This window comes from Larimichthys crocea, chromosome XXII (genome assembly GCF_000972845.2).
Source record: "Larimichthys crocea isolate SSNF chromosome XXII, L_crocea_2.0, whole genome shotgun sequence".
NCBI lineage: Eukaryota > Metazoa > Chordata > Actinopteri > Sciaenidae > Larimichthys > Larimichthys crocea.
The window spans coordinates 19823258-20048388 of NC_040032.1; the positions used below are offsets into that span (position 1 = coordinate 19823258).

General features: G+C 39.5%; 15 protein-coding genes across 26 annotated transcripts; 9 read left to right on the plus strand and 6 right to left on the minus strand.

Annotated features, from left to right (window-relative positions):
• Window positions 1-8167: 8167 nt before the first annotated feature.
• psmg1 (proteasome (prosome, macropain) assembly chaperone 1) lies at window positions 8168-16231 on the plus strand. Its single transcript, XM_010730857.3, has 7 exons — window positions 8168-8386; window positions 10627-10730; window positions 11958-12097; window positions 12954-13016; window positions 13394-13592; window positions 15328-15458; window positions 16058-16231. The coding sequence occupies exons 1-7, from the start codon at window positions 8265-8267 to the stop codon at window positions 16133-16135; spliced, it is 837 nt and encodes a 278-aa protein (XP_010729159.2). The 5' UTR covers window positions 8168-8264; the 3' UTR covers window positions 16136-16231.
• Window positions 16232-17902: 1671 nt separating this feature from the next.
• ccdc15 (coiled-coil domain containing 15) lies at window positions 17903-26393 on the plus strand. 3 transcript variants are annotated; one of them, XM_027273966.1, is made up of 10 exons: window positions 17903-18367; window positions 20925-21062; window positions 21224-21352; window positions 22808-22924; window positions 23040-23204; window positions 24353-24472; window positions 24564-24667; window positions 24961-25155; window positions 25574-25722; window positions 25838-26393. In XM_027273966.1, exons 1-10 carry the CDS (start codon window positions 18161-18163, stop codon window positions 25885-25887), a joined length of 1374 nt encoding a protein of 457 aa, XP_027129767.1. In that variant the 5' UTR covers window positions 17903-18160; the 3' UTR covers window positions 25888-26393. The 3 variants fall into 3 exon arrangements, with proteins under 3 accessions (XP_027129767.1, XP_027129768.1, XP_019121314.2); XM_027273967.1 differs by having other exon boundaries at window positions 23043-23204; XM_019265769.2 differs by having other exon boundaries at window positions 17903-18334.
• Window positions 26394-28656: 2263 nt separating this feature from the next.
• On the plus strand, window positions 28657-42016 carry slc37a2 (solute carrier family 37 member 2). The gene is made up of 18 exons (XM_010730856.3): window positions 28657-29259; window positions 31161-31242; window positions 31907-31997; window positions 32179-32257; window positions 32351-32486; window positions 34799-34875; window positions 35884-36050; window positions 36665-36702; window positions 36796-36951; window positions 38103-38193; window positions 38313-38375; window positions 38761-38846; window positions 39635-39683; window positions 40052-40125; window positions 40215-40293; window positions 41094-41191; window positions 41354-41418; window positions 41715-42016. Exons 1-18 carry the CDS (start codon window positions 29201-29203, stop codon window positions 41728-41730), a joined length of 1506 nt encoding a protein of 501 aa, XP_010729158.1. The 5' UTR covers window positions 28657-29200; the 3' UTR covers window positions 41731-42016.
• A 149-nt stretch (window positions 42017-42165) lies between these two features.
• On the minus strand, window positions 42166-60132 carry pou2f3 (POU class 2 homeobox 3). Of its 3 annotated transcripts, XR_003461483.1 has the most exons (14): window positions 59994-60132; window positions 59611-59667; window positions 55036-55064; window positions 53145-53300; window positions 51497-51602; window positions 50857-50945; window positions 50309-50485; window positions 49880-50021; window positions 48770-48903; window positions 47465-47629; window positions 46640-46682; window positions 46319-46433; window positions 43141-46077; window positions 42166-43076 (listed from the first exon to the last, which is right to left on the minus strand). XR_003461483.1 is itself a non-coding variant. In XM_019265783.2 (13 exons), exons 2-13 carry the CDS (start codon window positions 59657-59659, stop codon window positions 46038-46040), a joined length of 1191 nt encoding a protein of 396 aa, XP_019121328.1. In that variant the 5' UTR covers window positions 59660-59667; window positions 59994-60132; the 3' UTR covers window positions 42166-46037. The 3 variants fall into 3 exon arrangements, 2 of the variants coding, with proteins under 2 accessions (XP_019121328.1, XP_027129608.1); XM_019265783.2 differs by having other exon boundaries at window positions 42166-46077; window positions 53199-53300; XM_027273807.1 differs by having other exon boundaries at window positions 42166-46077.
• Window positions 60133-63907: 3775 nt separating this feature from the next.
• trim37 (tripartite motif containing 37) lies at window positions 63908-84545 on the plus strand. The gene is made up of 25 exons (XM_019265780.2): window positions 63908-64141; window positions 64555-64635; window positions 65554-65655; window positions 66351-66391; window positions 66513-66629; window positions 67439-67526; window positions 67704-67826; window positions 68871-68994; window positions 70331-70398; window positions 71167-71291; window positions 71664-71714; window positions 72103-72184; window positions 72756-72832; window positions 73206-73385; window positions 73497-73611; window positions 73749-73943; window positions 74324-74457; window positions 74589-74671; window positions 76703-76948; window positions 77293-77601; window positions 77975-78124; window positions 79121-79319; window positions 79431-79522; window positions 80250-80360; window positions 81816-84545. The coding sequence occupies exons 2-25, from the start codon at window positions 64615-64617 to the stop codon at window positions 81860-81862; spliced, it is 2880 nt and encodes a 959-aa protein (XP_019121325.1). The 5' UTR covers window positions 63908-64141; window positions 64555-64614; the 3' UTR covers window positions 81863-84545.
• Window positions 84546-87174: 2629 nt separating this feature from the next.
• Window positions 87175-126828, minus strand: ppm1e (protein phosphatase, Mg2+/Mn2+ dependent, 1E). Its single transcript, XM_010730853.3, has 8 exons — window positions 126465-126828; window positions 126164-126357; window positions 98881-99002; window positions 96391-96590; window positions 95905-96093; window positions 95646-95789; window positions 94836-94929; window positions 87175-94703 (listed from the first exon to the last, which is right to left on the minus strand). The coding sequence occupies exons 2-8, from the start codon at window positions 126346-126348 to the stop codon at window positions 93769-93771; spliced, it is 1869 nt and encodes a 622-aa protein (XP_010729155.3). The 5' UTR covers window positions 126349-126357; window positions 126465-126828; the 3' UTR covers window positions 87175-93768.
• A 2241-nt stretch (window positions 126829-129069) lies between these two features.
• Window positions 129070-134920, plus strand: smg8 (SMG8 nonsense mediated mRNA decay factor). Its single transcript, XM_010730852.3, has 5 exons — window positions 129070-129917; window positions 130822-131722; window positions 131961-132106; window positions 132523-133407; window positions 134206-134920. The coding sequence occupies exons 1-5, from the start codon at window positions 129297-129299 to the stop codon at window positions 134416-134418; spliced, it is 2766 nt and encodes a 921-aa protein (XP_010729154.1). The 5' UTR covers window positions 129070-129296; the 3' UTR covers window positions 134419-134920.
• Window positions 134921-136945: 2025 nt separating this feature from the next.
• Window positions 136946-140740, plus strand: kcnj15 (potassium inwardly rectifying channel subfamily J member 15). The gene is made up of 2 exons (XM_010730851.3): window positions 136946-137696; window positions 138878-140740. Exon 2 carries the CDS (start codon window positions 138946-138948, stop codon window positions 139960-139962), a length of 1017 nt encoding a protein of 338 aa, XP_010729153.1. The 5' UTR covers window positions 136946-137696; window positions 138878-138945; the 3' UTR covers window positions 139963-140740.
• An 879-nt stretch (window positions 140741-141619) lies between these two features.
• Window positions 141620-146040, plus strand: vps26c (VPS26 endosomal protein sorting factor C). The gene is made up of 8 exons (XM_010730850.3): window positions 141620-141839; window positions 143211-143354; window positions 143774-143923; window positions 144140-144220; window positions 144655-144729; window positions 144816-144966; window positions 145037-145189; window positions 145729-146040. Exons 1-8 carry the CDS (start codon window positions 141783-141785, stop codon window positions 145809-145811), a joined length of 894 nt encoding a protein of 297 aa, XP_010729152.1. The 5' UTR covers window positions 141620-141782; the 3' UTR covers window positions 145812-146040.
• A 405-nt stretch (window positions 146041-146445) lies between these two features.
• On the minus strand, window positions 146446-167209 carry ttc3 (tetratricopeptide repeat domain 3). The gene is made up of 46 exons (XM_010730870.3): window positions 167051-167209; window positions 164857-164936; window positions 164718-164769; window positions 163518-163674; window positions 163352-163427; window positions 162807-162860; window positions 161961-162093; window positions 161675-161760; window positions 160531-160625; window positions 160320-160382; window positions 159805-159859; window positions 159038-159221; window positions 158849-158879; window positions 158659-158746; window positions 157708-157738; window positions 156709-156781; window positions 156422-156521; window positions 156055-156195; window positions 155767-155847; window positions 155285-155394; window positions 155080-155206; window positions 154646-154768; window positions 154433-154534; window positions 154244-154336; window positions 154096-154160; window positions 153846-153982; window positions 152917-153237; window positions 152546-152821; window positions 152402-152445; window positions 151907-151957; window positions 151742-151821; window positions 151503-151658; window positions 150750-151407; window positions 150560-150628; window positions 149922-150071; window positions 149690-149829; window positions 149514-149582; window positions 149334-149430; window positions 149112-149215; window positions 148947-149031; window positions 148615-148713; window positions 147930-148135; window positions 147715-147829; window positions 147413-147541; window positions 147103-147195; window positions 146446-146729 (listed from the first exon to the last, which is right to left on the minus strand). Exons 2-46 carry the CDS (start codon window positions 164923-164925, stop codon window positions 146619-146621), a joined length of 5379 nt encoding a protein of 1792 aa, XP_010729172.3. The 5' UTR covers window positions 164926-164936; window positions 167051-167209; the 3' UTR covers window positions 146446-146618.
• Window positions 167210-168551: 1342 nt separating this feature from the next.
• LOC104918974 (hypothetical protein) lies at window positions 168552-177497 on the minus strand. 3 transcript variants are annotated; one of them, XM_027273566.1, is made up of 4 exons: window positions 177058-177497; window positions 173366-173640; window positions 172387-172689; window positions 168552-171784 (listed from the first exon to the last, which is right to left on the minus strand). In XM_027273566.1, exons 2-4 carry the CDS (start codon window positions 173579-173581, stop codon window positions 171128-171130), a joined length of 1176 nt encoding a protein of 391 aa, XP_027129367.1. In that variant the 5' UTR covers window positions 173582-173640; window positions 177058-177497; the 3' UTR covers window positions 168552-171127. The 3 variants fall into 3 exon arrangements, with proteins under 3 accessions (XP_027129367.1, XP_027129366.1, XP_010729171.3); XM_027273565.1 differs by having other exon boundaries at window positions 176945-177497; XM_010730869.3 differs by lacking the exon at window positions 177058-177497 and having other exon boundaries at window positions 173366-175329.
• rabgef1 (RAB guanine nucleotide exchange factor (GEF) 1) lies at window positions 175559-184994 on the plus strand. Of its 3 annotated transcripts, none has more exons than XM_010730848.3 (9): window positions 175559-175961; window positions 177539-177730; window positions 177932-178143; window positions 178451-178617; window positions 178706-178787; window positions 179690-179822; window positions 180261-180352; window positions 181407-181663; window positions 182447-182866. In XM_010730848.3, the coding sequence occupies exons 2-9, from the start codon at window positions 177552-177554 to the stop codon at window positions 182864-182866; spliced, it is 1542 nt and encodes a 513-aa protein (XP_010729150.1). In that variant the 5' UTR covers window positions 175559-175961; window positions 177539-177551. The 3 variants fall into 3 exon arrangements, with proteins under 3 accessions (XP_010729150.1, XP_010729151.1, XP_027129365.1); XM_010730849.3 differs by having other exon boundaries at window positions 175562-175925; XM_027273564.1 differs by lacking the exon at window positions 175559-175961 and having other exon boundaries at window positions 177552-177730; window positions 182447-184994.
• Window positions 184995-186752: 1758 nt separating this feature from the next.
• Window positions 186753-196507, minus strand: LOC104918955 (potassium inwardly rectifying channel subfamily J member 6). 2 transcript variants are annotated; one of them, XM_019265765.2, is made up of 3 exons: window positions 196232-196507; window positions 189363-190283; window positions 186753-187686 (listed from the first exon to the last, which is right to left on the minus strand). In XM_019265765.2, the coding sequence occupies exons 2-3, from the start codon at window positions 190258-190260 to the stop codon at window positions 187334-187336; spliced, it is 1251 nt and encodes a 416-aa protein (XP_019121310.1). In that variant the 5' UTR covers window positions 190261-190283; window positions 196232-196507; the 3' UTR covers window positions 186753-187333. The 2 variants fall into 2 exon arrangements, with proteins under 2 accessions (XP_019121310.1, XP_010729148.1); XM_010730846.3 differs by having other exon boundaries at window positions 189363-190286; window positions 196232-196503.
• Window positions 196508-198904: 2397 nt separating this feature from the next.
• Window positions 198905-210813, minus strand: kctd7 (potassium channel tetramerization domain containing 7). 3 transcript variants are annotated; one of them, XM_027273875.1, is made up of 6 exons: window positions 210765-210813; window positions 210347-210456; window positions 206939-207075; window positions 204991-205160; window positions 202665-202843; window positions 198905-201826 (listed from the first exon to the last, which is right to left on the minus strand). In XM_027273875.1, the coding sequence occupies exons 3-6, from the start codon at window positions 207047-207049 to the stop codon at window positions 201450-201452; spliced, it is 837 nt and encodes a 278-aa protein (XP_027129676.1). In that variant the 5' UTR covers window positions 207050-207075; window positions 210347-210456; window positions 210765-210813; the 3' UTR covers window positions 198905-201449. The 3 variants fall into 3 exon arrangements, with proteins under 3 accessions (XP_027129676.1, XP_027129675.1, XP_010729147.2); XM_027273874.1 differs by lacking the exons at window positions 210347-210456; window positions 210765-210813 and adding an exon at window positions 207146-207558; XM_010730845.3 differs by lacking the exons at window positions 210347-210456; window positions 210765-210813 and having other exon boundaries at window positions 206939-207558.
• A 3021-nt stretch (window positions 210814-213834) lies between these two features.
• On the plus strand, window positions 213835-219244 carry LOC104918953 (myosin regulatory light chain 2B, cardiac muscle isoform). The gene is made up of 7 exons (XM_027273288.1): window positions 213835-213936; window positions 215064-215153; window positions 215581-215656; window positions 216272-216376; window positions 216685-216763; window positions 217275-217323; window positions 219030-219244. The coding sequence occupies exons 1-7, from the start codon at window positions 213850-213852 to the stop codon at window positions 219132-219134; spliced, it is 591 nt and encodes a 196-aa protein (XP_027129089.1). The 5' UTR covers window positions 213835-213849; the 3' UTR covers window positions 219135-219244.
• Window positions 219245-225131: the final 5887 nt, after the last annotated feature.

Here is a 225131-nt window from a genome sequence, read left to right on the forward strand (position 1 = left end):
CTCCTGATTATCTCCAGGGCTGCAGACCAAATTAGGAGCTTAAACAGCAGCATGGGACACACCTGGGCCCAATGTGCTCCACACATAAAACAGCAGCTGACACTGACAATGTTGAACATTTCTAATATTTAATATTTAAACTCATTTGAATCATCATGTCTCAAGTCAAATCAAATCACAAGTCTAACTTCCAAGTCGAGTCTCGAGTCATTTTCTGTTAAGTCAAGTTGTAGTCAAGGCCTTGTGTCCCGAAGATACCTTCTGTTATGGCTTATTGTTATATAAATAAATTAGAATGAAAATTAACTGAGGAGTTTAATTAGCCATTATTTGATATTAGTCAGTGTATTACCAATAGGTGATGATTGTCAGCGTGCCCCCAGTTTGGAAAAGCAGCAGAAAACAGGTATCCCCCAGATTAGGGTGACAGTTAGATTAGCAATCTTCATCTGGGGACAAAACAACACTTTTTGCAATCCCGAAATGTAAAAGATTTTGCAGCATAGTGAATTATAATGCAGAGTGGTGTGTACATCATACTAGATTTATTAATTTATGGCAGTATGTAGTAATAAAAACAAAGCGGAAAATGTAATCAGATAAAGGCCTCTGTGCTTTTTGGTATTTGAACCAAAAAGATTCTCACAGTAATTTCCCAGTCCTACTTGTGGACATGCTCCATCACCAGCGGAGCTCCATGAAAAATGAATGGCCTTGGAGGGAGAGCGGGTCCCTGGATGATGAACTGGCTGTAGATGAGTGCATACTGAAAGATTTATACAACTATTCATGCACAGTTTAAAGCATGGCATATGTTTGAGGGATGTTAAATGGAGAGTGATTATAGCACTTATTTTAATATTCATACTGACCCACATTAGATCGACCAGACTCCATAGAGGAGCCACTGAGGCCCTGGAGGTTGATATAAACTCAAAAAGTTATTTAAGAAACAGGCTACAGAAAACAAGCAGCTGCAGTTTGCATTGCAGCTGCGCCAGAGAACCGTGGAGTAGATGTGTAGAAATAACCTGTCTCACAAACTGTCGTCCTCCCACGTCTGATGGCATAAGCACACCTGCTCATTTGGAGGTGGGACAATAAACTTGCCTCCCCGATCTTTCCCCCAGCAATTGAGTATCTTGTGTGTATCATTGCAGTCTCAATGTGATGAATCATACAAATGGAAATAGCAGTGCACACACTCAGACAGTCTCTCCTTGAAAGGCTTTCATGGTGATTAGTTCTGTGAAGAATGAAAAAAAAATGTTGAAGGAGAGAAGTTTAAGCCTGGTCCAATTTCACCCCTCTGCACACTGTATGCTACCTGCCCAGCACTAAACAGCAGCTGGTTTATCAGTGCCTTTACTGCCTGCTGAGGCTGAAAACAGGGTTGATGTGAACAAAACTATGAGCTGAAAGATCCTGAAATACTCTGTTGAGCTCAGTGGAGCTGCAGAATCTAAAGTGAAATCTTCTGAATTTATCACTGTGAGCAACATTTCACATAGCCATCCGATCGATCAATAGTCTGTACATGCATATTATGTTATGATATTATAATTAATGACGCAGTCTTGTGTAAATAGCTTTAATGTTGTAGCTGGTAAAGGTGGGGGTAATTTTAATTACATTATGTACTGCTGTGTAGCTTCTGTATTTCCTCCCAGGGATACATCAAGTCATAGCTTACATTACCCTATAATAATACATCATACTTTATTTGTTGATTATATTTTGTCTTATTAATCTAATTCTGCAGTTATTAAATAAATGCAGTGGAGTAAAAACTCAAATATTTGTCTCTGAATTAGAGTAGAATTTCTCAAAATTGTACTTAAATACAGTACTTGAGTAAATATTTTCAGTCCACAGTCAGTTTCATTATAAACCATGACTACATTATCCGTCTCAAAGACTGTACACTATGTATCTGTCTGTTATTGAGCCACACTATTCTTCTCCAGTGTCAGGATGCCCTGACTGGATTATTAGCTGTAATGAGAAAGATTTATAAGCCTGAATGCTAACGCTGTACACACTGTTGTCCACTCAGTGTGTGTGTGTGTGTGTGTGTGTGTGTGTGTGTGTGTGTGTGCGCGATATTATGCTTCTTCATATGAAGGGGCTGATATTTTTAAAGCTGCAGGCCATCTCCAGGCTGGAGAAATCCTCTTGATATTCCCTCCACGCACACACCACTGCTTTCACTGCAAGTCTCTGTCAGCAGAATTTCTAATGAATTGCACAAAAGCTGGTTTACCATGCATGCACTCATGCACACACACACACACATACACACACGCACACACACACACACATACAGATAGACACAGACAGAACTTTCCTTTTGTACACAGCAGAAATGGCATTAGGGCGGAAAAAAAATGAATGAGGCTCTTGTGGACACAGAGAGGAAATGTCTTCCACAAATTGATTTTTCTTCTCTCGTAATGATGACCTTGTCACCAAGCTCTAGTGTGTGTGACAAAGTGTGTGCATTTATTATATGAGATATTTTGCATTTTTGCATTCTAAATGAAAACATACAACCTACTTGGGTTGTTTCTCTTGTAAATGTCTGTACTGAATAGTGACAGTAGAGGCATGGGAAACATGGGTTATGACGTGCAAGAAAGGTCCACAGCTTGAACTGAACCATGGATGTTGCATTTGTCACTAGGAAGCCTGCCTATGGAGATTGGATATATACATATTTTAGGTGTACTGGAAACATGCTTAGCTAAGAAAAGCTACAATTCCCCCATCACTTACAGTGGAGTCACTCTAAGATGGTATCTCCATCGAGAAATGATTATAGCCACTTATAATGCTTTCAACATACATATGGGAATCTGAGAAGGGCTGTAAATTAGACTTGGAAAAATGTGAAATCCCATAGATCCATACATATATACATATAGACATTTGGAAGGCTACAAGTATATGTATATGACGTGCATCCTTACATTCAAATGTGCCATATAGAGCCAAAGGAAGGAAGGAAGAAAGGCTTTCATGTGTGCTTTTTTGATTTTTTGATGCTGCTTTCCAAAAGTATGTGGGTTCAGCCGATGTCTGTGAAGTTTATCTTACAGGAATGATTGTGCTTCAGTAAGCTATTAAATATGTTTAGAAATGATGTAATGTAATGCAATACCAAAGAAATGTATACATATACTCTATATATATGCATATAGGAGCTAAAAACCTATGCAGCTATAGAAACACAGTAGATATACAACAGTGTTCTTCAGCCCTGTCTTCTGCATTCTGCCACAAGTTCTTGTCTATATCACCTGCTCAGTCCTCCTTTGCAAAACACCATCCCCGACAATCCTCTGCAGAGGCATCTAGCAATCCGTGACAAATCTGGTACTTGTTTTGAGGATGCAGAAGAAGCAAGATGCAGCAACAGGGCAGGTAAGTTGAGGCTTTTCCTAGAACAAAGAGAACTTTAGCGACAAGTCACCAAAGGCGAACAAATCCAAAAATGAAGCAGGACGAGCAAAACGCATTTCTTAAGCTGCTTTGTTCAGTGTTGTCAAATTTTTACCACCCATAAACAACTATGGAACTTTATTTTTTTATGTCTTTGTTCCTTTGGGTCCTAAAAACAAACAAAAATATTTGTGTTTGGCGATCTCTTTTTTGAATATAATCTGAAGTACAGTCTTTGTGAAACTAGGTCAGACTTGCTTATCTGTGTGGTACACCACCAGAACAACAGTTACTGTGTTTTAATTCAATGAAAATAAGCCCAAAAAGTTGAAGTTTAGTATAGTTTTTACATATTCCTTTTATCCTTAATTTATCCTTAATTAACTTTCTGGGTATTCATTGACACCATTCTGTTCAGTAAAAAAAACAAAAAACAAAAAAGGAGTAATAAATGATATAATTAGCAGTGAAAACATGCCCAGACTGATTTACTGATCTACCTGCTAACTTTCTGGAAGGAAGCCACCTGAATATATTTGATTCTCAAAACCAAAGTGCACCCTGGGAATCTTTTTTGGCCTAACATACATCAACAGCATGCTGGAGATGGCTCAATCAGATTGAGCTAATTAAAACTAATTTTATAAGACACCTCTAAATGTCCAAGTTCTTCTTATATATATTTGACAAAACCTCACATTTCTATAAACATCTTCTTCTTCACAGTTTGCTCACTGACGTCGCCGTATCGATCTTTTCTTCATCTGGTGGATGGTCCGTCATCAGCGCTTCACCTTTCCCACCCACCTCCAGGCACAATGACTATTATCAGAACCCTGCTAGCATTTACACACAAGTTCACATGATTAATCCCACACCATGCTCAGAAGTGATCGCACCCCCAGTTGATGAACAATTCTGTTCCTAAGCAACTGATCCTCTCAGTTCTCTGTGTGGGGTTTGCATGTTCTCTGTGTGTCTGCGTGGGATTCCTTCAGGCGCTTCACTTTCCTCCCACAAACCACAGACATGCGGCTCAGATGGAGTGAACATTTAAAATTACCCCTACGAGTGCGAGTAGGTGGTCTGATGGAATGGGTGCATTAGTATGGGTGTGTATGTGAGATGCTCAATCCCTCTGTGGCTGCTGTAAATATGGAAATAAAGGGTGGATGTACACTCAAAGGTCTCCTGTCGCATTTTATAATTACCTCTCCAGTTTTCATGCATCTGTTTATCAGAGGGAAAGAGTTTTTCCAACTCTCCAAAAAAAGGAGGCTGTAGTAGTTCATTACAATTCACAAAAAACACCTTCCTATGCAAATACAAGGTTTTCCTCTGTATAGCACAACAGAACTGGCTCAAAATTTAAATGATTAATCCCTTAGGGAGCAGGCCTTTGCTCAGTAAATTCCATCATAATCTGACAGTTATATATTGATATTTCTTTGGTTGATATTTGAGCAAATGGTAGCACTGGTAGAAAGGTCAGGGTCACCAGTATAATTAGGAATCATCCTCTCGGGAACATTTCAGGGACGTGCTGCTTTGTACTCTTTGGCTGAAGACCCCCATCATTATGTCACTGGTATTATTGCAGTTGATCTTCTGCTTCTTTTGTCTTGTCTCAGACTTGTCCGTGCAAATCTTCACTGGATCATGAGGAGTGATGTTTGTTTCTCCCAATAACTCAGTCGAGGAGAGTTTTTTCCTCTAAACCTTCAGCAGTTTGTGTGCTTGCCTGAAACTAAGCTTATATGCTGTTTGTGTTCAGTTATGAAGTCAGTGTGCTGTAACCTCTTAGCCTTAATCCCTTGTAATGTAAATTATTACTGCTGTCATTCCTGATTCTGTAATTCAAGTTTTCATTTTCAGTCCACAGTGCTGTACCGTACAAACTAATTTTGCTTCATGGTAAGACCAAGGGTACAAAAGAATCCTAGTTAGCAATGCACAAGTGAGGAATCAGGGACTACTACTACTACTGATAAATTTATATAGTAGCTGATAACTCTAATAAGTCACTGAAAACAGATATTTTACTGCCACTGAGCGGCACAATTCTTTTTTTATTAATTCACTTTTTCAAATGGTAAATGAACTGCATTTATATAGCACTTTAATACTTTATTGGACAAAGAGCTTTACAAGTTTGCTTTCATTCATCCATTCACACACCAACGGTGGCAGCGCTGCCATGCAAGGCGCTGGCACTGCTCATCAGAAGCAACTTATGCCATGACTTGCTCAATATCCTAGATCTACATCTAAGAACAACACTGAAAGCCTCATTTCATTCCTGGATGACTTCTATAAGACTTGTGCCAAGTGAGGAAATACATAGGACATAAGGAACTGGCAGCTAAATGTAGAAGACAGAGTTAACTGCTATTGTATTTATATATTATGTAGCTACATTTATTACAGTACTTGAGTAATATACAAGTTTATTGAAGCATGATATTATAGTATTTCTGATTCATTTCTGTAACATATTGTGTACTGTGGTGTAGAACAATCAATTCAGTAATGAGGTGTCATTTATTTTATTGTAATTGGATCTTGGTTTATGATCCATAATATAATACATTATAATACATATTCAGGAAATACTCAGCAGTTAATCAGTTATCTGATTGTTTCCGACTTGCTCTGTAACTACTGGGATTTTATGTACCTCTTTGTTCTGTTTCCGATTTCATTACATTACAAAAGGCGTGTGAAGGTTAAAGACACAAATTATAAACAATAAAAATGTTTTCTGTATTCTGCACTGTGTCAGTATGTGTCGATACATCAAAGACAAATCTATTTATTTATTTGCCCTGCAGAGAATGGCGGGTGTCATAGAGAAGAAACAAATTTGTGCTCACGGATGAATTATTCATGCTCTCATTTTTGTAATTGAACCACTGCCTATTAAAATGTCTGGGCATGTGCCTGCCAACCAGCATGACAGTCTGGCCAATAGGAGGAATCTGGTGCTTTTGACCCAAGTGTAGGACAGACAGACTGACAGATGGAGGGAGCTGCTCTTGGGAGAAGGTTAAAGCCAGAACGGCTCATTCTGGATGTCCGCTGACTATCCCCTCTTGTTCCCTCTTTTAATGGTCAGTGACGAGATGACATTCCCTGTTTCTCCTGTTGTTGACATTCCTTCCTTGTTGTCTCAAAGCCTGGAGGCTTTAGTGTTTGTTAAGCTGCAGAGCATCCCTTCCTCTTTCCCTCTCTCCACTATCAATTATATTAACAGCAGCCTGAAGCGTCCTCCTAGCATGTTGCTCCATTTTGTGACAGGAAACCTTTCTGCTGTTACTTTATGGCCTCCTAGTACATTATTGCACTGCACTGGTAATAGAGCTTACTCTCTATTCTACTCCAGGCTTTGCCCTGCTATCCAATTTGTCTTTCCAACACTAGACATTTTCTAGTGACAATGAAGTATTTTTATGGCCGTGCTGATGTCATCACATTTCTGTTTGTCCCTCATCTCCTGGGGCACAGCTTACAGGAAAATGAATTATACAACACAATGGACAGGATGGATTTTCTGCAGGCAACTTGAGGCCAATTTGCCCCGACATGACTTGGCCGATGTTTCTTGCTAGCTATACAACTGGAGATGACTTGCCAGTATCCTTTAACAATTGTGTTTTCCTGCTTTCTTCCACTCATGTTAATTATGTATTACCACTAAGAAGCTGCTGGAGTCATGTGGTATGTCAAGTATACCCTTGATTGGCACAAGGGCCAAAAATAGCACATCAAGCAATCCTACGCTAATTGTTTGTCATATTCAAGGACCCATGCATTGTTTAACCACACAATCCACTGGAGAGTCTTAAATCATTCATTGATTTAAGTGAGCAGCAGCTCAGGCAGAAGTACATTGGACAGGCAGTACTCATGCATTCAGCCCGGAGCTTTGAGCTTCCCACAGGGATTGTGGAGGGCGACTGGTGTTGCACTTCTCTGTGTGTTTCAACTGAAGGTGTTTCTGTGCATTTCAAATATGTAGTCAGATCTTGTTTGTTGACATTTTTAGCTGAGGGAAAGTGATGCTTACTGGATATGTTCACATTTTACAAAGATTTCTTCTGCTCGTGCTGAACTTGGAAAGAGGGCGTTTAGATATTGCACTCTCAGGCTGAAATGTTTTAAAATCAAATATATGATTTATTTGAATGCTTTTGAATCTGAAGACTGAATCACTGGGGTGTCGTCGTTAATGTTGTTGAATTCATGGATTGTAATGTACTTAATATTGTCTGTGTGTCTGTTTTAATTTCCTGCCTTTCTTGTTTTTAATCTCAGTGGGACTCTTCCTGGTTGGGTCCGCCGATTTTTGTCATAATAACTGACAATTTTTGGTGAGAATTAAAAAAATATAACAAAAATGATATTGAGTAAACTGCAAGCATTAATATGCAACAATAAGCTACTTTTACAAAAACTACTACTATTTATATATTATTTATAAATTATTCCATTATGCATTAACTTTGTATCAATAATAAACACATATAGGCTTATAACCCAGTATATAAATAGGTTAATAATGTCAAATAAAAGGTCAATAAAGTAAATTGTTAAGTTAATATAGGCCAGGCCATAGATAGATAGATAGATAGATAGATAGATAGATAGATAGATAGATAGATAGATAGATAGATAGATAGATAGATTGATTCAGGATTCAGGTTTTGGGCGCTTTTATTTTGAAAACGTGTGTCTGCCGGAAGTGACGGGGGGCGTGTGTCATGGTCGCCGGTTGCTGAATCTCTATAGCTGAACTTTCGTTTTATTCTTCAAACCTCGTGCTCATGGCGACGTTTTTCGGTGAGGTTTTGTCCGTGTGTTCTCGGGCCGTGGAGGAAGACGACGAGGACCTGCTGGAAGAAAACGAAGAAGACGAACAAATCCGAAGAGAGCTGGAGGAAAAGAGGTGAATGACGTTAGCCGGCTAGCACAGAGACAGGAAGTGGTAGCAGAAAGCATGGGCACGTTAGATTAAGTTAATCAGTTAATTACATCCAGTGATGTGAACTGGTCAAAATTAAGATTTTAGACCTAAAATAGTGCGTGGTCCTCCGGTTTGTTTGCATTTTGCACCGCATGCTACAACGTGACATCTGCTCTAGGCCAGCTAACATGACACATGAAATCTCGGTAACACCCTCTGTCCTCAGCACTTATAATCACCATGGTAACATGTAATGACACATTATAACAACACTGTGTTTCACTAGTTTGTGTAGCACTTCATAATGTAGTTGTAAGTAACTAATGTAAATGATTTTCTGAACTCTTAAAGGTCCAGCGTGTTCAACTTGGCTGCATCAAGTGGTCGCTGCGTTGCAGCCTCCTCACATCACTCTCACCTTCCTCGTGTAAAGGAGAAACTTTATGACTTTATTCATCCTTGAAGGGAAACTAGGTCGTCATAGCAGTCCGGTTAATTTAAAATAATAAAATACAATGGAATAAAAATACTGAGGTAGAAGAAATAAAAATAAAAACACAGAATGGGACAAGGACACTTAAAAAACACAAGACAAATAGTCAGTGTTTAGTTTAGTGTCCAAACTTGTTTCAAAGGGGCCCGGGGGCCAATACTAACATTTTAAAAATGAAAAAATTACCAATAAAAGTTACATACAAATGCACTTAAATGACAATGTAACCAAATCTAAGCCAATCAGCAAGAACAAATCTAAAAACCAGTTCTTCCCTTTCTTTCATGTCTGAAGAATAAATTGTACTGAACACGTTAAACTTACGTGAAGTTGATACAAATCTGAACCTTATGTTCATTTTAAACATGACTTAATATGAGTAATGCAAAGTCTGTTAACATCTAAGTTTAAAACGTGTCACTCTTGCTCTTGTCTTTAACAAGATCATTGAGAACGTAATATTCTGTCTCACATCTACAGTTGTGTCCTTAGAAATTAACATTTAGCACATCAAATGCTTTATGTCAACCAAAAAAAGCCAAATCTTCCAGGCATACAGTATCTGACGATCCTAGCAGGCCATAAATAATACATTGACATGATTGGCTCCTGGGCCGTACTTTGGACATGCCTGACTTAGACAGACTTTATTGTCATTCAGCTGTACATTCACATAAAACAGACGACAAGGTAAATAACAGTATAAATATAAAGTATATAAAATATAAAATAGAATAAATTACAGAGAGAAAAAGAGAAACAGGATTAATTGCGACTTTTTACAGAAGTGTAGCAGCATGGATGTACTGTACGATGAAACAGACAAATATAAATAGAGTTTCCAGTATTAGTGCAACGTGGCTAGTGTCGTGTGTGTGTGAAGAGGACCTGTTCCCACTTTACATGTAAAAGGGAAATTTTTAAGTAACAAATACAAAAATATTCTTCATTTTCGGGGATTATACATGCATGAAACACAGTTATGAATATTATATTTTATGTCTGCATCTACCGCATATCTGTCAACTTTTACAATGTCTGCTATAAAGATCTAAAAATGAATACATTATAGTACAATTAATGATATTAAAACTGTTTCCCAGAGGTGCTGATTCAGTTGTATGATCAGTCTGGAGTCTGCTGTTGACTGACAGGTCTTTCTTTTATTCTGTCCACTTTTATTAATAAGGGTAGGCTAAATAAGAAAAAACACCTAATGCAGCACAGTGCAACAGCAACACAAGTTTCAGTTTCACCTTGAGATCACCATCATCGGTGGTGGATATTTCCAAACCGTGTTACAAATGAGTTAACACATCTGAGAGATTAGGAGAGTACCTGGACGCATGGCACCTCCAGCTTTGACTTCAGCTGTCAGTAATATATAGTATAGTGTAAAAAGTATATTTCCATCTGAATATAGTGGAATAGAAGTACAAAGCAGCATGAAACGAAGAGAGTCAACTAAAAATGTTCCTAAGTACTTCAGCAAATGTACTCCACTTGTTGATGACAGGGGAGAGTCGTCTGGTTAATTTGGCCATATGGACTGGAGATGATTAAAACTTGTGTTAATAATAGAGTGAAATAAAGTAAGCGAGGACATCTTGAAAAATAAGCTCACAAGCTTTCCTGTCCTTCCTGTTGGCACGTATATACCAGATGGCATTTAATAAAAAGCTTCAAATGTTTAGCGCCTTCTCCTTCTCTAACCATCACTCTTCATCAGGGAGGTTCATCTGCACTGGAGTCCTGAAGTCTCCGACTCGCTGAAGTCCGGAAGCAAGTTGCAGTGTTCAGACTTCATCCTCGCTGTGGGACACAACGCTGCCAGTAAGTAGCTGCCAGCAGCTTCCTCTCCCGTGTGCTAAAACCTTTGATAAGTCCTACTTACAGCTTACCCAATGTTATGACAGACCAAATGAGACTTAAATGATCCCTGTGAGGAAATTTGAAGACAAAGTAGTCCATGAACATTTGCTCTTTATTAACTCAGCTTTTAAAGAACTACAACTTTTTTTTTCATTGAAGAGGAAAATGTAAAATAATCTCTAGATTGATGAGAGCCACATATCTTACACTACATTACTGTTTCTCTCTTCTCTCTTGTCCACCAATGTTCTCTTCTTATGTCATCTTTCTGTTTTTTTAGCTGTAATATTTGCTGTGAAAAGCAGCTAACCCCTCATCGTGTTGGGCTTGTGGGAAATGAAGGCTTCTAAAACAGAAATGTTGAATAAACAACAGTAGTCACTTTTAATTTTAATTTACCATTCTTGTCTACACAAATGGAGCAAACCACACAACATACTGTTATGTAGTATGAGTGTGTATGTATGTATTTTTGTTCACAAATGTCAGTATGATTTGTATGTCTGCCTCACAGTTTAACTCATATTCGTATATGAGTATATACATTACATCATATACATTAGTATAACTCAGTCCCGCTAGCTGTTTTCCCCTGCTTACGCTCTTTATGCTAAGCTAGGCTAACCATGGCTTCATACACCTTGACATAAGACTCACTGATATTTGCCAAAATGTTGGATTACACCTAAAAGCTGTTAAACTATTACCTGTGTATTAATTTGTCTTGTGTGAAACAGTTCATTATGAATGCACTGTTGGTGTTTGTGTTCAGGTTTGTTGATGTACAGTAATTACAGACCTTTCTCACAGTAGTGATTATTAATACTGAGGATGGCTCCACTCCATGCACTTTGTCAATAAACCAGCATCATGTGCAGCTGCAACACCTACACTAAATGTATTGCAGCCAGTTAATGGCAGCAGGGAGACAACTGCTGATTATTTTCATTTGAGCTTATTGTGCTGAATATTTTCCAAATGAATCAACTAACAGTCTAAAATCTAAACATGGTCAGTTTGCCGATCAGAAAAGCCGATCTAGTATTCATTAGTTCTTTCAGCTCTAAATGATCGTAGTTACACCTGTCCCAATGTCCACTATACTTATATACACCTAATAATGCCACAATAAACAACTGCTGTCACATGTGAGGTGTTGTTGAATGCTGAGTGCGTCTGTCTCCACAGGGTTTCTGTCGGTGCACGTTCTCACCTCTGCAAACTGGGACGCAGTGGGACATGCATCAGTGTGGAACGAGAGGAGCCGGGCTGCAACCGGGCAAACCAGTGAGGAGTGTGTTTTCTACAGACAGAAGGACAACCCATCTGTGAGTGACAGCCTGAGCAAAATAACGTGTGTGCGTGCGCTATTTGATTAATGCCACAGGAAGCACTTGAGTGTCGTAAGTTCAATAAACATTCAGTTTAATGTGTGTATATTAACAGCAGATTATAATGGTTGGTTCATTGTCAACCTGCAGCTGAAAAGAATTTAAGGAAAAACTCGGATAAATTAGAGAAATATAAGGAAGGCAGATGCTTTCAGTGACAATAGGAATTAATCAGGGAAGCAATAATAGCTTGTTGAAGTCACTTATAAGGCTGCATCAGTTCTTCTGTATCTCACGTAGTAAATGCTCACATCATATAATTAAGTAATTGATCTAAAACAGCAGCGTTTGTACCATAATGCATTTCAAAAACAAAACATGAAACCCCGCCGCAGCTATAAAACTTCAAACTTTATAAAGCCAAGTCGGCCATGACACACAGGATTAAAGAGCCCTGGTAATCCGCCGTCTCTTGTATAAACTGTCAGAACAGAGTAATAACGGAGCAGTCTGATTTGTGTAGAGGTGCAAGTGGTTATTTTCTGTCAGCCTGGTGTCGTTTACATGTGATTTAATCAAGATAAACATAGTGAATGGCTGAAGTTTCAGATTTATCACCCATTTCTGTCCTGCTGCTTTCAAGCTGCAGGGATTTAATGAACTGAAGGAGGACGTTTTCATATATTGTAAAGCAGCTGTGGACGACACCATATCACCCGTTAATTTATACGTTACTGATCTACTGAATCAACTGATTCCTATCACAGCTTTAAGTTTTATTGCTGATTTAAATGCATTTATAGGATGGAGAGCACGTTTTTCTAAGTATCTTTCTGGCATTTCTCCCCTGAAGGTCTTGATATGCCAAGTGACTTGCTACGTTGCAGAAGACCAGCTTTTTCAGTGGACAGAAAAGGTATGTTTATACTACAAAATCAGCCGAATGACACTGTGATTAAATGATGCTGTTATGCAGAGCAATTTACAGCAGCTTTACGACCGTCTTCAGCCTGCAAACAGATCGTAGATTTACGACCATGCACAAGTTTATTTTTTCATGAAGCACAACAGTGTAGCACCAGGAGGTTTATTGAAATATCTAAGCTAAAACTCAAAGCAGGAACATTCGATTGGAACACGTAGCATTATTGTCTTCTACATAGTTGTTAGTGTCCACAACCTCATTCTTTGTCATTATATTTACAGTAGTTATTTGTCTACTGGCCCACTCCAAGCATTATTCATCACATTGTTGTGTCTGGGCTTGACTGTGTGTTCCTCTGTCTCTTGTAGGTTTTCGACTGTCTGCAGCACAGAGAGCTGAATGTGACCGTGCTGTCAGATAGCACTGTGGCAGAGTACAAGACGGCAGACTATGTGAGCTGCAGCTCCGCCCCCTTCCTGCGCTCTCTTCACAGCGGTGCTTTCACTGGTCAGCCCGTCTGCCAGTCACTGGAGCAACCCAACATAGTCACAGGACTTTCAGCTGCAGGTACTGCTATCGCATACTTACGAGTTTCTCTAACTCAGGTGTCAAAAATGCACTTTATAATCGGTCAGGTTTTTCTTTTGTCCGCTTTGGAATTTGCAAACACACAAGACTCGCTTAACATCACCTCTCACTTGTCTGTGAGGCTGCTCTGCATGTTGTGATGTAGTAATGCCTCTTGAGATGTGGAGAAGGGCAACCTTCATTTTGAAGATGAGACGGGAAGCATTCACATTTAGCCCATCAGAAAGAAAACTATCAATTGTCCACCTCTCTTGAAAACTCTCTGTGCTCCAGGTCGAGTTCATAAAGGGAAAAGTCGACTTCTGAGTCAACATATCAACAACGTAGCTCACATTTAACTAGATGTTACATTATTGCCTACATCATTTCTAAATGATGTTAAAACTGAGTCAGTGACACACATCTGGTAAGTCATCTCTGACAGTGTTTGATATCGGACTGACAGCTCTGCCCTGTGGCTAGCCTCACACAGATGGGAGCACTTCACAGCTCTGAGGCCTGGATGTCACAATTCAGAGCCTTTTAAGATCAGCGTAATATGATATTATGATGCACCAAAATAATTCTGTGTGTCATCATCACATTTCTCAGCCTTTTTTACCAGCAAAAGTGCCAGTTACCACGTGGGGGTGACCTGATGGTTGTAGTGACAATAGTTGAAGGAAGGCTCAGTAGTCTACAAACGTCCAGCACATCTAACAGAGACATTACACTGCAGATCTTCTCAGATCTTCAGACTGATCATTCCTGTATGAATTAATGAACCACAATATTACAGATGTGGGGCAAAAACAGCACAGCCAAATACTGTTACATGGGTGTAAATGAAAGAGCGTACACACTAAAGCATGATTCAGTGTTGTTATGGAATTTACAAGGTCACGTGTGGGTCTTGAGGTCCTCAGCAGTATTAGTTGTTTGGCTTTGATTGGGAACAGTAGGTGCCAGTCTGTCTCAACACTGTGGTGGCCAGGGTTGAAGAGACCTATTGCTGCCTTCCTAGACATAATAGATAGCTCGCTGTTGACGTTCTAGTGTCTCCAGAACAGAATATGATGACAATAACACCTCCATGGGTAAAAACATTCTCTTTGGCTGATTCTGGGCGTATAGTGTTTGTGGTGTTATCTTGGGGTTAAAAGTCTATCCACCAGGATGAGTTGGGCAGAATGTGAGACCGACTCAGGCACTTCTGATGAACTTTGAGAGTATCTCTAATTCTCCTTGACCAAGCGTCAATAAATAATACAGCATAAGACATCAGAGGCTCCTGAACACTTTCTTCCCTCCTGACCTCACCATTGACCTTTTGGCTTCAGCAGTTTCTCCACAACAAGTGTGATCTTGCCGACTATAAATCCAATTTCAGCTTCACTTTGATTCTCCACGTTTCCTGTTTTGTCCTTGAGCGGGACACTGAGCCACAAATTGTTCTTGTTCTTGTGTATGTGAGGAAAAACTCTAAGTCTCTTTGTACAAGTGCGTCTGCCAACTAAATGAAATGTAGTGCCATTAGGCTCCTCTCCATTCACTGAGCACACACAGTCTTGCATTCTGATTTGGTCGTTTTGGTGCCAGTGCACTTAAAGACACTGAAAGTCCAAACAAACAAACAATAAAGAAGTTTAGCCTGTAACACTTACACGTCAAAATGTCTCCATCTGATTGATTCATTGTGTGACCTACCATACTGATGTTTTTACTGTTCCAACAGTGCTGAACCACTGCGAGGTCCACCGCATCGCCGCTGTTGTTTACCAGTGTTACAGTGACGTCATTGGTCTTGATTCTGTCACCATGGAGACCTACAAACCTGCACTAACCAAGCTTGGCAAGTCCATACAGGTGAGTTGCTTTTCTTTAGTTGCACCCCATTCGATGATGTAACAGCAGGCTCTTGTCAGCTGAAGGTTACGGAGTTGCAAAGCTGGACAAGTGTTTTTCCCCCTGCTCTCTTCTCCGGTTTCAGGATAATGTGAAGATCATGTAGGTTCAAGATATGACTGGTTTTAATTATCGAAATTTTGTTTTTGAGCCTTAGCCACCATTGCAGTGGAGAAGAGACTATTTGGAGGCACCTCTACAATTGATTATGTAGCAGCATCCAAAAATCTTACAGGGTGATGAATTGTGAAACAGCCTTTCTCCCTGATGATTCCTGATCATTCCAATGATCTTTAATATGGTCAAAATAAATTTCTATTGCACTTTTCTGAACAAGGTTCAAAGCACAAAAACTCTATGTAAAATAAAGAATTGGTAGTTAGCCACACAGCATATGCTGGGTCTCAACATCCGCTTAAGTTTTCAGAGGATTTGAATGTCAGTCAGCACTGAGGCAGGGAATTAAACGAAGGCTTGTTAAACCTCTGCTAAAATGTTTCCCTGTTCTCCTCTTTTTTTTTTAACACTTTATTCGTCTGTCTTTCTCTCCCTCTCTTTAGCTGGACCCATCTCCGAGCACAGATGTCCTCCGCAAGTTTGTCAGAAACACCAACATTCAGAGTAATCTTTATATCTAAAAATAGCCATGTTGCACACTAAGCAGTGCAAATTTAATTATATTTTCCTGTCATTAAAAAACAGTCATTTTTTAATAAAACAATTATGAAAATAAAGCGTTTGTTTTGATGTATGTCATTTAATGATTCACTTACATATTATGTTGCCATCAATAGACCCCCATTGGTTTTCAGAGAGAGGGGAATGATAATGCACATGTAGCATGATACCACTGTAAATCTCTTTTCCCAGTAAAATCACAGCTTAGCACGTTTTTGTTCGAGTTAATAAACAAGGATATGGAGATTTTAAAAGGATTCAAGAAGACACAAAAATAAAGCTACAGATTTTGACTTGCATATTGCATCATGTTTTTATATTCTTTTTCATGTCGCACAAACAGCAAGACAATTTTTTAAAACTCTGTTTTGTGACCAAATACCAACAAAACGAGTGACATTCCCAGGCTCTTAGTCTCTTGTCACATTAAGCCTTTTAGAGTGACCCACATTCAGAAAATCCTGCCTCTGGGCAGCATAAAAATAGAAAGCATTTTATCGGTACACAAACTTTATGTTTTATATTTTCATGTTCCTGCTCCCACAGTGCATGCAGTGGTGGTATTGTGGTGACAATGAATCCAGAGTAGGACAGTAAAGCTGAAACAATGCAATGTGACTTTGAAGAGTCTGCAGAAACGGGTCAGAGCCTGAGAGAATAAAACAATTTGTCTTACCCTGTTCAGCTGACTCTGGGGGGTTTATTCATCTTTTCAGTCTTCGCTAGTAGTTATTGAAGATTTGCATTTGCTAAAGTTGACCCAACAACTCAGACTCACAAGAAGATAGTGTGAAGGTCAATGAATTGTTCTTTTATCCTCCACTGGGTATCCCCAGGGGTGTGTCCTCTCTCCACTTTTATTTGTTTTATACGCCAGTGTTACACGCTGATGTGTGCCAAAGTCGGCATGTAACTGCTGTGATGATTAATGAATCAGGCTGTTAAGTTTGTGCAGCAGTACAAATATGTCGCCAGTGTAATTGATGACAAGCTGACCTTTGAGCTTCAACGATGATGCTGTGCACAGCAGCTCATTAGCGCATGTATGTTTATGGAAAGTTTGGAAGTTTTAATGTTTGTAATACCTCCATGAAAATCTTTTATTCCAGTCCTCACGTTCTGTTTGTTATCTGGTGCAGGTTACTCACAAGAACAGGAACAGATTATAGGGTATCATTAAAAATGTGCTGCAAAATTGCAGGCACAGCCTTAAATGACCTTCCACACTTCTAAAAAGTCTTTGGACAAAGGCTGATCCCAGCCACCTCCTGCTGAAGTTTTTTTTCTGTCAGGCTGCAGATATATAACGCCAAGATGCTTGACCAATCGACAAAAAAAACACATGTTCCTGCTGCCACTGACTTTGTAAATAACCTAATGCTTTTTCAAGCTGTATTTATTGTTTACTGTTTGTTCATTGCTTTATGATGGCTGTGCGGTTGTGTAACTACTGCTGGCTGTACAACAAATTCCCTTTGGGGGAGGTAATAAAGAAATCCTTGATCATTCAGAAGTGTTCACCTGTCAAAAGTCCAGTGCGAACAAACTCAAACCTAATAAAAATTAAAAAAAAAAACAGGAAGATACAGTGTGCCTGCTTTTTTTATGAGAGGAGCTGGTGTGTGTCTGGGATCATTGAACTGTTTGTGAGCAATATTTAATTATCATAAATAGGATTTTATTTGGATAAAATGAGTGCGCACGGTGTCTCCTCCTGTCCAGTTGGGTGCAGTAATGCGCCTCTCAGCTGTTTGATAAACAGCAGGAAACTTAAAGAAGACGAAGTGAGCGAAACTCAAACAGACCTGTTGGTGTTTACTGCTCGTTACCGAGACTTCTTTGACTTTCATTTGGTTTTATTTAGAAAAAACATATCGTGTTTCAGTGCACAAGCCCGCCATAATGTGCATCACTGCATAACCTCGCCAACCGGACACCGAGCAGACATCCTATAATCCGTGAGTTAGCTGGTGCTAATATTCCCAATGAGTGCTAACCGGCTTATAACTTCGAGACACAGCCGGTGTAAAGCTTCAGTCAGCAGGAACCAGGAGCAGCCGGCACCCAGAGCCAGCAAGGTGCTGGCCGAGAGGAACCAGGCGGTCGTGGCGGTGGGAGCCTGGGTGGAGAGCGGACAAGACTGCCCGGAGCACCCGTCTGTGAGTGGACGAGCAAGGCTGGCTTTGTCTGATGTCAGTGGTTTATACAGACCCTTTGCAAAAAATTAGAATATCATAGAAAAGTTTACTTATTTCCATAATTCCATTAAATAGGTTAAACTTTCATAGATTATAGATTCAGGGCCCACAATTTTGTTGTTTTGTTTATTTTTACATATTTTGGGCTTCCAGCTCAAAAAAAAACACATGAAAACATTCAATTTAAAAACATAGAATACTGTGAAGAAATCACCATTTACTTCTCAGTTTTTTGCAGAAAAAAAAGAAATTAGGATCACAACAAATCAATCAAAATATGGTACTTTCTAATTAATATGTCAATGTTCCATGCTTGGTACTTGGGAATCCCTTTGCCTTAATCACTGCCTCGATGCACTGTGGCATTAAGGTGTTACGTCCACTAGGACTAACCTAGTCAGACAATAACACGACAATCATAACAATCAAAGTCTCGGTGGTAGTGAGGGAAAAAAAAGGTTTATTTTTAAACAAACAAAAGATACTCAGGTGGGGTAGGATGGGACAAAGTGATTGTGCCAAAAAAAGTGAAATGAATATAACAAAAGTTGGACTGTCTTCTCTGGAGCTACAGAAAAGAAACAAACAAAATGCCTAACTGACTGACTAACTAACAAAAGACTTCTCAGAACAGTACAAAAGGTGGCACAACCAATAATCCTAGTGAGTTAACAAAGACAATGCATACGTGTGTGGGAATGTACAGGTTACCCCAACTTACCTAGTCCCAAGCAAAACCAACCCCCCACCACCTCTAACAACTCTATAAAGTTAACAAGATTAAACAAGATCAGCACAAGTGGAAAAAAGGAGCAAAGAGGGAGAAGGCTGGCGACATCCTCCATTTTAAGAAGCCGCCTCCTTCACCATAGGCCAGCTGGAAATGTGGGGAGCCAATAATCAACAGTGGCAGCCTGCCTTCACAGGTGAGAAGTGTTTCTGCTGCAATCATCTAGTAAAAACTCTTCTTTCTTCATTTTCCTCTTGATAATACCCCATAGATTCTCAATGGGGTTTAGGTCTGGCGAGTTGGCTGGCCAGTCAAGCACTGTGATGGCATAGGCATTAAACCATGTTTTGGTGCTTCTGGCGGTATGGACAGGGGCCAAGTCCTACGCTTCCTATGTTAGCTCAGAAGTGGCTTGACCCGAGGAACCCAACAGTTGTAGCCCATCTCCCGGATGCGTCTGAATGTGGTGTTTTTTGAAGCTGTGACTCCCGCCTCATTCCACTCTTTCTGGATCTCTGCCAGATTCTTGAATCTTCTGTTTGATAATCCGCTGAGATCTCTTATGCTGGTGTATCTTTTCCTGCCACATTTTGCCCTTCCTATGCAGGGTATCAATGGTGGTCTTCTGGCCAGTTGTGAAGTCTGTTAGGTGCTTTGAATTTAGTAGATGATTAGTGTGTGACACTCAGTTAAAAACATTCATGCCCTGCAAAATTTGGGCTGATTTCTTCACAGTATTCTAATTTTTTGAATTCCTGTTTTCGTGGGTTTTATGAGCTGGAAGCCCAAATTTAGTAAAAATAAACAAATAAATACTTGAAATTGTTCGAATTGTGGGCCCTGAATCTATAATCTATGAAAGTTTAACTGTTTTAATGAAATTATGGAAATAAGTAAACTTTTCTATGATATTCAAATTTTTTGGAAAGGGTCTGTACACACCCCACTGCTGTGTGTGCAAAGACAACAATGTTTTTCGTCTCTAAGTACATCATTTGTATTAAAACCAAATATAGTATTAAAGTTGTAACCCTTATCTTGGTGATAAACAGTGGTAAAGCTAATAAAGCTTACTCTAAATAAGGAAATGTTGATGTTGTCTGGGTTGATTGAACAAATATATATTCCTGTTTTTGCCCCAAAAGTCATTTACAGGTAAAGAAATTCTATAAATCTGATAATAATATATTGTCTGGTGTTTTTACACATAATAAAAAATAACCAGAATATTTAATAGTTGATGTTCTTTTTAAAAGAAATACACATTAAGGGAAGTGTTTTGTAGCGTAAGAGTAAAATGAAGTCAGTGCTGGTGGACAGATCACATAATGGTGACACTTTCTAAATGCACAGTAAATTTCTGACACACGCAGTCCAACATGTACACCGACCAGCCGCTTCATTAGTTACACCTGTACAATCCTAAACTCTGCCATAAATTCACTCAATTCGTACTTTTACAAAGATACATATGAGTTTTCAGTTTTTGTTGACACTGTGGAGTGAGGTATTAATTTAAAGTTTATGTTACTAGACTGCATAATACTGAGAGGTGTTTCTAACATTTACATACATGAGAGGGCCATTATATTAGAAACAACTCAATATTATGCAGTTTAACACTACTGCAAACTACAACCACAATAGTAAACATAATAGTTTGATTAATACTTAATGAAGTGGCCGGTTAGTGTATGTGCAATATAAAGGTAACTGTGAAAGAATACAGAGTTATACTGCAAAGTTACATAAATTTAAAGTCTTGATTTTTTTTTTTCTTCCCTAAAGTAGTCTAAACAATCTTCCCTCGTCTTTGTTTAGGCTCTGGCTTTGCTAACTGAGGAGATCCAGGCAGAAAAGAGGAGGGAGAACGAAGAGAGCCTTCGACGATTTCAAGATGAAGTACGCCATCGTGTGGCACAGCAAGCTCAAGCCAGCAGGAGGAGAGATCAGCCAATGGTAAGGATGACGTTACTTTGACAGCGACGTATTTGTGAGAGAGGGCTGACTTGGGACAGCTGTTCAGATGTCTTTAAATAAAGACATTCAATTTAAATCACCAAATTCACTAAATTATTGTGGATTATTTATTGTGGATAAACTCTATGCTTTATTTTCAGGTGAACCCTGACAGGAGGACCCCACACCAGCAGTATCAGGTCTGGACGCAGCATGTGTCTGCTGGTGAGAAGCTGAGATCTGCAGGAGGTGCTGCACAACAAAGGTTGATAGAGAGGAGCCCTCAGGAGGTGAGAGGGGAATATCTCGTGAAATTAAAATATTCAACATTTTTTCAGATTAATCTTATGTGGTTGTTTTTTTTTTTAACTTGTTTGATGTGTTCAAATTTCAGAAAACTGTACTCAACAGATTCTTGGTTTTATCAGGTTGATACTTTTCTTTCTTTTTCTCATTGTAATTGTAAGTAGTTGGTGTTCCCTGCATTTTCACGTTGTTAAGTAAAAGTATGTGAACACTTACCTTTGTGAACTTTTGGTCTGTGACATATTTTTATGCATTCAGCAAAACAATCTTTTTGGTTCCAAAGAAATGTTTTACCTTTCATAGCAACCATTTGGGAACAGTCCTTTCGTTTTTTAAACTTTTTTAAATACTACTGTGTGCAAAGCCGGGTCCATAAAGTAATAGTTTTCCCATTGTGGTGTGAATGTGAAAAATCCTGACTGCAGCTCCCATCCAGTAGAGGTGTCGTGATTTCAATTCTTGAATTGAAAATTGATCACACAGGTTTCAAATGCCAGAGTTGGAAATGCATCCAGTTCTTTGATTGACCCTTGCTGCCCACCGCCACCAACAGTTTTCTAGCAGCTTCAGTGTTTCTGCTTGTAACATTTATGCTAAGAGTATTACACACAACTCTGCTTCCAGCAGTCTGTGAGTTAGTAACGTTGCATGAACAGGAACAGAGAACACAACACAACATTACTCTTATCCAGCCATGTTATGGCTGACTAAACTTAACTACATCCTTCCACCACTAGTAGCAATGTGCTGCTGCTCACTTCCCACAACCACTTCATTACATGCTTGAATTCAGGTTAAACACAAAGCCGCCTTCCTCGACATGGACTGAAAAATAGCAAAACAATGGAAACAGCAGAAGCTTGTTAAGCATTAGATATTTTTCTTTAACGTCTTTGATGCATGCAAGACATTGAATCGTGACACCTTTACCATCAAACACCTTTGGCATGACTGTGAATCAGGCCCTCATCAGGCAACATCACTCTTTGGCCTCATTGTTGTTCGTGTATCTGAATGGGAGGTTGAAATATATTGTGAAAAGACCAAAACCAGAAGATAGCAGCACATTACTGCCTGCGCTAAGCCATGATTTTTGGCTGAATGTTTGGCCAATAAACAATGAGAAAAGTCTAACATATCTGTCAATGTCTCCAGTATTTTGTGTGGACATGTTAAAATGGATAACGGTGGATTCAATATTGAAGGTATCGATATTAGTATTGATATTTAAAGTATTGGTATTTTCCAAAGTCTGCCTAGGGACACAGACAGTCACTTGTCTCCTCTCATTCCTTTGTGATGTACAGTTGTTCGCCCTTTGTGTTCCTATTTTCTTCACTGTGTAGTCTGCGGTGCATCTGCATTGTTTCCTTGTGTGAGTGATAAAATTATGTGGCAGTGATTAATCTGGAGAATTATTTATTTCCATTGTTTTCCAGTCTAGTGAAGGCATGCGGCAGGTCAGACTCAGACTGGCTGCCTGTCGGATGATCCCGCATGGGGAAATGATGTCAGATCTTCCTGGAGGTGTATGGAACGTTTCTCCAACCAGACATGTGAGTGCTCCGTGTCTCACACTTGTTCCTCTTTTATAAATTAATAGTTCCTATAATATTCTGTGTTCTTGCACCTCCAGGGTGTATTAAAAAACAAATTTTCCTCTGCATCCAGCAGAAAGCTGGATCTCATGTGCTGCGAGCAGAACAGGAAGTGGAGGAGGAGGATGTTGAAGGAGAGGAAGAGGAAGAAGAGGAGGATGTTGAGGAAGAGGGAGACATCGGAGACAGAGGTCATCTCTTCACCAGTCAGCATGCATGTCCCCTGGTTCAGCATAAGGTTAATGAATACCCATGATGCAGCTTTTTTACGGTCAACAATTATTTCAGCGCCAGCTCAGCCAAGTCCAGTTAGTTTTCATATACATTTCATTGCAGTTGCTCTGTCTGTTAAGCGGAGATGTTATAAATAACAAATTATTTTGTAACAAACAGAAAATATGGTCTGAACAGATGCAAGCGACATTCACATTGTTCAGTAATTTGCATTTTCTGTCTGAGCTGCCACCCGACACAATTATCTTCAAACCCACACTACTACTTCTTCTCATAATTCATTTGAATTGGAACATTCAGACAGCAGCACAGACAAAATACTCATTCTAACTTCAAATCAGATCCAGACTTTCTCGTGACTGATGTTTTAATTTGATTTTAATTCATGAGTTGTTCCTTTTTAAATATCTTTTGCAGCGTGATGGCAGATGGGAAATGTGACAGGCTAAGAGTTGGGGAACATCTATAAAGCTAAAACCTCTATGATGGTGATGCTGTGTTTCTAGTTGTTGGGTCCTTGTTTACACCAAACAAAGTATTGATTATGGCCACATCAGACTATAATAGCCCAGATACACCAGATGTCATGTGACTTATTAAGAGTAATTGTATCACAGTTCAGGGGCAGAATCTTCCAAAAGATCAGAAAGCCTAAATGTGTCCTGAAGGTGACTCTTGTTGACTCATGAACTGAACTTTGTTACTATGATGTTCCCTTAATCAGCTGATGGAATATAATTGCATAGATAAAACTGGCTCAATTATACCAGCATTTACACTATGCGTTGTGTCTCACTTTACCACGTGTCTGATGACATCATGGAAGCTTACAAAGGTAATGATAATGCACTCATAATTTCCATTTCCCTCTAACGCTGTGTGATTCACTACATGTCCAGGCTTGTAACAACAAGAATAAGCTGCAGTTTATTTCTGGCTTCATTTATCTACACAATAACTCTGAGGCTGATTTGTGCAGTGTGCATGAAAGGGGATAAATTCATATAGAATCGATTGTTTTATGTCAATTTTGACCAGTTAGCAGCTGCTGCAGCTCCACCAGCTATTGATTCTGCCTATTTTGTAAGGATTAAACCCCAGTCATGGCCATAATCCAACTCTGACTCTGCACTGATTGTATATATGTTTCAGCTAAGTGGACCTGTATTGGAGAATTCTGATGAATCAGAGCCTGATCCTGGTTTCCAGTCCAACCTAGCAGCCGCACGAGTCCTGTGGCCCCCGACTGACCCAGAAGAAGTTAAACGACAGGTAGAGATCAGACATGTGCACAAACCTTTGACTTCACTTGTTCAAAACCTGTCAGACCAGATGTTACAGATTAACACGTGTCTCTCTGCAGCGTCAGTCTCAGTTCCTGATGCAGCGCCGTCTGTACATGAGCATTGAGAGAGAGCAAGTGAAGGAGAACAAACAGCACAGGAAACATCTGAAGAGGACAGCAAGGTGGCCACAATATTTTCTCTGGCATCACTTCCTCTTATTTGTGTATGACTTTAGAGTATGAAACCTCTGTAGCTTTCAAAGATGGGTGTCTAAAGTTAAGTCATTTAGAATGTTTATTCACAGCAGAAAGAATATTAAAACATCAATAGATTCCATTATTATTATTAAAATGTGTCTCAGTACTTCTCTAGTTTACAGATTAACTGAAATACTGGCATATAAATATAAAAAATACAAGTGCTGCTTTGGTCTCGGTGAAAACCTCCTCTTAAACGTCCCTGTCTTCCCTGAAGAATCAAAGCAGAGAAAGAACAGATCCGTCTAGAGGAAGAGAGAAGGTTGGAGAGAGCTCGGCAGCTCGCGGACGCCAGACAGAAGCTGGAAGAGAGAGAGCTGCTGATTCTGGGGCGACTGAAGCTTGAGGAGGAGGAGAGAGCTGCAGAGCTGCAGAGGAGGAAAAGGGATGAGAAGGAGAAGGTATCTGGAAGGTAATTAATGGAGGTTCATTTGCCAAATTTTAAAACTAAACTGCACACATATCAAAGTCTGTTCACAGGGAGTACTACTGTGTATGTAAAAAGTTGCTCCAGAGGAAGCTGGGCCAAGTGTGATAAACTGCCTCACTTGTGAATAAATGTAGCTTGTAACAACACTAGAGGTGCCAATATAAAGCCCTTTACAGCATTTAATGCTTTCACACTGAACTTGTTTGGTTTGGTTTGTTTGAGCTGGCATGAAAGCAAAACATATACTACTGAACTGTGTGATAACACGTGCGATGTTAGCATTAATTCAAAAGCTAAACTACCAGAGCCATCTGTATAAGCAATGTATAACATTTATTTATGACAAATTATGTTTGGTGCTGAAGCTGCCGTGATAAACGGGCCGATTCTAACTCGACAGGTTCATCGACGCTCTGAGAGCTCAGATGAAGGAGCGGCTGTCTCAGGAGAAGCTGGATCTCCCTCCTCTCTGTTGCTGTGCTTCATCTTTCTGGGACTCCCACCCGGACACCTGCGCTAACAACTGTGTCTTCCACAACAATCCCAAAGGTACTCCCTGCACACACTGCCACCTGCCTCACTAACTACACTCCACACTCCACAACTGAGCTAAAGTGGGACAAAACATTAAAACCACTGACAGTAGTATTTGTCTCTTCCACAGCGTATGCCAAGGCGTTGCATTCAACAATGTTGAGTCTGGATTTACAGTAAAGGAAGCTGATGAACTGCAGTGAAACAGCCTGTTTGAAGGACCAGACCAACATTTTGAGAAACGCAGTGCAAGTCCGACGAGAAGCTTGATATCATTTTTCTTTCCGGTCCAGTAGGTCATGTTTGCCTTCAGACTGAAATATGTCAACAAATATTAGATGGATTGCTGTGACATTTTGTACAGACGTTCATATTTTCCACAAGATGAATTCAAATGACTTTCGTGACTTTTCCTATAGTGCTACTGGCAGAAGTTTTCACTTATGCTGTGAAATATCCAGGGATACATAATAAATAGCAGGGTTGATAAATTAGCATTGAGCAATGGGAAATTCATATTGTTATGTATTAATCTGATAAGGAAATGCTAATAATAATTTATTTGGAAATTTGTATGTAAAACATTTTATAGGCTTTATATTTTATGAAAGCCAAAGTATGTTTTTGAATTGTTTTTAATATACTAATGATTACATATGAAAAAATAAACGAAAATTTGAAGAGTCTGAACTTTATTGTTTGTTTTTCTTCTTCTTTCTTTGTGTTAACAACAGAGATGTCAGTTAGTTTTGGTTAGATCAGATCTATGAAATATTAAGTAATCCATCTATACTTCTATACATCTTAGCCTTTCTAAAAATGTCAAATTATTGGTACCAGCCATGAGAAGCAGGTAATTATTGGTTGAATATCGTGCATCCCTAGAAATATTTCAACAACTGCGTGTTGGATTGGTGCAACATTTTATACAGATGTTGATGGTTTGTAAATGAATGTATCCTAATGACCACATAAATGATAAAAAGATGGCTCGGTGAAGCAGTTTATGAATGCATTAATCCAGTGCCATTTCAGTCATAATTCTTTTTTTTCTGTATTTTATGTTGTAAATAGTTACATCAAGCCTTAAAATTTGATACAGCTGCGTTTGCTTCCTAATGCATTCCAAGAATGAAACATGAAAGCGCTGATTAGGAAAGAACACTGTGATGCACAGGATTTATGAACTCTGGTAATCTGATATCTCCCGCATAAACAGCAGAATGCTGAGTCATGGCCAATCTATCCGATTTCCGATGTTGTTTGCATGTGATTTAATGAAAGGCGGCTGTGCATAATGGCACTGCTCTCTGGTGTGCCGCTGCAGATTTATCAACGTGTCTGTCCTGCTCCCTTCAGCTGCGAGGATTTAATGGACTGAAGGAGAAGGTTTTCATGAGGTGTAAATCAACAGTCACTTTAAGAATCATTCATTAATTTATAGATAAATGCAGACAGGCGTTCCTGCTTTCACCACATTAAACAGTAGTTTTGATGCCAATTTGAGAGCATCTATTGGCTGGAGAGTATTTAATTAAAATTTTTTTTAATTAACTGTTTTATTCCTTTATAGGAAAAAGTATAGGATCCTATTAACACCTGCTGGAATCCAAATGTTTCATTATCGTGAACTGTTTGTCTTATAATGATATGTTCCTGCTCACTACTACTCACTGTAGAGATATGTACATTTTCAAAATTATTGGAGACTTTTAAATTTGTCTTATTTAAATGCTCTCTCCCGTGACATACGATACATAGTGATTACATAGTCGTGTAGTGATTTTTGTAGACGCCAACATGTAGATCAAATCTAATTTTTCTTTGAAGTCAAACGTTGCTCTTTTTACAGGTTCAAAGTTTAAAAAAAGCCAATTTCATTTACTCTGTAGTAGTAGTGTAGTAATGTAATTTACATTCCGTACCATGCAATAAATATTTATCACAAAAATTTGGAACATAAAAACATCACAAAATCAAAAACACATTGTAGGGTGGAGGCTTTTGGAGTATTGTAAAGTGGACCCAGGCCATGTCTACTTGCAACTCACAAGTTGCTTAGGTCTGTAAGTTGTGAGCAGCTTCAGCAGAGCTTCTCTGACATCTGTTGTGGAAATTTCTCTGCTGCCGGTGAAGAATGAAATAGAGACTTCTGCCGGCCGACAAGGTTGGCCCCTCCAGGAAGTGTTTTCACACTTTTTGTCTGTTGCAGGTATTGGCACCGAACCCCTGTTGGTGTGTTTTACACGTGAAGTATCCTGCAGGACCTTGTATTTAAGTGCAAAGATGAGTCTAGGCATCACAATTTACAAAGACAAAAGGGCCTGGTATCTTGTGTTAAGAAGGGGGGAGGTTGTCATATGAATAAACTGATCTCTATGCTGGGGACTGCTCTGGAGCCCGTGTAGCAGTTTGTTGAATAAAGGATGCTCCACAAACTGCTCGACATTATGGACAATGACTCACATCCACTTCATGACCTCCTGGTCAGAAAACAGAGCAGATTCAGTCAGAAAAAAATCATACTTAATCCTGAAGAATTTCATGAATTTTCCTTCAGGGATCAATAAAGTAATCTATCTATCTATATGGAAGTTCACCCTCAGTACAAATGTCATGTACGGGGAAATTAGCTATAAAGACCACAGCCCAGGCTGTAAACATGTTTATTTTTGCTGTGAAGTTGGGGAATTTTAACATGGGGCAGGGAGCCGTTCACAGAGATTGACTCATTTTTGTAGCTATATACTGATAACACATAGTACTTGTGCACAAAAAGTGGTAAAGACTAGAGATAAGCAGAAGTTGTGTTTTTTCTTTATTTCACATGAGGTTAAATCACACAGGTTAAGTTTGAGGGGGTCCCGACCCTCATTTTGGGAACCACTTTTTTTTTTTGTTTTTTTTGTTTGGGATCAGCTGTTCCTGAACCTCGGCTCTTTCCTGTGCGCCGTGACGTCACACGGGGGACGGCCACGTGACCTCCCGGGGGCTCCGGTCTGGAAAATCTTGTGGAATAACACATTGAAGCTATTAATAATATACGTGTTTGAATCCATAAAGAAGGGTTGTTGTTTTTGTTTTTTTTATATTTTTTTCGCACGGAGGTAGGCTGGCTCTCCTGGGGTCGGTCCATATAAACAGAGCCGCACATTATGGAGAAGTGTCGGGTGTTTACGGACTGTATCTCCCACCAGGAGGCTGCATGGACGCTACTGTACTCTTTTAGCAGCTAGCCTCCACTTTTAAACTGTGTTTTATTTATATATAAAGGTCTTATTTTATTAGCTACTACGGAGCAAGTAAGTTTTAGTCTCAGGTTACGATACAACTCGTTAATAATAATAATAATAATAGTAATAACAAACCGGTTAGTTGTTACTCAACGACAAGCAGCCCTGCAGCACATTATCTCTTTGATACTACAAGGACATGTCTGGGACCAAGCTCTGAGTGTTTCTGTGTTGAAGTCTTTACAACATTTTCATCGAAAATGAAGTCGCCCCTGGCTCCCGGCATACGACTTATCACGTCCTTTTCTCGAGATAGTTGGTAAGTTTCCATTATCGTCCACTCCTATTGTTCTCCACACTCCCAAACAGCCTCATTACAGCCAGCTGAGAGCAGCTGCTCTAAATGTGTGTTCACTTATCAGCCTGCGGTCAATCATTGACTGTACCACGTCGATTAACACGTATTCTTTGAAATAATGTATTAGGGGGTCTTGTAAATACAGAGGCTTCAGTATATATTAAACTACTACTTCATGTCACAGTCTGGTTATTACTGCTTGTTTTGGTTTGGATATCTGCGGTAACTATCAAGAGCCACGCCACAGAAGCCGACACATCACAGCTTCCTGTCTTATCGACACAGTTTTTTTTTACCTTTATCGAGTCAGGCTACTAGTATTTAAGGAATTTGCCAAGACAAGGGGCACTTCATTTTAATAATATGTCACTTACTAATATCAACACTCTCTGCAAGCCAGCTGTTGGTCCAGCTGTTTGGTGGGAAAGTCCATCCCCACCAGAGAGAAATAAAAAATAATAATAATGATTATTTATAAAAATCTAAATATTATTATTGTATTATTATATGTAATATTATTGTAGTCTTAGTAACTTCAGTGGTATGACTCCTTAAATCTGAATAATAAGACAGAATCATAACTTAAGATTTAATCTGAGTTTTGCTGCGACAAATTGTTGTTTTTATTTCCAAGTGATGAGTTTTGCTGCGACAAATTGTTGTTTTTATTTCCAAGTGATCTGCTGTCACTTCCTCAATTTAATGATGAATCAGTTTTTTTTTCAGAATATCAGAAAACACAGTGACAGCATAACTGCTGCTGCAGCACATCTATCTATCTATCTATCTATCTATCTATCTATCTATCTATCTATCCCTGAAGCCTTCAAGTAGATTTTAATTTACTATAATGTAAGACAAGAGCTGAGAAAGCATCAAATGTGAAACTGAGAACATTAATCAATAATCACACTCGTTGTAGAAAAATCATGTTCTCTTGTTGCTCTAATCTATTGATTATCATAGTTAACGCGAGTAATTTAATGTCAAAGTATTTTGTTTTTCCTGCTTTGTTATAAACACCCCGTTGAAATGTATCATGCTCACACACATTCAGCGGTTTCCAGTGATCCGTCTGTTACAACATACTTAAAGAGTAATGCATGGTTGGTGTTAATTGAAAAGCCCTCCTCACAGTGCCGTGCAATGTTTGTAGTCTATGTGATACAAAAACATAATGAAGAGCTAATGAATGCTGACACTGCAGAGTCACTACACTTAAGATAAGCCATGAAAACCGATATACCCAGCTGTACAATCTCATGCAAATGACAACCCTGCAAAAAGCCTCCTCTCTCTCAACAACGTAAAAAGACCAGTGACTTTAAGTACACATGAGACTTAAAGTCACTGGTCTTTGGAAAATAGTTCCTGTGGCTAATAAATTATGAGATATGACATTATTAACATAACCTAAAGGTGGGGCGCCTTACAAAGGGTCACAAGATAAATGTGAGGGGTCATGAGATGATGAATGGGGTAGGAAAGAGGAAGAAACAGATCAATGCACCACAAATCTGTAATCTATATTTATTATTTATTATTATCTGTATTTGCTTTTCTCTAATATTTTCTCTTTTTTGGAGAAATATTGGATTTTTTTTATTATGTCCCTTTGAGTATGAATAAAAGAAGGAAGTATTTATTGAAAATGTCTACATGTTTCTCATATTTTATTAAAGCTTATTAGCATAACAAAGATATTAAACTTGTGCCATGTCATGCTGCAGATCACAGGTGTATGATTAAATTAAAATTAACAAGTTAGAAGAACAAGTAAAATTGATCTCCATGATTGTCCTTGATGATGTGGTTTTCTTCTTCTCTTTGACACCACGTCTTTATTTTGATCTCTTTTGCAGGTATCGCAGTTTCATTCTTTTTCTCACCTTCCTCTTTTACACGGCCTACCATCTGTCACGGAAACCTATCAGCATTGTTAAGGTGACTGAGACGATGCATTTCCATTTCATCTACAGCATTCACAGGATTTTGTTCACTTGCCAACTGTGGGTCTGGGGTCAAAGGTTGCCTGTAAAATGCTGTCTGGAGCTCCTTCATAGTAGAAATGATGAAAAAGACAAAACTCTATTTTGAATTCATGTTGCTCTTCTTTTGTTTCAGCCAAGTACAGCTAAGGCACATATAGATATAACAAGCAGGAGAGTTACTAACTAGGATAAAGGATTTTAAAAAATCCAAGCCTCAGAGTTGCATTTAGCTTTAATAGACCCGAGCTTATGCAGTTTTATCCCCCTGACCTTAATAAAGAACTCAAAAGGATCAGGAAACCTCTCTATACATGTCTCCCCTTGTCCATCAAACTGCTCTTCATCCACAGCCACAGCTGCTTTAGATGCTGAAGAGTCATCACGGTCCTTTAAAGCTACAGTTTGTTGACAGCAAAGGCAGATTATTTGCACTAATATCATATAAGACTGAAGATTCCTGCAACCCCTGTATAATAACACCCACATTTATAGCCTTATTGACCGATAACTTTATGAAAACTGAATTTAGCACTAACTAGAACTGTATTCTGTTGTATCTGAGAGTTTAAACTGTGCCATCTCGTCACATCTTCTGTGTTTTTCTCTCTGATACTCAGAGTCAGCTGCACAGGAACTGTTCCACAGTCATTCGTCCAACAGACCTCAACATAACCAACAATGCTACTTGGTGTGACTGGGTGCCTTTTGGTAAGTATGATTCCCAGGCTCAGCTGTCAAACACAACTGGCCATGTGTTGGATAGGAAACCACTGAGGGCTCTCGTCTTCGATGCTGCACAACTCTGACTAGTCGTTAAGCAGAAAAACATCCAGAAATATAAGTAATGATGTGGAGAAATCTAATAGTTTCATCTCTGTCATCTCTTTAGACCAGGACAACTATCAGACACTGTTCGGGGTCTTGGATAACTCCTTCCTGGTTGCCTATGCCATCGGCATGTTTATCAGGTTTGTATGTGCTGTTGCTGGAAGACCTTGTTATTTTTTTTATCTGAGTGTGTTTGTGCTGTAATGAGTCACAATCATGTGCTGTGTCCTCAGTGGGATATTTGGAGAGCGCCTGCCTCTGAGGTACTACCTGAGTGTTGGGATGCTGTCGAGTGGATTGTTCACATGTCTGTTTGGCCTTGGCTTCTACTGGAACATCCACTCATTAGGGTACTACGCCGTCATCCAGGTAAAGACACAGCACCATGATGTGATGCACTTGCTTTTGTTCCTAGACTGGTTGTAAACACAGGAGGCAACTTGTTGATGGGTTGTCCCGATGAGTCACATTGCCATGAAAATTGCCAAACATATTCAAGCTGCCCTTTTAATTTTGGTGACTCAGTGATCCTTCCACTTTGTACTACTTGTAGGGACTTGTCACTACGTTAAATAATGTGTTGGGTGTAATAAATGATGTAACAGCTATTTGGGCTGCACCCTTTATCTTGTTGAATAGACAAATCATTTAGAGACCTTAGTAGAATTAGAGCTGATTCATATTTATTATTGTATAGTGCACATGTTTCTCTGCAGATCTGGCTTACAGACATTGCTGGTTTAAGCAATATTAAGTATCAGAAAACACTAAATGAAGTGCATTTATTTTCAGAAATACACTAAGTTGTTTTCTTTTCACACCATCAACAACAACAACAACACTTTGTTTCTTGACAAACAACAGCTGTGCACAGTGACAGAGTATTTATTCCTGGTTGCCAGTCTTGGTGCTATCATGCCTCTTACCAACAGATGTGCTCACAGACTTATCTGGCAAGCCACACTGTAGCCAGAGACACTGCACAGAAGTGCTGTGTGGATCGATAAGCTGCAAAACAGTTACTCACCTTAAAAATATTTTTTAAATGTTTGCACATTTGTGCACATCTCGCTCTCTGAAAGAAAGCAAATATTAAAATAGAACATTAAACAGTTCCTTTAACTATGTAAACAGCAATTGTTGTGTCCTGTTCCCTTTTTTTGTAATTGTGTGTACAATTGGAAGTGACAAAAGATTTACATCCTGTATTTTGACTTTCTGTCGTACAACCCGCTTGTTTACACTTCAGAGTGTTTTGCACCTGTAAATCTTTTTCAAGAAGCTCTCGTCCATTTTGGCACAGAACTACTGCATACAACAACATCACACTGAAAGAGGGAAGCACAACGATTAGATGAGCTGTTTAACGCTGACTCACCAAGCAAACATGCACTAGCCAGTTTTCCTTGGTCGCACGACTCGAAAGTAAATGAATGTTCCTCTCAGTGAGGATGCACGTTCAGTACGTCAGTGCAAATTAAGGAATTGTCAGAGTCAAGAGTTTTGTTTCACTTCAGTTTTTCTTTAAAAGTCCATTTGAATCAGTAATATAACCACAACAAAAACCAGATTTTTTGAACACATGCTAGATTCCTTTCCCCCAATTAATTTTCTATCTGTCAACTTATTAGTTATTCATCTTTACTTTTACTATTTTACACGCAGTGCTCACCTTCTCATCTATATAGTGTACAGGAGATTTATATATATATTTATTTAGCAAAACTTCTATACAAAATTCTATACAAAACTTATCTCTATCACTTATCACTTATTCTCATTTTTATATGATTCAGTTTTTATTTAACTTTATTTCTTTTCGTATTTTATTTTTCTATGCCTACTGCTGAGCTGACCAGTTTTTCTCTGTGCTGAATCTGATCTGATAAAACTGAAAATGAAATGAAACCTAACTGAAATAAAATGTTTGAGGACCGCAGTGTTTATGTTTAATCATCTGGCTGTGAGTGCTTTCGCTTTTTTTTCTTTTTCTATTTTTCCCTTTCTTAAATTTTAAGTGAAGTCTGCTCTAAGTGTGGGTTGGATAGATTGTTGGAAAAAATGCAGTTTGCACATGAAGGCGATGTTCTTTTGTAGCTCTGAAGTGTCAGATGAGCTACACCCCATCACATGATCCTCCCTGTAGTCAAATTCACAACCTCAAAGAAACTATTATTAGAAATATTACTCATGTTATACTTAATAATGAGTCAAACTCACTAAATCTAAAATCTAAAGTGACAAAATGTAATATCTGAAGCCTGAAAAAGAGTATTTAAAGACTGAAGCACCGACATGTTACAGTAGCTATCAAGAAATCACTGATTTATGGTATTAATTAACAACCCTGTTACCCCGTGTTACAGGTGTGTGATCGCAGTGAGCTCTACGGGTCAGTTTGTGCCTTATTTATCATCTCATCCATTCAAAAATGTAGAGATCTCATGGTGGCTTAGTCAGGCTTTACTCACACGCCTCACATGACTCACAGCTGCATCATATGACTGCAGGAGTGTGTCTGGGCTTATAGAGGTTTGGTGTGGGAATGTTAAGAATCACTGCTCACTGGTCTCCTCTCAGTCTCCTTTTATAGGCAGATGTTTGTAGGGCTGTACCAGCATTAAGAGGCTTTGGTGTAGTAAATTAACACAGTTTCTCCCTCTGTTTGCCTCATCCTGCAGGTCATGAACGGGCTGATGCAGACCACCGGCTGGCCAGCAGTAGTGGCTTGTGTCGGCAACTGGTTTGGGAAGGGGAAGTGAGTACTGCACGGTGTGCACCGTGGTCCTGCTGACTGTGCAGTTCCTCTCTTTCACTTCACATTTGTCATGTTTTAACAGCACAGTGAAAAAAGGCTTTGATTAATCTCAGACTACCAGCATCAAGTCTGCATAATAAATCTAAGCTGCTTCATAAATATGCGGGAAGCGTGAAAAGTACAGTACAAAACTACAAGCACATCATTCAGACAAACATCATATTGAGTTAGGGCTTGATTTCTACAAAATAGTCACACACCCTTCTGAATTGGTTTGATCACTGCCTACACTGGAAAGGATGATAACAGCTATGGATGTTTACGTGTACAAATGAAACTGGGTTATAAAATAGTCATATTTATAGGAACTGTAATAACCTGATTACTTTATTGGTCAGTTAGTCAATTTAAAGGTACAAATTCTGTGTACTGAGGTTCATTGGAAAGTCATTTGTTTTCATTCATATTTTTAAGCTTTAAGTATATCTATTTCAATCTCATGTCTACCAACCATCTACCAACACCACTAAAGCTTTATATGTGTTTGTTATATGTGTTTGTTGTTATGTTCTGGAACTATTTGTTAATGATTAACAGCCAGTCGGGCAGTGCCCATGTGCAGCAACACAACATCTTATATTCACAGTGAGGTAGCAGGGTTTGGTACCACTGTACCTGTATGGAGATATATACTAAAACATGTTTTCAACAACTGTATCTGACAACCCGCACTATAGCTGGAAGTGCTGCACAGAAATACTGGACTCACACACACAATGCACCTTCCCCAACTTAAAGTTATTTTGTTGTAGTTTTAACAGTTCAGTGTGTGTACAAATTAAACAAAAGAGGTGCATCGTGTTCATGAATGAGCTTTGGTGTTGAACTTTGGACAGAGCCAGCTGTTTCTCTGAACTCTAGTGTAACACATTGACAAAAGATTGATTTCACTATTTCCCAAAATGCTGAACTACTACATTAACTTGTCTCTTGTGTTTTGATCATCAGGCGTGGGTTCATCATGGGTGTGTGGAACTCCCACACCTCAGTCGGAAACATCTTGGGCTCCCTCATTGCAGGAGCCTTCGTCTCCACCGCGTGGGGAATGTCCTTCATCGTCCCTGGACTCATCATCGCATGCACTGGAGTCCTGTGCTTCTTCTTCCTAGTTGAAAGTCAGTTTCTGCTTATTAGAGAAAACATTATTGCCATTATTGACAGTTCAATCTTGGACAGGTTTTGGATTACATCATTTAGACAGAGCATAACATAGCTGAAATTTGTCACATCGCGTGCAACTCACAGACACAACCTAGCAACCTGAGTTAACACCACTGCTGAGTTGTGAAGTTGTGCAGTGACGTCTGCCTCTGTTCATTTTAATTGAGATGCTAAATCTAAATCTAAATGTGGTAGAGCAGACAGTGCATGATACCACTCAAAACAAACACACTTGTTCTGTTAACTTCGTGATACAACACATCTAAGCAGCTGCTCTCTGCCTACTCACTCTGACTTCATGGTCTCCAGGTATCTCATATTTTATTGTTGATTATTTAGCCTGAAATATTGAATTTACAATTATAAAAAAACAGGGAACAGTTAGCAAATCTTCACATAGGAGAAACTAGAAACAAAAGACTGAGTCTCAGAAATGTTCTGTCTTACCCAGACTCAGATAAAAACATGGATTTCATCTCTCAGTCAGGGCTGGGTGCGAGATATGTTTACTTTAAGTGTTGCTTTAAAGTTCTCAGAATGTTACTCAAGTCCCATCTGTCCTTTTCAGAACCTGAAGATGTAAACTGCACTCCTCCTCAGCACCATGTGAGTTCAAACAGAAACAGTCATTGTCCCGATTTATCCATAATACGATTACTTGAAGATCGATACATACATGTCTGTCTGTTTGTCTCGTAGGGTGATCAGGAGAGCACTGAGACGGAGCCTCTCTTGCAGAACTCATCCCATGCTGACAGAAATGTGAACGGTGCTGCCATAACCACTGTGGAGTCTGTGGAAGCTATTGAGGAGCACACCGAGGCCATCAGCTTCTGTGGAGCTCTCAGTATACCCGTGAGTTTGATTTGGTTTAAATGTGCTTGGTTTGAAACTGGCCATTCAAAATTATTGGTGCAGTATTTAATATTTTAAACTTGTGGTATAAATTATAAATTGAATACATTTGTTTGAAAGATAAAAAGCCACACAGTGTAGAATTTGAAAATACCCTTTGGCACCCTCTGGTGGTGTTACCAGGAATAACATTTGGATATGAACAGAACATTACGCATGAAAACGATCTGAAACATAAAAATACACACATAGTAACTAGTAAAAAAAAAGATTTACCAAATCCAAGTTCTTTAAATTGAAATGCTGAGACTTAAAAGACCAAAATCAACTCTGACCCTGATATAGCAAAAAAGTAAATAAAAAAAATTGAAGGATCCATATCACCATTTTCCAGTTGGTATTTATTGCAGAAAAGAAAAATACGTCCATGTTATTCATTTATACAGCTCTGATACACAGCTAGACATAGATTTCACCTAACGTGCACAGTTTTGAAATTAAAGTTAAATCATCTTCCTAGTCAGCAGCTGGATTGCTGCACATGTTGTAACACTCCTCCCCGGGGCTGGGTTTCTGAGTTCAATATTTGAAAACTGATGGCTGGCATTAAATGCTTCTCAGAGTCTTAACCTTATGCACTTGTTCCTAGGTTAGATATTTCCTGATTTAAATGATGATTTTGATTCATGCTGTTAAAAGGATTTGTGTTCATCGCTTGTCTCATCCTTCTGAGGGAGTCTTCTACTTTAGCATGCCACATATCGGGGTTACACAGGGTTAAGCATGTCTTAGGGTCATTGTAGGGACAGTGTTAAATATTATGGCGTTAGAGCCTTCTTCTCTCCTCACAGACCAAGGTTACAAAAGATACTGTAGGTACATACATGCATAACGTAGAAGCCTCTTCAGAGTCAGACAACAACGTTGGACCACTAAAGATAAACATTTTTCCAACTAATCGGCAAATACATTATACTCGTAAGTTGTAGCATTTTCCTGTGGGCATATAGACTCAACGGACCATTGATAAATTAATTCTCCACATCAGTGTCCCTGGCTGTGTGTCAGTTAAATGTGAATTATACTTGAGACATTTTGCACTAAAGAAAGGTTCCTCCAGTTGTTTTCATGGTGTCTTGTTTCTCACACAGGGAGTGGTGGAATTCTCTCTCTGCCTGCTTTTCGCCAAACTGGTCAGCTACACCTTCCTGTACTGGCTTCCTCTCTACATCTCTAATGTTGGTCAGTATTTTCACACATTCAGAGAGAATACCATACATGTAATAAAGATGTATCTATCTACGTTACTTTCATGTAATTTTTTTCCGAAGTTAATATCTGTTCTGAATTGTCATTTGCAGCACATTTTGACGCAAAAGAGGCAGGAGACATGTCGACATTATTTGATGTAGGAGGAATCGTGGGTAAGCTGTGAGCCTTGACTGATCTGTTATATCACTTGATAAATAAATCTAACAACGAATGATTACTTAATGTTTAAATTTAAATACAACTAAAATTAAAGTGTTTATTTTACTATATTTACATTCACTACATGTATATTACTACGTTTCAGTGGAATTTAATTTTAAGTTTCAAGTCAAAAAGTCAAATAGATATTTGAAAGGTGTTGGGTTTCCAGATTCCTGATTCCATCCAGGCTTTATTGCTCATCTTTGATAACTTTTGAATTTAAGAATTTTATTAAATTACATTTTTACCAATATACTTATCCATCTGACAGTTTGAGTCATTTGAATATAGTATTTTAAATCTGACTGGATGTGTTTTGTTGTTTTGTGTCTACAGGAGGCATCATGGCCGGCCTCGTGTCTGACTACACTGGTGGGAGAGCAACAACTTGCTGCGTCATGCTGCTTGTTGCTGCCCCAATGGTGAGTGTCATCTAATAAAATGACTTAATGATAGAATAAGGTCAGCGCATTAGAAAAATTAGCAGACACAGTCTCTCTTTTAGCTCTGTTTTTGGTATTTGGCTCTTTAGCTGTGAAAAGCTTTACTATGTTCACTAGTTAGTCATTAACTTTGTTATGTGCTGGGCAGGGAGGGTACATTTTAGAGCTTTTTCACTGGGAGCAGAAAAACAACACGCTCAGAAAACTCTGTAGAGCTGAGCAGAACTACCATGTCACATAATGATTCTCTGCGGCAGTTCCTTCCACGTAAAATTTGTGATTGTTAATATAAAGTTAATGACTAGTGTAAGGTAGTGTGTGACTCATTTATGTGATTTTTAAAGTTTTTTTGAAAACAACGGACCTCTGTTGCACATAGGAATAACATACATCAGTCTTCAAATACTTGTTTGTTAAATCAATTATTTGTCTGTCATTATGTGGGATCTGGTGACAATGTAAAAAATACAGAACACAACATCATAGTGTGTAACTCCAGAGACTCTAGGAGGCCACAGTGAGATCACAGTGTGTTGTACGTGTGTATGTATTGTATTGTAAGGTATTCCTGTTACTTTGTCCACCTTTTTGTATACGTACATACACTTTTGGTTTGTTAAAAATAACCTGTAAATTAAAACTGAAACAACCATACTGTATATGGCAGTAGGATGATATAATTGTCAACATAGCATAGATTTCTCTAATTAGTTGTAGCAAGTTGAATGTGCGATGTTTGCTGATTGATTCTTTTATTTACATTCCAGCTATTCCTCTATAATTCTATTGGACAAACGAGCCTTGGTACTACGATCGGTAAGACTTCTTTAATGTTTTTCTTGTTTTTTCTTTGGCTCATTAAAGAAAAAAAGAAAATTGAAGACTTGGCTGTCCCTCTACTTAAACTTCTCATTTATTCAGCCACCACACCCCTCTGATGTAACTCCACTCCCCTCCCAGTGTGGGAACTGCTGTTTTTTCCTATCTTGTTGTGCGTATCAGCGCTTCTCCATTTGACTTGAACCCAATTAGAAGTGATTGCAGAGTGGACAAGTTTAGTCTAAACATGAGTCATTTGTCATCAGAAATTATTGTGAAAGGTAGTCTGATTATAGACGGTGTAGAAAAAACATTTATTTGTATGAAAAAGAAGTCTTAACTAGCAGTTTTTTTGCCACATGTAGGTATGCTCTTGTTGTGTGGAGGTCTAGTGAATGGACCCTACGCCCTCATCACTACTGCTGTATCTGCTGACCTGGTAAGAAGCATCATGGGAAAGCCACAGTTTTATTTCTCTGCCCTCTGTTAAACACACAGTTTTTATACATGATGTTTTTGTTGCAACAGGGAACACATGAGAGCCTGAGAGGAAACTCCAGAGCATTGTCAACAGTGACAGCAATTATTGATGGGACTGGTTCAATAGGTATGTACAGAGTGTCTGAACTGTAGAGATTCATTCTATTCATCCTGCTGTTTTATTTGACATTACTCTTTTGAAGCTCCTCCAATCATTATTTTCTTATATTAACAAGGGATCAAATTAATATTATCACCAACTTTGTAGATCCATCCAGCTCTATGTGTCTTTAAGTTCATTGTTTGTTTTAGTTCAGAAAACAATGAATGAATGCAGCTTTAGCATCAGGTGGTTTCTCCTTAATAAATGCAAAGTTATGGAATTAACTTTTACAACTATCATTTACCTTTGGACGGCGATAACATACAGCACTGCCACGAGAAATTCTGACTGCATTCAGAGCAACCAGTAATTGAGACCTGTTCAGGCCAGCGGAGGATATTTTTACCCAGAATTTAAAAATCTGAGGATGGAAAATAAACTATTATATAATAATATTAATTGAAAAAGGAAATAAGTTATGAATTGACAAATTTAAATTGTGAAATGGCAATCTGAAATTTAAACAAATACATTAACTAATAAGGGGTGTCGTTTAGCTCAGTTGGTAGAGTGGCTCTTTCCAGCATGTCATTCCCCTCCACATTCCTGTCACTCTTCAGCTATCTCTATCAAGTAAAGCTAAAAAAGGCCAAAATAAAAATCTTAAATGCAAAAAAATAATAATATTTTTTTCTCTATTTCCTCTCTCCTTTTTATATTTGGCTTTTCAGTGTTAAATGTTTTATAAGTGTCGGCACTTTATGTTGTCATAAAAGCGTTTAAAAGTCGGTTTGTGTGAACTGATGTTGGTGTCTTCTCTGTAGGAGCTGCATTAGGCCCTCTGTTAGCTGGTTTGATCTCTCCCACTGGCTGGAACAACGTCTTCTACATGCTCATCTCTGCCGACGTCTTGGCCTGCCTGGTCAGAATGACTTTATATATTCACTGACTCTCACTCTTTAATCTCTTACAGTACAACACAGCAAGGCTTTTTGTCATTACAGTTTATTTCAGTTTGAATGATTTGAATTGTCTTAACTGAAGATGATGTTCTTTGACTGACAAATTGTTTGTTTGTCTTCAGTTTTTGGCCAGACTTGTGTACAAGGAGGCTCAAGGTTGGTGTGGACGAACCCCCCGAGTCAGAGGGTGGGTATTCACCAATCATCTTTGTAGTGTGCCAAATGTATGCCTTCCGTGTTACAAAAAAACGCCTCAGTGCTTTGTGATTTCACACTCATTCATTCTATTATTTAAATGAGTGGTTCAACATTTTGGGAAATGACCTTGCCTCAGCCAGGCCATAAGAGTATTTCCTAATAATTCCTTTAAGCAAGGACCACTATAAGGATGGTAAATCTTAACATAAAGTTAACATGATTACATATGTCTAACACTTATTCTCAAACTAACTACATTTTTATTTATTCAACATTTTATTCCAGGTTTAAAGAAATCTGAATCACACAGTAACAAACTGGGAACCAAACACACAAAAGAGGGAAGAAGTTCTGAAAGTGACCTCACCGTACAGAGGACAACCACTTTACATTCAGGCCAAATGGAGACCAAGTCACGGGCGGATGATTCAAGGCACTAAACTGACGGTTGAAGCGGCCTTCTTATTGTAAAACAGAAATATGCCTTTATAGAGACAAAGCTTTTTTTATGACTAATCTACTTATTCCAAATAGTTTGTTTTAATATTCTTTTATCATTAAAGTGTATATACTGTGCCTTTTCTTAATTTTGTCTAATGTTTCCTCAGTTACTGCATCCTTCAGATCAGGGATATGTCATAAGACATTTTGGTAATACTTGTAGTCTAGTCTGCAGTTGCCAGATTTGATATATATTTTTTATGATATTTAAAGAGTGTTGATCTATGATTGTACAGTGCAACATTTTTGATCCCATTTTAAACTGTTGAGGAGACTATTCTCATGCTGGTTTAAAAGACATTAAAATATCTGAGCTCCTTTCATGGATTGAATGGATGGACGGATAAATATCCAGCAAAACGCTGTACAGAAACTGTGGCAGTTGTGGCTTGTGAGGTATAGCAGGTTGTTTACTAATCTCATGGTTGGCAGTTTGATTCCCAGCTCCACATGTTGAAGTGCCCTCGGGTAAGACACTGAACCCCAAATTTCACCTTGCATGGCGCCTCGCTTGCTGGCTCGTTACCATTGGTCTGTGAATGAGAGGCATAAAATAGGCAGCAAAAATCTCTGATGTAAAGCACTTAAACTCTTGCCCATATTTAGTATTGATATGAAGTTTATAAACTTTGGGTTTTATCACACTAAAATGTGTCATTATGTAAAGGCTGGTGTATGAACAGGTAATGTATATAGTAAAACATGGTGGCAATAATATAACATCTTAATAGGAAAAAGTAATATTAAACAAAATTCTGTATTTACAACCACATTATATTTATTCTTATTAAACAATCTATTAAATCTTAATACACTGCTCCCTTTCAAGTAGGCATTGTGCCTCTTTAGTTCAGTCCCATCATGTCTGAATAAAGTCTGAAGGAACATTTACGTGACTGAGTTACAAAACACCCCATCAACTCAACAGATAGAGTCAGCAATGTAAAGTATTCACTGTCTGAAAATAACTTTAGATTGTCTGCCAGGTTTTACATTCAAAGTTCACTGAACTTTGACCTCTGAATGCACAGATCTTTAGGAGGTTGGTGGAGGCTCTGTAGGTGCAAAAGGAACATTAATAGAGTGAACCAGTTGAATTATGTATACATTTTAAAGCAAGGAGCATCCTTTTTCTTTTCCTATTGTCTTATGTGAGACATTCATGCTGGAGGAAACTTGCCAATATGGAGCCATCAGCACTGGAATTTACTCTTTGCATCATTAAAAAGAAAGAAGGCCAAATCAATGACATACAACGTACAATAACAGTGTTTTTTTTAATGACTGTAAATAAAAGTTGATAAGAGTCCCTGGAGTTAGTGGTAAAGTGATTAAGATAAAAGATTCTCTGAGACTCAGAAATTCGCATGGCACGGTTTTCACTTCCTACTTATTTTAAAAAGTACCTACTCTAATATTATATAACATAATTGTTTCATGGATGAGTTACGTAGCTCAGAGTTTTGTACCACTGCAAAACATTTCTCTAAAATAAAATAAAACAAAATATAATAAAATATACATTAGACACTCAAAAACAGAAATTAATTTAAAAACAACAACCAAACAAACGAGTAGTCAGACCTCGACTTGAAGTCTAAAAGGTATTTTTACAGAACAAAAACCTACAGCAGGAAACCAAAGTGAACAGAGGTCAACATCTTCTCACATCTGCATTATTTATCTCATACTCCTGTGCCATAAAGCTGACATATTCTGATCCCACAGTCACATCGTTCTGCTGCTTTTAATACTCACTAGAGCACAGTGTGTGTATTAATACGCAGCTGGAAATATATCAACAACAAATTCGCCAAACTCTCTAAGTTTGCTGAAAAGTACAGCACGTGGCTGGTTTAGGACAATATTGCCAGATGGTCGCTGCAGGTAATAGTAAAGCTGACGGGAATGACTCTCTAAACTGAGATGCAGAGTCAATGAAAACACATCCCAGCAGGTCACCCAACATAAATGAACTACAACTGCCAAATAACATTTATGATACAGTTTATAACAAAGTTGAACCAGAATCTAACCAAGCCAGGAGATATTTTACAGCATTCTTTGACTAAAGGCCTCAGTATGTTTCATATGAGTCTGAAACCACTGAACAGCAGAGCTACATTTGACAGTTTTTGTAACTGTTATGGACGCTTACTGCAGTGATTGGCCAGGTGTGTGAAAGGTGTAAAAGCAGACCAGGTTTAAACTTAGCACTGTTCACACATACAGACACAAAGCAGCAGGCTTTCCTCTCTTGAGAATGAAGCTTGTGTGTGTGTCTTCCCCGTTAAAGCGCCACTATACTGGCACATGGTGAAGCATTTTATTTTATTGCATTTCATTTTTCTTTTTCAAGTCATGGTAGCTTGTCAAAGTTATATCATGACTGACTTGGGAAGCTGTTGACTGGCCTTTCCTCCCATTTGTTTTAAGTGCTTTTACATAGTTGTAATAAAAATAAAAAACAGCTTACATTTCTCGAGGTTGTCAATACAAGTTTGATTCGTTGTGTCAGCAGGAGGACTTCAAACTCAAGGCTGGAGAAGGTTTGAGGTTCAAGCTCCTGTGGTGTTTGTATGTGTGAATGGGGCATAAACCTCTCTCAGGTTTTCCATCACCGTTTTTTTGTGCATACAAATGAGTGCAGTACCTTGACCTTCTAGGAGATACTGTCCCAAAGTGTGCACCTACTGTTCAATACAGCAAAACTACAGAGTCAGACGATACAGAGTTGAAAAGCAGTGGCGTGCAGCCTTTGTGTGTGACCATTGAGAACATCTATAAACAGTTTGGACTCACGACAAATCATGCAAACTAGTTTGTTGGAAGCCCATAAACTGAGGCCGGGGTTCACTCAAAGTTTGCTGAAAGCATCTGAAAACAAGGTTTGAAACCTTGAGTAGTTCTACAAATGAATGACTAAATCAGCAACAATCAAAGTTTAAGTTCAGAAAAGAAAGACATATTCTTATTTAGTAAGAATTTAACAGTAAAAAAACAAAACAAAAGCTAATCTGCTTCATCAGGACTGCGGTTGTGATAAAATTTGAATGACAGCAAACAACCTCACAGCTGTGCTGAACTCTGATTGGTGCTCTGAAATCTGTGATGTCACCTTTTTTCCAGTTAAGCTACACCCACTTCAAACCAGGTGAGGGGGGGGGGGGACGAAATAACCAAAAACAGGTGTACTTTGTCAGAACATGGTGTGTTCCGGGCCTCTAAAGAATGTTATGATTACAGTGTATTACATATTGGGTTTTGTCTTTGTAGTTTTATCAATCATCTTTCATTTCTATCTGTGATAATAACCATGATCTAAAGTCCAACAGGTCAACAGACATGAGAGGATCAGACTGTAAACAAACTCCTTGGTCTCCACGATATTCTTCTTCTTCTCCTTGAAGGGTTACTACTTTTTTGGTTTTACCACCAAAAAAAGTGATTTTAATAATCTGAACGAGCTGTCCGATCTGAGCGTGTTACCAGATATGAACTAGTACTTTGGTGAGTACAATGTTGTCATGAATGATGGACAAAACCGCAATAATAGGACCCAAATTGTAAAACAGATCTATCATTTAAAGAACTAAAATGAACAAATCAAAGGTCTGCCTGTCTGCTCAATAATATAAGGTTCCTTTTGTTTGGATTGCATATTTAGACAGGCTAGCAGTATGCAATGTAGGATTGCATCGAATTAACAAACACAACACTAAATAAAATATGAGCATGAACAGCTTTTCTTATTAAATCCTTCAACATTCAAATAAGTTGTCTGAATCTTGACAAGCCATAAGCATTTAGGCTTGAACATCTCCACCGGTGTTTCTGATATTTATCATGAGCTTGTTTTTCGGTTATGCAGAGTAAAGAGTCACATGGACACAGATCAAACAGCTCGAGGCTGTGAGCTGGAGTGTTGACAGTATTGTGGTGTGTTGCAGTCCTCTGTTTTTGCTGCAGTTTTGTCCAAGACAGCCATCTAAGGTTTAGCCTGTAGCTGTAACCCTGTTCACCACAGGGGTCTTGTGTTACTGCGTTATCTTCAGTGTACATCTTCAATCAATCTTCAAAAACTTCATATGATACAGTTCATGTTTTTCAATGATGATATGCAGCAGGATTCCAACGGTACCAGGACCTGAAAGGCCAAAGAGAGGATAACAGGTTATTCATTTAGACACTTCATTCAGCAATTATGTTTGATGTATATTTAGTTTAAAGAAATATCCCAACATTTTGTTACACTTCCAGAAAGAACAAAGAAAATTTTTTATATGATTACTTTAATAATAAGTTGACATGTTTCAGGCTTTTCACAGCACGTTGTGGTATTTTTAAAGTGTAAACAAAAAAACAATCTGCAAGGGTACGTTTCTTACCCCGGTGTGCTATAAGAAGCTGGGTTGACCTGAGACGTTAAAGAGGCGGAGACAGCAGACAGACTGTTGGGAGAAGCTTCACGGCTTAGACTGTTTGGAGAGGAATTTGATGAAACTGGAAGGAAAAAGTCAAAACATTACTAAATATGCACACACATACATGGATCTCATCAAATTAGCTCTGGACACTTAGATAACAGCTCAAGCATAACTAATTTAGGAAAACAAGTATTTATCATTACTGTATATACATTAATCACCAGTAGCAGTCACAATACAGTGGCTCTTTATTGATAGCTGAATGTAGCAAATAGTACTTGCCTCCACCTGAAGCCAGAGGGCTGTAAGATCTGGATGCTGAGGCCTGAAACAAAAAATTGATTAGATAAAGCCATCTAAGTAGGGCCACAAAATATGCAGGTATTTGCTTTTTGACCAACAATTTATTCAACACAGCACATACTGGAACTGCAGTAGAAAGCAGCAGTAAAAGCTCTTGCACACTGAAGGACGAACAAGAGCAATATTTCATAAACCTGAGGATGACTTGAGTGTGCAAAAACCTTTCCTGAACTTTAAACACTTGCACACACAGGGACATTCAACATTTTGGAAAAATGAGCTTAGATGAGAATAAGATAAGAAAAAAATATGTTTGTGTGTTAAATATGGAGCTGGAGTTAGTGGTGCTACTTAGGTGAAAAAAAAACATTTTCTCAGTTATACATGATAGCAGGCATTTGGATATAGAAGTCATCTGGGGACTTTAGAAAAGAAGAAAAAATTAGCCTATCTTATCATAAAGGCTGGAGGCAGAGGGAAAAAAGCCTTACTGGCACTGTCAAAAGTTCGAGGATACACCTACCAACACCTCTAAAGTTCACTTATTAATATATTTTATCTCTCTTATCTAATATTTCCAGGTTTGGTATGTGCACATAACTACGTCCTGGATGGATGGGCACACAGTTTTTTTTTGTTTTAGTTTGTGTGCTAATTACAAAAACAAGATATATTGTTATTTAGTGAGATTTAGAGGTGTTGGTAGACGTGTTTTAAACTTTGGACAGAGCCCGACTAGCTTCCGGTCCTTATGCTATCTTATGTGTTTCTGAGTGAAGGGGTTCAATATTTTAGAAAGCTAACCATTCTGGAGTTGTAGCTGTGTGATTTGACCGATAAACTAGCCACCGGGCAGTAGATCCTCTTCTCCTTCTGACGCCGATTACAGAACCAGACTCGAACGACCTCTTTCTCCATGGACAGCTGCTCTGAGATCAGGGTTATCTCCTCAGAGTTGGGCTTGGGGTTCTGAAAACCAAAAAAGTTCATTGGTTCATATTTCATTCATGAATGTCTTTAAGGTTGATAACTGCCTGGTAACAACTGACGGTATCTGTAATATTCGTCTATCATCAGGGTCTCGTATTTATGACACTTTCAGTCAGCCATTGATCTGGCTATCCTGTAGCCAAAACTTTATCAAGTTAGTTTTGAATGAAACATGAAAAATCTAAACGTTTTAACAAATGAGTGAAAGTACCTGAAGGAAGTTATAATCCATTCAGAAGCCTCAGTGGCTTGAAACAAAGTTAAATACAACCCAAAGACATACCTGATGTTGTTGTGATACTAAAGGGCATTTAATACTGTATAAATCTAGAAATATATATGATGTACAGTTTTTAAGTTTTAGAGGCTAGAGGAAAAGTGAAGGGATAAACAAAGCTCTTACAATTTGCCCTAAGGAGGGCAGGGATATCTGTAAACAAGACTCATTGATTTAAATATTTTATATTTATTATAATGTTACCATGATTCTGTTTGTGTCTAGCAGGTAATGTTTACCATAGTCGTCATCTCGGCGTGCAAACATTTGCTAATTAGCACTAAACGCAAAGTACAACTGAGGTTGTGGGGAGTGTCATCAGTTTTGCAGATATTTGGTAAAAAAAACAAAAAACAAAGTACAGGATGAATAAAACTTATGATCTGCTGATGGTACTTCGAAAAGTGAAGGCAAAATGATTTCAGTTTATCCTGAAGGGGACATGGATGTAAATAAAGTTTAATGCCAATTTAGACCTGGTAATATGGGTGGGCTGAAAGTATTTACATTTCTACAAACAAAAACGTAGGAAAAATGTAATATAATACTATAATAATATATAGTACTTTAGAATTTTAAAAATGCTAAAATCACATTAAAATTCTATATATAGTGGCTTTAATTATTATTTATTTTATTCTTATTAAAATGAAATAATTTGTTTGTAATGGAGGTGTATTAACAACATTGGTTACAGACACAAGCTCCATTAAATGCTTTATTCATCATTAAGTAATTACTTTAGTATGTATTTATAGAATTATTATCACATTTACACACAGTAAATGTATATACCCTAAAAAGCAGAACAGGCTCTCTCTACATATCGTTGTTGAACTCACATCAAGGAAACGTTTCTCCAGAGTCAGCTTGATGTTCGTTTCAATGCTTGTCCTCTTTTTCCGTTTGCGTCCGTAGCCCTCAATCAGGGGTGGCAGAGAGGTAGGGTTGCTCATTGAGTCAGAAGGTGAGTTCTCTAATGTAAGAAGAAATAAAACATGGACATTCATCATCACTTATGAACGGCAATAAAATCAAGTCCCAGTTGCAAAACTAGAGCATATTTTGTACTGCAGAATTTAAAAAACATTTTGTTTTGACTCAGAAATCTATAGACCCTTTTGACAGACCCATTGTTAATCATATTAATTACACATGCTTTTTGTTAAAATACCTGCTGTGAAGAAGGTCTATTAGTGGGGGATAATATTACTGATGAAACAATGACAGAGACCATAAAAAATATTGTAATAGATTTGAATTATTTTCTAAATGACTCAGAGGATGTATGAACCTACATAATGAATTTAGATTTCCCAGACTAGTGCATCCATAAGTCTTGTTTCGTGCAATGTACCTGACTCATGATTGTGTAACCAGATTACATTACCAATTACATTTTGAGGGAATCAACATTATTATTGATCAAGTTTACAAGAGATATTAAGCTGAGTGATGACACTGATGTCAAAGCTGTTCCGTCTTGATAGTTATTAGTTGTACTATTAAACATAATCACCATAACGGTCGATCACCCTCTGTGTCACCATAAATATTTCTGTAAATATATTTATAACAAGACTCCAGGAAGTCACTGCTCCCAGCCAAGAAATAGTCCAGTACATAACTTATCATTTTTACATTTCTGTTTTGCACAGATTAAATAAACAAGATATAATTTGGTACTTAGAGCCAGGCTAGCTGTTTCTCTTGTTTCCAGTCTTTGTGCTAAGATAAGCTAGTCTCTTGCTTCTTGTTGCTTAAAATATAGCATACAGACATGAAAGTGGTATTGATCTTCTTATATGAATCTTGGCAAAAGAGTAAAGTGTCAAACTGTTGCTTTAACAAAGTGGTTTCAGCTACATCTTGACTTGACACTGGGTATAACACATTCAAAAACATTTAGAATTAATATTTGTGCAGCATAACCAATGGTACTCATGTTGTACCTGCATCACTCAGCCATTTCTCCAGCAGAGGTTTGAGCTTGCACATGTTTTTGAAGCTGAGGTTGAGAGCCTCGAAGCGAGAGATTGTAGTCTGGCTGAAATCATTCCCGTACAGTTTTCCCATCGCGAGGCCCACATCTCCCTGTGATAGAACACACACAAACACATTAACTATATCATGCTTTCATGCAGGTCAAAGTGTGAATGAAAGCCAAATTATCCCAGTTCATAAGATTACAGTTTTATGAATAATTTCCAAGTTGTAATAAAGCTAATCAGAAAATCAAGTGCGTAAATACAGATACAGAAACATGTCAAGTGAAATGAGATGCATTACTTATAGTATTACTTATAGTATGAAGCCGACTGAGGAAATAAGTTTCCAGGCCCTTGAAAGGAAACATAGAGGGGCTCATGCTCTTAAATCACCTGTGTGAAGCCCAGTTTGATGCGTCTTTGTTTGAACGCTTTGGCAAACTGCTCCAGTTCTTCCAGATCACTGGGTTCTTCTTGTGGTGGTACTGACATGTGTTTGGGCATCTGCAGGTGGGACATGTCCATGTGGTTCTCCATAGACGGTCCTGCCAGACCAGAGCGACTCATAGCCTGAATCAGAGAAAAAACCTTCAGTTTCCAGGTGTTTTCTGCTGGTTTTCAGAGTTTTTGGTCTTTACTGACAAAAGTAACAACTGAATTCACAAATACAGATGAAGTGTTTGCCTTGTAGACGTATTTGTCTTTATATTCCCTGATTTGTGTTGAGCAGGTACAGCAAAGTTGATGAATTAAAACAGAACCAAAACAATGAGTTAAAAGAGGCTATAAAGCTCCCAGGAGAACTGCAATCAGTTTAACTATTCACTGTACAAGTAGCCAGGCGATTCATTCTTCATATATATTATAGTATATTACTGATATTGATCAGGCAATGTGACATTCATGTTGTTATTATGTGTATATAGACAGGAAGTGGTTACCTGTGGAGTCAGAGCCAGTCCAGGCTGATGCTGAAGGAGACTAGCTTGACTCTGGCCAGGAAGAGACAGCAGGTTCTGCTGCAGAAGAGCTGCAGGAGAAAATGATGTTTTTTCATCAATGATCTGTTTGAGACTGCTGCTGTTATTTTTCAAAAAATACCATGCACCCTTCCCAAAAAGCAAAAACTTTGTATTTTACATTTTGGTCTATGTACGTGTTAAACAATAACGTGTCCGTTAGTGAGCTGTAGCAGGAATAAACTGTTTATTGTCAATAGATTTTGTAAGTAACTCTTCCTAAAAACCACAAATCCTTGTTTTTAACCTTCCTGTTGGTTTTAGGATTAAACGTCTCACTTTACACTTAATTTGCTCAAAGGCATAGCTGTAGCTGTTTATCCCTGCTTTCAGTCTTGATGCCTGTCAGACATGTCAGATCAGTTTCCTTCAAAGTCTTGGAAAGAAAGAAAATAACCATGCATCTTCAAGATGTTGGACTATTAACACATTTATGCCAATAAATACATTTCTGCTTTGTTACTGAGTCAAAGTCACTTCTTCCTCCCTAACTATTCAAGACATGCCTTGGACCAGGTTGTGCTGATTTAGTGCGTCAATGTAAGTGAAGTTTCTTTTAGACCTTGGTGGCTGGTCGGGCTCTGGGAGAGCAGGAAGGAGGAGGGAGATGACAGGTGAGATGGTGGCATCAGAACCAGCTGCTGCATGGGGTGGAGAGAGGTGAGCTCCTGGAGTGAAAACAAGAAGCACAACAAGAAAAATAAGTCTTGACTCCCATGTAAATAGAGACTAATGGAAACTCCAGGCTTCTGTTTGAAGTAAATGTACTGTATCTGCGCACACTGCACTCGTGGAAATTTACATAATTTGCTTAGCCCCAATTCTGAGGTACTTGTCCTTACATGAATATTTTTGTTTTGTGCTATTTCATGTTCTACTCCACCTTCAGAGGTACTTATTATTCTGTTACTTTTACAGCTATAGTTACTAGTTGTTTTTGTGAAGATTTTTCAGACAAAACATCATCATGATCAGCATATAAAATATGATTATTTGCTATAGATTAAACATCACAAAGCTATATAAAGAGTTTAGCCTTTAAAAAAAAAGGAAAAAATAGCAAATTCTCAGGTGAACAAAAAATTCACAGTGTGCGCATTTCAGTGGTGCAAAGTAACCAAGTACATGTATTCATGTAATATCCTTATTTACAGATTTGAGGTACTTATATTTAAAACATATGACCAGTTAGTATTGTCAGCAGCATATAAATGTTTTCGTTCAGTCACAACATTACAATCAGTGTAGGAGGAAGTATTGAGATGCTTTACTTAAGTGTGTAGAAACATTTAAATATGTAGGCAAAACTAATAATAAGCAAATGTTCTGAATAGTTAAAAAAAATTGCCCTAGTGACTGTTGTTTTATTGCATATTGTATTATTGGATAATTAATGTGTTAGTAGCATTTTATGGTTGTATTCGATCAAGGTGCAGCTAATTTAGATATTTTATACCGTTGGATAGTTTTAACAGGGCGTCATATTTCAGAAGCTCGTCATATGTTACGTGTGTAAAACATGTAAAGTGCTTGTAAGTAAAGTGGAACTATAATGTTGTTCAGTAACACGTATAACATTTCCCTCTGAGCTGTAGAGGAGTAGACGTATAAAGTGAGAATAAAAAAAATACTGAGCTTCTTACCACCACTGATTGCAATGTTGTTTACTCATTAATTAATCTGCAATATTATTTCAAAAATATAATATGCATGTATATGATAATACAACAATGTGAGAGGCCCCATTCTGCATGAGGAGTACTTTTTACATAAAATTTTTTTAAGGACATGCTGATAGTACATATAGTCTTTACTTTAGTTAAGTAACAATTTCAATATCACAAAATCTTACTGATGAGTTTGTAGAGAGTAGAAATGACCAACAATGTGCTGGAATATTATATTCCATTGCTGCCTTATTCTAAGCCTCCCAAAAAAAAACTCCCAAGCTGCTGGATCCTACGTTTCCCACAATGCAACTCAATAATGTATTTCATTACACCCTCACTGTCTGTTAAATGTCTTTGTCATTCAAATTCCACACCTCCAGTCTGTACACCCAGCTATCTGTCATAGTCGTAGATCTGAGTTATTTTCTCAGATCTGGTTGTTAAACATCTGTTCACCATCACTGGTGGTGAACACAGTGGAGCATGTAGTAGGAAACTGCACGTCTACATCGTCATATTTCTACTTTTATTTCAACAAACCTGAATATTTCCTCCATCACTGCCGCTCTGTGAAACCCAGTCAGAGTGCCTTACCCCAGACAGCTGACCTCCGGGCATCGGAGAGCTTTGTGTCAGGTGACATGTCTTCAGGGTGGAGCCTGAGTGAGATGAGTCGTGGAGATCCTCTGTCTTTATCTAAGGAAACACAACCAAACTGTATCAACTGAAGATAAATATTTGAAAGGATCAGTTTTATAAGGCTGACGAAACATTGTCTGTGGATAATCTCAGGGGCAAATGGGTGCATGTTTACATTTGTATCACTATGTGTGCATGTAAGGACAGTGCGCACACACACACACACACACACACACACACACACACACACACACACACATACACACACAGACTCCTGTACACTCGCTCCAGGACCAGTTTGGTCACTAAACATGATACAAAGAGTGATAGACTCTCTCCCTCCCCTTGGGCAAGCCAGTATGCAAATACCCCCCCCTCACACACACCACCCCCTAACCCCTGAAAGCCATGTCACTTCCTGAAAACACGAGCTCTAAAAGAAATATCCTCTCACTGCCAAAAAGAATGTTTGGAGAAGTATCCAAATAGCTGCAAACTATTTGAAGAGTTTCGAAATAGGCGGCAGTCTTTGTTGACATCTGTGGGGAGAGCGGATAGTTTATCCTGAGGATGTTAGCCATCCAAAAGTCAGTTGAACCTGTGTCCTGAGAAGGAAGGTTCAGTACCAGTCATGTGGCTCTAGGATATTTATATTCCAACTGAGCTTCGTTATTAAGTCTGTCAAAAGATACAGCAAGTCTTGTGATAATCTACATTTTTACAAAGACTAAAACACTGAATTAATCCTAGTTACGAGCATATGTGTGTATCTAAAGCCTGATATATCTTATTCTTCCTCACTATAGAGCTGCAGTGTTGTCCAAATCATATTAATGAGCCATACTGGTGCACTGATATATTCCTTAATTATTTTCAGTCAATTCCACACACACTGTCCTGAAACTGTGAATAAAATACGCAGCTGAAAATGCACAATTTAGTCCCGATTGAGTGCATCTGGATAGAAACTACAGTGCTCAGCTGTTTTCCCACTTCAGGTAATTGAAAGATGGTTCAAATGAATAATTCTGAGAAAGCCACATTACTCTTCGTTTGAACTGCATCTGACTGGAACAAGGGTTTGTGAGTACTGACTGATTAGAAGAGTCTCAAGCCAAAAAGGAACAAATGTGTATTAATCCGCTGCTGAAAATAGTCCTTGACAAATGCTCAATTTTCTCCTTTATAAACAGTGACCAGCTGTTTAAGTAAATAAAAACTTTTAAATATTTAGTCTTTTTTAAAATAAAATATACATGCTGCAAATTCAGTGGCTTTAATGCCACAGAGAAAAGAAAGTTTTGGTCTACAAGCTAAAACATTGTTGTTGTTTGTTGTCTTTTCGTGAGAATTGATGCCAGTAACAAAAAAAAAATACTGAAAATAATAACAAAACATTTAATATTGATTTATTCTTTAACATTCAAGAAGTGAGGCCTCTGTTGTAACAGCAGGATCCTGGTGGTTCATTGAGTTTTTTGGTTTCTCCCAGTCAACATTTACTGGCAATTAAAAGTTTTTTTTAAATAGAGCCACACACTGATCAGGAGGGATGTTGTATCAACATGGGTATAGGTTACTTGATGGTTTTGTCGATGATTAAGAGGAATTTGAATCTTGTTTCCCCTTAAATGACATTATGAAAGTGTGCACAAGTCAACAATTTCACCCACTGTGCTGTGTATACATCCAATCCAAATCCTGCTGACAGGGACCTCATTCATGAAATTCTCTTTCAGAGGAATTCAAAACACCGGAAATGGAGTACGTTATGAAAAAATCTGCTACTCACTTGTCGATTGAAGTCGATCCCGTTTTGCTCTAAATGTCAGAAGAGAGAAAGAAATTCAGATTTATTAAAAATGTTGCTTTGTGGCACCTGATGACATTCAGCTTCTGGATGTAGTGACAAATCAAATCATATAAAGACTATATTAAGCGTTTGATGCTACAAGTGAGACATGATTTCGGTGTTGCATTGTTGTGTTTATACTATTATTTCACAACTAAATATTTCTCTTTTTACTGCTACAATGACATAATTTCTGAACAAAATCCATTGATTTTGACCAGTTTGATTTTAATTTCATTTATACAACAATAAAATACAGCGTTCCAAGGAAAATAACATATTACAGCAAGAACACTTGTTTCAAGTTAAAATGTTAAAACACAGACGCAAAACATGAAACATCAGAGGGGAGAAGGTGCAAACTAAACATATACAGCCATTTATATGTGATAAAACAGATTAGTGGCACATTTCAAATGAATTACCTGTGACCTCCATAAACAATCTCTGAAAGTCCCTCTTATATTTGTCATTTTATATTATTAGAAATAAAGAAACACACAGAGATATCAATAAAAAGCTACTAATGAAACCATACCATAATATAAAAATATATATACAACAGTAGAGCATAAGAGGTATTATTGTGTATTGTCATGTATTGATATGGAAAAGTGCTTAATTCGAACTGTATAGATGAGTCTGAGAATAACTATACACTGATAGAGTATGTTTGTCCAGAGTTATGTTGTAGGTTGTAAAAAAAGAAATATAAATCTATGTGCCCATTTGTCGTATATTTACTGCAATGGCTGCTGACTGTTCACACACAACTTTTCAAGAAGAAGTTTCCCTCCTGAAGTGTACATCATTCAGTGGTGAGTGTATGCGGAGAGGACAGGGCGAGGGCTGATAGAGGAGGAGGGTTCAAAGGTGTGCTGGATAAGCTCCCATCATTTGAATGTCAAATGGGGCTTTTGGGACTGTGTGTGTGTGAGAGAGAGGCAGTGAGCTGCTGGAGACACATGATGCAAATATACCTATAAACCCCCTCCACACACACACACACACACACACACACACACACACACACACACACACACACACACACACACACACACACACACACACACACACACTCCTCAAACCCCTCCCCCCCTCTTTACCTCTCAACAACCTCACTATGTCGCTGCCCCCCAGCACAACTAGCTTCACGGCCAAACTTCCAGTATGGAAATGACCAAGACATGCAAATCAGCTCTTAGCGCAGGAAGCCAGTGTTAGAGCTCAGTATGCACTCACACACACACAAACACGCATTGGAAACGATGGTTACGTACGAAAGTCAGTCAAAAATAATTCTACACGTAGGCCATTTGTTTCACCTGTTAGTCATAAATTGTATTTTAAAAAGTGACCAAACTCAAGTCTGTTCAGTAAACAGTAAATTCTTATGAACTGCACTGAGGACAATTCATCTCATCCCTCGGGCACAATATTCTGTTTGACTGCGGTTAGTCTTCAGGGCTAATTATGATATTACTGTAGTATAAAGTAAGTTACAAAAGCTAGATCCCTACATCCTAATATGTATAGTGAGTTTTTGTAAATCCGAAAAGAGTAAACTACTGTGTGATGATTTGATACAGTATACAGTACTGTCTGTTTTGTACTAACAAGTAATGATGCAATGCATGTGTTAAGAGGCGTCATAAACTGTGATGTTGGAGTACTGGTGTTCTATATTTTCCTAGGTTGTCAACAAATCCCGTGAAAACACCAAAACCGACAAGGCATCCTTCTTTCAATGCTTTTTGACTTTCCTGTCTGTGGCTGTCCATTTCCACCGGTCCCCACTGATAAATCTTTAAAAGCATCACATAAATATACAGTTTATTTCTGAAGAAAGGTACAGTTATTTCCTAAAACAGGTATAATTCTGCTGGATGGATGTATTAATACACATTTGTGCACTGGTGAGTATTTACCACAGCAGGTGTATGTATGTTAGTTAAAAAAAAAAAATTACATTGGGCGTGTTCATTACAAGGCACAAACACCCAGTGCAACAATGTGGCTCATTGATGTGTTTTAAATCGTTTGTGGACAACAATCGACCTCTATGCCACACAGGAATAAAATACATCAGACTTTGGATGCACAGATAACACCTGTTAGTCAGACTTGTTGTTGGTTTTTACATCAGTTTTTAAAATATATATATATATAATGTCACCAGACTGTTAAATTTAAAAAACATGCAAGACTGCAAATCTTTCCTTTCTTGATCCTCGAGTTGACTCTCTCAATGAATTGTTACACATAGCATGCACAGCTCCTACATTTCCTTTGTGCGTTGCATTGTAGTTATTATACAATAACAGCAAGCTCAAAAATCTAGAAGATTGACTACTTTGACTATACATCATTTTGTCATTTTAGAGTCGGAGAGTGACTTCAGGCTCTGACTGACACTTTTTATCATTCATGCCCTGTTTTCCTATCAGTAAATTAGTTTAATCTCAAGCAAACAGAAGCTACAAAAGCAGAGCAGAAGGCTACACAACAATGTGAATATAGTGACAGGTTTTTTTTACAAAAGAATTTTAGGGATTTAAATACAACTAATCTGCAAGAGGTAAATATATTTTGAGAGAACTGTAATGTCATCTAAATCATGTTTCTTTGTTTTTATCAGCATTGTAAATATGTCTAAAACACAGATGTATCTATTAAAAAAAATGATCCCTGAAATGTTGTGTTGTGTTTGTAAGTGTGTTTCATCTACAACATTCACTCTTAGCAACTTAAAGTTAGTAAAAGTTCTGAATCATAAGTGACCTAAAGCAAGAGACAGGATGTGTTAATGTTATTAACATTTATCCATCATCTTTTCCCTTTAACCTTAACCAGACTTGTCTAATACTAACAGGGGAGTCTGGATACAATGCTGCATTTTGTATGTCAACCATCCACATGACTTATGTGTGGTACACTTAAAAAAATGTTACGGGTTCAGATCACTCTGAAGCACAGATATAATCATTTTCTCCTCTGCTAATTTCTACCTGATATCCAAACACATAAACGGTTTATATTAAGATTTTAAGAATTAGTCCACACATGTTAGAAATAAATAACTGATAATAAATAGTTCTCTGCATGCAGATAATTTTGGTTATATTTGTTTAGTTTTGTCTCTAAGATTTCTGCCTTCACACCAGTACAATGGAGGTGAATGGATTTTAATTTGTGGTGCTCAAATGACATTTAAAAAATTCAACAGCAAAATGAATTGTATGTTTTATTAGAATCAAAGTGAAGTGTAGTCTGTAGACTATCAAGAGTAACGTGGACACTTCATTGGAAAGACACATTCCTGTGCATTATTTTAATGTTATTTTCAATGTTGGGTGCACTACAGACTGTACTACATTCACCTCTGTTAAATTGGAGAGGATGCATAAATCTCAGAGGCAGATATCTCAAAATCTGGACAAATACAACCAAAACAATCTTTATGGAGCGATGATGAACACATAAGTGAGAAAATATATAACATTTTTATAGACACAGGCCTCTTGATGTGACTAATGATGCGAGCTTCTTTAAATGAAAGTTTGAAGCTGTGGCACTTGTTACATCTAATCACATACTGACAAAAAAAAAAGAGTTTTAGCACTTCTGTGAAACAAAGCCATTCACTTCTCTCACGCAGCCATTGTCTAAAGAAAAGTTCCACTTTTTCTGTTGTAGGTTCCTGATTTTGTTTTGTGAGTGGTTGGCACTCTAAGCCCCCGGGCAGTCAGCATTTCTCAGCAAACAGCCTCAGGTGCATCCTGGTATAGCAACCAACTGCCATAACACACACACACACACACACACACACACACACACACACACACACACACATGGCTACCTATGAAACACGAGTGGGCAAAATGCTGTTTAGTTTTTATTTGTGCCGCCTTTAGACACAACATGAGCCAGTATGTGGTACATTTTGTTGCCTAAAATGTTCTGAAGTTGTCTGAAGCTGCTGCTATGAAAAGTTTTATACTTAAATTACTTAAAGTAGCCAAAGTTTCTAAAAACCTGATGTAAACACCAGCGCCAAAGATCATTTAGCAGTGATAAAACCTGGCACCAAAAAGCCAGTGAATGCCAAAATTAAGATCATAAAAGGCAGGTTCTTAAGATATTGACTAACTGAACTCAAACAAATACCCTTTCAAGATAATCCAGACATTAGTATATCATAAAACAATATACCATTTTACGATAATCCAGGCAGTAGGGACTTATTTTATGAACTTTCCAGATATCTTTTTCACGTTAAAACACAAGTAAGCTTTCTATAATTCACTTAATTCAAAAAGAAGAAAAGTTCTGACTCTCTGGAATTCATTTATCAACTTTTCCACATGTAAAAACAATAAAGTCTTTCTGTGGAATTCCAGCAGTGTCAGAATAAACAGAGCGGAGTGACAACACTCTCCTGAGCCACTTTTGTTGAACCTGTCTGATGATTCAGCGGTGTTTACGTGCGCCATGAGGAAGGTGAAATATCCTTACCTGCCTGTTCAGCTTGAGCCTCCGACTGTTCCACTGTGTCTGCGCTCATCTTAATATCTGTAATGATAAATATAGCTGATTTTCCTACAGGATTGTTACTTTAACTTGCACAATGAAGCACTCAGGCCACCCAGGAAAATGATCTTGAGTTTATTCTAATGTGCCCTCCCTCCACCCCTGCATACAAACTGTACACTCTCCGGTGTGATCCCTAGTTGTAATATTCATAAGCAAGGCAAAGCAAAGCTCATTGTAGCCATTTCTCATCCCCTCTATGTGGAGTAACCACACATCATGTAAACTCTTAATAAAATTCATGTGTGTGGCATGAAATAATGCAGATATTAAACAGTCATTGATTAGCCAGTGTAAGAGTGACTCACCTCAGACAGAGAAATGGGTTGTGCTGCTCCGGCTGCCGTCTGTCTCCTTGATTATTTGAAATGCACCTCGTATTGGGATAAAAAGTTTTGGAAATCCACGGCTGCTCATCAGCATTTTCCTAAGTGGAGAAACGTTCACCTCTGCAGTATACCCTGCACTGCCTGATAGGCTGATTTGCATATGCCTCAGTGCGTCCTATCCAGCTTCAGACTGTTTGCATAAAACAACAATGGAGTTACTGCAAATTACAGAATGTGTGTGTGTGTGTGTGTGTGTGTGTGTGTGTGTGTGTGTGTGTTCATACAAAAAGGCTGAAAGGAGTCATCCTCAGAGTACTTTGGATAACAAGATAATGTATTATTCCCGTCACCTGAGATAACTCAGTGTGTGCAGGATATCTTATGTCCCGAATCTCTCTTAAAAAGTCAACATTTTGACTTTTTCTCTCAGAATTTCAACCAACTATCTAATAATTTTAACTTTATATGAGCATTTTATTTTTCAAAGTTTCATCTTTTTTTTCTTTTCCTGACATGAATGGGCTTCCATAAAGCACCTCAAAAGTCTTGTGTCCACTTGGGTTCACTTATAATACAGCTAAGAAATAAACAAGCATGTTTCTTAAATGTTGTAGTGTTCTTTTAAAAATAAAAAAAACAGTAGAGTAGAGGAATTGTACTTGTGACGCATGTCCATAAATGCTTTGAAGGTGCTGACGCAATAGTAATAATAGTCTTTACTAAAATGGTGAAAAAAAATACCTGCACATGTTTTTCTTGTTCCCAAATCTTATTTTAGACAACACAATTAAGTAAATTCACTTAAGTACTTTTCAGTTTTGAGTTACTTCACTGGCGTATTTTCATTTTATGACTCCATCTGTAGGCAGACTATTCAAATAAAGTTAAAGTTACCTAAACTGAATGTACATAAAGTATAAAAAGTACTCATTATGCAGAATGACCTTTACTAGAGGTAGGTAAGAACATCTCATTAATCAGATTTAGCAGTTGTAAATAATCCATTGAGTTGTTTTTGTCAAATGTCTTCACTGTGTTATCATAGCATGTATGGAAACGTTTATTTTCAGTCCAAAATGTAAAAAAGGTGGCTACGTTATCTCTCTTGGGTCATGACTGTCCAATAACTGTGACCTGAATAGTGATACTGGGGAGTGTTATCTAGTCTTCATTTTTATGATATTTTATATTCATTGTGTCAGTAATGCTTGTGGATAACAACAAATAAAACATTTGCAACTTGGCCTTGGTGATCTTAACTAAAGAGTTGTTGGACTAAACAAAGAATTTAAGTGACTTTGCTTCTTTGATACACAACTCCTGCATTCAAAAACTACTCAAAGTATTATCAGCTAATAAGAAATACTTCAAATGTAGAAACATGGCCCCAAACTAACTTTATGTCTTTGTTCTAGAAATGACATCTTCCACTTCTGTCCTCACCAACTAAATAAAACCTCTAGAGTCTTGATTTCCCCTTGTAGATTTTAAAGTTTCATTATCTGAAGCTTGTAACAGTTCATCAATTCCTGAAATCCTTATTATTGTCTTGTTTCTGTCTGTGAACTGTGAGTGTGTTTTTTTTAAGTTTCATGTTCTTAGGTCTAAATATTAGAGATCTAAATATTAATAGAACTATCCCTTAAGAATTAAAAATAGTACTAATAATTAGCTGTTGCATTAGTGTGAGTGTGTTTATCCTGGATCATGAGTGGCAGTTCATGGAGCAGTTGTGGACCAGGACTTTGCTGTTCCTATACAGGTCCTGTGGAGCAGTAAGGCATGGCTAATCTATCACTGAACTCCTTTGGGGCATACTGGTAACAGTAATCTGTTAGTGGATGTACCTCTTTCAAATCCTGATGGGGGTGTGTTGCTTCACAGTGCTTTGTTGGTATCTTAGGTTTTTATAAAAAAGGAAGCCACAAACATAACTAAATAGCCATAGCAACAAATGGTGTTTCAGCACTCATAGCCAGGGATCAAAGAGATGAAACAGAGAAAAGAAGCAAATCCTCACATTAAAGAGGCTGGACATAGAGATTGTTTGCTTGAAAATGATTAATTACCTGACTGTTATCTGATAAAGTAATCAGCTATTTCAGGCCTAAAGGACATTTGACATTCAACAGTACTGCCAGTACTGATAATAATCAGCTTTAAACTAACCTGGTACAGATATTAAAGGCATTAAATGATGACCGTTGATGTGTGTGTTTGTGTTAAATGTGTCAAAAAAGAAGAAGAGATGCTTTTATTAATACCTCGAGGGGAAATTCTTTTTCTTTTCACATGCATTTTAACCCCTGAAATACAACACACACACACGAAGGGCTTATAGACATGCAAATGTGGAGAGAGATGGTGGAGTGATCGGCAGCCACCCAGAGCGGTGCCCGGATAGGGGGGGTTCAATGCCTTGCTCAAGGGCACCTCAGCAGTGCCCAGGAGGTGAACTGGCACCCTTTTAGCTACCAGTCCACCTTCCATACTTTTGGTCCATACTTTGGACTCCGGTTAACCAAGCCAAGTCCCTATGAACTGAGCTACCGCCGCCCACCAGGCACAATAATCAACATTCCTCCACTGACAACATTTACTGTGATCAAATGTTTATTTAACAAGAATAGAAGTTACAGCCAAAGAACATGACTCATTTATTGCCATTAATAGAAAACAGTACAAAATTGACTGTAAAAACTAAACTGCAAAAATAATAAGGTATTAGTGTTAACCTTGCACTTCATAGGTGCAAGCAAACACATAAAAATAATAAGTAAAAACACCACACTCACCCTGGTACGATCTCCTAAGTTTATTAAAATCCTATGGAGTATATATGACGTGTACGTACACAAACACACACACACACACAAACCCAATCAGGAGAAACAAGGAGGATAGAGTCTCACAACAAGACATCAAGTAAGGGAAGAGTAAGTAAGTAAGTTCTTTCAGTGAGTCAGCTGCTGCATGCCAGTTGTTTATGGTAGCCTCATTAGCACCATTAGTTAATTAATATCATTAATTAACTATTACGGAAGCCCTAAAAGGCCATACATACATACATTTTATTCCACCAGTTTTCTCGTGATAACGAGATAATTAATTCGAGATGATTAATGATCTCGAGAAAACAAAACGATAGTCTAGTGTATTAAATCAAGTGCACCCATATTACAGAATGTATGGCAAATGCATGTAGTCCATGATACGGAGCAAGCAAACCTATTACACCACTGTAAAATCCCTTTAATCCATAATTTCTGACAAAGGTTGATACACTTGATCTCAGGACTGGAGGGAGGATTAGCCAAAGTGTATCAACCTTTGTCAGAAATTATGGATCAAAGAGATTTTACAGTAGAGTAAATATTGCACTCAAATAATGCCCTTTTCAATTCAAAATAATGAACTTTGAGGCTGAATTGCTCAAAAATAATATGCTTTATACTGAGTGAGTGAACAGTCAGGATGGTCCTAGACTCGTTTTGTTTTCTCCAGATCTCAAATTAATTATCTCGTTATCAAGGGAAAACGGGTGGAATAAAATGTATGTATGTATGTATGGCCTTTTAGGGCTTCCGTAAACTATTAATGATAGTTCTAGATAAATGACATCTAGGAACATAAGTGCCCAGTGTCTGATGGGGAGGTTTCCATCTTAAGGCTTTCAACTTCTTGGCAGCTGTCAACCCAGCCAGTACAGTGCTCTTTTTGAGTTTAGTAATATTACTTTTACTCCATTGTTATATGTCTCCATGATGACCAGCCTCACTATCTCCCCCTGTAAGTCTGCAACCAGCCCAGCAGGGGACGGTGATGACCTCTAAGCAGCGTGATGACAAACGCCAACGAATAAAACCAAGCGAAGAAGAAAAGGAGGCATCTGATTGGTTATTGCTAGGGGACAGACAGCTTCAGAGCAGCCGCGACATCATCTTCAATTTGGGGCAGAAATCTGCAGCTTTCATCGCTTTGTGCAGCTCGGGTGTAACCTCTGCAGTGACACAGCCGGACGTGTTTGAGTCTCTGACGGTAGACAAACAAACCAGCCCGTGTGCCCCGACATATGATGTAGTTTATCGCCGGTCCGGGGGTTTGTTTATCAGGTGTGACAGACGGAGGTAGGTGAGCCGCCGTGCTAATGGCAGCAGGCTAGCTGGCCTCAGTCACTCAGTGTGAAATGTTGTTTTTGTTTCCTCCCCCCCCTCGGTGAGTTTAAGTCTCAGAGATATCTGGTGTCAGGACAGGACAGGTTAGCTGTCAGTGTGTCTGCTGAGGCTGGGCCTTCACTACACTGACCACAAGCCTTTGCACACTTCCCATGAATAATTTCTACATGCAGCCAATATTAGCAATGATAACTCTGTGCAACAACATATTAAACACATAAAATGAACACATGCCCTATTTTAATGATATGATACTTGTAGGCAGTGTATTGTCCATCGTATCTCACTGTTTTTAAAGTGATAACTTCAAAGAAATGCAGCTGAATTAAAGGTTGTGAGGACGCCTGTCGCTTTTCTTTCTTTAGACCTGGCTGCCTACGACTTCTTCGATTTGTTGCTGACATAAAGGACTCAAACTGGCTGACATGGATGAACAGAGTGTTGAGGTATGTATCACGCACACAGCTCATTCGCCTCCTGAAATGTGTAGCGAAATGCTCAGCCGGCAGCTTGTCTTGTGACTGGACAGTGTGTCTGGCCAACATCCGGCTGGATGATGAAGCCTGATTCATTGTTGTGTCTGCTGTAGAGGCAGGAACAGAGAGGTCTAACGCTGTCTGTAACCAGATTGTACACTTAAGCGAGAGACCGAGAACATCAAGTAACCTCGTCTAGAGCTGCATTCACATTATCACATGCCGCTTTTGTCTGCACCTCCTACATTATATGGTAATGTGTCACAGCAGTCCCGTGCTGATCTGTGTGGTGAGCAGAGTTCAACAACCGTAACCCAATCTGCTGTGACCTTTTTGTAGCCGTAGCAAATGAGCGAAGAAAAGGGTAAAATTAGTGTTTCTGAGAAGAACTATAGAATAATCTATATAATGAATCAGCATCATATTGAGATTAAATATCACCCTTTAGATTCATCTACCAGGTTTTAGTAGAAAAGCATTTTGAGTCCTTACAGACCACAACACGAGTCTGTAAATCACTGTAAGTCTTTGCTAAGATAAATAACATCCTATTTATAAAGTGCAAAGAAGTCCTGGTCATCCCAAGTTCAATATTTAGTCATGGGGTGTGCTCATGAGTTCTGGCTTTAAGTCTGAGGAGAGATGTGAGGTTGTTTTCTTGTTGCCAGTGATGAGCAGCCCCAATTTTCATATTGCGATGAGTGTGATATTTATCTGTCACAGTAATAAACTGCAACAAGTTGTTTTAAGTTGGGATGAGACATTCTCTTTACACTCATAAACATAATCTAGCCGTAACCTTACATAATCATGTATCACTCTGTAATCAGTCTGTATTTTGTTGTGAATGATGTTGGTTCAGCTCCTCTTTCTTCTGTCCCTGTGCAGAGCATCGCCGAGGTGTTTCGCTGCTTCATTTGTATGGAGAAGCTGAGGGATGCTCGTCTCTGCCCGCACTGCTCCAAACTCTGCTGCTTTAGCTGCATACGAGTGAGTTTGTTTCTACCAGGCAGGGAGCGGAAAATATTCTCCTCACCGCACCACTCTGTATTCTGCTAAAACTGTTGAATTATACATACTTTTTTACAGCCTGCATTTTTTTTAGAATCGCTTCTGGAAGAACAGGACAGATTAATTTTGGGGGAGGGGGTTTGAGGAAAGGTGTATGTAGACTTTGAAGCCTTTGATACCTGAACCTAAAAGCGTTCACACACACAGCATAAAATTTGCACGTCTTTGATATAAAATTTCACTTCCATGAAACTGTAAAACAAGAAATGCATACTCTTTTTGTCTGCTGTGTGAGGCAAGCTCCAAACAACACTGTATCCTACTTTTCCCACAATTAAATCCCAAAAGTTACTCGAACAGGATAAGCAGAGAATTTGTTGGGGACTATTTTCAACAGCGGATTATTATTATTATTATTATTATTATTCTTCTTATATTATTATTTTATGCTCCCCGTGTGTGTTCGTGGCAGCAGGACAACATAAGTGTGATTCAGAAATAATCTACCATACCCATGTTACCCATATGCCACCCAGGTTAACTCATTGGTGTGGTTTAATAGTAATAGGAGTGTTGCCAGCTGTGTAGAGTCATGTGTATTTTGACAATGGCAGCATGTTTGCACTGCGTGTGTTTAGATGCAATTAATTGAACTGGAATCTCTTGTTTGACAGCGATGGTTGACAGAGCAGAGAGCCCAGTGTCCACACTGCCGGTAAGGCGCCTGCTAACACACATCCCCCACCCTGTCTACTGTCTCTCAGTGACACACTGCATCTGAAGTTGTGTGGCAAACAGCTATTAAAATGGGTGTGTGTATGTCCGTCAACACACAGGGCTCCACTCCAACTTAGGGAGCTGGTCAACTGTCGTTGGGCAGAGGAGGTCACCCAGCAGCTGGACACCCTGCAGCTCTGCAGCCTCACCAAGCATGAGGACAACGACAAGGACAAGTGAGTACCTCCTGCTACTCTCTGTCGTGTTCTTTATGTGTGTTCATTAGGATTGAAGGGTTTCCCATAGTTTTAAGATAATTACTTCCCAGTTCTCTAACACAGTCTTACTGAGACTTCTTGTCATAAAAGAGATCTGATTTTTAGTCATTAAAGGTTGGATATAAATCACATCTGTACTCTGAAGAAAAAATAATATAAATGACAAAAAAAACGTTCATGCTCCCACCATGCTGTATGGATTTATCCTCTGCTCAAATACAGACATAAGTCTGACCATCAGATGCCCTGTGTGCGGAGGAAGTATACATAACTTATTTAGCTTTTTATCAAGGAGAGGCTTTGTTGCTTACACTTATTTGTCATGAGATTTGTTTGTTGGCAACCCTGAAAACACACAGCTGGTCTGTAAGCTGCACACTGAATCCTGCAGCTGAAAAGATACCATAATAACCTAATTTGTCTGAATATCTATGGCAGTTACTAGGTTTGGAGAAGGTATCTTTATTTTAGTACATTAACACACATACGGAAAAAAGGTTCCTGCAGGTTATTTTCAAAAGAAAAGTTTGACAAAGATTTGCCGGAAATACCAGAATCCCAATTCCCGGTATTCTTCTTTTTGCCCTGCATCTCCTTCACCTTATTAATTACTGTCATCCTTTGTTTCCTGCGTTTATAAACTTTGTGAGTTTCCATAAACTTTGGAGAAACATTGAAGTAAAACAGGCCAACATATTTTAGTGATAACAAGTTTTTTTCTGTCTGTGTGACCTGTTTGTGTCCCGTCATTGATTATTCCTTTGCAGATGTGAGAACCACCACGAGAAGCTGAGTGTTTTTTGTTGGACCTGTAAGAAATGCATCTGTCACCAGTGTGCTCTGTGGGGAGGCATGGTAACGTTTCACATATTGTGTTTTGAGTAAAAGTAGTAAAAAAAAGCTATCATAACTTCCTAATGCTTGAGGTGATGTCTTTCCATAGTTTGCTTTGTCTTAGCAACAGTCCAAAATATGAGTTTGACAGTGACATAAAATGTGAGGAAAACGTTGATGTGTTTTTGTCGTGTCCAGCATGGTGGCCACACCTTCAAGCCTCTGGTGGAGATCTACGAGCAGCATGTGACTAAAGTGAAGGAAGAGGTTGCCAAGCTCCGCCGACGCCTCATGGAGCTCATCAGTCTGGTGCAAGAAGTGGTGAGGACAGCTTGTTGTTTTTGTACAAGAAATATGCAGCAACATATTTGTGTTTTTATCTTACAACTTTTTTTTTTTTCTGTGAAATTTGTTTGTGTGAGAGTTCCAAGTCTGATTCAGCTCCTATATCTGTACATCCTTCAGCCCACGCTCAAAACACGGGTCTCCATCATGGAGCCCAAAGGTTCACACCCGAACCCACCCACCTTTTTTTACTAATTTTAAAACAGTGCTGTATTCTGTAAGGCAGACTTAACTGGATCAGACGTGAAAGCTGAAATGAAAGCAGGCACAGTAAGACAGAGGCATCAGCAGCATTAGGTTAAATGTGGAGACATGGTACATGTGTTTCTTGTTCTGACTGTAATAAATGAAACATTTTGGAAATTTTAATCTAAAGACCTAAGATATAATAGAAAAATAAAATGAAGTTGTGTACACTATATAAATCTTTCAAGTATATGGATATGCATGTTGGATGACTTTACAGAAATGATTGTGCTGTATACACACATGGTGTGTAGCATTGTACTAAGATGCACATTTATATCTATATATAACAGGAAGTGTGAAACGATGATAGGGATTATTCTAGGATATAGCTTATTATAATTGTACAATCTGAATAAATAAATATAACAGTGAAGCAAATATAATTAACACAGGAAAAAGTAATTGCACAATGTAGTGTAATTTAAGTAAGATGTAAATAAGAGTATGTATAAAGTGAAATAATAAGGAAACCGTACTACATTATGTTGTGGTAGTACGCAGTCAATGCATGATAGTCATTATTAAGTAATCCAACCACCACTTGACTTATTTGAGCATAAATATTAATAATATAAAAATATTGTACATAAAAGTTTATAAGTTTAGACTCTTTGGTCATAGAGTATGCTGACATCCACTAGATGGCACATGTTGATTTCAGTTGAGAACTGATGTCTGTTCAAAGAAACTCGTGTGTTGACGGCCAGCTTATATGTGTGTCTGTGTGTGTGTGTTATATTGTGTGTGTACGTGTGTTATGTCCTGGGTCAGGAGAGGAACGTGGAGGCTGTCAGGGGAGCGAAGGACGAGAGGGTCAGAGAGATCCGAAACGCTGTGGAAATGATGATCGCCCGTCTGGACAATCAGCTGAAGAACAAACTCATCACCCTCATGGGTAGGACCCCTGAACACATCACATCACTGTCACAATGCAGCAGTCGGTGTTGAGTCTGGGTTCAAAGGATATTCCCAAAAAGCTGAAAAGTGCATTGCATGCACTGATGGTTTTATGTCATGTTTTTTGTCAGTTATATTTGTCAGCAGATTAAATCTTAACCTACTAATTCATTTAAATAATTCCTTTCAGACACGGAACTCATTATATAAGTGTGATGGCAATTTTACATTTTGGTCTCATGTCTGAATAAGACGTAGAAGTGACGATGGTGATCTTAGAGAGACTGCAGTACCACAGTAAACAGTGACATTATACTGTATATGTTGTTGGCGAGATGAAGGTCACTGTTTTGACACATTGCGGTATCATCTCTCATGTTCAAACAAAATCAAATTAGTATGAAGGAGCCATTTTGTTATCATGGTGTAGGGGGAAAAAGTAACCTGACAGCGCCAGGCGGTTTGTTGCACAGAAGCATCTGTGAAGTCCCGTTGGGAACAGGGCAGGCTCTTGGATGAACCATCTGTGTATCACAGACGAACCAATCAGAGCCAAAACATCATTTTCATCAAGAAAATCCTTCTATGTACGATAAGAACTGTCATGTTTCCCTCTTACATTGAGTCCGCCGTGTTTCACTGCTGTGTTTCTACAGTAGCCCAGAACAAACTAAACAAACCCACTGGCTCTAAATTGGGCCCACTATAGTTTCTCCTACATGCTTGGAAGATGAGGATGATGAAAACAGTATTCATTTAGTGCAATCTGCAGCCTCACCGTAAATCCGACAGACTCCTCCTTTTAACATCTCGTCACTCAATACCCGTGCTCTGTCGGGCATTATATTGTAGACTTCTTTACTCCATAAATAATAAAATGATCATTAATTTAGGCTTTAACTTCAAAATACACTGTAAGATTTATCACAGGTGCCAAATACTCCGTGAGCACACGCCTTTTTGTAAATGTCCTGTCATATCTGAATCAAGCCAAAAGGATCATTAACTTAAAAGCAACTGCTTTATGAAGCCAACAGTGTTCCATGTTCCTTGTCTGAAAAGGGCTCTTTCTAATGCACCTTAACTGGCACTAAAATGTGTCTAAATGTTGAGACCTTAACCTAACAGAATATGCAGACTCCCTGCTGAAATATGCACCTTTTTATAGCTATGGGTAATAAACATCTGAAATATTTATCTGGACTGAGTGGATGGATGCACTCGGCGCCCACACACACAGCCTGCACGCCAAACCACTCACTCTTGCCAGCCTCCATCAAGGCTGACATTCAGCACAAGTACACTGAAAATAGAAATGCGTTCTTCCCCACCAGGCCAGAAGACGTCCTTGACCCAGGAGACGGAGCTGCTGGAGTCTCTCCTGCAGGAAGTGGAGCATCAGGTTGGTCGTCTACAGCAGCTCAAAGCCTGCATCCATTTAGCTGCACTGCATATTGTTGATTTGTTAATGGCGTAAAACGGTAGTTTGTTGTGTTGGCAGTTTTTGATTGGAATACATTGAAAGATATGGATTACCATTTATTTCTGGTTCCTGTAAGTCCCGCGTTCATGTTTCCTGGTTGTTGCAGAGCTGGTAGTGTGCAGTTTGTTTGCAGACAGCTGCCGCCTGCTGCTTTTGCTGGAAGCCAGACTGATAAGAGCGGTGAACCATACAGTAAAGTTGCAAGCTGTGAAATCAAAACAATGAGAGAGTTGTGTTTGATGCAGAGTTCTGTGCGTGTAAGCATTTTGCATATTTGTTTTAGTGGAGCTGTATTTCTTTCATGTCATGTTACAAAATGGGTCCAGCAGACATTATGTCATGTGTTGTGACGACTAATGGAGCCAAAGTTATCTGCACGAAGATGCTACTGTTGCACATGCACATGCACATGAAATGTTTGCAGTGTTCACCTGCATATCCTAAATTAGAGATGGATTATTGACAGACACATCACACATCATCATCATCTGTGTTTCAATAACAGTCAGTGATAGTTGATTTGAATGTTTTCCTCCAGACAGCTAAAATTCTAAATAAGTAAACAGTTGCAGAAAATAGCATAGTATTGATTTAAACTAAGTTTCTTTCCTCCAGCCTCAAAAAACTTCTTTCTTCTTTGTGCTGCCACAACCTGATGTTTTGTTTTTGTTTGTGTGTGTTGAACAGCTCCACTCCTGTAGTAAGAGTGAACTGATCTCCAAGAGTCCAGAGATCTTGCTCATGTTCCAGCAGGTCCATCGGAAACCCATGCAATCTTTCGTCACTACGCCGGTCCCTCCAGACTTCACCAGGTAATCTGCTCGGCTGGAGGAAACTTAAGCGAGAAACAAGATATCAATATATAGTTATTGCTGAATTTAACAGATATTAACATTATGAGTTAATCATTTTGATTTTAATTTATTCTTTTTATGAATAATTTAGAATAAGATAACTGGAACGTAACTCCATCCAATCCTTTCATTAAGAAGTTTCACACCTACATTCCACGTTTACACAGTGGAATGTGGAAGGTTTACACATGTTTTATTTGTTTAAGATTGTATGTCTGTGGATGGCTGATGATACAGAAGAGAGCGGCCTGACTGTGTCAGTAACTACAGCTTTATTCAGTGTGTGTGTGTGTGTGTGTGTGTAATCAGTCTTCCTCTGTGTGATTTCAGTGAGCTGGTTCCTGCCTACGACTCAAGCACTTTTGTTCTGGTCAACTTCAGGTAAATCCTCCTTAGTTGAATTTAGTCAAAACTGACTGATGACAGTAACAGAAAAGATACAGACAGTTAAACAGTATTACTTAATGGTATTTGTTTGCCACACAGAGTAGCCAGAAGCAGCCGTATTTGCTGTTTTTGCAGACTTAATTCAAAGTTGTGTCATTAAGAGAGAGAAAAGTCAGTGGTGTTTGTTTTCCACTTGAAAGTCAACTTAAACCTGCAGGGCCCCAAAAGATAAAGGAGCAAAGAGCGTGAGAGAGTTTATAGGCTGTACGGAGCTGCTGCTCTCACTTTGTTTCTTCAGACAGGAATTCCCCTGCACTGCAGCCTAATGTACTACAGTCGTGTCCCCATAGTTTGACATGATTGTGTTTTTGTGTGTTTGCAGCACCCTGAGGCAGCGGGCCGACCCTGTCTACAGCCCTCCTCTACAGATATCTGGGCTCTGCTGGAGACTCAAAGTCTACCCAGTGAGTTTCCTCTCTACTGATATTTTCTATTAAAGCTTGTTTACAATGAATTATCCACATTAGGGTGCATTACTTTGATCTTTTGGTAACAATTAATTTCTGCAGTCCAGTTACAATAGTCTCAATAAGGTGAGTTTAATTTGTCAAATTAAGAAGTTACGGCAGTTCTTGAGTATGAAAACACATTTTCAGTCTCGATGTACGCCTCGAGGTTTTCTCTTTAAAATATGAGAAACTTAGAGCAACAAACTGTTGAGTAAAACATGATTGTTGTCATACTGAGTGAATTTGTGGGCAATATGTCAATAGGTGAACATGGAGGAAGTGTTGAGTTAAATGAACGACAAATGGAAAATTCAAACAGGAGCAGGAAACGACATGGAGGAAAACATTATATAACATAACAGGATATTTGAAATAAAGACCTGTCTCTATTAGAAGCCTAATACAAACAAATAAATGGCACTACTTGCTCCGTTCTTTATTTTTGTGTTCTTTGGAAACATGACTCATTCTGTGAGCTAAACGACTATCCATAATACAGTAAAGAATCTGGTTGATGTTTCCTCAGGATGGAAATGGTGTGGTCCGTGGAAACTACCTGTCTGTCTTCTTGGAACTGTCTGCTGGACTCCCTGAAACATCAAAGTAAGAATAATTAATAAACATAATATATAGTATAATAGTATTTTAATTATTGTGAACAAATTCCACAGAACGACATTTAACAAATGATAAATTGATCCTGTGTATCTGATATATTTTTCTCTGTACTTTGTACAGGCACTTGTTCCATTATTGCCATGAACACACATACTGTAGATCATGTTGACTCAGTCCCACACATACTGTCCTGCTGCAGGAAATACTCTAGAGCACTAAATGTCTATTATTCATGACTGAAATTAGTCTCCAACAAATGAGTATCATTTTATTAGAAACCACAATATTAAACTGCTATTTATATGACTGTTTACAACAGTTTGCTGTGTATTTCCTTCCCTGCCCTGGTTCTGTGTAGGTATGAGTACCGTGTGGAGATGGTCCATCAGGCCTCCAGTGACCCAACCAAGAACATCATTCGTGAGTTTGCCTCTGACTTTGAGGTTGGTGAATGCTGGGGCTACAACCGCTTCTTCAGACTGGATCTTCTGGCCAGCGAGGGCTACCTGAACATGCAGACCGACACATTGGTCCTTCGGTGGGCTCACAAACACATACAAACACACCACCACTTTGATTTTATTTATCAAGCAGCAAAGTAGTTCTAATTTCACTGAGAGTGATTGGTTTTTATGTGTTTGCTGGACAGCTACCAGGTTCGCTCGCCCACATTCTTCCAGAAGTGCAGGGATCAGTACTGGTACATCAGCCAGCTGGAGTCTGCCCAGAGTGGGTACATCCAGCAGATCAACAACCTCAAAGAGGTACTGTCTGTTTGTGTATCACCTTCAAAGTTAATGCATCTGGATTACATCTTAACCTGCTTAAATCTCACCCTCATTACAAATTTGTGTTGTGTGACCAAATATTAATGAAACATCATAATTTATGTGTGTTTTAGAGGTTGGCCATTGAGCTGTTTCGCCGTCAGACCTCACGCAGCTCCTCACCCCCTGATATGCGGCTCGCTGCAGGTACCACAGCCTCCGAAAGAGACCCTCGCTCTGTGAAGAGCGATGACGACATCCAGACCACATTGAGCAACACTAAAAAAGGCGAAGAAGAAGGAGAGAGGACCCAGCACGATGACTCCAATGTAAGGATGGAATATACTGAAACAGACTGGGGTAGCAGTGTTTTGCTTCTTAGTGTTATTTGAATGATCTGAGTTATTCCCCTGTGAAATCAAGTGGTTTCACAGAAGATATTGTTAATTTATCAAAGTTTAGTGATGTCAAATCCAATACTGCACTCTGTGCAGTATTGGATTTGTTCATTTTTGGAAGATTTAAGTTTTTTATTTCTTTTTAAAATCCATACTCGATTTTGGAAGGAGGGAGAACACAACTGCACTTGCTGCTTGTTGGCAGGAAAACCAGATTATTAGACTGGGCGAAGTTACTCCTAAAGAAATGGGGATATCTCTGTCACACAGTTGAGAGCTTTGCGTGATCGTGGTGTCACTGTGTTGTTCAGGAGCTGTCAGACGGTGACTTGGAGGTAGACTGTCTGACAGAGGAGGAGGTGAACCCGCTGGATGGCAGCAGCACCTCAGGGAGCTCCACGGCCACCAGCAACACAGAGGAGAACGACATAGATGAAGAGACCATGTGAGTAGAATTTCTCACGTTCTCCTAACTTATCATTCCAGAAACTGAAAACATTCATGCACCATAACTCTCTCAAAAATGTATTTATATCATTGATTAGAACGTCACATTGTTTGTGTATATTTACACAGGTCAGGAGAGAATGATGTAGACTTTATTGGGAACCTGGAGACAGAAGAAGGAGAGCTTCCTGATGACTTGGCTGGAGCCACAGGTATAATAATGCATACACAATATAAGGTCATTTTCATAATTCATTACAAACCTTATGTAAATCCCACAGCTGGCAAATATATCCCTGTTTAAGAGCATGTTTTGATATTTATCTGTCTTTCTGATTGTTTGGAGATTCTGAGTCATGAAAACTGAACAGAGTAAAGCCTAAATTCTACTTTCCACATCTGCATAACCTCAAGGTCCTGCGTGACATAACTTTTGAATGTCTGAACCTTTTAAAGATTTATGACGACATGTGTGCAAAGACGTTGCCTATGGAGATGCTCAGTGGAGCATAAACAGAGCTCTCACTGTTCTTGTTCGTGTCCTTGTTTTGCTCGTCCTTCAGGTGATATCCATCACTTTTTTTTGACACCAACATCTGGCCATTTATTAAAAGACCTCTACATTTTTGCTTATAAATCTCAAAATGTTACATGAAGACAAAAACAGGATGTTTTTTTTTTTAAAGGTTACATAAAATATTGGCGTTAGGAGCATATTTGATTATATATTTGTGATTTTACAGCTTTTTCTACTGATGAACGATCAATTCCCGTCATACTGCAGTCCTCGTCACTACTGCCGTTGGTCTAGGGAGGGTGTAGACAAACATATGCTACCTCCATGACACTTTTTCATCTGCCAGCGATGAGCTTCACTGGGAGGGTGTTAAATCCCCTTCATTCCACACCCTCAAACCATCCAGCATGAGTCACAGTAGTAAGGATGAGAACTCTCATGTGAATATAGCCAATGATACTTTTCTCCACACAGAAAAAGAAATGTAACGTTTAATCAACGGTTAATATTTAAAATAAAGTCTTTCCGGGTTGAAGGGATTGTCCACATGAACTACAAGAAGTGTTTTAAGTCGAGTTCTTATTAACAGTGAACAGTATAATGGTTATAATTACAGATAATGTTGGTCTTTAAAATGTCCCTAAGGCCCCCAGTCATAACATTTGTGAAGCAATAACCAAATATTTAACGTCTTTCCTTAAATAAAGTTTTCATTCTTCCTTCAGTCAAGGCAAATAAAAGCCACAGCTAATATGTGAGACGTTACAGTACCAAATGTGCTTTTGCTGTTTGACTACAGCACTTACAATACATAGTGATACAACGGTTGGCCTCCAAGCAGCTCCTTCAGTGTGTTTAACTGTGTTGGTGTTTTGAAAGGCCTGAAGAGGATGAGTCATTGTTGGTGCGCTGCGCTCCTCGCAGCGTGCTGTTATAAAAACACTTTGTGTCTGTGTGTGTGTTCACAAACAGAGTCGAGCTCAGCACATTTTTTAGGTTTGACAGGATTGTTTTTTTTTTTTTTAAGATATTTAAGTTTTGCTTTGATGCTATAGAAACGATACAGTTTAGTCTTGTAAAGCCAGACTAGTTTTTGTAAAGGTTTTGATGCATAATCTTTGATGCTAAACTTTTACTGAGAATGAAATAGTCCCAGCAGCTGGAACACAAATCAAAAAATAGTACTGAAAAAAAAATTCTGTTGAGCTTAAATATTCTCTTTAACTTCTGTAATTTAAAGGCTGAAACAACAAACAAACGAGAATTATGATCTATTTAAAGAAACAAATTACACAACAATAAAACAAATCTTAAATGATATCAGTATTATAATTCATCACTTTAAATCCCTTTAAATGTCTCACTGTTTGTCTCTGCACCATGTCTTTTCATATCATTAAAAGGCCACAGGATGTGTGCTCAAATAAGAGTGGAAGAAATGTAAACAGGACGTTATGTATTCAGCTTAAGTCACACAATTAATGTTAGGCAGGTTTGTATGCCTAACACTTCAGAGTTAGGACAGGATTTATGCAAGTCCCAATAAAAGGCTGTGGTTAAAAAATCAAATATTATTCTACAGAAATCTCAGTGACATGATAGTTAAATACCTGCACTGTGTCAGTTATCTAAAATGCAATTAGAAAAAGAAAAAGGAGAACATTAGAAAGCCTGGCTGTACGTCTGTATATGTGAGCTACATAATCTAACGCCTGAGGATTTGTAGGTGGATCCAGCTCCAGTGTGCGTTCCTTACATCGCAGCGCTGCTGCTGCTGCTGCTGCTGCTGCTGGTCGCAGTGTCAGTGGTAGCGGAGCTGCTGCTGGTGGTGCTGTTGGTCCAGGCAACAACAGCCTCCTGGAGATCGATCCGGTCATCCTGATCCAGCTGCTGGATTTAAAGGAGCGCAACAGCGTGGAGTCTCTGTGGGGTCTTCAGCCTCGGCCTCCTGTATCTCTTCTGCACAGCCAAGGTCTGTAAACACAATCAGCCCACAGACAATAAATCACTGAGAGTCAGTACTCAAACTCGCACTCAGGGGTCACTCCAGAAATAACTGCTAGAGCAGCTGTAGAAGACGGGTTTATCTTTTAAAGGGACACGTTGCTATTACTTTTATTTTACTGTATGACTTACATTCTGATAGAAAACTAATATATTTTTCATTTTATTTCTCTCCAGTGACTGGTGACCAGTGACTTGAAGTACTTTGAGCTAGATTTAACTTCATAACTGAGAAGTGAATTGAGGAGAGTCAGCAGTTTCTCAGAAGTAATTATATTTTTCAATTTCACTCCTGTTTCTCATCTCTTCCAGCTCATCCTCACTCCAGGAAAGAGCGAGAGCGGCGGCCTCAGGTGGTGCGACGCTCAGCTCCGGACTCAGGGGTCCTGATACGCCTCAAGGCTCAGATGGCTGAGGTCCGCAGCAAGATGTCAGATGTGAAGAGTCAAGTGCTGGATGCCCGGGGGGCTGGAGAGCCCAGGCCTGGCACATCGGGGGGCTTCGGTGCGGAGGAGGTACCCTCTCACCACGCTGATTCAGAGTTGTCGGCTTGTCGTAAGCCCGGTGAGCTGGACCTGCTTGGGAGAGCAGCTGCAGGTCGATCCAGGCCTTGCCGCCCTGGTAAGGACTCTACAGCTAAGTAGAAAATTGAACGAGTACTTGTTTGTTTTTTTTTTGTTTTTTTTTTAAAGCCCAGAACAAGCTCACAAAAACGATGGTGCTTCTAGTTTCACTAGAGTATGTGCTGGCTTTAGAGGCTGGTTTAGAGCACTTCATCTATTCTGTGTTTAAAATGATACAGATTTATCTCAATGAGCTTGAAATACCGAGGCAGAAGCGCCAGTGACTGAATTTAGACTGGCAGAGTCAATTTGTTTTTCTTTTTTTCTTACATCAACTGGTGTAATATGATTCTACAGTTATTGGCTCCATAGATCTGAGATAATTACATATTTGTCTTGGTGTTTCTTTTTCTTTTTTTTCTTCTTTGCAGCCAGGAAATCTCTCTCCCCGGTCCTGGACAGCGGTGGCTCTCTGGTTATGAAGAGGAGGAGTCCAGAGGAGATGGAGAAGGACCTGAGAGGAGCAGACGTGGCTAGTGAGCTCAGCCTGCACCTTAAAGAGGTGCTGGGAGGTGCAGAGGGTCAGTGGATTTTTAACCTTCATCATTCTGCGAGGATGGTAACCAGTTGTAAATACGACATAGACATAATGTCACCTTCTGAATTTATTTGGAGAGTTTTATTCGCGTTTCTCCGATAGACTCCTGAGGGGAAACATCTGGCTCTTTAGCTGCTAAAAGCTCCACTGTTCATCATAGACACTAAATGAGTTAGGTGATAATTATCTGTGAATTCATCACTACAAACAACAAATTTTAAGTAAGTAAGTAAAACATTCATTAGAACAGCTTTAACAAACGGTTAGACTGAATTTTAAAACGATTAGAGTGGTGGAGCTTGTGTAACACTGTAACAAAAATGTAATTAGAGTAACTCTGATATCTACTTGAAGTATCTCTGTGGTGGCTTTGAAAATATCTGGTTCCAAACACTCCGAGCTCTCTCTACTTTACTGCTCTTAAAATAGTTCCTGAAGCTGTTGTGACTGGTCTACGATAAACTGTAGGTTGTTTTAGCACTACATACTCCTCCTCACTAAAATTTGGGTCAATATTTCAAACACTGTTTACAACCAAGTTCAGACACTGACTGTCCCAGCGTTCAAACACCTGAATGTTGAATCTGATCCTTAAACGGCACACGAAGGCACCAATACTTTGAATATTAGATAGATATTTTTGTGGATATTCGTGGTCTTCAGATGATTTGTGTTGACCCTCTGACCTTTCTCTAGCACCACCATTTGGACAAAATGATCAGTTAAACTTGCCTGTTGAAACCTGACAGATTGCCATGACTTTAATAGACTACATTCATAATCTCCAGAGGAGTATGTTCTCTTGTCCTCAGGTTAAACTCTATAATTTCTAAAATAGTGTACTGATGAACACATTCCCTCCTCTTGACACCCCCATGAGTCTGAAAACCCTCCAGACTCATGGAGCTCCACTATTACTCCAACTGGCCTTGATGAATTATATTTCGTAGTTTCACCAGTTGCTCCTCTCTCTGCTCAGGAGTGCTGAAGACAGACGGCACCCAGGGCCCCCTTGTGTCTCTCAGCGGCTCCTCTTCAGAGCAGGCCTCCACCTCCAAGCAGCAGTACTCAATGGAGCAGCAGCTGTATGGGGCCTCAGGGTCCAGGGACGACATCTTCTCCTTGGGAGGACCTAGCTACCTGACTGCCAGCAAGAACTGTGGCAGCAGGACCCTAGGGTGCGTCTCCATCTCATCGTGTAGCCCTTCAGCTACAGCAGATAGCGGTGTGATAGCTTCGTCTTTCTGCCCTGACTCTCACAAAGACTCCTCTGTTTCTTCCTACTGTAGGGCAGCCATGTTGGACTGTGAATCTGAGAGCTCGGGAAACTCCCATCAGTCCTTGCTGGAGGGACCATCTGCACAGCCACAGTCAAATGAAGGTTAGTTAGTCTGTCATCTGTCCAATGGAAACAAATCATCGTACCAGCACCTCTGAAGCTCTATAGTTGGCATGTTTATATCTTGTTTGTTTAGTGTAAAAACGTTAATTTACTGCTTTATAGGGAGTTCAATAGTGGTTTCTTGGCAGAGAACAGTAACTTCTTGGAGTGTCCGCTGGTCTCTTGGAGCCAAGATATAGTCCAGCACATAACCATCCAACCATATGTTTGTCCCTCACGTGTTAGTAAGCTTTAGAGGTGCAGGTAGGTGGATGTCGTTTCCCTTGGACAGTGCCAGGCAGCTCTTTGTCATTGTTTTCAGTCATGCTAAGCTCAGCAAATCAGCTGATGGTCGTAATGGACAGACATTAGTGCGGTATTGATCTCCTCTAACTCAAACTGTCCTTGAAAACTACTTTGGTCTGACCGGAGCTTTCAATGACAAATGTTAATAACAGTCACTTTAAACTTCAAAATGCACTTCAGCTCAGGGCTCCCTGACCACTTGGTCTGCTCCTTCTTCTTCATTTAGATTGATTTAATCAGACAAAATATATATTTGATAGATTTTTAATGGAGTAAATTTCTAAAAGTTGAAACAGGATCATTCATTTTTTTCAAACAACACAGAACATCAACCAATTGATGACTTTATCTGTGTTATTGAGTTAATGAGTTATTTTGATTTGATTTTGTCTCATCCAGTCTTGTCTTGTCTTGTCTGTAGATAAGTCTCCATCTGTCCTGGTGGCAGCAACAAGCAGTGACAGCGACACTGAGGACGAAGCCCTGCAGAGCAACAACTCTCGCTACGACAACCAGACTCCTCCTTGTACAGGTAGCCAACACACATACAGCTGAGATCAAACCCTTTTAAAATATGTGACGGAGGACCAAATTCTTTTTGAGGTTATTTGATGTGTATAGGTGCCGGGGATATGACTAAAGCTCATTCAGGTTGATTAAATTTCTGTTTGCATCTATCTCAAGACTTGCCAAGGTCTTCTAATATGTACGACTAGACAGTCTGAACCTTCTGATGTCAAAGGCCTTTATGTCTTTTGAGCTATTCAGACAATTTTTTGCAACAGCATCTTTTTTATTTATTTATGTATTGCTACAATCTATTTCTTAGAATTCATTAGATGCATGCCGCGCAGTGTGACATGCAGGAGCCATGTTTATGTGACAAAAAGAGTATTTCAGATGGGATTGTGTCAAGTCAGGGCACTTGACGTGTTATGGTTAAATGGTGAGGGAGAACACACTGTTCGCTTACCTTTTACTGCTTTTGTCTCCAACTCTTGAGTGAAATATCTGACTCTTTAGCACCATTATGTTCACCAGCTGGACAGCGGCTTTTATTCTTTCTCTCAACTTGCTGCAGCCAAAAGTGGGAGGAATGAGCAATGAACCAAAACAGTTAACCTGCAGACTGGAATATCAAACACGTTGGTTAAATTTCTATTCAAATTTAGTGCAAGTTTTAACAGAGTTCCCAGAAAATCAGTGAAAGGAAATGCAAATGAATATGTGTGTCCACCCACTACTGTTATGCAACTATTAGAGTTGGTTCATTGAGGTAAAGTTTTCAGTCAGGTGCATTAATGAACGAGAGAGGCTCAGTCCTTGCTGTGGAAGCCCAGGGTTTGAATCCGACCTGTGGCTCTTTCCCGCATGTTATTCCCCGTCTGTCTCTCTCTCCCCACATTCCTGTCACTCTTCAGCTGTCTCTGTCGAATAAAGCTTGAAAAGGCCAAAAAAATAATCTTTAAAAAAAGAGTTCCAGTCAAAACAAAAACAATTATGTGATAAATCCTGATGGATGGATGGATTTTTTTGTCTCATAAGTGGAGCAGAAGCTTCAGTGGACGCTCTATGCTCTCTAGTCTATTTCATGATTAATTCATCAAGTCTGTTTTCATTGCAAGTTTTGCATTTTGCTTTTATTGATACACCAACTTTTCCACCTCAGGCAAGCATAAAAACATTTTTACGACAACGGAGCTGCGAGGAGCTGCAGATTGCCCCTTTCGTGCCGTTGTCATGAGATTGGAAATATTGATTGTGGCGACTTTAACTGAAAATACAGTCACATCGATCTGTTTGGCAACTAAGAATTATATTTGTGGGTTTCGTCTAGAGGTGAAATGATGATGATGAATTTTACCGACATTTGGGAGCTTGTGTGTATTTACATGCTGTTTTGCTTTTGTTTCCAGCTCAGACTCAATGTAAGTAATGAAAGGAGCGTGACTCAGATGAGTTTTTTTGTCCTCCTTCCTTCTTGCAGGAGAGCAGCTTCTGTCTGACGACATGAGCCTGCCTGCTGACAGGTGATTCCCTCTGAGCCCGTCGGACCAGGAAACCAACTGCTTTATCCTAAATGGCCACACGACGATGCAATAATGGCCGGAGACAACACACACGCTAGTTAAACAGATCTGTAGAGTAGAAACTGCTTGTTATGCATGAAGTCAAAACGACGACAGTACAACGGCTCACCTGCTTGTCCAGAATATTTTCAGAAATAATGCTAATGACAGCCAGTTATTCAGGTACTTGTGGTGGTGTTAAGGGAAATATTATTGGTTCAGATGACTGCTGAAACTGCCCCTTTTCACCTCTTTTCTAAAAAAAAATTTCTCAGTGATTCGATAGTTCAACAGTGACCTCAGCCGTCGTTTTCTACGACACTGTTTTTACCCTGTTGCATTTCTTGGTCATCGTTATATGGAGATTTACATACTTCCAGTTCTTTCATGGTCAGTTCAGTAAATACATCCAAGAAAAACATGACAGCCGTTACAGCCGTTTGTGCAATGACTGAATTTCTAAAAATCTTTAGGTCATAAAAACTATTGGTGCATCTTATTTTATTTAACAAACCTGAAATATTTCATTTTACTCGGACTGCACTGCAGGCCATTTAGCCACTTTAATTAACGTTTAGCACAAACCCGTTACCTTCTCGGTGTATAAACGCTTTTGTAAGTCTGATAAGTCTACAACATATTTGCAAGAGTCAGAGGATAAAACTGTACATAATCTGTAGCCTGTAAATAAGAGCTTAGTGTTTTATAACAGCTTGCTGTTGATGTTTAATTCAGCCCGTCTGGGCTTTAATTTCCACACTATCTCTACTGTCTTCACCCATGACCCTGCACTTACCAGCGTTGGTGCTAGAAACACTGAATTCACTCCTCAAACACTCAGTTTTAGTGACACTGCAGCTTGTTGCATAAAATGAGTTTTTCTTTTCCTGAGGTGAAGAGACACTTAATTAACTTTCCTGGAAACTTGTGTAAATGTCTTCTCTCTTTATAAGCGCAGCAGCAGCGAACGCAGTGTCGGTCTTTACTGTATATGACATTTAAAAAGGCTAAATGATCATTGAATCACATGGATTATAAAACTGCTCCTATACTGATGTTTGAGGGATGAAACTTTGTTACAGAACAGAATCTGCAGCATGTGTCAATGGTCCAAAAGTGAGTGTTTTTGCTTCAACGTCACTGACTGGAGCTTACAAGTCCATGTTCTTTCATTCCCAGAGAGCTATCTCACCACAATTTATTCACCACGCAACTAAAAATTCAGCCATTATTATTCATTTAAAAAGAGTACGGAAACAAGAGGAAGCGGCTAGCAAAGTTAATCAAACCCATTGTGATGTGATGCAGATAGAGTCTCTCATTCAGACTATAAATCAACACTGAATCAAACAGTACGGCTTTGTAAGAGTGTGACATGAGCTGCACCTCTGGCCTCTTGCTATTGATGTTTAATTCAGTCCGTCTGGGCTTTAATTTCCACATTAAATCCACTTTCCTCACCTTATGACCCTACACTTAGCAGCGTTGGTGCTAGAAACACTGAATTCACTCCTCAAACATTCAGTTTCAGATGAGATGATTGGGGGAAAAAAGTTAGTGGCATCACAGTAGCCGTCAAAAACAAAATACCTAACACATGCAGGTAATTTTTTTGCCTAGTGAATAATTGTTGCTGGTGTTAGGTGAGCTCTGACAATTTAGCAGCAAAACGTTGTTTAAGATGTCCCTGCTTACTCTACAGTAGAAAGTGTTTTCATTTAAAAACTGCTGAGTTGAGGCAGATGACATTGTCTCTCAAAATGTTTTTTTGTTGTTTTTTTATGCCGTGAGCTCCACAAATGAAATTGCATTTTGCTTTAATTGGCTTGGGAAAAGGCAGACGTTTGAGAGAATGTTTTTGCAATGTGGGTGAATGGACCAGTCGAGTAGAAACTGATTTATTAACGTTTTTTTTTTATTTTGATATAACTTGACCACAAAGGTATAGAAATTATGTAACATGTTTTGTGCTACACTGTTTGCTTGCTGCTTCACTGGATTTTCTTCATGGATATATTACTCTTCACCTCACTACTCTTACTCAACATAGCAAACTTGAAAAATGTCACACTGACATGATTTCTAAACGCTGGTGAGATTGAAAACATGTTTGGAAATTGAGCAGTTTAACAGACTTATCATTGAGCCACTCTTATTTTGAAGGCCACTTATGATTGGATTGAAGAAGCAACATTATTCCAAACCTCTGCAGTCGTTAGTTTACATTGTAAATATCTTGGTGTATATACAGTTGTGGGGCTTGCTGTACATGTGCCTGAAAGTGCATGGCTTTTATTGGCTGAAATGAAGGAGGAAGGATGTCTTGTTTGCACCAAGACCATGTCAAATTCAACTCAGTTCCTACACGAGAATGAAGATTTTTGAAATGTTAATATTTCCCCTACAATTTCAGACCACTTGATCATGTGGTTTTTGACTTTTCCTCTGTTACTGCTGCTTTACATGTTCATGGTTGAGGCGCTGGAAACAGTAGCCGGCCTCCCACCGTTTATTAACAGTTTTTCCTATTTGTGCTTGTTGTGTCAAAAGCTGCTTTTATTTTGAATGTTCCCAGAATGCACTATGAATTATTTGATGTGTACATTTCCTTAATATGGAATAAATAAAATGTTTTAAGATCCTGGAAATGAGTACAGTCTCGTGTCTTCTGCCTTCCAGTACTTTGCATTTGGGTCACAGCGAGGTTAGAACAGCCAGATTTTTATAACTGAAAATTAAACGATAATTTCATTTTGTCATATTTAGAATAACCTCTCATAATGACCTAGTTGAAGGAAACTATTTGACAACTGACAATGATCGATTTTTACAGCGACCAGTTATTAATGCATCTGTTAGCCTATGTCTCACAACCTGGAGAATTGTTTCCAACCTGCTCTTGTTTCCTGCCCCATTACATTTATTTTTAGCAATGTTGCTGAATTCCCAGATCCCAGCGAAGTGGTGAGTACAAAGTTATTCTTACAGAAAGAACTATAAAAGCAATAATAAACTGTATAAATGTGTCTTTTTTAAAATTAAGTTTAACTGTATGTTGAACTGAAACAAGTAATTATTTTAGTTAAGTATTAATCTTTGATGTTTTTCTCAATACAACTATCTAAGCAGGCAGGTGCTCTGTATGATGACTGCTGATCTTCATAATTTAGTTGGCAGTAGAGCGCACAATTCCCTAAAAAGAGCAATGTTAAAGATTTTAGATGGACTGTTTTGAAAAGATCAAAATCAAATGCAGAAAACTAGACCCATTTTCTTCTAATGTAACTCGACCACTGACTTTTCCATCTGAGAATCAGGTGTGTTATGCGAATATAATGGCTAATAGATAGATGTTATACAGGTGTTATACATGTATATACATGCATCCGTATTCTAGTGACTCGGTTTACTCTTAAAGTTGGCTGACTCAGTCTTTTTAAAGAATCTGGGATATCCTGACTTTTCGCCTATGCTTTTAGGGTACGTTCCGTTTGAAATATCAATTGGAGCACTCTCTGAAGTTTCTGAAGATTTCCAACTTCTGATTTCATCAATTGCAACCACAAAATCCAGGATGGCCACTTAACATCAACAGTATTGAAAAGTATATACTATTTATTATCACTTGTATCTTTTGTGTCGGATTAAATCGTCGTATACGCACAGTATCGTACAACTTTTACCTGCAGACATGTTGCTGCAGTGTTTGTATGTGCAAAATGTTGCATAATGCATTGTTATTATGTGGTCTGTGACTGGCCAGTTCACTGTGGCAACAGGCTTACCAAAGTAGCCCAGACGTCTCTTTCCCTAGCCTCGTCCTTCAGCTTCTCTTGAGGATAGATGGGCGGATGTTCCCTCGGATATGTAATCCCTTCGGCATGTTCTGGGTCTAACCTAGGGTCTCCTCCCAAGTTGACATACCCTGAAAAGGTGTCCCAAGGAGGTTGCTCTATGTTCCCTCCGCATGTCTGATGCTCTGTTACTTGGACTAGTTTTTGCAGTCAGGGATCAGCCTTTGGTCCTTTTGCCTTTGGTCAGAGTGGGGAAGACGCTGTGCTAATGAAGGACCAAATGCAGCCCATGACTGTCTGGAGGCTGGATGTCACCAAGCAGTCACTAGTCAGGAAGAAGCAGGTCATTAGTCAGTCTCCACTTCTCATGCATGCCCAGTGGCGTCAGCAAATCAGACTGTTAATAAATCTGATAAATTATTTGTAGAAGAGCCCTCATGTCCTTTCCTTCTGTCTGGATTTCATCAACCTTTTTTCCCTCAAAGCACCAAACTGCTGGAATGGAAAGAATAAAGCCAGATTATGAGTGGGGTGAACCGATGAGTCTTTTTATAGAAAGAATGTGGAGGACTGCTCACTTTTGTAAAGCCGTTTATGTAATAGCAGACAGCACTGTTCCACATGAAAGCCCTGTTACAGCATCACATCGCTCCTCACACTGTGCGGCTTCTGATATTTCAATCTGCTACATGAAAACCATTTGTTCAGGTTTCCTATTATTCACTACACAAAGAATTACTACCTGTTGACCCTAATAATAGTTTTTTTCATAACTCTGGAGCATTAATATGTTGTTAGTAAACTCATCTTTGATTTATATTTCATGTTTCACACAGATGGCTCTATTTTGCAAAGATGGAGCATCTCTGATGTTGTTTACAACTGTCTGAAGGGTTGCTTTGAATGTTTGCCTTTTGTGAAATATTGGAAAATTTCAAAACTTCTTTGAGCTTCCTTCTGTCTTCTTTCTTCAGCAGTTGGAACTATCCGTGACGTTTAAATAATTCATTCGGTGGAACAAGAAACAAGTCAGATGAAGCTGTGAGAAGAAGCCCCGAGTAGATGCTGCTTTTTTGTACTTATACACACCTATTATATGTTTAATCCTAAAGGTCCAGTTTGTAGGATTTTATGGCATCTAGTGGTAAAGTTTCAGATTACAACCAACTGAATAGTCCCTACCTCACCCTCCAGCTCCTTTCATTTTAGAACATTTTTAATTAAATTTAATTTAATGGGTTATTTAACAACATTTAAACTGAAGCTGGTGCATAAAAGTATCTGAGATGTATCCAGTGCCACGTTAAAATTAGTATTTCGGCCACGTTGTCCATGTGCATGTCACCAAAAGACTTACACATGCACAGAGAAAGCATCGTGGGTAATTCAATGTCGTATCATCACGAGCAGACCAAAGAAGACCAAAGAAACCAAACTGACAAAGATCAAAACTCTCCAAGAAAGAAAAGCCACCAGCCATCACCTTGGTCTAATCTTTATATACATGATAATTAGTCACCAGTTACAATACACATATTTATATACTACAGGAACACAGATAATACAGGTACTCAACATGTGTTTTACTGTTTCTTTTTTTTTTCTTTTTTTAAACCTAACCTGCATGTTGAAGAAGAGCCAATCGTGGGGTTTGTCTTCCATTATAAAGGACAAGAAGGACAGGTCTGTAGGTCGGGACCTATCACAGCCCTTGGTGATCTTAGCCCCTTGCCCCCTCTCATCCACATGAAGCCACTGGCCTACATTTGAACAGAGTGCATGGGTCCAAGAGGTCCAAACACCAGACAATCTTTTCAAATGTACACAAACTGCTGAGGAATGCCGAAACAACCCAAATGTCCTGCCTCCTTTTATCACAGCAAGAAGAAAGCTTCACATTCATTTTTCCGTGGTCGTGCAGCTCATTTAACTTTTAACATTCAAACTCGAGCTGGTCGCAAACTTCTTACAGGAGGTGTAGGGGTGTGGTAAATGAACTTTACCACTGGGCAGCAGATTATCACTCCAATCTGAATCTCTATGGGAAAAATGAATAGGAAATTAACTTCAGGAACTCAGTATTTATGCTCTGTGACCTTTCAAGTATGGCTGACAGAACTACAATTTTGTTGCATCCTTCAGCAGAAGACAAACCCTCAGAGAGCCTTTTAATGCAACGTCATTATTGCTTACAGAGAAAAAGAAAAGCTTTTTTGTGTACATAGACACACAGTGCAGATTCATGGAGGGCCCTATAGTTAGACAGTGATTATGGGAGAGCAGAGCTGAACGTCTGCTTACTTTCGTCATTAGGGGAGGGAAACATCCGACTCAGAGGAACCTTTAGTGTAAGCAGAGCATGAGGGAGGGAGGACGTGTATGTTTCTTGAGCTTAGGTAGAGGTTTTACCACAAGGAATGATGGTAAACGTTTTTATTGCTCATACAGTGACAACTTTGATATGATGATTAACACTTTATATAACTAATTCACAAGGTTTTTGGTGAAAGCGACCCATGGATCCTTGTCACTGTTGTGTTACGTCTCTCCCTCCAGAGTGCAGTGCAATGACCTGCCATGAAACTACATCAGTGATTTGAAAAAATCAACCGTGAATCACAGGGGACAGAAAACTACTGCTTCACTGCACAGCTGCTCTGAGGCGTGGCCACAAATACAACATGCTTCAGTCTGTACACACAGCAGTTTTCCATGGCAGCGCAGATCTGCTACCATTTACAAGAAACACAAAGAAAGATCTTGTTATAATGACGTAGCGTCTCATTGTAAGAAGAACCAGAGCCAGTCTGGCTCTGGGGATGGGTTAGTCCCATGATGATTGGTCCACAGTGAGATATCCTAACAACTATTGGATGGACTGCCTTGACATTTGGTACAGAAACGTTCCCCTTGGTGATGCCAAGGTTTCTACTTAGCACACACAACAGACCTTTTTCAAAGCAGCCATTTTGCGCTGACCCTATTATTTCATCTCAAAATGGTCCACTACTTGCTTTTTACCAAATCCGCAAATGTTTAAATCCGAACACGCTAAACCAAGATGGTGACCATGGAAAGCATAATGTCTGCTTAACATTCTGATCAAGCTCTTATTCTCATCAATTCGAGGATTCACCATTCTCCCTGTGTATAACTATGGCTAAAGAAATCATTGTCATTATAACAAGATCCTGAGAAAAACCCTTGATCCCTCTTCTCTACTGCCCTGTGTGATCGGTTAAAAGATCTCATCGGTGATCTAAAAGACAACACAGTGACTCTAAGTTAGGCTCAATTTTCCATTTTACCGTGTTCCTCATCTCTAATCAACACCACGCTAATCATCTAACACCTTCAGATTTGAAATGAAAACCTACGAACTACTGATATATTCTGATTGGCAAGATGTGTTTTCTTTTTTTTTTAAGGCTGGTACTGATACAACATTTTTAGTCGAATCTGCAGATTGGGGATGAGTATTTTATGTTGATAATTAACATCTTTATGGATGTTTTTACCCAGATCTGTATTCATGTCAGGGCAGGAAAGCGGGGTGAAACAGCAGCTAGGCCACGATGGGACACTACAACTCTCCAACGAAAGCCAGACCGGTTCAACACCTTTTTATGCTTTAGCAGCTCTTGAAGGCAGAGGCAGGGTTTATAGACTGATGCCTCTCAAGCGGTTCAATAACATCATTCCCACATCCACCTCAGTCTGGTGGTGGGAGATTTGTGACAGTCCAACATGTGACCCAACAGTCGGGCCTCCTGAAGCATGGATTAAAACCACTGATTTACAAGACAATTATTATATGTACACTCCTCCAGCATTTGCTCAACTCAATATTAGTACTTATAATATACATACGCATCCGTGCCTAAGTGAATATTTGAAATGACTGTGATTTCCATTGTTTTCAGATGCTTCACCCATCTTCTCTCGGCTATCAACCAACGCTTCTGGAGACTGTAGTGACACTCCCACAAAGGGATCCAGTGGCTTCAGTTTGTTGAGTGTCTCGACAGTACATTCCTGATAGATAGACGCCCCCGGAAAAGAAGAAGAAGGATCTCCCAAAGACACACCACCTCATGTCGACCCACTTTGCAGAGTCTTTGAGGATGTTCTGGGACATGAGGTACATTCTGCTCCACTGACAGTCTGATGCTCTTCACTAGTCAGTCCATGGGATGGTTACAGGAGAGTGAAATGAAACAATGGAGAGCTCAAGTAAAGGCGAGTCCCCGTCTACCAGCAAGACCAAAAGGGGAGGTGATTGCCTTCTTTGTCAAAGATGAAAAAAATAAAAGAGTACCTGTTGTCTAATGAATCACCTGTTTTCAATATCACACCCCTTGTGGGTGTTTCATAAGCCAGGAAAGTGGAGGCACAATTTACAGAACCTGGTCATTACAAAAATCCTGACATTTACTGAATTAACCAAACAATGTGGAATGAATGTTTGGGAATGTGAGGGAATTAATGTGTCCAAATGACAAATCGGTAAGCCCATTCCCCCGAAATGCAAATGTCCAATCATAGCTTAGAAACTGTAACACAGCACGGCAGGTCTGTCAAACTTTTCATTTCACTGCATGTCAAAACGGCGTACATGGGGCTATATAAAGTGTAATATGTAAAGTTAAAAATTAAAACGGTATAACATAAATCTCATAACCGGCATGCTAACTTTTTGCCTGGAATGTGCAGTATTACCCTCAGTCTTTCTGCCTTATGTCCTCTTCAGTATGCAGCCATCAAAGGCGTATTTAATACCATATTTTTTTACAGGGTTCTTGTTTCCAAATCAACCAGACACAACACTAGCTAGCTAGGATAAAATAAACGTGTCATTTCAGCCAAAATAGGAAGTTCAAATGTGGCTGCTTTTGTGTAACGTCTGTTTAAAATTGAGGACCCATTGTTTTTTGATATGTAAATGAGCCACCGTTGTCGTTTTCATATGCGTAATATGCGAGAATCAAATGTTTGACAGCCATCAGTAACTAAGACGGGCTGGGCTTAGGGAACAGTCATTTGTAAGAGGCAACCAAAGGAGTTCAAGCATGTTAAAAGGAACAGGGGTCATTTTAGTACTTTGAAAGGGCTTACGTACGATTTCATAGTTTCATAACATCTGTGTGGTACAGTTAGTTTACAGTCATCAAGTATGCTTAGATACAGTTACGTTATTGTGCGTATTCCAAAGATAGTTACACATTTAAAGCAGTGTTTCCACAGATCAGTCTCACCAAGTTAACTGGGTATTAGGTACTATAATACTTTAGCGGGAGGATTATAATTTGATGAGTACATAGTTGTTTGTTGATTATGGTTATGAATTAGCATTAAATACGAACTCTATAGAATGGACTACCTATCATATTTGGTGTTATATGAAACCAATGAATGCAGATAGAAGACTGGCTTTTATTTCTTAGCCAGGTGTTCCGAACAAGTTCAGTCTCTGAAAGAGGGCTGCAAACATTAACTTAAGTTCTGCACTGTCAGTGTTAGACAGCAGAGTGGGGGTACTCCATTGAAGAATCTAGATCAGATCGGAGAAAGATCCAATTATAAAGGCGCTCTGGGGCCTCTGCGGAGTCCGTCTCAGTGGATTACACTAGTAGCAGGAGCTATATAGCAAATGGTGATGACTGGGATGTTCGCTGTGTAGTATTGTGTTGTAGGGGTTGTTAACACCACAACTTTATTTAAAGATAGAAAACTTTTTTTTTCTATAACCTCAAGCTACTGAGGCACACAAATGTGCAGATTCTCTTTATGTTTTTGAATCTTAATGGACAGTTTGGGGAATATGCTTATTCACTTTAACTACCACTCTCATGTCTGCACGCTAAACTGCTGTACAGCCAGCAGCCTGTTAGCTTAGCATAAAACTCTCAAAATAGCTCTGTGTTGTTGATTTAATGAATACACAAACAGAGATGCAATAACCACAAATAGTTTGCTGATTTTCTTTTTGCATTTGGGCAGAGCTAAGCTAGGAGTTTTTCCCCTGCCGTAAGTCTCATTTTGAACCTTTAAAGGCTCGTAAATTTGCACCTAAATGCCGCAAACATCAAAAGACAGAGCTAAACTGTTTTAAGCTAAATAGCTTTTCCCCCTGTTCCAGCCTTTATGCTAAGCTAAGCTAAACGGCTAGTGGATGTAGCTTCATATTTAGCTCATAGAGTGGTATCAATCTTATTATCTCTTGGCGAGAAAGCAAATAAATGTACTTCCCAAAATGTCAAATTATTCTTTTAAAGTGGCACATAGTCATAATAATATGACTGAAAGCACAAGCCAGACTTGACCTTAATGATGATATCAACACATGAATAGTTAGTAGTGGATATGCGTGTAAAGGACGTAGGCTTTAGTAACACATATGGAAGGCACGTGTTCTGCAGCTTTCAACTATCCCGGCCCAACGTTAAATGGTTTGCACTTATCAAGCCTGCTGGAAAATACTTCTGTTCAGTGGGTTTTGTGTAAAATAAAGAAAATACACTTCAAATACTTGCAATAGCTATGTGGCCCAATGACAACTATAACAAAAATATATTTTTTAAATACCCCAACCCCCTCAAAAAACAAAACAAACAAACAAAAAAACCTTATTCCAGGACTATATCCCCATCTGGAATACTGGACTACATGAAGCATTTATTCAGGTAAGTGACTGCTAATCTTTTATAATCCGGTGTTAAGTGCTTTTATCTGAAGACAAATTGTGGCTGGATAATGGCTGGGTCATTGACTGTATGGGAGGGGGAAGAACAGCATGTGCTTTCAGTCCCAGAAGCCAGGAGCGACAATTGTTCCAGCCTCCTCTCCAGTATGAACTTTCTATTCATCTGCCACCAAAAGATTGCTAAGGGGGACACAGAAGAAAGCTAGGCCCATCAGAGCTTAATGTAATGCTCAGTCGTTTCAACTTTCTCAGCAGCAAGACAAAAGATATGTGTCACGTCACCCTGCGTTTGCACCTGGGCAACATTTAGGAAAGAGAAATAATGAAGCAATCACAGTCACATTGCTGGTATGTGGTATGTCTTTTCTCTTAAATGCACAAAAAAAAATATACGCGGAAGTGATGATACACAAAGTATTTTGTAGCTTTGGTCTCTTTCTCTTAATGCCACTGTACTGCAACAATGACAAGTGTCCTTTGAATTTGTGGGAACGGTTTCAGGAAGGCTTCTTCAACTAGAGCATGACCTGACCCGATCGGCATGGCCAATATTTCCAGCTAATATTAGCTTAATGAACATCTGAGTAGTGGTTTAATATCGTCCGATAAGTAACAAGAAATTACTTTATTTCCAACCTCGCTAATGCTGTTGTGGCTGGAAGGGAGCAAAACCCCTGCAGCCCATTTATACTGTCCACATAGTTTTGTCCAGGAAGTGTAATGTATTCTTTCTGCATGTACCTGAGAGCAACAAATGTGTCATAATACATAATTTCTGCTGAAAGATGCTGCTGAGAGTGTGGAGCGACCGAGCATTTAAATTAAACTTGTGTTCAGACTTAATGCAAGTGAACTTTTGGCCCCTTTGCACTGAACAGCTTTTGTAGTCCAATGCAGACTTAAGCTCTAAGCTAACAGTACACATCGAAAGTACACGAGATTGATTTTAAAATGTACCTGGAACTCCTGAAAGCCTCTCTGTTTATCCTCGTGCATGAGGCAGAGTCACACAGGCTCTCAGATTGATTTCACATTCAGTCTGAACACATCTTATTAACCTGCATTTCCAGCTCTGGCTTCATGCTGACTGATCGATGGAGAGGATATGGTTTTGAGCTTTACCTACAGCATTAAAGAGCAGGGCTTGTGTTTAGTGGGCCAGCTTTACATTGGGGAACATTTCGGCTTAGGACAGAGAGCACCACTCTTCCAACAGAGATTCAATAATCACGTAACAACTGCAGGAGCCACAACTACCTACTATCAAAGAAAGATGTGTTGTTGAAGGCAGAGGTGGGTAGGTGGGAGGATGGGCAGAGGGGCAGGGAGTGGGACTGAATAAATGAAGGAGATGGTTTGGTTTGGGTCACCTCTTCAGATGGTGTTATCATAGGGCAGATGAGGCACTGCCACTCCGGGCCTCCTGTTGGAGTAGCGCTCATTGTGCGGCAGCAACTGGCTAAATGGCAACAAGCCTAGCAGCTCCTTGGATGTGCCTGGCCACCTCCGGCCCAACCGGCGCCTACCATAAGTGAGCCTGCGGCTTCGCCTCACTGCCTGGCCTAACAGCATGGCTGTCTGGGGCCACAGTGGGTCCGTGAAGCTAGAGATGCTGGGCTCCTGAAAAGGGATACAGGACCTGCGCCTCTGTGGGCGTTCTTCTCGATAGATGGGGGAGGTCGTTAAGAGGTCGATGCTAAAGTCGGAGCAGGGCTGACTTGAGCCCTCGGTCAGAGATATGCGGCCCTCCAGCGAAGGCCCCAACAGGCTGAGGCTTGTTCTGTCCGTGAACGAGTCCGTTCGGTCTTCATAGCCGAGGTCAGCGGGGGCCGAGCACTGCTGCAGGGGCCAGCCTCCGCGACCCTTCCCCCCAATGTCTGCAGTGCTGCCACCTTCACCACCATCTCGCTCTACCCTGACTGCCTCGTCTTCCTCCTCCTCATCTTCCTGTTCCTCCTCTTCTACCTCCGTGACCTCCTCCTCCTCAACTTCTCCCTCCACCACACCTTCCTCCTCGTCCTCTGTGCTGGTGGGTGGTGGGGAGCGGGGGTCCCGCAAGAAGACCACTATGACGGTGATATTATCGCTAGAGCCCGCATCACGGGCTGAGGCCACCAGCTTGTGGGCTACCATGGTGGTGTCTCCAGTGTTCTCCTGGAGGTGGTCACTGACCACGCGCACCGCCTCATCTGGACTCACTGTGTCCCAGAAGCCATCACAGGCCAGAATCAGGTAGTCTTCTGAACCGTCCAATGGGAAGATACCATGGTCTGCATCACCACAGATGTAGGGCTTGTGCTCTGAGTCGCCTGTCGAGGTAACACAGGTTATTCTGTTAGCGCTGCTCATACCAGCAAAGTTTCCTGCAGTTTCAGCAGGGATTTCGTGTCATGTCTTTAACATATGTGGTATACTGAGTATCTGACTGAACTACTCGTTACCTATTGCTCTGGATACAGACAGACTGCCGTTAACCCTCCATGTGCCAAACCAGATCACACATCCTCCCAGAGCCTCGATCCTCTGCTTCTCATCCTGCAGACACACACATGAATTACACTTGGCTTTAGAGGTGGTCAAAACGGCGATGACACAGCAATCTCAACCTGCCATTCCTTGCAACAATTCGTTATAGACAGTATATGATGTTTCTTCTGTAGAACAGTTATGATTGATTGGTGATTGAGAGTTTCTTCTATGGACAATATCTGTACACTTTAAAGGTATAATCCAACATTTGGATGGAAAATATGCTAATTCGCTTTTTTAGACTAACAAGAGAAGATCTCTCTTCTGACACACACATGAATAGTTCAATGTAAGGCAACAGCCAACAGGTTAGCTTAGCTTCTCATAAAGACCTGGGTCTTGGGTCCAGGCTGGGTAACAGAATTTGCCTACAAGCATCTGTAAGGATCACTAATTACCAGTTATAGCAACACAAAAATGAGTACGAGTGAGACTATTTCTTGATGGCACTGGTTGCCTGCCAACTGCTCAGAGCCAAGAAATAGTCTGGCACATACAGTAACCAAACAACCAAAGATTAAGCAAGCAAAGAAAGAAAAGCAAGAAAAAAAATATCTCTATACCAGTAATGTAATATCTTTATAAATGTGGTCACCGTCTATAGAAAACATTATTTAAGTCAAGTTTACTCAAAGGTTGATTGATCTGACTGAATGTGATTCTGCTGTGGGCAAACTATAAGTTAAAGTGTGATACAAACTTTCATGCATCAGTGTGTTTACCTCTCTGTCCGGTTTATGTGGTTTCATCAGCTCCACAACCTGTCCTCTCCTGACCAGTATGACCTGGGAGTCTCCCAGCCAGGCCACGTACAACGTTCGACCCCGCAGGAAGGTCACCACGCCTGTCGTGCCGCAACGCAGGTGCTGCGAGACACAGACACGTGTTACAGTATTCAGCTTTGACATAAAAGATATTTACTTAGTATTGTCCAGTGTAAGTCATTTTTTGTGTTTCGGTTCTTTGCAGATGTGTGTTTACCTCTCGTGATGCCTTCTTCACAAAGCGTTCATCTGTGACTTTGAAGGCTCTGCAGAGGGCCTCGCTGGGGTCCTGGCTGAAGGATTCCTGGTGAACTAAGTTGACGTGGAGGTGGTTGGCAGCATAAATGGCAGCATCCACGCCGCCGTGACCGTCAAACACAGCAAAGTAAGCCTGTTCTTCCTGGTCCTGAGAGACACAGTCATCTAACATTAATACTACACATCTGCAGGTAGTAAATATGACAGTTTCCTTCCCCAAAGATTTAACTAAGATGTCCATTCCTTGTATTCAAACTAGAATAATAGTTGTTGATTGTACAACAGTGACTTTAATCCTATATATTATGAATCCAATAAAACTATGTAATAAAATAAAATATATGAAATCCAGCTACCAAATCTGGAAGACTGATTCAAAGTATCGCCTCCATGAAGTCTACGAATTATAAAAGGCATTTACACCACCTGGCCAGATTGTATCTACCTGAATATTGAAGAGTGTGTTGAAGTCAGGAATGATGACGTGCTTGTCCTCCATCTTGCGCCTCATGTTCTTGATGGCGTGGATGGATGTTTCGTAGTACGGCTGTGGGCGGCGGCGGAAGGGCAGCTCTTTCAGCCAGTGGCAGCACATCTCAAACAGTCTATTAAACACCAGCCGGGCTAGCTTCACAGACTCCATCTCTAACAAACAAACAAATAAACAAACACACACACAAACATAGTCAAGCAAAGAGTTTCAAAGGTTATTAAGTTATAGCAGTTTTTATAGCAGTTTTTATATTTAATTTAGTTTTCAAAACAAATCTTTCTTAAGAGGTCTCAGTTCTCAAGATTTGTAATAAAATACATTGTGGTGTTTATTTCTTTGGTTGTGCCACTTCCTTCTTCCCCTTTGAATATATCACAAAAATAAATTTGGCTTTTTGGGCTCTTACCTGGCCGATGGTGACGGAAAAAAGTTTCACACATCCGGAAACGGATGAATGACGTCACAGATATTTTCTGTAGTTTATCAACAGATGATTATCATTATTAATTATGTGGCACACAGAAGTCATCAAACTAAGTGACACTTTTCTCCAGAAGTCAGAAAACCTCATTCAACATCACGCTGACTTTGATATCATGCATGAGATTAAACAATATTTCCTGTTGACAAAGGTTCACTCCATATGTCTAGACAAGGATCCTTTATTTTGATATAACTACGCTATATTGAGGACACAATTAAGCATTTGTTTTATTTTTTTCATTCTAGAAATCACCAAATTATGATAAAATTGGTCATTGTGCATTCTATAATAATGGTAATATAAAAGTGATTAGAGCTGCTATGTTACCTGCTACATCAGTTATGCTCAATGTTTAGTTTCCTTGAAAAAGCTGCTACTTTAAGATGAATGTCGTATTTATAATTCAATGTATAAAGAGCACTTTCCTGCTTCATCTTTGATTGATGTTCACTCCAGCGAAACATGCTGGGAGAGCACTTTTTCAGCTTTCTGTATGGTGCCAGCAGATCTTCCTCTCAGACAAAACAACATCCACCAAGTTAAGTGATACATCTACCAGTAAGTTAAAGCAGACTGCCTGAGAGGCAAATATAGCCACTGCAACTTAGATACATGACATCATTTTCTGATCATCTCTCATCTGGATTTCAGGGTGTATATTAAGCTAAAAGTCTTCTGCTGTGTCAAAAAATTAATTTGGAGAAGTCCCCATCCCCAGAGAAAATGAGGCCCCACAGGGATCTGTTGTAATTTTTCATAAAGTTACAGACATTAGTGGAACAGAGGCTAGCCCAGAAGTGGCATCATGACTTCAGCCTTTGTGTGTGTGTGCATGGGCTCGACCTACTAATGTTAGCTGGAGGTATAGAAGTCTATCCTGTCTTTGCCATCGTCCTCTCTCTCTCTCTCTGTCTCTCTCCGTATGTCTCACTGTGCTCTCCTAAATATGTTATTGTGAGATAGACACAGAGAGTAAGAAAGAGACAGACAGGCTTACACTGTGTCCCATTTCCTCCCTTCACCCTCACCCCTCCACCTTCTCAAAGTACACGCATTGAAACACTTTGTCTGCCCACTCTTGCTCCAAATGAAGATGTTCGAGCACTCGGTCTGGCATCAAGGGTTACCCGTAACACCTTGCAAAAAAGCTGAGGAAAAAGAAGCAGTGGAGTGCAACGAAGCAACATCAAACAGGATGTGATTGGCTGTTATGCAACACAAGAAGAAAATACTTTGAGGAAGTACACGCAGTGAGGTGCAGAACAGTTTGAGCTTTATTCATCGTGTTATTTTTTTGGCTACCACCGGCCTGATTAAGGCAGGATTAAAGTACAGAAGTACAGTTGTGCAACATGATTTATTCCCTGCATTTGACCTATCTTAAAGGATAAGATAGGCAATATTATATATCTTTGTTACTGTAAACAAACCTTGTGAAAAGACAAAAATGAACAATGTGTTCAAATCAGTTCCTACTGAAGACGTTAATCTTTAAAAACAAGACATAAATACATAGTTTGATTTATTAAATAGGGACAGTACTCTCCGAAAACAGCTGGTAACTGTAGTTTTTAACAAACGTTACTCAATCAGGAGCGAATAGTGCATTTTTTGGGACTATTTGCAGCAGTGGATGAATACACATTTGCTGTTCTTGTGGGTATTTCTCAAATAAAACCTACAAATTCAACATTATCCAAGTAATTTTAATGAAAATCTTTTGGCCCATGTTGGACGTAGTATATCCTGGCTCGTAGCTGTATGTTTTGGAGCCTACTTTCTGCCCTCTAGTGGTCAAATACCACTTAATGCAGCTTTGCGGGGGAGAACTGGGACAAAGCCCTGGTGGTTACATGCCTGTGTATGTGTGTGGGATGAAGTGAGAGAGAGACCTAATTTGTCTGTGAGTATGTGTGCGAGAGAGAGAGAGCAGTCTCGTGGGCTCTCCGGGGACTCACGTGGTAATGGGTCAGCTCCATCTTCTACAGTCTTATTGAGGTGGTGGATGGAGAGGTCAGTCTGCAGGAGGCTGTCTGCTGTGGCTCTGGCCAAGGCGGCAGCCAGGGAGCACGGGCAGTTACTGTGGTGAGGAGAGACAACACAGTTATGAATGGGTCAGGGAAAGAAAATCACATCACACTAATCCTCTCTGGAGATCAACAATGGCTTCCTTCGTTTAGCCCTGTTCATTTGGATATAAAATATATGTTTAATAGCCAATATCTGTATGTGTAGATAAACAGTAAGTCACTCAACATGTTGGATGGAGCAAACTGCACACCGATGGTCTTGCTATTTAGATGCATACATATTGGTCATTCACAAACACCATTACATACATATAGTAGGTTTTATCTTCTGTTGCTCATGAATATTTGGACCAAATTTCACAGCAATCTTTCCGATTTATTTACGTCTGGACCAAAGTGGTGGCTACCGAACCACTGAACAACGACCATCCTTAAAATGAAAATCAGCAGACACATACACAAATATCTAAAGCATAAGAAAGACCTCAGGACAATAAAACCATTAGACTTTATGAAAAAATAACTGTCAGTTGAAAACGGGCATGAAAAGTTGCCATTTAAATACAAGCAGAATTCAAGATTCATAAAATAAAATATGCACCCCATTTTCACTGAATGATGGAACAATCAAAATAAGTCCTTTAATCACTGCATACCACATTTTTAATGTTTTAACTGCATTAGTTTAGGACGTCTTGAGGACACACAGATATCCTGTCAGCTGGAGCCAGCCAGTGCCAGTAATTTGTCTTGAAGAATGTTAAAATAACACAGCAGCTCTGTTTGAGTGCAGCGGTACATCACTACATCTGGCCAGAGCTGTGTGTGCTGGATCTGTGCTAGAGAAGGAGGAGGAGGAGGAGGTGTTTCCCTTCTTAAGGTTAACAAGAGTTGGGTAGGAAAAATGAGGAGCAGGTGGGGGAGTGGGAGGAAGCAGAGGGGGTCGTTTGAAGGACTGAAGGATTGCTGAACATGAGTCACCAAGATAACTGGGTCACCTCCAGATGCAGGTAACCATGGTAACCCAACTTCTTGATGCTCTTCCTCGCAAATTAAGTTTAAAATAAACCTGAGCTGATCTGATGTTCACTGATTAATTAAAAAGTGACAGTCAAAGCTGGCTCAGTCAGTGCTGTGAAAAAGTGAAATACATTTTTTATTTATCCATGTCTCTGCTGGACCCTTATGATAATCTGATTTAATAATCTGTAGCCAGTCAAACCTCAAAACTTTTATTCTTGATACACGTCTTGCCTTTGAACACATGGCTCGTTCATCAAACTTGAGTCTGACCTTTTTATACGTTATTAATTTGCAAGCTTGTCTTGATTTGTTAATTAAGGCAACGGGTGGGAGATAATGAGTGACATTAAGAAAGTACTTCCAAAAGTCACAAACTAAACAAAGTCAACACACACACAGTCATATTTGCTGGTATAATGTTTACCCTGTTCATCTTACTGTGTCAGCATGCTAACGTACAAACAGAAATTTTACAAAATTTGCCTATCCACTGACTAGATGGTAAGATAATTCACTCAAAACCACAACCTCATGGTGGCGCTAGAAGTCAGAGGATCACCTAAGTCATTGGTATTCATCTTCAGGAACATCAGTACAATATTTCATGGCAATCCATCAAACCAAAGAGGTACAATGATTTACTGATTGACGGCATTACCATCCATAAAACTATGACGCAGAACATGCAGTACATTTGAACACAACACTATCTTTTTGAACTTCTTCTACTGCTTCAAATAAATAAACATTAATTAATACTACTAAATGTAGCAGTAACTGAATGAAGCTGCACTGTGTTTCAAGTAAATTAACTGTGGTTGGCTGAGCACAACACAGGGACATATTCTTCAATTAAATACTGTAAATTAAGTTTGATCGGGCCTGTGTGGCTGTTATGAGAAATGGCATGGATTTAATCAATAAAACCCCGAGCCAACATTAAACAGCTTCAAAGTCTTTGATGAATCCAGGACAGACATGTAGGCTTTCCACAAATAAGAGACGAGATGACTTTGTACTTGTATTTTAGCAAAATGTGTTCACATCACAGCAGATCTCTGCATTGGCGTCTGGTTAATTTTAGAATTTGATGAGAAACTTTTGTGCTTTGTTCATATTATGTGCCTGTCAGACCTGTCAGACCTGTCATCCGCTCCGAGGCTTAAACATGAAAAGTTGGTGTAGTGGGTAGAGGAACAAAGCATTTATAGTCCTTCCTGCTTAAATGCTCTCTGTGTTTTTCCCAGAGAAAAGTCCAGAATAAAAAGAGGAACTAAAACAATACAGGGTTTGTGAAACAAAACCATCACTGGTCTTCTTGTTAAAATAGAAAGATCAACACGGAAACATATTTACTTCCCTTAAATTAAATTAGGAACATTTTAGAAAGCAAAATATGTTTTAATCATGAAAAACCCTTCAAAATAAAAGTGTCTGATCCACATATCCACATTTTTAAAACATTCATTTGACTGTCTTTGTTTCTCTGTAAAACACAGTGTATTTCCTTGGTAATGAAACTGACTATATAAATAGTCTTGCTTTGCATTTGCTATTATAGTTGACTTTTCATATCTGTAGTTATAATTTGCCTCTCTGCTCTCTCTACACGGTGTAGTGATGGGAAAAAGTTCAACAGAAAAGTTGAGACACAACAGGGAATATTCCTCTCTCCATGGCAACCCACAGAAACTACAAATAACCTCACTGATGATCGTGTTACAGAAATAGTTAAATGTATTAAAAAGGCAATTACTCATGTACATCCTGACGCATCCAAATATATCCAGACAATGTGTGACGTATTTTCTGTGTGAGAATTTCATGGACTGGGTGAAACTCTCGCCTCTCAGAGGGGGTTTGTATCAACACTGAACTTCAAAGTATTGACAGAAGAGCGGTCTGTGCTCACAGTTTGCAAAAGAGACTTTGATCTAAAGGATGAATGTGGGAAAATACCTTCCACTGCTGCTCCAAACCATCGGCTCATTAACTGAACTGGAACAGGTGCCAGCTTGAGTCAATAATGTTGAACTCGAGTTGTTGCTGCATACAAAGGCGATTCTGACAATGTGGTTGATCTATGATGGCATCTAGTCACAGCTGGTATTAAAGGTCCAGTGTGTAGGATTTAGTTGCATTTAGTGGTGTAATCGCTGCATTGCAATCTCCTCCCATCACCCCCACCTACCTAGTGTAAAGGGAGAAACCACACTTGAAAGGCCCTGTCCAGAGTCAGTGTTTGGTTTCTTTTCTGGGCTACTGTAGAAACATGGAGTTTCAACATTGTGGCCTCCATGGAAGAGGACCTGTTCCCACTGTAGATATAAAAATATCATCTGAATAAGAAAAAAAAATCTCTTTTTAAGTTATTCAGATGATTGTACATGCATGAAAACATGGTTACGATATCCTATTCCATGTCTGCCTGGACCTACACTGGACCTTTAAGTAGCATTCTTGTCGTCTTTATTTTGCTTATATTATGATCGGATCTCAGACATGCAAATCTGTCCATTGGACATCGAAAGTGTTAGTGACGCAGAAAAACTCCGGATGGGCCACTATGACGTGCAAGGTGATAGTCCACTGAAAGACGGACGCGGTCTTGGTTGGCAGCACCTGCGTGCCGGTTCAGTTCACAATAACTGGCATCCTGTCACAGTTGGTGCCTGTAGCATGTGTGAGCAGGAGGAGAAAGAGATGTGTGGTACTACTTAAAGCTTCAAAATCCTAGCCAAGGTGAGGTAGACATAAATCTTACTGCATGTGCAGGTGGCCTTCATCAAGTCTTATGAAAAGGAACATTCACATAGAAAGATGGTTCAGCACATACAGTACGCTTTCCTGTCTGATGTTCAGTTCTGGTTCACAGGTGGCAGAGCTGCTTATTTTGTTCTGACTCATTCTGTGCTGTGTGGTGTAGTTTGCCGCACGTCTGTTCGGTGACTTTAAACTTGAAAATCTCTAATTAGAACAAGAGGGATGGTCTAAATTGCTTGTAGCAATATAATGGGGTTATTCATGCTTGGTGTCTCCTCTTTTTTTTTTTAAAGTACACCCACTGCTGGCATTAGAAACAAGGTTATCTCAGAAATATGTGTATCCAGTCCTGTAATTCCTTTCTCCTCCCTTAGAAACTTTTTTTTTTCACCAGGTCCTTGATTTTGTTCTCAAACTGGGTCAAGGGCTAGAAACATCAGGAACAGAGTAGTTAAAGCATGACCCCATAAAGCAGTAACCATAGTAACCTCCTGGGTAAACCTCTCCTTGAAAATGTAGCAGCTGTATTGGTGAATTATGTTGTACTCCTTCTTGAAAAGGTGGATCACACAGTCGCACAACTCTGTCAGGACAAATTATGTAACACATCAGATTCCTTTACTTCAGTCTGATGCTACAAGCAGTTCAGTAAAGTCTGGGTCTGCCCAGTTTGGATTAATATAGCATGATAATGGGTTAACGTTACCCAGAAAGTGTTTAGAAAAATACTAAATATGGTATTTTCATCCATTTTAGGCGCAACAAGCTTGAGTTTGACCTTTAAAACCATCACAAATGTGGTGGTAGTTGTATGACAATACAATCAATATGAATGCAGATCACTTATAGTGGCAGTCCCATCAGTGCAAACATGTTGAGATTTCATAAGAGAAAATATGTAGATATAAGTATTATGTTGATTACATTTCTTTTGCTCAGATTTTAGTTTTTTGAGCGCCACAGGACTGATGTGAAGGAATGATGTTTGTTACATAAGACAGAGAGAAAAGAACAGGAGATGAGCGGTGGGGAGGGTCTATCTGTCAGTATTTGGGTTTGTTCATCACAAGTGTCCTCTCCTCCATGTTTCCATTCATAGAAACATTCTCCTCTCTCTCTCTCTCTCTTCACTCCTTTACCACTGGCTGCCCTGTGGGGGTGGATGCTGAGCTGAGGAGCTCCGATTGGCTGCAAGTCACACTGGAGAACACACAGCGCACCAATGACAGTTCCCTATGGCTTGTGCATCACGGTGAGGTCATGTGGAGTGGAGGTGGATTAAACGGGAGCTTAATCTCAGTTCACACCATCACACTGCAACAACACGACTGACTGGATGAAAGACCAGCACTGGTTCAACTGGTCAGCAAAATCATGAATTCATAGCAATGTGTTCCGATGCTTTTCTTCTGTCTGTCTTGTCATTTTCATCAAATAAGAGACATGTTTCAGTGTATATATTTAAAAATAACATATTCGTTGGAGACAAATGCACATCCACATACAGAGCTAAATTAATCCAATACAACAAAACCACAACAAGAGAATCAGCTCCTCTCTGTCACAACAACGCACTGGATTAGATTGGCATTCATCTCCAGGATGCTGCACATGACCTCAACACACTGTAAAGGACAAACTGGTTCATATGCTGTATTTATTTATGAAAATGAATTAAGAAGCTAAAGAAACTGTTTTAGTTTATAGCTATAGTTTATGTGTGTGTGTTCAATACTTGCAAAATGTGAAAGTTTTCTTAACTGGAGCTTTTATTTTTATTTTTATTTTTATTTTTTGCTGAGTTCACCACGCTCGGAGGGTGATCTGTCCTCCAGGTCACCTTGGAGAAGTGAACCAGTTTTCATTTGGCCAAAGCAAGAAAATAAGAAATAAAACAAGAGGCCAAATGAAATCAATATTTGAACTAGTCACTGGATTTCCTGTTCCACTGTCACTGTTTAGTTAAAATGGTAGGTACTCCCGACTAATCAAACAAAGAAACTAAATCTTAAAAACTTAATTCCCTCCATTTATTGACTACTTGTAATATTTATAACATAATCCCCACGCCGGCAGAGTTTCAAATTTTCCCTGCCTGTCTATAATATCTGCAGCTCAATATAGCGGCATGCTTGAGTCAGAGGTGATTACAGCCTCCTCTCCCATGGTCTTCACCACAGTCTGTTGTTGCTTTTGTTCTCTCGTGTGGTCTTTGCTGCGGCTGTGTTTAGCTACAATCGTGTAGGGAGCTCTGACAGGCTGCTCGCAGTGAAAATTGGAGAGCTCTGAGTGTATGTGTTAGCAGATGACTCATGCATGCAGCCATGGCTTTGTGTGTGTGTGTGTGTGTGTTTTTACCATTGCTTTCTACAAGCTCTTTCTTTTCTACAGAATTAGCCCCAGAGTGGAGCAACAAGGTTGTTTCCATAGCAACACAGAAGCGAGTGACTGACAGTCAATGGTGTCAGTCGTCCTGCTGCCAAACCTGCAGAACGAGCTCCCACTTCATTATTCTAAATATTGAACCTTTTCTACGCCAAGTGGAGGTGAGAGTGTAGATCCACTGGAACTCGCACGGCTCTATTGATGTGTTCAGCCTCGGGCAGCGGTCCCTTCTTCCAGGCAATCCTCATATTAAACCAGGAAAACAGAAGAGCCTTTTCTAGGAGCAGAGAGAAAATCCTCTGGCTATTTCCAGCCTCACATTTTTCTTTTTTATCCAATCTTCCAATATGTGGTCAAAAGAAAACATGAATTTAGCGTGTTTCTAGCAACTAGTGTTATGTGAACACAGTACTCCCAAAAGGGATAGCAGGATTACGTAACACAAAGAGCGCCAGTAACCTCTAAAATTTTACTGCCGCTTCTGCTTGAAGATGGCTTTCAAGTGACTTTGATGAATTAATTTGTCTCCTTGGTCCACACACACCATGTGGCACTTTAGTCTGTTGCTCGGCTTTCTGGCATCTAATGGTGAGTGGCAGGAAACCACTGATGCTGCATCTACACTGATGGAAATAGATATCTCAGTTATGGTAAAACCTTTTTGTTCGCTCTTTTCCATTCATGCATCCATGAAAAGTCCAAAACATCACTGTGCTAGTTCATTTCTCAATACTTTTAGTCTTTATAAATGTTAGAAATATTCAAAACATTTTGTTTTGATTCTCACGAGATGCTACATCATTTCCTGAAACAGTAAATAATGCTGCATTTGTTGGGGGACTATTTTCAGCTGTGTGTTCTAGTATGAATATTTACAGCTGCATAGCAGAGGCGGGATCTGTTTGCGATGCATACATCATTTCCCACACATATACTGCTTATTTATAAAAAAAAACTAAATGTGCTGTGAGACTGTGTGTACCTGACACATACTTCAGACAAGTATACACATGTTTTTCTAAAGCGATCTGAGGGCGATATGGGTGTGACATGATTTCTTCGAAGATAGATCAGGTTTAGGATGTGACAGCACTCAAGCTAAGTTGGGTTAGATAAGGAGACTCACCAGAGGACTGGCATGAGTCATTTTTTTATTTAAAAATTAACCTTACTGAAAATTAGTTATTAAAAAGTAAATAAAACCTGCTAGAAAAGAGAGCTACTCATATTTTATTTGCAGATGGACTCAGAATGAACCAGCACCACATATTCCATAAGACAGGTACATTAAAATCAGTTCCTGTTCCTACACAGTGGGCTGATGTTCAATACTAAAAAGGTCTAATGGAGAGTTAGACTTAGGCATTCAATACTAAAAGGCCTAATGGAGATATACAATTGAATACGGCTGAGACATACACTATATTTATATTGTGGCTGATTCATTTAATACGAGGGTTTAGTAAAGGTCACAGAGTGGTTTGGTTCGAGTTAGGGAAAATATCACGGTTTGAACTGAAATATCGACTTTGTTAGGGGATTAAGGGAGATTTGTCATCATGGTTACAAAAGTAAACATCTAAAGAATGATCGTGGTCATGGTGAAAAGATATAGTGACATCACATGACTTCCTGCTCATAATTATTCCAACCTCTAGCTGGCTTTGTCCAAGCACCAAGCGGCAATCTCCGTGGCTGTAAAGTGCTGAAAACTGCAGTTCCTCAAACGTCCACTTGAAGCTGGCTACAGAATGAGCCAGCCTCCATAAGCCCCCATGTTAAAATGTACAACATCACATGTTTACAGTCTGGTACAAACAATTATTTTGTTCTCTACAGCTAATTTCCACATTAATGACAACTGTATTAAAGGAAAACTATGGTTGGCGTCATAGAAACAATGTCCATTTTCATTTATACAGACTGTGCTATGGTATGTGTGTTGTAGAAAGAGTGGTAAAACAGACTGAGGTATTGATATGGTATGGATTAAGGGCGTGTGGCTAACTGTGGGAGTGGAAATTTCTGAAACTGACCCATGTGCATGAGCATCTTTAGACAGAGAATGTCTGTGCATATTTCTCCCATTGTGCGCTCACAGGGTTTTATTCATCCGGCAGCAGCAGGATGGTGTATGTGGGCTCGACTGAGAATAAACTCGACGTGTGTGTTCATGGTAATGAAGAAACATGTCACCCAGTGCAACATTGTGGCTCACTGATGAACAATGGAGCTCTGTGGCACAGAGGAATCAGGCTCACGGACAGAGACAGACGGTGCTTGTTAGCAACATCAGTTCATTGTTGGTTTTGTTCTTTTCATTGGACTTGTCAACGATAAAAAGAATACAAAATATCACAAGACTAACTTACCCCTTTGAACCACTTTTTTTAAAGATAAGAACCAGTATATATGAGTATTTAGTATTGTTGTTGATCAGTTCAGGTCCAAATCTTGACAAAAATGCAAAGCTACCTCCCTCTACTGGTGGGAACTTGGCTATTGTATTTGAATCTCGTTATTGGCTGATTTTGGAGGCAGGTGATGTACAGTGGCAGCTTTCATCATCAACCAAGGCCACACCCCTTACAGTGATTGTCCTATTGCAGTTTTTAAATTTGCTAGCAGAGAGGGAGCTAGTAGAATTTGGTGGTTTGGTTACACTTTAATAACAACGATGTTTTCATAAAAGATCCACCGTAGACTCGGTCGAGCTGTGGTTGTTGATGCTAGGAAAATGACTGTTTTTATATAAACACAACAACAGTGTTAACTTGAGCATGAAACAAGCCATGACTGCGTAATAAATTGGTCGTCTCACTGACCATATTGCAAGATGAGCCCATCTACAGTAAACAGTAAGATCACAGTGCACAGTGTAGTGAGGCGAAAGCTGAAGACAACAGCAGATGTCAACAAAAAGTGTGTGGTTGTTTTGCCCTCTCAGCACTTCCACCCTTATGACCTAAGTACACCTCTGGATGTTTTCGGAGCTCTGCTGATGTAATACTTCAAACGGCGTGGAAGTGATGGAGCAACTGTTACCATTGATGTCACAGAGTGCTGCTGTATGCATTTGCAATGCCATGTTCTACTTACGATGAAGTGCACAATGTTGGCTGCAGAGAGGCGTGTCTAATGTGTCATGAAATAGAAAAACATCTATTGCCACGAAACTCCTGTAACAACCTCCAGTTCATCTGGGACTGTTGTGTAGGCAGTGGCTCTACTACTTCAACAAGACATGACTGGACAAGGTGACAGAGCAAAGAAGGTGAGGCGTACAGCTTTGTATTTGAAATAGTTGTGTATCCGTGTATCTAAGTGTAGTCAGTTCCCAGATAAGCCTCCAGCCTCAGCTCAGCCTCCACAGATAGACTGAGGAACTTACATGTAATTCCCTCTGAGGTTTTTCAGCAGGCCCAGTGTTGCGCTGCACAAAGCCTTAAGGCAGTATTATGTAATCCACCAGCTGGATCATTGGTGGATTGCTGAGAGCCTATAGGGGAGCCACATCATGTCCTGACCTGAACTATCTCTGGAACCTCCTTTAAATGAGCCACGTAAACAACAGTGGTTTGACCAGTTTAAGTGTCAGCACTGATTTACTAACACTGCACTATTGACTCCCATTAAAATACTCAGATAACAGGAATGCTCACTCTAAAAAAAAAAATCAAGTTCCTTACAAACATGTTGGTGTTCGCCAAAAGCTCACAAAATACCTAGCATAGCAAGTTACTAACTTGTGTGCTGTTTGGTCCCGAGCAGGTCGTATACGATGGGTTTTTAGAAATTGGATACTTTTTGTGGCCCAGTGACTAATGGAGATATAGAACTGAATGCAGTTGAGACATTCACTATATTTACACTGTGGCTGACCATGTACCAGAGTCAAAATTGCCTCCATAAGCCCACATTACAATTGTACTATGGAGTTTAGAAATTAGATTTTTTTTTTTTGTGGCCCATTGCAGCTGAAAACTGATAAGAGCGGTGGAAGTGAACCAATCAGTTAAGTTGTAAAATCAAAACAATATTTTCATCTTAATAACATAGAAACATGGTAATAATGGTAATAATTGCATTAAAGGTTAATGTAATGGCCAACAGTTTGAATCATTTACTTCAAAATTGTGTTTTTTGTCAGTTTGACATGTTGGACGCCTCTACTGTAAGTACTACAATACCCATGAGCCTTGACTCCTGTTGCCAATCAAAGGTGCAAATAAAAAGCAAATTCAGAACATTTTGCAGGTGCTATGCAGAACACGACACCTAAAACACATGTAAAACATCTAAAACTGAGGAGATTTAAGCTGCATATTATACTTAGTTCCTACGTCCAAGAACAAAAACCATGTTCATCACAGGAAATAAGTGTTAGGAGGATGAATTCATTGCTGGTTTTGATATTTTTTTGGCATTTCGTAAGAATGCTAAAAAATAAAATATTGCCTTCTTGTCCTCTAAGACGTGTTCGTCCTGCCTTCAGTCTGTTCGTCCTCCCTGCTGCAGCCATGTTGGGAAAAACAGCCAAGACGACAACATGTTCTCTGTAATTGAGTCATTTATCATTTATCATACCTTGATGTCAATGACATCACCTAACACACACCATTTCCTTCAAAGCTGTCAAAAGGGAAATGTTTATTGCAAAAAGAAATGTCACTTCAAGCCTCAGCATGCTGACTTGATCCCATCCTCACCATCTGTTTTAAGAGCGTATTAAATTGCTTAGAGGATGAAATGCTGGCGATTGTGAACCCCGCCCTGCACACTGCCGTGACACCCATGGCTCAGAGAACAGCTGTTGTTAAACCTCTCCTAAATAGATGCAACCTCGACCCCATAATAACAAACTTGAATTAAGTTTAAAATCCTTACATTGTAATTACAATCAGAAAATAATTCAAGCAGCTCATTTCTTGTGTAATCTGTTCGGTATTTTAGAGAAGCATTGCGGACATGTCTCAGTCTGGTTTTCATGCTCCGCACAGCACTGAACCAGCTTCAGAACACAAATGGATGACAAGAAAGTGACTTTGATTAGTGTTGATTTTGATCTAGTTTTATTCTTTTAGTTATTTGATTATTGTTCGTTTTAGTAATTCTCATTGTGTTATACTTTTGTCTTCAAAGCCTTCTTTCTCTCAGTACGTCACACTCCATAAAATTAGCTGTGGATGTTCTTTGGTGTCATCTGGCCAAAAAGTAATATCAAACACGGACTACTATTGAATAAACATTAGTAATACTTTTTCATCCTTACACAAAATGATTTCTCCACATAATGTAATGTAATTTGATGATGAGCATATTCACATTACATGGGGAGCTGAAACATCGATTGACTAAAAATAAATGTAAATAAACAATTCTGATCATTTCTTAATGATTCAAGTTATTTATACTGCTATTTTCTAATAATTCCTCTTCTTTATGTGAATATTTGCATATTTGCAATATTTTTTGGACTGAGCAGTTTTGGCTCAATAAACTTTGTGAGAAGATAAATCAAAAACATTTTCAACAGACAATACCTAAAATAGTAAAGCACGTCCTATTTAATGACCCCATGGTTTTCCTCTAGGACCACACGCAGGGTAGACTTAACGAAGTTGTAGTATGTTGTCATACTTGTCAACTAAATTGCTTTTAAAGGAAAAATAAAGGGCTGATATTTGCACAATTCACCCCAGGAGATAGCAGCACATTAAACTACATAGCCATTATTTTGCTCAAATGTTCGGCCAATATGATGACTCACAGCATTTAGGTTCACCATCATTAATGTCCTCATTATGGTCCCTTATACACCTTTATATTAATATAAAATAAAGATTAAATATATTTAATTCCAGCTAGAAAATCATAATCATGATCCTACAGTTTAATTGCTCTTTTTGAACTTGGTGCATCATCCTTTTCTCCAAGTGCTCGTTAAGACTGAGATAACTTATTTATTCTCTGTATGGCTGCTTCATGGTGACACACACAGGCACACACTTGCCCCTCTCTCCCCTGTAATATAAATCAGCTTTCAAATCCATTTTTTCAAGGTCAGACAGGTAGTGTGCCATTGTGGACTATATATCGTGAGCTGAACCTGCTTTGCATTCAGTTCATCTGCCACAAACATATGACTCATCATTTAAATTATGGGCACCTTGTGTGAACAACGAAGCCTGACACTTTGGATCAGCAGTAGGCCGGAAAAAAGCTTCTGCAAAAGTGTCTATGTGTAATGCTGTAGGAGGGAAAGGAGGACACTGCACACTTTTGAAGGTCATTGCACTTCCAAAAATGGGGCCTCTCCAGAGCTGACATTAATTAAGGCGCCTGTTTTAGAGACATCAGTGTGAGCCGCTGCTGGAAAGACTGGTGATTCTTGATTCTTTACAGTCCAGTGTGACAGTTAGGCTACAAATCATGTACCAACAACGGACTGCCACGCTGTAAACTAGAGAGAAAGTAAAGTTTCACTTTTTCAGAAAGAGATGAAAGAAATGCTGAATGAGAGATTGAGTTACAGAAGCTAGCAGAACAGTGGCTACCTCAGCGCTCTCTACTCCAAAACAGAAACAAACTTTCAGCCAAATCTAAGCAAAACCTGATAACATTTATTTTCTCAGGCTTGACAAAGCTTATCCAGAGCCACAGAACACGTTATACAAATGTTTTCACAAGCAGAACGTGATGTAAAATCCATTGAAGCAGTAATATTGGTTATATAAAATGTGTGTGTGCCTTGCTGAAGCAGGATAATGGCTTGTAGCACATGACTAGAGGACTCTAGTTGTAAGTCCTGGTCCTGTCTGTGTGGAGTTTGCATGTTCTCTTCATATTTGCATGGTTTGCTTCTGGGTACTCTGCCTTCCTCCCACAGCTGTGGTGAACTATGAGACTCTAAAACCTTCATGACTGAGTATATCTCAACCCTGTGATGGACTATCCAGAGTGTTTTCTGCACTCTCTGAAGTGCATGCCCAGACAGCATTAACACTCCCGTTATAGGAGGCTGAAATGATTGAACACCTTACTGTACAGCACAACTCCATTAAATTCTTTCAAAGCTGAATGAGCAATATAACTGATGTTATCAATCTGACAGCCCAGGGAGGTTTATTATTATATTTACTATTATATTTATGTGTTAAATAATCTGATAAGAGTCTACAGCTATGCTGCCTGCTCTGTGAGGCTGTACTTAGGCACAGCAGTGCTTTTTCTAACTAACACTAAACCCAAAGTACAACTAAGTAATTGTAACTAATAGTTGGTCCTAAACAACAAAGTTATTACAATTCAAGGTCTGCACCAGAGTTCACAACAATCCATCCAGTTGTCAAGACATATCACAAAAGAAAAACCCAGCCGACCTTCATGGTGGTGCTAAATAACCAAAATCAATAGGATTCATCCTCTGGGAACATGAATGTTAGTATAAAATTCACAGAAATGCATTCAGCCTAAAGTGAAACTCATCGATTGTCATCGTCAGAGTCACGCGACTGTGGATAACCCTAACTCTGAACACATCGAGGCAGAAGTCACACATTAACAACTAGATTTGGAAGTTATCATCTCTTTTGACTATGAAAGTAGCATAATCATAATCAATACAGCAGAACCAGTTGTTGCCTTTTTTTTTTATTCTGCACATACTTATTTCTTGTCAAAAACTGGTGCCCCAATTACCCACAACTAGTCTGCCAACAGTTGAGTCAGATTTGGGTGGGTTATGCTAATAGCAGCTAATGTAGCCTGGAGCCGCTTTGCAGAGATAAGGAGTGGGCTACAGAGGTCTGGTTAGCTCACTTCTTTCTAACTCTCCACCTCCAGATTTTTATTTCCAAACTTTTAGTCTTCAAACCCAACCAACACACACTGGAGAAATGAAATCACTTGAAGGAGCAGAGGAGTATATGTTAGCTACCTTAGTAATTGATTGGTACTTTTTAGCCATGGTGAACTGATGTGAAATCTAATATTTGGCACAATTGAGATGGTTACATTCAATGTACTTCCTTATAGATAATATATATTATACTTAAGACAGTCTTCTAATATTTAGAGGAAACTAGTTTTATTCTGATGGCTTCATGGCACAAAACAAAGTTCATTGCAGTGGGCAAGGTCACATCAGTTCATACCATGATTGTTTCGTAGTTGCACAAGTTGGAGGATGGCATGTAAATCCAATACTGCAGGCACAACAATTGCCAGTGGTGGTGGAGGGGTAGTAATCCCAGCGAGACACTCTGATTAAGGGATTAATGCTGCAACTAATTTCTAAAGCTGGGATAGCCCAGACCAGAGCTCAGAGACAAAAGAGGAGAGGAAGTTGTATAGATGACTGGACTCAGAAAAAGCTGCCAAAATATGAAGGATCAGATGGATGAAGTACCAAAAACATGTTGAAGATAAGCACTGGTCAGTCTCACAGTTTCACTACCAGGCCCGTGTTTTTCTAAGACAAGATGCCTCAAAGTCACAGAAAAACCCTTTAAAGAAAAGCGAAGGCTGACACATCTTCAAACTGCTTCAATTTTCAGAGGTGCTCTAGAAAGCCATTCAGTTACTTCCCAGAAACCTCGGAGGATGTATATCTCTAGGGGGAACCAGATCTCCTGGCTTCATATTGCTCTGATTAAACAGTGTAAAGCCAGTAGACAGACAGATGGTAGCGTGAAAAACTAGGACTTTCCATGCAAACGCACTTCATGTGCTGGAGCGTGTGTCAGCTTTCATTTAAAGCATGGCCTCTGCTCACAGCAGTGCTTTTTCATAAGGAGATGTGGTTGTCACACGAGTGACGGATGTGTCTGATGTTGTTTTACATCCACCGAATGTGATCAGAGCCACATCCATTGTCTTTGAAACTAGTTCAGCTCAAAAAGGAGGTCACTTCATTCTGAGACAGTACATGTGGGACTTCAGTGGATGGTCTGATTTGTCTGCTATAAAGTGACAAAAACCGTCTAACATTTGCTCACTGCAGATAAAATCCATTTCGAGGTCTGTACTGCAGCTTTATTCAGGATCACTCCTGTGATTCATGCGCACAGCACATTCCTCCATGGCATTACAATACCTTGCCATTGAAGCATCTGCTGTGTGTAGTCTAGCCGCGACCTTTGATGTTCTAATTAAAGCAAAAAGGGGGAACTCAAGAGCCGGCTCCATTAATACAGCTTCTTTCCTTCAGGTTGAAGGCTAATGGGCTTTATTCAATAAATGAAAAGCTTAGGGCGCCCTACTATTAACCCACAATGTTGGAAACCTTTGTTACACATCATTCCCCTAATTTCCTGTCATGTTTCTACTATGGACTCTCTAGTAAAGGCACAAATGTCCCCAAAAAAATACTTTAACACCTTTAATACTTTAACTTTACACCATCCTCCTCTCAGTGCAGCCGAAAACAATGAAAACCCTGACCGCTTCCAAACTGCAAATATTGCCAATTGTTGATTTTTATTTTTTTTTTCCATTTTAACAAGAACTGTTATATAAAGCTAAACGAAATCCATCACGGCCAGCATTCACACACAATCTAATCTGTAGCACTTTTCTAACTTATTGAGGGTAATTACATCCTCAGACTCTGCCCGCAGGCCTGAAGGGAGAGTTTGAGGCGTGGGGCGACGTCAAGCCGGTAATCAGCCACGAAAAGCTACTGTCAGACTCTCTGATCCTCCACTGGACAGACAGACAGTCTGCCGGAGCTTTTCACAGAGTAACTAGAGGCACGTTTACAGCCATTTGAGAGAGTCACTGTGTACCTGTGTTGTAGCTGAGCTGGTCTCTTAACAAGAGGTTCACGAGTCGTCAGCGAGTCCACGTCATTAAGTTCATGAACAAATTAGTTTTCAGATTAGTTTCTATGACCTTACATTTGTTCTTGGTACGTTATTATTATACAGTGGCTCCTTTTTCATTGAAGGCAGATTTTTTTAGCCTTCTCCCTTTAATAGTGTTAGCTCAGGTCGACCATTTGGATCGGCGGGTCTATTCAGATCACGTCTTTTCCTCCTTAAAAATATATTAATGCACTTGGGGTTCAAGTAGGGCTTCCACAGACAAAATTAGTATTAGTGTGCCCTTGCGGCTATGCATGCAGAAAGTATCATTTGAGCTTTATTCAGGATTCTCCATTGCATTGCCATTTTCTCCTCCTTACAAAACTTTCTAAAAGTCACCCTCCTTACACCTTGAGCAGTCTTCACATTAACAACTGCTCCTGAGGGACAAGATGATTTGTGAATAACTTCACTAATTTGTTCTCCCACACAGGATCATTTGTGGCCACAACAGAAACATAAATAATGACAAAGTAGTCCACAAGTGGGGCAAGATTAATATTCCAGGAGGATGTGAGTGATTTTCCTCTGTAACTAAGGCACGTTAGCCGGCTCCAAATTACAAGAAATGCTTCATAAGAGACAACACACTCCCCGGACTGCTCCTCATAAAACCAAAAATGTAGGACTGGATGTGTTTTCTTTCATTACACGAGCTGTCAGCTATACATAACCTTAATTATAGCACAACAAAATCAACAACTACAACGAGTGTGCTAAAAAAAACAGTACAGTATTTTGGGCTGTGATTATGGGGCAGAAGGACAATGGGAGAATTAAAATCACTATAGAACACACACACAATTCAAAAAGCACCATATGTCCCACAGAGAAATAAATCACATAATTTCCATCCATTATTATGTATTTCATCATTAATCAGATTGTTTCTGTCACCAGATCTAATGCTGTCTAAGTGCTCCAAATGTATTAATCGCTCATTAACTGATTAAACTGTCTTTATTCTGTACAGATTGCTCTGTGATACTACAAATGAAACGGTCACTCAATGTGAAAATGCACCAGCTACGTGTGAATACAGCCCCTGGAGTGTAGGAGTGTGTGGGCAGGTGGACATTAACGCTGCTACACGCTCCCATATTGGCAGTATTTCCTCTCTCCTGTGCAGCATCCTACTTCTGCTGGATGACCTGAGGGAAGTCCTCATTAATAAAGCTCTTGAGGGGTTTGCTTGTTCCAAACAAAGCAGGTTTGACCTTGAATTAAAGGACAGGTGTAATACTGTTTCAGCAGTCACTGAACATTAACATGGTTGATCATCTTCGTAAAATACTGTGTGGCAAGTTGTGCGGGATATACACGGCTATACTGACTAGACTTAATGTCCGATTAAAAATCACAAAAATCAGCTCTTTTTGTGGTCGAATGCTGCTAACACCTTGACACCTGGACACCGCATGCATACAGTAACATGGTGACAGAAGAATGAGTACAGCAGCTGTTTCCAATGGTGGAAAAGATCCACATTGATCCATTAAAACGTGGGGTACAAGAACAAATCTACCTGTAAGAGGTGATTTTCTGCTGAGATGAGATTTGTCGTCATGTACATGCTGCACTCTACACGTCTACCCCAGCTCCATCAGTACAACAACATGGTCACTGATGATGTCGCAATTTCACAGCCTGTCGTTTATCCTTTAATAAATCCGTCACCAGCAGCTCCTCTCACACCACCTACTCGTCTAATTGTGTCTGTGTGAGTGTGTGTGTACATACTTGAATGTGTCATGTGTGCCGAAGGAAGCCGGATCTACCCCCTAGTTCTTTACAGCTGCGGGAGACATTTCTGTTTAATGAGGTCTAGAAAGGCTCTCCCTTCAATTACTATTTATCAGAGCTCAGTGCGTGTGTGTGTGCGTGTGTCAAGGGTCATTTAACTCCCCCTCTTAGTCTTCTTCAAGTCATCATCTATTCATCAGCAGTCAGTACAAACCGTCAGTGGTGTCAGGCTACTGTGAATTTTCTTTATTCTGGATGAACAAAATCATGCCTCAGATTTATTGTATTTGTTTTTATTTCAGCTTAATGGAATAAATAATGATGTTATCAGTCTCTTTTTTTTTGGCCTTTTCAGGCTTTATTTTGGATAGAGACAGCTGAAGAGTGACAGTAATGTGGGGAGAGGGAGAGAGAGAGATGGGGAATGACATGCAGGAAAGAGCCACAGGTCAGATTTAAACCCTGGGCTGCTGCGTCAAGGACTAAACCTTTGTACATGGGGTTGCTGCTCTACCAACTGAGCTAAACGACACCCCGACGTTATCAGTCTTTTAAGGGCTGATACTGATTACTAATGTAATGGAACATAATGGCTCACCAAAAGCCAATTGGTTTCTTGGCAATGATCCCCGGTTGGAGTCAAACCAGGCGGCTTAACGCTCTACACCACTGGGACACCTGGTGTTTAATGAACTTAAAGGAGCCCTGTGGAGTAATAAACAAACAAAAGTTATGTTTATATTCACCGTTTTCTTAAAGCATGTGTTGTTCACATACATGTTTGTTGCGAACGGTCTTCTTTTTCACTGCGTTTGTTGGCTAATTGCTACATTTGTCCAATGACAGATTGCTGCTCCAGCAGTCAAAAATCCACCTTAAGGTACCTTTAAGTCACCTGAAAACTACCTAACAGGAGGCAAGGTCACAGTTACAGCAGGCGATCTGGTCTTATAATAGTAACACAAGGGTTCTTCTGGCCTCTATTGGCTTAGCAATTACAAAAGTGTATGAAAAGCTGCACAGCTCATTGTTAGCCTAGATGCTATCACAGGGTTTGGGTTGGGTTGCAAGCCCTAAGTGCCCACTGCTGCCTGCAGACTGAATCATCCCAGGCCGCAATATCCTCTGTGAGAAATTCGGGTTTTGCATAATGTAAATGCTTTTACGCTTTTGTCACTGCATCATTATGCAGAGAACGGCACAGGAGGTGTTTTTGCCTCAAAAAACAAAATGAAGGCAAAGGACAACAGAGCAGCACGATGTGTTTCATGTACTGGACTCCATGACTGGACAGAGGGCATGGGTAATATATGTAATTGAAGGTAAGGTGTATTGTTGAAAAAACAATATGATCCATTAAAAAGTAACCAAAGTTCTTTCCTTAGTAACATCCAACAGAATCTAAACCATTGTTGTGGTAATTTTTTACTTCTAAAGACTCATGACAGGAAGAAATTCAGTCTTAAACAATAAAAACCCATAAGACTTTGCCAGCTAAAAAAGGCCAATTACTTCTAATTGTCCTCTGGGCCTTTTAGAGGTGTTAAGAAAATCTGAAATGACTTGAAAGCGAAGCTGGTTTCCAGTTCCTCTAATGGCCACTTGAGGCTGGCTACAGAACGAGCCAATCCCCTTAAGCCCTTATGTTAAAATGTCCAACTTCACAGCAGAAATAAACATATTCACAGCCTGGTACAAAAAACTGTTTTGGTCTCTATAGCTAATTTTCTTGTTCACGACAACTGTACTGAGTCTGATTTTTTCTTTTAACTCATTTAACTCATATTAGGGTTTAAAGTTACGCAATAACAGTGTAGCTGCTTTGACTGACGGGTAGGTGCCCTTACACGTGACTTGTTTGAGCACCTAGGCTTCATTTAGCCCACCTCAAGTCCACCAATGGTCCACAAACCACCACAATCTGAGCTTCAAAATGACTCTTCAGAAACCAGTGGGCGACGTCAGATACAATGTCCCTTCTTCATAGTGTCTATGGTTAAAATATAATTGTAAATTTAAGTTTTGTAGATTTTGTATAGAACATTTATTTAAATGGAATTTGACCCACTGGATTTCTTTCAAATAAGGTACCACTGCAGTAATGACGGCTTGTCTGCTCCTGCATACTTAAGATTCATCTATATGTCTATACTTGTTTTACTCGCACAGCAGAATGGTTTAAGTCATACTTAGACATAAACCCTACACACACACACACACCAAACCACAGTGTTCAGGGGGAGTAGACTGCATCCTCTTCTTTTCAGATGTGACTCCCAGCTGCCTGGAGGAAAACGGATTAAAAACCTAACTGGCGTCATTTTCACACACATACATACACACTCACACATATAAGCTCCACATCCCCAAACTCGTTCTAGCACACCAAGTGCTTCACCCACCCCCTATTAACACACACTCTCACACAGAGGGGATCTCTCTTCTTGCAGAAGTCTATTATTAGCTGTTCAACCCAGAGACAAACTAATGACACGTTGGGATGAATCACCAGAGCTGCTGCCTCCAACTATCATTACACTCAAGGCAAAGCTACAGTAGACAGCCATGTAGGATGCTGGCCACCACACAAACACACACACACACACACACACACACACACACACACACACACACACACACACACACTCTCACTCATACCTTCAGTCTGCTTCAAGAAGTGCAGCGAAAGTTCTCGTCCATGAACCTCTGAGGCCCACGTGTCTGCAGGTTTTCATTCCAACACTGATTCAACTAACACTCCTTTATCTGATGTGCAGGACCCATCGTTTTATTTATATTACCTACTACTACTAACATCACTGCCATGTTTCTTTTTTGGACTTTTTTGGAGTAGTCTTTTGGTTCCAACCTGTTTTTTTTTATTTTAACATGTAAGGTCCGCAGCTCCACTCAGCTCTATCTTTCAGCTCATTGTTTTGGTTTTACTTACTCCACTGTTTTGCGTCTGTACTCATCGTCAACATTTCCAGCAGGGATGCATCTATCCGACACTCACCTTGTTCAGTGGATCAGGTATCGGCCAAAGGACTCCATCCCATACGTAATACAGATGGTTTGTTTATGTTATTATAAAATCTGCGTTTCCGCTTTCACTTATATCCATTTCTGTCACAGCAAGCTTCTGAATCAGTTTTCACCGTTACGGTAATACCATGCCTCATGTTACCTCACGTAAAAATGATCCGGGTGAGCTTTAGGCTGTGAGGCACAAACACTTTACATTTGAGAAGAGTATTTGTATTTCATAGGTTGTCTTTGTTGCCAGATATTGATAACAAATTGGTATTTGGAGTGAAGTAGTTTCCAGCTGCAGACAGACACAACAAGTGACTAGCAACAGAACATAATGGAGCGTTTAGCAGCTAAATGCCGGAGTTGGTAGCGACCAAATCAGAGGTAAAAGGGAAGTGAATACTATACCTCATACTCTGCTGTTTATCAATATATTATTAGTGTTGTTATTGGCTTTTTCTGCTTGGTCCAAAGCAGCCAAAATATCTAATAGCATTGATTTGAGTCAAAATCTGCCCTATTTAGATGCCTTGGTGGCCTGGGGTTTACAACTTGTCATTTCCCATCATATCTCCCTAATAAAAGGCAAATATATATATATATATATTAAAAGAATGGGCATCTAACATTTCTAACATTTCTAATGATACCTAGCTACCTACTTCTTTGTTAGAACAACTTTGATTGACTGTCCTTCTCACTGATTTTCATCATTGCCCAAACTTAATAAGACAGACATTAAAGGGATAGTTACAACAATATAAACAGTTTGACAATATCTCTTTAAATCATCTCACAGTATTTATTACCATGTGTCCCAACTCTACTGAGCGGAAGTACGCAGCTAGATAACACAGAAAATCCAAAGCATCAGCTCTGGTGTTGTCTAAAGCACTGTTATCAAACTGCCAGTCTGACTGAAACATGGCTAGCCTGCTGCCTTCTGTATTCACACTGACTACAAAACACCATTATTACTCTGTGCAAGGACGCCTGGGTTGTCGTTACTATGACAACTGATGTATATGATGCAAAGAAATGTCAGAACAGACGTTGTCGCATGTTCACTCTCACTGGAGACTGTGAGGCCAAATGCACAAAGCTTTAGCTGGCAGCGGGCAATGATAATGGGAGCATAAGTGATACATTAGATCGAGTATCAGGTCTGAATGAGAGTTGATACATGATCTGTGTTCCTGTAACTCTTGTATCAGGAAAGTGAGTCTGCAGGACTCCAACCAACAAACACCGCAGCAGCTCATTTTACTAAAACACTTTGAACCAGTCAGCAATGAAATCCGTGAGATCAGATGCTAAAGTAATGGAAACAAATCCTGCAGGTTCTTCCATGTTAACTGTGAAGTCAGTGTGTTGGTCCGTTCAATATACACATCCAGAGTAAGACATCTCCACCAACTGGCCAGACTGAGATGAAATGAGCTGTGAATATTACGTCCTCCAAATTAAACGAGAAAATAACTCATTGGTCCATGCCCTTTTGAAACACAAATACATTTTTAGTTTAAATACAGTTTTTTTATCTGACGCCACTATCGACAGGATGACATGACTATTTAAAAAAATAAAATAGTTTTCTGATCTCTCTCTGGTATAGTTGGATTAGTCACAAACAAATTTACTTTAACATCATGGTTTGAGGTCAAATATCTACTTTGTTAAACCTGCAGTAATGATTATTCTATCGTAAGCAAGTTGTGAACACATTGGCGTTTGATTGCCTTTAATTTGGCATGGCAAAAAGTTGCTTATTTACAGATCCAGCAGTTTCGGTGCAACATTATCATTCACTTGGACTCTAATTTGTGTCTGTCCACCTGGTGAATCTAACGTCCCAGATTTCCTCTCTTTTGGCTCTGATCTATACCAACTCCAGAGGGAAGTATCTGGCTCTTCAGCTGCTAAATGCTCCATTATGTTCACTGGCTAGTCACTAACTGTGCCTGTCTGCTGTTTGGTGCTGAGCAGGTAGTGTGCAGTGGGTTTTTAGAGCTTTCTCCCTGAAAATAGCTGTCCGCTGTTGTTGACAATGATGCTATGAGAGCAGTGAACTAAAATAGTAAAGTTGTGGGCTGGACAGCTACACAATGAGCTGAAACTCGCTACAAAGTTCTATAAAACTGAGCGGAGCTGCAGATTAGGGTGCTAATTCCCTATTTTATACATTGTTATTTAATACATATTGATTGGAGCTGCTTTAGGGGTAATGAAACATTGTAGATTGGGTTAAATAACTACTTTGTTATGGTTTCTGGAGCTTTGTCGTCATGCTTACAATAATAACGGCTTGGTTCAGTAACAATTGCAGCCATTCTTAACAGAAACCAACGTTGATTGCTGGCTGGAGACGCTGGCTTCTGTGTTTTGACCCACCTATTCACCCTGACCTCTCCACACATCTAACCCTCTGCAGGCTCTGTAATAATGTCCTACTACTTCCTCTTTTGCTCCCAATGGACAAGAGTCATAATTAATACGACTGTGTCCTTTTTGGCCATTTGCTGAAATGACTGATGACTTTATCTGGGTTTCTGGGACAGTGTGAGATATTCATGTTCCTCAGAAGATGATTCCTTGTGATTTTGGTGAAACTCTGACCTGTCCTGTAGCATCATATTACAATTACCCGGCACAAAAACTCTATCAGCTGTGTGCAGAAAACAGCCAGAAATGAGTGCCCCTCTTGACCTTGTGAGCAGATGGAAAAGCTAGCTCCTGGTAGAGTCTCTTAAGATAAACTGCTTGATGGAAAGGGGCCGGAGAGTGATTCATAGACTCCAGCAAGCCAAATATACTGTATAAGATTCTACTTTGGCCAGAAAGCAGAAACAGAGGGATATTTTACAAAGCAAGTTAGGCGATGAGCTTAAGTTATTTTGGCTAATAACTGTTTCACAAAGCCAGATTGGATGGACTCCATTTCAAACTCCGGCTTTCAGCCAAAAACTGACATTAGGAATCACACACCGATCTAACTGTTGTTCTTTGGAGAGCGATCCACTGAAAAATTACAATGCCCAGTCATCATGTAATCACGTTTTTGCCTTCTTTCAGCTTTGTTCTACTTTAAAAGTCTTGTAGTTGTCATAGAGCCCAGAGAGTTGTTTTCAGATCCTTTAAGTAAGTGTTAAAGCCACTATCTAAGATTTACCCCATTACAAGTAAAAGTCCTGCATAGAAAGTATTTACTCTGCTAGATTTCCTTTTTCGTGTTGTTATATGATCTATATTATTATTATTATTAGTGTAGCATCATTATTGTTGATGCATTGACATGTTCACAACCTTCAATTGTAGTAGCTGGTTGAAGTGAACTCATTTTAACAGCTTTATGTACATAATCTTTAACATATTTTATAAATGGATCACTTGTTTTGCGTGTAAAATCTTCCTGATCTACATATACAGTAGCAGATATTGAAAAGTGAAAAACGGGTACCTCAAAGTTTGAGTAGTACGATGATTGAGTACTTACATTCTACTGCTGGTAATTTCGCTAAGATCATATTGTTCAGCTCTATAATTTATGTGCACAGTGCAGGGAGGCAAAATGGTTGAAATCTTTTGTCACGGTGAGTATTTTCATATCACAGCATTTAGTGAATACGGAGAAACAAGTTGTTGATGTTGATTTTTGCCGTTATTAAAATACCTGACAGACCTGTCCAATATGGTAGAAAATATCTATGTCATCTCATGGTACTATCATCATATTGTCATCATATCATATCATCATATCTCAAGTGTTCATTCTCTTTGTGTACTAATAAACAACATATAATGTCTGGTAGATGAGCCAGACTAGCGGTTTCCTGTTTTTAAGAGAAACTAACCACATCCTGGCTTCATACTCCTTACTGAACGTATAAACATTCTTCATTGATATTGATCTTCTCACCACACACTAAGTAATGTATTCATTAGGATATCCAAAATACTGAACTACTCCTTTAAGCTAAATAATACTCTTGGAAGATGGAAGAACCTCAGTGGAGCATGAAGCCAAAAAAGTTTGATTTCCAGGCTGAAAGATTTGGCATTTAAAGATATTTTTTTGGCCTTTTTGAGCTTTATTTGGCAGAGGCAGCTTGAAGAGTGATAGGAAATGTGGGGAGAGAGAGATGCAGGAAAGAGCCACAGGTTCGATTCGGCACAGCGAGAACTGAGCCTTTGTGCATGGGCGGATGCTCTACCAACTGAGCTAAACGACACTCCCTAGCTTCTGGTTTTGCTCTCCAATCATCTGAATGGGGATTCATTCTAGACTCCCCAAATGTTATTGGATCAATGGATCAAGATAGTGAAACGAGTCATTTTATGGAGGTTTTTAATGTTTAAAAAGTCCCTTCATTCACAGCGAAAGCACCTGTACATCACGTGACAAAAGCCATTAGTCTCACTGCACAGTTTGGCAGCTATGTTGTATAGTCAAAATTCAAATCCCAGTGGTCTTCCTGAGGGTTTGGTTGTACATGGCTGTATAATAAGACCTAGATATGGCATCGCCACTCACACACATCGCCAGTTTTGCCCAGTCCTCGCTTGCTATATTGCAGCAAAAAATTCCCCTTCGACCCAAAAAAAATTTTATCCACAGAGCACGATTACGAAAAACACATCTGTAAAACTGTTGACAGGACACCTCCGAGTGCAAACTATGACTTAGTCTAATATGAATTTATGGATGTTTTATATTTCTAAATCTTTCCTCGAGCTGATAAAACAAATTTAAAAACCTGTGACATCCTCACAATATAAAGTCAGCACGACTGCGCATATTCAGTGAGAAACATAGCCAGGAAGTAAATGCTGGTGCAAACTATTGGTGAGCACTGGATCTTCAGGTCTGCTGTCCTGTTCTATAATACATCCATGACACAGATAAAATGTGAGCACCTCCTCATTTAAAATGCAACAACTACAGCTCCCATGAGTCTTAGACTCAGGTGTGCTATTTGAAAGTTGTCAGGTGCTAAAAAATATATTTAAACAAAGATATAAATTTACAACAAATCAATAAATGTACCAAATCTATCCTGATTCATCCATCAACACTAAACAGACGTGCGTGCGTGCGTGCGTGCTGTCAGCATAGACTTGGAGGGGGAGGGGAGAGTAAGCTGCGCAATATGTTGAGCGTTGAATCAAGCGTGGACATTGTGACAAAGACAATATGAATGTATAAATCTTATCCAACAGGTCTGAATGTGTGTTCACTGCTCTCCAGTGAAAAAAACACCTGACAGGACTACTGGCTCCATGTGATCCATCCTGCCACCAACATATGCTCTCCATCGCTGCTGGAGTGCACCCTCACCTTCCATTTGAGATGTACATAATGTGCCTGCAGGGTCTGGCCGGTGAGAGTCATTTATTTGCGACATACATACATGCAAGCAGCAGTCCCCTTGCCACTCAGTGCCCTAGATGAGTCCTTCCAACCCTGTTCTTCCCAGCACAGTTTCTGCACCTATTTTGGATTCAAAACCAGGCCAGACCAGCAGAGCTCAGGGCAGAGCTCTCTCAGCCCATACTCATTTTTCACCATCAAGTTTGTCCAATAAAAAAATAAAATAATAATAATAAAAAAAAACACTTGATTCTTTCAGTGCCTGTCAAACTAAAAGCACGATGCATCCTCTCATCTGGACATGTTTCCGCGGGAATACCCTGAGATTAGTGAGGGGAGGGAGGGGGAAAACAGCACTTGATGCGCTTCATATCATAGCGCAGTTTGTTTCCATGAACTAGAATTTCGTATTTGCGTCAGTGTCTGAGGTTTTTTTTTTTTTAAAGTGTAACAAACCAGTCTAACGTTTGAGGCTAATAACGTAATAACCGGTGAGGCTATTTTTAGCCGGCACGAAGATGCGCTCAGCAGTGATGGCGATGGCTTCCTCCCCCTCCTACACCATGATGACGTCGTCCTGTTACGCAAATCCAGGGGTTCACCTTTTGTGGACCTCCAGCAGCACTGTCGCACACATTTCTGCCGTGAAATAAAGAAGCAAATTCGGATATATAATAAAAAAAAATATATATATATAACACGACACACACTGCCCTCCCCTCGGAGGCAGTGCCAGCTTTGAACTTCTGCTTTAGCTTCAAGTCCTCATAAGGTTTCATTAAAGACACTTGTATAAACTTGATGTTGGACACACCCAGCCTGGCATCAAGCAGGTAGCGGGCATCCTTTGAGGGATTCCGGCTTTATCTGTATGTGTGTGTGTGTGTGTGTGTGTGTGTGTGTGTGTGTGTGTGGACCCAGGTAGGGGTCGCAGCCCAGCTCACCTCCACGTTAAGCTGGAGTTCATTTCACTGAGGTTAAACACACAGAAATAAACAAGCATGCCATGACATAAAAGTGGACACTTAACTATTTGTAGAGGTGTTGGAGACACAGGTCGAGGCATTCCCCTTCCACCTCGTCCTCAGTCACCAGGTCCGACAAGGGGCGCATCGGCACCGGGTCGCTCTCCTGCAGAGGCATTCTCATCTCCCGAAGAAAGAGCTCCAGGAACCGTCGGAAGGTTTTCTCCTCTGCTGCAGAGCCGGCCATCATTTCTCATTCCTGGACAGACAGAGACAGCTCCGCCCGTCAGAAACACTAACTTGCCGGGCTAAGAAGAGAAGAGTCAGTTTTTTCTTAGTTGGACTGTCAGTGCGCTACCAGACTACCTGAATGAATGTGGAGTACCGGAGGGAGCAGAGCCGTTGACTACCGGTGTGTCTGAAAAAACAGCGGACCGGACTGGACGAGTGGGACCGTGGCCGTCTACAATTATACTACTGGACTCGCTGTCAAGAAGCTGGACTGAGCCCCCATTCAGAGCCGAGCGGGAACGCGCATCGCGTTATCGGGGATTTCGGATGATCTGAGGGCGGTGACGTCAGAGAGCACGCAACGGGTTTGCATATAGGTCGTGAGCGCGCACGCAGCGCTGACGTCTGAGGGCTTTTTTGGAGACGCGGAGAAGGTGGCCTGTTTTATGATGTGTGCGGCTCAGAATAAGAATAAGATGGTATATAAATAGTTTTTTATATCGTCTTAGTGACACGGCACATTCACAGTATTACATTTTATGACATAGAAAAACTTTATTTAAATGAAACAGTACATGCAAACAATGATGGGATGTGACTATGTACTGAACCAGAGGTACTTCACTTTAGTATTTCCGTTTTATGCAACTATGTACTTCTGGTCCACCACATCTCAGAGGCAAATATTATACTTTTTACAAAACTACATTTGTCAGTTACTAGATTACTTTTTTATATATATTCATTGTCCAGTGAAATAATTTGGTTATTTGGAATTTGTTTGAATATACTGAGGGATAAAGTGTTTCTTTCTTTATTCAAACAAACTCATTCTTTTTAATATAAATAAACAATTTAAAAACCGTCTTGGATTAGCTGTAAAATGCCTGAAAACAGGCTGTCTTTCTGAGCTCATGATAAGATGAATCATTAGAAATACACGGTCAGATCAAAATGACAAATGACAGTGATGCTACAAACATATCATAATCTTAAAGACCGTGATGTGCTGCTGTAGGTTATATAATATGTTTGAGACTGTTGGTTGTACAAATTCTAACATGATACAAAATAATCAATGCATTGATTGATAATGTAAACGATCATTAGCTGCAGCCCTGATGTGCAGAACTGAAAGGCCACTTTCAATCTGCATATTGTGAGGCAATTTTCTATCCTAGCATGCCACATGGGGGTTACACGGGGTCAAGCATATGTCCTGAGGTTACTGTAGGGACAGTGTTAAATCTAAATCAGTGTTACTATGGTAACCGAGGTCAGAGGATAGAGCTGTCTCACTCCCTCAACACAAAAGGTAGGTACATAGCGTGAAAGCCTCTACAGAGTCAGATAACACCCAGTCTGAACACGAAGGGTAAACATATTTCCTTGTTGGTAGACTATTGACCATTTAGAGACATGAGTAGTTGTGGCACTGTCCTGAGGGCATACAGACGAGACAAGAGAGGACAGCTTCTTCAGAAACGAGGCTGCATCATGTCATGACAACAGTATTAATAAATCCTTGATTCTCCTTGGCCAAGTTTTTTAAAAAACCTTTCAGTATAAGACATTTTTGACTCTTGTACATGTTTTCTCCACTGCTTGAACTGACTAGTGATGAATAAAATCCTCCACAACACATATGAACAGTATTTGTTTTCCAAATCATGATCTATTATGCAACTTCCACAAGTGTGATATGAAAATATGAAACCTGCAGTGCATAAAAGACATTCTGTGTCCAGCAGTATTCTTATATTGTTGTTTTGTTTTGTTAGGGGAAGGGTTGATGTAATTTTAAGGTTATATTTGTGTATAAAAAAAGCATATCAGACACAAATGATTAAGTATTACAATATTTATTGCAAGGAATTGTTATAAATCATAAAATATATCTAGAAGGGATCTCAGTAACGGTCTGTCCGGTGTATGCGCCCAGAACACATCCTGTTACTGTATAATGTGTGTGTACTTTCTTCAAGATGAACGTGGAACTTTTGGAGGTGACGCTGTCCTGATTACTTCAGTTGTTTTTGTTTAACCTCGTTTTTGTTTTCTGCAGGCAGAAACTAAACTCTGTAATACTTTAAGGACTGTATGTTTTATTCTTTGTATGAGGAGACTGCCAGGTATGGAGACCCAAATATAAATGTTAATATATTATATAAATTATAAATAAATCATACAAAGAAATATACAGACAACAATTGTCTTTAAAAGGACAAGTAAATGATAATAAATTTGCCTAAACATCATGTTTGCTTTAGTAATTTTAATGCTCATTGTGTGGTAATGCAGTAGATGGTCTTTAACGTATATTGTGTGTTTTTAAACTTTCATATCTATTTGTTATAATAGATTTGGGGTCATCGATGTCCCTTTGAGAGATATCTCAGTTCTTCTGGAGTGACTATCAATGACCTACATGCAACAGAAGCCTACTGGTATATCAGATATATTTTACTTGGGTATGATTTATTTGAGGAAATGTTGTCCACCACTGCTGGGATACAAACCGGCGACCTTGATGATATAATCACATTAAACATGAAACAAACACACCTTACAACAACTTAATAAAACAACAGTATAATGAATATATATTTTTTATTTTTTCACTTTGACCAAAAGTAAAAATGATATTACACATGAGTGCATCACAATAACAACAACAATCAGGATAAGAGTTAAAGAAATGATTGATGATGATTCTGTATTGAGTAGTTTTACTTATATTTTGCTACTGATCCTCAGTTTACTTCACGTTGCAATGGAGTATTTTTCAGTGTGTAATTTTTTTTACTAAAGTAAATATACTCCGGTGGATTAGATATAAAAACACGTTCAGCCATCAGAGGAACTGTAGCGCAAATGTTGTACCTACTCGGACCTTTTAGTTTCTGAACCCGGATCTGAGTGCGTTGCTGTTGTTGTTGTTGTTGTTGCTGTCGCTGCGATCTGAGCATGAAGGAAACAAACATGTGTCCTCTGGTGAGTGTCGCGGATCTGCTGCAGGCAGAGCTCCAGGAGGACGCTGCTCACCGGGACGACGGCCTGTGCGTCGTCGGTATTTTCGGTAAGAGCAACATGCAGTCCGGGCCGCCCAAAGAGTCCATCATCAACACGCTGGCGGACAAACACATCTTCACGCTGTTCGGCGAGCCGGAGGACGGCACCGCGGACAGCCACATCCAGGCTTTCTACCACCAGGAGAGCCGGGTGCTGTACCTGCTGCTCTCCTCGGTGTGCGACAGCCGGCAGCTGCTGCGGGCCTGCCAGTCTCTGAGCGCCGGTACCGGCCACTCCGACGCACACGACTTCTGGAAAGGCCTGGAGAGACAGCACTGCCTCCACCTGCTCTACATGTTCTCCGTGTGCCACGTCCTGCTGCTCGTCCACCCAAACCAGACCTTCGACGTGTCCTACGACCGGCTCTTCAGAGCCCTGGACGCGCTCCGGCAGAAGGTGCTGCCTCTGATCCGAGCTGTCATCAAAGACTGCCCCGTGTCCAAAGAGTGGAAGGTGAACTGTCGGCCCTGCCCGCCCCGGCTGCTCTTCGTCTTCCAGATGAACGGCTCTCTCAAGGTCTGTGGTCAAGCATCCAGGCAGCAGGCAGCCCCTAACCCCCTCTACATTAAACCTACTTAAAGGTCCAGTGTGAAGTTTGCAACCAAATGAAATACTCTCACCCTCTCCTTCCAAAAACTCTGGCTGCAAACTTATTTATCTAGATCAGTGTTTGGTTTGTCTTCTCAGGGCTGCTGTGGAAAAAATTACACACTTTGTGGAAGAGGACCCGCTCTTAGTGATTATACACTAATTAATAATATATCCAATTCCTGTCAATAGATACTCCCAAATCTGACACACTGGACCAAGTCAAATTATTATTATTATTACCTCATTTTAAAGCCCTGTCCTGTTTAGTTAGTGTTGTGTCAGAGTTTATATTATTTATACATGCACAGCACATTGTCTTAAATATAATTGTTCATCATGTAATCACTGAAAATGAATTGTCAATCATTTTTGTAATTGATTAATTATCTAATTTATTTTTTTCTTTACCTTCCGTGGTAGTAAACTGAAAGTCTAACAGACTATTATTTGGACAAAATAAGCTATTTAAATATGTCTCTGGAAAATTGTGTCTTTTAAAGACATTCAGCTTCCAAAAAAAAAAAAAAAAAAAAAAAAAAAAAGGTATAAAGTGAAATTTTAATGAATTAAAATCTAATAAAAGTATTTCCTCTTGCCTGTCATAGGCACTAATGGTCATAAAGTGTTTTGCATCAGATTGCAGGCTATTGGGGGACGTTGCACACAAACTCTTAACTTTAAATGAAACGCGTGATAAGGTGAAAGATCGAAGATGAGATTAATAAAGCTACAAATCAGACAGATGTGATTGTATGGGCCTGTGCAGTCACACAATAATCAAGAGTTTCATGTGATTTTTAACTGACATCTTTTGTTTCTTTTTCCAAAGGTTTCTGGAAATGGTTCCGAATCTGGAGGAAATCCCGACAAACCCAAAAAGCACTCTCCCAGAAGGCGGCTGCAACACGCCCTGGAGGACCAGATTTACCGCATCTTCCGTAAAAGCAGAGTCCTGACCAACCAAAGCAGCAACTGCTTGTTCACTGTTCCTGCCAACCAGGCGTTTGTGTACGTGATACCAACGGTAGAAGAGGACCCTGTGGGGGCCTTGCTTGGTCAGCTGCGGTCCAACTGCATCTTGAGTGAACAAGACACCACCACAACGGTGTCGGGGCCGAGACGTTACCAGCAGATGAGGCGTTCGGCTCGGCAGTCCAGCTTTGGAGACCCAGGTAGTATGTTGATGGGCGGCCAGCTGGTGGACTGCAGCTTGAAGGAATTCTTATGGCAGCACGTTGAGCTGGTGCTGACCAAGAAAGGTTTTGATGACAGCGTCGGACGCAACCCGCAGCCTTCCCACTTCGAGCTGCCGACCTACTCCAAATGGGTCCAGGTTGCCTCCAGACTCCACCAGGTCCTAATTAGCAACACAGACGAAGAAATAGCCGAATTAGTCACAAAAGTGCAAGGCCAGCTGAAGGTTTTGGAGGGTTTTCTCGACGCTGACACAAAGTTCTCAGAGAACAGGTGCCAGAAGGCTCTGCCGCTGGCTCACAGCGCATACCAGTCCAACCTTCCTCATAACTACACCACTACCGTGCACAAAAACCAGCTGGCGCAGGCTCTGCGGGTGTACAGCCAGCATGCCCGAGGCGTGGCTTTCCAGCGCTACGCTCTGCAGCTTCATGAGGACTGCTATAAGTTCTGGAGCAACGGCCACCAGCTGTGTGAGGAGCGAAGCCTGACTGACCAACACTGTGTGCACAAGTTCCATCTGCTGCCTCAGCTAGGTGAACGCTCGCTCCTATTTTCCTCTGCTGTGCTGCATCAGAGCTAATGAGGACAGAAACTTGTAGAATGTAAAGTACAGGGTGTATGATACAAGAAATGTATGTATTAACATTTACTGAGGAAAGTTGAACATCGCTTAGAAACATCAGCAGAGAGTTGTGTACATGCATGGATACATATTTAGTTCTGTTCAAAAAGAGTCTGGATAAAATCAATAAATCTGCTTCACTCCTGTAGGAGAGAAGCCAGACATGGATCGCAACCCACCCATCTTGAACCACAACAGCAGGGGGCGCTCCACCAGCTCCTGTAACTGTGGCAGGAAACAGGCTCCACGCGAGGATCCGTTTGACATCCAGGCTGCAAATTATGACTTCTACCAGGTCTGGAATCACACCCCTACACTCCTTCACGGCTCTGATAGTGCTAACCTGACACATCATACCCAGTCTGTACTCATCTCTGGTGCTGCTGCATTTCTAAGAGATCACCTGTCAATCAAAGGGCCCATAACTGTATTTGTTTTTAATGAAGGTGTTTGCGGAGGCGGCATTTCTTTTTCCATAAAGCGTCAAGGTTTATTTATTTCATACTTGATACCTCCAGAGAAATTAAAAGCCCGTCCACAACATTATAAACATAATAGAAGAATCATTTCATGGTCTCATTCGTTCATTCATTCAAACTTTAGTTCTACACTTCCAGTGATGGCAGTTCTCTCTCTTTTTCCTGACGTCGTCGTTGTGTTTTCCGCATTTTCTGTTCCGTGTGTTCTATAACGGTCCTCCTTCCTGAATAGATGCTGGAGGAGAAATGCTGCGGGAAGTTGGAGAGGATCGAGTTTCCAGTGTTCCAACCCAGCACTCCTGACCCAGCTCCAGCCTCCGACCAAGCTCAGAGACTCCCATGTGAGGTCACAGGATCTGTTGACGCAGAGAGGCTGAAAGAACCGAGCACAGCCCAGAGCCACACACCTGGAGACACCAGCCTCAGCCTGGCTCTCAGTCTAGGCCAGTCCACGGACAGCCTGGGGCCCTACGCGGATGGAGAAGGAACCGATACTCAAGTTCAGCAAAAGAGGCCAAGCCTTGTTGACCGCCAGCCCTCCACTGTGGAGTACCTCCCGGGCATGATGCACTCTGGCTGCCCCAAGGGCTTGCTGCCTAAGTTTTCCAGCTGGTCGCTGGTCAAACTGGGTCCAGCCAAATCATACAACTGTCACACTGGTCTGGAACAGCCAGGCTTCCTACCCGGCTCTTCCTTCCTCTTGCCGTGGGACTTGGTGATTCGGTCTCGGTCGGAGGAGGACGCAGGACTGACAGAGCCTTTGGATGGAGGCACCTCCTCGTGGCCAGCCCCCAACAAGACCCTCGTGGGAAAGCGAGGGAGCACCGGAGGGCTCGGCAGGAGTCGCAGGAGGGACGACATGGCTCGGGTCTTTGTGGGGTTTGAGTATGAAGACAGCAGGGGAAGACGCTTCATTAGCTGCGGGCCTGATAAAATTGTGAAGGTTCTGGGGCCAGGAGGTGCCAAAGATCCCGCCACCAGGGTGCTAAACACAGACATGCCACTTTACATCCCTTCCCCTTCGCAGGGACGTGGCCTGAAGCCTCATTTCGCCCAGCTGGCTCGCCTTTATGTTGTGGTGCCTGACGCCCCGCTGGAGGTTACCCTCAACCCACAGGTAAATCGAACGTGGCTCCACTACACTTTTCAAAGATCACTGGTTAGTCAAACAGTCATCTTTTTATAAACACTCCTCCAGCTCAGTGTCTGGGAATTTAAACACACTTGTTAGTCAGAGGCAGTGATGCTGTGGGCCAGTTCCTTTGTAACAAAGCATCACATTATCTGGAAGCTCAGTTGTTTACTGTCACCAAGTGGCACATTTGAGATCTAGGCATTAAAGCAGCGAGGTTTATCATTCATCTAACAAATTCATCTTCTGCTTTATTCTCCGTACACATGTTAACTAACCCAGGATGACACGGTGACAGCTTCACAGCAGTTAATGTGTTCATTTTGGATGCAGTTAGTGACAGTGATGTGTTTCTACGGTTATAAGACTTTTAGCTCTGTTGGTGAACTTGTCTCCTCATACAAGCTCGTGCTGCACATCATATTTATTTAAATAAGTTACAGCACAGGCTGTCCAAGAAATTACTGTTATGTAATCCTGAAGTTTGAGGTCTGCTCACAGTCAAAGACGCTCCATAGAACTCGAGAATTTTAAGTTTTCTTCAGTATTAAGGTAATCTGGTAATTGTAATGTACTCCTGAATGTACAGATAACTAACAGCAACTGCTAATAGCTAACTCAGCATGCTTTGACTGATGTCAATTTGCCAAGGTATAAACAAATATAGGCTCAACGAGTTGTCTCGATTTAGTGTCTTTCTTACTTTTAATAAAGAATTTATTTTTACTGAAAATACCATCATAATGCTTCAAATTCCGTTTTTTTTTCCTGATGTGTTTTCAGGTACAGCCTGGTCCTCCTCCCTGCCCAGTTTTCCATCCAGAGCAGACAGATTTAGTGTTGCCACCTGACAGTCTTTGGGTGCTTCGTTTCCCGTATTCCTACTCAACAGATCGCGGCCCGTGTTATCCCCCCAAAGAGAACCAACCACTCAACAACTACAAGGTGCTGCGAGGCATCTTGAAGGCCACCACTGCTAACCCTCCACCACAGTGAACAGTACAGTAAAGTATGAAGGACTTCACCTTCCCAGACCTGGTCTTATTTATTTACACCTCCTGATAAAGGTTGAGAACATTTTGATTTTTGGATTTAGAGCTTAATTCAAACAAAGTTACTGAACACTTTCATGCTCCCCAGAGGAAGAACTCATTTTGTAATGTTGCCCAAACATTGAAAATAGCCAAATCATCAGTAATACATGTTTCCTAACACTTTGTGAGGTGACATGGACAGTGGCGAGTGACGAGTAAGTGTTCGTCAGATGGTCAAACACCTTCAGAAAACCCGCTTTCTTTCCAACGTCGGATTAGGGACGAGTGCTGTGTCTGACAATTTATGTAATTTTCCCAAACCGACATTCACACCCACTTCACGCCACAATTGGCCAGCTGTGCGGAGGCGAGAAAACAAGCAGGATGCGAACTTCTCTCTTCCACTCTTGATACAACTATTTGTGCCACTTTTCATGTGAAAAAAAAATAAACACACACACACACACTACAACACTATGGACGACTTCCAGGGAGTCTGAAAATGTGTCCTGAGAATAATAATTAGACTTGAACTGATGTGTATTCAGCATCACTTAACTTTGAGCAGTATATAAATATTTGATAAATGGTCTAAAACACACTATAATGTAGCAAATAAAAGCGCCTGTTTAAGTATTAGACAACTAAGACCTTGTTCTTCCCATACTTCGAAATGCTATGTTCTCGCTAGTCCATGTTAAAAATACAATTTAAATTTGAACATGGGTAAAAGATAAAAGTGACAGACGGACGGACGGACAAATTTGACGGAGGCTTGTTTAAAAGAGTGAAAAGGGGCAACCATGGGATTTGGATGGGTCCATCTGTACATAAACAGATAATGAATGATGATATAATAAAGTATGAAGAAAACAGTTGTAATAATATAAAATATGTCTTCACAGGAGAAGTTAAAGCCAAATACTGAACATTAAAAAGCTTAAAAAAATAATCTTATTTGCTTGTACCACACTATAGTGTTAAAAAACTTTTTGTTAAATGTGTGTATGCTGCTTAAATGTTTTCTCTGTTCTGCTTCATGTGTCGTACGGTATTCCAGCCCATATATACAACTGCAACACTGGTTACTACTTACATACATACACTGGGTACTGGGGAGGAATGTGTACATGTTTTTGTGTAAATAAAAAAAAACATTCATTCTTTGTCAGGTGTTATTAGTTAAAATGTTATGAGTGATATTGATCTATGGGTGATGTAGCAGTAAGCGCTCCCAAATAGTGTTAAAATCTTTGAGGAGCATTCATTTCTCATTAAGCAAAAGAGAAAAAGCATCAGGTTGTCCTGTTTGTCCACTAGAGGGTGGTACACTCCATCTTCAGGTGGTCGATATTTCTATAGGAGTAACTACAAGATACAAAGAGGGAAAATAACAAATCCAACCTGCATTAATCAATATTTTTGATATTGTAACTCACTTTCATCTTCCAGATGAAAGCAAAAGTACTGATGCCTTCATCAATTTTAATATAGTCTGCTGTTGTCTGTGGGTATTTTGCTGTGCCTTTAAATCTTTGTAATAAAAAAAAAGAAAATAACATTTAGACCTTGAGATCTAACAAGATAAATTAATTTAAATAATTTAACTACGAATACAGTCATTTAAGAAAAAGCCATAAGATAGATAGAAGAGATCCAAAGAAGGAGTTTGCATGCCTGATTTCTCCATGTATAAGGTTAATCACACACATCTATCCACATCATCACTGATATTTGGCATACAGTAGATTTTTCAGATGGAGGATTAAAATGTTACGGTCCACTGTACCAAATGCTGAGTTGAGGTCAAAGAGAAGTAAAATGAAGTAAGGCCAGAGTTGGCTACTAGCAGCAGGACACTGGTGACCTTGATAAGAGCAGTTTCAGTGCTGTGTAGGGAGCAGAAACCAGAATGAAAATCTTCACGGTTGTCTTTGTTATTCATAAAAGAAATCAGTGTCGTCAGTGCTGGAGTGGAATCAATTATTTCTAAACTCTTGGCTAAAAAATGGCAGCTTGAAGATGGGTCTAAAATGACTTAAAACAGACGATCTAGAGAGGGCTTCTTTACCAACTGCCTAAAACCGCAGTCTGAAGCGCAGGTGTAAATGGGAAGATTTGAAAGAAGAGAAATGGAGGAAATCAATTAGCGATCTCTATCTCTCTCTCACGCACACAACCTTCAGCAATGTGAGTAATAATGTGGTTAATAACAAAGCCAAGGAGTTATTCTAGGTCATAAAATTGAACAAGCACTGGTCGAGATTTAAAGAAACATTCAACATACACTGTAAAAGTCAAAAGCTTTTTGTTTAAATTGACACTTCAGCTTCGTTCAGTGCTTGAACCTAGCACATTTTCATTTCCTTTTTATACTGAACTGCTCGTACCTTTCAGCTGGCCTTTCAAAGCACTTCCACAACACTTCAAATGACACTTTAAGTGATTTCAGAAATCACACAAAATTTGTACTCACAACTTAGCTCACAAATAGTTTTCTCTTCTGGACTTTGTGTGTGTTTTTATTTTTATTTTACATATGATGTGAAACAAAGTGATGGATTTACTTCAAGTAACACGCCTGTCTCTTTTCCTTCATTGCTTGCACTTCACCTCCTTTTAGTGTTCAACTAACTCATACTTACAGTATTTAAACTATATATCATTCAACACTTGACTTGAAAAATACTAATAAAAAGTGTCTCTACTTTTACGACCACATAATTACTTTTAGTCCTTCGCTTCAACTTCACCTTTTACTATTATTTCAACTATTTTAAGCTCTGAGTACAGTTGTATACAAGTTTTAATTTACAGTGTTGGACCAGAACTGAGTCAGACCACCTTTATTTGTACTGACACCAAGAAGTCATAATGCCCTTCAGAGAGCTATTAGCTTCTGGAAGCAGTAAATCTGGGTGTGTGTGTAAAGCAACAACAACCATAAAAGGAGCAAAACAAACTTCAAGTGTTCAGTGCTGCTATCTCCACCTGTGGACAGGTACAAGAGGCGGACGGATAAAAGCCAACCCACATGCAGATCAGCGTTTACAGCTCTGCTTTGTCTCTCATTTCTGTTCTACCCTGAATATGACTGTGCCAAAGTTCAATCCTCACAACCCGGGACAATAGGAGAAAGAAGACACTGAACTAGATGTTCTCTCCCAGCTTCATCTTACAGATTGTGTGTGACCCTGAGACAAACACCCGAGACTATTCAACAAAGCAGCGCAGCGAGAAGTGAGTATGATAGACATTGTCAGATTTATTAAGGAATTAATAATTATTTAAAGTTAGTGAGCGTTCTCTGGCTCCTGCAATGGATCACCTCAAGGTTAACTTTCAACTTTGTCACTGTTTAAACCATGAGAAGTAACTGATCTGTAATAGCAGTATGTTATGTAGACACTGTGTTTTGTAGTACATTTAATTTTTGTGAAATACTTAATTCATCAAATCTTTCATTTATTGTGTTATTCACTCTGTTGATGGCATGTTTTATCCATATAATAACATATACAGCACTGCACCTAAGTTATTATTCTTTTTTATCTGACATGACATGGTGTCCAAAAACTTTTCTCTGATTATTGATGATGTATTTTTCACATCAGTGAGTATTACAATTACAAAGCTTTTCTTAGTCTGTATAAAAGCACGAAAATCTTGCTTGTACATGTTATATGTTACAGCAATCATGGATTTGGGTACGTAAAACTTCCACAGTATAATGAGATATTTGCGTTCAACTTTAAAATACTGCTTACAGTTTAACAAACTAAATAGAACTCAGTTACACTAAAGCAAAACAAAATGTAAAACAAGACTTTGAATTGTAAATTGTGGAAATGCAGCATTTATAATTTGAGTACTGTGTCTGACAGTATTTAGTTTTTTCCCCTGTTCCACGCCTCTCATTTATAGAGGCCTGAAACTTGCTCAAGTTTGGTGATCTATTAAAGGAAACATCTTGTTGTTGTGTTTTAACATTTTGTTCCTGTTTTGCAATCTGTGTGTTTCTCTGCAACTTCCTGCCTGTGTCTTTATTTAAAGTTTTTTTTCTGTGTGTTAATGTTGCACAGATCCTTCTTAACAAATTGTGCTTACACTTCAGCTCTGCAGTGCAGAAATCTTTGTTTTTGTACCAAAACAGATGAAGTTCACTGAAGTTAAGATGATAAGTTGAATTATGCATCTCAAGCAGGTGTAGTCTTTGAAAGTTATTTTTCTTTCCAGTGAATTAAATCTAAAGTTAGCAGTAGCTGCCCAGGAAGCAGATCAAACTCAAACAAACAAACTCTGCAGAATCTTTTGGAAAATTGCTAATAATGATGAAGGAATAGTTCAGAATTTTTGTGAAATCAATATAGCTTCAGCTGAGACCATTAACCATATCTTCTTTGTTTTTGTCTTTTTGTCAGTCTTTCCATTGGCAGTGCCATACTGACACCTCAGAAGTCACCAACAGTTTTAACTGACCCAGAACAACATGGCAAATGTCCAGCGCAGGATTGTGTCCAAGGATGGCCACAACAATGTGCGGATTGACAACGTTGAGGGCATGGTCAAGCTGTACCTGCACGACATCTGGACCACTGTGGTGGACATGAAATGGCGCTACAAGCTTACACTGTTTGCTTCCACCTTTGTCATGACTTGGTTCATCTTTGGGGTCATCTTTTATTTCATTGGCATGGGCAACGGAGACTTTGAGGGTGGTTTAAGTTCAAACCACACACCTTGTGTGGTGCAGGTGAAGACCCTCACTGGAGCCTTCCTCTTCTCTCTGGAATCCCAGACCACTATTGGCTATGGTTTCCGGTATATCTCAGAGGAATGTCCTCTGGCTATCTTCACTCTGGTGGCTCAGCTTGTCATCACCGGCCTGGCTGAGATCTTTGTCACCGGTGCCTTTCTAGCCAAACTGGCTCGACCCAAGAAGCGAGCAGAGACCATCAAGTTCAGCAAGTCTGCGGTGATCTGCAGGCGCCAAGGCAAGCTGTGTCTGATGGTGAGAGTGGCTAACATGAGGAAGAGCCTTTTGATTCAGTGCCAGCTGACAGGAAAGCTCCTCCACTCCAACGTGACAGAGGAAGGTGAGAAGACACAGATTCACCAGAGCTCTGTGGATTTCTACATGGACTCCAGTAGCGAGTGCCCATTCCTTATCCTCCCTCTCACCTTCTACCATGTTCTGGACGAGCACAGCCCGCTGGCAGGGCTGACCGCAGAAAACTTACGCACTCGTGACTTTGAGCTGCTGGTCACCCTCAATGCCACCATGGAGTCGACGGCAGCCACGTGCCAGAGTCGAACCTCCTACATTCCTCAGGAGATCCTCTGGGGTTACGAGTTCAAGCCGGTGCTGTTCAGCACCACAGGTGGCCGATATGTGGCAGATTTCAACTTTTTTGACAAGGTACAAGTGAGCAGCGATGCAGCTTTCCTCAGTAACAACACAGAGAAGCTCAAACTGGAGGAGGACTATAAGAACAAAGAAGAATGAAGGAAACTGTGGTAACTGTAAGATGTTAGTGAGGTCTGGACCAGTGTGTTATTCTGACATATTGTATATTGCCAAAATGATTTGGTCCTAACAATACTAAGTCTCGAATTTGCCACCAGACTGGAAAACCTGACATCAAATGACATTTTCTCTGCACATTTTGCTTGTTTCATTTAATCATCACCATCATTTTTTTCTCTTTATTGTTTGGATCACCAGGGTTGACAACTATCTGGGTAGTGGTAAATGCTTTTTAAGGCCTTTTTGGAATAATTTATATATATATTTTTAGATCCCTCAGTTCAACAAATTGTTAGTCCAGCATTAAAAGTAGCTTTTCATTTTGGGAAATACGCTGACTTAATGTGCTTTCTTGCACTGAGGCTGGAACATGGGGGAGACTTGTCCCCCAAATATCTGTATAAGATACTGACAATCAGAACTAAATATACATTTGCAGCAGCTTCAATCCAAAAACATCTGTTTCAGCATCGTGTGCAAATGCACAGTGCTGAAAGTAGGTTGAATAATTTTGGTTACTTTAATAAGAGGATCGCTTTTTCTATGTGAATCTAGGTTAGTGTGAATTAGTACACATCTACAGGTGTTGATGCTTCTGTTACTTAGTTTTTATGGCACATGTTTTATTAAAATAAATCAGAATGTACTTACATTATTCTTGCATTGTTTGTTCTGTTTTTTAGGCAAATAGATTATGTTGGTATAATCATACACTAGGTATAGGATGATAAATGATCTATGAAGTCTAATACAATGTTTTTTTGTTTTCTAAATAAAGCCAAATTTTTTTAATTAAATGTCATGTCCCAGAGCATGTTTATACTTACACAATGAGCCTGTGTAAAGTGCTTATAGAAAATGGATGGAAAGTTGAATGAATGAAGCTGCCTGAAGGACAAAACAGGTTCATCCACCGGCTCTAGCGTCTCAGTTGTCTTTTGTTGTGGCAACACTGAAAAATAGCCAGCAGCTCGAGCTGTTGGCAACTGTATCTGGTCAAAACAATCCTTCAATCCAAAGCACAACAGGAGCTATCAAAAACTAGCCTGGTTAGAAAATACTAAAGGTTGTCCAAAGAAAGGTTATCTAATTTCTAAAGGGTGTAGTCCTGTCTGAGCATCTTATGAATAAATAGAAAATACCACCAGTGATTCATATTAGTGTTAACAGTAGTGAAACTTTAATCTCAAATTGTCACCACTGTACAGTTCATAGCTGACTTTTGTAACTCTGCAGCTTGTTACTGTGAGCATACAGCAAAGACCAGCAGGACTATTTTGACAGATTATTTTAGTAGACAAAATTTTAGGGTTGGTTTACAAACAAACAAAAACATACATTTTCATTTCACATTTTTACTTCTACCCAAATCACATTAATAAAGCTTCAATTGGAACATTTTTTTCAGTAGAAAGTAGTTAAAAATAGTTGAATATTTTACTTTTATTATTATTAATTATGTTTGTTAATTTATTTTAATGTGTTCAGTACTGGAAATAAAACTCTATCATATCAGAAATCTCAAGGACAGTGGACACACAAACCTATTAAGCCTTTTTTGTTAATTTGGGATTGTGAGTTCCGCTTTTACTTTGAAGGATTCAAACCGGAAGCACTTTTTTTCCGAGGCCGCTTTTATTCTGAAGCATTTGAACCGGAAGTCGTATTGTTGTCGCCGCTGAGCGGAACACAAACCAGGAGAGTGAATGTAGATGAAAACACTTTATATGTTTATTATTTTAACAGCAAAGAGGCTGGAAACATTTCTTTAACGTCTGTCTGATGAGTGGTGGTCAGCGATGAGCGTCACTTTGGATATAAGACTGAAAAGAGCGAACAAAGTTTACCATGAAGGGGTGAGCACGTTAACCTCAGTCAGCTGACGAGCTGCTTCTGTGGTTTGTTTACCAAACGATAACCTTTCTGCCCTGGTGTTTAACCATGGTATAACACTGTATTTTTTATTAAAACACTAGTCCAGCTAGCTACTTAGCTTGGAGGCGTTGTTCTTTCGGCACATGACCAGCAGCTGATTGACCCGGTGTTACGACAAAATCTGCTACCCTGTCAGATGATGTGCTGCCGGAAGTGTTGGCTCTACAGACAGAGCAGTTACTGCTGTCACAACTGTAGCTGTGGACATAAAAACATGAGCATTGACATGATACTCCTTCAATAACAACTACCATAGCTAATACTAATACTACTTTTAGTACTCCAGCTACTACTGCTATGTAAGAAGTATAGTAAATCTGTAACAGTTACTAAAACTGCTTCTGCTACTATTACTGTATCTGTAATACCCATTTTCACAGCAGCCATTTTGACATGAAATGGCAGGTAAACACAGGTGTTATTGATGATACTAATTAAGGCCTCGCTCCATTCAGGTCAAACAGGGTGCTGTGGTGCATGCTGGCTCACTACCATTAGAAAAAACCTGTGTTTACCTTAATATTGCTACTGTGAAAAAGGTCTGTTAAAGTTAGGGTTAGCAATAAACTGTGCAAACTATATCTTGTATCTATAACATGACCTGCTCAGTAGTATTTTAGTCACAATTTTAAAAAAAACAGTCACAGAAAACTAGTGGAGTTGTATCAATTTTGTTAGTTTATGTTAAAAGATACTTTTTGACTGGTATCTGGCTCTAAAATCTCAGTATCGGTCTACACACACACTTTTACTGGTACTGTTGCAGCTGTAACTGCTTCTACTGCAGTACTACTTCTTCTGTTACAATGGTACTGCCCTGACTACTGCTGCTACTTGTACGGATTACATCTTACCTCTCAAGTCCACAGCAAGGGCTGGCTCAATTCGTGGCAGCGGCAGCTAGTAGTGGCTCTTCCCGGTGTCTGAGGCAGCTGCTACTGACCTGCCGCGGCAGCTGCCGGTATCTGAGGCAGCTGCCACTGACCTGGCGAGGCAGCTCAGAGACCTGCAGCTGATGGTCTGCCTCAGATACTGCCAGCCGCCGCAGCAGGTCAGCAGCAGCTGCCTCAGATACTGCCAGCTGCCGCGGCAGGTCAGTGGCAGCCTGGAAATGCCACTACTAGCTGCCGCTGCCTCGAATTGAGCCAGCCCTCTCTTAAAGTCCAACCGATGTTGGATTTTTGAGAACATCAGCAATACCAATATGAAATATTGTGTGATACGCTTCGACTACAAATATTATGGTGAAGACATCAGTCAGTAATTTAACAGTGTTGTTGTTTTGTGTGCAGGAAACGGTGGCTGGTGTCATCCTGTTGGTGTGCAGGGAGGCGCTGCAGCATCACGGCATCACTCTGAGCATGGAGGGGCTGGTGAACCTGCAACTGAGCTCCAAGAGCGTTGGCGTCTTCGAGGCTTTCTACAACTCTGTCAAGGTTAACTATGAGCCACGTGGAGATGAAACATTTTAAATAATCCGAAGGTGTGCAGGCTAAACTGATGGCTTGTTGCATCATTAATGAATAAACCACTCCAGTCCCACTTGGGATGGAATACTTTGGGAGCAGTGTTGGATGCAGGAATGTGAGTCCAATTTTTTTCTGGGAATGGAAGCCACTAATTTGAATTGAGGTCATGTTCAGTGGCTGTTGACATATTTCTGGTTTTAGGGCTGGTTTTGCATGGACTGTGCACCAAATTCACTGCACAGTTTTAGCTGGTCGACAGTGAGAACATTCATCTTTTTCAGGTTAAATAGTCAAACGCTGCTCAGTCTGACAACATGATACTGATATTACACATAGTATAAGCTGTTGCTGATATTAAAATCTGACCTTCCTGCCTCATGTTGCAGCCCATCCAGCTGATCAGCAGTAACATCGAGGTGGCCAAGGCAGGAAAAGTTCCAGCAGGCAAGACTGAGATCCCCTTTGAGTTCCCTCTGAACACAAAAGGCAACAAAGTGCTGTACGAGACATACCACGGTGTCTTTGTCAACATTCAGGTGAGCGAGGGACAAAAAAATACTTTTTGTACGCGAGGTGGTCACCGTGTGGTTTCATGGCTCCCCCTGTCTCCCCTCTCGTTTTTCTTGAAAAGGATAAGTGGTTTTGGAAAATGAATGAAAAATGTGACATGAATTGAGTTTGATCAAACCGTATAACATTAATCCGTGCTGCAACATACAAAAGAATCTCCATCTTGTTTGTCTCCACCTCAGTACACCCTGCGCTGTGACATGAAGCGCTCCCTGCTGGCCAAAGACTTGAGCAGGAACTGTGAGTTCATTGTGCACTCTCAGGTGAGAGAAACGTTATATTATTTACATAAACTACTGTGACTATTCCACTGTGACCAGACTGTCACAGGGCTTTTAATGTAGCGAAGTCAAGACATTTATCATTATTGTAAGAACACCATGTGTTTGTGATAGGATAAAAAAGAATCTGTGGTGATGTCTCAGATGATTTTGTTGAATATCAAAAACATTTGATGCCGTCTTGGAATAATCTTGTAACCATAAATCTCATCTGAGATCAGTCATGTAGTTTGTGTGAACTCACGTCAACATGACGACAGTCTGGAACAAAAATGTCTGTGACTCGTAGCAAGATTTTAACACTTCTAGTCTGCACTTGGCTTTATGTCTGCACTTTCCAGAGGCGCATGATGCATAAACCGTCATCAGATGAATTTTAGAAATGTGCTGAATCTGTTGCTCTGTTTGATTTTCAGCCGCAGAAAGCTAAAGTTGTCCCCACTCCAGTCAACTTCACCATCACGCCAGACACCCTGCAGAACATCCGCGAGGTGAAAAACACTTTAGCAAATGTTATTGCTTCTTTTTGTTTTCCTTAAAGCTGTACTGACTTGAGGAAGTTGCTTTCTGTCTTCAGAGGACCGCACTGCCAAAGTTTTTAATCAGAGGCCATTTAGACGCCACAAACTGTGTCATCAGCCAGCCGCTGACTGGAGAGGTGGTGGTGGAGAACTCTGACGTTCCCATCAAGAGTATTGAACTGCAGCTTGTGCGAGTAGAGACCTGTGGTAAGTTCACGCTGTGAGATGATTGGATGAGTTCTAAGTTTCCGGTCTTCTAAATGTCCGCTGTGTTCAGGTTGTGCTGAAGGTTACGCCAGAGATGCCACAGAGATCCAGAACATCCAGATAGCTGAAGGTGATGTTTGCCACAGTCTCGCTATTCCCATCTACATGGTGTTCCCCAGGCTGTTCACCTGCCCCACACTGGAGACCACCAACTTCAAAGTCGGTCAGTAAAACCTTCCAGTCCTATCACACACATTGATTTTGGTGTATGTTGGACCTTAAATACATAACAAAGCTATGCATCATCAGACTTATCCTTTCAATAACATGATGGGTCCCACAGAAAGCACAGACAAATTTATTTTTCAACTATTTTTCAAATTCCCCCACACATTTGTCAGACTCTGTAAATTACTAAATTAAATGGATAAGTATTTATGATAAAAAAATTGAAAAAAATATGTTATTAGCATTAAAAAATCCAGTAACATCAAACTGTCAGTGTTTTATAACCATTGTTTGGTTTGATGGAAGGAAAATTAAATAATGACAACCTAACTTAAGGATAACTTCTTTAATGCTTCCAACAAGTGTATGGACTAAGTATTTTCAACATTTCGGGGAATAAATTAATCATTTAATATAAAGCTGTATGTTATGTTGTATAAAGAGTGTTTCCCAAAAATGTTTTCACTGATATTTCAGACATTCATCCCCAGTAAGTTCTCACAATGTGATGACATGTTGTTTCTGTCCTTGTAGAGTTTGAAGTCAACATTGTCATCGTGCTTCATGACGATCATCTGATCACAGAGAACTTCCCGCTGAAGCTGTGCAGAGTCTAAAGCTGGAATCACATCAGCGCTGAGATAAGTTTACTGCAGACCTGCTGGCTACAACACACAGGACCGAGCGTCAGTGTGAAGTGTTCCCATGTGGAGATCTGACTTTTGTTTTTTCATGTAACAGTTCCTGAAATGATGTTAACCTTCTGTGGCTCCAGGAAATGGATTGTTTGACTTAATATATGTTTAGATGAATGACCAAACGTGTTTCAACAGAGACCATTCCTTTGTGATTTAAAAAAAAAAAAAAAGTTTAATAAATGTCACATTTTTTTCAAAGTGAACTTTGAATTTTTTTTATTTTTACATACCATGATCAGTTATTGTTATTTAAGACATTGCACTCATTTCAAGAATTTTCAGACTAACATCTCAAACTAACATCCGATGGTACCGTCACAGCCTGTTTACTAAATAATGTTCTGGATTTGTGTAAATATGCATTATAGATTGAAGACTACAAGATTAAACAAAACAGTGCACGTGGCATCCACTTTTAACTAACAATCCTGTAACACAATGTGCTGCATTTTAATGAATGTAAAAGTCTACTACTCTACTGAGTATCTATCTATAGAAACATGTTGTGGTTTTACTGGGCGGTTTGTGACAGAAGAACATCCAGCAGAGACGCTTTCAAACACAACAGACAGTTTGTTTATTTGAAATATAAATTGTTTTCTCCATGCATGTTAGAGCATTTAAAGCATACAAAAAAGATTTGAGATTATAATAAAATAACTGGTAAAAATAAAAGATAAAATCAGATGTAATCAATGAAGTATAGAGGAGAGCATATCTAAGAAATCACAGAGCTTGGCGCCTCCTCCCGGGCAGCATGGGGAAATCTTCAGGCAGCAATGCATGATCTCTGCATGTGGGACAGGTGCTCTGCTCCTTCAGCCACGACTTTATACACTGAACACAAACAGAACAAAGGCTCAACGTTAAAAGCGGCAGCAGAAAGTAAGAATAATTGGGTTAAACAAAACCAAAAAAGGTATCACAGACACAGTGAACTTTTTAAAGCCTCTTTTAGAAGTCAAAATTCATTTTAATATCCAATACAGCCCTGATATGAACTTCCAACTAGCCTCCATTTAGGTGAGATTTTGCTTGTGTATTTATTGTTAACTTATAAAACACTTTTTAAAACAAACAACAGAATAGCACTGCGTGCAGGTAATCTTAAGGTACATGAATGTTGACTGTGCCATCTGGTTTCGGGGCATCCATGCTCTGACGCCTCTGTGTTATTCATAACAAACATGGGAACAGTATCTTCGCTCACCTCCTTGTGGAAGCTGTGTCTGCACTCCAGCACGCAGATGGTGTCTGGACTCATGTCCTCGTGACAGATGATACAAGGATCCTCGACATTCAGCTGATTGGCAAGACAGAAAACAGTTACAATCGTAATCCTAAATCCATTTTCATCCTAAAACCAGCAGCATTGTGAAACATGCAGAATCCTACATAAGAAGCTCTGATATTAAAGTGTTAATGTCTTTCTCATCTTCCATAAAATTTTTGTTTCTTCAAAATCAGACTCTTGGACTAATATGAATGCGGCCTATACTCATGGCTGTCTTTGGACTTACTGCGTTTGAGTGTGTGACTCTCTGGGGTCCAAGTGTCTGCCAGACTGGGACTGCGTATGGGGAGGTCCCATACTGAGCTGGACTCCCCCGTCCTGTGACGTTTAATTTGGCACCAGCATTAAGCTTCTCCTGACAAGAAAAAACAATGCAATGTGTCTTTTCGCGATGACAAATGACTGAACACTTAGAGCTTCACAGGAAGCAGCTCTTAGAAATGAGTTGACTTGCAATACATGATCTGGTCTGGTTGTGTTGTCGGGGGTCTATATATGTATAATACCGCTTTGAATCCAACAACCTACCTGATGGTCCAGGATCAGCTGGGTCACTCCGCCAACCATATCTTGCAACTCCATGCTGTTCAGGCTTCCACCGCTGGATGAACGCAACTCCTGAATAAACCTCATCAAGTCGGGCCTTAAACACAAGGACACACGTTACATTGCTGAATTTTGGAGGATGATAACTTAATGATAAAACGTAGACAATGTAAAATATATCAGTGGTCTGGTGTTACCTTGTATAGTCAGGGAACATGGTGGCCAGGCGCTCGATTGCTTTTTCAAACACGGTGTTGTGTGGAGGCTCCTGGGTCCTGATCGGAGGTTTGTGCTGCATCAGAGTTAGACCGGCCGGGGTGTCGGCCCCAAGCGGCTTGATGAGCGGTGGGGAGACGTTGGAGGCTGAAGGTGGCGGGACAATCTCTTTGGTTGCCACAGACAACTGAAACATTAAATGTAGAAACAGATACATATATAAACTTTCTCCTGTCCACTGTTAAACAGTCATTACTATAATTGATAAAACTTGTTTTATTGACCCTGATTCCAAAAAGTAAACTTAAATAAAAACAGGATGCGATGATTTGCCAATCCTTTGACTGACATTTAACTGACTACAGTACAAAACACACACATGTAAACATACAGCATTCTGAATTTCCTTTTAGAGATAAACATATACAAAATATTTCTGTCCCAATTTTGAGCTTTTTTCCCCCGACTGCATATGATACAAATCTAAAAATCTGGACTTTCACATTCAAGAGTCAAATCAAGTAAAAAGTTTTAAACAATAATTTAAAATATATTAAATACTTAGTTATAATGTCAAAATGATTCAGAATAGAAATCATTTATTTAACATTCATGGTAAGATTTACTAAATGTTACAGGTTTATTTGATCTGGGGAAATGTCTTACTGGTGCAGCGGAAAGTTCAAGCTCGTTCATGCTGACTGCAATCAACTCGCTGACTCTCCTGCCCTTCTTCACCTGATCTATCTGCTCCTTGTAATGTGCCTGTAGAACATAGAGAGAGATACATGCTTTAACACACACATCAAAACATCGAGGCATGTGAACATGATTTAGAATAAAATTTAACAAATCTTTCAGGACTTTGGGAGCTCTATTTGAAATTGATTAGAAGATAAATAAAAGTCAGTGTTGATATTCTTTGAAATCTGCTGTGTGGGGTGATTGATTTATGATCTTGTTGCTGCTGTCAATATTTCAGCAATGGATTCATCTACCTCCGCAGCGGAGATTTTCTTTTCGATTTCTTGGACGCTGGCTCTGCAGTTGCTTCTGGTCATTTCCAGGTCCTTGTTTGGGAATCTGGAAAAGACAAAGGACATAAATCAACTGGTCTGTCTGACAGCAGGACAGGTTAAAGCCGTTTCTTCACTCTTACTTACATGTGTACGGCTTCATCCAGTTTGTTCTGAAAAGCCTTGGTGTTGGCCAGCTCTCTGTAGAGGACGTATAAAGCCTGATCCCGACTGCTCTCCACTACTGACAACTGCAGGAGCAAAACAAGGAATGGATGTCAGTGACTATCAGTCCCACTCGTGCCTGCCTGTATTTTAATTTCAGGTGGATTATTTTGGGACCCTTGCCCCTTTAAAAAAAGGACCTACCTGAGCTGTGAGAGACCTCCTGGTAGCAAAGTTAACTGAGATCTTACAGCGCTTGATCTCATCCTCCAGACTCATCTTCTCAGCGGCTGATTGATTGCTGAAGGAACAAGAAGAAACAAGTGAACAAAACAGTCCAGAAGGATTTTTCAGTTTAAGCTTTCACTGTCGCCTGTTGCTCACCTCAGCTCCAGGAAATCACTAAACTTTGTGTCATACTTGGATTTCTTCTCTCGGATTTTTCTGGCGAGACTGTGCACGGAAAAACGACAGCACAAATACAGAAAAATAATAAGATGCTTGAATAAATAAATGCAGGACACAGATATAATATTTCAGATGATCGGGCATGGCCTCACCTCTCCTGTTCCTCCACCAACCGTTCTATCTCCACCTTGAGAGACTTCAGTACCTCCTGGTTGGCTTTCTTCTCCTTTTGATCCTTCCTCACCTCCTCCTCCAGCTTGTGCTGGAACAGTGCCAGCTCTTTATTGGTCACCTTGACAACAGAAAACAACCAATAAGTCATTAGTGATTGAAATTCAGCTCATAAGTTATAAACCACTCTATTATAACCAGTTATGGACATACTTGTACGTTGGCATTGATCTTCTGCACTTCTTCCTCGAGGGAAGCGAGCTCTTCTCTGTGCCTGAGGGAGACAGCGTCACAGCCAGTAGATATTTTCTTGATCTCCTCCGGCAACGTCTCGTTGTTCTTTTCCTTTTTGTTAAGGTCACCCTGGAAGAATATACAGGGACAAGAAGGTCAACAACAAAACTCCAAAAGACAACAACATAATTAACTTACTTAACTGAGTTTAACTGATAATTTGCTATTTTGTTCAATTACATCCTTATTCCTGTTTTTTCTTATAGTGCACTCTGATATCAATAACTATTAATAACTATTTCCTTATTTTTGTGGCTTTACTTTGGTTGCTTATGCCTAAATAACACAAATCTATGTGCCCATAAACGAAAATGTAGTAACCAAAGAGAAAACCAGTCAAAAGGGGAAATGAAAAGACTCACTAAAAAGTCTCTTTTGGTCCAGGTACAAACAGAAGAAACTTGTCACTTATACATGCAACACTAATATTTAAAATTTTACATTTCCTCCATTTCCACGACCTCTGCCTGGATCACACTCGGTCTCAAAACTCTCTCTCTCACGCTCAGTATCAGTCGGGTTCTACTTAAACAGTTAGAGATGAAGCATGAACTCACCGGGCAGCTCTCAAAAGGCTCATGAGGTTCAGTATTCACTGCTACACTCCTCATGGTCTCCTGACACGTCTAAAAAAAATTAAATAATAAAAAGACAAAACATTTCAAGCTTGCACTCAATTCAACAACATGCATTTATGCATTTACATGTTCCATCTATTTGTTTGTTTAGTGAAATGTTGGTATGAACCTGTGCTGCCGCATGTTTCTTTGAAAAGATTTCATCAGTTATCATTGAAGCGACTCCGTCTGAAGAGGGATCGGTTGGATGGTTGATTGGATCGTCCCAAACTTCACTGTCCATCTCACTGGTATAGAGATCCAGGTCCCCATAGTCATTAGGTAAATAGAAAGGCACTTGCTGTTGAGTGTCACCATTAGTCAAATGGGAAAAGGGACCATAACCTGTCAGAGGAACTCCAGTAGCTGACTGGCTGACTGGAAGATGGAGGGCTCCATATGTATAGGGATTTGGGAGGATGGGATAGACTTCAGTCTGAGCAGATGAATAACCGTCCAGGTAGCTTAAGAAAGCTGGGTCATGGCTAGCATGCAAGTCAGATGTGTCTGGATCTCCTATCTCATCTAGGTCATCCAGGTCGTCCAGGTCATCCAGGTCATCCAGGCTGGCCCCGTTCCCAGCTTGCTGCAGTGAGACGGCATGCTTAGCCAGGCCGATGGACCTCCCAATCTTGATGAAGCGAAGGGACTCCAAGAGGAAGGACTCGAAGCCGCCCGCTTCCTGGATCTTCTGCTGAGCCACAGGAGGGAAATTATCTAGTTCTCCCACTAGCAGAGGATCCTCAGCTACGAGGGGACCATGCTCCTCCAGGATTTGATCAAAGTAGCTGCAGGAGTCGAGAGACATCCAGATATACAAATCAGGAGAATATGCATAAAGAATAATATATACTGTATACACTGAACTGTAGTTTTTACTTACTCATACAAACTCTCTTTTGTCGGGTCAGGGTTGTTGTCTAAAATCTTTTTATAGTGACTTCTGTGTCTGGTGGTGTTGTACTGATCTTCAAAATCAGCCACTTGCTCCCGAAGGTGACTGGGTACACTGAACGGATCAACAGGGTGAAGGAATGATCTGTTGACACAAAAACGCAACATTATAAACAGTCTTACAGTTACAATACAACACGGTGTGATCATTTGGATGAGCCAACTTACAAAGAGTCATCTTCAAATATTTCTTGGTCCCATTCATCTCTTTGAGTTACGCTTCTCATCCCAGACAAAACAATAACACCCTGAGAGGAAGACGAGAGGAAGAACTTCAGTGATGCTACATGGACATATCTTCACAGGCAACAAAAATCAAATCGAACGTCTGACCTTTGGCTCTTTCTGTTTCTTTTTCCGGCCCCGACTCTTCATAGGAGAATTCTGAAATGAGAGCAAATTGAAGTTTAATGAGACAGATCCACAATCATTTCTAATTAAAAGTGACCTGGACCCAGAAAAATGATTGAAAAATAATGAAGTTAATTCAAGTTATTGCTAAAACTGACACTTGCCCATTATGAGACGATAAGCGTCCTAGCTACTGTGTCTTTTCAGGGAACTGAATCCAATACTTTAAGACTTTAAGATGTTTTCAGACACTCTGTGCTATTTCCGTTTGTTTCCAGCCTTTATGCTAAGCTACGCCAACTGGCAGAATCCTTTTATTTACTGTATAGACGTGACACTAGTTTCGATATTCTCATCTATCTCTCTGCACGGAAGCAAACAAACATATTCCTTTAAAATTTAGTTTATGTGGCAACCAACTTGAACTGAATAAATTATAAACCAAAGAAAACAAACCAATGTTAGGTTTCCACTTACATTTTGAGTTTCATCAGACTTTTTTAAGACTGAACAATGTCCATCTGAAAATCAAACAATTAAAAAATCAAACTGTGACGTAAAAACAACAACAACAAAAATGCATCTTTAAATCAAATGTTAGTTGAAGTTTAATATACGTACCCATCATATCAAAATATTCATCCAGTATAGTGTGGCAAGAGACATATTCATCTCTATGCTCCTCCAGAGTCCAGATAAACAGCCTCATGTCATGTGGCGGGGCCTGTTTTAAGTATTCAGTCACAGTCAAGCCAATGCTTGAAAAAAGCTCTGGCCTAGTACCGAGCTTTTCTATAACCACTTCCTGGAGGGGACCAAAGTTGAGCAAAAAAGCCAAGTCAAGCTGCTCCAAGTGTCCCGCGTTTAGGTCAATGAAGGATCTGGCAGCATCCAGGCCTAAAGAAAGCAGCAAAGGTTTGGTCAGCCTTCATAACATGATGTCGGGCCACGATTTAATAATCACTTGAACTGAGGATTAATAAAATGCTGACCTGAATTGTTGAGCTGGCATGCCCAGTTGTTGAGTTTAGGATTTATATCCAAACAGCTACTGAGCAGCTGGATAAGGACACGAGCCCAAACCCGGTTCCTCCTCTCTAGTAGCAGCTCAGTGACCTGACCTAGACTCTCCAGCTGCTCTTCCTGCCAGTTCAGTATCCTCCCAGCTATCTGGTTCCCCCTTGACAAATCCAGTTCAAGCCAGGGCTTCAGACTGCTGGTCAGGGTCGACACCTGGAGGCCCTTCTCCTCTTTCAGAAGCTCCATGTTCTGGCTGATCTGCAGAAGAACTCGATCTCTGTACAGCAGCCAGGCTGTAGGCACGGTGGAGGACGGACAAAAAGTAACTCAACACTTGTTTGGCTAAAACAAATTTAGGTCTTATAGGTTTTGATGAAGCTAGTGTTTTGGTTTGGTGAAGAAATACACAAACTAGAGGAAGTCATGATGCTGCAAAAGAACAAAAGCCAAACAAAAGACTGGCTGATCCTATTTGTTGACATCAGACAGACATTTGGTGTCAGCTGATAAGTTTGCAATACATAAATAGCAAAAGATATCTTATACATTTTATTTTTGTCGCCCTCAGTACATCACAATTCTTTAACAACATTTAAGGGATCTTATCTAAAATGGTTGTTAAATAAATATCAGATAATATAATGTATGAGAATTTTAATGTCAGTATTGGCCTTAAAAATACACTACTGGTCAGGCTCTACCCTGGACGTTAATAAAATTTCCTTTCCAATAACTTGAAGGGGGAACCTGGATAGGCGATAGTAGTAGTGATATCATAATTTATTATGAATACAAAAATGTACTATATTGAATTAACTGATAAGAAATTACAGATTAGTGTAGTTAGAAAAAAGTCAATGAGTGAAGTCAGAAATATAGCTAATGTTCTGTGAAGCGGTACCTTTCTGTTGAATCTGGGTTGTTGGGTCTTCTTTCTCCTGCAGAATCTCGTCTTTGATAACCGGCGTTTCTTGGAATGACTGCTTATGCTGCTTCCTCTTGAGTTGGCGCTCTTCCTTTGATTTTAACTTCTTCAGACTGAAACATTTTTTAAAAAGTTATTTAGAAACCAAGTACTTATCAATCAGTATGTGACCCCTTAAAGTGTGTTACATGACTGCAATGTGCGTTTTGTCAAGCCGCGGCCTCACCTTGTACATTTCTGATTGACTTTTGGCTTCTTTGGAGTCTGTGGTTTGGTGATGGTAGCTTCAAACTGAGAAGAAAAAGAGAGGGTCAGAAAAAATAATCCTGTGATTCACAAGCACAGCCCATTTCACCTGAAGAGAGCCATCATACCTTACACTTCACTAGGCCTGTTGGCCCAAAGATTTTGATACTACAGATTTTTCCGACACAGTCCGGAGTCAAACAGGAATCTTGCAGGAAATCCTGCAACACAAAAATAAAAGAACTGATTTAGACTGGAAGCAGGAGGAAACAGCCAGTCTGGCCTTCAGGAAATGCTGCTGTGAAATTTAAATGAACCTTTTCACTCTTATCAAAGGACAACGTCGACTTCAGTGTCTTCCAACACGTCATGTGGTACTCGATGATGCAGCTCTGACAGCAGCAAATTTGAATGAAGCCCTACAGGAAGAAGCATATGTGTATATCATATCATATGTGTAACTAATCAGCGCTTTTATTATTTGAATTTAAAGAAAATCAACCTGGCTGTGTTTCATAGGTGTCATTTACCTTAAAATCTGGGTCTGTGAAGTAGATTTCAGCTTTCAAATGGCCGTGACATTTCTCGTGTCGACAAATGGCATCAGGCATAGGAGGAAATCTGCACAACTCTATAGCTTCCTCCAGAATATTCTAAAAAGAGAAAATACAAGAAAGAGAAGCCCAACGTGTGATCAGAATGAGTGTAGTCTGACGCAGACTAGCTTAATCTGTGATGATTTCAGAATAATTTAACACGTTTCCTTTAAACTACTTTTATAATATTTAATTTTAAAGTATTTAATTTTATTGTTTTTACACTATTTGTTTAAATATTTTAATATCTGACAAAGCTGAACCTTGAATGTTAATGGGGGTTAATAATAACTTGCCATATCTAGCAAATTAGCTCAATCTGTCGACAAAAGATTTTAAAAAGACACTGCTAGATAATAATAACTTACCTTGAAATAGTCTGGCTGTGTTTCTTTGACAGTCTCTTTTGTTAAAGGCCAGGTGAGTTTACCTGGCGTTATTTGATTCTTGACCATCTGCAGGGAATCTGAAAACTGCTTCAGAGCCACAGCAAACCTGTCCGAAGAAGAGAGACACGTGTTGTAGAGTCTGACGCAGCAAATAGAAAACTGCTAAGACTAGAAGCTACTGTACCTGTTCTCTCTGAAATACACCCGCCCGATGGCGTAGAAAACAAGACACTGAAACGTCCTCAGCTCATATGATTTCATCTTCTCCAGAAGTCTGTGTGCTTGCCCAAGTTCCTGTGTTAAACAAAAACAACCGGACATGTAATGGAGTGCAACAGGGAATTCACTTACAATTTTCTATATTTTATATAACTTGAATGATCCTGTCCATAAAAACACACCACAGTAAATAATCAAAGCAGCATGTTGCACATCGTGATGAAAGTAAAGATAAACTGAGAAAATACTCAACATGAAATTATTCATTTGATAGTGAGTTGGACGCACATTTTATGGCATCAAGCTGAACTCAGTAAAACGTTTGTGTTAACTCAATGGACTGTGATCAGACGTCAACCAATTTCTTGGTGAAACTTGGTGAACATGTTGTCTTTGGCTTAACAACTCCTGGTGAAAGAGGGGCAAACAAGCCTATCTATGAGTTACCTCAGGCAGGCCGATATCTGTCAGGGCTGATACTCGTCCAAAATGTAGCAACAGAACATCCATTGTGGAAAGTCCAAGTTCCTGAGAAAGCAAAAGGAAATGAGTTTTCCAGTATAAAGTACTAATGTTGTCTGGGTGGTGCAGAGTGACGGGTGCGAATACAACACCACAAATCTGTAGCCAAAGGTAGATTAATGTTGCTCTTAAAGCACCACTTCGATTGTGACAGATCAATCAACCAGTTTAATAGATAAAAACTCACAAGGACTAAATGAGTCTAAGCATTACCTTGCTGTTTTCCAGAAACTCCACTGCCTGCCTGAAGGCCTGCTCTGCATTGCGGCTACGGTGGTCAGCCAGAGCGGTATAGCCATCCTGCACCATAGTTTTGAACTGTTTGCACACGCCTGGTTTACTTTCTTCCAACTTCTGGTTCCAAACAAAACAAAAACATCACAGCAGGTCAGATTTGTCATGCTAAAAAGTCACAGCGCTCTGTGAGCATGTGCAGTTTCTTTCGATAGACTTGCCACTGTACTAGGAAAACTTTACAAGTCTCCACTCGTGACTAAAGCAACATGTTAGGCCAATAACAGAAGCAGAGCTCCCACGTACGATTCAGCTGCAGTTACAAAACGCGTAAGAACATCCTTACCTCGTCTTCAAACCTTTTTCTGTTCTTTGATTTCTTCTTTGTCGTGACGCTGAACTCTTTTGTCGTTGGCACTTTCTTGTCATTCTTTAAAGGCACCTCACTGGAAAACACAGAATTTACAGTCAGGTACGCAGTCCATGATATGGCCATCATCATATTTGTTAGCACACCACAGATGTTGCTGAGATTAAATGCTCAGAGACAAATTCATCAGAGTACAAAAAGAAACTTGTGGATATGACATCATTTATTTAAGCATTGATATAAGTAGCAGTACTTCCACTCACCTTTTTAATGGTTTAGAGACTTTAGGACTGCTCTGCACTGCCAGTGTAGCCTTTTCATTTTTCACATTTTTCACTAGAGAGAGAAGAACCAACTGTGAATTTTTTTAATGGGATGTTGACGACGAACATAAGTGAGTTTGTTTGTTGTTGATTAGTGGGTCAATTGTCTGCTCTAAACAATAGAAAAAGACCAAGTGTCCACACACACAAACAAACAAAAATAATCAGAGAACAGAGAAGAGTAGAAACTTGCTTAATTGTTTAACTCTGCAATTAAATGAAAGCTGTGAAGCAGGTTTCAGCTGTCAGCTATCTAAACTGCTTCACTAATTTTCATGTAGTCCCACTTCACTTCAAGCATCCACTGTGCTGCTGTACTAGAAAAAATGAGGCTGCGATGACACAAGAAGTCCAATATTATTAGAAGTTAGCTTAAAAGTGACATTAAAATAAAATATTAATTTCAAAGATCTGTGACTCAAAGTGTAAAATCTCAGTGGCTTTTCAAAAAGTTTTATTTTAAGTGTTGTTTTATTATTAGTTTATTATTATAAAAATGCCTGATGATTAACTACAGAACAAAACTGAGCATTTATGGTGACAAACACAAGATGTCAGTTTAAAAAGTAGCACATTCCTGGTTTCACACTATTTCACTGATCTACAGGTGGCAGCAAAGCACCAACAGAAGCAAAGAGGAAAAAAAGATTTCAAACTTGAATTGGCTTTCTGTGTTTTATCAGGAAGGAAATCCATTCAACGTGTTCGTAAGAAAACTCTAAAATCAATCAGTATGTATTTCATGATATGAGCACCATACTGTGTATGCCCTAGTACACATATAATAATGACATTCATGGGGACACAGCAGCTTATGTTGAGAGTGTGTGTAAGCCTCAAAGGGAAACTTATATCACAACCAAGAGGGAGAGATACAGGACCTGAACCCAGGTGAAAGGGAAAGGTGTTAGGTGTCAGGAGGTGTTGAAAGAAACTCACCTGGCTTCTTCTCTCCTTTACCGTGTAGGACCTGTCAACACACAAGTTAATCATTAACATTAAACTTCGGGTAAGACTATATCCGCACAAACACAGTGTACAAGCAAACGTGCCAGCTGCCGTTTTCCTGTGTGGTGCATCTAAAAGCTGGCTGCTCACACTGACATAATTATGGGCACAAAACGTGATTATTTTCATTCATTGGATAATCTGCAGATAATTATCTCCCTTGATTGGATCATTTAAAAGCAATTAAAAGCAAATGGGATGAAAAATGATTCAAATTACATGGTGTTTTCTTTTTAGTACTCAGGATAATCAGCTAAATCTGGGGCCGATTCTTAGTCGTTGTCGAGAGCTTCAGAAAATGAATGAATGAATGAATGAATGAATGAATGAATGAATTATTTGGCTGCTCTATTGTTTCACTTGCTTGATGTTTGACTGTTGTCGACTCACTAGTTTTTGATCATAAGTTGTATACTAAAAAATACATGTGTATAACTCTTTATATTTAATTAAGACAGTGGTATTGCACTCTGAAACTGACGGCGCCAGATTGCAAAAACACCAATTTCTATGTCATGTTGCTTTAATAGAAAAACTTAAAAAGATAACGTCATATCTTAAGAATTCATTCTATTTTTTTTTTCCATCAAGCTTATTTTAAAAAAATAAAAAATTTAACTGTGTACAGCTTTAATTTCCTATTTTGCCTTTTATTTTTTACCTGTATATAAAATTATCTTCCATAGTTTTATCTACAAAATAGAGTGAGATCCAGGGTGGCTCAATTGATTCCTTTTTTGTTCGACCAGCCGTCCAAAACAGTTACAATCACATAGGAGAGAAAAAAGCAGCAAATCCTCAAAACTGAGTGGCTGGAACAACTTTTTACATTTTTATTTGAAATACTAAGAAATCGATATGCGTCTAATACTACTTACTAACCTTTGTCTGTGGGGGGGCGTTTTTTACTAGGCCGATCCTTAGAGACGATCCTGTATTCAAACCGGACAGATCAACTACTGTGTGAGTGCTGTCGGGTAGAAAAACACAAAATAGAATGAATCATCCATAATTCAGAAGCATTTAATAACCATGTCTGATCAAGCTATATAAAAAAGGTAACAACGTGTACCTTGTAGTGCGAATTCTGTTCGGCTCTAGAACTGAAAACAAAAACACATAAACAGTTAAAAAGCACAGCAAACTACAGTTCACCCAGTCATTAACTAGTCGTTTCTTCCTCCACGACAAGAAATAACCAGGTCTGAATTAAATATTACAAGATACACACGCGAACATGACTTGAGCACAGTGAAACTACCTGTGAGCGTTCCATCTGCTTGCTGAATGACTGCCTGTTCACCCATGAATTTCTGCAGTTGTTGTTCCAGATCTTTGACTCCTTCTCGGTCACGCTTACACAAAGTCTGAGCTAACTTGTTGGCTTCGATAGCTCTTTTGACCTCCCCCAAGGAGAACAAAGCCTCACAGTAGCGGTAGTGACCCTGCAAACAAACCAAACTTTAACTTCTAACTCTTAACATTCGTTTGTGGCAGTAACAGTTCTCATAATGTGACTTCCGAGACACTGCTAAATATGAATTAGCTACATGAAAGATACAGTTTCTGTTAGTGATGTCCAATTTATGCACTTTTATGTTGAGTATCTGCTAATGTAGAGCCTCCTCTATTTTTACAGTTACACAACAGACAAGACAATGATCTGCAGTTGACTGTATATTATCAGCGGTTAATCTCGGTCAACCTTTCAGTCAACATTTGGCAAACAACGCATCTGGAAAACCATTTACACCCCTCTGGACCTCCTCCATGGCGTATCTAATCTTCTCAGAGGGGGTTACACATCAACAACATCTATCCGGGGCCAAGTTTTCCACTAGATGTGTGGCTGACAAACTGATAAATGAGTACAAACAAACTTATACACAGGACATGAAATTTGTCAAATGAATCCTAACAATAGTGCGCTGATGCGTGCCTCAATGAAAAACAAGTTTAATAATAATAGTTGTACTATTGTATGCCCATGCATCATTACTGTGACCAAATCGTAAAAGACAAAAGTACCTTTGCCCAGAGAGGTTTTATCAAAATAGCACGTTTCCCATCACCAACCGCTTTTCTGTAAAAACAAAAAATCATGTTTGGGTTAAAATACTAAGTATTGAAACTTCGATGAGCACCAGCATTAAAATCAAGACTCACATTGTGGGATTCATTCACACCCATATTTATCAAGCATCTCAGAATATATCACACAAAACTTCTTCCCCATAGATAGAAACCAAACTCCTGACAACTCCTAATTGGTTTGGACTTTGCAGGTCTCCTGATAGTAGTGGGATAAATCTCCTGACTTAAAAGGGACAAAAACTGCATCACTGACGATGTTTGGCCAGTTAGGAATGATTTACTCTGGGACACTTAAGAATAATTGATAAATGATAGGCTCCTTTAAAAAAGGAGTTTCTGTAGTGACGCCTTTTAAAATGATCTCAGTTATTTACTACTGCCAAATTAAATCCTGATCTAATTAGATCAGATCAGTGCTTCATTTATTTACAAATAAAAGTGATACTTACAGATATTTCTGACTTCGGAGATAGGTTAGGGCTCTGTTCCCATAAATTATGTGGTTGTCAGGGCTGGATGGAGCGGAAACAAATTTGAGTTACAAAAGTACACCGATTTACCAAAATATAAACTTCATGTATTCACAAAGATAGGGATTAGTTGCAGGCCCATCATGAATGAGAAAAAGACATTTTTAGATAATATTAAATTACCACTTACTAAAATTTGATGGCTTTGGAATAAAACTTCACAGCATCTTCATACTGATTTTTAGTGAAGTTCTCATTTCCTTTCTTTTTCATTTCTTCACTTTTCTAGAGGAGAAAGTGACAAACAGAGGTTATGGCTGGCACTTTTTTTACTCGAGTTCTGACCCGCCGTGCCATGACTTGCACTTCAGCTCTAACTTGTTAAAATGCAGCATCATCCATTTACCACAGGCTCTGTTGTTGCAGAGAAAATGAAAGCTGATGAGCTGTTTTTAACCCATAATCATGACACCAAATTTTGAATTTGACACCACGGGTGAAGAATTTTAATAAAAAAGGTGCGGCTGCTTTTAGACCACACTATGAGGAGCTTCCTTTTCTGGGAACTGGGTAACCTTTGAAATGTGCCGGTATGTTTCTTGTGTCAACAATTTGTTGTTAGCATCGTCAACATCACAGTGAAATCCAATCCTGTGTATCTTTGTTAGCTGCTCAGTTCTCTCTTGATAGGGCTAAAATAACCTTTGTTTTTACTTCCCCTTACTGTAAAACGCAAAAATATTTTTCATGACTCATCCTGACCTTGTTTCAAAAACTATTTTTGTTGGCAAAGAAATGAGGTTGCAGTTGAATTCAACTTTCCTCCTAAGATGGCTGTGAGGGCAGAGTGAGTAGAGATCAACAGTCCTTTATAACTCCATATTGCACACACACACACTTTTGAGCAAACAAATCTGAAGGATTTGATTTAAATTCACTTGGATACATTTCATTTTACTGAAGATAGCGACGTTCTAACTGCAGCGTCACTGTTAAGTATTTTAATTACCTATACGTGGACCCAAGGACGAGTAGCTGCACTGTAACAATAGCTGATTGCACAGCAGACATTTTGACATGTCACAGGTGTATTAATACTGCATTCCGCATCAGTACTGCGAGTCCACCTGTGCTTTTCCATCAAACTTTCTGCTGTGTAACTAGTCCTTTCTGATGTACGGTGAATAACATATCTTATGATTTCTCAGCAAACACAGTAGCATCTGTGCTCAAATATAAGTACATGTTACAGATAACACACACAGGTCCCTGTTAATTAAATCCAACGTCTATTTGTATCACAGAGACAGCCTGTAGATTATGTTGCGTCTTACCTCTTTATTATAGTCAGATGGTTGAGCCATCAGTGCCTTCATGGTCTTCTCCAAGTTGTTACCCATATTCTGAATATACTTAGCAACTGATTGATAAAGAGTTGAAGAAGAAATAAAGAGTTAGTCAGAGAGACTTTGAAATCCAGTAACTCCTCAAACTATTTTTCCTCTTAGATTAATCACTAAAAAATGTCTTGTGAGTAATTCTTGTAAATGTCAGCGATGCATTATTGAACGGGTTTGAAGCAGAGCTGTCTGTGTGACCGGTAATGTAACTGTATCTTACACTCTGTGAAGATAAGGTGCAGGGCTTTGAAGCAGGTGGTTGGATGGCCGAGATCCATGATGTACCGGCGAATAGAAGGTTCTCCTGTTCGCTCCAACCAGTGTAAGGCGTCCTCCAAAACCTCTGGGGAGCGCTGGTTAAAACAAAGTCATGTACATTAAAGAAAAAAAGTTGTCAAACAGAAATATATAGGCAATGACTATATTCATTCAACTGCCTGTTTTCGATGCTCCAGGTTATGCAAGTTAAGGGATTAATCATGTTTTCTTTCCTAATATTTCAAAATACTGAAAACCAATCCGATACCAGTGGCTCATTCTTCCCACCATGGCATCAGTATAATGTTTGAGTATCATTATATAGATTGGCCCCATCACTGCATAAATATAACTTTTTATAATGACACCAACAAAGATTATTTGTGTTGATTATTTACAACTGTACAATACCAAATCCACATAATAAGGTCAGTACTAGTGAAGATACTGATCCAAAAGATTAGACTGACCCTCCAAATGTCTTTTAAAATTCAAGGCAGCGGGCACAGCGCTGCGATGCTGTTTTGGTCTGTTCTCCACGCTGCTTCATACCAGGAGCACTTCTGAAGCTGAGCTTTTTGTCCACCATACTTTGTTCACTTGCTCAGATTTGGTCTTTTTTTAATGCATGTGCTTCTATCATGAGTAAGAAGTCTACATAGTTTTGAAAATAAAGAAACCTGCACAGTGCGTTTTATATAGAAAATTCACCAGAGGTGTGCAGAACCACGCTCTGACAGTATTTAAAGTGCCTTTACTGACTGATAACCTCCTGCATATTCAATGCACGCACTTTTCTCAGACTTACCAAGTTAAACATGTTGCTTATCCAGATAACATGTTTGGTTTGGTCCTTTTTCAACTGGAAAAGAGATTCAACAGTTTAGAGGTAGAAGAAAAGCAAAGTGCTAAACAGAATGTGATCATTTGCATACTGTGTGTTTTTCCTGCATTATTATAACTGAGCTCCCAAATAAAACATATGAGAGGAGTGGTAATGCTGTAACTACAAAAACATGATATACCCCATATTTAATTCAAAATAGCACAAACATAACTTATATTCACATTTTATATTGATGCCAGCAGCAGGTCTGTTGGCAGAGTGGTGAACCCCTCCCATCTTTACTTCACAAAGACTCAACCTCTCTGTCGGGCCCTGTTTATATCATGTTACTAACCTGTTGTCAGTTCACCTAACTCATTGTGAGATCTTCCACCAGGTGTTTTTTCTTTTATTTCACAGCTTTTCCAGTATTTTGTTGCCAAACACAAACTAGAATGCTCTTAGTTTCTAATTTCTTTGGTTACATAGTTCCAGGAACTTTTTATTTGGTCACATAGTCAACTTACAGTTCCTTTCTCCAGCGCTCTGAAGATTGCTTCCAATACTTCTATCTTGTGAAGGTGCTTAAGACTTAGATCGTCACTGTAAGTAAAAGGAGACAGTTACAGAATAAATTATTATTTGGCATACCAATCATTTATTTACATATACTATATATTAAATCATACTTACTTTAAGTCGATTAGACCTATTTGTAAAGCCCAAGCAGTAGTCGTGCATTCTTCACGCTGCAGCAGGATGGGAAGCCAGAAGGCACAAAGCTTCATCCGCTGTGCAGCCTCGGCTCTGGTTTCGATAGCGATACGACTCCATCGTTCAAAAACCTCCTCTAAAAAGGAAAAAGCATGCCACAATTTTCAAAAACCTCCTCTAAAAAGGAAAAAGCATGCCACAATTACATTAAAAATTGAAATACAGGGGGGGGGCATGCTTTTGCAACACATCATGCAATATATGAAAACACATTGCATCACTGTAGCCTAATGATCAAAAATAAACTCCAAAAGGAATAACAAAACACTTTTTTAGAGTTCATATGTTTATGCACAAACTTCTTTAGTCTGCTCACTCTTTTCCCCACCCACACACCAACACCTCTCTGCACACAATCGTTTGCCCCGCCCACCTGCCTGCACACACGCCCTGCCCCTTTGTGTGTCTCTCTCTCCGGGTCTGTTGATTGATAATTCGACAGCAGTCGGTCAAACAACTCGTGTTTTGGATTTTTCAGTTTTCTGGCTTCTTTTGTTAAGCAACTACAGAAGTGAAGCCTTAAGGTGTAATGTGATCGTTCACATTTCCAGTACATGAATATTTGCTTTGTCTTCTACTCACTTCCTGCTTTCTCACTCTCTTCCTCAGCCAAAACACATTTATCAACGTCACTGGAAATGTGCCAGTGCTAACCAAAACTTTCAACTGTTTTCCCTTTGCCAGGTCTACCAAAACCCCAAAACAAACTCATGTTTCCTGTTTCGTTGGAATCTTCTGCCAACTCTGGCAAACTTGCTCTTTGTTAAATCAATGTGCTGAAACACTGCTGTACTGTTCTGTCTTGTTTCAGCACAATTTCTGAATCAGACTAAGTACGAACTGTAAAGGTACTCTCATATAAGACTGTCACGTCAAAACTGTAAACTTCCATACAATACTTTTATTAAAAAAGGTATAAATACAATTTAAAAAAGACAAAAGCAATGACGGTGTAACTGGGGTGTGTACTACATTTTATTCATAGTAGGTCACTTCTGTGTCACGTTTCAATTCTCACACAACTACTCTAACCTGCTCACCTTGATTTTAACAGAGATACAGCATTGTAGCCCTGAATATCAAAATAAATTGTGTGTTCAGACTTAAAAGGTCCCTTACCTGATGGACGGAGGGCAATAATTGTATCATTTGTCGAAGCTGCCATGAGTTTCTGAAGGAAAAAACTGTTTATTAGTAAAATGACAAAAACAATAAGTTGGCTAAATATTATTATTTTGATTGTTGGTTAGTAACTTACCGCAGTCATCTTATCTCTGACCGCTTCCCAGTCAGCGCCATAGTCAGAGTCAGAGTCTGAATCCGACATTTTGTCCAATTCTGTAAGAACGTTTGGACAAATCACTCAAATGCACCACATGACATGCTGAATCCGATTTGAAAGCCGCTGATTTCAATTCACTTGACTGTATGAAAGCAGCAGGAAGCTGAAGGCTTGTTTGATTTCAGCAGACATCATGTCGTCTTTATCGTTGTCAAGGTCACAATGGCAATGAAGCCGTTTTACCAGATTACCTAACAAGCAGGTTTTAGATATCTCCAACTTGATTTTCAAACTGGAAATAAAATTCAGAAATTAATCAGCATCATAACTGCAATTTCTGCAACGAGTTTATATCTCTGTGTCACCTTGCCGGGGTTTCACAACAATGATGTCTCGCTGTAAATGATCCCGTTTATCACTGGAGGTGTGGAAATGTCTCGATTCTAAGATGCATCGCGATGAAAAACTATTGCTGAATAACGTTGTTGACTGTTGATTTTCCGGCCTCTGCTCGACAATAAAGTCGTGTCAACTTGCCTCACTTTTGAAGCAACATCACCCTCCCTGTGAGGCTAACGTTCGGCTCACGTGACTGTCATATGTTGGGAGACACGGTGGAGGGAGGCAGTGAGAGATAATTTAGATTTTAGACATTTTAGATTTTAGGAACTGCGTCCAAAGCCTGTTATTCATAGTAACAGTCTGCTACACAGCAATAAAAGACTATAAAATGCATATTCAACAAAGCTAAGCCACGAAAACTAAAAGCTTTTTTTGAAGTTTGACAACAATGACTGAGATGCAAAACCACTGCTCATGAGTCACGACAGTTCATATACCCATGGATATTACATTGTGTTGTTTGTGCACGATGCTGGACAGTTTCCTAAAAAGGTGGTGCTCATTTTCTTTTCTTTTTTTTTGCTTGTTTTGTAGGAAAATTTCAAAATAAAACACCAGAACACTAAATCACATCTGTCCATCTTTGTTTGGATAGATAGATAGATAGATAGATAGATAGATAGATAGATAGATCCCGAGGGAAATTCAAATCTGCTTTATCATGCAGCAGACAGCTTATTTTATGAAATTCAAATCTGCTTTATCATGCAGCAGACAGCTTATTTTATTTTATTTTCAAATCCTGATAGATACATGAGTGTTTGAGAAAAACTGGAGGACGCCAATAAACCTTCTGCTCTCGTCCACATTACATTTCCTTGGATGTCAATGACAAAGGTGACACTGGACATATTTAAAAGTCACTGATGTGCAACAGTCTGCAGAAAGTGACACACCTAATAAGTTACAAGCAGGGGCCCGTAGGCATGCATGAACTTTCTGTGCCAAAAAGTAAACAAGAAGAGCAGGAGGGGTGGAAAAAAAACAACAACAGGCCCTGACATTAAACTCAGTGAGGGCTTCAGTCACTTTTTAACAGCTCTGTTTTTGTTTGCACCCTGTGCTCCTCCCTCTCTGGCAGCAGCAGACACGCCCTTCAGCTTCAGTTCCGCCTGCTGCATAACGACGAAACTTATGAAGAAATCCACGCACTGGGAATTAAATTTTAAGTTTGACCACGAAACAAAATCCTATGTGTGTGATAAGACTGTCACTAGACAGTTAACACACGGGGTGTGGTCAGTGTGAAAACCTGCGGCACTAGTTTGACTTGATTACAGAGTCATTACTCATCGTTACTGTGCTGGGAAAAGTTATTGTGCATGTTATCTACGTTTTCACACAGCTAACGCGTTGAACAGTATAAACAGTGCACATGTTGAGTTGTTGTTGTTTTTATTTAGCGTACAAAGTGCTTTAAATCGTGCGTTTGAAGTTTGAACAAAATGAGGTAGTTCAGCTTCCGCCCCTCCTCTGATTGCTCGTTTTTAGCATCTTTAGCCTGCTGGCTAACCTACGTAGTACAATTTACCACCCTGCAACACTTTCCACACTACACTGACACGTCATGTAATGAATTCAGCTGTTTTATCATGGTTATTTAATCATAATACGAGGTGGTTTGTTGGCTTTAATTGCAGATACGACACTTTTTTCCCCCCTCCTCGTTACTTTCGGTGCGACGCAGCCAACCATAACCAACCCCAGGACTACAGTTTAACTACAGAGCTGAACTTGTTCGGTGTTAACGGGATAAATTAAGTCTTACCTTGTGGTTAACTCTTGCGTGAACGCTTAGCTGTAGCTTGTCTTGTTCATATTAGTGTCCGGAAGTCAAACTGGGGACGCGATCACGCAGCGCCGCGTGTCAACAACGCGCGTGAAAAGAGGGAGGGAGGAGGGACTCGAGCTCTTCTTCTTCTTCTTCGACGGCTCGAGCTCCAGCAGGCTGGAAAAACAAACAAGGAGACTTCTTCTGGGGTTTTTCCCGGCAGACTGGATGCTTTGCTGCCCCACATAGGCCGGGATTAGAAGAAGAAGAGATACTTTATTATTCTCCTCAACTGGGAAATTATTTTATTTATTTACATGCATTTTTTTTTACAAAGTACAAAGGCTCATAGATATGCATGGGTTCATAGACAACGGGATGAGTATTGGGGTGCCTTGCTCAAGGGCACCTCACCAGCTACCAGTCCACCTTAGATCAGAAATATTTTTTTTATTGTGACTGTACATATATAATGTAAACTATAACCATACTTATATTTATAGCAACCATATTGCCTCACAGATGTCTTTTGCTGTATATATTTTTTAGATTTGTACATCTTTATTCTATATATATATTTTATATACTTTTCTTTTTACATCTTTTACTACACTTGTGTCCATACTGTTTTAGACAAGAGAGAAACGCAATTTCGATGCTCTGTATGTCCTGTACACATAACAGCATTGACAATAAAGTTGACTTTGACTTTGACTTTTGACTTTGACCTTCCATATTTTGGTCCATGCTGGACTTAAACCTGCCACCCTCCGGTTCCCAAGCCAAGTCCCTATGGACTGAGCTACTGCCACCCAGATTATACCCAGATAGTAAATATTTTGGCTGTATTATGGCATACATTTGGCTTTCTTTTGGCATTAAGAAAGCCTTTTGGCTTAACTGTGGTATGATTAGGGTTATCCATAATAGAAAAGGAGGCGCCAGGAATATATGGCTGAGTTAAGGCATGTTTATGGCATGCCAGAAGATTGGGCACGAGCGGGAACAGCTGATTTGGGGCTCTTCTGGGACATTTATGGCTATATTTTGGAAGTCCACAATTTGTTTTGGGTGAATTTTGGCTCCCTTTTGATATGATTTTGGCTTTCCTAATTTGACATCCACCCATAACCTTGCCAAAATGCAAGCCAGATTTGGGCCAAAGCGAAGCCAAAAGATTTTTTGCTATCTGGGTATTGTACAGAGCCCCAAAAGGTGCTATGTTTTTTAGTCACACCAGATAAGCTTTCAAAGATGTTGAAATTCACACTTCTTCTGCTGCACAGCATTTTGTGTGACATCCTCCAGACTAAGTCTCTGTCAGCACCCTCAGTTCTGACTGACTGACTGACTGACTTCCAGAAATATACTTAAAGGACCAGTTTGTAGGATTTAGTGGCATCTAGCAGTGTGATTGTCTCACCCTCTCCTTCTGAGGAGAAAGTGGTTGTGAAAAATGCAAATAAAACCAAAAGGCTCTCATAAGAGGGAAGTTTGTTTTTCTTTATACAAAAAAAAGCACAATAGAGCACACAGTGTGTCTTTTCACAGAGATGTTGTACAGGTTGGTCAAGTGTCAATTACATTATGTGGAAAAGCCAGTCCCACTTTGACTGCATTACAATTAAGCGGGCGGGAAAATTAAGCCAATGTTGAAGTGCTGTATACATTTTTTTTTTAAAAACTGTAATTCCTCAAGTGGCTGCTTGAGTCAGGCTGCAGGAGTGAGTCACCCTCCATAAGCAGCCGTATTAAAATGCCCAACTTCACAGCAGAAATAAACATGTTTACAGCCCGTTCAAAAAAACGGTTTTCCATGACAACTGTCAGGAGAGGGTGAGGCAAGGGGGTTTGCAATCCACAAGCACACTGCTAGATTCCACTAAATCCTACTGGATTTAAATCCTAAATCCTTCCTGGTCCTTTAAGTATATTTCTAGAAAAGGACAGGGACGTTGGAAGTCCATCAAGTCAAAATTTGAGGTGCTGAAAGAGACTTAGTCTGAGGATGTCACACAAAATGCTGTGCAGCAATCATTGCTTTTACATATATTATGTATATAGCAATTTCAAAGTGTTTCACAAGCAGACAGCAAACACAACAACACAGACGGAAAGCTCATTTAATCATCTGTCACTGTTTACTGTTAACAGAGTAACTGCGGTAAATGGATAATCAAGGCCGGGAAAGTACAGTACTCTAGTCACTAGATTTAAATCACACATCCTGTTGTGCTATTGCCCTGTATGTGTAACTGCAGACGACAGTAATTGCAGTTACCTTATACACTTATGTACACTAGCTGTAGCTGGCTGAGTTGAACTCTCTGGGTCTGAAAGATATTATAAGTTTAACTGATTTTTATTATGCCTGATTTCAGAAGGCAGCCTGACACTGCAAAACACTCTGTTCCATTCCCATGCATTTTTTTAAACTAACTTTACTGGGTGCTCGCTTTGGTATGCTGTTGGTTTACTTATTTACCACATTGGCAGTTTTGATAGTCAAACCTCAAGTGGAGTTTTTTTCCATTTCTACAAGTAAACCTTGAACTGAGGTGGTACACTAAAGGCCAGAAAACATTGTCCTGGCACTCCATCCAAACTTTACATCCAGTCTAATCTTGATCTTATCATTGTTCTGTAAATCATTAATTGTGTATCCTGGTCAGCACCCCATGTACTTCTGCATAGAGACTGCATCACATATATCACGGTATTCGTTTTTAAGTGTTTTTTTTGTTGTTGTTGTTGTTTTTTACTCTAATATTTTCATTTTCTTCAGTGTCACAAAATAACTAAATGTATACACTTGTGTAAAATATTTGAGGTACTTGTACTGTTTTTCCACTCTGTATGGCATTTATACACCACAAGATGGTAATGTTTTGCCACTGAGGCTGTATACTATACCACTAGTACCAGGCTCAATATTTATAACATTTTAAGGGAGTTATACTCAAACATTACATGATTTCTCTCAACTAAAGCTACAAAAATTGTTCCCAATAAAGTAAGTACAAATGAACAGAATGAATAATTGAATGTTTCACATTTATTATTGGTTTAAATTAAGTGAAATGAGTTTTACATTACAAGAGTACCAGTTCAGTCAACTCTCATTAGAGCAGCATAAATGTGTTTAAGATAAGATAGTGTATTAAACACATATACAGTGATTTAAAGTATGGTAAGTAAGCAGCAGACAGCAGTGACGAGAACAGCACGTCTTTTGTAAAATAAGAAATATAATTGTGGAACATACATATAAATGCAACTAATCCTGCTGGAATCACAGTCAAAGATCCCTTCAATTTGTGTGTGTAATTTTTATTATTACATGAGGGAAAATAAGGTATTTGGTGATTTATCTGCTACTGTGAGCAAAATCTGTCTCTTTTTGTTTGGCAACATGTCGCAGTATGCCGTCTTGTTGTTACTCAGTGTCTCAGTGAGATATATGCAAATATCATTTAAAAGAAATAATTGGACTGGCTTTATGCAAATCATATCTCTGTCTTCGCAAACAGAAAATCTGTGGTGTTCTGTACCAGAAAAAAAGAATTTTAGTCAGAATTAAAATAATGATATATAAATATGGTTATTTGATTTCTTGATAAAAGTTATCATAAAATACAGAAGATCACTATCATTTTCATGATTCAGTGAAGCTGAAGCCTGGAGATGGTTAACTTACTTTAGCATAGCTAACCTGACTGTCTGAAGATAAATCTGCTTTTAGTGGAGATGTCAGAAAGGCACTGTTCCTTCTTTCTATCTTCTCACCAAACTCTGTGCAAGAAAGAGAATAAGCGTACTTCTTAAGATGTAAAATTATTCCTTTAAACGCCTCGTGAAAAGTATCATTGGATGTTGATTATCAAAACCTTTTCATATCTGTTCAGTTAACGGGGAATGACACCTACTTTCACATAGACTGACAGAGAATAAGAGATGATGATCAAAGTGACTGATGAGATGATAGTTTCCTAAGAAGAACAGCACAATGTTAGGTTCATTTGTGGGACTGTACACAGTCAGTGAAATATTTAATCATGCATCATTCATGTCTGTTTAATTTGTCTTGAGTTCAAAGTCATCCCTCTGCCTAACAAGGCTGTAGAAAACTCCTTCAGCGAACTGGAAAAACTTTCTGTTGCGTTCCAGGTCCTGAGCATTAATAATACGAGTCACCAAAGCTTGTTGTATGGCCGGAGACTGACAGGGGTGATGTCGCACATTGTGACTCACATTCGTCAATGGCTCAATAACTAACAGACCCAGAAGGCGGGCTTCCTCATCCCTGTTATATCCAGTAGAATTGTTGAATGTCTTTCTGTTTTCATTGCCTGCAGTGGTTTCATTGCGTCTTTTTGGCACATTAAATCGAGAGTCTTCACTGGATCTATCTGTTTTTAAAATTCTGCTAACATTAGAAGTTGATCTGGGTGTTGTAGTCTCATTAAATCTGTCGATTTGGATATTTGGACCAACCTGGCTACCATTAAAACTGCAATTACCTGAGCAGGTAATGTTGGTTATGCTAAACGTGTAAGTTTGTCTTAGTGCACTGGCTGTCCTGATTCGGGGTTTTCGGCGGCCTGGTGCTGGAGTCTCCTGAATGTTTCTGCGTAGATAGGTTGTGTAGTGCTGAACCAAACCAACCAACCCCGACTTATAAGACCAGCGCAGTGATTCAGCTGATCCTAATGGCACAGACTTCATACGAACCTGTCGGAACAAGAATAAAAGAGCTTTCAGCAACGTTCAGTGCCAACAATGCAGAGAATGGGTGTGGTAGTCAGGGGTGGTGGATGAATGTGTACTAGCATGTCTGATTTTGTTGCAGGACACCAAAGTTTGTTCCCGTCACAGGCCTGCAATTAGTTCTGATCACCACAGAATAAAAATTATAATCACCACTTGGATTGTCATGTGAATGCTACTTACAAGTTGAAAACTCATAATTACAATAACTCCGATATGACTGAGATCCTGACAATCCTTACTTTATGTTCTTAAAGGGGAACTGCACAAATGTTTATATACCAAGTTTGTGTATATGTCATAAGTCAGTGTTAAAGTCAAATTTGAAAAATAAAAAAGAAGGTGTGGAGTTAGAAAGAAGTGCATAACACACCTGAATCTTTGACTGAACTGCTGGTGGCTGTATTGCATTGTGGGTCACGTAGGCGGCATATATGGAATCAAAAAGATGATATCTCTGGTTCTGCCGCATTAATTTTGATCAACTACCCTATTATGATCCTGCCTGTAGCTTTTTCTCTTTCGGCTACTGATTTTTTCTGAGGAAAGTTTTTGACTGTGCTGACCTGGTGAATTCTCATGTGTAGATGAACTGCAGCTCCTGCCAACCACTGCTGCATAGACACTGAACTCATTCTCTTCTTAGTGGTCATCCTCTCGTAATGGTCAATCAGCTCAAGTTTCAGCCAGTTGTCGTAAAGCTCTGTTGTCTCAGCCATCTTCTCCAGGTTGTTGGCAATGCCTGGGATCAGGCAGAGGTAGCTGTGGATAATCCAGCCAATTCTTGAAGAACTGCTGATACCAAAAATTCTCTTCACCTGGTATCTCTGTGTTGAGTTCCCCCCCTCTGTTGATCCTTGTGCTCGGACCTGGTGGGATGACATAAAATTTTGAATTTTGAATATCAGTTCTGTTTTAGCTGTGTTATAGAATGTAAAACACAATGGCTAGAGATGCAAGCCGGTGAAAACACATTTGTACCTGATTCTAAGAGCAGCATCAACAAACTGCACGAGTATGATGAATGTAGGTTGGTTGAAATTGTGGAAACGATCCTTTCTGAATAAAATAACATGTTCCAAACTAATGCTAGCTGATCTCTGAGTTGAATGCTACCATCAGGACGCTAACATGCTCACAGTGATAATGCTAATATGCTGATGTTTGAGTAATATTTACTATCTCTTTAGTGTATTAGTATACTAAAATATACAAACACAAAGTACAGTGGCTAAAAAATCAATAATTTTGCAGGTATCAAGTATTGGAGAATTTAACATTTTAACCTGCTGATGGCGCTACCTGATAAGTCACTAAAATCAGGGGATAATCATAGTTCACAAAGACCTTGAAAGTCTGCATTAGATTTAATGACAAATCATCCAAAAAATTGTATTTCACTAAAAAAATGTCATTTTCATGTTGGTTGGAGTTAGGAGACTTGAGCTGACTTAAAAATTTCACCCTGTCCCCACCTTATTGAACTCTGCAGAGGACAGTATTTAATAATGCCGTACAAACATGAAACCAAAAATGTATACCCACTTGTTGGGCAACCTGGTCAAAAAGCATGGACAGAGCCAGAGCAACAACCCCTACTCCTCCATAGGTGACCCTTTTGCTCCCTCCCAGCTCTCCAGTCAAGCTGAGCCTGAATGCAGACTGCTGCTCCCTGCTCATGCTCCGCTGTAAGAAGGCATATTGATGCTGTAGGGCTGCTGAGGAGTCCAGCGAGAGGAAGGTGGTGAGGACAGGGTCCATGGAAATATCAGGGATGATGCTGGCATCTCGGGCCACAAAGAACAACTCTTGGACGATGACTGGAGAAGGAAGACACAAACTGCGACTTGTCAGGATCATGGCTTTATCTGTCTGTCTAGCCAGTGTGTGTTGATATGTGTGCAATAGGTCTGCTTGTTATCTGTTTCTGACCCTCTGTGTGTTTATTTGCCCCAGTCAAAACGATGTTATCAGCAGGACCAGTCCACTAAAGCATTCATGAACATGGAACAAGTTTTACACACACATATATAGTAGTTACAAAAATATCACCCTTATTTTCTTTTTTGGTAGTTTCCTATCTAGAATTGTGCCATCATGGAAAGAGGGCACATCTAGTGGTGAAGTTTTAAAAGAGGAACAGGCTAAAAAGGCTAAAAATCAGTTTTTCACTTCCCTTTCCTATTAAAAGTGTCAGTTTGTTCTTGCACCTGTAACCACACCTAAAGTTACATTTCTACTTACATTTCTTAATCTGATCATTTCTGAGTGTCTGTGTAGACTCTGTAAACATATTATGACTGTATGTATGGACATGTGGATAGGCCTGATTATGTAGATGGACAATTTAATAAGACATATTAAGAGAAGTGTCTGCATGTCTGTCCTTTTCTGGAATATACAGTGATATCTTGGTGCGCTGTCAATTTTTAGATTAAGTGATTGATTTCTTGCTGAAATCTAAAGATCTAGTCGTCATCTGCCTGCCTGTATGTTTTCTTTGTAATTCTCACTCAGATTTGTACATTTTCTATTCTCTCCTGCCAAAGGTTGAAAGTGCAGGATTAATTTGAACTGTGGCTCAGTAGCTTTAAACACTGACTCATGACAAATAAATATTTCAGAGGTGTGACAGCATTCTTGTAAGAAATTATCATTGCCAAAGGAGGTTTGCAATAACTTTCTGTGTCAGATTCAGTGTAGCTGATGAATAAAACTGAAATCACAGTACTGTTTGTAATCAGATTGGCATTTAGTCTATACTGCTAAACATTAACCTTAATGTCAATAAGGGAGCAGTCAGCTAAGTGTGACTTCAGCTCAAGTAAGAGTCAAAAAGAAAATTATCTTGTTCAGTGATGTCACAAAAAAAAGCCCCTGGCTGTCTATAGACCGAATGTAGCTGTTAAAATTGTGATGATGATGAGTAAAGAGAAAATGTGAAAATCTGCTTGTGCAGTTTGTGCAGCTAACAGTCGACAAATAATCACACATAAACTCCAGTTAAACCATAAGTTAAGCAATTACTGAGCTTTAGAGGTGCTAGTCACTAGCACTAGTAAAAGGACAATGTTGCCTACTTAAAGTGTCCAGTGTGTAGAACTTTGTGGCATAGTTGCTGATTGCAACTCAACCACCACAAGATCACCTTCCTAGTGTCAAGGAGAAACTACAATGGTCAAGAAATGTATAAACAACTTGAACAGCCCCATATAGAGCCAGTGCTTAGATTGTCTGCTGTAGAAACATGACGATTCAATGCAGCTCAGTGGATATTAAATAAAAACTAATGAAAAGTTATGAATATTAAATTTCATTTCTGCTATATTCTACAAATAGAGCCTCTTAAATCTAACAAACTGTTAACAAACTATTAAGTACAATACTTAAATAAATGTACTTAGTTACTCATTACCACTTGCCCGTAAAACAATTACAAGTAGGACATAAATGAGAATGTTACACATAAATAATAACATCAGTTAGTTAAAATGCTGTAAATGATTGTAAAATAATAAAAATGCAATAATCACAACAACATAATGTCACTATTTATGATTAGTTTCTAATAGTTTAATTACAAATTAAGGTTAATTTACAAGGCAACCAATGTACCTAACAATAAAATATCATGTAAGTTAAATACAGCATTAGTAAATATATTGAATAAACATTACACAGCTGTGATATATCATGTTTGATGACGCTGTAATCATTAAAACGTAGATGATAGTTTGGGCCTGTTCACCACGCGCACCCGCCGGGTCATGTGACAGTCGCTCATATCCGGTTCTCTGTGACGTCACGCACCAATCCTTCAATATTAGTCCTTGATACGGAAGTAAACAGACTCGACTAGTGACTTGAACCAGCGTTATTATCCATAACAACTCCGAAAGCTTGAAAGAGTTTGTTTAAAACAACAATTATGGCGCCACTTTGAGGTGAATAAATATATAATAATAATAATAAATATCTCTCATCTTCAGCGCAGTCGTGTCGTCGCCGGACTTCCGTGCCGTCGTCATGGAGACGTCACTGTCCTGACCCTGTAGGCTGGGTCAGCACAACAGAGGCGAAGAGGAGGTCTGAGAAAACATAACAGGTGAGGAGCAAAGCGGCGCAGTCAGCAGCCCACACGGTATGTTGAAGTGTTAGAGATGTGTGCATTACTGTCCGGACTTACTGCGTTTGAATAGCCGAGCTGGATACTGCAGCAATTATCGCTTAAATGACCTACAGACGCGTGAATAAATGAGTATTACACTGACGAGGTGATGCAGGAGGGCTCACTGACTGGTTCAGTGAGTATTACAGTGATTTGAATGATGCGCCGAGGCCTTCACAGTCACCTCTGAGCCGAAGTGAACACACATGGGGGATGTTAATGTGCTTCATCACCGTCATCAAGACACTAGATGAGGCATTATCTTTGATAAAAACAGTGTTCATCCCTTCAGGGACCTGACAGACTTGTAAACTGTATAATCAGGGTGCCTTGAAGCCGAGTGGCATTGCATGCTTTTATTACTAGCTAATTACTTTCTGGTCATTTTATTATATTTGTTTGATCATGACAATTAAAGAACTGCCTCATAGAGGGGCGATGTGTCAAAATGGATCGTTTGAGTTGATCTACTGTAGACAGTTTGGAGAAGCACACAAAAGTTGTCTGTTTTGTTTTATATTGTATCTTGTTCTTAGTTTTTTGCTGCTCTCTTGGAAAAAAAATATAAATGTCAATGAGACCCTTAAATAAAGGATAAATACAAAATAAAAGAAGTCCCCGCATGGAAGTAAAGGAAAGCTCTGATGTGGACGGGCAGAAAAATGTATGTAAGTGTACGTTTAACAAACATATTCTCATCATGCCTTGGAGCTACGGTGTCACAACTGTACATTTTCCTATACAATATGCTCACTTTAGCGTACGGATATATTTTATATGTGACTAAAAAACGTTTTTCTGCTGCCACAGCAGTACTTTGCTCTACTTCCGTCTGCTTCTCCAAAATGGCCCTGTGTCCACTGTACACACTGACTATACAACCCCACAAAATCCAAATCATCCCTTTAAATAACATTTTTCTTTTTGGCCACTTTAGGCAGTGGACACATCATCACCTCTTAAGTTGACATGGTTAACTTGTTAGAGCATAGCTGTGTATTTGCACATCCAGCTGCTTATTTGTAGTTGTGTTTTCTGGCTATCTGGACAATGACAGTTGAATATTTACTTGCTTTTAGTAGTATTCCACCAGGTCCTGAGAGAAAATATCTGGCTCTTTAGCTGCTAAATACTCCGCTGTGTTCTCCAGCTACTCACTAACTACATCCTGTCAGCGGTTTGGTGTTGAGTTCGTGGTCTACCGTGGTTCATGAACTGAAACTTGCTATGAAACTACGTAAAGCAGACAGCATACTGTTTTTTTCAAGTCTGCAAACTTTATGGACTTCCCCTTTAACTACCAGCGTATAACATTGCTATGACTAACTGACCTCCAGTTGGGGTTGTGTGCCTAGTGTCTGATCGACATGATACAGAAAGGCTGTTTTTGTCAAAAGTGATTCATGCATTAGATGTAATGTGTTAAAAACTATGATAATCAGGAATAAATATATAAATCATGAACACGCTGTGTGGACAGTGGTGTGGAGATGAGTACAGCAGTGCATACAAACACACGAATCATTTAGATGATGAATTTTTCACTCCAGGTTGTTCAGCATCATGAGTCAGCGGACAGAGCGACGGGGTATACATGTAGACCAGTCTGACCTGCTGTGTAAAAAGGGATGTGGTTACTATGGCAACGCTGCATGGCAGGGGCTCTGCTCCAAATGCTGGAGGGAGGAGTATCAGCGGGTACGACAGAAACAGATCCAGGACGACTGGGCCTTGGCAGAAAAGTAAGACCATCTGCTGCATCACACCTTTGTGTCCTGGGTTGTCCTTGAAATATATCACAGTACAGCATATTTTTTGGACAAGATGCAATGATGCATAATTCTGCAAAATAAGCGTAGCTTCTTGTGTTATTCTTGGTCATAATTGCCACAAATCTCCCACAAATTACTGGTGTTTGTTCTGTCAAATGTCCTTGGCGCTAGGCTGCAGCGAGAGGAGGAGGCAGCATATGCCAGCAGTCATGGAGCACAGACACAGTCTCATTCCCAGTCCACAGCACCACAGTCACACCCAGGCCATGCTTCTCTGGGACCCTTCTCCAAGTTTGAGGAGAAGAAGACCAATGAGAAGACACGGAAAGTGACCACCGTTAAGAAGTTCTTCAGCCCTTCATCACGCACTGCTCCCAAGAAAGGTGTGACATTTACCTGTGTTTACCTGAGTTATGACTATCTGCTCCTTCTTGAAAGTGTTGGATTAAATATCTCATCTTTTATTCTTGCGTCCAGCATCCCAAGTGCAGAAGTTGTGAGTTAAGAAGATGAAGTTGGAGCTCGGAAGTGTTAAACCTAGCTTAGCATAAAGACTGTAAGCAGGGGGAAACAGTTAGCCTGACTAACAACCAACATCCGCTCTTAAAGATCATTCATTAACATGTTATGTCTTGTCTGCATGATTGGCTCCATGTGAAGGAGGAATAATAATATAATCTTCCTCATCAGAAACCCAAGAAGGCAAGACCCCCAGTCCATCCATTAGCCGCCATGCCAGCTTCGACACGGACCAAGTGTCCAAGGACTTTGTGGACTTCTTGAAAAACCTCCAAAAGCCTGGCCGGGAGATCCATAAGCAGTGTAGAGCCTTCATTGTGGCAATGTCAAGCAAGAAGGTCTGATTTAACTTCTGATGTCATAATAATTGTGAAATTACAGTGATCATCAGTGACCATATGACCTTCTAACTTCTTGTCCTGTCAGGATCTGAGTGCTGACGAGCTGTCCGAGTGTGTTCAGGATTTCTACCAGAACATGGCGGACCGTTTGTTAAGTCACTTTAAAGGTTGGTTCAGAAGAACAGTTGTTGTAATTAGTAAGTTTTCAGTAAATCTAGTTGGCAGCTCTCACTTATTAGCTCTAAATCAAGGGTGTCCAAAGTACGGCCCGGGGGCCATTCACGGCCCGCACTCATGTCATGTTTCATGTGGCCCGAAGTCTCATTTTTATATTATATTATTTACGGCCTGCTAGGATTGGTAGATTCTGTATGGCTGGTAGATTTGGCTTTGTTGGCCGATACAACAGCATTTGAACCTCTAAGGACATAACTGCTGGTGTTATATATCTGTAGATGTGACACAAAATTACTTTCTGAATGATTTTGTGAAAGGTGTTTATTCAGTTTGGGAAATGCCACGATCTCCATAAGCTTTGATGGGACTAGAAAGTTTCTCCGTTGCTAGGTCGTTACTAAGACTTGGGTTATTTGCTGGAGTAGTGAACTGTGTTCCATTACACATAAAAGTCTGCTGCTGTGACTGATTGTTTTCCAGGTATTAGTCAAGCCCTGTGTATCTCTATAGAAACGGAGATCAGAACAGAAACAGCAAGCAAAGAAATGTTAATTTTAATAGCAAATTGCCCCAAAACCCCAAATCTTTTGATAATATATTTAATTTAAGTTGGCAATCGTTGTATAATTCCAATATTACTTCAGTGGTGCTAACGGCCGCATCACTGTTGTGCCAATAATGACGTTAAAGCACACCCTCTCGTGTAATATTGCTTAAATGTTAACAGTCTTGCATTACTCATAATAAGTCATATTTAGAATGAACACGATCTTAAGATTTATATCAGCTTCATGCAAGTTTAACGTGGCATGAAGTGGCCCTCTTTAAAAAAAAAAGTTTGGACACCTCTGCTCTAAATAATGTGGTGTGATAAATCTTTGTTGTCCACCAGGCTCTTCAGACTCTGTGGAGCAGGTGATGGACCAAGTGGAGAAGTACATAATGACTCGTCTGTACAAGAGTGTGTTCTGTCCAGAAACCACTGATGATGAGAAGAAGGATTTGGCCACACAGACGCGGATAAGGTGGGCCCTATATTTAATGATAATATCTTCTAATATATATAACTACTACAAATTAAACAGTACACACATATCCAGATTGTGTACCGTTATGTTTTGTTTCGAGGTGTGTCTGCAGGTTTTAAAGTTACAAATCTACTTGCCTGAATTGAAACAAAAACTCTTAGCTGCTTCACATATCATCATCTCCAGTAGAAACTATGTGTTTATTCTTTCCTTATTGTTGAGCTTTATTTCTGCTTGTTTAAGTTATACAGTCTCTTAAAAAGTATCACTGCACAATGCTTATCTTTACTCTTCAGCAGTCTGTGAAAACTTCTGTCTGAGACTGTCGGCATAGTTGATCACACAGTCGCAGCTGGCTTAAGTTGCACTGTAACAAATGTGTACGGTTACATCATATGAAAAAATGATTTAAACTGTTGATTCTCTGTGTTGCAGAGCCTTGCACTGGGTGACCATCCAGATGCTGTGTGTATCCATGGATGAAGAAATCCCTGAAGTCTCTGAGAATGTGGTCAAAGCAATAACAGGTCAGAGTGTGTGCCCGAACCTTCAGTGAGATTACATTTAATAACTCCAACTGAATTAAATTAAACATGTAAATCACATGTCCTGTTTTCTCCTTTGAGAAATTTAAAGCAATACATTTATACATTATATTTTTAGCTTTGCATTCACAAGACAATTGTTAATTATCCGTCTACAGAGAGTGAGAACATCCAATCAAATTACACTCCCTCAGCATTCAGGCAGCAGTCTGCTAAACACATTAGCTTCCCTGCTAAAGTCTCCTTATCTAACTTGCATGTTACATGTTTTGTCCTGCACTTTGACCTGCTGAACAATTTAAATAATCTAGATAGCTAACGAGCTGCTTGGCTGTATCACATTTAACATCATGTTTAACACGTACCTATAGATGCTGCAGATGCTGGTGTGGTTCTTATTTTGTAATAACACCAACAACACACTGTCTGTCCATGATATGTAAGCTACAGCACGTTTGTTTGTCTCCCCTACTATGAAACACTGGCGCTTCAGCCAGCTGCTGTCGATCAAACACAGACACGCCTCCTCCAGTCAGCTGAGACAAAAACTAGTATTTCTGATATTTCACCAAAAATGTTTTTTCCTACTTTTTAATAATAAAAACTATTAAAACTGAATAGAAAAAAATTAAACTAGTTTGCCTTAAATTGGCTACAGTTTATGGCTTGCAGGTGATGCAGGTAGCACCTTTAACTTCACTAACTAAATTTATGCTGTTTAATATAAATTCTCCTTTCGGTGCCAGGCAATTTGAAATGTGTGAATGGAAAATGGGCCATTAACTTTTATAGTTTTATGACTTTAGAGTAAAACAAAGTGCCGTACGATGTCTCTGATTCACCCACACACACCCTGCCATCAGGGAGGAGGCAGAAATATAAACAAGACCTAAAATATTACGAAATATTTATTATACATCATACATTTATAATACATTATTATTAAGATGAGCAGCTGGAAATTTTATATAGTTGTCAATTAGTTTTTTGTCAGTCAACAAATAGATAAATCAACATTTTTCTTTGTCTGTTCCAGATGTCATTGAGATGGACTCGAAGAGAGTTCCTCGGGACAAACTTGGATGCATCACACGCTGCAGCAAACACATCTTCAGTGCCATCAGGATCACCAAGAACGAGCCGGCTTCAGCTGACGACTTCCTCCCAGCGCTCATTTACATCGTGCTCAAGGCGAACCCTCCACGACTTCAGTCCAACATCCAGTACATCACTCGCTTCTGTAACCCCAGCAGGCTGATGACCGGAGAGGATGGATACTACTTCACGAACCTGGTCTGTTTTTTTCTCCTACTCTTATCCTCGTCAGAGCCAGTTTGAGCTGCAGGCCTCAGAGTCGTATTGTTATTGAGACTGAAGAGGTTGAACTTGTGTGGGTTTTCCGTCAGTAGTTTAACTTTATCAACACTTACTTAGCAGTCTTGACAGAGATCTGAAGATGAACACTCACTCCATCAGCATAAAGGCCCTAAAGTATTTTCTTAGATATCTTAAGATGAGTAATGTGATCCTAAATAAGCTCACCAACAAAGTTAGGTGATAAGAGAACTGTGTATGCCAGGTGAAAACATACACTACTGCAGTGTTTCTGAATGTTAAAGAATATCTGAAGATGTTTTTTTCATCTTTGATTGTTGCTTATTTAGTCATGACTATTTTATGTCATAGAAAAATACTGAAGACACAAAGCTTTCACAGTTTTCAGGGGTTTTAAAATACAAATATGTGTCTTACTAACTCCAGAAAGTTACTGCTCCGTGTGTTTTTAACACTATCATTTTGCATGAATATTACATAGATTTTTACATAGAAGGAATTTGTTACCTTCAGTCAGAGCCCTCCTGTTTCCAGTCTATATGCTAAGCTAAGCTAACTGGCTGCTGGCTTATGCCCTATTTCAACAAACAGATATATCATCACATATTTCCCAAAATGTCAAACAATTTTCCTTGAATAGGGATGCCGTCTGGCTCTGTTTAACTCAGGCTGATGTAAAGTTGCCGTCAAAGTCTTGGCTGTCATTTTCAGCTGCTTCATCTCCTGTGTTCTGTTTTTTAGTGCTGTGCAGCGGCCTTTATCGAGAAGTTGGATGCTCAGTCTCTCAACCTTTCCCCAGAGGAATTTGAGCGCTACATGTCAGGCCAAGCCTCACCACGACTCAACAGCTCAGAAGCTGACTGGCCCCAGACTGGGCCAGCACCTGGCGTGACTGCTACCAACCCCGTCCTGGCTCAGCTCAATCACAATCTGGAGCTTTTGTCGGGCCTCAGCAGCCGTCAGGAGATGCTGATGGAGGCTGCTCAGAGTTTGCAGGCCGACCTCCTCTCCTGGCCTGCGGGTGTACAGCAGGAGGTGAACGACATCCTAGAGAAATACCCGTTAGAGATTCTTCCTCGTACAGTTTCTGCAATTGATGCCAACAACGTGGACAATGACAACCTGCCACCACCCCTAACACCACAGGTGTTCGCTGGGTAGCAGGATAAAAACATTTCACACACAGTATGGGTACTCCTGCTTTTAAAAGTCAGCTCATTGCCTGTGTTTGGAGTTTGATTTCACATCCCCACATGCACTAATGTCCTAAAAAGTTTGAAGCCTCATCTTGCTGAGCTTCTTCTGCACCTTAAATACCCGATCACACCAGTAGTCATAACAGTGAAATCGTGTCATTTCAGTGGAAGTTTCCACGTAAGTTTCCGCCATAGTGAACCTTGACATGCAAATTCACAGCATTAACCGAGTTGTCTGGACGGTGCAAACCTTAAAGGGAACCGAGAGCCAGAGAGTTAAAAATGGACAAAGCTAATATAACTTTGTGATGCAACATCCACTTTTATTCTGCTTTCTTTGACTGAGTTTCAACTCGCACAAAAGGTTTTTAAACAGTCATGACAGCAGTTGATGGTACCAAAATGTTACTTGAATAAACAATGGGAACTTATTGTCACATTAGTGACCCAAGCTAACAAGCGTGCTGATGTGCTAAGCTTATTTTCCCCTCTTTAGTAACTCTTGTGTAGAAAATGAAATGATGTGGAGGGATACGGGATGAAATAAACAGCACAATACGGAGAAAAGAGAAAGCTAAGAGACATATTGTGTCTAAAACTAGCATGTTAGTTACAGTTACAGTAGTTTAACAACTAGCATAAGAAGGGACTAACTATATTTTTGCTGGGTGGAAAAAAAAAAGCCAAATATTATTTCCTGTAGTGTTTTTGGTGTGAAATAAACCCAATATGCTGAATCGCTTTAGAAAATACAGCCTGCTAGTCTTTACATAAATTTCAGGCGTTAACATTTAGCTAATTTATGAACCTCTCTTATGTATTTAGTTTGATCATACTGTCTTCGAAACATAGCTATAGATAAAATATAGACATCGAATCAACTTATTTTCAAGTATTTTTTTAACTCAGGATAAAAACAAAAATGCTAATATTAGATACAAGCATAAAACTCAACAAAACTCAAAACTTAATGAAACTTCATACATTTCATTCTTTGTGTGGCCTTCTTATATTTTTATTTCACTTATTTGTGTGTTGCAGTACTGTTCGGCTCAAACAGTGCAAAATTGAGTCACAAGCCTCTGGTGTGAGCGGGCCTTTATGGTTATGAAAGCCCCTGTAAAGCGCTCAGCTGCCACTGTTGCTCCTTTATCACAGCTGCTAACACTTGATTTGACTGAAGCAGGTACCATGCAGACCAACAAAAAACAAACAAACAGGTTTTACAACATTAACTTCTGTATAGTAGTGATGTGTTTGGATTCCTGTTTGAGGCCTGTTTGGTTCTATATTAATAATAATCTTATTTCTTGCTGTTTTTAAAATATATTTGGTGCGGAGCTGTTAATATGTTTGCTGGTGAAGTGAAATCCTGCTTCAGAAATACAGAACCACACGTTTCCGTTATTGTCAAGCATCAAATTAACTTGAAGAGGCACTTGAGTTCTTTTTTTTGATAAACAGACAATGTTTTAACATCGGCAGGTTTCCTGCAAGTATACAACGCATGTTTTATGACAGAATACTTTGAATAATGTATTTTAATTATTGATTTATTTTGCCATTTTGTGACGTACTGTAAAATACTGGGTGTAAAAACAGTCTGCTGTCTGATTGAAACACTGCTGCCGTACTACTGATTTATATTACCAATTAGAATAACATCGCTTTTAATTCAATAATTAGCACTGAATTAAAGTCGCGTGCAAGCCTAAAATGTTTCTTCCTGTAACTTTAAATAAATTCAGTTGTTTAAGATGATGTTATTAGACAGACCAGAGCACTCCACCACCAGTAGAGAGAATCAAACCCATGATCTCATCTCATAGTATTGGCTGTGTATTGACCATATAATCTGACTCATAGAGGACTTCTACTACTGCAGTTGCACAGTAGTTAAATGAAAGTTGAGTAACCATCTTAAAAGATGTGTCTGGTAATATTCTGCATTTTTATTACCGTCAACAAAACCAACAATGAATTGATGTACTAACAATTCCATGAATCCAAAGCCTGATATATAATATTCCTCTGTCCTGGAGAGCTCCATTGTTCAAAAACTATTAAACTATTAAAACACAGTGAGCCACTGAGCACTGACTGACACGTTTCTTCATTTCCATAAATGTACAATTTGGGGTTTATTATGCAAAGGTCTGTTTGAGAAAAGTTTGCTATATTAGAAAAGTTTTCTTGGCTAGTTGAGACTGCCTGACTTAAGCGTGTCAGTTTCTTCTCAAATAACACCTGCAACGTCAGTCATTACTGAAGATAAACCTTGCTGAACATCTGAATAGTGAAGTTAAAACTCTCTACCTGTTCTGTTTTTGGCCTCCAGCCTATTTGGTTACATTACATATTAATGCAAAAGTTCAGATGCTTTTCATATCTGTAAAACAAATTTGAATTTATTTATATCCCTCAGTGCCAGTTGGTCTATGCACAGTATGTCATCATCAGTGTTTTCATTAAACGCTAATTCAACCCACCATGTTTAAGATGTGAAAACAACTTACTTTAGTACTATCTGGTTGCCAAATTGAGAATGACACACAGCAAAGAACAACAAAAACTTTAGTAACTAAACTAGTACTATACTCAAGTACAATTCTGATGTACTTAACTTGAGTATTTTCATTCTACTTCACTATATCCACATATAATACGCTTATATATACAACACATTGTTTAAGATTAAACCAGTTGCCCCCAACATTTTTGGCTTTTACCGTGTCACAAAAACAGCAGTGGCTCCTTGTCATGTTTCAGATGTCTATGAGTTGATTCCAGTTCCACCAAAGAGAGATTTCTAACTTATAACAAGTTAAAATGATCAATATTTCAGCAAAAAGCAAAGATTATAGAAAAGTAAACACATATTTGTGTAACAGAATGAAGAAACAAATCGCTTGTTATAACTGATGTCACTTCTAGATGCCGTCGCCATAGACAGTATAAAATATGAACACAGTATCCCAGGTGTCGCCTACATTGACTCGTTTTGTAACCAGCCTCAAGTGGCGGTTAGAGGAACTGCAGTTTTTGGCACATGTTGGCTTCATTTGATAGGCAACGGAGGTTTCCACTGGGTCGTTACACACAACTAGCCTTAGAGCACGTCAAGTTGTCAGTATAGTTCCTCACAGGACACTGATTGGTCCATAACCACTGTGCTCAGACACAAATGCATAGCTTGAAACCTAGCAAGAAGTATTCTTGCGTGATCATGTGATTTAGTGAGTCCAGCTGCCCCTTTAATCATCCTGTGACTTCTCAGATTAATCTTGTGACACTTGAGGGGTGCCCAACCTTTGAAGCTTTGGATAAAGTAATTAAGATTAGCTCCACCCTGACCAGCTACAACAGTATAATACTGTTTACACCTTAATGCATTAAATTTTAACAATCTAATTATGCAATATAACAACGTATTTGTTACAAGGGATATTTTACTGCAGGTAAGTTTTCTGAGAGTACTTCTAGATTTTTACTTAATAGGATTTTGAATGAAGGACTTTGACTTGTAAAAAACTAACACCATCAGAATAATTTCACGTAATCACATGTAAAAAGAAAAAAATAATCAAATACATAATATGCAATTTACTGTTTATTATTTTTGATACTGTTAGGTGACATGTGAAGCATTTCTGGAGGCTGAAATAGTAATTAAGCTTCTCCACCAGAGGCCTCCAATGTGCAAAAGTGAAGAAATGCAGTTTTAAAGGGCCATTGTCTGAAGTCACTCAGCTGCAAACAGCAAGTCATGGCTTCTCAGGGAATTGTATTGTAGACGTGTAATACTACCTTAAACAAACACTTATCATTCGGGGAAGTATCATTGTCATTGGTTTAAACTAGTTTGCATCCATTGAGATGTATGTGTTTCTTATAACATTATCATCGTCTAGTATATACACAATACAAGATAAATTAACTGCAGATAATGTTTATACATGCTAATATATTTCTGAAAAACAAATAATGAAAGCTTTATACATACAGTAAGGCAGAGAATATATACAGAACTAACCTAAAGGTATTAGTATCAAACATCTGTCAAATATTCACACCGCAACAAAACAGAAGAATTCAAAACATTTTGTAGTATATACAAAAATACTTATGCAAATGCCCCTAGGAATATCTTAATAGAAAAAATAATAGGAATCTCATCAGGAGGACATCACATTATATTTTAAACATGCACTTGCCGCATGAGGGTTTTCAGTTCAGCGGTGGGCCACATGTCTAGATGTTTGTTGTTTTTGGGGTAACTGTGAATCACTGAGAAAAAGCGGTTCTTGGTGCAGGGTTACTTGGTCTACTGTGCTCATTGGTCCTCTTTCAGTACCTCAAATTCTCACCTCTTCACCGCAAGCTTGTGTGGTGAGATGTACAGTACACAGTAATCTCAGATGGACTTGCCATTTCACACTTTGGACTCACTCTCTATGTTGGCAATGTCCCCGTTCCTCTCAGTCTGCTGGCTCTTCCCCTGGTTGTCCAGGCTGGTCTTGGTCTCCTGACCCTCCTGTTCAGACTCTGGCAGTCCCTGCTGGCTCAGCTTACTGGCCATTGACCAGGTTAGGGGCAAGCGGGCGCGGTTGACCATGTCAGCCAGCTCTTTGGCACTGCAGGGAGGGGTGTTAGTTTCGTAGATGTTGTGGAAGCTATTGTAGTCCACCTCATAGAAGCCGTCCTCCAGTGTCAGGACTGGTGTGAAGCGGTAACCCCACTTGATCTCGCTGCTGACGTATGAACTCCTCGCCTGGCACGTCATGCCTGGAGACACAATGCAACATTTGAGATTGGTCTAGCTTGAATCAAATCCAAATGACAAAAAACATATTTTCCACTTTCCTTCCCATCAGTCTTAGCAGTATGTCATGTTTAGTGCCGATTCGCTGTTACATACCATTTGTATGTATATATATGTATGTTATACTGGCTAACTTCAGTAGATAGGTTTTAGTTATAATGTAAAAGAAGCTAAAACATCTAAACTGCACCTTTAATACCATTAAAATGTAGCTACATAGGGCAGGTTAATTATTTAATTGAAATGTGTCCTTGGTTTTTTACTGTCATGCAGCCTGATAGTTTTGAACCTGACTAATATGATGAATTCATCAGTGGACATATGTTTTCTTCAGTCTTGGTGATCTGAACATATTTTTATCATCCACTCATTCCTTCACAGTTAGCCCGACTATAAACAAGACAGAAACCACGACTCAATCTCTGTGTCTCAAAGGGCACAGTAGCTTTCAGACACCATTTACTTATTTTTGATATTTATCAGCATCCACTTTGGCTCAGCTGTCTGCAGGAAAGTCCTCTGTGAGACTCCGACAGCTGCTTAAAAACCCATCACTCAGGCATTATGCAAGTGGTTTATTTTATTATGGCTGTCAGTGAGAAAAATTATGCCACTTTCTAATGGATTTAATGCATCTGAACACCATTTCGACTTATTAATATATTTTTATTTGGTCAAAATTTTACGATTGGGTGCTATAAAACTCTTTTCCTCTACATGTCTCCTACTGCAATCACTGCCAATCCAGATGTTTTGGTCATCCTGCTACCTGGCTATGCAGCTGTGCCCTGCAGATCCTCTCAGCTCGGGACATTTTCTCAACACATCTATGCAACACTCAGCTTTCTCATCTGTCTTTGAATTGACTTAGTTGCAAAGGTGACCGAGGACAATCCCCACAGCATCTGTAGGGCACAGATCTGTTTCCAATGCTATGGAGTTGGGAGAGATCCGATATCTACTGACCTAGCTATTGATAGAGATGTATTGTCCCACAGTGGTTTAGATCTGTATAATGGTCTTACTTGCTAAGGAAGTCTGTCTTACCGCCCACACATCAACAATGGTGGGATGAACTCTTTAAACTGTGCCTCAGAGAAAGTCACATAAACTGAGTGCTACTGTTATTGACTGTTTTGTTCCAAAAGTAATTTATTACTTTCTGTGTGGACGGAGAGGGGGCTAGGTATTGTTTTATGCTGTTGATGACGCACTTTGTGTTAGCAATGTTTAGCAGGATTAGTGTTTACAGTTGAGGGAGACACAAATGTGTGTACCAAATTTTGTGCCAATATGTCTTGCTGTTGAGACAGTTCTTGTGAAACCACCAAGTGTGAACAAGTGTCAACCTACCGCTGGCAGGGCTAAAAATATTTCCACGTCATCGTATTGTTTGTTAAATAAAATGAAATTAATAAGGCAGACTGACATGGATTGTAACAACGAAACAGGACTGTGCTGACAAAAAATTAGGCATCTCCAGTAAATCAAAGGTATTTTTTTTTATGTCCTATTTGTAAAAGAGTTCTTGTAGGGTGAAAGGTCCTGTGAAACATTGTTAATAAATAACAATTACTGTAAACATTATTGTAAACTATATCTATCAATATCGGTGTCCAAAAAATATCTGAGGACTCACCTGTGGCCTCCACCATCCCCTCAAGGATCACGACAATCTCCAACTCTTCCTTGGCCAGGTGGGCTTGTGAGATCTCCCAGAAGGGGCTGGTCTGATTTATCTCATGGCAGATGATGAGTGGCGACACTAGGAAGAGCCTGTCGTCTCCTGTGTTGTAACCCACATTTATGTCTGTCTGGTTCAAAGGGATGAACTCCCCTTCCTTGGTCTGCTTAGACTTGATAAGCTTGGCCCTGATTGAAGCCTCCACAATGTGCGAGTTTCGGAGGTCACCAACTCTGAACATCAGGCACAGCCGTCCATCTCTCATTGAGATGACCGCATTGGTGGAAAACACTAGTGTCTCAGCTCGCTTCTTGGGCTGTGAGATCTTAACAAACATGCAACCTACCATGAAGGCATTCACGATAGATCCCAGCACCGACTGAATTAAAAGCAGAAGTATCCCCTCGGGGCATTTGTCCGTGATGACTCTGTATCCATACCCAATGGTGGTCTCTGTCTCAATGGAGAACAGAAAAGCTGATACAAACCCATTGAGGTTATTGACACATGGAGTCCACTGATTGTCTGCTATATGGTCCAGATCACCCCGGAGGTATGCAATAAGCCACCACATGAAGCCAAAGAAGAGCCATGTCACTGTGTACACCAACACGAAGATGAAGAGGTTGAACCTCCATTTGAGATCTACCAGCGTGGTGAAAATGTCTGTCAGATAGCGGTACGTCTCCCGAACATTCCCATGATGGACGTTGCACTTGCCGTCTTTCTGGACGTACCGCTGGATCTTCTTTGTTCTGTCCATTTCTGCCAGTGTTTTAGGCAGGTCCTCACGGGCCTGCTTTGGCAACTTGGGCTGTCTGATGATGGCCGGGCTCTCCACATCCTGCTCCATGGGGTTTCTAGGTGGATTCAAGCCTACTGAAAGAGAAGAAACATGGTGGTAATTAGTAGAAATACGCAAGTGTAGGAACCCTGTTGCTGATTCAAAGCAAGTAGGGATGACGGAGACTTTTTGTGGTGAGACAAATACAATTTCAGGTCATTTAAAATAGAGAAGATTTAAAGAAGATTTAAAATTTCTGAATACGACAGAGGGCTGAAATAGAGAAAAAATAAGCATTTACAAATGTAACCAAATTAATATGGATGCACTTTCAGTTTGAGTGGCAGCTACACAAGGCATGCATGAAGATAATATCAAAAACAATGCAACTCCTACACGGCCATTGTTTCCAGGACCACCACATGAGTTGAATTGAGATTCATCAGTAATACTAAATAGTCTCAGCATGAAACTACACAGTGATGGTAAGGCCGAGGGAAAACGTGTCACCACCCACATCTGCCAAAAGCAAGCTACACTTTGTCACAGTATCTAATGCAGTGTGGAGCGAGTGTGAATCAATGAATTAAGGTTGTAATACTTTGTAGATGTTTTGGAGGCTCCTCAGCACCCACAGGGAAATGATAGTGTGAGGTGACCACATCTGAAAAATAAGACTGACCACTGAAGATACATGAAGGTTCGGAAACAGCGTTAAAGAATATGAACTGTGAGTTACTTTGCCAACCTGATCTGTAGCAGTCTGACCTAGCTTTGTCTCACAAATATAGTACAAGATAGAGTGCAACAAAACATCCAGGACCGCCACTGCTCACCTCTACCTGTGCAGGTGACAGACAATTTCCATGTTGTGATTTTAATGTGGCATGGAAAATTCATGTCACAATAAAAAACAACTCAGTTATTTAAAAAAAACAAAACAAAAAAAACCCTCTAAATTTAACATTCAATTAATTACAGCACAAATCTGTTGTATGTCCTTGTTTGAATTGTTTTAACTTTGGCAACTTTTTAAATCAGCAGCTTGATAACAGATAGGAACAAAAATAGCATTTTGAGTTTTCCCATAAGGTTTGCATGGGGAACTGTGTGTGACAAAATGAAGCATAACATACGGAATGATGAAGTTTATGGTGCAGTCACGATGTGAGTTAAAATACTGTATGGATATTTAGTTTCATGTGTGCTTCCTCCAGGAGATGAGCTGACCTCTGTTAAAGGGAAAATAAATAAAGTACATTCGAACCGTTACGTGATCGCTCTCATGTGGCTGTCACATACAGAGTTTCTTTGTGCCATGCTGTGGACAGATTTCCTTTACTATGCACATTGCCTAAGCTACCATCAGTGTTTTTACCACTGGAACAAATGGCCGTGCTGAAGCCGTTCTGCTCTCCATTCACGGGGGAATATTATGAGCTTGAGCAGCGCTGGTTTCCGTGGCAACGCACAGCTCAGTCTACCAAGTGCTCACAATATAGCAGGAATGTACTGGATGAGGCCACACACGCCATTGGAGAACATTTGTCTGTTTCATCTTGTTTCAGAGGGCCTGAGAAAGAACAATGTGCTGAATGTATCTGCTTTGTGCATAAAGGTGTCATTCATGTAACAGCTGGTAGTTTGTTTTTGTTTCGTTTTGTTGCGCTAATACATGAATATCTGAATAGAAACATGAATATACAGGGTTTTTAAAGCACTTTTGATATGATGGAACTGACAGTAAAAAGCAATAAAAGTCTGTAAGAAGTTGTGATGTCTTTATATAGACAGTGCATCAATTATCATCCAAATCTCTATGAAGCATTTTAGTGTCTTTCAGCTTATTGTTTTGGTTTTGCCACTCTTATTGCATTGTTTTCAACTGAAGCAGTTTTTCAAAGAAAAAGCTCTTTAAAAAAAAAAACTTTCAACCTGCATGGAAAGGCAGATGGACAAAGTTAGCTACTAGCTGTTGGAAACTTTGGCAAATTTAGCAGCTAAAGAGACACATTTCCCTCATTGTGGAGACCAAAACAGAACTAAAAGTGGAGTGAAATGAATGTTAATATGCCTTTGTATCTGCTGCATCAGTAAATGTATGTCTGCTAACATTTTAGACAAGACAACTTGATATACTATGTCAGTGTTGTGTGTTTACAGCTTCCGCTGCTAAATAAATCTGCTAATGCCGGTTTAACTTCTAATGTATTTTACGTATTAATGTTTAATCATCTCTTATGTCTAATGGTTGAACAGGTTGTCACGTAACCTAACAAAAACCAGTTGTGTAGAACAGCCTCTGGACTGATTTATATGTAAAGGACTCGGGTCGAATTTCATGGGAAAATGGAGGATGTGATGTCCATACGCCTTCTCTTTCTGTTTCCCTGTCAACAGTGTCAACAGTGTGAAATATTAGCTAATGTTAGCTTAGAAATTGAGTCCGCTTATGTCAACAAACAAATCCAGAACCCACTACAGCAAAGAGTCCAACACCAAGTCAAAGCTAATGTTAGTGCATATTCTATGAAATATATTCTGATATTGTAGTTTTTGCTGGCTAAGGTTAGCTTGCTTAACAGGAACAAAGTTCTTCAGCTGTTCAGAAACCTATGGGTGACGTCTCAGACGCTCCGTTCATGTTTTGTACAGACCCAGACTTCCCAGATTTAGCCAATGCTTTTATCCAAAGCGACTTACAAAAAAGTGATACAGGCAAGGTACAACCTTGCTCACTTGCTCACTAATGAAGAAGGGAGGATCAAAATTAGAAAGAGTCATAATTGTCATTGTTTGCAGTTTGACATATTTACAGATATTTTTACAGACATCTGTTTTATAATTGTAGTCTATTGAGAAAATACTATTTTTATGCTGCAATACCTCGAGTGGCCACTGGGCAAAATTACCCCGTCCAGTTACACAGTTACGGTTGCTAAGAGGCGACTGGATGATCTCTAATAGGAGGCGGGGTCTAGCAAACAGTTAATTGGATTGTTAAAGCAGAGGTAATATGTAACCAGAGGCCCCTCATGAAATTACTAATGGAAGTAAATTTAATCACTACAGGTTACTGGATACAAGATGGTTTGTTTTACGGATGGTTATACAAGTACGCCTATGCTGAAAACTGTTCTAGGCCTGCAGCAGGAAGTAGTACTGTGTCAGATGACCGTTTTATTTAAAAGAAAGTATCGAGACATATGGACACATTGACACTCATTTTATTCATGATTTATTTCTAGTTCTCTTTTAAATTATCTCCACTGTGTGTGGGAGATTCTTAATCAAGAAGCTAGATCCAGATGTGGCCAAATTTGAGTTGAGGTCCCATGGGGACAGATGCTATTTTTGGGTACACAAACAGATGAGCACAGGCATGTTACAAACAAATTATTTTCCAATCTTACCAAAGTATTTCTCTGTCTGATATCTCAATTAAGAATGGTGGTACTGTAAGTGGAATAAAACTAGCCTCATCTAACATCTGATTCTCAAATATACAGCAAATAAGCCATTGATGTTAATGGTGTGGAAATGGCTCAATATGGTGTATTGATCCAATATCCAAGATCATGCAAGAACATCCACTGTGCTCAGGGCGTTAAAAGATCAGTTCAACTAAACTATTCAAAAAGTAAAATAAATGGTAATGATGTTGAACTGGCAATGTGAATAATATATATATTTTTAAATACACTGCAGATGTTTCACATTAAAAGTCAGGAAATATTTTCAACAACATCCTTTCATGGAGGCTTTTAATGAGAAATATTTGTTCAGGAAGTGTCGAATTTGTCAAAATCAAAACAAGAGTAGATCAGAAAACCGTTGGGCATTTTACTAAAATATGTAGTATTCACAAACAACTCACATTTATCACTATAATAAACCATCATGTCTGCAAATTTAAATTAAGTTAGTCATAGATGGTTTATAATTGTGAAGTGAGTCACCAAGTCTAGAGTAACATTTGTTAGAAAGTCATTAGTAAAGGTCAGTGCTTTATTTATGTAATTAACTGAAAAATGAAGTTGGCAGTACATGCCTCCAGCCTTGAGTAATATCTGTATTCCTTTCAGGCTGCATACAGCTCCAGCAACCTTCACCAACAATGTACTATAGAGCAGCCAGTATGTTGCCTGAGAGGTGAAACTTGGAAAAAAAAAAACCACCAAGCTGCTGTGAGTTCATTGTTTTGTGAACTAAGAACTTTTCTCAGTAGCCAGACAGTAAAAGAACAACATTCAGAGAGACGTTGGTAAGAAACTGTAAGGTGAAGTAAGGACAGACGAAAATAGGATTTTGAAAAGTAATCTCCATCCTCATGAAAATGACACCCGTACAACCTTTAGGCTGCATTTTTCTACGCTGCGCTTGGTCAAACTTTTAAATGACACGGGTTCTGAATCATCATGTAACCAGATCCTGTGTTACTACCACGATCCAGTTCACTACAATGCCTGTCCTGAAGCACAGCTTTCTGCCCTGCTGTGGCTCCAAAGGAGGTAGCAGACTTAAGTGGAAAACACCGCAATCTAAGAACAGCCCTGGTTTGTTTGGAGGAGGAGGCTTCAGTAAGAATTATGTTTTATTAAAGATGAAACGATTGTAGTGGGGAAACAACCCGTAGGCTTTTATTAAACCGCAACAAAAGAAAAATGGCATTTATTAAAAGGCGTTTGAGATTTATTGATTTGATTCAATTTGCTGGTTTCATTAAAGATTAACAGCCTAACAGATTAACTGGATTAATTTCAGATTCCATGATTTTATTAGTGATCAATCTGCTATACTAAAGGGAACACAACACTGAATCTAGTTGTCACTTTTGTATTAATGAGTAAGTATTTCATATGACATACTTTCTGATGCCAATACAAGATATTTATCTTCCAATCCACCTCACATCTCTTCTCTTATTCAAATTGTGTTACTGCAATACATGACACATACTTATCCTTAGATACACTGTACGCACACACTGACCTTGGCAGGGCTGGTTTCAGGTACAATTCAGAAGATATGAATAGCAAACTGCTCTCAAGATAGATTTTTCTAACCCTAGTGGTGATTTTAAGCTTCATTATCTCATGGGGGTTTTTTTTTATGACTCTTGTAGTTGTTTTAATTAATTCTTTGTCAAACGTGAAACGTTATGTCTGCTTTATTGTTGTTTTGGTGCAGTGGTTGTTTTTAGGGATCTGGATCTCATCTACTTGATTAAAAAAAAAAAAAGTTTCATTAATGAATGAAACCCATTCATGTCACAACATAGTAGACGTTTGGGTATGATGAGCTGTACTGTTTCCAGTAAACACTGCTGTAAAATAGGTTTTAATTATGACCAGAAACACAAAAATAATGATTTAGCACTTAGAGGTTGAACAGAATAATTACAGCTGCTGATAAGATAACTATCCCTATCCCCGGTTACTGTGTATCACTTGTGTTTGAGGATTTCAAGAAAAAATCAGCATTTGGCTAAATGATTTTTTTTTTTCTCTTTTGGTTGCTGGGATCAGGTGCATCCGCAGGAAGAGGAGAGCAAACTAACAGGCTGGAGATTTCCCGTTGCCATGGAGATGGAGGTTGCTCCAGATCATAATAATAGCCTCGTACTCTTATAGTTCTTTTTTTTTTCTCTCTTTACATGCACCAGTGTGTTTATTAGCCACGTTGATGTTGGACCTGTGTGGTGGTGGTGGTGGTGATGGTGAGGCCGCGGGCCTGCAGGCTCATACAGCCTGAAACATTTTCTCCAACACCTTCCATCTTCTTCCATCAAACAGGCTCCTTCATCATGTCACAGGAGTCGGGGGGTGGGGGGATGAAATCAGTCATCCGGATGCTCCACAGTCATATTCATATCTAAATGCGTGTGTGTTTCTTGCATGCTCATTATCCTCTTAATTAATCTCTGATTCGCCTTGCACTGTTACGTAACTATCCCCCCCCATATAACAGATGATTACATTTAACAAGCAATGATGAGGATCGCTATACCAGGAACAGGCGGAGGGGAAAAGGTGCATACCTTGTGCAGCAGATCAACGATCACTCCCCGGGTCATCTTAAGCCGTTTTGTTCCCATGAAATGAAGAAGCTCCGCTGAGGAGGTTGGAGGTTGTGATTATCAAATCGCTGTCTGCGAAAACCGACTGAAGGATAGCCACTGATTCCCTCTTTCCTCCATCCCTCTCCTCTGAAAAAGGCATCGGCCGTCAAGCCTCCACCCCTCAGCTGGGAGAGAGACCTAGGTGAACACTGAGAGAGAGAGAGAAAGGAGGAGGAGGGAGACAGAGAGGCGGAGAAATGAGTAGTGATAAGAGTGAATACAACGTATACTTACACACTGCTGCATGTTGAAGATAATGGGCTGTTTGACGACGTCTGTAGTCACTATCTTTTGTGTTCAAGCTCCTTAATTCTTTATCACATTAAATTATTAAAAATATCTCAACAACAGAGGTCAATTCTGGATTAAAACGTCTTTAATAAAAAAAAATTTTTTTTGCAGAGAAATATAAAAAGCTGCATGTGTTGGGGTACCAGTGTGCAGAAAGTCATGATGCATGAAACTGTTTCAAATCCTTTTCTAACATGTATGGCACACCAGAGAGTACTTTATCACATTTTCTCCAGTGGAAAGGCACCCCATAGTGCACTTCAGCTAAATGTACAGTATATACTGTATATAAATATGTTTTTATGTTATTATTTTATAAGTTAGAAATGGATCTTTTATAGGCCTGTATGAACGGCAAACAAAATCCGTTTTCATGTTCATATGGGTATTTTTTTTATCTATTTTTTTTAGCACAACTGCATCCATACATGGCATATTTATCACGACCACCATTTCTAACTCATAAATAAAGCATTCATGTCATCATGTAAGCTGTAATTACAACCCTTTCTTTCTGCTTGCTCCGAACCAGTTCGTGGATATAATATTTTTCCACTTTTCATTCACCTGTGTTGACTTTTTGGTCTTCATTCATCTGTGGCAAAGCAAAGGGTTACCAATACTTTTATACGTATTGCTCATACATAAGGTCAGAAGAAAATAAAAAAAATAATATGAAATATGCTATGTCCTTTTTATTTTTACATTTAGGTCTGTGTGACCTCAATGCAGTTTGTTTGGGAAGCCCATGTTTATAAAAAGATGTTTAATTATGCAACACCATAGACCTGACCAATCAGGGCTTTGATTAAATTTGGGATTTCCCCAATTTATCACCAGACAAACCATCATTTGTCAGGACTGTGTGCCTTGGAGCTCTCCATGGTGCTGATCGACTGTCCACACCGGTGGGAAGTTCCAGCCAATAACCTATCGTGTCTAATCATTGACCTCATCTGTTAGTTAAGACTTATTTAAGACGTCTCATTGAGATCAAAAAGACACATACATGCATACTGTAGTGTAGGGTTGTGAAGTGAAGAAAATGTGAAAGTGCCAAAAACTGCAGTTCCTTGAACGCCCACTTGAGGCTGGCTCCAGAACGAGTCAATCTGCATAAAGTCCCATAAGAACACTGTCCTACTTAGAGCCATGGCTCTAGTGTGTCTAAAAACATCTATAAGTAGACCCTCAGAGAAATTTATTGTTTCACAAGTTCATCCATGTAGAGAAGTGCATACTGGAAACGCAGCTTCAGAGTTTGTGTGAGGAACTTCTAAGCTACATCTTAAGATCTTAAATATCTCAGTAACTGACATAGCTTGTGAAATGCGTTTTGTCTGGAGACGGCCCACTTTGTGATGGAATACAAGATGGTATCATCGGCATAAAAATGAGCATTATAGAGCTGAGTTAGAAAATAACTCAAATTCTGTTGCCTAATATATATTTCATATACTATACAACCTAGTTTCCTAATTGGTGAATCAGGTGAAAACATCAGAATATTAATATTGTATCTGTGAACATGTTAGCCTACTGATGTTAGCATTTAGTATAGCTTCAGAGTTCTGATAACATGGCTGTAGACTCTTGTTTACTTCAGTATAAGATGGCCTCATCTGACCAGATGCCCAGTTTGTCACAGAACAAACAAGGTTCAGATGAGTTCATTTAATCTCACTTCTCTCTTCTCTTAGCTTTGTGTGACTCAAACCTTCTCTACTGAGCTTCGCTGGGTCTTTTATCATGGTGTTTACTGCCAGGACGCTGTCAGTGAGACAAAAAGGGTTACACAATATGGCTGTGTGAATCATCACAGGTAACACAATGTGAGGTAAAAATGAAACCATAGTCTGGATTGCAGCTGTAGAGCTGAGGTCTACTCATCCAATGAACATCTGGTGACCAAGAGAGGTGAAATCTTTGTGACATCGTCTAAACGTTCACTTTTAAAAGTAGAACTATAGATGCAACCAGAGATATTGTCTTTTTTAGTCTTAGTGTATTAGCCAAAATTCAACTCAACCTAATGTAGCCTTGAGATTCTAGCTTTGAGCAGAGATGAGTGGGCTACAGAGGTCCGTTAAGCTCACTCCTTTCATATTAGCATCGATTCTTTTCATTTTTAAGCTTCAGATGCAACTGACACTGACTCAAGTGACATCATCTAAGGCTTCTCACAGCTCCCTCTGGTGGCTTTATACAACTTTTGAGAATGAATTCCTCTGTGAGAATACATACAGTATTTTTTTTTTATCAACGCTGTTACTATAAATAAAAGGGAGAAACATTGTGAAAGCATTTAACAGTTGTTTTTAATTTTACCATAAATAATACAAATGACACGTCTCTTTTTCACTACAAACAAACCCAAATATAGAACTAGAGCTTCCTAGAAGCTAACAGAAATAGATAACGATATAAAAACATTCAAAACATTGCAAACATAACAGTGTAAATCAAAAAAATGTATGCTCCAAAGGAAGAACGTAGCCTCTCTCCTGCATTATCTGTCAAAAGTACAACAACAAAATAAGCATGTCATCTTTCTTAGTGAAGATAAATGAGCTGATGTCGGCGCTGCTGCTTTCTATCCTTTATAACTATGGACTTTGTCACATACTTTCACTTGAGGTAAAAAAAAATATATATTGGTTACAATCACAAGGTGCTCAAACTTTATCAAGTACAGTAGGAGTTAACATGTAGCTTAGCTCTGACTTTCTATATTGAAGCTTAAGTGAAGTTCATGATGTTAAATGGAAGTTAAATAGAATATTTATTGAAGTTGTTTGATTCAATAGAAGATTCTCTCTGTCAAATCTGCAAATTTGCATTAGTGTGCAACAAATTTGGCTACTTTCAGTGACCTACAACTGAGTGATCTCCTGACATAAAGTAACCAAATAAAATGTAAACTGACTAAACGAATACCACCCAAACTCTTTCAAATCTTTAAAAACACACTCCTCAGGAGGTTGCATAATTAAAATATACTCTGTTATCCAAAAGGAACAGGCACACAGTTATTCTACATCCTGAAACAAAACTTAGTCCTAAAAAATACAGATATGACTTTAGCTTGCTTACTTACAATATTCAATATTTACTACAAGATCATTTCTTTAAATGTGATTTCTGGAAATGTGATGTGACATATCAATCCAGATCAGGGAAAAGCTACAGTTGCACTGATAAATCAGTCAATGTAGTAAATAATAAAATAAATAATACATCATACATTTAAAATATAACAAAACAATGACAGACTTGGCTTTTAAATGATAATTTGGTAATGTCACCCACTTCTGACACACATCATCACACACTTTGTTTTTGTTTTTTTTGCTTTCAGTCACTGTAGTTTCACATTCAAGTTGGAAGAGAACAGATTTGAGGCCTAAAAAGACACTTTGTGTTGAGGTTATTTGCCTTAAAGCACGACTATAGCCGTTTCCATCCAAATGTATTAAAATTTTTTACCGTATTTTGAATATTAGGAGTTATGCAGTAGGTGGTACCAAACCAGAAGAGGAGGGTGCAACATGGTGCCATAATTAAAAGAGCGCCAGTCGAACCTCAGCTGATGAAAAATGAAAGCAGATAAGCAGGACGTAAATATGACATTTCTGTTTGTTTCATCTATTAACGTGATGAGTTAAATGTTCACAACGTCAGAACCCATTAAGAGCCTTCAAAAAGGCAAAAAATCACATCAAACAAGCTCTTTTTTTTTTTTTTTTTAAATTGAGGTAGGTTTTTTTTTTTTTTTTCGAATTCTGCCATTTCCATTAATCTTTTCTGATGTGATACCTCAAAATACATTAATGGAAACATGGTTAATGTAACTCTAAAAACAGGAAATGCCACATCCTGTCTATTACAAATTAAAAGCTCATTTACACGATAGTTTAATTCAATATACCAACGAGTTTGGAAGGTTTGACAAGTATCTTAAACTGGCTAATGTTAGCTAACATTATATACATAGTACTTAGAGACATTACTTAGCCAATTCACTAACGACTCTTCTCTACTTGTGCTATTGTTATACTACATTTAAGTATTTGCCATTATCTATTTTTTGTTATTTATGGCTACAGTGGCTGCTGTTTGGCGACATAATCTCACTTCAAGTGTCCTGTGTAGACGTCTGTATTGGTTAAAACTGTTTTGCAATCACAGCTACAACATCATTTTCTTTTTGTGATCTTTGTTTTTTCTTCAACTTGGACTACAGTGACGGTATACCGGGCTCTGACATCTTATATTTCACACAAACAGTACTTAGCCTTAACACATCAAGTGAAGACACCCGGTGAAGTCTCTTAACTGACAGACATCGCTGAAATGGGCCGTCATTTGAGAGTAGACCTTTGATAAACCTTTCAAATAGTAACTCAGGTGCTGAAATATTTAGGCCTGTTTCACCTCTTCTTCATAACTGATGGGTGTGGTCACACGTGTCTTTTGCTGCACCTGTAACCACACCTACCAGCACTGCATCAAGATGAGAAGTGAAACCACTGGAGGTCAGCAAAGTCAGGATTTTCCAGGGGTGTTTCATTACTCTTTAAAGTAAACGTAGTGTTTTTCATTGGCCTGGATTTATGTGCAGCGTGTCCGTATTTAATTTGTTTGCTTGTGTGTGTGACATGAAAGGAAAGTAAAACATGTTGGGAAAACATGAGTATGATTTAAAGGGTCGCGTTTTAAGACATCAGCACAAAATATTGGCAACTTCAGTACAAAAACCAATATCGGCCAAGTTGTAGTAAAAATGGAACATCCATCCTTTTTGCTTTTTGGTCCACTCAGCCATGACTAGTGTCCCTTCAGCTTTTCACCACCATGTGATCTTAAACTCATAGATGGGCCTCTTGCAATAGTAATGATTGATAAGGTGCTTGTCACAGACGCCGATGCACTGCTGCTCGGCGGTGATGCCGCGCTCGGCCAGGTCACTGACGATGCAATGTAGCAGGTCGTAAACGTCTGCCACCGCCTCCCAAGGTCCGAAAGAAACGTCTACCTCGCAATGGTGCTCAAAGAGTTTGGCCTCACTGTCCGAACGCTCGAAACGCAGAGAGTTAAAGAGAGGGCGCTCGTACGGCGTGATAGGCATCTCCTCCTTGTAGACGCAGATCTTCAACTTGGCAAATCGTGCTTTTTTCTGCATGGCCCTCAGTTTGGCAATCTCCACAATACGCTCCAGATTCTCTGAAATAAAAGCAGTATTTATTATTAATAGCATTTTAAATATTGGATAGGCTTATACATGTTTTCATTCATGTATTTCTTCTGACCTGAAATGAATTTGCACAAATATGTAAAACAACTTCTAAACGTCTGTGTGCACCATGTACTGTAGTGACGACCTACCCACACTCAGCTTTGTGTTTTCTGTTTGTAGCTCTCCTATTCACATCACGTCTGTGTGAGACTACACAGGTTGTGAACATTAATTAACCTGCCACTCAATGCTGTTGTTGCTGCCTTCAGAGCAAAAAAAAAAAAAACCAACTGAATTTAATCCTTGAGTTTGACCTAATTTTACCTTCGGATACAAACGCCAAAAGCCGATTCAGATTCAGCAAAATTCTAGCAAACAACACAGAGGTGGACTCATCTTTGTTCTTTGTTCATTGTTGTAATTTGTGAACCATGAAACTCCTCAGGATATCAAATCCACGGTTTTGTTAATATCTGCCAAGGCGAAACTGTCTTTACTGAAGTCTCATGTTTCCCACATGTGAAGATGTAGACTGCAATTGGACTATATCAGACTGATAAAACTTCAATTAGGAGGATATCATTATCGAAAATAAACATCCATCAGCTATGTGATGATCTATTTACAACTCCAGAACCTTCCTTTGAATCGTAGCATTTTAAATTTTTCTTCAGAATCAGAGTAATCCAGTGATAGTCTGTGCATTGCAGACAGGAACTCTTAATAGCTAATTCGGCATGGATTTAAAGGTGCCAAAGTTGCCAACAAATGTGTGAATTTTGTTTTATTCTTTAAATCAGAGACTGTAAATCAGACTTTAGTTACCTTTGTAGTAGGGCAGCAGATCCAGGAAAGCTTGCCGAACTTTCTCCCCTGTGAGCGGCTGAGTGTCCTCCAGGCTGTCCAGCAGCGGGCCGATGGAGTAATACTGAGCCTCTCTGTGCACTGCTCGCACTCGGTCCCTGTGAGGAAGCTCACCTTCACGGAGGAAGTTTAAGATGTCCCTGTGGATGGAGACAAATCCACACATAACCTTATTACAACCTGATAAACTTGGCTTTGATGTAAATCAAATCAAATCAATAAATAATGGATGTAGAATTTAAATGTGCTCGTATTGTTTTCAAACAATAGTAAAAACTGAACACCAACCTCACCACGCACAGATAACTGTGCCTGACTGAGCTGCTTTGTCTTTAGGGCTGCACATAATTATTATTTTGTCTTACAGATTATATTAATTAATATACAAAACATTAAATAAAAACTCCCATTGCAATTTCTTTAAAGTTTAAGATGACATTGCACTTCTTTCACTGTGCAGAAATCACTCGATAAGACAAGATCGCCACGTTGCTTTAAAGGATTTTCATGATTTTTGCATCATTGTTGTTAAATATTTGGCAAATCAAGAGTCTTAAGATATTGTTATGTTCCTGATATGGCGACAGAGGATTTTATCTATATCACCCACGACTCACGTGTTTTTTGCACTACCAGACACTAGGATTGATGACAACAGCTTAAAATAATGTCATGAAATTGAAAAGTAATTTGGCTGACATCGAGCTGATTGTTGGATGGAGCACTACGCTCTTTAGTCGTCACATTTCTTCTTTCTTTTCTTGGCTGGCTGGTGGTGGAGCGGCTTCTGAATGAACCCAGTAGCCAAGGTGTGAGGATGCTTCTGTGGAGCATGAAGGTTTTTGGTGAGAGTGACTCACACATTTTTGACCTGATGTGACTGAACCACCTCATTAAAAGGCTTCTACCTTCATTTGTTCTCTCGGTATACTGAGAGCTACTGACAGCTGAACTCATCCTTGAATGTATCAACAGACTTTGCCAGTACAGTTTTAATTCTGCCCCCTGCAGCAGAACCTGGAAGGCTTATGAAAAGGGATGAATGTGGGTGAAATGAATGCAGAAAAATACAAAGAACTCCTGGAGGAAAAAGCTGCTGCAGTGAACAACACAACAGCAACTTGGAAGAAGATTTATTTTCCACAAAGACAATAGCCAAAAACCTAGCCAACCAGTATTAATGTACCACATGAAAAGGCTCCTTCTGAGTGGCTGAGTACACCTGCAGTGGGTCAGTTCTTCCTTATTTAATGACATACATATCTTCCATCTCTCATTCTGCCACTTCTCTCTTTGTAAATCTTTAATATGCACCTCACGCAGGAGCATTCATACAGGACTGACCTTACCCCAAGCCACTTCTTACGTAAGTCGTACATCTCCGCTCTGCTTGTCGTCACATTCATATTTAAAGCAAAGTGCATTTGCTTTTTAACCACAGCAGTGACGTGGTGGAGAGGGATGGCAATATCGGTCTGTTGGTCTGTGCACCACTTTGGTCCAGACTTAAATTCTTAAAATAACTTAAACATTTAGCTCATTACACACCATTGTAAGTTTATCGCTCCACTTTATGTTCACTGTAATCGCTTTTGTGATGTTAGTTTAATAAACTATACTCTGATTTGTTTTGTCTGATGGATCTCAGCGTTGAACAAACATTTCGCAGATCTCCGTAAAGCAAGTCTTTTCAACTCTGATGAGGTTCGTGATACAGGGGACATCCCACGCACCTCATTATTTGTAATTATCTAATTAGCTCCACTGACTTTGCTTGAAACTTTCCACTTGCCCTTTCTACTCCTCCACAATGCCGAAAGACACTGACGTGCAACTAATGGCCATTGTGTGACAGACGCGTAAACATATCATATAGGCAAATATGTCTGTGGATATGCAAATGAGTTTACAGCTCTGGCAGAAGGCAGAGAGACCAATTTGTTTCATAGAATACCTGACTCATGGATATCTCTGTATATGTCAGAATATGAGTTGTTATCAGCAGATTTAAAACCACTTTCAGACTGCAGTGTGAGCTTTTTTAGGAACTAAATGTTTGTGCTCCGCTGTCTCTCTCTCTCTCAGTTGCCATCTACACACTTCCAGCTCTCCTCTCACGTACTCAGCAGAAGATATTGTTTCAACCGGACTGCGGACAAACAGCTACATTAAATCAATGTGATAATAACGATGTTGTCTTCTTTTCTGTCTAATGAATCAACAGCAGATCCATTGTTGATATTTGATATTTCAAAGCCAGGGTACAGGTCGCACGGCGGCTACTCACCCAAAATATGTCCCATCTCGATCGATGAAGTAGCGTCCCTCGGCATCGCGAGGGATGTAATGACGCCCGCTGAACATGGCGGCCAACATGGTGTCCTCGAATCGTCGCAGCGTGGACAGCCGAGTGGTGAAGTACGTGCCCCCGACGTTCAGAGAGATGACCTCTGGAAACTTCAACATGCAAATGGAAGAAAAAAACGGTAAATAACAAAAATGAGAGTCTGGAAACTGTGCTAGGAGTCATAAAAGTGTGCGTGACACAAAACATCATCTATAGCTGGGTATTTCATTGAACATTTACCAAACCAGTGCTTGAAATTTAGGATGTCCAGTTCTCCCAGGGACAATAAAAATAGCATCTGGGGCATTTCTGGGACAGCAGAGAAATTACAAATGAAACTATTACATTTATGCATCATGCAATATAAGCCAATATCATTTTAGTTGTTAGTTGTTCGAATAGAAATAATGCAAAGCACAAGCTCTACACTACACTACAAGCGCACACACACACACACACACAAATTCGACCAGCGTTGCCCACTTGGTGACTTTATTGCTAGGTTTAGTGACTTTTAACACTCTCCAAGCAGCTTCTTCTAAAAAACTATCTGTAACCGCTTATCCTCACTAGGGTCACGGCTGACATTGGGCGAGAGGCGGGGTAGACCCTGGACAAGTCGCCAGTTCATCGCAGGACACATAGAGACAAACAAGCGTTCACACTCACACCTGGAAATATTTGAATAGTTTGATCCGATTTTACTTTACAATTTTCTGCTTGTGGTGAGGATGGAGAATCTTGGCTTTTGGCCTTTTTTTTGGCTTTTAATTCTCAGCAAGGTAAAGGTGACAATTAACATGTAATACCATCCAGCCCTCAGTCCAAGCAGCTATACAACCACACCACAATTAAACATCGTCTAGAAGCAGCAGTATACCAGCTGACTGAAAGATTTACTGTCTGTTCACTGTCAGTTGCATTTCCTGTTGTTCCGTGAAAATAAATGTTCAGTGTAGATGCATGAAAAAAAGATGTGTTTAAGTTTCACTTATTGCTCCTAGACTAATATCTGATTAATTCATCCATCAAATGTTATGTTGTATGATATGTAGCGATCTGGTTCCTCCTTGAATTGGACTGTTCTGTTAGATGGTATGTGCCCACCTACAGTACAGTACTTTATCTTTTAACCTTGTTTGTTTACAATTGGAAGACCTAATTGACTTTAATTTGAATGGATGTCAGGGAGCTGCTGCTGGCCTCCTCTGACTGGTGGCTTTAACGGTGGCTATATTTATATATTCATATATATTACCGGTGATGTTTGTCTATATTAATTTAACCGGGAGGACTGAAACTTGGTGTGCATGCTCCTTTGACCTCCTCATAGATAATAGGAGATGAGCGGCTGAACTGTTAGAGCGGTTGTTAATATTTAATTCAACCACACTCTGTATTTTTGCAGTGCTATTATTTAACTGTACACGCACGCAATATCTCAACAAATGGTGCATCACCTAATTTATCTTTGGATTACTCAAAGACCTGTTAACATGTGTGAGGAGGAGCCAAGACTTCACTGTCACCCCACAGATATAAGAGGATTATTCAGCAGGCTGGACAAGTCACGTGGTCACTCTTTAAGTCATGTGACAGCCAATCATGACAGGGCACAGCTGGCCCAAGCCACCACTGACACCTGTAAATAGCCATGCACTGCAAACAGTATAATAAGCTGGTACTAAAATTAAGTATTTACCACTGTGAGCATACTTATTATGGTTATAGTGAAGGTTAAACAGAGTGGATACTTGTGCACTTATGTATTATTATTAAATAATACGTGTCATAACTCTTGTGTTATAATAATGAAGCACTTTAATGTTTCAAACTTGACATATGAGTGTGGTTTGTTAGACATGGTTAACCGGGTGAAGCGGCCTACCTCCTGCTCCTGTGTGCTCAGCGCGGAGCGGAGCGGCTTGCTCAGGGTGAAGTTCGGTGCTGGGGAGGCCGGCTTTCGGAACTCGTCCTCCGCAGAGTCCGAGCTGGACATGGCATCGCCCGGTTTCTCGGTGTCACCTGCGGCCGAGAATACCACCATCACTCTGGGTAGAGGCAGCGTCCGTCTCTCCTGAATGAACCTCCTTACCCGTGTAGTAGCGGCGGGCAGCGGGCTGAAGGACAGAGACTGACGGTCCCTGCTGCAGCCGTCCGAACCGTTAGAACCGCTCGAGCCATTCTGCTGCATGCGCGCGGCGAGCCAACAAACCAGGGGACGATACTGTAGCGCGAGCCACCACAGCCGCCAGCCGCGCGACGCTTAATGAAAACAACAACAACAACGCACGAGGGGTGTGGCGCGAGCGGCTTCCAGGGACACACCTCGCTTTCAAAGCGAAAGCGGAAGTGGAGTAATGCTCCCTTTAAAAAAAAAAAAAGATCAAACTGAGTAACCACAGGTACGCTGAATGTTTAATCCAAAGTGTTAGGTTAGCAGTTTGGACTCGGCCCGTGCTTGTCTTCGGTCATACGTGCTGTGACGTGACACGAGTGTACACCGTCATCACGTCAAGGAGGAGCGCTCCTGGCCGCGAGGGAATAAAATCCGTTATAAGAGGAGGAGATTTATGGAAAGTGTGTAAAGATTTCTTTGCAGGAATGGAGAACGATGTTCATTAGTATGTTTTCAATAACCTGAGTTTATTTTTATTTTTATAGAGGTCCAGGCAAAAATGCAATAAACAAAATTCAGGACTAAGAATAGAAACCTGGGAACAGATGCAGGAACGCAGATAAGCTACCAGACATATAACGGACAGACAATTAAACTAAGGAAACACAAGAACTAAAATATAGCTGCAAGCAGCAATGAGGGATCCAAGCTAATCGGTCGATCATGGGATAATAGTACTTACTTACATATTCACAATATCTGCAACCATCACATTTCAGTTCTGAATCCTAACACATCAACTAATAGAAGCAACACTACATTTTTGCTAATTGCAGCGCCCCCAAGTGGCCGAATTGAACCAAAATGGGGTCTCGAGATGTACAAGCAAATTTGATTTCGATACGTCAAACCGGTCCCGAGATATAAGCTCACATCTCATTTGGCGCCTTCGCCACCAATTTCGAATGATGAATGAATTCGAAATTGAAAAATCCATCTCCTAACTTTTTTTGCGGCTTGGTCTGAAGATCCTGTCTGCCGATTTTTGTGAGAATTGGCCAAATTTTGAAACAGCTGAAACTTTAGATTCACTTTTGCCAAAATCCAATATGGAATCCAACGATACCCGCTTTTGAAAATTGGGCTTTTTTCAGTGTATCCAGCACTGACTGTTGATTTCATATAATTTAACTAGAAAATTTCTAAAGGAATTTTGAGTGTGCGTGACTCTGGCCCTGTCGCCCCCATACATTATTACTGACACTGCTCAGCAAATTCAGTACTAGAAAATTCCCGCAGAAATTTTGAACAGACAGAGACAGAGAAAATGCTGAGACCTTCCCTCGAACAGGAACAATTTCGGGCCAAACCCTATTTCCAATCACTGAACCAACATAACTGGGAGCTTCCTGTGCCCTTCCTGAATGTCTACATAGGCATTTTGTTTCGATAAATGAAGAAATGTGCTCTTGGGAGCAATGGAAAGAAGCGGTACTTCTGTTTTACTCTGTTTTTAACATGGCAGTCAATGAGGCTGAGGATGGGGGTTGCTGCCGCATCTTTGCATCTCCCGCCAAAACGATATATCTGACAGTTTTAGCAGGCGAATGTGAGTCTATGTATAAATCGTGTCTGTAGTGGGGCATTTGAGGCCACGGTAGTCGAATACGTTTTATTTTTTCACTGATTTTTCTCTCTGCTCCTCACTCTAGCTGATGATGTCATCCACTGTAGCGCAAACATTCCGCCACATACACACCCATTATAGACCCAGAAATTTGACTAAAAACCTGCTCAACTTCAAATCTCTTAGAAAAGTAATAGCACTCGATTCGGGATCAAGACGCACGTTTTGATATATAATTTTTTGGGGTCCTCTCACCGCTGCAGGCCGCATTAATGTCAATTACTCCCAGAGCTTGCTAGCTCTGTGAGTAGTTGACGAGTGTCGTCAGCACTCGTAAACAGGATAACAATAGTGTGGGAGCCCTTTGGGTACCCACACCAATAAGCGCAGTGGATAACATATAGTGTGCGCCTTACACGCACACTCAATAAGCGCGGTGGATGACATATAGTGTGCGCCTCACAGACACACTCAACTAGAACTAACAAAACAAAAAATATTTCATAAATAAATAAAGTAAATCATCTTCATTCTGCTAGTTACCTGCCGTCTTTGAATGTGAGAGAATTGGACCTGAAAAGTCCTTGAATTTAATGTTTAATGTGTAGGAAACATGGATTATCTATCTATTCAAATTGAAGGGACTTGAAACCAATACAGTAATTATTCTCTGATACATGAACAACTTTTTAATCTGGACTCAGATACATATATACAAAAACTTTAATCTGGATGTGCTAAATCTTTGCTAAAACCCTTTCCTCCTCCCGCCAGTCTCCATAGGGGTCTATTTACACTGATCCCATAAACCAGCAGCTGTGGGTCCTCTCGTCCCCTTTGGAGCAGGCTTTGATATTACTGCCATGTAAATACTGTGTTACAACAGCACAGAGGCCCTCCAGGTATCTACTGCAGCTCTTTTATTTTAATCTGACAAGGGATGCCATGAAGTGTCGTTTGAAGGTCTTTTGAGATGTTTGGATTAATGATCTTTAGATGTGGGAGATTAGTGGAGAGGTCCTGATCATGTTTGGGATCTTTAAACCCATTTTCACGCGTCTCTTTCAGCTGTTTTAGTTATCAGAAGTTTGTAGTTTGGGACTGAGCAGCTAGGTGGAGCCGTGGAGCTGTGCAGCAGCATGTGTGAAAAATCACACATTACTCTTCTTAAATATGTATACTCAAATTCAGCAGAATAATTATGAGTATTACAGTTCTAGAAACGTCTCCATTTAATATAGTACATTTACTTTAAGTTCTGCACAAATATATGCTTCAACATGTTTGTCAAAGCTGCAGATTGTCTGAGATTAAGACATGTGCAAACAAAGCTTTGATGGAGGCACACTGCAGACAGTAGTGTTGTTACTTAATCTCAAGACAAATTACCTCAGTCCCATCAAAGGTCATTTTGATGACCGGGACAAACGCGTCTTTAATTGCTTAAAAAAAGACAACAACATGGTCAGTCACTTGCATGAGAGACAAATGTCCTTTGACTTGTATGATGAGCATAGTATGATATATAATGAACCACTTATATGACTTACCTGTATGTCTTTGACCTCCTTCTGAGATTTCAGTTTCTCAAAGAAAGAGGTAAAGAAGTCGTCACGCTGAATAAATCCTGGGCCAACACAAAGGGCATCAATATCAGCACCTGTCAAAACAGCACAGATTCATATAAGAGCAAAGTCGACATTTATTTTATGTCATTACGCTCTGAAGCAGGAGGTAACCCAGCACTGAAAGAACCTCTGCTGTGAGTCCCTTTGAATAAAATGTGTCACTTTGAAATTCATGGCTCACATATTTATCACACAGCAACTTCACAGATACTAACCTTCTGTGACTAAACAAAGTTTGATCACACATTATGAAGCACATAAATTAAAGTCATTAGTAACAGTGAAATACAAGCTGACACAGTACTGACATGCCCTCACAGCTGAGGAGAGAAAAACTTACCTTTTGAGTGGACTCCTAGATGATAGGAGCCAAAGGGGAAGACCTTTACACCAACTTTGGCGGTCACAATTTCGGGTACATTCTAAAATCAGAGGAAGTCATGTGACATATTTTGAATGTTCATTGTCATATTTGGAATGTTTGGAATTACTTTTGAAACAACCATACAGATGAAAAAGATGTCTTACCATTGCTTCGCACATTTCTGTGAGCCAGTCCTTGTAGAGTGACTCCACTTTTTTGAGAACGTTCTCTCTGCAAATGAAACATAAAGAGCATTTTCAAATATCATCATTTCTCTGAAGCAAAGCATACTGTGGTTCCATCCATGTGTGGTCTATGATTTGTGGCTTCACTCATTTGAGAATGTTGTTGTTTAACTGATTGACCAACTCAAGTAAGAGGTCTCAATAGTGGCATAACATCCAAGTCACACACACAAAAACACTAAAAACTCTCACCAAGCTGTGTCAATTACAATATGAAAATAATTAGATGGAAACAGATGTATCATACCTGTGAAGCAGTTCAGCGTTGCTCAAACACTCCATTTACGATGAGACACTTCCACAGCTCACTGGAAAGGATCAAATCCCGGATTCCTTGGCGTGTCAAGGCTGATACAGTCAGTCACCCCATAATGTTTACGGGGTGCTGGGCCTGATGGAGCTTGGCTCTTAATTGGACTGATAAAAAGGACATTTGCATGTTAGTGAATTTGTCATGAAGACATATAACCACAGACGCAGACATCACATGAACATCACGTGACCTGGGACCCGGGTTTTAGTCGTTTAGTCGTCTAAATAGAAATGGTTTTGATACGACTTGTGCTTTTAGTGAAAGATATAAACACTAAAACATCAGTCCGTTTGTTTGTCACTGCACCCATGATGTTATTATTATTATATTCATATTTTGGAGTGTAATGATGAACTTTGACTAAACTAAAAGTAGATCTGACCCTAAATGATCACGTTATAACGACATCATTTATTATTTGTATGGCATGGCAGCAATACACTTCTGTATATAAACAAACACAAATGAACTGTCGGTTAAACGTGAAAGGTGACAAAGCAAGAAAACATTCAGCAGCTAAAGAGCTCTGGAGATGGTGGAGACGAAAACAGATTTAAAAAGTTACATTTGTCAGGTGACCAGAGGAAAGACTTCACATTGACACTCATGTTGCTCTGTAAATCCACCATGTATCAGTGTTGTGTTCCAGGTTGTTTCCACTGCCCCCAAGTGGTCAACAAAGAGAGAGAAGTACAAGGCCGTGAAGTGTTTCCATTGCTGCTTTTAAACTGAACAGCAGAGACAAGATTACAGTTATAATATCAAACTGAAACCAGTCCAATGAAGCTGCATGTCATGTGTGATTTTAAGAGTAGTGTCGATCCAAACCATAAAAATTAAATTAAATTATATGAAATCAACAGTGCTGGATACACTGAAAAAAAAAGTGATTCTGAGCATTTGTAAATATAACATAAATGAAATCTGTGAAATTAACAATAAAAATCTCAGTTTGTATCTTTACATGAAAATTTATCGTTTGAAATGAATATGCATTTGTTCAAAATACAATATATTGTGTCATTTTTCATGTGTTATGGCTCGGAACACCAGCCAACAGGACCGCCAGAAATTAGACGGTGCCAGCCTGTTGGGATACTAGTTTTCATAACTTTGTATAATCTTTTCATTTAAATTGAAAATGCCATGGTTAACTTGGTTAACTTGCAAGTTAAGTGGATACAAAATAGTTGATTCTAGTGTAATTTGAAGTTATGTGTTATGTGGTTATATAGAAAAAACACACTCCTGCTATGTTTAAGGCTTGTTCGAAATGCTAACGGGATCGCTAGAATTAAACGCTGCCAGCCTGTTGGGACGCTAGTTTCTAGTTTTCATAGTGTTGTAAAAATAAAAAATAAACTTGCTCAAAAAGTGACTTGCAATTATTAATGCATGAACAAGAGAACTGTTATTTTGTTCAAACAGTGGCCAGAAGTCATAAAAAGTAATGTGGAAACATATCAGACAAGTATCACATTCAGTTTCATGAAGAGTGTAACTATTTTAAAGATGCAACTCCTTAATCAATGTGCAAAATTTCACAACTTTTTACCATACGGTTCTCTGGGCTGCCATAGACATATACAATTCAGGTCTAAATTAAATTTGTACATTTATCTCAAATCTTCAGATTTTATTTTAATTTGTTTCTCAGTATACAGGAAATGTGCATAATGAGTAGGTTCAAACCAGGAAAGTTCTTGCTGTGAGGCAACCAAGTTAACCATGGCACACTACATTTAGAGTTTTTTGTCGAAATATGTTTTCAAACTTTCTTCTGCTTTCTCCATTTGCACTGTGTTGTTAACATACTGTCCAAGTCCCATTTAATCAATGTACTACTGTGTGCACACGTGCGCGTAGGCACATACAGTACATACAAACCACGCACTATAAATGGATATATAAACGTACACCTGTTTAAGATAACATATCAGTCATCCAAAATATGTGTCTCTCCAAAGTTTCATGGCTGTTTGGTCACCAGTTGGCAATACAACCGTGCGAATCACAAAAGATCCATCACAGCGCACTCAAGGTTCAGCAAATGCTTCTCTACACATAAAGCAATTTTCATGCTGTAAAGTAATTAAATTAATCTGCTCTACCTTTGTCCTGAGCTGCTCTAATTCACACTCAATTTGAGAGAAACTGAAATGTACAAACAAAAAACATGCAACATAAAATCAAACTGTTTATTTGCCTACAAAGGACACTCTAATGTTTAAAGCCCCTTTTAACCCTCAGGGGTATTATTTTATTATAGAGCTAATGTGGGCACTACTGGGAGCTATGATTAGCCTGGATTAAGCTTCAGTTATGAGCATTTGTCCATGGCTCATACTCGTCCTGTGGTGACAGCTTCTCCTCTCAATACAATGGATAACAATAGAAGTTTTATGGATGATGAAGATAAGTGTGAAGTGCTCAGTCTCTATAAGGCAGGAATACCTGGAATATTGATCCACCCCCAATTGTCTAAACTTAGCCCAGGTGGCTGATGTGGTCAGGTCTATATAACTGCAGACCGAGACTTGGACGTTATCTCTCAGGAAGTTCGGAGCGTGTGGGGAAACTTCTCACCATGGTAAGACTGCCCTCCTTCTTCTTCAAATCCTTCTTAATGTGTTTGCTCTCCTCACCTCATTTGTTCAGATCTCTTCTCCTGGGTCGGTCATCCCAGGACTCTGAAAGAATATCCAGTTTATGTCTGATACTTTATAGTCCATACACAAGGATGAAGGTGCAAAGTTATTGTATGTTGGAGAAAGATTATTTCAAACATATGAATGACTAACTTTTTATGTTCGATATTTAAATAAAATCCTGAATGGTTGTTTGTCAAGAGTGTACACTGCCTCTCAGCCTAAGTCAGCTGAGATAGGCTCCAGCCCCCCCCCCGTGACCTTGATGAGGATAAACAGTTACAGAAAATGGGAAACCCTCACATGACAATTAAAGTATGGTTAAGGTTATGTATCCAAATCTCTTGGTAAAAGGTGTGGCATAAAAATGTCTGTCAAATCATGTAAGTGGAGGCAAAACTTGCTCATCATTTGGCTATTTTTCATGTTTTCTTCTTCTTTTCATGTGTTCTTCTCAGGGATCCAACAACTAAGTGTCCTGCACAGTGACTCTGTGTCACAGCATGTGACTCTTACATTTCGGTGTCATTGAAATTAAGCCAAATACATAAATAGATGAAGCTAAATGCCCATGTTGGAGCATTGTCTTATGACTCTGCATAGCTATGCACTGAGGTAAAGACACTCTGATTGAAGGCTGAAGGTTGAAGGTTGATTGTGACTACATACATACAAAAAAAAAAAAACAATTCCACAATCAAGCATTAGACCAAATTATGCAGTAATATTGAAACTAGATTCACAAAAGAAAAGGAAGACACAAATTATCACTAGGTATTAAAGGGATTAGCAGTAAAGTAATCATAGAAAAACTATGTTCCACTAAATCACAAATCACAGCTGTACTGAAAGATTATGCACCAGTAAGGGCATTTGGGTAGAAGACTACATATGTAGAAGATATACATATGTCTGCCAGTGTAGTGGTTGTTAAGCTTCAAGTGAAGCCAACTGCTGGTGTCAAAATGAAGTGATGTCAAATAGTTAAATTCACAAATAAATACTCAGACATTAATGACAAAAAGTGGGCCTTTATATACAAGCAATCTTTCTGCAATTCTCCCATCAGGCACCAAAGAAGGCAAAGAAGAAGACGACCGAGGCAGGCTCCAATGTGTTCAGCATGTTTGAGCAGTCACAGATACAAGAGTTCAAGGAGGTAAGACGATGTATGGCAGCTATATTTCTATAAGTCTTGTGTCATCAATAATTTCATCTTTATATGTGGCATACGTGCATGTAAATACAAGTACAGTTACACAACATTTGCGCTAAAGTTAAAGTAATAATGTTCAGATTTTGAAAGTAACGACTTTTACTTGTCTACTTTTAATTGCCTTAACCTTATTTTCAGGTAAGTAAAGTCTTCCACCACTACAATTAGTTTGAGTTTACAATTTATTTCCTGAATACTGGCCAACAGTATTAGGTGGTTCTTAGACTTAGACAGGCTGAACAAACGTCTATTAATCTGTGAAAAAGGTAGTGTTTGATCCATGTGAAAACATGCACACTAACAGGTGAAGATGCCTTATTGCTGTAAAATGTGAGAAATGATAACATATGTTGTGTGTCTTTCACTGCAGGCCTTCACCATCATGGACCAGAACAGAGATGGTTTCATTGACAAGGGGGACCTGAGAGACACGTATGCTGCTCTGGGTGAGCTGCCTCATATCGTAGACTACAAAACCGGTTTTAAGGACCTTTAGGGATCCAAATCAAACTAAAATGAATACTCAGTTTTACTAAGAAATCTGTATATATCAAGTGTTGATCAGGGGGTTTGAATTTTTGGTTCTGACAATGTCAATAGTGGTAATTGGATTTCTTCACCAATGCTTGCTTCAACCTAAGTCCTTGTTGAATGACAGAGTCTGAACATATCTCCAGATAAGTTCAACACATCATATAAACAAGTCTGGTTCAAGCATAACTCAAAACAAAATTATATTAATAAAGTAATAGTTTCACATTTAGGGGATTAGAAGTTTGATACTGCTGTCATACGTATATGCAGTGATATATGATGCTGCAGCGAGCAGCTGGTTAGTTAACTCAGCACAAAGACTAAACAAGGAACAAAATCTTCCGAACAGCACCTGTACCTGGTTTGTACTTCAGTGAATAATACATCATTAATACTATTTAGAGAGCACAAGAATATCTTTATTAATCTATTTATTGTTCTGTAAAGGAACTGAAACCCTTGTTGGTTTTGCATAAGGCTCCAGCTATACACCACCAAGGCCTAACTGTTTGTCTGCTCTTATGCAGGTCGTCTCAATGTTGGCAACGATGAGCTGGATGAGATGATGAAGGAGGCTCCCGGCCCCATCAACTTCACCATCTTCCTAGCTATGTTTGGTGAGAAGCTCAAAGGTTAGTAAGGATATATGTGAACTACTGCTGCATTGTTGACCATAACACATGTGAATCGTACAGATTCTGCTGACTTCTCTCGACCTATTTCATCTTCATTTGGCTGCTTTTGGCTAATGATAGCAGGGCATGGGCAGATATAATCTAAAAAATTAATAAAGATTAGTGAAGATGCTTTATTTATAGTTTTGTTGTTTCCTTTATGAAGCTCAATAACAGAAGGACCCTCATTTTTATTTGCCAGTACAGAACTTTACTGTCTTTTTTGGTGTCAAAGCTGGATTTGTAAAAGATGTTCCATCTTTTAGGAACTGACCCAGAAGAAACCATTCTCAACGCATTCAAGATCTTTGACCCTGAAGGAAAAGGCTTCCTAAAAGGAGACGAGTATGTATTTACAGTATAGCCACGATGAGCTAAATGCTAACGTCAACATGGTAACAACGATGTAGGTATAATGTTCCATGGTCACCATCTTAGCTTAGTACAGCTGGATTTGATGAACATGGAATTCATGTTGAGGGTATTTGGTCATAAATCAAAGTATTGGACCTGATGGTGACGCTAGAGAAAAGTCAGGGGATCATCACAGTCTTTGAGGTTCATCCTCTGGGCACCATGATGGATTACCATGTACCAAAATTCATGGCAATTCATGAAATAGTTGATAAGATGTTTTAGTGACACGAGCACGAGCAGTGTTATCATGTAGGATAATGCTGAAGAGTATTTCTTTGATAATTACTTGTTCAAAGTGCTACATTTTAAAACGTTCTAAATGTAGAAGATAGACAGTTTAATGTTTTGTTTTTGTGAACACGTTTTTATTATACATAACTTACCAAAATTATATATATTTGTCAAGTTTAAAGATAAAAAATATAATTTCCGTCCACAGGATTAAATACCACCTCATGTCTCAGGCTGACAAGTTCACAGAGGACGAGGTAATGCACATCTATCATCTCTTACAGAAAAATCCTACTGTTGTGGAGAAATTGCTGAAGTCAAAGGTCAATGGTGAGGTCAGGAGGGAAGAAAGTGTTCAGGAGCCTCTGATGTCTTATGCTGTAATATTTATTGAAGCTTGGCCAAGGAGAATTAGAGACACTCTCGAAGTACAGAAAAGGTGCCTTAGTCGGTCTCACATTCTGCTGAACTCATGCTGGTGGTCAGACTTTAAATCCCAAGATAACATCACAAATACTATACGCCCAGAAATAGTCAAAGACAATTTTTTTTTTTTTTAAATTATTGTTTTTTTGGCCTTTTTATGCCTTTTATTGATAGTACAGCTGAAGATAGACAGGAAGCAGGGGGCAGAGAGAGGGGGAATGACACACAGTAAATGGCCGTCCGATGCGGGATTCGAACCGGGGCCAGCTGCAGCGAGGACTGTAGCCTCTACACACGAGGCGGCTGCTTAACCCACTACGCCACCGACCGCCCCCAAAGACAATTTTTTTACCCATGTTAGTGCTACTGTCAGCACATTCTGGAGACACTGTTGCCACCACTGTTGCCACCTGCTGTCCTCGAACAAAGCCAAACAATTGCTACTGCCGAGGACCTCAAGGCCCACACATGACCCCGTGTAACCTAAGGATAGAAAATTCCATAATGCCTACCATGATGAAACAGTTACAGATCAACAATAGATATCATAGTACCTTCACACTGAGAAGTCTTGCCTGATGTGTTGCAGATAATTAATATTATAAGACACAAACCAAAACAGAACATGCATGGCATGCTGCGTTAGGGGCGTCAAAGATGGAAACCGTTAATGTGAAGCAATGGAGCATTAACGTATTTGATACAGCTGAAAGTGATACATGAAACTGTGAACAGAAATGTACGACTGAAAACTAACCACAGAAATTCGGTTGTACACTACAGGAGCACTGAGAGGTGAACACAGAGGGCTTTCTCACGTGTGCACTGATGCTGCGTTCACATTGTATTTTGTACACCAAAATTAAGCATCTGGGTAAAAAAAAAAAGCCTCCATATTATCACTCCAAGTTGGTCAGCAACAGTATCTCCCACTACAAAACATTGCTGGGAGTTACTCTACATCTAAATAAATCCATAATTAACACTAATTCAATCAATTTACTTAATTTTAAAGCAGCTCATTTCAAATATCCAACACTGCAAAGTAGTTTGTTAATAACATGTTATATTTTGTTTGTTTAGTTAGTGAGCCTGAGAGAGTTTTTTTCCCCTACCAGTACCAGGCTAACTGTTTCCTTGTATACATGAGAGCGGTATCAATCAACCCATCTAACTAATCAGTTTATTTCTTCAAAATGTCACACCTCTGCTTCTATGACCATGTTGGGGTTTTACACTGGGAGCTGAACTAAGTTGTAATTATTTACTGTTAATATATATTTTTAGATAAGAGGAACAGGAAGAGTTTGTATAATGTAATAAACGCAGGTTGAGAAGCAGAAGTATGTTTTATATACTATAAAATATATATACAATATATGAGATAGTTGACTTTGTATGCTGATTATCAGATTTAGACAACTCAGTGTGCTTCCATAGATTATATCTTAACATTTCAAACATACACAGATCAATTCTATTGATCAACTGATTCTAAATTTGAGTTTTTACTTTCATCCATCTTCCCTTCCTTCAGGTTAACCAGATGTTCACAAACTTTCCCTTGGATGTTGCTGGAAACCTGGACTACAAGAACCTGTGTTACATTATCACCCATGGAGAGGAAAAGGAGCCGGAGTGAAACAGTCACTAACAACCCTGAAATCACCCGTCAACCAGTTGTCAACCAAAGATCATGTTTAGTCTTGTTTCACCGACAGTTGTAACAATAAAGGTTTTCTGTGTTCATTACTCCTGCATGAGTTCGTTAATTTAAGTGGCGTTTTACATCCTCTGTCAGCCACCCCACAACAACGATTTCCTTCAATAGTTGGTATCTCTTGATAGAGAGTCTTGATGTATCTCATGCATAAAATTTTTTTTAAAAATTTCACTTGCAGTGACAGTGAAGTGTTTGCACTGTATTGCTCCGTCATAACGAGATTGATTAGCCTGTTTTTAATTAAAAATGTTTCTTAAATGTATCTTGAAACAAGAAGGAATAAGGCATGTTGCAAACATTTTGCAATGAAGGAAGGTTTAGATATCCTTACTCCACTGGCACTTGTTTTTCTTATGCGTTATGTTTTAGAAGCTCTTCATGGCGCCACTGTATTTCAACCTTCATGCTAGGAAGGAGGTTGAAGCGAGGAGGTTGCAATCAGCAACTACACCGCTGCAACTAAATCCTACAGACTGATCCTTTGAACTTAGTGCATCCAATTTGGTGTTGATGTGTGTTCTGGACATGCAGGCTTGTTTAGTAATTTAGTCATTGATTAAATACATTAAACTATGTAATTCAATGAAATCATTTAATTAACCCCCAAAGCTACAGCATTTTGCTAGGCTAGGCAAGTTAGGTTTTATTGAGTTAGTTACTTCCCCCTCAAATATAATTTAAGTTGGAGCCACTGTCTTATAAATGCAATATTATAAACTCAAGACTTAGTAAAGTACGAAGATGTCAGAGCATCAAAGTTGATTTTTCAATAAAGGACGCCACATTTACTACCTAACATTAAAAGAAAAGAAAAAGAGAGAACAGACAGTTGTGCCACCGCCAGAAAGTCAACTATGCTTTAATGGAAAATGTTGGATGCAGAATTGTATCAGGACGCTTATTTTGAACTATTTCTAATATCAACTTGCTATGTAAACTGTTTTTCTCTCTTGTAGTCATCCTAATCACCATACTCATCATATTCGCATGTTTTTCTTCCTTGTAGTATCCTTAGACGACTATTTGTGTCCTGTCTGTAGCCTGTTTGGCTAGCCTGTCTCCTGTAGAGCTAAACTGTGGAAAAGTCATAGTTGTATTATTTTTCAACCGGTATTGCAGTTGTAGCACTGTTGCTCAATACCAATTGAGCAACAATTTTCAATTTCAATTTCAAAACTTGTTGTTACATTTCACAGCAGTTTACTTCACTGTCCATCAGGAAACTCTATAAACCGCAGAGAGCTCGGATGGAGAAGTGGGATGACATCAGAAAAAAACCCAGAAAACATTTTCTCCAGTGAAATATTCGGTGGTATGTGTAGACTTAGAAAGCGTTCTTGTGGGCGTACCCGAAGTACAAGTACAAGTACAAGTTACATTGTGCAGAAAGACTTACATAATGTTGCTTTAAAGGTCCAGTGTGTAACATTTAGGATCATACAGTATACCATCATGATGTAGAGTATATGGGTCCAGTGAAAATTTGCTTGAATAGGCACCATCTTGGCATTTGATATCTTGATACCATGTTTCTGCAGTAGCCCAGAATGGACAAACCAAACACTGCCTCTAGGGGGGCCTTTTGTGTTTTTCACCAGTTTCGTGGCCAACCAGTTTACAATTCACCTTCTCTGGTTGGCTTCCCGCAGTAGTGGGGTCGACCATGAAGTTAATGTTGAGATGTGACTCTCATATGTGGTGCCAATAGAACATAATGTATAAATACAGCTAGAAAACTGTTCGCTTTAAAGCCATCATTAAGCAGCTTTTGTCTTTCATTAAATGATCAAAACAGCACAAGCAGTGGATCAGAGCGACGTTTTTGTGTCCACTTCAAACCACACACAGGCTGTAGACGTGAGCCTACTTGAGTGTGACGGATGTGGCGAGATGTTGAAAGAGGAAGCACAGCTGGTAATGCTTCTACCGTCTCAAATTCGAGAAGAATGAAGACAGCGGCACCACTGAAGGTAAAAGCAGCAACTTTATATCTGCTTTATGCATATATAAAACGTCTATATTCGTAGATAAACATAAATGTGACCAGAGTGACATTGAAAAGGACACAGTGATGAAGAAAAATCAGATTGCTGAGAAAAGTTGTTTTATTTGCATTTCTGTACTGTGTCCACTGACAGAAGCATTTTATTTCAGCCAACGAGCCATAACAGTACCCCAAAAAGTAGTAAGTAAGTAGTGTGCTCAACTTAAGAGCAATTTTGAAGTATTATATGTACTTGATAGATGTCTTATAAACAGAGACAGAAACAGAGATGTGATAGTTGTAGCTTGTTAGTTCCTTAAGTTACATAGTAGTTATGACCATTGTTGGCACTAACTAAACAGTTACATTTTTTTTCTTCACCTTAACTAGCTGAAATATCAGATACATATACATTACATGAATGCATTAGATAAAACGCTATGATATACACTTGTGATGCTTCCAGTACATTTTGGTGATATTACTCATGTATTGTTGTACTAAAAAGTAAAATCATGAACTAAAATCAGAACTTTTATTTGTAATGGAGTACATTGAGTGTGGTATTGCTGCCACCACTGCTCAAAATACAAAAAAAAAACAATAGCATCTAAAAAAAAGTCCAATGATTTAAGGAATGGAAACATTGAATTCAATGCTAAATGTCTGTGTGTGTTGATAATACAAAACAATCACATTATAAATATTTTGTACATACAGTACTGTACAGTGTATCGATAAAGTATTTTGTGTGTGGGTACCTACTGGAAGATAAAGGATGAAGTAGAGGGAATAAAGCGGTGACAAATTTAGGAAGGAACTGCAGTGAACATGACAGTGAAATTACACTGTAAGTACTTTACCCACTACATATGAAATAATTACAGTGTACTGACAGGAGGGCAGGAGAAATGTACAGAGTAATTCTATAATTTTTTTAATTATAATATATAAAATAACTCAAGGACAAGGGAGTAAAAAAAAAAAAGACGGTTTGTCACATACTCATTCAATAGAAGCAACAACATGGGATACATACTCTTAGCGATTAGGAAGGCCGTGCGATTTTCAGTTCATGAAAATGTATTTTGTGTTATAAATGCAGTCAGTTTATCAGATCCACCTAATAATGAATGAATGTGGTCTAATACAACAGTCACAGCCACAAATCCTACTTTCATGAAAGTTTAGTGTTTTAAAGAGGTGTTAATTCAACTTCATTTCGAAGAATGTAGCTGGACGTGTGGCACATGGATTAAGAGGTGTTTGTAATATTTAGTCAGTCTCGTACACTGCGATTACTAAATCAGTAATCTGTAATAAAAAAAAAACATGTTAAAGTGCAAAATACAGTGTAATTTAAGTCCCTCAAACTTTCCTTATTCTCTAACCTCTTGCCTCCTCTACCTTGTAGAGGCAAGAGACACTGGCATGTCTCAATATCGATACACAATAGGTATTTTATTGATATTGTTTCTCTCCAGTAGGAGAGTCTGAAAGCCTTATACAGGCAGAGAGTAACATAAATGTAACAACTACAGAGAAGACACACAAAGGAAAATGTGATGCAGTGTGACAGAGACCACTGTGGAAAGATTTACTTTCGAGTAGAACTCCCACCCAAGACATAAAACTAAAACCACACAGAGCTTCAAAACAACAATGTATATGTCCTCGTTTGGCCAATCAAGAGTTCAGACCTCAATCAGAACCAGAATTTATTCCGAGACAACAGGTTGAACCGGTCATGCATCCCTTTGTCCAAAATCACCTGCATAAAATCTAAGTGGTTTATTTAGATTACATTACAGTACAGTGTTTTGATTTTGAACAGAGAGGCATACTTTGAATTTTGCCCACAGCCGTCACATGCGTGTAAATAAAAAGATTTATTTCTACATTCTGTCAATTTGTGCACACAAACGATTATTTCAGGTGTACATATTAATTCAAGAGCACTCAAAATTAGTGATTTGTGCACATATTTTATCATCTTAACAGGCGTGCCTCCTCTGCTAATACAAAAATAGCAAAGACATCGAGTGTAGGTGGAACACACACCCGCCTGGCAACTTGAAGACTGACTCATTCTGTAACCAGCTTCAAGTGGCCGTTCATGGACCTGGCACTTCAAATTGGCTTCATTTCACAGAAACAGTGTTGCTGTTTAGGTTAATTAGTGAACTCTCTACCCCACCCACAGCAGTCAGACACTATACGTGTGTTTCCATTGCACTCCTTACAGTCAAGTTGTTGCGTTGTGCACAAATAAAAAAGGACATAAGAACAAGTGGATGGAAACACACCTAACAGTTCTCTGAACTGTTCTCTGTTCTCTCTATGCTGGGTGTGGCATTTCATTCTAAGGATTGGACATAATAAAAAGACAGCTTGGTCGCTGATGGGATGATAAGTTGACACATTGACAAATTTTGTACGTTTATAATTGATTGATTTATCATTGCTTTGATGTGGAGCAGTTTTTACTCTGACCGTTTAACTCTCAGTCCCCTCAAGGGTCTTCACAGTAAAGGTGGTTGGTATCTGTGTATATAGACAGAAGCAGATTGAAGTTCAAAGTTACTTTGACCCCTATACGGACAAATTGAACTGAATTTTACAAATTTTACCACAAAGCTGGTGTGAATCGGCCGTAACTTTAAGATAGACATCTGAGATTTTTCATCTTGACTATCAGACTTATTCTGGGTAAATTAAGCATGTTCAAAAATGTGCTTATCGAGCAGCTGCTTGAAAACAATGAAATGTGGTGAGTAAGGAAGTGGTTCAACAATGGTATCACTTTAGAAACATAGCTATTAAAGAAAGTGTGGAGTTATTTAACTTTGACTCTGTCATCTGTCTTCTATAACAGACCAGAGAGCCCAGTATACCTTTGTGAAACCAGCCCTGGCAGATATGGACAAATATAAATGACTTCAAGACTGTGTTAAAGTTACGGCTGCATTTGTAAATGAAAGTAAATTACAGAGCTCATTGTCTATGATAATTTAGACCTGCTTCAGGGTGTGTGATGGTTCTTAAATGTCAGCGTATGTAAGTGTATCCCCCAGGTTCAAACGAGAACTATGTCACAGTTTTTTAGCCAACCACATCCTGTGGTTCACTCTGCCTTGTTAACAGGAAAACAGCAGCTACTACTACCATGACAAAGAGTAAGATTGTTGATTGTTGACCAGTAATGCTTGCGGTAACATAATCTTACAATCTTTCTTAATTAAAGAAAACATCCGTTTTGTTGGTTTCAGTAGTAACGACTGTATCAATCCACAGTGAGAAGTACTTCAAAGTCACAGTTAATAGTTAATTCTAATTATAGGTAATTATAATAGTTGAGTTATTGTCTTTTTTGTGTGTTTTTTTAGGTATGACAGGTGACCCCAGTCTGCTGGCTGCAGTACTGACTGTTGTGTCAGTGGTGTCATTGAGTCTGCTGTCTCTGCTCTGTCTGCGCTGCAAAAAGAAATCAAGTAAGTGCTTTTTGTTTCAGACACTGGACCAAATGTGTAGGCGACTGTGTGAACAGGCTGTGATCTGAGCCTTGTAAATGTAGGTTTGGGCTCTTACCGCATTATATATCCAATAAACCTTCAATCTAAAACTTTCGATTCACTGTAGATTACTGGCCGCGGTTTTATGTTTCCCACACCAGTGCTCTGTACTGTGCCCGTACAGTACAGAGCGACATACACAAAAGTGCAAGATGGCAAGGTACAAGATTAAAGATTATGCTGCATGTCCCTCCATCAGTAGCGTGCGAAGCAAATGATTGTGAAGTGTGCTTCAAAGTGAAGTCTAAAGCATCAAAAGAGCCACAGCGTGGTCGTATCTGGGGCACTGAGGACAAGCAGGCCGCTACTCCGGCCTTATTGTATGTACAGTATATGTGCCTTCAGGCTAAAGGCGGGAAA

Bases quoted from the DNA above. Each gene is read 5' to 3' on its own strand.
- kctd7 (XM_010730845.3), bottom strand. From the start codon at position 207,244: ATGCAGCAGAATGGCTCGAGCGGTTCTAACGGTTCGGACGGCTGCAGC. The intron at 205,161-206,938 runs GTAGGCCGCTTC...TGCATGTTGAAG, and splicing joins TGAGCACACAGGAGCAGGAG to TTTCCAGAGGTCATCTCTCT. The intron at 201,827-202,664 runs GTAACTAAAGTC...CTTTTATTTCAG, and splicing joins TCTGCTGCCCTACTACAAAG to AGAATCTGGAGCGTATTGTG.
- psmg1 (XM_010730857.3), top strand. From the start codon at position 8,265: ATGGCGACGTTTTTCGGTGAGGTTTTGTCCGTGTGTTCTCGGGCCGTG. The intron at 12,098-12,953 runs GTGAGTGACAGC...TCTCCCCTGAAG, and splicing joins GACAGAAGGACAACCCATCT to GTCTTGATATGCCAAGTGAC. The intron at 13,593-15,327 runs GTACTGCTATCG...CTGTTCCAACAG, and splicing joins CACAGGACTTTCAGCTGCAG to TGCTGAACCACTGCGAGGTC.
- vps26c (XM_010730850.3), top strand. From the start codon at position 141,783: ATGAGCGTCACTTTGGATATAAGACTGAAAAGAGCGAACAAAGTTTAC. The intron at 144,730-144,815 runs GTGAAAAACACT...TTCTGTCTTCAG, and splicing joins CCCTGCAGAACATCCGCGAG to AGGACCGCACTGCCAAAGTT. The intron at 144,967-145,036 runs GTAAGTTCACGC...CGCTGTGTTCAG, and splicing joins TGTGCGAGTAGAGACCTGTG to GTTGTGCTGAAGGTTACGCC.
- ttc3 (XM_010730870.3), bottom strand. From the start codon at position 164,925: ATGTCGGATTCAGACTCTGACTCTGACTATGGCGCTGACTGGGAAGCG. The intron at 156,782-157,707 runs GTGAGTTTCTTT...TTCTCTCTCTAG, and splicing joins TAAAGGAGAGAAGAAGCCAG to TGAAAAATGTGAAAAATGAA. The intron at 156,522-156,708 runs GTGAGTGGAAGT...TGTGTTTTCCAG, and splicing joins GTCTCTAAACCATTAAAAAG to TGAGGTGCCTTTAAAGAATG.
- kcnj15 (XM_010730851.3), top strand. From the start codon at position 138,946: ATGGCAAATGTCCAGCGCAGGATTGTGTCCAAGGATGGCCACAACAAT.
- pou2f3 (XM_027273807.1), bottom strand. From the start codon at position 59,659: ATGAGCGCAGACACAGTGGAACAGTCGGAGGCTCAAGCTGAACAGGCA. The intron at 48,904-49,879 runs GTACAACATGAG...TTCTTACATTAG, and splicing joins GAAATGGCTGAGTGATGCAG to AGAACTCACCTTCTGACTCA. The intron at 46,078-46,318 runs GTAAGAAACGTA...TTGGCCTTTCAG, and splicing joins GCTTCTTATAGCACACCGGG to GTCCTGGTACCGTTGGAATC.
- rabgef1 (XM_010730848.3), top strand. From the start codon at position 177,552: ATGAGTCAGCGGACAGAGCGACGGGGTATACATGTAGACCAGTCTGAC. The intron at 178,618-178,705 runs GTCTGATTTAAC...TTGTCCTGTCAG, and splicing joins TGGCAATGTCAAGCAAGAAG to GATCTGAGTGCTGACGAGCT. The intron at 181,664-182,446 runs GTCTGTTTTTTT...TCTGTTTTTTAG, and splicing joins GATACTACTTCACGAACCTG to TGCTGTGCAGCGGCCTTTAT.
- LOC104918955 (XM_019265765.2), bottom strand. From the start codon at position 190,260: ATGGAGCAGGATGTGGAGAGCCCGGCCATCATCAGACAGCCCAAGTTG. The intron at 187,687-189,362 runs GTGAGTCCTCAG...TTGTGTCTCCAG, and splicing joins GGGGATGGTGGAGGCCACAG to GCATGACGTGCCAGGCGAGG.
- slc37a2 (XM_010730856.3), top strand. From the start codon at position 29,201: ATGAAGTCGCCCCTGGCTCCCGGCATACGACTTATCACGTCCTTTTCT. The intron at 40,126-40,214 runs GTAAGAAGCATC...TTGTTGCAACAG, and splicing joins CTGCTGTATCTGCTGACCTG to GGAACACATGAGAGCCTGAG. The intron at 40,294-41,093 runs GTATGTACAGAG...TCTTCTCTGTAG, and splicing joins TGATGGGACTGGTTCAATAG to GAGCTGCATTAGGCCCTCTG.
- ppm1e (XM_010730853.3), bottom strand. From the start codon at position 126,348: ATGATGGCCGGCTCTGCAGCAGAGGAGAAAACCTTCCGACGGTTCCTG. The intron at 96,094-96,390 runs GTAGATACAATC...TGTGTCTCTCAG, and splicing joins ACACACTCTTCAATATTCAG to GACCAGGAAGAACAGGCTTA. The intron at 94,930-95,645 runs GTAAACACACTG...GTGTGTCTGCAG, and splicing joins CACATAAACCGGACAGAGAG to GATGAGAAGCAGAGGATCGA.
- LOC104918974 (XM_010730869.3), bottom strand. From the start codon at position 173,680: ATGATCCTGACAAGTCGCAGTTTGTGTCTTCCTTCTCCAGTCATCGTC. The intron at 172,690-173,365 runs GTGGGTATACAT...TCATCCCACCAG, and splicing joins TTGACCAGGTTGCCCAACAA to GTCCGAGCACAAGGATCAAC. The intron at 171,785-172,386 runs GTCAGCACAGTC...TTGTTCCGACAG, and splicing joins TACACATGAGAATTCACCAG to GTTCGTATGAAGTCTGTGCC.
- ccdc15 (XM_027273966.1), top strand. From the start codon at position 18,161: ATGAGTGCTAACCGGCTTATAACTTCGAGACACAGCCGGTGTAAAGCT. The intron at 21,063-21,223 runs GTAAGGATGACG...CTTTATTTTCAG, and splicing joins GGAGGAGAGATCAGCCAATG to GTGAACCCTGACAGGAGGAC. The intron at 23,205-24,352 runs GTTAATGAATAC...TATATGTTTCAG, and splicing joins GTCCCCTGGTTCAGCATAAG to CTAAGTGGACCTGTATTGGA.
- trim37 (XM_019265780.2), top strand. From the start codon at position 64,615: ATGGATGAACAGAGTGTTGAG. The intron at 66,630-67,438 runs GTGAGTACCTCC...ATTCCTTTGCAG, and splicing joins GAGGACAACGACAAGGACAA to ATGTGAGAACCACCACGAGA. The intron at 76,949-77,292 runs GTCTGTAAACAC...CATCTCTTCCAG, and splicing joins ATCTCTTCTGCACAGCCAAG to CTCATCCTCACTCCAGGAAA.
- LOC104918953 (XM_027273288.1), top strand. From the start codon at position 213,850: ATGTGGTCAGGTCTATATAACTGCAGACCGAGACTTGGACGTTATCTC. The intron at 215,154-215,580 runs GTAAGACGATGT...CTTTCACTGCAG, and splicing joins AGATACAAGAGTTCAAGGAG to GCCTTCACCATCATGGACCA. The intron at 216,764-217,274 runs GTATGTATTTAC...TTCCGTCCACAG, and splicing joins GGCTTCCTAAAAGGAGACGA to GATTAAATACCACCTCATGT.
- smg8 (XM_010730852.3), top strand. From the start codon at position 129,297: ATGAAGGAAACAAACATGTGTCCTCTGGTGAGTGTCGCGGATCTGCTG. The intron at 131,723-131,960 runs GTGAACGCTCGC...TCACTCCTGTAG, and splicing joins CCATCTGCTGCCTCAGCTAG to GAGAGAAGCCAGACATGGAT. The intron at 132,107-132,522 runs GTCTGGAATCAC...CTTCCTGAATAG, and splicing joins CAAATTATGACTTCTACCAG to ATGCTGGAGGAGAAATGCTG.